Below are 262,307 nucleotides of genomic sequence, written 5' to 3'. Positions count from 1 at the left end.
ATCCTGGAGCATGAACCAAGCTGGCATTGTGGACCTGAGCGCACTCTATCACAAATCTCCAAAACCCTCAGAAAATGTATAATCTGACTTATTTTCCTACGGACTACATAATAAATAAATACCTCATAATGAAAATTGGGCCCTTTGAAAGAATGCAGTAAGAAAGTCAATACCGATTATTGAAGATGTTAAGATAGTACAGTGATAAGCAAGATATAGTGGGTCTAGGAAAATAACCGCAGTTAATCAGACTAAGAGCCATTGGTGAATACTGTTTGTGCTTCAGTCTCATGTTTCATAAGTTAGAAAATTTCTAAAAACCAAAATTTTATGTAAAATTGTGAAAACATTTTTGAATAAAATATTGCCTATGCAAAACTAGTAAGAATTAATTATTTGCTCATTTCAATTCTGAGAAAGCATTTACACAGGTGATTGAACTACACAAACTTTGCATATTGCAGTTGTAAGACATTGAAGAGAGACTAAGTGGCTTTTAGAAAGTGACAGGCTGTTTAAAGTACTGCTAAAAAGAGTGTTCAGTCTGTAAAGACTATGAGCACCTTGCATTATCAATACTCTGTGAAATCACTGTTTAAAATATTTCACAAATTTAAAAAAAATGTTAATACACAACCAAGCCATTAATTAGCCCTCTCAAACCTGAATGATGCAGAAGCAGAAGTGCCATTTAGGATTGAGACTTTTATAAGAAATACAACTACATTTAGACTGACAGCTAATGTTTATTACACAAAAATGTGCCTAGAGGAAAGCCCCAGAGTTAATTACTAGAAATTCTGAAACAACAATTCAGATAACTAAAAACACAGTCATATTTGCATCACATATATTAATTAGATCCATATCAGATTAAAAAAATCTATAGTTAGGAAAGGATCAAAATTTTCATAAATACCTTAAAAATCATCAGCTGGAAAACAGAAATTAATAACTACAAATGCTTGAAAAATAATAATGACCAATGTGAGAAATCTGATTTTTAAAATTCTTTAAAAAGAATGACTAGTGAACAAACAACAAAGATTTCAAGTTCAATCCTTTTGGAGGCTAGCACGCATCGGTCAAAATAAAAGCAAAATCAAAGTTAAATGGGTATAAGGCTTTCTGCAACAGAAGAAGGAATAAGAAAGAGGAAAAGACACCAATTTACAGAAAAGAATACAAGCATACTCAGGGTTAGTTCATGTTTAACTACAAGATTCTTACATGGTAGATCATGTTTACACCCACTCTAGAAGAACCCCAAATCCCTAAGTTCTTACAATAATAGTTATGTAAGAATGAAGATACAAGCTTTGTTAAAATATATTTATTTTAACATATCTCGGCAGCACCCACACGAGTTTGTTCCTGTTCACACCAAGCAAGGAGAGGAGTCTCTAGTTAAGCCACATACTGAGATAAAGTTAATTTATAGTGTCACTTTACCACATACCAGTTCAAATGGGCTGCTTGAGAAAGCAGTTTTGACTGATGCAGTCAAAAATTGAAACTCCATTTTTTAAAAGCAGAATTTGGAAAAATAAATCCATGTTCAAATTCGTGGTTCTCCCTGTTTTGCCTTAGAAGGGAGACGGGGGGGAAATAATATTTACTTGACTATTGCTATTTTCTTATGCCTGTAATCTCTCCAGCACTGCTGCTGTGAACTTGGGCGTACATACTGGGTTTTTTCCAGTTATAATTTACTTTTCATTATGGTAAGGAAATATGTCTATGTCCTGAACCATTTTCACCTGTGTTTTCTTCTGTGGAATACGCTTTTCAGATTAAATATTGAGAGTCTTTTTAAGATTCTGAGACACTTTCATGTTTGTATATCCATCAAATACAACTAGGAGTAAAACTGAATAAAAATCTTACCCCTCTTCCAGTTCAGGTGATAGGTTGTGTGATGTAATTGCTATGATATTTAAAGTATGTTGATTGATTACAGCTGTAATGAATGCTGCAATCTTTGTAAATTTATGCTTCCAGGAATTTAGGAAGTTGATACTATTGAAACATGATAATTAGAACCATAGCACTGTGTTCTGAACGTTGCCAGGGTAAGCTGGTTGAAGTTTTCAGTGAAACATGAATTAGGGAGTAGACATTTCTGGCAAGATCTTCATTAGTCTCAAGGGTTATTTCTGTAGCATTGAACTAAAGGTAAGTAATCAAACCATGAATATGTGCTCTTCCATTACACTAAACCTCTTGAGAAATTTTGAGACCAACTTGCACTTGCAACAGGTTTATGATAGAGAAATGTCTGTCTCTGGTACCTTAGTGATGTTCCAGAAGCACAATGATCCTGTAAAAAGTGATCCTGTGAAAAGGAAGATGCTTTACAGAGTGATTCATGGAGATATTCCTGTATGTGTGTAAGTTGCTTGTGGAGAAGTCTTATGCATGGGGAATACAGGGCTAGAATTTTCCTATGCTTAGATGGGAGTCTGTCCATGATCTTAGCTGAGATTGGGCCACTTGACCCATGGAGGCCCCCTCCAGTGTAAATGACTCTGTTCAGTCAATCTGTGTTGTCAAGAGGTTATAGAAAATAATCCGTATGTGTATGAAGATGGACGGAGTAACTAGCTTCTGATTATTCCACATCTTTCTCCTGCCATTAATGCAGAAGTAACTTATTGCAGAGTATAAATTGCAAGGAATGTGTTGTATTGTGCAAGATATCTTGATGTAGACTTTAGGGTTTTCCATTTTATTTGACCCAATTTTGTGCTTGAGCAATTAGTACACTTCTAACATGCTGCTGTCTGGGGAGAAAAAACTTATTCTGAGAGATGGCTGTTTAAATGCACCCAGAGAGATGCTGAAGTCTCTTGCCTGGCACCTTGAAAGAAAAATGAGGTGATAAACTTTAAGTGTCTGCAAGAAATTGGGGACCTCATTATCCACAAATGGTAGGCATCTGTAGTGTAGGTGCTTAAAGCAGCAAAAGCGCTAAACTGATCTGACCTGGTTTCATCTGGTGTCAATTTAGCTTCTGCTGTAATAGGTAAATTTGATCATTTTCGTTCTACAATACTTGTCCTTTAACAGAAAAATGTTCTGTTTGTTAAGTTCTCAGTAGATGCTTAGCATGTCTAGATATAGGCCAGGTTATTGCTTCAAATCTAAGCCAAACTGGTAATGATCTAGCAATTTGTTTACCCCTGTGATGACAGAACCTACTTTTAGGTTTGTGCCCAGAAGTAGTAATGTCTGAGAACAAAAACTAGCATTAACTGATACATCCTTCTTGAAAGTTTCACTTCTAAGACAACTTCTGGAATTGCTTTAAAGTGTGCTAATAGGAAATGTGAGGAAGTCTTTCTTGCTGCATTCATTCTCAGGAGGATAAAGGTACACCCAACAGTGTGCGTACTACAAAAAAAGATAAACTGGCAGTTCCTCTGTTCCTTTTGAACAGAAAAAAAAAAAACAAACACAGTTATTCAAAGTGGAGAAATAGAAGTAATTTTTTCCAAATACATTGTTAATCTGCAAAGGACATGTCCACAAAGTAGTACTGAGGTCAAACATTATTTAGAATGATCATTTAGAGTATCCATAGTTAACCTGTTTTTATGTTGAAGCAATCTAAATATTTAGCATAGACAGTACAAGCTATCCATGAACCGATGGGGATAAAGAATAATAGGATATTCTTTGGGGATCTGGGGATCATAACATTCCTTGCACTTCATCCTGAAATAATCCAGTCCTGGGAACTTTCAGTGACGGTGTATTTGACTAAATGGGCCAGCGTTCCCATTTGTCCCAGAAAGGAGTGTTAACATTGACTTAAACTACTAGGACAAAAAGTACCATACTTCTGGGGTTTTAATTTTCTTTTATTTTTAATTCTCTGTCTTTATCTATATTCATTTGACTTGGTGTTTTAATATATTGTGTAAGGAGGAAAGCAGGCAATTTTTTTTTTTCATGGTAGGTTCTTATTGCTAATTCATATCTTGAAGCTCTAATCTGCATTTATGGCATTATCACTTATACAGGGACAAGCAGTGTCAGACAGGACTAGAGAATTAGCACGGCGTGAGGCATCCAAAACCATTTCTGCTGGCTTTTATTAGATTTTTGTTTTGAGTGGCAGTAGATAACTGACTTAATAATAATTATAGGGTCTTTAAGACCCTACTTTTTCCTTGGAAAATCTATGCCCTGCTGAAGATTTTTCTGTCATGTACAGGGTCAAGCTAAAGAGACAGGCTGAAGGTGCTGCTGTTTGGAAAACAATAGCTACGTGGCTATTGAGTGTTGGTGGGGGGCACAACCGTCCTCCCTATATCCACCAGATGAGAGAAGAAGGAAGGAAATGGGAGAAGGACGTGAGCCCTCTTTTTCTTCTGGTTGTGTCCATATTAAATCAAAAGATTTCTAGGAGAATTAATGAGCAGTGCTGCAAGAGAAAGCAGAGGTGGGAGCTCAGCAATGGCAGCAGGTTGAACTCTAAGTCATCCAGCTATTTCTGAGCATTTGGAGTGAGAAGGTACTTTCCCAGTCCTCTTCCAGGCTGTTTGGCAGGAGCATGTTTTATCCTAGACTGTACATTCTCTTGTTCTTGCCTTTGGGGGGATGATGGCCACTTAGGCCATCAGGTTATGAAAGGGAGTGGGTGTCGGACAAGTGCTCTGCTCAGACAACACTAGTAGCAGTTCTAAATGTTGACAGTTCTTTGTGTAGCAGGTTGCTCTGTATGCATCGGGAGAGAGCAAATCTAGGAAGTAGCAATACTTCTGGAGGCTGCAAAAACCTGAAATTGGTATGTGTATGTATAGCCTCACACAATGTACACACATATACACATGTAATTATGTTTATAACTTCTTTTATCAGACTCAGTCATTTGCTCATATTACCCTGCTATAAACAACTGTTGGCACAAAGCTATTTTCAGTCATCCTATAAAAAGCCAGTAGCTTGTTTTCGTGTGACAGCTTGATGAGACAAGAACCTTAGAAAAACTGCTCATAGTATGTACAGCTGTTTTACAAAGACAGTTCTTCAAAAATACGTATTTCCTGAAGTGTTAGCTAACTTGCTTGTGTTTTGAAAGAACTTAAAACATTTAGCATGGCTTTTACTTGTATTGCTACTTCTGTGCCAAGCAGTCAGTCACTGAAATCCACATTATAAATTAGACACATACTCAGCAATTTGATTAATTTTTTTTAACATTGAGTAGAGAGTATAGAATCCAAGCTGTTTTCAGTCTGGCACACATTATAGAAAATTAGAGGTTTTGTTCTAATTAAATATTTGAATTTAAGAATTGTTAATAAAATCAGTAACAGCTGTGGTCAATGGCAGTCTTAATTTTACTTCAGTGAATGTAAAGCTAGACCCTAGGAAAGGGTCTGAATGGTTTGTGAATCATTAACGACACTGCTGCTTTCTCCAGCCAACATGAAAAGATGTTTCAGCTTGAATCAGCTGGTATCCAGGCGTTGCTTTGCTCTGCAGATAGAGAGGGGGATTGCAACAGGGTGGCCCATGGAGTCATAGACAAGGGATGAAGTGGTGCACGTAGAACATCAGAAAAAGTAGCATGAATGAAGGAGAGGCAGTGCCAAAGTTCTAAATGTAGATGGGCACTAAGCAATACTGACATTATTAGGCACCACTTCTTCGAGACTATCTGCACTGCTAGACCTGTGCTTATCTCGGCCTGGCCTGACCTGGTTCTCCACATCAGCTGGTTTTACTGCACTTCACCCTTTGTGTCTTTTCCCCCTGCCCTGGCAGAAGGGAGGGGAGGCAGGAGGGCACTTGCTCCTTTTCCACTCTCCCTGCTCAGCACCAGTCTGTTCTTTTCCTAAGAACATACAAATTTGCCTTGTATGTGAGTCATTGAGACTCTGACCGCAACATGAGTGCATGCAGATAAATCATCTCAGTCTATATGAAGGGAGAAGCAGAGGTTCCAGTGCTGTCAGTGCTACTTATTCTGTAATTTGCAGCACGGAATTAAGTCTGTGCCCTCCCAGCAAGACTGGACCAGTCTGGGTTTAGTAGAGACAGACTTTTCTTGCACTAACAGCCTCTTCAAAACTGAAACTTTGTAGTGAGTTTAATAGGTGCGTGAACTTTCTGGAGTATTGGTAGCTTGAAGGAATTCTCTTTCACTGATGGGCATGTGATGTATGTCAAGGACAAGGCTTTGATACCAAAGACAGGACAGCAGACACTAGTGCAGAGGAGTTGTTGGGAAGTGTCACAAGCAACTAAAATCTGCAGTGCCTGTCTGGAATACAGAGTTATGGCACTCTCCTGAACAGGGGAAAAGGAACACTCTCTCTTAACTACTGAGCACTAGTGTAAAGGTTAGTGTTGCGTCTACATATTATTTGAGCTTGCAATTTTGGCCAGCAACTACATGTAGCTGCAGATCCATTTGACCTTGCCTCTCTTTTGTCAGGAATTTTGCCTCATTCTGTTTGATGCTCTTTGCACCCTTTGTGATTTGGGAGAATTGCTCTGCCACAGAGAGAGGCTGCCAGGGCCCCTGGCACAGCAAAAACACTGTAGTCAGTAGAACAGAGACATACGGGCTTTAGCACATGTTTGTGCTTTGTCATCTCCCACATCTAAAACCACTCCCAGATGCCACCAAGAAACATGTTAGCTACGTCTCCTCTTCTTTCACTCAGTCTGGGAAAGGAGACTTGCCAACACGCTCCAGATGTAAGATCTAAACCCAAGCAGGGGGACCCCTTTCTCACCCACATAGTTCACTCAAGAGACACCATTTAGATACTCTTGGGGAAGAGGAGCTGTTGCACAACCAAAAGAATACTTTGTTTTGCTCCGAAATGCTAAAAAATTGAAGTAATGACTAGAGAAGGAGAGTCTCTAAAACCCCAACCTGAATATTGTGGCCTGAGATACTCTAAAGGATTATTTCAGCCCCCTGTCATCTAAGTTCTTTTTTTTTCCTCCTGTTTTTATCTCCTCCTTGGTGCCAATTATATTTTTGAAATGAGAACAGTGGTCTTCCTCCATAGAAATCTTTAAGTCTGGAATCATCATCTTGCCAGCTTACACTGTTCTTCTGTGAAAGCTGATGACCAGGGTGGACTTCTGCAATTTGTACCCAAGTTTCATGGATAAGGATGTAAAATAAGGTCCTGCCTTTTCCTGTCCTGTGGGCATGTTTGCCTCATGATTCTTAAGGTGCCATTGCTTAGCTATGTGCACACAACTAACTTCAATGATTTTTTTTTTTGTCAAAAATGAAGAAGAGGGGCATATTTTCCATATCTTATTGCTACTTCCTTACATCATTTGCTCTCTGTTCCTTTAGGATGACAAAGGTATTAACTGCGTTAATCCCTTATGATACTAGAGGGAGCTCATGGCTTGAGCAGTCAGAGTGAAACACATTGGTAATTCATGAGGAAGCACAGGTAAGAAGTGGCATTGATGACTATAATGCACCTTTTTCCATTGCTGGCAAAACTAGAAACACTGAATTTATCTGCTTAGGAAATTACATGTGGCTTTCAGAGACACTCAGATAATGAAATGCTGTAGCTGCAATTTCTTCTGTATCTGAGCATCTCTCTGTCATGGCTGGATTTATCTTCGCAATTTCCTCTGAAGAAATAAGCCCTCTCATATCCCTGTTAATACATGGGGGGCTGTACACAGGGAGCACTCATGGTAGTGCGGCTTTCAGACTGTACTTGCTATAGCGACTTTAGTCAGGCATCAGTCTTGTACATAGGCAGGAAAGCATCACATAAGTTCTTGAGGAGTCCCAGTGTGCTGCATTTCTGTGCTCAGCCAGTTTCTTGAGGCACAAATGCAGACCTTCTTGCCTACCTTAGCAAGACTTCAGTAGGAAGAGGCTGCTGGGTGGACAAAGCTAGGAGGCATGCTTAAGCCTCTCTGTGTTGTGCCCTCTCCCCAGCTCTGGCTCAGCCAGCAGCAGTCATGGAGCTGGCAAGAGGCCACGGGGCTGAGCTGTGAGTGCCCACTGTCTCAGGGTAGGGAGGAGCTGACAGCAGGCATGTCATGCGTGTTCCCATGAGATACCATTCAGCAAACAACTGTTCAGTTGGTTTGAGGCAGTGAAAGCCAAATACATCTTGGACTTGTTTGGGTCTTCTCTGAGATTATGAAGGCTGATGCCAGCCTGGTGGACCTAAGGCATCCCAGAAGCACCTCAACAAGATGAACAGCCAGCAGTAGGCTGCAAAGAAGGCTATTTCTCACTGGCCAAAGGTGAGGAACAGCTCACCAAGTTGTCCACAGAGCATTAGCCAGAACAAAATATTGGGAAAGGAAGCTGGCACGATTTGTACCCTGGAAGAGCCCTACTGTGGGGAGGAGGTGTAGAAAGAGCATAAGCAGCATGACAGTATTGCTGTGTGCAGGGATTGGATGATCAGAGAAGAGAGTGCGTGCACATACAAACAGATGTATGCAAATGCACTGTGTGTATATATATGCACAAAGAAGTATTCCAAGGGGAATTTTCCAAAGCACCCAGGAGGAGACTTGAAAGCACAAGGTAACATCCTGAAACATGTTGGCTGACTCTTTTGCCATCTCCCTGACTTTTGCACTAGGGATCTGTCACTGTAACAGAGGAGTTGAGAGCAGATTAGCCACCAGAATCTGGGGTCTTTGGAGTCTGAAATGCAGCCACACTTGAAATGGACTAGCTTAAATATCTTAGTTAAGATAACTTTGCATAATCAGAACAAATGTAATTTACATTACAGCCATTTAATTGCTCAGAGTTCTTGACACGTGGACTATTAGAAGCCCTAGCGAGCACTACCTATATCCTGTTTAATTATATTTCAACAAATCCTTATTACTTTAGAAGTAGCTCAGCTGTCACTGTGATGCTCAGTGAGGTTACTGAAAGTGTTAGGGCAACAGTAAGTGGACAATCGTATTCCTTCAATGCCCGAGGCAACGCAGAATTAGCTGCTCTGCTGAGTTTTGGCAACCAGGGCTCCGTGTTTGTGCAGGGGCAGATCTGCCCGGGAGAGGGCAGTGATGCACAGGCGAACGCTCTGGCAAGGGGTGCCAGTGACTTGCATAAATATAGACTTTTAATAGCCATCTCCTGCACATAAAGCTGAACTGTTCTTCTTCTACCTTGGTTTATTCTAAATGAGAAGTGTTTAATGCAAGATAAACAAGTGCAATACCCTGGATAGAAGTGTGAGGCTTCTTTGACCCTTTCCAGTTCAAGGGTAAGAAGTGTTCAGTGTCATGATTTTTTTTTTCATTTCCACATCAGCAAGGAGGGAGCAGTGTCCTTCTGAGGGGCTTTCGGGTGCTGTCAGACCAGCACCAACGTTACTGGGAGCCTTTAGCCTGTTCTCTACCATAATAGCCATGGTGGGGAAAGTACAATATATCAGATAGGAAGGACTGTACAGACAGGTGGATACTAGATATGCACAGAATAACCTCTCAAATGCAAGTCACGGTAGGGGGATTTCAGTGGAATACTACAGCCAGAAGCATGCTCTCCTGCTGGAATAGGTGCTGTTCAGAAAGCCAGAATAGGGGAATATTGCAAAAGGCTGAAGATCGGAAGGGTTACAGCATGTTGACTTCATAGATACCTGGGCTTAAGTACTACAGTTTTCCCAACATTAAGTGCTGATGATTACTATGATTAATAGCTCAGTCTAGTTTGTGGACTAGAAGATCCTAGGATGTACCTGGGTACAGGGGGATGAAGTTTTTGTCCTCAGTATTTTGTAACATAATTGCATAAAGCTAGGTTGCTTGGGCTCTACTCTTAAAGGATACAGTAAGTACCAAAAGATGCTGTTACTTGTCTTTTATAGGTGACAATGTAGAGGATCCTCTGGCCAAAGCAGTCATGTTCCTTTATCACCTAAGCGGTTCACCTCCATGAACAACAGTGGCATCATTTTTCTTTAGCTGTGTTCCCTGTAAAATGTCAGCCTTTTGTTTTCATCTTTTTATTTGTGCCCTAACAACAGAAGTTGAAATGAAAAATACTGAGACTATTATAGTACATACTATACACATATAAAAAATGCTTGATCATGTTCTTGGATGTACTCTGAACATGAGTACAATGATGGATACATGGAGCAAGGAGAACTTTAATGCTCAGGATGGTATTTGTATAGGAGTTGGAAGCTATGGGGAAAGTATACCTGCAGGTCACATTAATGCCCTTGATCCTCATACCATAGAGAGAAAGAGCCTTGAGGCTGCTTGAACTTGTATATAACTGCAGCTGCACCTGAATGGCTACAACATCAGCCAGAGATCTCAGGAATGCATCACCAACTAAATCCTGCTTCTTTCCCCCCTCTGCTACTTGCTAATTAAATTATTGTTTAGATAAAGAGCCACAGTAGAGGAATGCAGAGGCAGACACTGTAGCTCTGGCTGTAACTTCTGTTCTGAGGAGAAAACAAGAGCGAGTTTCTAGCAGCAGCAACTACCAATAGCCAGTTGTGATAGACATTTTTAAAAGTAGAGACAGCAGATTACATTTGTGAAAGCTCTGGCATCTAAGATGACTTCTAGATGGGATCAGTTCCAGGTCTCTCTATCCAAACATTTCCAGGAGAGTTGGGGCTGGAAGTCATTGCTGTATAACATCTGTTCACTGATCTCACTCCAGCTTCAGTATTTTTTTCCTATAATATTTGCTGCCCAGCAAGGAGCTCACATGGGCTGTGTCTGTGTTGCATGCAAGCAGTGCTTTGAGAGAGATCCCTGAATTGGCTGGAGATTCCACACAGTTGTGCTGCTGTGCAGAGGGACTGGCCTAGGCTGTGGGTACAGGATGGCTGTTAGCATGGTGCCACAGGTAGGTGAGTCAAGTGCTGCATAGCACTCAGGTGTCAGTATTACTCCTAGTCCCATAGCTGGCAGGATTGGCACTGGCTAGGAGATCTCTGCACTGAGCTGCCTCTCATAGTATAGATACTCCTCTTGTTTGCTGTATTAAAGGCTTCACAGGGACAGTAAGCAGTGTCCTGAGACAAGAATCAGGTCAAATCCTGTGACTGGGAAGCTGCATAAACCATGGACTGCACCAAAACGGGCCACAAAAGGCCAAGAAACTGGGGTGGGATGAAGATATGGAGAAAGATAGGCCTGGAGCAAAGACAGGCAGGGAGAGTTCATAGACAGGGAGAGCGGAGCAAAGACATGTCAGGAAATGACAATACTGAACATTCAACTGTATCCTGTAAGGTTGCCTATACACCCATAACATGGAGAGGCTGAACACAGTGCCCTGGTGACCCCAGTCCTTGGATTGGATACAGAAACCACATCCAACAAGGAAAGAGATAATTTAATGAACAACTTAGTTTCTCAGTCCCTATTAGTGTAGAGTTTAAGTGTCCTCAAATGTATCCTCACAGCAGCACTCCCCTTTCTGAACAGGGAAATGGAGATGTGGAGACAGGAGCAGCTTGCCTAAACTCACACTTGGCATGCCCAAGGAGTAAAGGCAGAAAGTCACCACCCTGATCTGACTTTCTGCCTTTAAACCTTTCCAAATGGGGCTGTGTAGACAGGCTAAATGTCACCCAGTTGCTGCTATCCCCCCAGTTCTTTTGGGGCCTTGGTCTCCCTGGCTGCTAGGCCGGTGAGTACTTCTCCCCTGTACCACTCCTGTTGGCCAGGAGGATGGCCAGCAAGAATGCATAACAGAGGGCAGGTGCAGCAAGTGCCAGCTGAGGGCATTAGAGGGAAAGGTTTTTGCTAAGCTGGCAAAGCAAGGCCTGTTTTGCAGAGAAAGAAGAGCTGAAAAGGATATGAAGACAAAGCAGGGAAGTTGCATTGAACTAAACTGGGATGTGCTTGCAGAGATTAATAGCTGCTTCCTGTCCCGTATTTCAGTATGTCTTCTGCTTGCAGTAGTTTGCAAACGTACACAAATGATTTTCTAGAAAGGCATCTTTTACTTCTCCTTATTCCTGTTCATTTTTCCCTGTGTTTCAAGGCACAGGTGCAATTGAAAAAAAAAATTGCTTAAATCTACATTAATGAGCTCAAACACAATTCAGGGCACAATCCAAAACTGCACAGCCAATGCAGACCAGTTCATTGTTTTAGTGTGATTCAGATCAGGTCTTGGTTGGATAGTTTCATTAAAGTGTGACAGGGTAACAGCAGTAGAGTGAAGTAGAGGAACCTGGAAGGGATCCACTTACACTTATTGTCTGTTAGCCTCAAATGCTAGCAGAATTAATACAAAAAAGAAGGGAAGGAAGACTGGGGAGAAAATATCCCTGTACTAAACTATAGATGTTAAAGAGCAAATCTAAAGAGAACTGGCTTGATGAGGTCCAATGTAGTCATTCTCTGCTGTCCGCAGGAACTATACTGGAAGGAGAATAAATTGGACACAGACTTGCTGATGAGGTGATGGCTCTCAGGCTGAAGCTTGTCTTCCAAGGCCTTACTTGTTGTGTTCCCATCTTTTTCATACTAGATGCCTCATCTTCAACTGTATTACTCTGGCTGAACTTCCAGGAAATAGACCCACCTCGTAGCCTCTCATTGCCCATCCATCTCCATTGCTGCTGTGAGCTCTCCTCCCACAGGACCATCTCATTTCAGCCTGCCATGCACAAGCTGCTCACTGAGGTTTCTTTCATGCAGGATCTCAAAACTCCCCTTTCTCATGACAAATTTATTTGTCTGCCCTGGCTATCCCTCCTTTCCCAGGCTGCAATTGCTTTTTCTGTGGTACTCATATATTCTAAGCCATAAACTAACTGGTTTTTTTCTTCTTTCATCTCTCCATTCATTTCCCCTTGCTTTGGATATCAATGAGGTCTCACTTCTCCCTTCTGAGTTGCTACTTTGTTCAAATATCACCTTCCTTTGCAATAAAGCTGACTAGTATCTGCTAGTGGCAAAGGAGGATGACATTTAAAGACACTTATAAAGCAAAACCTGCACTAATCAGAGGCCAGGTCATGTGCTTCTAGTAACCCATTGCTTTATGTATCAGTGTATTAACTCCCTCATTTAGATTGAAAAATCTATAGGCAAAGGCCATTCCTCTGTGTATGTTCAATGATTATTCTTCTAAAAAAAAAAGAGAATATGAACAGAAACTGTGAACAAGAAGAGTGAAATGCTGAAAATAGGACTGATTTTCTGTTTCAGGAGAGTGATCCTCCAGACATTTCGAAAGAGGGAGAAGAAATACCACTGATCTCAGAACACTGCAGTAAGACTCTGGAGAAAGAACTGTATCTACTTGCTAGCTCTGCCATGGCAAGAATGACCTCAGGTATTGTTATTTAATTTCCCTGTGACTTAGCTCTCTATGTGTAAAGGGTGATTGCTCTCTCTTTGACTTGCAAGGTTGTTCTGAGATGTTTTGATCCTATAGAGATGAGTCAGAGGAGCACCTATGAAAAGTTTCTTTTGTTATAAGAGATGCAGTTACTGGTGAAATGTTGAAAGGAAAAGGCCAAAATCATGAAAATTTCAAAACTACGAAGCCCTCAGGAAACAAGGGTGAAATCCTGTGTGGAGTCTGATTCTTCAAACCAGAGTCTTGTGGTTTAAGCAGTGAGGAGTTTCCACATATCTATCTTCCTCTGCTTGTAATCAACCTTTAGCACCAGGACATTTGCCTAAGTGGAGAGGGCTGGGAGGGCACATATACAGAGAAGTTTGTCTTTCCATACCTCAGCTGAATAAAACCATTTCTCATAACAAAAGAGGCAGCACTGACATTGGGTGGCTCAATAGTGCAGTTCCTGAGACTGCTGACATGCACACGTAGAGGTACAGAGGCACGCAGGCACTGCTTTGTCTCTGCAGTCCATGGGCCAGTTGTACAGTACCACCGGGGTGCGTCATTCGAAGGTGAGGTAGAATAGTGCAATGTCCAGGGCTTGGCTTCAGTAAAATACCTGCGCAAACTTGGGGGAATAATTTCCTTTTATTGTTCTTTAGTTTCCTTATTGGCTAAAAATTAGTCTAGCAGTTCTCAACCTTGTAGCCACAACACCTTGCATACTATAGCTGAGAAAGGCTATATCATTCCTTATTCATATATGTGTCTATCATTAGAGTTCACTATTGAATGCTGTCTTTTGCAGAGACCTCCTGAGGCGTCTTCTCCACGTTTCACTGTTTAAATGACCACCATGCATCTGACCCTGTAATATTGCAAACTGCCTCAGAAGCCGGCTCCTTGCAACTGGTGTCTGAAGATGGGGACAACCTAGGCACCCTCAGAATAATTTTAGCTGCATGCTCCTGAAGGTGGCTCTGAAGGGTCTTTGAGTGGAGGTTCATGCTGGCTTTTGCCTCAGTCCATCTCTCCATCGCCAGAAAAGCACCCACAGCCAGAAGGTAGGGGACATTGGCCGATGCTAGATCCCAGCCTGCCTTCTCCAGCAGCGTGGGGAGGGGAGGCTGCTCCTGTCCTGCCTTCCCAGCAGCATCTCCCAGTCACAGCTGCTGGGTAATGGATAGCAGCCCCAGGTTTTGCTGCAAGAACTTAATCTGCACTGTCGTCCCTCATTACTGCCACCCAGTGCCGTCGTGTCCAGCCATGAAGGGTCACAAGATGACATGAGAGAGGTCGGGCAGGGGGTGCATAAAAGGGCCTGGCAAGCACCGGGAAATACGGAAAGGCTAAAAAGAGAACAGCTACCCAAGCGATGCTCCCAGCGGCTCGGCGAGGCTGGAGCTGGGCTCACATGAAGTTTTGCCGAAGGTCACTCTGCAATATGGTAACTCCCAGCTCGGCTGTCAGTGCCCATAAAGGCAGCTCTCCTCACCGTGCGGGGGTGGGGAAGGGAAGGCGAGGGGGTTTGTTTAGAAGCATTAGCGTGCCCCTCCCCCGGCCCCATTAGTGGCCCTTATTAAACCAACACAGACAAAGAGCAAAGATGCCCTCGTTAATGGAGAGTCTCCGATAATTACTCTGCTCTGCCGCTTCTTTTGGGGCCTGAATGGCCTTTGAATAATGTTTCTCTTGCTGTGGTTGCAGACAATACCCTCGCAGACTGCTTTAAGCGGTGCCAATCCCATTAGCAGAAGAATAGCAGGGCTTCGGGGTTGTGGGGGGGTGTGTGGCGCGGGGAGGCCCGCGGGCTCGCAGTGGGAACGGGGCTACGCTGCCCACTGCTCCCCTCCTGCCCGCCACGGCCCAGGAAGGCAAAGCAGGCAAGTGCTGGGCGAAACTCCACCTCAGAAACAAGTTCCCTGTTTGAGCAGCGCCCCAGCCGGGGGGCTTGCGAGAGCCGGGTTGCCCCTCACTGCAGGAGCGCGGAGCCGGGCATGTCTGCCCACCAAAAGGGAAGGGTGGCACATCTGCTGGGAGGCAGAAGCCCCGCAGGACTGAAGGAGTGGCGTGCCTCCAGCCTTTCCTCATGTTCCCCAGGCACAGCTCTCCTCTTGCACTCAGACGAGACACCAAAGGGGACGGAGGCCCAAGAGTCTCAGAAATCAGAATCGGGCTGTGCTGCTGCTTTACCATACAGAGGAAATGAGGTGGCAGTCATCCCTCTTCATCCAGTTGACTACAGAGCATGAAAATGGCTATACCACCCAATTTCAGGAGGGTTAATTTTGTGCTGCACACTCCAAGCAGGAAGCTAATTAGTGTGTTTAATAGGTAGCGATCAACCAAACTTGGAATAACTCTACCTCAGCCTTTCTCTTTGATCTCCTCTTCTGCATGATAAGTGAAAATAGCATATAGCTGGGCTGGCTGCGGTGTTTAATTTAATCATCTGATGATATTTATTTTCACAAACATGAACTCAAGGAACAATTATCGGAAAGGCTTCATCTTCTGCTGAACGTGCCAGTTAACGGCCTTTCTGTGAGGCAATAGCTCTATGTAGGGAGTCAGTAATTAAAATGTGTGAAAAAAAGGCCGATTCTTCAGAGGCAGTGGGGAAAGACAGTGGGTCTAATGCTCAGCTGGTGTGAACTCTCAAGTCTGTCAATGGCCACAATAAATGGGTATTGATCCTTCCACATCATGCCAGCAAAGGATGTGCCCAAAGGGTTGGTTCTTGACAGCTTCTCAATTTGAGAAAGATGTTTGGATTCTTATCAACAGGAGCCAAACTCAGGAATACATGGTACAAGGATATGGTCTTTGGAAGATAATTCTGCAGTACTCATTGGAGATGTTCAGATCTAAAGAAGAGCTCTCGGTCCCGCAAACTCTCCCACAAGCAAAGCAGCTAAATTAAGTTTCTAGTGTTAACAGATAAAGCCAATTTAACCCTCTTTCAGTGTTACCCCTCTAGGCTTCCAGAACCATAATCTAAAAGCTAAGAAAAAGCTGTCATTTGAGACATTCCGAGTAGAAGGAAGATGACTTCCTTTATGTCTTCATCGCATGGACATGTTTGCTTGTACAGTTAACCACCAGATGGCTCTACGCACTCTGTTCAGTTTTGGGCCATATGTTGGTGGTTGACAAGCAAGGGGGACAAAGCTGGAAGTCAAGCTGTGTGGAAGGTTCTGCTGGGTAGCTACCACCGTGTCTTTAACCAATATATCCTGCTTGAAATAGCTCATGATTTCATGTTGGAGGACGGTGATATTCTTAAACAATGAAAACTGCAAAATCTGGAACTTGCATTCTTAAATATATATAGCAATAACAACAAAAACTTTTCCAGGGTTCATATTTCTTCAGAATTAGAGCATGTTATCCTGCAGCTCTGAAGGATAACATTGGTCGTTCATTCTTTTCCACTGGCACACAGACTGCAGAAAGACTAATCTCTACCAGACTAGAGGAAGAAAATGTAGTTACCTGCTCTCAGATTCAGTTGTCTCAAGTTGTGGTAGAGGGACATGTGATGGATCACAGATATAAAAATGTGATTTAGAAAGGTGGTGGAATCTCTTCCTCCTGATAATAAAATGGTGACAATTGTTTATGAAGTGCTTCTCAGACTGAATGGAAAATTAAAAATTTGAACCCAACCTGTTCCCTAGCAGCCAGTGTAAGAAAGGTGCATGTTAATTGCAGTTTGCCTAGGAAATGGAAAGTGTTACCCACCCCAGGACCTTTGCAAAGGGTTTCCAGCAGGTAAGAACAGAGTTAGGGATATCTAGAGCTGGAAAAAGTGCTCTTTTAGGCGGGTGAGAAAGACAAAATTAAGAAACCAGTATCAGCCTCTTTCACTATGTGTTTCCCTTCTTTCTTGGGGGAGTGTTTCCTGCAGACCCCTGCAGTGCATGAGGCAATGCTGCAAGGATTGGGGGGGAGGCCCTTGGTGCTGTCTGGCCCCAGGGAAGCATCTGGCAGGGCATGGAGCCCTGGCCCAGGGCGTTGCCTCGACGTGCTTGGCAAATGGGGCCCAAGGAGCCCCGTGGGACACGGCTGGGCTGTAGGAAAGAGAGGGGGGCAGGAATAGCACCTGCTTTGGGACTTGGCTGCTAAAACAACTGGGATTATTTTGGGTTCATGGTGCATGGTTACTGTCCTTCCAGATTTATGACTGCCAAGTGTATCTGGGAGTCTGGTTTTGAGCAGAAGGGTGATTGTTCTTGAACAAGGCCTCTCTGCTGTCCTCCCCTAAAAAGAAATTACATCTGTGCCCTTTTGCAGCCTGAAATCACTTTTCCACTATAGGTGGAAAATGATACACAGGCCACTTCCCAGAAAGCTACCTGAGTGTAATGTTGAATACAAGGCAATTTCTCTTCAGCACATCAGTGAAATCAGAACAGGGGAGGGATGGATTTTTACACTTCTTTTTCAGTGCAGCGCACACTGCCTACGTGCTCTCCTCCCCTGACATTCGTGTCCCCACAGGTGATGGACCAGCATGCCCTGTCCGTCCCACATGAGTATCCTGGGCCTGGAAGGGAAACTTGTAGTTCGTAATTGGCAGAGACGCAAAGTTCTGAAGCATCGTCAGACCCAGGAGTCCTAGAGAGCCTCTTTCCTTCTGATGAGCCCAAGAGATAAATGTCTCAGTACCATTTGAGAAAAGGCTGGATGGTGATAAATAACCTGGCAAGTGCTGATACTGCCTCGTCCCTTGAGGGATTATGGCACATACAGTTGAATTAGAATAAAAAGATCAATCTTTGACTGTTATGCAGTGAGGAAGCCATTCATCTTTAGGAGCAGGACTTGAAATGTATGGTGCACTAGTAATATATTATTTGTAAAGGCCATGATTAATTAATTTTCAGTCAGGTAAACTGGTATTTTTTTGTGCCAAAGGCTCTCATTCATCCTTGCTGTCGCTGAAATGAGATAACCCACACAAACACAACTTTGTTAATTGTGCCAGTCACATTTTGCAGTACATACTAAATGGATGGTGTGTGAGGACGAGAAGAAAAACTACTGATGGAAGCTAACCTAACACCTGCTTTTTGCTCTGGACTGTGAATCCTCTTGACGGGCTCAGTTCAGCACCACATTTTCATGCAGTTACATTTCAGCACTAAGCTTGTCTCTGCAGCTCAGCGCAGCACCACCAACTCCCTTGGGACGCAGGCAATGAAATAGCACAGTGCCTGGGATTTTTAATGTGTGCCACTCCAAATTGGTCTGTGTGCATCGGACATCAAAATTCAGGTATGTCCCTAACCCACACATGGGTATTTCTCGCCAGGAGGTTATTTTTACAGGACAGGTGCTGTTGGGTGGGGTGTCACGCTACATACCAGTGAAACAGACAATTTGTAATTGTCTTGTAGCTTTCTGTTTCCTTTGGGCAACAGGTTGTGCCAGAGGTGGTTTTGCTGCCCTGTGGCGATAGAAATTCACAGGCAGTGTTGCTCCCTGCAGCCTTCACGCCTCGGTAAGTGTGCTTGCGCTCGGGGTTGTTAAAAATCCGTTCTGGATTTTGCAGTTTCCGTCTTTCCTGAAGTCAAGTGTCAGCTCCCTGAAACTCTCAGATGGTTTAAACATGGAAAGGTGCTATTTTACCCCTTCCGTTTAGGTAGGGAAAACCTGCGATTATTTTCCTAGGGGGAAAGGAGAGGCTGGCGGGCGACTGGGCCACGCGGGGCCGGCCGAGCCGCCCTCCCGCCGTTACCGGGGCCGGCGCAAGGCCGGAGGGTTACCGGCCGCTACCGGCGCCGCGGGGGCAGCCGTGCCCGGGCCTCCCCGATCCGCGGGGCTCCCGGCTGGGCGGGCGGCGGCGGCGGCGGCAGGAACCTTGGTGCCGCGGAGCCGTTTCCCGCGGCGGCCGGGAGGGCTTTGCGGCAGTACGCGGCCTCGCCGCCCGGCAGCGGCGAGGAGGGGCCGGGCCGGGCCTGAGCACCGGCGGCTCCGCTCCGCGCCGGGCCGGGGAGCCCCTCCTCGGAGCACAGGCGGAGCGCGGCCCCGGGCGGCAGGTAAATACTCCCTTGGGGCGGTGCGGGGCTGCGCGGGGCCCGAAGGGTGTGCGAGGCGCGGCAGCCGCCCGCCGCCGAGCGCCGGTGCGGGCGGTGTGCGAGGAGCCGGGCGCGGCTCTGTTTGCTTTTATAGCACAAACACGCCTGTAGTCATGTGCCCATCTGGAAGGAGACGTTCCCCTGTGTATCGAAAGGCCCTGTGCTTTAGTTTCCCCCCACCCATCGCCGCTCACGATCTCAGCAGGAATTTGGGCTGCTCCCCCTCGGTAGAACCAGACTCCGGTGTGTGCAGGCACAGCGTGCGGGCATCGCTCGCTCTTTTGCTAGCCCAGAGTATGACATAATGCCGTTGTCTTCTTACATTGCAGTAAAATTGCTTCTTTTACGGAGCAAGCACCCGAGCACAGCCAGTGGAATTATACCTTCTGGAGTCAAATAGGCCCAACAGGAGAGTATCTGTTACGTGGGAATGTGCGCTAGCTTGAGCACCAGCAGAAATGCTGGGATCACTGGCATTGCAAGGTAAGATAAGGGAAGAAACTCGAGATTAGGTTTGTGTACGGAATTATGACTTGCTCCTGATCTGTCTTCTGTTCTGCAAATATGCACTTATGGCCCTGGTCCTGCAAAGATTTACAGACTAATTTTAGGCACTGCATAATCCCGCTAGGTGACTACAAAAAGTCTCAGTGTGTAAGAATAAGAAAGCATCTGATTCTTAGTAGGACCAATGCCCATACATTTTAAGCAACAGTATTTTTCATCATGACCCTTTCAAGGCTTATTTATCCAAAATTAGTGAATTAAATTTGGGATTTAAAAAAATCAGAAGTCTAAAAAGTGAAACAGGGCACTACCTAGTGGAATGAGAGCTCTTATCAGTCTACAGTAGCTAGATATATTATTCCTGCAGAACCTTATCAGACCGAAGTCATGTTATGTGTTAACATTCCAGTTTCTTCAGATGTTCCGAGGTTTCTACTGGACTTCTGCTAAGGTCTTCTGTAGTAAAGTTATAGTTTAGAAAACAGCGTGCGTTTGTGCTGAGTAGTCACACGACTCTGTAGCGGTACATGTGGTTACAGCCAGCCTGTGGGGATAGCTCTTGTGGCAGGGCTGCCAGGACCCAAGGGTTTGGGTTGCTGCGGTAGTTTGCCAAACTTCGGCATTATTCCTTTCCTTCCCCTGCCCCTCTTCCCCTGATAATTAATGTGCCAAACCACTGTGGTCCTGGCTGTTTTGAAAGACAAGAGGAGGGCTTAGTTTGAGGTTCAAAATCAGTTTGTTATTTAACACTGTATTTCCATCAATGCCAGCATTCAACCACTAATAGTTATGGGAAATCCAGGTCTCGCGGTAGAAAGGCTTATACTGTTCCAGCTGAGCTCCTTGGGTACCATGGTTTGAGAGAGGAGTTGGCCACAGTCTCAGATCAGGGCTACTCAGAAAGCTGTGTGATGGACAGATTTAGGTGTCAAGTATATTTTCTTATGGCCATGCCATGATCTCAGGGAAGAAGTGTCTCCCATGTTCTTGTGGGAGATGCTGTGTTTCTTACCCTCCTTCTGGCCTCTGGGGCAGTGACTGCTATTACTCCCACCAGTGGGGTTATACTGGGCTGTTCTGGAGCGTGATCATTGCTTCCTTCTTGTCATGTCTCAGAGAAACTACCCTGCAGAGCTAAGTAAAACCTAATTTTGTAGACTGGCATAGATGGTAAAGGATTCAGTTATTACATTGCTATTTATGCCAGCTAGTGCTTCATATAGAAAGGTCCCAAAGTACCTTATGAGTCCTAGTTATAAGGAGATAAATGTCTTCATCTGACAGCCCCCCTTCTCTATGTCCTCCATTGTTTAAATGCAGCAACCTCGGGTGCAGCAGGACATTGCTGCGCACAACAGCTGAAAGCTCAGCAGTCTGATTTCCAGCAGTCCCTGTAAATGAGTCCTGGAGGAGCAACATCCCCCAGAACAAAATGTGTCTTTTATTTCTGTTCAGGACTCACAGGGACAATGGAAAATGTCTTAATTTCTGAACTCTTTTTTTAAAAAAAAAGGTCAAGCTTTTAAGGGCTGTCTGTCTTTTGCCTTCAGTGCAGTTCTAGAAAGTGTGGAGTGGGGAGATGCTTGTAAAATTTCAGTTTGCATTGATCAGAAATATTTATTTATTTTTAAAGAAAGTTTTATCTCACCTGGCATATAGAGAGTTCCCCCACATGCTAGCAGGAGACAAACTGGTACATCATGGCAGATACAATTAGAAATACTAGACCAAGTCATGTTGTTTCTTAAACGTCCAGTTCAATCATGTTTCCTCTTGTACTGGAGGAGGTTTACATTGCCCCTCTTGGATACCCTGTTCCCTTACAGTTTCTGTACTCTTTGTGCTGAACTGAGGAGGTAACAGGTTATTTTGTGGTGTGTCTCTGCCTGGCGGAACAGGCAGCAGTTCTTGTAGTTGGTGCAGCATGTAAAATGCAAGTTATACAACTTTAGACAAACCTGTACACAGAAAGCAAATGAACCCAAGTACAGAAATCATTCACCCTCCCTTGGATTGTTATTTGAGGCTAGAGGTATGTTCAAGACCACACATCAGTGCCTCAGGCCAAATCACTGCACTGCTTCATTGCGTTTGTCCAAATGGATTGTGTGCCTGAAGCGTGGGTTTGAGATGTGTGTCTCTAGATGATCTAGAAGGGCAGTGCTAGTACTCAGGAGAGCCTCTGATCCCCTGTGCCTGACATCCTTCCCTGAGAGGTCAGCCAGCCAACAGGCAGCACACGCAAGGGCATAGTCTGGATTTTAGTCTGGTGTAACCTGTGAAGGTGCCCGCATGCCAATGGGTTTGGCTGGCCTGCAGCTGGGCCTGTGTGTTGCCATAGCTAGCTCCACTCCGGTCAGTCTGCTTTGCCTTCCGCTCCTTTCCTTGCCAGGGGTCCTTCATACGTTCTGGAGTCCCAGTCCAGCTACTCAGGTTTCAAATGGTTACTCATCCATGGGAAGTGATACAGCTCCTCAGTATTCGCTGGTGCTCTCCAGCCAGGAGGGATGTGTGTCAGATGGCTGCCAAGGCAAAGGAGTCAGTGGTAAAGGTCTCAGGAGAGCTGTATGACAGTCAGCCTCTGGAAGAGAAAAGCTTTCTGTGGTCCATCTTCCTCCACTGCAGGGTCCTCCTCACCCCCTGGACCTTCTTGTTCTGGCACAGTAGGCTGTTGTGTGCTTTTCAGCTTAGAGTTTCTTGCAGTTTAATTACTGTTTGTGAAGTGCAGTTAAAATTAAGGATAATGTATACTGCAAGAACTGTTTATTATTCATTGCTGTGTGCTCATCCCTGGATGAGCTGTTCTGTAGCTCTGATGTGTTAGTTCCCCACGCAGGGAGGATGCCTGGGGAGCTTCCTTGTTAAAGACACTGGGACAGATCAGCAGCTGGGGAAAAATCTATGCTTCACAGAGTGAGAATCATGTATCCTTGCTAAGGGTCTGATACCCCTCACAGAATAAGGCATTCTTCTTCCTCCCTAGTTTCACCTCTTTCTTCATGTCATCTTTTATTGGTTGGTGGTTTGATTTTTTTTTTTCCCCCCCTGTAGTGTGGAAGAGATCACTGCTGTCTTTTAGCTTGACTGTGATTAGGCACCAAGTTAACTGCAGCTGTTCCTGCTTTTTGCTTCTCCCTGGGTCTAGCAGGCAGGATGTGGGAGCTCTTCTTCACTGATCAATGTTGGCAATCAACTTCATCCTTAAGTGCAATGAGACTGTAGCAAACAGGTGGGTTTGCAACATGGAAATGGTTATGTGTACATTCACAGTTATCCTCTCTAGTGCCTGGCCCTATAGCCAGGTATTCCTGACCAGAAAGCCTCTTTCTGCAGTTTTCGTGAGCTTTTCCTTAATATTGCCAGTGGTTTTGGGATTGTCTGAAAATTTTAAGCAATTAATTTCTCAGTTGTGTGTTGGGGAAAGAGGCTTTTGAAGCGGGGCTTTAAAAATGTGATCTGAAGGCAGTTATCCAGGCCATGTTGAACCAACCTTTGACTATCATATAGCAGCCTCTTTGAAACTGTGATCCTCTGTTTCACATGAAAAGTTTCTTGTAGTTTTATCTTCTTTGTGAGATACTGTAAATTTCATCCAGACATTTGAATGATGAATCTAACAAGCTTGTGGGCTGAGTTGCTCATGTGGTGTACACAGCAGTAGTTCACCTGGGGTTTTGGAGTCACCTGGGCAGAAGGCTTGCCTTGTGCTGAGGGAACAAAATACAGCCAGGATACCAGAAAATGTGGTAGTTTGCACAGGTACAGTGTCCCAGCTGATGCTCGCTCCCTGCAGTCATACCTTGTGAAATTCCTAGTTATCAGTTGCCTCTCCAAGTTGAGTATGAGGCAAGCAGGAGTGTAGCTTTCAGTTGCTGCTCAGAGAACTGGCCACTGGATGCATGGGATTTGTAACCGCTAGGAGTATAAGTGTTTTGAACCAGGACTACCCTTCAGTTACATATGGATGGCACACAATACAGTAGCTCTGAATGGGGGTATTGTGTGCTGAGGCTTCAGCCACAGCAGCTATGATACTGTGCTTCCTGTACAGCTAAGGGAGAGAGGGCTTCTGCCTGGGAGAGAGACCTAGATGCCATCATGCGTTGAAAGACCTTCTGGTCAGAACAAGGTAGACAATGTTTGCTAAGTAGGCCTTGCTATACTGTAAATACATAAAGCATCATCTGCCGTCTAGTTACAGCAGGAGGATGCTGGAAAGAGGGCATTCCACAATACCTTGCATTGTGCTGCCACTGTCAGTTCTTCAACAGCTTCTGCAAGCATTCTGTGCCAGTGATGTATGGAATTGTATAGGCAATGGTAAAGACTTTGTGTGTGATGTTCGCCATCTGTGCGTCCTTATTCACTCTTCTACCCATTCAGGTACGCCCACCTGATAAATACAGCTCAACCTCTTAACTAAGAGATGACACCTAAGTCTTCAGCTTCATAGGTTTTTTTCAGGGATTCTGCACAGCAGAACCTGGTTTTCAGGGACTGTCATTGACCTAAGTGCGTCTCATTTAGATTCTGGGCAATACTTATATCTATCACTGATGTGACCCACAGAGCCACTTGAAATTGCTCTGCTACCAAATTGTTACCCAATTGAAAGAACATCTCTTTCTGTTTTCCTTGTTGGCATTGCAGTTTCAGCCCACAGTTGTAATGCAGTGCGAGGTAAGCAGAGCTGGTTCCCACAGCAGGTTCCAAGGTGCTGAGAAGGGGATAGGGCAAGCTCTCCAGTGCCTGAGGCAGCCCTGCTCTCTATTTGCATACAGGTAACTTGTAAATCTCCTTTTGTGCTCTTGAGATAAAATTCACAGAAACACCCAAATCTTTGCCAGGAACTTGAGCCTAAGAGTCATTAGGAATCAATGAGACTTTGGAGACTTTTAACATTATTACCCACCTTTTTCTGGCTATCTTCTGCTGGCTGAGAGCTCCTCTCATTTATGCATTTGCTCCTCAACATATTGCTTGCGAACATCAGTTTGGTTGTTCCTTTTTAATTCTCTCTCCAAATACAAGAGAAAAGGGGAAGTCCCTATTTATCTGTTGTGTATCACTCATTGTTTTGTACATCTCTATTACCTGTGTACTGAACAGGAGGTCCTGTGAGTGACAGAACTAACAAGACTGCTTACCAAGTTGTGTGGTGTCTCCTATTCCTCCCTCTTGCTTTCCCCCTCTGCTTGTCAGTGTTTTCAGATCCATCTCACACTAACCACTTGTGCTGTGGCTAATTTGGAGAGACCCATGTGGTGGCACTGGCCTGCTAGGAAAGATAAGGGACTGAGTTTTGCCTACTCGCTTAGCAGGAGGGTGAGTTTGGGCCTGTTTCTTGTCCAGTGTTGAACCGCAGTTCAAGAACTGCATCTTTAAGGACACTAGTGCTTTGTTGCATCTGGTTGAAGTTACCTGTACAGTTCAAAAGAGGGAGAGAGAGAAGGAGAGTAACTGGCAGGTAGGCAGGATGGTGGCACAAACCCTGTTTCCTTAGGAAACCAAACTGAAAGGTGCTTCCTTTATATATACTTTGTTGTATGGATTGGTGAGCTAAATGGATCTCTTCAGCCACTGGTTCCTAAACACATGCTGGCTCTAGCTTTCTCTCCTGCCTGAACTAGAACGAACTATCCTGAACGTAATACATAAGCTGGGGTTACAGAGCAACTGCCTGTTGTGGTGGTGTGTACCACCCGCAAGATTGCTTTCCACCTTTGCCTTTTCTGTGCTTTTTAATTTTTGCCATGGGATGTCTGGGTATTTCCCCTGGCCCATGGGGATCCAGAAAAGCACATCAGGAAGTTAAATGATCTCTTCCAGTGTATGTTCCTTGGCATTTGTCATCTGTGATTTTTCTTTGCTGTCATACTGTGCTGTCACCTAGGTTAAGCCCTTGTGGCTTCTCTAGGGGAAGTAATCTTGACTAAACTGAACCTCTGTGTCTCACATGGCAAGACCAGTAATCCTTGCTGTTTACCGCAGCCATATGAGTAATGTGGCTACTATAAACTCATGATAGCAGACTTTACTCATGTTGTAAGTGCACATTAATTATCTGACTGCTTGCACGTTCATGGCTGAAAGCTGTATCTAGGATAGACAGACATACAGAAAAGCGTGTTTTTCAGCTGCTGCAATCCCTGTGTCCAGCAGTTTTTGCTAAGTACAATGCACCATGTTTCTTCACCTTTTTTTCAGTGAGACTAGTTCCCAGGGACCTGGATGAGCTGTTAGGTTTCTGCTTCCCATAACAAATCCCTGCTTACAGTTGCCTGTAGCTTTGGCAGTCTTTAATAGTTTGGGCTGATGCTTCTCTCTTCCTCTCCTATTCACTGCCTTAGGCTGGATGTCTTTGGAAAATTTCAGGTGTTTCCAAGAAACAATACATAAGACAATATATTCTATACTAATTTAAAAGGAGTTCATCCTATCCTATTGTTTGACTTTTTTCCCCTTTTATGTGGGGGAAATGGTTTCCACTGCTTTCCCTCTTGGAGGAGATTCTGATGGAGCTGTTTACTGCCATATCAAAGTTTGCTTTCATTTGGCACCAAATCTGCGCAGAAGTCTGAATTGAATTTTTTTTGAGTGCCACTGTCAGAAAATGCCAAATTGTGTTTATGGAGGTTATGCGATTGCAGAATCCCAGTGCTAGTGGGAATTACTGCCACAACTCTATTTGATCTAAGGAGGTTCTTGGCAGCGTGGGAAGGGATGAGCCTGCGTCCACTGAGGTCACCCTTCACATCTTTATTGAGCAGGGCAAACAGACTAGTTTGGAAGGTATGAGTGCTGCAATCTGTGAACCGTGTGATGCAGGGGCCTGTCATCTCCTCATGACCTTATGATTCAGCATCTTACTAGATATGAGGTCAGTTTGTAGTTCAGCATCACCACACTTGCCTGCATGACACTGTATAGCTCCAGTCTCACAGGATCCAGAGAAATGTACAGCCACGTGAAGCCACCAGCCGTTAAAAATGAACCTGTTAAATGTAAGTGTCAATTTTCCCCCCTTGCTTTCCACCTTTCCTAACAATTTAAAATAAAGAATGGAGAAACTTTGCATCTGCTACCACTGAAATGTTTCAGTGGCACGTCACAAGCCCTTCTGGAGTGATTGCTGCTCCAGTCCCTTGAGTGAGAGCAAGGGTGTATTCTCTGCTGTATTCGCCCCTGTGAAATGTCATCGTTGTATAGGCCAGCCTGTAGCTTTCACTGTTGGCGTATGATTGTGTCAGTGCTGGTTTTGTTCAAGTGAACATCTGTTGGAGTTTTGCAGCTTCAAAATATCATTCTTCCTTTAAAGGCATGCTGTAGAAGGATGTAGAGTAAGTGGACAGGCTGTACCATATCATGTTCCTTAGCCTGTTCCTGGAGCTCCCAAGCAGGGAGTAGAACGCTGTTCTGGGGTTGCTGGCAGGAATGAGCTTCAAGAGTGAACTCCATGCTGCATTAAGCTGACAATGCACATGTGCCCAGGATGAGTTTATTTCCCATTGCTGTCAACTGGCACAGTTGCACAGCTTTGCAAAGAACCTACTCCCATACTGTTGTGATTTTGAAACCACTCCAGACCTGTTTTGCTCAGCCTTCTGGTTGCTGTTCTGGCTCTGCCTTCAGTGTCTTATTCTATGTTTACTTGGTGAAGCTGATCCTAGTCCTGGTTCACTATGAAGCTAGTGAAATGAATCCTTGCAAAGAGATAAGGGGAGAAAGATGCCAGTGTAAAGGCTTGAAGTTTCCATAGTTATCTGTGTGATTACTTATTGCTTTTGAAAATTATTTATTTGAAGCGTGTTTGCAGACATCATGGTCTGAACTGCTGATCCGTTAGGAAGGAGGGTGAGCTGCTGCTTTCAAACACAACTGTGCTATGGCTGGCCACAACTGAAGCACGGATGGGAGGAAGCCAGAGGGTGGTTGTGGAGGGAGTTGGTTTGTGCTACAGGATTCTGTGGCCTCCTTCCTCCCTCTGGCTTGCTATAGGAAAGGGTGCCTATTTAAATGACTTTGCTAATATAAGTTAGGCAAATAGACTGTTCTGGATTAAAAAAAGAACCTTAAGTAGAAGTATTATCTATGTTTGATGCTGTTTAATAGATGTTTTTTCATACTACATGTAAGTCTTTATGGGTCTTGGTAGCACTTCAGAAGCTAATAGGCTGCTAATTATCAGCCCTGCCCAGGCTAATTAGTTATGTTAAGAGTGTATTAACCTAGGCAGAGCTCTGAGCTAGTATAGCTCTGCTGCTTCTAGGACTTGAGCTAATGTGGTCAAAACTGGGATGTAGATCTCTGACTTTGGGCTGTTCTGAATGTACAGGCTGTAGGTACTGTGATTTCTCTTAGCAGCTATGAGAGCTGTTCTCCCTTTAGCATAAATGCCCAGTCTCCAGGTCCCAAGAACTTGCACGCATTTTACTGATCTCCCCAATTTAAACATACCTACTGTGCACTTCCCTCGAGCACGGCAGCACTGTGGATGGAGCTTCAAGAGGGAGAAGTTAGAAGGCAGCACGCTTGGTGCAACAGAATTCAGCAATGAGACACCCCCTTATTGCACCGCAGGGAATAGAAAGCCCCCTTCCTTCCTTCCTTTTCATGTGCATGAGCTCAGGTGGGTCAATACAGCTCTTCAGTAGTTCTTGCTTTAAAGCCCTTTGCTATTCTTACGTTTTGTCCAGTGAGTCAGCTGCTTGGAAATAAAGATCTGCAGATTTGTGATGGTGCAGGATATGGTATATTTTGTTTTGCTGGTAGGAAGCTTTGTCTTCCTGGGGTTTAGGTTGCCACATGGTTTCATGTAGGTTCCCAGTGATATTCTAGAGAGAAACTCTATGTGCAGTGCTCTGCAGCAGCCTAATAGCATTGATTTATTAGGCAAATACCACAGTTGTGTTTATGCAGACAGACAGGCAAAGTAGCTGCTGTAAAACTCATGTTGGTCTCCTAAAATTGGGAGTGCAACCAATCCGGGAGAAAAAGGCAAACTATTTGAGGCTGGTCAGCCTATTACACTAACCCTTTGTTTCTCAACTCTTTCTTAAAGCCCCATGGTAACCTGTACTAAGCATTCCCTAGGTGGCTGCGTTTGTGATGTTAGTTAGTACTGCCTCTCAGTGCAGCTTTCTAAAGATTGGTTAATAAATGGCATCACTTTGGTTCCCCTTTATCTGGTGCCCCATCTGCTCTCTGCAAGTTCCAAGGAGTGATAATGCACAGAGCTCACACACACTGAACAACAGAAACCCCAAGGGGTTGTTCATACACAGTAATGTTGGTGCCAAATGAAGGAGAAAATAAAATCGAGACTGTGACTGTGAAAGGAGTGATGTGATTAAACATATTTATCTGGGAAAAGGCCCTTACTGATGTGATGTTTTGCTTTGCTTTACAGGTACTCTTCATCACCGTGAGCTTATTTGGTAAAGGGACTGTAGCCCCCTTGATCAGTGCATGCTCAGTCTCCCACCTGAAGACGGGTTGATTTGGTTCCTTTCTGCCACTAAGGACTGTGGTTGGTGAATGTATTTGCCCTGCCACCTCTTAGTTCACGGTGTGCCAAGGGCAGATGTGAAGCAGTTCTTTCTCTGGATATTGATGTGGTATCTTCTTAACTCATCGCAACGCCTCGTGCCTGCTGGCAGCAGGGAATATGGAGGCTCTTGAAGTTGATGACATTAGCCCTGCCTTGGAAGTGACTGAAGACTTTTTCAATAGTTTTGATACTAAGCTTGAGAATATTGTGCAGCCCTCTGAGGTTTATGGTGTTCAGGAGGTCCCCGAACTGGTTGGACATGAGGTATTTGATCAGATAACCGAGAGCAGGAATCTGAGGAATGTCACCTCCTTGGCCAAAAGTAGCCTCATCTGGGATCACTGCAAAAATGGCCTCTTGGAAACCAAAGCTCAGACAGCATTCCCTGCCAAAGACCAGTGCATGGTGCAGAGGGGAACAGCTGCTGACAACCTTGCTTGGGCAGAGGAAGGGGAGACCGCAGCTTTTAACATCTTCAATATCTGCCAGCGGAGGAGAGACAGGCCTCGCTCGGTGAACGACATCCTGGTGCAGAATGAGGAGGCCTCCACATTCAAGCCAGGACACAACAGGTCACGCTCCGATATCAGCCATGTAAACTGGGGAGTTGTCTTCACAGGCACCTCACTGCAGCAGCCACCTGCACCTGGTCAGGACAATAACTGTGCTCTGCTCTCTTACCTGGCATTAACCAAGGGAGAGGACATCCAAGGAAACACAGGTTTGTGCTGATGCTTTATTGTTTCTGTTGATATGAGGGCTTTCCTATTTGTTATTAATATTTGTCTTGAAAGAGGAACTGCATGTTTAAAAAAACCAAACAAAAACGCCTCAAAACACCTGTGAGGTAGCTCTTAAGATGATAGAAACCAGCGTGGCTCTGTTGTCTTTGATATAGCTCTGTCTGTTCGTCTCCCTAAGGATCAGTGTTTAAACCAATCTTGACTTCTGTTCCTTCCATGGTTTGGAAAACTAAGCATGTTTTACTTTTTGCTTCTGTTTTGTTCAGTTTGGCTTGGGAAAAAATAATTTATTTGTTATGTATTTCTGATAATTTCCTCACCTGATTTTCCCAAACTAAAAAAACCCCTTTGAATGCTAAAGCTATTGGAAGAATGGCAAATCCAAACAAAGGTAGTTTTCATAAAATTTAAAGAGTGGCCATTAAAAAGAGGCCATACAAAGCTTTACTATGAGGCCCAAGATCTCGGCTCTGTTTCTTTAAGAAATGCTGGCTATTCAGTCCATAAACAATTAACAAAAACTCAAGCATGCAATTTGTGCATGTCAACATTAAGGCATCTCTGCCAGCTTTGTATGGGGTACGGAAGTCTTGTTATCAGATTGAGGCAGGCATCTCCAGTGAGCCATATGAAGCAGTATTTCACCAAGCGATATTTCTTCCTTTTCCTTTCTCAAGCACTGCACTAGCAGAGGTTGTGCTTGGGGCTTCGGAAACACTGAACCAGTGTCTCCATTTCCATGATTTATTTTATAGATGCCAGAGATGGACTGGGTATTTATGGAAAAGAAAAGCAGTTAGTGCCACAAAGGTCTTATAATCTAAATAAAGGCAGGAGTTTAACAAAGGAATTTAAAAATCAAAGAGTTGTGAAAGCATGCGTGTGTGTATGGTGGAATGGCTCCAGTTATGAATAGGTAGCCTGTTCAGGGTCAAAACAAGCCTTTTGGGTTAGGTTTTCCAGATAAGTCAGGTATTCTGGAGCTTGAAAAGCAGGTGCCTAAGTGGTGGTGTTTGTGGATATGTGCATATATAAAATTATATGTAATATATAGGTATATATGTATGTGTATATATATACACACAAACCTGTAGGTTATTGTGTTATATTGTGACATAGTTGCTGTATCCCAAAGAAGGGTGCTCTTGGTTTACAAAAGCAAGTACACCTGCTGTTATTTTTGTTTAGGGAGATACATTGCTTCTCGTAGAGTTGGGTCTCTGTTTTGCATCCTTCCTGTGGAAGGGATGCAGAACAGGAACACACCCAGAAGCCTGGAGACAGAGCTCGCCATTTCTGTCAGCTGTATCCTGGGCATCTCATGAGTTTGACTTAGTAACACCTTTATGTGCCCACAGAAACACCATTAAAATCTAGCCATTACAGGTCAATACGTGTCCTCAACAGTGTTTTAGGCTTAGTCTTTTTGGCCCAATTTCCCCACACAGCCCTCAGAAAAAGAAAGGGCTTATGTTACTTATACTGTTTATAATAAGAAATAGCTAAGCCATTCTGCGTTTAAAGACCTGTTCATGCACTTATTCAGTGAGAGTGATTTCTAGCTGCCACTGGATCCCCAAGCCTGCCAGTCCAGCTGGTTCTGAATAGCATAGTCCGAGGCTGAACAGGTCTCCGTTCTGTCAATCCAGGGCTTAGGCAATTGCAAGTGTACATTGGGTTATACCCTAATGCATTGCACCTCCATCTGAGGTAAAGCAGATTACATTCTCCTCTCCCTTACACAAAAATGCAAGACAGTGTGATGCAATTCTTCATAAAAGGAAGCAAAATGGAGAGTGGAAACAATGATGTAGGTTTTTCTTCCCCTTCTGGCAAACAAAGAAATTTTATTAGGAACTGCAGCGCTGGGACACCCCTGCTTCTGAAGTCAGGGTCTGCATACTGCAGCGTCTCCCCCCTCCTGGGTGAGAGTCTCAGCACTTTCAGAAGCTGGGCTGTCTGCAGTGTTGTCCTCCTTCGACCCTGGCTCCCACTTCAGCTGTTCCAGTCCATATTAACTGTTTTGGTCTGCTTTGCTTAGAGGTGACAGACTCCAGGGAGATGCACCAACCTTCTGGAAGCCCTAAAAGGGCCTTCCTGTAATCCAGAGTCAAGGACTTCAAACCAGCGCCTAGAACAGTTTGATAGAAAACCCATGATATAACCATGAGAGGAAAAGACAAGAAACGTGCTCTGTGTACAGTGGGATCTAACAGTGGGATTCCTTAAGCTAATTTGTGTCCAGGATTTAGTGACCCTATCTCAGTGTGTTCCCATGGCCTGCTGCTTTAGCAGTAGCAGTGGAGTTCCGTGGTACTCTTCCCAGCCCCCCAGCAGGCACTTGTGCTCTTTAAATGCACTTCATGCAATGAAGTTTTTCTCCATACAGAAAAAGCGAATAAACTGTGTTATTAAGAGTATATAATGATGTACTCTTTATTGTTAGGATTTCATGTTCAACAGTTTATAGTTGTGAGTTATAACTCTTTAGACCTGGCATTTATAAAGTAGTTTTGTGAAGCATAGCAATATTAGCACTCTTAAGAAAAACAGAAACTGACAGATTTCCATGAAGAAAACTCTTGTTTTTATACTATCTGCAATAGTGCTAGGTGTCTTATAGCCCATCCATTTATTGATTTCTCTATGGTACCAGGAACAAGTCCCATTGCTGTGCTCAGCGCTGCCAGAAGTGTAGGTCTCTTCAAAATGGCTTTTTACAGAAGAGACTCTGTACGGTCAAGTTCTAGGATCTTGGAGGTGAACTGAGCAAGGGAAGGAAATGGGCTAGTAAAAGTGACTGAAGAACAACTCCCAGTACTCACCTGTAGCCCAGCAGCTATCACTGCCTCTAAGGTCCTCAGCCTACACTTTTTCTGCTGGTTTTTGCAAAGGTGCAAGACATTTGTCAGTGCTTGCTGTATGCCCTCCAAGAGCCTTTCTTCATGGGATGTTTGAAGGCAGTGGTACCTTCTTTGAGGAAGGAGAACTTCTGTGCTCTGAAAATGCACTCTTTTAACCTGTTTCCTTAACCTGTTCTGTTCGGCTGCTGTGCAGGTTTTAGAAGGTAGCCATGGTATTTCTTCCCTCTGTGTTTACAAGAGAGCGTGCCATAGAGTTTGATGCTACTGTGAGCTGAGCTGAAAAAAGAAAAGCAAAAGCAAGAAAGTAGATGTTGCAGGTACGTGTTTCTGGGGCTGATAATTATTCTCCACAAGAGACCGAAAAAATGTATTTTAAGGTTGGGTAAAAGCTGCTGCTGTGGTTGAAGGAGTCATAGTGGCCACAGCTTGTGGAGATATCCCTTTCCAGGGCTTTAATACAGATTAAGTGAGTGCATATGAGATACTGAGAGCAACTTCAGCCACTCCTGTCCATCCTCATTGGGGTAAAGGACTTCCCTCTGGAGCCTGCAGAGGTCTCCCAGTCCTCCGAGGCTGGCCAAGTTGCTGCGCAGATTAAGTCTTGACAATTTTTTTTTCTTTATCTTCATAGTATATTTATTACTATATGCTTATCTGTTCCTGCTGCTTACTTTTTTATAATACAAATAAAATTGAACTGGATCCTTTCCATGTGCTGTGAAAGAAACGGATATGAAAAGAAGCTGTGCCTTTTGGGGCAGTATGTCCTTAGGCCTGCTGGCAAAACAGCTAGTGTACTAGAAGCGAGCACTGTTTGTGCTACAGAGCAGTGTCAAGCGGTAAGTGGAGCTAGCAAAGACGGAAGTTGTAAGCAAATTCAAGGCAGGCTTTTGTATTTCTGGGCATGTAGCCTGGCAAACAAAGGGAGAATGCTCTTTCTGTAGCATCCAGTGAAAGCTTGCTTAGATCATTAAAACACAGTGTGTGAGCAGTTATTTTGGTAGTCATGTGGATGTTTTCATTCAAACACAGCCACTCCTGAGAGCATGGGTGCTATAGTACTTTTCCCAGGTAGCTGTTTTGTTTGCCTGCCATGCCTGTGAGCTTGGGAACTCCAGAGCTGTCACTGGGTTGAGCACCTGCATGCTGACCAAGTGTCCTTACTGCAGAAGGCTGACGCGTTGTGCCCCTCTCCAACAAGCAGCTGTGGAGGTACTCAGCCAGCCCCACTGATTTTTGGCAATATGCTCTGCCAGGAAGCTGAGCCTATGGGGTGTTTGCAGCACTGTGGCATGGCAAAATACACATACCAGAGAAAGGTGACTGCCTTAAAACTGGCCAGCAGGCCCAAATGCTGTTGTGTGTGATTGAGGCCAGGATTTAATCTCCTTCTTTCAACTGACTGATTTAAAAAATAACTTCCCAACCCCACTCTGCCTCTCTTCACATTTTTCTATCGGGCTGGGGCCTAGCCATCATTTGGGACACTTGGAAGGTATGATCTTGTACTCAGGCTTTGTGCAGGGGATATTTCAAGAGAGGTTTGGGCCCCTCTTCGTATAGCTCTTGTACATGTTACATACTTTTCTAGTGTGTTTTTGTGGAGGTGAGACATCTAAATCTGTATTCATGAGCAATACACCACTTATTCACAGCCTGGGGACTGGGGATGATCCTTGAGTTCCGAGGGGTCATTTTACAGTGCTGCTTTCTCTTATTCTAGTGACCACATGGACTTTATGTTCGGGTATTGTCTTTGTTTGCCAGACACCCTTACCTTCAGCAGAGTAGTGGTGGCTGGTACTAGTTCTGTGCCAGTGATGTTAGCTCACGCAGCCTTTAGTGGTACATATCAGTGTGCTGAGCAGGTTTGTGGTGGTGGGTTGCAGAGCAGCAGACAGCAGTGCCATCAGTTGCTGCTGCTGTTGTCCTGCTCAGGGAGGAGCTGCAAAGTCAGCTAGCGGGAACCGGCAGGTGTGGCGGGTATGGGAGCTGCTGCAGAGGTGGAGGTGGTCAGAGATCCTGAGAGGTGTGAAATATTGGAGGTGTGAAATGCAGCCTTCATGTTTCCCCTCCAGTGATGGCTAGGTAAAGCCTAGCTCCTGACCCATCTACCAAGGAGGTTTCTGAAGCCTCATTGCCATTTGTGATTTTGCAAAAACACCCCTGTAGCATTGTCTTTTTTCTGTGGTATGTAAAAGCTACACAGCCAGGGCAGACCAATATGCTGTTAATTGCTACTGGGATGGCAGAACATTATAGATCTGTGGTGTTGTGCAGAAGATAATGGTGCTGTCGTCCAAGAGGCAGATGTGCGGAAACAACACTTCTGCACCTTCCTCTCTGGAGAGCAGGAAGCCTCAAACCACTTGGAAATAATCCCAGAGGTATCAAGCCAGTTGGAGAACTGATGCCCCCACTGATGCCAATTTATTTCCAGCATTAAAAAGTAGTCAAGAAAAAAGTAGCTGTACTGCAGAGTTTTGGGGGCTTTCAAAACTTAAGGTGACAAAAATGTTATTTAAAATCCTATGTGAGTTGTTTGCCCTCCACCGTGGGGTTCCATGAGTGCCAGGGACTGTCTGTGTGTCTAGCAAGAGATAGCCTGTTGTCCTGGGAGATTACAGCTTAAATATACCATGCAGTAAGGATAGGGAAGGTGTGTAGGGACAAAGAGAGTTAAGGCACTTTACCCAAGATCACATGGGAGTATAATTTGAGTCACCTGATTTAAACTCATCTCCTGGATGATATTTCCCCTCTAACCTCCCTGACTGATTTGGGGAGTGCAACACTTGTTCCCTGCAGGCTCACTCCTGATTGCTCCTTGGGCTTGGGCACGGGCACCCTCGGAGCTGGAAGGGCCATGGGGAGCTGGCAGAGAGCAGCAGCAGCAGCGGAGCGGGCTAGGCTGGGTAGCTGCCTCAGGTGGAGGGAAATGTGACCTACTCCACTCCCCTGCCTGGGAGGCTGTGGGAGGGTGCAGGGTGATGGAGGGGGGAGCGCAGTGGGAGGTGATAGGGGCGGCTCACATACAGGGGATAAATTCACAGTGCAGGAGGATTTCAGTAGGTAGCACTGATGAGTTTGGTTGTGAAGCGGTTCTGGTTGGGAGGGTTATTCTTTATGGAGGTTTCTGCTCTGGAGTTATGGCACTACATAAAGCTAATGAACAGAGTTTTCATCTCCTGGGGCAGTGCTGATTGCTTCCAGTGATGTTGTGATGACTATCATAACTGAGTTTTCAGGTTAGTTGCTATTATTCCCTTAGTGGTGTCAGCTAACTCTCCTAATGTGAACTGACCCTGTGTTTGTAGCTTTGACAGTTACTTCATACCCTATCTTCCTTCTTTTTAAAACTGACTTGAGTGAATTATTTAAAAAAATCGGCAAATCGGTTTTTGTTTGATAGTCTCACTTCTTTTGCAAGTGCTGCTGTTTTATGATCTCCTAGCTGGTGGTAGGTAACCATCTCTTTCAACTCATTATACTTCTGTTTCTTCCAGAGTTGAGTCCTTTTCTGGGTTGGTCTTGCATTTTGACTGAATCCCAGTCTCCTTCTCCGCTGCCCCCTTTGGCACAGGCACTGTCAGTCTGCTCAGCAAACGCTATATAAGTGTTCTCCTTTTTGCAGAGGAGCAAAAAGGATTCAATGCAGTGGCTGGGCAGCCGGGATCCTGAAGACTTCAGCAGAGTTTCTTGTGTGTTTCTTGTACAATGCCACACCTGAAAGGAAAGACATAAAGAACCATTTGTTCAGGTTCTCTGTCCATCTGTTTAGGCAGTTCATTCAGTGAGGAGGTTTTTTTGGTGAACAGCTAAGCCAACCTCACTAGCAATGCATAAATATAAAAATTAAGAGTTTGCAAGTTCAATATTTTCAAAGCAGGTTTTGCTTTCCCAAAGCTTAAGGAAAATCTCTCTACCCTTCTGCTGGGGAAAGATGCTGTTTCTTTATATAAATTAATGCAAACTGCTACAAGTCCCATTGCTCTAGTGGTCCCTTGAGAAGAGGTGGCACTGGGCGAAGAAGCCAGATTTGGCTCCAGGACAGCCGTCTGCAGGAAATTGGTGGCTAAATATCAATGCCATTATTTCAGAACCAAGTGGAATCAGATATACTTGGCTGAAAGAGATATCCCTACAGAGCCAGATGGGAAAATAGACATGAAGAAGAGACTATTTTTAAGTAGGAGGGAAGTGGACATTGTGGATCTGAGTCACGCTGGCTGAGGCAGAGGCAGGGTTTGTCCAGGACCTAGCATAACCTACCAAGCAGGTGACTAGCTCCACCCAATTTGAGAGCATTTTAGGTCCCAGAGGTGTCTGTTAAGTTCTATGGAAATCAGAGAGGAGGGCTATTGACAAAAACTTTGTAACTTATGCTTATATCTTACTAAGCATTAGAGAACCCAGAGAGGAGTGCCACCTCAAGAGACAAGCCCCTCAGAAGCTAGGCATATCTGCTTCTGCTCTTTTCCAAGTTACTTGGCGTTATTGTCATCAGAAATGCTTCAGTGGTGTACAACAGGGCAAGTCTTCCTGCTGTACCAACAGGGATGCAAGTACAGTCCGTATTCAGGAGAATATATCTTTCGGATGTGCTGGGACGACGTTTGAGCTCCCTCTCCTGCAGTGCTGGTTGCACCAACTGCCCCCAAGTGTGGAGAGGGGTAGGTTTGTGCTTGATGCAGCCAGCGTTCTTAGCCAGGACGAGTGGGCAGTTCCCAAAGGAGATGAGAGATGCTGAGGCAGATATTACCCTGTCCCTCAGCTGTTGAGACTCTGTTTACCTCTGCCTTCTTCCCCCTCTTCCCTTGAAATTATAACTCCAAATAGCTCAGGCATGGGCCATTTGCTGTGATTATTTCCCCTTTTTTACTCTTCCTCAATTTATTCTCCCTGTCTCTGTAGGGAGGAAAAGAGATGCAGTTTCTGTTTGGAAGGTGGATGGAGTGATGGTAGCATTTGCTCTCTGAGTGGGAAGGTATTACCTGGCACACTGCACATCGAGGAGATAAAGGAGCAGAGGGTTGAAGGGTGCATGTGTATGTGTAGCATATGGATTCAACCTGCCAGCATCTATTGCCTTGACCTAAACAATATAAGGCATTTGAATCTTAATCAGGTTGGCTGCTGGTTCTGTCCCAGTTAGAGCGAGAATCAGTGGAGCTGCTTTCATGGGAGCTTGAACGGAAGGAGCAGAGCGAAGGAGGGAGAGGGGGGTGCCTCTGTGAAAGGCAGGGAGAGATAGCCTTTCTCTAACTCAACAAAAGACAAGCAAACCTGTGTGCAGACGAAGGAGGGGTGGCTGGGGGAAGGTTACGAGTTGTCTTATTATGGAGAAGCTTGAACTGTCATCTGTACTTGATGGAAGCGAGAGAGATTGCAGTTGGAGCTGCAGAAGCACTGCCTCCCTGATTGGGTTAATAGAAAGGGAAGATGACTCCAGAATGGCTGCCCATTATCTGCACTACAAAGGGATTAGTGTGGGTTTCAGAGAAATTAATGGCTTTTGAGTTAGCGCAGAAATACTAATGAATGTCAGGGCCAGAGATGTATGGTGAACAAAATTTCTTTTAGTGTATGTGAGTGTGCATGTGCACGTGTATCTATCCATTTGGGGTATGAAAGCATGCATTTTCTCTACCATTTTGAGTTTTAGATTAGGCTTTCATTTTACATATTTAGCTGAAATACTCGCGAGTAGCTTATTTGTTGGCAAGGCGTAGTTATAGTGGTTTCTCTTCCACCTTTTCAGACCCAATGCCCAAGTAACAGTTTTTTAATTGTTGTTATGATTTTAGTCATATGTGCAGGAAACCTTTGTAGGTAAAGTGTAGAGTGCTTTGAACATGGCGTTAAATGCAGGCTCTGCTCTGAGTAAGTAGGCTATGTGGGAAAGCTGAGGCTGAGCTGGCAAGGCGAAACCAAAGTGCCCCCTTTTTGGTAGTGTGGATGGGATGTGGCATCCTTCCCCCATTTTTTTCAACCTCCATGAGGTTTGCATGCTCCCATTAAGTATATCAAGCAATTAATTCTCATGTATGTTCATTAAGTTTAACTGAAACATGTCTACTTAATCCTTAGAAATCCTTAGAAATCCTTAGAAATCCTTAGAAATCCTTAGAAATCCTTAGAAATCCTTAGAAATCCTTAGAAATCCTTAAAGTTGGTCTTCACTGAAGAGCTAGCCAAAGCATTTACGCTGTTGCTGTCCTTAATCCTCCTCCTGACTGTGCGTGAAACAGTCACAACCAACTACAGTAATGCTTTCAGCCAAGGATGGGAACATCTCCTTAGACTGTATGTTACAGCCCAAGATCTGTTTTCTCACCAGCTGGTATCAGAAGCCCTTTGGACAGTAACTAACTCCCTAAATACTCGTAGTCCCTGACTCTCCTTGTGCCTGTGGGAGGACAGACAGACTCGCCCATTAGCCAGTGGTGGTGAGAGTGGCTTGGCTGGCAATGCTGGCTGTATTAGCTGGGAAGCCCAGTACATGTGGGGATGCAGTAACTTCTAAGGTGAGTAGGCTCACCTTTGTCTCTTTGTTTCCAAGCTTCATCAAGCCCAGATGCTTCGCTTCTCTTACCTCTGCATTGAAGATGTCCTAGGTATACTTGGAGGTGATCATGTCTAAAACTTGTTAGAGTGTGGCCTGTTATCATGAGTGGTAACTAGTTAAGCTGAGATGCTGACAATACTTTGCACCTCCAGCTGTCTACTGTATCCCTCTTTGGAAGGTTGTCAGCCCAAGAGTAGAAAACATGAGTGAAACAGCTCCTGTATTGCTGTGGTTTGTAACAGTATATGTTAAGGCCAGCTGATGCTGGTTTTGTTTGGACCTAATTGTGCCGGGCAGCTGATGGAGAGGTGTTCCCAGGTGCCTACCTTGCTACTGCATTGGGAATAGCAGTCTCCAAGGGAGGTGGACAACTGGAGGCAGAAACCTCTTAACTTGTGTCTGTTAATTCTGCCACTGTTTGTAAGTCAAGACGCATCACAAGTACCCTTACTGGAAATGTGAAGTAGAAGTCAAATGGGAGCAAGAATTTGTTCCTCAGGCTGGGTTGTTTTGGGGTGCCAAGTGTTAAAGTCAGTGTTAGAGGGTAACACTGAACACCACTGAATTTATACAGGGACCAACAAAAATTGTATAGAGCCACATGCCCAGCCCAAGGTCAAAATACGACGATTGCATGTATTGATGGTGGCTGAAGTGGTACAAATCAGATTGGAAAAAATTTTGCATGGAAACCTTTTTTTTAAAACTCTGAAATGCTCTAGATAATTCCTTTTAAATTCATATCACTTTGGAGTGACTTGTGTATGGCTGGTTTTCTGGGGTGAAGAAAATTCCCCTCAATTTCGTCTTGGGCCGAGGTTTGTGAAAGGGCCTGCTCTGAAGCACCTGAAGTGCTGAGGCACTTAGATATGTGTGTTTGAATCTGGGCAGCCTCTTACTTTTCTTTTTTGGTCATGTTTGCTGGTCCTGAGCCTGATTCGCATGAATCAGCAGGGCTTTGCTCTAGTAAATGGAGCTGTGAAAAATGTTCTGGTCCTGGGTCATGCTGAAGTGTGGTAAGAAACTGCTGCTGTTGGGCACAGCTCTCCCTTCCCTGTGTCCTGGGTGAGTCCAGGCGCAGTGCGTGGTGCTGGCAGCAGGGCTGTTCTGGCTGGTTCCAGGAGCCCTACTGCGAGGCACAGCTGTGCTTCTCAGCCACAGGTGGGGCCCCTCTGGCACAGTGCATTTTAGATAGGGCAAAGCACTGAACTGTGGTGTGAGGAGTGAGGAAGAAAGTGTGAGGAGCAGCCTAGGGGTAGAGGAGGAGAACGTGCTGTAGGGATTCCCCTGCAGATCCTGGGGAGACTATGTGGAGCAGGTATCTCCCTGCAGCCCATGTGGCATTCCATGCTGGAGAAGGTGGAGATTTCCTAAAGGAACCGTAGCTGTGGAGTGCTCACACAGGAACAGGTTTATTCTGAAGGACTGCAGTGCCTGGAGAGGATCCACACTGGAGCAGGAGAAAAGTGTGAGGAGGATGGAGCAGCAGAGAGGAACTGACCACGACCCCCCATTCCCCTTCCCCCTGTGCTGCTTGGGACAGGGGGAGGCAGAGGGCTTGTGAGTGAAAGCATGAAGTTGGGCCTGGGAAAGAGGGGGGTATGAGAGGAAGGTGTGTTAATCTCTATTTGTTTCTCACGGTCAAAATCTATTTTAATTGGCAATAGATCACTTGATAATATTGTACTCTTCTGGACTAGGTTATGGGAGACTTGCAGTGTTTTGTTGCTCTGTGTCCCTATTCTTCTGGATAATCTCAGGAAAATTGCTTTGTTTCTCCGTCTCTCTGTTTCCCTGTCCCCTTTTTGTAAGGTGTTTGGTACCTCTGGGTAAAAGTGTACTGTATTCTCCTTGGCTCAAATATAGAGTTGGTGCTTGTCTTTGATAATTATAACCTATTGGGTGAAGGCTATTTCTGTGATCCTATCCTCCAGATATATCATGTATGGGTAGGAGAGGTAATCCAGAATGACACAGCAATTTGAAACTATTATTTAAAAAGAATTAATGGTAACGTTCTCATTTTGTTTCCTCTAGAACACAAGCCAACGTTCCCAAATATTCTGAAGAAGGGATACTTAGAAATTAGAAGAGACAATGACAGTTACTGGCAAACCTGTTACGCTGAGCTCTCGCCATACAAACTGTACCTGTATTGCTTGGACAGCAGTGGCAACCAGACTCTTCCCACCGTGTATCCACTCATGCATTTTCAGAGAGTCACTGTTACTGGTTGCATTGAAACCAAGGTGGTGAACACTGTCCTGTCAGACAACTCACAGCTACAGCTGAAGGCAAAGTCCTCGTGGGAGGCTTTGGACTGGGGACAGAAACTCTGGGAAGTGGTGCGTGCTTCTGTGCCTGCTTTCACAAGACAGCAGGAGAAACTGGAGAACGTGCCCAAGCCTGACAATAACAGTGACCTTTCTCAAACCAATGGATTGTTAGAGAAGCCTATGGAGCTCTTCCTGTCCATGAATTTGACTGAAAACACTAAAGAGTACCAAAATATTCTCAAATCAGGGACTCTTTATAGGTTAACTGTCCAGAATAACTGGAAGGCATTTACTTTTGTCTTGAACAGGTCTTATCTCATGGCATTCCAACCGGGAAGGCTTGATGAAGATCCTCTGCTGAGCTACAATGTCGATGTGTGCCTGTCGGTCCAGACAGATACTCAGGATGGCTGTGACTCATGCTTTCAGGTCATTTTTCCTCAAGATGTCCTCCGCCTGCGTGCAGAGACCCATCAGAGGGCCCAGGAGTGGATGGAGGCACTGAGAACAGCAGCCAATGCTACTAGAAGTTTAACTCAGAACCAGCAGGTCACACTTAGGAGCAAACCTGGAGATTGGCCCTTTGGAAATGATCTTAGAAAGAGCAAACGCCAGTCTGTGACCACCAGCTTCCTGAGCATCCTGACCACGCTGTCTCTAGAAAGAGGGCTCACAGTTCAGAGCTTCAAGTGTGCAGGTAAGCAACCAGACTGCAGCATCTTCACCCACTCCCCTTCTGCAGGAAATCACTTGGGAGAGCATGTAGGTGTTTTGGCCGTACACAGACATTCCCTGCCTCTCGTTATGGCTGTAGACACTTTGGTGTGTTAGCCTTTCTTTGCTTTCTGTAAAATGTGGAGAAGAGCCTATGGCATATTCAGGGATTCACCTGCATTTGATGAGCAGTGCTGAAATGTTAGATCCTGCACATACAACACTACAGGAGCCAGGGCTGCTTTACAGAGTGACTGAGCTGTTTACTTGATTCAGGGTGCTGGAAAAAGGTGGTCCAGAATCGAAGCGATTTGAATTCTGGATAGAATACAACTTTCCAACTTCAAGCACTTTTGTTTCCTTTTATTACTGTGTCTCCTCCAAGTCATTTTTGGAACACAGTTTCAGCTCTGGGCCTTCTGGGGAGGCTCCTCAAAGCATGTGTGCCTCCATTAAACACTCTCATTTGGCAACATGTTCTAGTACTGAGGTTCAGGCATGAGCTCATCTGCTCAGTTCTTCCCTTGAGGCAGGGGTGAAAACATGACCTTAAGACTCTACATCTAATTGTAAATCTCAGTTCATTTGACTGCTGACTCTAGTCCTAGGCAAGAGCATGATTTTATCCAGCTTGGGAATGAAGTGAAAATAGAGGGGACCTGTGTGAATGCAGTTCATTGTCCTTTTACTTTAGCAAGGCACCTCTGTGGAGCAAATCTGGGAACTTTGTGCATAAATTGTACTCTGTGGCTGGCTTTGGTTATACTCACTTAGAAATTGTCAGCTGTATCAGGAACAGCTTTTCTGGAGGGTTTTTCCTCTTTTGTTAAGGGAGCTGTGAGGGTCATGCCTCCTTCTCACTCTGCTCTGGGTTTGGGGATCTGTCTGATTCTTCTGTTGCTCTGGAACCGCATGTGGGTCTGGGAAGGGGTCTGTGCAGGCCAGGACCTGCTGGCTGGTCTGATTCATTTCCGGGGGAGAGTTGAGCCCCAGAAGTACTGAGCTGCCCTCAAAAGTGGCTGTGGGTGCAGCTGGGTTTGTCCCTTTCTGGTAGTCACCTGCAGGTGGTGTTCCTGCTCACCTCTCCACAGTGCACAGCACCCACCTGGTAGCCAGAGCATCATGAAGGTTGGCCTCACTGCCGTTAATGCTTTTGTCACAATATCGGGGATTCTGTCTGAATTCAGTTCTGTTCTTGGACACAAACTCTTTGTGTGACTTCATGCCAGTTTTTTCTGGGAATAATTTTGTGCCAAGCCACTGCTGAAACTGAATGTGCCTGGGTCCTATAACTCTGATTACCTAAACACTGTTGGACGCTGGTAATGTCTTACCTTTAAGGATAGTTGTGAGAGTGAAAACTGCAGGGATACTCTGAGAACGGGTCAAATACGTATCCCCAAGATAGATCCAGATCCAGCCCAGTGTGTTACCCAGCTGACGGCTTGTGAAACTCAAGAAGTCAGCAGAATTAACAGCTTCATTTTAAGATAATGTCCCATACAACATTGAAACTTCATTTCTTTCTCCTCATTCCTTTTAATTCAGTGCTCAGTAGAGGAAAATTTTGTAATTTCGCTTCATCCTCTGACTGAGGTCTGGGAGAGTTTCAAGTGAGCATTTCCAGTGACCTCCTCAAAAATGGAATCAGGACCTGGGATGGAACAAAATCCATGTGTCCAGTGTGAAATAGGTTTTAGTCTTATGTTATGAAGTATGGGAGCAGACTTATGTCCCAAACACGGCACGATTCATCTGCTCTCACTCATGTATTCCCCACAGAAATAAGGTGCTCTGACCATGTCAGGGTTGCATGGAGTCTTTTCCAGATACGTGAGGCATTCTCAGTGCTCCTGTGGTCTTCTTTTAGTCTGCAAAACTGAACAAACGCTCTTGTGCAGAGAAATGTGAGTTGTGGAGAGTCTGTGAGAAGCTGGCTACTGGGGTTCCCTGTACCTGAGGATGGGAACAAAGAGCACTTACCGCAGGAGTGGACCCTTTGCCATCTGCCTGAGACGCTTAGAGATGGTCTTTTGAGAGCTGGCTGGAACTTCTAGCTGTTACCACAGAGCAAAGAGATGAATAATTGTAGTTACAACTGGGAGAAACAGGGGAAACTTGTCTGGCTCAGAAAAGTTTGTGCTGAGGAGACTTCAGGGGCACACCAGCAAGCTGAGGCTCTCTCCGCGTACCTTGCTCCCTGCAGGCGGTTTGCGCTGTTTCCCGGCGTGGGCTGCTGTTTAACCTAAGGGGCCTGCTCTTGGTAATTACAGCTTGCAGGCATTGAGAGCTGTTTTCCCCAGGGCTGCTGGGAGGGGTAAGCTTGGAAAAGGATGGGGAGGGGGGAGGAAGAAAAGTTTTGCTGTGAATTCTTCAGCCATTTAGTGCAAATTCCTGTAATTACCGTCTTTGTGTCCTGTCCCAATGGCACATAATACAGCAGAAGCCTTTCCTAATTGAGACCTTACAGGAGGTACAAATCCCTCCTTTGTTCGGCCTGACAAATTAGTGCCAGAAAGTGGCAAGGTCCGAGTGGGAATCAAAGGCAAGCAACACAAAGATGGAACTTAAGGCTACAGTAATAACCCTCTCTAGTCCTGCAGGGGTGGGAGGGAAGGAAAAGTAATGACCAATGAAAAATGAAGGGGTTTTTTGTTATAAATTCCCTTGACGTGACAGCACCTCAGGGCTGCTTTATTTATTTAGGAAAAGTGATTAAATAGTAATACAACAGGGCAGACCATTGTCTCTAGAGCTACCCCCCTCCCTACAGACTCCTGCTGCCTTGGCTAATTGATTGACAATGAACCTCTGATAAAGAAGGTTGTTGGGAGGACCTGATGGGGACAGGGTTGGGTGGTTTTTTTCTTTAATTTTCTCTTTGCAGTCTTTGGGGTTCCCCTCCCCGATTTTTTTTTTTTCACGTTTGAAATGCCCTCTGCATCCCCCTTTCTTTTTCTCCCTCAGTAAAAGCTTTTCAAGGGGCTGCTCCCAGACAAACAGCTGACACTGACAGGCAGGTAGCGAAGAACGGGAATGTCTGTGCCTCTCTATTGACAAGTTTATCTCGGAGTGTCTGACTAGCACTTTTCAACTCGTGATATAAGCCAGGGTGGTGGTGTCAGATGTAGTCATGGGGCAGAGGGGACAAACTGTTGATACACTGGAGTCAGAAGGGCAACTTGAAAAAAGTTTTCTTTTGCTTGATCAGTAGATGCAAAAGCTTGTCCCCACATTTCGAACTCTGTCTTACTGCAGAGGGCAGGACATTATTTCTCGTCGTTTCCAAAAACGAACTAATAGGCCACTGATTAACAGTGGAGAGGCATTGTTTTATAAACCCTTGTACCTTTGCTCCCATTATTTATATTTTTGGCTTAGAACATAAATACATTTTGGAACATGGAGTTAACTGGAAACTGCACTGGAATGGCAGCCTCTTCTGTCCTTTGCATCTTCATGTAACTGCAGGTGTGATCTTGCCCTGTTGCTGGGGAATAGCAGTGTTCCTGTGGGAAGTGTTTGGGGCTCTGAGCAACAGTAGCATTTGTGAGCTTTGATCAGCTCAGGTGGGACTTTGGCGGGACCTACCCCTTGCCTTCAAATGGGTATGAAGTGAAAGTTGGTTGCAAGTCCAAGCTGGTAAATATCAGGTTTTATGATTTGTTCTTTTAATATGTAGGATATCAGAGGCACGTATCATGTTAGGAAGGTCCGTTGGGGGCATGTTGTTATATTTTATGTATTTATTGCTGGAAATATTTATGTATTTATTTCTATTTTTTTATTTATTATTTGGGGATTTAAGATAAATCCCCAAACTGTTCATATTACAAATTTGAGATGAGGTGACTTCCATCAACGCATGTTTTTGGCAAGTGCAGCATCTTGTAGACAGCAGTAGGTGGTTGTGAGTACTCCAGGGGCTGTCCTGTCTTGCTCCTGGGGGAACTGTCCTGGAGGTCTATAAGGAGCAAATGTCCCCAGCTGCCCTTCATTATTGCTATTACCTTGGCATGTGCCTTCTCGTTTCCATAGATGGGGAGGACATATGGCCTCTGCCCTTGCCTCCTGTTTCTGCATAGCTCCTGTTCTTTTGATGTCTCTCTTCCTTTTCACCTTTTATTTTTTTTTTTTTTTCTCCCTGTCCTTTATTAAAACAAACATTTTTTTCAGTGAAGTCAGTTGTGTCTGCCAGGAGCTCTTGTTGCTTAGACTGCAAGTCCTAATGGATGTGGGAGTTTCTGCCTTCTGCAAAACATGCTCTGCACCCTTTTGTTTGTCTGTGTGGCTTTCCTTGCTCCTCTTCTGGGGTGCATTCTGTCTTTTCCTCCCTGTGTTCTCCATGTCTCCTCACTTGCCAAAAGGATAAATACTGCTATTACAGCTCCACTGACTTGGCTGGCTGAGCTGAACACTAGGTGCAGAGAAGCCAAGGTTAGTAAATGGCCTATTTCCTGAGCTAGTAGCCCTGTCAAATTGAGCAGCAGGTGGAAAGCTGTTGGCTTTCAAGGAGTCATTCTGCTTCTAGTGCTGTGATCATATGTGTAGATGGGGGACAGTCCAGTGCAACATGCCCAGCTCCTGCATCCTCTGCTGTAGCTCACCCCACGGTCTGAAATCGGCCCCTGCTGTGGTAAAAGTAAAGCTCCCATTTCCCCCCCACCCCCAATGAAAAGAAAGTATTTTCCTAATGTCTTGCAAGCCAGTAAGTGTGATTTTTTTATTTTTTTTTAAAAGGGAGGGGGGAAGAATTAGCCAGGTGCAATGTTGACTTTGTTCAGCTTGTCAAAAAGCCATATAGTTGAAACTTCTCAAATCCAGATAGTTGAAAAGCATGGGTGCTCCTTCCTTTAGTTTAGCAAATACTTTGTGAACTGTCATCACACCCAGCACCTATTTGTAGCATGTCACTGAAATAAAAATACTAGGGGACAAATTTTAGCAAATGTAGCACAGTAGCACAATAATAAAATACCAGAAGGTCATTTGGAAAGTTGTTAGCACTCTTGTCACAGTTTTAGTCCCAAATAACAATTGTCCTCACCTGTCCAGGGCTTTTAGGATTGTGTGTTCTATGTGCTGTATATATTTTGTGCTCGGTTTCATATCAATTGATCTCTTTGTTCCAAGACTTCAGCAGCTTTTTGCCTGCTCTTTATTTGAGACTATGTAAAATCCCCTCAGAATGTGTTTTGCACTACAAAGGTTGTGAAGTATCTTCACTTTAGACTATCGTCTTTCAGTCTCGTATGTGACTTTCAGGCCCTGTTTCTATTGATTGAAAAGTAAAACTTCCACCGCTGACAGTGGTAGTTCTAAACTCTTATTCTTTGTTAGCCAAAACCAGCTGAGCAAAAAACCACTGCCCATGGCCAAATTAGTATTTGGAAAATATACCATGTCTAAACAAGGCCACTGACTAGTGGAGAGGAGTGGGGGGAAGGTTTCCAGGCAAAGGTGACTTGAATTTCTATAGCAAGGAGTACTTAATTTACAGTGGACCTATATGTTTCAAAACACAAGGTTGCTGGTCCACCATGCTTTGGTGTGTGACAGCTCTTGTTTGGGGAAAGATCAAAAGATACCGCATGGTATCTCCATTACTTGCTTGAGTGGATTAAACTTGTTATCAGTGATCAATTATGAGCACAGAAGCCATTTAATCTTCAGTGGTAAGGTGAGCGAGCTCTTCAGTTTTAAGATGTCTTGACTAGGGGATATGTAGTGAAAACTATTAGCTTTGTCTCAGCTGGTAGAAATGGGGTCGTTCACCTTCCTGGGGTCTGGCTGGCACCTTTGCAGAGCAGGATTTTGCCCTTCATAGGATTTGGTTTGGAGTTGGCCAGCTGCTACCCAGAAGGGCAGTTTAGCTGAGTACTTAGCCAGTTCGGTGCCTGTCCTTCACCCTGATGTGCACTTTGCAATCCTCAGCTGGTGTTTTACTGGCTTTGCCTCAGCCCTGCAGGCGGAACAGCTGATACATACATCTTGGCTGATGAAATCTACATATTCTTCCTGACAGATTTAAAGCCCGGGCTGCCTGTATGGGGATGGGTAAGCCCATCACTCTAATCGGCCTCGGCGAACAACTCTGTAGGTTTTCAGTATGTTCTTTTTTTTTTTTTAATCACACATAGAATACTTGTGCTTATTTCTTTTACTGTTGTGAACTCAGTTCTGCTGTATGTGAGCTCTACTCTCAGCTTAGGCTCTGTGTTTGTCCTTGGCTATGCCTTATATCTTCCTGACTTGTGGGTGCTAGGTATTAGTTCTACTGCCCCCAAAGAACTCTTGGTTGCTTGGGATGGGTTGTTGTTTTTTTTTTTTTTTTGTCCATTTATTTTGTGAAGCCAGTCCTGATTAATCTTTTGGCATAAAGCTCAAAGAAGAGAATGCCAAAAACAGGGAGTCTAAATGTCCAAGTCTCACCTTTGTTAGGATGGAAGAAGCTACATCTGGACAAAAGGAAGTGTTCTCAGACCTGAAAATTCCAACATTCCCACCCCCACCCAGTTCTTCTCTGGAGAACCCAGAGGTTCCCCATGAATTGTGTTACAAGAGACAGCTTTATTTATTGGGCTAGCATATTTTAAATTAAAACCAGCCCACAAAGCCAGCTTTTGCTAATAAAGGCCTTGCCTTCACAAGAAGGCACAGGCAGGGCATATCTGCTCAACACTTTTTTTGCAGTTGCAATTTATACCAGGCTTCTGAACTGGTTTGGGGCTTGACTGTTAATTTAGTTTCCTAAGAAAACAAAGCTTATGTTATAATGCTGTTTGCTCACAGTTTTACCCCTGCCCGTAAAATTTGAATCTACTTGACTGTTTCAACAAAATTTGACAGAGGGGAAGAGGTAGCAAAGATGTGGGAATATTAGAGGCTTCACAGAAGCTGGCGTCATAGGGAGCATCTCTTAATGCTGCTCTGTAAAATAAACCAGTGATGTGCATTGTGTGTTTGCTCAGCATCAGAGCATCCACATGGGTGTGCAGCCTTGAGGGACAAATACAGGAGAAAAATGGCTGCTTTAGGTCTACTACTGCAAAACAGGGGCATTTGTGTGTGTGTTGGCAGGGCTTCCCTCCCCTTCTGTCACATGCCAAAGCATTGTATTAATTAGTAAAACTATTACATGTGGATCGGATCAGGGGGAATGTAAAAAGTTACAGAACAAACCACAGGCCAACTGGTGGGAAGGTTTCGGGTTCTGAGTCTGGCCTTCTGCCATGTGAATAGACTGATACATACCTGTGCTGTGGAAATCCGAATGGTGCGTCTGCCCAAGGCAGTGCTGTGGTAGTGATGTGCGACTGAGAAGAAACTCAGCCAAATAGCTTTGGCAAAAAATATATAACTGCTCTTAGTGCACAATTGTTCCTTATGTTAAAAGGAGATAGAAAACCAGCTGTGTATTCAAACAGAAATAGGGCTGATTATTTCTAGGTATGTTAAAAGTTGCTTTATCACATGAATGGAACTTAGCAAACTAGGTAGCCTTCAGCGTAAGTAAATGAGTGAGCAGTGCAGGGCTAAATGGTCTTCAGACTGACTGTGGAGCGGAAGTGAAAACTGGGTTAAGTAGAGACTCTTTTTGCTAATTGACCTGGCCACAGCTGAGGACGCTTGCACCAGTACTTGTTCTGATCACACAAATGGCTGGCCTGCTTTTGCTCCATTCTCTTGTCTACCTTCTCAGTATATAAAACCAGGCATGAGTTTAATCAACTGTAAGAATGGGAATACCATTATTAATTATGCTCAAATTATCTCCTTACTCCTAGCTGGCAGCCTTCAAGTGCTGGCCCAGAGAGTGTGTTCAGATCCCATTGCTGACTAAAGAGCTGGTGAATTACTGAATCCTGCCAATAAGTCATTCCATGGGAGTTCCCATTCCCTCCTGTCAGGCAGCACTTCAGAGTCTCAGCAAAGCACCAGATATTACAGAGGATAATTCTATATGGGCATGGGGGAAAGAATAGCGAATTGGCTTGAGGTGTATGGTATTATTCCTCAGCGCTGTTGTCCTGAGAATGGGGAGAAAGGATTTGAAAGGATGCACTAGGAGGATGCAAACTGGCCATGCATTAAAGGATTCACAAATTATAACTGTGTATGAAGCATGTCTTTAGCTGTTTGTAATTCCATCAGAGGAAGTTCTGTGGGAAGAGTGGCATCTCGGCCCTTCCCAGCATTTGGTACTAAAGGTAAAAGAACCCATATTTTTGTGAAATTCAAGTGGGGAAATCCAAGCAAATAAAAAGCTACTTTGCAAAAATGTGGTTTTATTGCAGCCATTTGATACACAGCTAATATTTTCTGGTCCTGATTTATTGATGAAATTTTTTCTTGACTTATATATGCAAAGTGTGAGCTTACACTTTGACATTTATGTTTTTTCAGTGTTACATTTGCAGATTTAACTACTATTAGTGTTATTGCAAAGGCAGAATATAGCTGTGTAATCTGCAGCATGCTTGTATGCTATCTTCTACAAAGGATAAGTATAATACAAACATGCAGAATGTTGCATATGCACCTATATGTGCTATCACCTGGCTTGTTTCCACCAATGATTTTTTTTTTTCTTGACTCTTCATCTTCTTGGAGAGGGTCACAGCTCTGCATGTTCAGCACGACTGACGTAAAGGGTGCTGTTTATTTCACCTACTCCTAGCAGTCTAAATATTGGATGTCTATGCTAATCCAGTCCTCGCTGATTGGATGAAAGCCTAGGTGCCTAGAGGATGATTCATCTCATCTGCGTTGGGGAGATGGTCTGTGACAGTGTGCCTGTGAGACATCACTAGTAGGATGGGATGGGCCACTCTTTTGGAGTGGCCTGTCTCCCCACCCTGGGTTAGAGCCTGTAGCCAGCAAGCCTAGACTGGGTGGGCTAAATTAGCGAAGCTGGATTGTGTGAGACAAGAAAACGGGGCTATGCATCATACCTTCAAATGGCACTAACAGAGATGGGAAGGCTGTTAATTTAGGGCTCAGTCCTGAGCTCCAGCTAGTAGTCAAGGTTTCTATTGACTCGGAATGGTTGGTCTATCCTTTGGAGTCTATTTAAAAAAAAAAATTGAGTCTGGGAGTTGGGGGCTAGTGAACTCTTCCCTATTTCTGGAGAAGCTGATCTAGATTATAATTAAAGTGGGATTTGTACATAGCTGAGATAAGTAATGTGGGATTTATATGTTCCTTAGATAATTATAACTGGATAGGATCAAACCCACATGGCTTCATGAGGGAAAATTTTCTGCCCTTAATCTGTTAAGGCTTTGTTGTTTGGTGTGTTTTTGTGTTTGTTTTTTTTTTTTTTTAAGTCCATAAGAAGCACACAAAAAAGTAGGCAAGGTGAGTAAAGTGTCAAACTTTGGAGGTTTATGAGTTTGGATTATTTCGTTAGAAAGAGAATTGCTTTGGAAAAAAAGCAATACTGGGAAAAGGACAAAGTGTAATGCAAATTCAAACCTGGGTAGACATATGGGAGAACTGAGCTGGATTGTTGGTGTGTTTTCCTCGTGAGTTTGAGTTTTCCCGTGGTGGAGTGAATTGGAATAGACGCACAGAAACACAAGGCCAGCAACTGAAGTAATTCTCACCTTCTCTTTCTGTTTGTGCTGAGCAGCTGGAGCAATGTTGTATGTCTGATCTAACACTCTGAAAATTTGTTGCTGTGCTGCTGCTTCTTAGTCTGTTTTATGGCTTTATCAAGCTGAAAGCCTTTTGAAGTCTGTGGGTCATTTTCTTTTCTTTGTATTGTATGTTGTTTTTAAATGAATTAGCTTCTAAGATAATCTGTCACAGATTTAATTATGGTGTACAATCATGAGGGAGTTGCTTATTCCTGATACTGAGCAAGGAACTTTATTGAATAAGGAAACCAGTTGTGTACTTAATTCTAGTTTGGTCTTCTACTTCATCGGCTTCACTGTGGAGCTCCTCCAATCTTTTCTTTACTAAAAGATGAAAGAAGAAGGTACCTGGATAAAAAGAATAATAATGTGCCTCTTCCTTGACCATAAGAGCATGCAAAACCCTGAAAGTGGTGGAATTGGTGTTTTCCATACTTCACAGAAGAGGAATTATATTCAAGTGTCTTGGATTCTTCCTCCATGCTGTCCTCACCACCACTTTAAGGAGAGAGACTTGCTGTAACTTTTTAACCTCATCTTTCTGTACTTCTTTCCTCCCAAAGTCTTAGCACTTGGAGATGAGCCTCTAGGTGTTGATACTCCTTGTCTGCTCAAAGATGTGTTGAGAGAGGTTCGTCTGTGCCCACCAGCACTTTCTTGCTGCTAGTTTTTCTAACCCCTCTTTTCTTTGCTTGGTTCCAAGGCTGTTGTGTTATATTTTCTGTGATGAAAGGTTTGGGATTTATTCCTTCCCTCACTTTGCTAACAGCATACCTACAGCTACACTTCTTCCCTCTGTAGCTTGCTCTATAACATCCTTTAGATAGGGATGATTTGGGGTAATAGTAAATACCACAGTATTCTTGCTCTAGGCTCGGGGTTTGCCACACCTTTGTATGGACGTTATATGGATAATATTCTGTGTGAGCATTAGGAATAGGTGAGAGAGGCTTGGTGAAAGTTGTGCTGCTTTTTTCCCTCCATCCTGTGGAAGGTGCTTTCTCTAGCTATAGGCAAGTAAGTGTTTTCTCTACAAAGATGAAATGGTCCTTTCCCTCACCCCAAACTGAGTTGTGTTATTGATCTCCGAAGTAGTCAGCTACATCTGACTGTCTTGCTGGAAGGGGTGCTCAAGAGTTTAAAGCCAGGAAACCAGTACTACCTTTGCTTTTGGTAAGCATGATGGCAAGTTTATGTACCTGAACCTGAATGTCCAGGTACAGGATTTCCAAGGGCTTTAAGCCACAAGCTATTTTTTCCTCCTCTTCTTTATCACTCACTCTTGCTCTGTTTTTTGTTTTTTTTCCCTTCTTAAAAAAACAAAGCAGCATAAGTGGTCTATGCTACAGAAATATGTTTGTCACACTACATCACTTTGAACTGCATAACATCAAAGAAAATCAGTGCTTTGATAACTTGATTTGAAAGGATTGTAGAAATAGCCATCATTATGAATCACAACAGATAGGAATGGAAAGGATGGTGATTTTCAAACAGCAGAGCTTGTAAGGTAAGGGAAAATGTAAGGTAGGTGCCAGTGCCACATTCTCATCTAAAATACCCCAACCTTACAATTGTTAAGAAGCTTTGCAGAATATGATTTACTTGAGGATATGAAGAGGAGTGAGAAATACTCTGTGTAAAAATGTGTTTCTTAGGAGCAAAGAAACAAACATGGGCTCAGAGAAGGGCTGGAATAAGGAAGAAAACAATGCATGCTGCTTGGGTAGGAACTACTTCTACTTTCTTCTTTTTATAAAACCACCCTTCCTGAAGGGAAGAGTATCCAAGATTGCTTGCTGAGACCCTCCTCACCCCGGAGACCTTCAGTTTTATGGACTGGACAGAGGGAGGAGGAGGGAAGCCCCCCCCAGGACTTATGCACTTTGTTATTTCTCTCCTGAAAAAACGCTGTGGACTGCAATGAGTTCCTGGCTCTAGGATGTTGCAAGAAATTAGGCCTTAAAATGGTGACTTCTCAACAGCAAACATTTTACCTTAGGATGATGGCAATTCAAATTGGAGTTTAGCTTATTCTTGCCTTTAGTCCGACAGGTAGGAGCTAGGGCACTAAGACAGACTAGCAGCCTGTGGAGTGGCAGGGAATGCACAGTGGCTGTTGGATGATATCAGTGTGTCCTGTCCCATCCCCATCCTCCAGATGAGTAGGTGTTGACTAGTGGGGAATGTTTCAGTGGCATTGAGTTAGGAGACTTCAGTCTCACTCAGACACAGCTTTACTACTAGTACTTCATCAGCTGCTCCAAACATACTGAGCTAGAAAATACTACATGTCATTTATCAGTCTGTTTCACCCGGTGTAAGGCGATGGCTGTATGTAATGAATGCTAAAGTTGGAGCCAGCTGAGGTATAAAGATAGATGCTTTAGTGCTTTTCAGTGATAGGAAATTTAGAGGCAACTAGAGAGGAGAAAGATTCAGACCCTTCACTTCTTTTAGCAAGGCTGGCACAGAAGAACGTCCTGTACTGAGGTTTTGCTAAATCCTCTCTGAGGCTTGTTCCCATGTAGCTTGGGAAAGGGGAATATTCTCTTTTGTACATTCCTCCATCTTGCTCCCTGGACAGAAGTGGGCATGCTTCTCCATTTCCTTTACAGAGCAGCAAGATTTATCTCTGTTGTGCTTTTAAAAACATGGGCTCCGTAGCAACAGTGTGAGTACCTTCTGCAAGCATCTTCCAGGGCTACTAGTCATACAAATATCATGTCAGATGAACAGGACTGGTATTTCATGTCTCATCAGCTGCTCAAAACCATCACCTTTATCTATGAATGTGTTTTAAAAATTGAAAGAATAGTTTTATATGTACTACAGAACACTGATACTGAGCTTGTTACCAGGCATGCCTGCTGACTTCATCTGTCCCAGCATAGTGGAGCAGGACTGCATGGAAACTTTTTAAACTGACTAATCAGGAAACTACTTTTTTTTAAAAAAAAGAACAGGCGATGAGAGATGGGAAAATGCATGCTTTGCATTGATGGAAATATGAAGTTGTTGGCTTCTAAGTTCTGATCCTGAGCCACAATCATAGGTCATATTTTTGTAACATATTGCTGAATTACTTGAATTGACTTTACCCTTATAAAAGGCATAGCTGCATTCTTTCTGCCCTAAAAATACTGCTTTGCAAGAAGTTCTACTAATATTTACCATACAAAAATTATTTCTACAATGATGATAATTTATAGTCATAATGTTTGGGTTTTCTGTTTGATTATTAGCTAATATGAGATTGCATTTTTGGATTACGTATGTTGAGTTGTACCACTTAAGATACATGTTTATACTTATGCTCTGATCTTACAGATGGTAAAGAAGGAGGCACTAACATAAGTATCTCTTTGATCAGCTGACCTGTTTGTATATTTGCCTTTTTCAAGAAACTGCATATCCTCTCTTGGGGAAAAAAAAAAAAAAAAGGAAGGGGGGAGAGAGAGATGGAGACCGGACATGTGCCATGCTGATTTACTTGATAGTGTGCATTGCAGAGAATCAATGGCCAAATGGCTCTGGAGTGTAGAAGAGGAGGAAGTGAACTAATTGTGTTGGTCAGGTTATTCTAATTATTTTGATTAGAGCAGAGGGGACATGGCAGCATCAGCTACTAGGGAGGAGGAGGAGGAGGAGTTTGATTTATGCCTAAAAGTAGTTGAGCTGCAATCTCTCCTCAAATCAGGGTAACTTCTGCTGGGGACAGAAGATGCCTTTCGTGGGAGAGGTTACATAATTACACTAAATAAAATCAGTTATACTGACAAAAGCAGTCAGTTAGTTAACTTCTGCCTGGAAAACTTAACCAGTACTTTTGCTGTAAAAGCAATGTAAAAGGATTCTGCTAATCAGCTTTACTAACCAGCCCAGCAGAGACAATCTGAGCATATACAGCACATGCTGGAGTGGGGCTCTGGTGCTAATTGTGTCTGTAGCTGTAAATGTCATATGGGGACACTAGCACTTGAAGGAAAAGCAGAAATACTGTCATGTGTGCTGTGTCAAAGAGGTGTTAATAACGACCACAAACACCTCATTATATCTTATCCAAACATTTTTAGCCTTGCATCCTAAGCAGGTTGTTTAATGTGAGTGTGCTGCCTGTCTTCAACCCTCCACTCTAATATTATTTGTACCTGTTGGCTCATTTCAGCCACAGTTGAAAGACTGAGGTGTCAGATACATTGAGTTTCTATATGTTTTGTGAAAACAGGTGGTCAGGTGGAGGAGCGCTTTGCATTAGTTCTTTCCAACTAAAGCAGCAGCTTTTGACTACATTGTTTTACCACAGGGACTCCACACAAGAGGGTATGGGAAGAGGCAAGGGATCCAGCTGTGAAAAAAGTATCAGACAGACCTCAGACCTTGTAAGACACAGGATAATCCAATCGTAAGGGAAGAAAAAAAACACGCAGGAAACTGAGCTGTCACCACTGCTAGTCAAGGAGTACTCATTCTCAATGTGACTGCTGCTAACAGTTATTATTCATGGTTGACTGTGGTTTGCCTTGGCTATGCTAATTCTGTGGCCAAATCCTACCTGCCAAGTCAGCATCCCTTCTGGCTGTCAGCAGGAGCTGGCTTGAGCTCCTCCAAGCAACCAACAGTGGCCCATTCTGTTATGGGGAAAATGGGAGCTGTCTGGAGCGAGCACACAGTACTCCTGTGGTCTGGTGTTTTCTGTCTAGGCTTCAGATTGTGATTTTCAGAGGGCCACAGCTTTTACATGCCCAAGTCTCAAAGTTGGTCTCCTGCCTCTGTTTCTTCAGAAGTGCTAAATATCCTTTGACTGTTCTCTGAACTTTCTGTCATAGATGCCCAAGTTAGTATATGCTTGTTCAGTTTATTCCCCTGTTTTTAGGGAATGAGAAATGGCTTATTGGTAAAATAAACAAACTTTTAAAAAGGTCTCAGGTGGGGGAATTATTTTTTCTTACTGCATCCTGAGTGTGTACCACTGTCATGATATACAAACCCAGACTTTTCCCTTCTCTCTTCTCCAGGCTGTCAGCGCTCCATAGGCTTGTCCAATGGGAAAGCCAAGGTGTGCAGCTACAGTGGATGGTATTACTGCAGCACCTGCCATGTGGATGACACCTTCTTCATCCCTGCACGGCTGGTTCATAACTGGGACACTTCCAAATACAAGGTAATCTCCCTGCAGGTTGGCTTGCTAGCAAGTGGCCTGAATTGCTCTTTGGATAGAAATGCAGACATTGCAGTAGGTTGAAGGCTATAGGCATTGATTGCTAATACTGTCATCTTTGTCCCTCTTGCCAGAATGAGCCATGCTCTCTCACAAGACAGATATTTTCATCACAATTTCCTTAGCCAGGTGTAAGGTGTTCTGCCACAGAAGCAGCCATGCTGCTCTTTCTTGGTGGCATCTTTTCCATCATTACTTACCTGACTGTTCAAGAGACAGGGAGGGATAGAACACTGAAAGCTTTCTTTTAGCCCTAGTCTTTGCAGTTATTGAGCCCTTGAGGAGTACCTGTTTCATGGGCACTAGGGACTATGGATTGGCACTGCTTGGTGACGGATGCTAAATTGTGGAAATGCTGGGAAACTGGCTGGCATACCCAAACATGGTGTTTGCAAGGCCCAGTATGTCCTGTCTCTTGGCACAAATGCTTCAAGGACACTAAAAGGACATTTTTCTAGTACCAGACAGCTGAATGCACCATGAAGACAAAACTGTTGTTCACTTGCCACACAAAGCAGCTTTTCTTAAACTTAAGTAATCTGCTATTTGCTGCTGTCTTGGTGGCTGGTTGCTAGATAGGGACAACTGATTACATGCCTCAAAGCATTATGCAGGTAAACATGGTAGCAATGTTGTTTTGCCATCTTGGGGAGCATATGGTGAAAGAATAACAAACTCATAAGGAATCCAGATCATGCTAGAGCTTCAGACCTAGCAGCCACTGTTAGGAGAGGCTGTTTGATGTTTTGTCTCTGCGAATATTATTATTATGGGCTATTTGAAAAGGAAAAAAATAACCAGTAAATGCCCTATTAGAGGAAAAGCAGCTCTCTTGAAGAAAATTTGTCAGACGGGCAGATTATTAAAAGATAGCTAGAGCCTGCCATCAGGAAAATGATAGTCTTGAGCCATGAAATACAAGATTCTTCAGAGTTGCAAAGCATCTACGTGTGGAGACAAAAACCCCTCCCTTTCATAGAAACTAGGAATAAATATTTCAGAGTTTGTTCTTTGGATGCTTTTACCAAGGACTAAACTTGCTAGCCCATGGTAGTATAGGTAGCCATCATATGGGGCAAGTGTATGGTAAGGGAAAAAGACCTCATATCAAGCTGTCAGTGATACTGCCAAGAAAATAAACTGTTTTATTTTCTAAACCTGCAGGGTAAAAACTATGCTCGGTACTCTGATTCCTGTGGCCTTGGTATAGGCAGCTGAGGCACAAAAGGAAATGGGACTTCTAATCTTAAGCATTTATTGAAAAACTTAATCTACTGTCTTCGCACTATAATAGTGAGAAGTTGCCAGTCTGCACTTTTTGTAGATAGGCAGAACAGCTGCAAGGTGGCTTAGGAGCACAAGCAAATTCTTTGCAGATACTTTACCAGTCTGTGCCAAAGTGCTCAGAGAGGTGGAATTAAGAAAGGAACACTGTCCCTTAGGTAGGAAAACACTACAGCATCCCCAACTGTTAGAGCAGAAACTAAGGCAGGGAGGGAAGGCGAAGAGGACATCATATGTCACAGTGGCAGTGTGACAACTGAGCTGAGATCACTGGTTGGATCTCCCCAACTCCATCCCACCCATATATGGCATTAAATTAATAAGTAGTTCGTGTTATGTTGTGAAGTCTTTGGTGTTTTCCCCTTCTGTTCAATTCTTCAATTCTGCATACATGTGTTTTTATTTCTTTTCCTGCTGTACCTCCATGGGAACTAAGCAGTATTTTTCTGAGGTAAAGGACACATTTCGTCCACTTTTACATCTGTATCTCCTTTGTCCATTCAGAGATGAGGTCTGATGTTTATTTCTTCTGTATGGTTTAGACTATGACAGGTCTAAAAGGCATCTTAGTGCTGGCTGTCGCACTTAATATTTATAATTGTTAGTGTATTGATTAAATGTGCTGATTTGGCAAAGATGGATATCTTGTCCCACTTCCTTGAGGTGATCTCCGTAGTAATAATTTTCTTTGGGCTCATTTTTGAAGGAAGATCACTTAATTTGTCAGCATTTCACCTCCCATAACTGGCCAGTGTACCCACACAAAGCTGTGCAGCAACATGGCAAAATGAAGTTAAGTAACAGAGCTTCACCTAAATGCACAGCCCTGCCCCTCACAGGTAGCGCAGCAGTGCCTGAAAGGGGAGCTTCTGTGGTGTGTGACTTGCTCCTGTCCAGGCTCATAGCATATCCCAGAGAGAAAATAAGTATGTACCACATTGGATGGTCAGAACTGAAACAGGGCTTCAGTCTTCAAAAGCTTCTGTGCTTCACGCAGTCTGAAGTGTGCCTGTCAGTCCACCAAATGGAAGGAAAGTGAATGAAGAGTTTGAAAACCTGCACTCCTTACTGCCACCTTTTCCCTGTGTCTGCAGAGGTTTCTGGCGCCTGTCCTATCTGTGTCTGACAAAGCAAGGACCAATAGGTACTCTAGGACATGAGTTTTTATGGTGACACAGTGTAATTGGGCATGTTTCTCTTTTATGTTTCATGGACTCCTGGTCATCAGAGCAGCAGCTGTAAACTGTTGCATCAACTAAGTAAGTTTTGCAAATGCAGAGGTTCTTGTCTGCTTTTGGCCAGACAGGTCATGAGAAAACAGAAGCAGTAATAATCTGTAGAGTTGTGTCTTCCCATACCCAAGATCTTGAAAAACAACAATGCATTTAACACCTGAAGGCATATGGCTAGGAAAAGAAAAATCCTCTTGACTGCAATAAAAGCTCCTTGAAAGGACTTGGCAGTTGGGCATGTTTCTTCTGTCATAACCAAAGCAGCAGTTCAGTCCCCAGGGTCACTTTTTCCCTGTCTCCCTACTGTTTTCATAATTGTGTTTTTCATGTGTTTGTGTGAAGGGAAAAGAAAAGAGGCAACCTGGTGAACATCCGTTCTTCCTTTTACTTAAGCCAACTGCTTTCCCAATTTGCACGCAAAAACCAGTGGGTATTGCAGTTTGGTTCAGGTGGCTTCCAGCCTGCACAAAATGCCAGACAAGCACAACAGGAAATGAATTCCTGGTGCCAGAAAGCTTCAAGGCAAGCTGACTTCTGGTAAATTGAATTCTGAACTGTAAGTTTGCAGCCTCTAGAAAAGAAAGGTCTGGAAATGTTAGCATGTATCCTTGTATGACATTTGAAGCTAAAACCCTGTTGCACTATCTTCTCACTCTGCCTGGCTTATTTAAGAGGATTGTCTAGTCTGCCTAGTAGAATTGGAGGACTGTGAGTACGCTAGTACGTGTACTAGAATATTGCCTGTTAGCAAGCTGAATTATTATGACTGCCTGACCCTTCCCGTTATAAGACAGCATTTCAGCTTCTTGTAACTTTGCTATGGTTGGCAATGTGACTTAATGTTTTAAATGACCTGCGTGCCTGTGTCAGGCATGCAGAGTGAACCGACACACCTACCTGTCAGGCAGTGATGCTGGGCAAATCTATTCTTCCTGCAATCAACACCCCACAGGTACACTGTATTGGCAAGAAGAGAGAAAGGTTTGCTTTGTTCCTCTTTCTTCAAAGGCTGCATTCAGACCATGCAGCACCAGAGCTGCTGCAAAGTAATACTTTGTCATCATAGTGCACATGTACTGAGAGTCACTCAGGTGACCTCAGTTCTGGCATTTTTGTGTTCCTGTGCTCCTCTAAGGTTGTAGCCTCAGGAGGGTTGCCCCATACAGGGTTACAAGTGTGCACAGGCGTGGAGGTAGTACTTAAACAGTAATTACCCTCTGGTTCCTGAGACAGCAGGGCAGGTTGATGAGGAGCCCATCACTTCAGCAGAGGTTTAAAGCAAAGAAGTAAGACTATAAAGAACACTGGGCACCAGGTCCTCCTGGTGGGAGGTGCTAGTCGCTGTACCAAGCATTCATGTGCCTGCCAGAGAATCACTGAATATGTAGCTTAATTTGCCCATTGGTGGAAGAATAATATTTACTATAGATATAGTAGTTGTCAGGGGATGGCTGAGATATTACAGCTGAATAGTTTAATGACTGTAAAAGCAGGTTGTTTAACCGCAGTCTCTTGTGCACTGCAGTTGGCATGTCTCATAAAACATCAACATTGCTAGTATTAGAAAACTTGACATATTTGGGGTTTGTAGAGTTTTGTTCTACAAAACCCAAGTTGCCTGTGCTGCTCCTTACACAGCATGTTATTTGCTTCCATTCAGACAGCACAATTCCTTCTACGTGCATTATTAAAAAAAAAAAAAAATAATGGGATGTTTAATACAAATAGGTGAGGTATTTAATACAGCTTCAGGGCCTGGGAAGCTAGTGGAGTTATGGTCTGCTGTGTTTAAAATTGCACATTGTCTATCTGTGTAGTTATTGGTGGGAAGACTAGCTTTGGCATTATTTCTAGTATTTTTATTATGCATTATGAAAAGGCTACACCTGGGCCTTTTTCTGTAAGTAGCTAGTGACTCCTGTAGCTAGTAACTTGTGCTGGTTTTGGAAGTGGTGCTATTTATAAGGATGTATATTGCTTTTACCTACTTCATACCTTACAGCGCCAGAAGGGTAATAACATCCTAAATCTCAAGAGGTGTGCCATTTCTCCTTTTGTTAGCCTAATTCATCCCTTCCTCAACTCAGTGTATACACTGATTTAAAGGTCCAGGAGGACTAACTGAATTGTGGAAGGAATAGTATTTCTGTAGCACAGTTTCCAAGTGATCTGCAGCTCATTTTAGATAATCCCATCTTCTATTTTCCAGCTGTGATGAAATGCAGAAATAAGGAATGAGAGGGAATTTGACCTTCTCACCTCAGAAACAGGAGTATCTCTTCTAGTGGGAACAAAAGTCCCATTAATTTATCAAGATTACAGTAGCTCTTTGCAGGTGGAGGTGACCAGAGCACTATCATGAAAAAGGCATAAGAAAAATTTCTTACAGGTGAAACATTGGGAGCAGTACCAGTAAAATTCAACTTTATTTATCTGTGTTTAAAATAAACCACAACTACTTGATAGATATGCTTCTGATTATTTTCTTTTTACATAATTTTAACCATACTGGCTGAGCACAAAACAAATGGGAGTAGTACTTTACACTGGAGTTCTATACCCTGGGATAGTACAATGTGATTGGACTTGCAGTGTGTGTGTTTCCTTTTCTAATGTTGTGCTTTGGCACTTACCTAATCACTTGCTTCTTGCCAAAAAGAAAATCGTGAACAAACAGAAAAGTATTAATGGGGAAGAAACTTGGTCATCAGTTTTTAGACTTGAAAAACATCTCGTAAGCTATGTTACCCTACAGTGAAAACATGCGTGGCCGCAAATATTGCTGTACTTTGGGTAAGCAAGCAATTATCTCATACACTCAACTTTGATGGGCTTGATGAAGTTTGACTTGGCTATAAGCAGAGACAGTTGGATCTCTCTCCGCTCTGTCTTTATCTGTAATTGGTAACAGAGTAAGTATTCAGATGCAGAGAATAGCTGACAGATCACAGAGGGGAAGATCTGCTTAAAAAGAGTTGGGAGGAAAGCCTAGCTAAACAGATTGTTTTGTTTTTCAGGTATCAAAGCAAGCCAAAGAGTTCCTGGAATATGTTTATGAGGAGCCCCTGATTGATATCCAGCAGGAAAATCCCATGTTGTACAAGCATGTTGAACCTTTGGCAACTGTTGTCCGTCTGAGACAGCAGCTAAAATCTCTCCGAGCCTATTTGTTCAGCTGCAGAGCAGCAGTGGCTGAAGATCTGCGTAGAAGGTATGAACCACAAACACATACAGCACATGGATTTAGTTTCCTTGTCATGTTGCTTTTCTCTTCCACCCCGCTGCACCCCCAGTCTAGTTCTCAAGGTATTATCTGTTTAGAAAGATGTGCTTGTATCTGACTTCCCAGGCAGCTGGGTTATCTACTGCCAAAGAAAATGATTTTATAGGGTCTGAATATCTGAAGTTGTTCTTGACAACTGTTAGCCCAGGGGTCACACATTTTGGTGAGCATCTTTTACTCCTTGTCGAGTTTCTTGGCTGTGCGCTTTTTCAGTCAGGTGTGGTACCTCATGCTCCCCGCCATGGCATCGTAGCATGGTAGCCACTGTTGAGACCTTTGAAATGCCTCACAGTGTGGAAAAGCTTGAGAGGCCAAACACCTGTCCAGCACTTCTCTCTTCTGTGATATGATCTTGCACAAAGGCAGAGGCCAGATGTAGAACCCTGGCATATGACCCAGCATATAATTTATGTGACACCAGAGCAGTTACGATCTTCCACAGCCACTATCTTTTCCATCCATAACATGGCTGTGCTGTGTTTTGTTTGTTGGAAAACACATGATCACAGCACAGCAGGTGTTTCATATTAAGTTTTCTGTGGTGGAAACAGTAGTTTTATAAAAAGTGAACTTTGGTTTAGAAGTGCTGTATCTTAGTCCATTCGGCTGCTGCAGCATTTTCTAACAAGCTAAAAATGAAAAATCTGCTTAAAACCAGCACGTCACAGTTGTGACCCTGAAAAAGCCAAGTTACTTTTGTTGTGGATCTCCAAAAGAGATGGGGAGACGTCTCTGCCCATGCCATACTGTGAGGTGAGCAGCTCCAGGCACATGCAGCTGACCTGGTGGTAAATGCATCTGTAAGCATTTGCATACCCTAAGTTTATAAGACAAGATCACAAATAGGAAATCCACTGCTTTTAAATTATGAGGTGCCAAAGGGCAGGAAAGCAGATGACATAATTGACTGTATTTTGAGCATGGTGTTCTAGGGATGGGAGACCCGAAATCTCTGGAAGGGAGAGGAGGTTGCACTAGTGACTTTAGCCCAAGTAACGAGCGAGGTGGTCTGCTATTCAGTACATAACCAATGACATTGCTTTGATGAACAACAACTAAGAGAAGGATCTCTAGCAACAGGTTTCTGGAGAGCACTACTGAGTTCTTGTGTCAGACCCACTGTGTGTTAATATGTGTTTGTGTCTTACTGCTCAATTCCTATTATTTGATAGGGCAGCTTACAGTATTTTAAAAATTAGGATGATTTTTCTTTTATTCTCAAGGATGGTATTATCTTGCAGAGCTGTTTGCTATTCAGCTATAATAACTTTCCTATGCCATCCTCTTCAACTGCAATAAAACTATAAGGAGAATAAGATTTGTGAAGGCTGCTGTTCAGAAAAAGTGGCAGAAAAGAAATTATGCTTTCTGATTAATGCTGAAGAAAAGAATGCCCTGATTAAAATAGACAGGAGGAGGCACGAGACTGAATGGACTTGGGTAAGAGAGTGAAAGAAGAGAGATCAAAGGAGGCCTAAGCAGAGAAATCAATGGACTAGAGACAAAGGGATGAGGGAAAGCCAGGAGAAGGAGGAGATTCAAAGGGGGAAGAGGTCTCAGGAAATTAAGAGTTAATGATGAAAGCAGGACAAAGAGGGAGCCCAAAAACCTACCTCCAAAAAGGGGAAATGGCAAGTGCTGAAGAAATTGAGAGAAGAGAGAATGGATGAAAATTAGCACAGAAATGTTTGCATGGTCTTTTCTTGGGGAAGGGAGGAAAAAGAAGAAACTCTCTATCAAAATGAAACACCCAGAGTGGCAGAAGAGGAAACTGGGAAATACTCCAAATGCTCACATTTCTTATCTAAGGGTTCCTTCACACTGTTTCCAATTAAAGCTCTCTGTGGTGGAGAGTAGGACCCTGGCCCAAGAAGGTTTGCATTTGTACTGGGGAAGCATCTCCAGTTTGGTAGGACTTGTTAAAAGTGCTGTAAAAGCCAGTGGAGGAATGTACAAAACACACCTTAGAGTCTGGCTCCTTCTTCGTCTGTGAAGTCTCTGTTGGGGTGGGTTTGGTGCTCAGTTGGTCCCTCAGATCTCCCCTGAGAGGTTTGCAGAGATGGAAAGGAAGAAAAGTTCTTTTCCCTGAAGGAGTTATTCCCTGCTCAGAACTGGTCCCAATGGCTTTCTTTTCTGCATGTAACATCACAGTGTGCAGACATTCACTATCAATATGATGGCTTTATAGAGCACAGCTGAAAAGTAAATGAAGAAAATATGTGATTTAAATTTCCCTTTGGCTCATCACATGAGCAAGTTGCAAGAAAAGGAGGAGTTTAAACAATACAGTGAGACAGCATTCCTAAATTCAGTACTGTTTCCTTGTTAGAAATGAAAGGCTGGGGGAGAGATTCCAGTTATCTGCCCTGCTCTAAAAACATTCTTTTTCTGTTTGGTCTTTACCTTAGTATGTGAATGACTATTAATCATGAGAAAGCGAATATAGCATCTTGAAGACCTGTCAGGCCCATATAAACAGACTGAAACAAACTGTTAATATTGCTGTCTAGGGGGAACTAAAAACAGACTGATTAATTGTATTGGCACCTTGCTGCCTTTGGGACTCTGATAGAGCCTGCCTTATTAGGGAAAAGCAGATCACTCTGAGGTTTCTTTTATTAATACTATTTGCATTATCATCATCTTTAAATCTATACCTTGCTCTTGAACCCAGATCACAAAATGAAGATGGCAGTGAAGCTGGAAATTCTTTGTGTCCTCTGGGAAGACAAAACTGTTTACAGTGCTTACAAGTAACTTTTTCTGAAGAATTCCAGATGGCTATAAACCAGGTTAGCTCAGGATCCAGTTGGCTTAAATGTGGAAATGTTATTTATAATGCCTGGTGTGCGTAGATAGGTACTTTGGGAACTTTGAAACTTGGCATCTAGCAGAGAACTCAGGGCTGAACTACATTGTGAACTTGGAAGAAGCAAGTGACTAAGTAGAAAGAAAGGAAGAAAAAATGAAGGAAAAAAGGAAAATAAGCAGAAGAAATCCTAGAAGTAGCTAGAAGGCTCACAACAGAAGTGGTCTTCATCAGTTATAATGATTTGTTCTCAACTATTGCTTTACTGGATTCTAAGCTCTTTTTATATTTGCAAGGGGGAAAAAAATAAAGGAACTCGGACTTGGCTGGGAGGAGAAATAAGGCCCTCCACCGGTGCATATCAGCAGTGTTCCTCTGAGATTAGCCAGCGGAGACTCTGAGCCTGTTGCTGAGCTCCCTGTTTTACAAGGGACGTTGTTATGCCTAGTTGGCTGTGGCTGTCACCTCAGTATTGCAACACACATAATTTGCCTCAAATGTCTTTACTCAACAAGTTCTTGCTTGTTTTGGTTGCCTTGCTTGTGTGGATGGTGTTCAGGCAGAAACATACAAGACTGAAACCTAGAGCTGACATAGAATTAGTAGAAGTGGAGCTGTACAGATCCCACCACTACCTGCAGATTGTGGGATGATGAATGAAGGGCACAGGCAAACAAGATTAAGTCAATAAAATTGATAGCTGGGAAAGAGTGAGCATCTCTGAGTCCATTAAATAATGAGGTTATTCTGTGAAGCTGTGCTGAATGATGCAAGTTTTATTCTGGTTTTGCTTTCTTCCTTTTATCTCTAGACATAAGACATACTAACAGTGTGTCCATATGCCACAGCCTCTTTTCCTCTGTTTTTATCATGGTTGAAGGCTCTTCAGGTCAAGAATTATTTTTTTGGGAAGTCTTCACACACTTCCATGTCTGCTGTAGGGTAGGCTAATCCAGGTCAACCCTGGAGCTCTCTCTGGGCTCCCTGCTCTCTTAGCTATACACCTAAACTTGCAGTTCAGGTGTTGCTAGCCCAGGTATTTTAGACAGATGGCAGTGACACAAGGTAAATGTTCTGCAGCGCATTCGCCTATACATGAGTGCTCATTGCAGTGCCCTTGCTGTGTAAGTAAACCTTCTGGATGGTAGTGAGAAACTACAGGGAAAATTTTCCCTCTTGTTACTCATCTCTCTCTGATACCATTTGCCTGTCAGCTCTAGAACAGCAGTATGTCAGTTTTACTCTAGCAAAACTCCAGTGCAGGATGCATTACTTAGCACCTTACAGGAAGGCCAAATTAGAGCTTGCTGTTGCAGCAGGAGGTTAAAGGTATACCTCCAGTGCCACAGACGTGTGGTCCTGGCTGAGCCTGCCGGTCTGTCAGCACGAAGTGAAACAAGCCCAAATTCAGTTATGCTGAACAATAGACTCCTGTCACTTCCTACAGTGAGGCCTTAGACATATCACTTCTGACACAGGAGTAGATTACTTTCAAAATATTTGTGTAGCAATCGGGAAACCTGTCTAAACACATCACAGGAATCCTGATTGATCTTATGCAATCACTATACCACCAAATACCTCATGTATGTGAGGCTGGGGCTATGTCATCTTTCAGACCAAGGACAACAGAAGGTCATTAAGTCATGTCCAGGCTGTCGAAGGAGACTGTTTTCTCCATTTTCTTTGCAATGTGTAGGCCATTTGGAGAGTGGAAAATCCCAAAGCAGGAGAACAAAGACACAATACGTGAAAGCAGTAGACTGACTGCAAAACGAAATTTTGAGCAGGAAAGGAACAGAAGGATTTGGTTTCATAGCACTCAGGGATCTGCATTAATGACAAGACCAACAGAAGATGAAAATTTGTTGCACGGGTGATTGGAAAGAGGGTGAGAGAGAAACTCATTCAAAGAGGATATCTGGGTATCCTGAGAGGACCCAGTGTTAAGACCAAACAACACCCCAAAGTGAGGAAAGGTGAGAAAATAAATGCAGAGAAGTATGCATGAGCCATTTGCTGTTTTATATAGATCCTGCATGTATGTAGTCATTGCAGTTGCTGAAATAAAGCATGCCTGTTGATGAAGCCCTTACAAACAGACCCCCTCTTTGCTTCAACTCTTGTGTATTTTTTAAGAAGTAACTGTGCATGCAGGGTCCTTGCAAGTTAACATCTTAAAAAGCATTTGGCTAAAGCTGCAGGGGATGGAGTTAAGGTGGACTTTGAGCTAACAGAGGTAACAAACAGAGCTGGAGCAACAAGACGTGTGCCAGACAGCCAGGATGGACACAGTACTGCTGTCTGTTCAAGCCAAGGGAAGGTTAAAAGCACAAGCCAGTGCTCTACCATGGTAAGCATCTAGCTGCGGAGCATGCCAGTGTGTATACAATAAGTTTTCCAGAGGACATGCAGGTCTTTCAGTTCATGTTGGTATTTTCCAGTCTAGGGGCACACCTGCATCTCCTTGTCAAATAGATCAGTAATATTAGACATCTTTCAAAATGGTAGTTTCCATTCACCTTTTGAGACTAGATTGCTTTTAAAAAACATAACGATTTAAAAAGAAGTTCCTATTGGATGCAGACACCACATTAAATATGACTTGTACCATTTTTATCCTTGTGTTTTTATAGCAGAACTTCCAGCAACAAACTGCAAGGGTTCAGAAGTGCCTGACTAAAACAGAGAGTATTTTCTTAATCTTAATTTCAAGTAAATTGGGGGATCTAAGCTATTTTGATTTAAAAACAGAAGTGTGCCTTTAATTCTCTGCATCTTGCTTTTAGTAATAGCAGGATTTGATTCCTGAGTTTGATGTGTAGTAATACTTGTCTTCCACAATATTACCATAACCTTGCCCAAGTAACCACTGAGGAGAGAGAGTTAGTGTACTGCATTTTAGCTGAAAGTTTGTATACTGGTTCTGGATGGTTGATGGATGATAAGAGTAGCTATTTTAACATAGGGATGCTCATGGGGAATTTCATAGCGTCATGAAACAATACCTGATCTGGACATGCATGCTAATAAATCTAGCACTTAGTGTAGGCTGAAGATGTTTAGGAATGGCTGCTCCCAGAACATAACCAGAAGGGTATTCTTACCTCACAAATGTGGAATGGTTCACAAACACTTTTTTAGCCAAACCCATAGAATTAGAAAAAAAATCATTAATCTGGTATAGTACCACAAGAATTAAATGAATACATAGTGTTCTGTTTTGTTTTAAATTAATGAATTTATTATTACCTTTTGACTTTCAAATCACTGAGTTTCCCAGAGCCTCACTTCCCTAAGTAACTTTTTTTTTGGCTGGAAAGTTGGGGTTCTTCTCTCCCAACATACTTTCAGGAGCTGCAATTTCCAAGGAAATACAAAATCAAAAGCCCAAATAAACCTATAACAATTAGCAACAGTGGAAAAAAATCCTACCTTTTCCCCCCTGCCTCGGATGCTGTTCTTTCTACCTTAAATTGATAAGTCTGTGTCAAATGAATTACAAGAGAAAACCTAGCAAGAGATGTTATTTACCCTGCACAGATATTTGGGATAACTGGCAATTCACTGATATCTCTCTGTACCTTTAAAATCAAGTAGTAACTCTGGAAAATTTGAGCTCCTGTCAATGAGATCAGAGCGCGCGCCGCTCCTGCCCACGTGCTATGCGCACTGCCGCAGCTGTTGGTGGTACATGCTGCAGGGACTTCGGAGGTCCTCTTGCCCCTTGTCTAGGGGGCAAAAAAAAAATGGGAACAGCAGTAATCAACATGTGGTTGCCTGTCAGCTGCTTTAGTTTGCAGCGTGGTGCAGTAGCTTAAAAGTAAATTTGTGGTGGTTTAAGTGGCAGTGCCAGGGTACGAACTTTCCTGGCTGAGGAAATGGACTCAGTACCTGCGGTGCTGTGCCAGCTGTGGGTGTAGCAGCTTCCTGCAGTGGGGTGGAGGATGTCTGAATATGGCTGCGTGCTAAGTTGGCGCATCTGCGTCTCCTGTCATGAGTCAGAGCTCAGTCATACAATTTTCAACCTGGTCAAACAAGACACTCCTGGCTGGCACATGAAATCGTGGTGCCAGCTTCCCCTCCCTGCCTCTCCCCGCCCCCACCCGCATCCTAGGTTTCAACAGGGTTTTTTGGTACAAAAGAGGCTCAGTTGTGCCCACCTGCCAGCTAACTTGATTTCTTTTGATTGCACTGTAAAAAGAAGAGTTCGCTTTGCTTATCACGTTTGTACTTTGGTTATAGTGTCAGGCCTGGGCAGATTAATTGGTTGTAGCTTTAGCAGAGCTGTCAGGGTATTTAACCCATTGGAGAAAAATTACCTAAGCTGATGATAAACAGGCTTTAAATGCAGAGCAATTACTTAGTGCTAACAAAGCACCATGACTACACACTTTGTCCAAATGCAAAAAGCAAAGTCTTATCAGTGGTCCTGTTTGCAGGAGGACACTAAAAGATAACCTTTGTTTGTGCAAATACTTACCTGATAAGATCATCCGGAAAGGGAATGGATGAAATTTCTGATTCTATCTTGCCTGAAGGTTATTCTTCAGATTACTAAGTATCAAACAAAAAAAGAATACTAATCACAAACTGAGAATGCTCAATTCTCTCTTTTAGTTGGACCGAAAGTCTCCAATGGTGGGTTTCTTTCCTGCTTGCATTGATTGCTTTTATTTCTGGCACATAACAATAAAGCAATTTAGAGACCTTTAACCAACAGGACTTTGGATTTCATTGTTCACAGGAACTGGCAAAACTAGAGGGCTGGTTAGCATTGAACTTGGTTTGTTCATTGCAGGCTTAACCCTGACTGGTAGCCAGGGTTTTATAGCACAGCAATCCTGTGACTCACAACTGTTCCATTTTGCATTGGTGGTGAAACTGGTCTGGGAGTTTCCAAACTGTGAAAGCTTAGGAGGTGCTTTTAGTGAGATGTGCAGTCAATACCATTTGCCTCTCAAGGGTCAGAGGTCACATTCTGAAGCAGCAGAGGTTTTGAGTTTTTATTGTGATGAGTCTTAACATCTTGTGTTTGACCTCTGTCTAGCTCACTCCGGTATTCTTCCGTGTGAAGATTTGACTGAAAGGACGCTGTTTATTGAATGCTTTTAATTGACCAGCTTTAAAAAAAAATCCGGTTCATTATAGCGCTTCAATCAAAAGATTTACAAAACTGACATCTTTTATTTTGCTTTCAAATAACTTAAGAGAGATTTCCTATTTGGTGTTTGTAAAGGATCTTTATATCAAGGGAAAAATAAAATGCAAGCATGTCGTGGTCTTTTTGGGCCAAGGCCTTACATTAACCCAAGCATGCTCAAAGCTCCCATCTCATGCAGACAGTAAATACGTATTCTCTAGTGAAATGTTTCTAAGTGTAGTTATCGTAGCCTGCTCTGTGGTCTGTGTCAGATTTTTAGACAGGAATGTGATTTTAGGTTTATTTGGATGCTGTGTAGTACTTTGTCTGAATGCTAATGCAATGGCATGGTGTTTGTGTGAGCTCCATCTCACCTGCTGTCCTCTATTGACTTTGGCCTCCTTTGGCCAATTTCAGTTGCAGTTGGCAGAGGGGTGGAGATGGCAAAGGTATTACGTTCCTACTAGTTATGTGAGAGGAAACATCTGGGTTGAGAAGCAAGAGGCTCTGAATTAGTCCTGTGTGCCCCCTACTGAAGAAGACTTTATATAAGCCATCACCTCGTTAGGCTCAGAGAACCTGTGCAGACAAGCAAGCCATTGGAAACTGTACATCATTCATTTTCTTGAGCACTTGGTCTGTGTGGATTTCCTGTCCCACCTGATTTGCTTGCATTTTATGATGAGTTTTTTTTTTTTAAAATACGTTTGAGTTTGATATTCCGGTGCCTCTTATGTTCTTGTTCCTCACCCACTAGAGGCTGACAAAACTGGCGATAAACAGACGCATTTCTGGGAGGTGGCTTCACTAGTTATGTTCGGCTAGCTGTTGAGTTTTGTTTTTTCTTTCCAAATGGGACTAACAGAAGTTTTCTGGAGATCTTAATTGCAGATGTGCAGCATAGCAAGATGTGTTTTTTAAACAGCTGCTCAGCTCATTGCAGGTGTTGTAAAGGGCACATCATTTATATTTAAAATGATCAGGGACTAAGCTGCCTACTTCTAGGCAATTTCAGTGGTTTCACACTCATGGAGCTGTGTGCTCTCCACCTTTGGTGACGTGGGCAGGTGTTGAGGGAGTGTTTTGTACCTCTGCGTATTGGGAACCATATTGCTTCATAAGAAGTTTTGTAAATGCTGTGGTACATGTGAGCTCTGGCTGTTCAGCTGTTTTTCTGTGGCCCACCACAACCAAATTATGATTTTTTGAGTCAACAGAAAGACTGCAAATCTGAAGCTGGACGAGCCTTACTGAGGGTTTTTTAATGCCTCAGTTTCCATAGCAATGGAAATGAGCACTCCTCTCACTTGAGTGCTGGGTATGTGCAGGTATGTGTATCTTGCATAAGACTGGGAGGGCCGTGCCTACTTCTTTTCCTGGAAATAAATTTGGACAGGAGGAGGTGTGTTGGATGCTGGCTCTGCAGAGCTGCTTCTGCAAGCTAACATATCTCAGGGAAGGGGACAGTTACAGGCAGAGGATGACTGTTACCAGGGCATGTGCTGGCTAAGACCCCCCGACAAAGGAAGTCCCTCGGTCATGAGTTTGCTTTTCATCTGCACAGTTTTTATTAGGAGGTAGAACTTGCAGGAAGTAAAATGCAGTCCTTGAAGGCAGGGGAATGTGATGTTAGTCATTGATATTAGTTGTTGACAGTTTCCGCCTTATGGGCTATTCAGGCTATTTCCTGAAAAAGGAAATCTTTCATTAGCTAATTATTTTCCTTAGCAGTGCTGTAAGGGCATCAGCAAATAATACAGTTCCTGGCAAAGCTACAGTACTGTTTAGTGCCTGCCTGTGTGATCAGGGGAGGAATGATGGGGAAATTTTAATGACAGAAACTCTATCAGAGCTGAAAAATACTAATGCCTTCAAAATGCTGTTCAGAGTTGACTCCCTAGCAATCAATTTTAATAAATCTTCTATGCACAAATGAGGAATCCCAATGTCATATGTTGTCTGATGTCTGGATTGTGACTGTTTTTTAGTGGTCTTTGACAATGTGCCAAATGTATTATGAAGGTGTGATGCAGCAGAGCCACGGAAACGCGTTTGCCTCTAATGGGAGCGATGGTATAGCCTCCAGAACTGAACAGGGGAAATGCAGTGTCCCAGTGAGACTGCAGCCGAGAATTAGGTGGATAGAGCAGACATCCTTGGTGAGTCAGAAGGAGCAAGGGCACAGTCCTGCTCCAGAAGAGTGCTGTAAGATTGGCAGTGCCCAGTTGTCAGTGCCTTTCTTGCAGTACTTTTCCCCTCCCACCCCGATAAAGCTCAGATTTTTTTCAAAAGCACAGGAGTATGAAACTTTGTACTGCTCACCTTAACAGCAGTGAAAAGTCACAGTCCCTCCAGGACAGCTTTGAATGCATCAGTTTAAGGTAGCAGTTTAAGACAGCTAATGGGGTAGAATGAACTGAGGTTCTTCCATTATTTCTCAGATTTGGTACTGTGTCAAAGATTGTAGTTGGTACTGTTATCCCTGCTGATCTGTGTTTTAACTAATTATGTTGTTGCAGCTTCTGAAATATCTTCTTTGAGTTCCTCTGTACTTTCTCATTAGTCTCATATCATGATCATGTAAGTTCATATCAGCCTTTCAGTATCTTTGGTTTTTTGAACATGTCTGGTGGTCTTTCTGTTCGCTGCCATTCAGCTCTACTATTACAAGACAGTCTTTGCCAGAGCTTTGTTGATGCATTTAATAATATCAAGAATTTCATTTCTGTATTCTTAAAACTACATGGTTGTAATACAGGAACTAAGTTCACAGTTTCTTCTCTAGGCAACCTGTAGTGTAAAATAGTTCCACCTCTTGAGATGTTTGGTTGCTTTTTGTGCAAGAGTGATGTGATTCTCCACTCTGCATGATACCTTGGCGTGGTGTTATATTTGTTCTGTGCGGATGGAAAATAAAGCTGGTTGGCTGGTTATTTCTCTCTGTGTGTGCACAAAGACAGACATTTTAATTAGATGCACTTTTTCTCTTCCTGACACCTCTATGGCAGAAACATAGGTTTCTCATAAACTTTTCTTGTTAATATCCACTTACCTTTACAAGGTCCATTTTTCTCTGTAATGTTACTTTAACCCAGTTTTTCATTTTACTGCAAGTCACTGTAATTAGGACATCTCTTCTCTGTTCAGGTTTCTGTAACTTAGCTTTACTGAACAGGTCTGTCAGTGGATGATCAATGATCTTGCCTGAAACCTTGGTTTATGTAAGGAAAATATGCCTTTCTCAAAGAAGCCATTATAAAGTCTATACCAATACATATATTTCTGTATGCAAAAGGGAATTGATATCAATCAACTTTATGTTGGAAGAACAGTATCTGCATGACATTTCCCCCAATATAGTTATTTCAGTTAAAAAAAAAACATAAATCACATCTGAAATTAACAGTTACAGCTTTCTAGCAGACTAGGAATATTGTACTGAGAACCATAAGAAACACTTTTAATGTGTAGTTTATTTGTTTTCATTACTGGGTTAATTGTTTAAAGAAACACCTCCTGTGGTCAGGATGAGCTTTCAATGGCTGTAAATGTCATGGTACGTGCTCGCCTGACAGATGGGGAATGACAGTGGCACAGCTTTCATTCTTATTGTGGAATTGTTGTGCCAATGAGGAATGCTGTAAAAGTAGCCAGCGCTCACAGGGTGACATAATTTCAGTTTCTGACAAGCTCACTCTTCAGGATCATTGTTCTGTAGTCTTTTGGGGGGGGAGAATAAACCTTTGAGTGTCCCAATCAAAAGGCATGATGCACATCCATTTTCCTCTCTTCTAGGATCTTCCCCAGAGAGTATCTTCTCCAGCAAATCCATCTTTATTCTCTTGCAGACCTTCAGCAGGTAAGTTTCTTCAACTAATTCTACCTGTTGCACACCAAGCCTGTTCTCATCTTCAGTGCTAGTTGTACATTCTCCCTTCTAGCTAATAGTAGCATAAATAGCTTCACTTCCAAGCCATCTCTGCGGTTCATAGTTTAATATAAAAACAGGTTAACGGGCATTGGTTAGTGATGAGAGAGAAAGCCTAGGGGGTCAGTGTTGAAATGGGGCTGGAAAGAGGCTGCGAAAGAAACTGTAGTCTGCAAAGGTAAATTTGCTGTGAGAAATTTTTCGTCTGATCAATGAAGGCTCATCTAAGGCTCAGCCTATAGGTGACAAATGGTATTTATTTCTTTGCTTGAAAGAATAGTTATTCAGAAATTTATGGGTTTGTACAGTCCCTAGTGCAACATTCTTATTTAAGAAGTCTGCTAGGCATTGCCACAAGGGGGGGAAAAAAACCCCAAACAAACCCACCACAAAAACCTCAGCAAGCCTGCTGCAGAGAGTTAAGCCATGCAGTGTTACTATGACAGATGTGATGTGCCAGCAAAACGTGTCTTTGCATTGATATTGATTGAACTAAAAAAGGACCTTGCAGTACATTTGCCTGAACAGCAGAGTTTTATTATGTACCAGATTAAACAAGAAGAATTTGGCAAAAAGAGCTGAAAAGGGAGGTTAGGGAATCTAAGGTGAATGTGCTGCAGTGCTCAGGTGCGTGATGGAGGAAGCAATGAGGTAAGATGCACTAGCTGACCTAGGCACATCTGTGTTTACGCTCAAATGCTATTGCTAGTGATATGTAAAACATATTATTTAAAGTTTCTTCCACTGATGCTTCCTTTGTCCTCTGGTGCCTTTTCTGCAGGGTAATGGGTAGCACAGTCAGGTCTGGATGTTCGGTTGCCACACTTAAGTTGACGTAGTTCTGATGCCCCTCAGAGCTGGAGACTACAGAACTGCAGGAAACATGGCTTTTGTTGGCTGGTGAGGTCACAGGGTAGAAATTATTCCATATATAAAATAAAAAGGCCAGTCATCTGAGGTCTAAAACTGTTTCCACATCTTTTCAGCATGTTCTGCTATCTCATCTTTAATAATCAAGCCATGGAAAAGCAAGCTACTTAACTCCAGAGCTGCAGTTTCCCTGGTGGGTCTGTCTATTAGCCCCCAGTGCTTTGTAAGCTGCTTAATCAGTTTCTAACATTGGTAGTAGATGTTTTAGAAGCAATCAGCAGCTTATCAAGCACCCTGTGGGAGTGAGGGAGGGCAGAAGTCACAATTAATCCATTGATTTAGCAGTTCCATTTTAGCATGTTTCTTTGTGTTTGTGTTTGCAAGACACCTCCCCTTCCCCTGAGGGCCCGGGTCCCAAACTTACCATATTTCAAGGCAATATAATTTGATTACAGTTTCTGCTGGCGTGGGTTAAATTGCGTTTACCTTTTAATCTAGCTATATCCTTGTTGTCAGCCTGGAGAGCATTTTCCACATTTCAGAGGCTCCAAGTTTGAAATTGGATTGCCTGCTTTTGTCAAAGTGGAACCAGAGTGGAAATGGGATGAGGGCCCCATCAAGAAAGTGAACTCAACAGCCAGAGAATCACTAATACCTTTACAGCCCTCCCCTAATACCTTTACCTCCTCCCCTGGTTTGCCCCTTACCACTGCTTTCTCCCAATTGCTCATCATTTTCTACTGGCCTGTAGTTTGGGTGTGTTTTAATCCTAAAAGTTTCCCATCCTTTTGATTCCTCTGCTGCCTGTTTCCTCATGTCCATAGGCTGCTTTTGCACTGTATCCTGCTGTCATGTAGATTGTGTGTGTTTGGGGAATTAACTAAAAGGTTTATTAAAGATTAATAGAAAGATAAGGCATGGTGAGCGAATTAGAAAAGCAGAGAGGGGTAATCTACAGATATAAGCAACCTCTACCCTCGTTAGTCCCCGCTCAATTCTGATTTGTTTCTGAGCTAAGTTCTCTTTAAAGATCCTATAAAACATGGGTTGTTTCCTACCAAGCAGCTGAGTTTCAAAAACATGGTATGAAGGTCTGTTCTTAGGCATAAGAAAGTTGAAATGCCTGTTTGCCAGTAGATGAAGCAGCATATAATCCTATTCTAAAATTAAATCCAATTTAAATTTCTTTCCAAGCTTAACAGAGCTCCATGCCTAGACCTTCTGGATGTGGCAGAGTACATACTCGAGCTATCTGATGGTCTGGGGAAGGTTGTAATGTGGATCCATTTGGACAGGGCTCTACTGGGGAAGACCTTAATTGAGGTTAAAAGCAGAGCGGAAAAAATTGAAATAAAAATGTCCTTAATGTTGGAAACTCACCAAATCGTGGTAAGGTAGTGCTTGCTAATACTTTACTCATTAACAAATGCTCATAGTGCAGATCTTTAGGCCTGACGTTTAACCAAAGAGGCAGCATGTATGTGCATGTTTATTTTAAATATAAACACAAACACCCCAATATACCCCAGCAAGGTTTCACTGCAGACCACTGCCCCAGGGACTACATCAAAGTTTATGGCAAGTCTATCTATGGGCATTCCCATGGGGTACATATTCTTAGAATCCTCCTGTCGTTGTTGTTGCAAGTGTTAGCAGATGAGAGAACTAATTAGGAGCATTCAGATTTAACAAGCAGAAACACAAAGTGTGACAGCTTGCCTATTCTGCCCCATTGGCTATGCTTTCCAGCCCTCCCTGGCATCATCTGCCCAGAGAGTAATCTGCCCTGCGTCACGTATAACACCACTGCACACCAGTTTATCCAGGACTATTCCAATCAATTAAAGCTTTAAAGAGGGAGATGTCCAGTTGCTAGGAAGTAAGCGCTCACTCCTGAGATTGCTGGGTTTAGCAGACATAGTACACTGGAAAACTGGATTATTCTAATGTGCAGTATAGTCCGTGATGGTGCAGTCCCAGTCCAGGGTAGCTTCACCCTAAACCTATTGGAGGTGTGAACTCTGTTCTCTGCTAACGTTACTAATGGATGTATCACTGGTTTTACAGCCATGCGGACACAGTTATACAAGTTGGAGTTAAAAACCATCCACTCATTTTGTGGGATTGTGGGGCTGGTTTTGGTGAGACTAACAGTTTTTACACTGTTACATGTTGATTTGGACAGAAGCTGACTCAGACAAGGCTCTTGCATTTCTTAAGAAAAGTAATTCTTGCTACTTGCACTAGATTCCATGCTAACAGGAGCTTTTAAAGTAAAAGACTTGAAGTGGCTAATCCAAGTGCTTAATCCACACAGAGAGTTAACTAATGTCTTGTCTGATTTTTCTTAAATAGCAAGATATACAAGTGTACAAAGTGATGGTCTTTACTGTAGAAACACTATCAACAATGGCAATTATTTCATCCTGGTTATACCACCCCCAAAAGATAGGGTAAAATAAAAAGGATCCATGTAATGGCAAAAATGGCTCGGTGTCAAGGATGGAAATTGTGAGCAAGATAGGAGATTTAAAAAGATGATGATTTGAAGGTTTGTGTACACAGGAGTACTCAGGAAAAAAAATGAAGTGACAAAATACGGGAATTTAAAATGATGAGTTGAATTACATTGAAGCACTGTGTAAATACTGTTATTCAAAATATAAGTGGCTTTCATTTGGTTTGTCTCCATTTACTTTGGAAGCAAAGTGAGCTAAATTGTATTAAGGCCATTTTCATTCTGAATGTGTATGTCTGTACAGGGATTTAATGTAGTATAATTTATCCATTTTAACGTTGTAGATAAGCTAATCCATTAAAATTTAATTAAAACGTCCATTTACTTCAGATCGACTTTCCTGACCATCTACCTGTAGATGAACCTACAAACTATGTGAAGAACGGGAGAGAAAGGGTGAACAGGGGAGCCCTATTCTCACAATAATATAGCATAGGTCATATAGTGAATAGCATAAAAATCCTTAATGGAAATGCTTCTTTGCAGAACACACAGTGAGCATGAGGAACTTAATGCCACAGTAATATTACTGAGGCCAGAAGTTCATCATCTTTGAGAGGATTACGTATCCATAATGAGAATGTCCACAGTTACACTACATAAGATAAAGAGATTATAAGGTTTCAGAATAGACGTATTATTTACTGAGGGGATTGGGAAGATGTCTTCCCTATTGACAGATGGGTCAATGATTTCATCGTCCTCTGACATATATAGTACTGATTACAGCGTCTGGTAGGGTTTCGGACTAGGTGAACAGTTGGTCTAACAGAAGCATTCCCAATAGAAAACCTTAATGTTTGTGTTCAAGATTTTGCACGTGTAAAGTTCCCTAACAAAAATGTGGGGATAAAAAAATTAACTTCAGTGAAACATGAGTTCCACCTAATTCGAGCCTAGTCTATTGCTAGATCAGGATTAGGAAGCCTTAGAAGAACAAAGAAATTTTTAGATCTCATTCATTTTTCCAGGCTTTCAACCCATGCTGTACTTTCATCACACCACCTTTTCCAATAGTAAGTTTGGGTCCTCCCTGTATTTTCCTAGACTGAGGTGGAGAAGGAGATTGGAGATGCTGTTTCTAGCATTTTTGCATGTGCAAAACTTTAGTTTGATTTAGATGAGTTGTTTCATGAGTCCCAACAATAGCAAACGTTGCAAGGAGATGTGGGCTTTTTTTTTGCTCTTGCTGTTTTTGTCAGAAGTAGTACTTCTTTTCTGATCACTCAGTCCTCATACCGTTACTGAGAAATGTTCAGCTTAGATTTGTAACATACAGCCTGATGACTTCCAGGCCCATCAGTGGTGGTGTCCTTGCCCAGCGGTTCCTTTTTATTCACACATAAAAAGGATGGGTTGTGGCATTTAATCCACATGCCTGTGCTGGTAAAAGCCAGTAGTGTGCATGTGGCTACATTGATGGACAAAACTGGGTTTTGGCTAACCTGCTTTGGGCTTGCTCTAGTTTTAAAACTCTTACTGGGATTAGGTGCATGACAAACACCCCCCACCCCTGGCTCTTAACAGATGTAGCCATACCTGTTAAAGTGTTAATAGCAAAAGACTTTCTCATTGATATAACTTAGTTTGTACTATTTGTTTCACTCAATGATTCGATATAAGCTGTATCAGCTTAAACTTCTATTACCTAAGAGGTTTACCCATGTAGCTGTACGAGCAGATCCTTTTAAGTCTAGGCCAAGCCCTTTTTTCGCTTGAGGGGCAGGTGGTGGCAAATGAGGAGAATTAGGTTTTTAGCAGGCTTGGCAATGCTGAGATGGCTGAAGAATTGCTTGTTGCAGTTCTCTGTAGGAGTTTGCTGTGCTTAACAAGGGCAGCAAAACGCCAGGTGCATCTGTGCCATAGCTGCCACAGCTCAGAGTTCAGCACCGTAGTGAAAACATTGATTTACATCCCCAGCCTCCCAAGCAAGAATTGACACAGCCTGTGTGACAGAGATGCAAGTCCTGCAGTGCGCTACTATCAGTATTCAGCTGGCGACAGGTTGGAAGACATTGCTCAGAGTAGAGCTGTTTTAAAACAGTGGTGGGTTTTAACTGGTGTCTGACATACAGCCCCTGCTCTTAAATATTTGGTAGGAGGTAGACAGAAACAGGTGGTTGTGTGGGGAGGTAAGAGGTGTACACATCGTTAATTTGTACAGTGGTCCAGTTCTCATCCTAAGGCACGTGAGATCTGTACTCTCTTCCCAGCTCTCCTGCAGGCTTTCTCTAACACACAGGAGAAGTAAATTTTAATGGAGTTAAGGTAAAGTGGGTCCCACTTTACTCTTGTGTATGTTGAAAATAGACATCCTAAGCACAATTAAGTTCAAAAGAGGGAAGCCAGCTCTTTGGAGGCATAGTCCATCTGACCTATTTTAAATATGTTGTGCGATTTAAATACATCAAGATTTTGAGGCACTTAAATAATTCTGTACTTGAACTATGTAAACATGCATCTTGGACCAGAATGGCATAATGCTAATTGCCATCTTTAAGTCCCTCCTTTACAACGTGTGCCTGTATGACTGTGGTAACTCTATTAGCAGAAGAATATGAAAATAGTCCTAGGATGGGAAAAACACATAATATACATTTCCATAATATTAAAAGGTCTGATAGCAAACCAGCAATTAAACAGCTTTTATACTTTCCTGTGGCTATGGCGCCTTTATCACTCATTTCTGTCACTCCCTGGAGTTTGCTAGCACTGAGCTGCCTTTCAGCAGAACAGGAAACTTCAGGTTAGCTGATAGTCCAGGTGTGTGTATAATTCCCCAGAGTGCTGACAGCTCTGGTTACAATTAGTGGCAATGGCAATGATCTTAGTGGTGTTTCCTTTTTCCCACAGCTGTGCTGGGGAAGGGAGTTGCTGTCATTCAGAATGGCTTGTGGTCAGGTGGAGAGCATGGCAGATCTGGCCGGGCTCATGGGTGAAGAGCTGGCCAGGAGCATTTTGGCAAGTGGCAGCCAGGAAGACAAGTTCATCTCAGTTACGTGTGTTAAAATTTTGGAGGCAAAGTGTAGAGATATAGCAAGATTGTTAATAGATATTTTTAATAGTAGAACTGGTTTTTGCGCAGCTTGAAACCAGAGTTTTCAACAGGGCTTATTAAATACATGTGGTGTTTTTCCATGTGAATATGTAATCTAGGTTGCTTGGGGTAAGTTTGGCTTTTTAGAATGAAGTTCTGTTTTAAAATAACCCAGCAGTGGTGCCAGTGGCTCACAGGAGCTTCTGAGTTGAGATCTCCAGAGATATTTTAATTTTTTCAGCCCCTAGAAGAGGCAGTAACAATATAATCTACGCCTTTTCTAGTGCTTTGTGCTAACTAGGTTTCTTCTGTTCTATTTTGCTGCGCAGAATGAAAGACCCAGTACTGGAGATCAGGGTTAGCAGTGTGAAAGATTGGGCTCTAACCTCATTGCTGTACTTCACATAAAATGGCTGTTCAGGAGAGGCAGCTGGGCATATCTCAAGGAATAACATCCCAAGAAACCAAATCGCCTGAGGAAATAAAATACTCTTTCAGGGCTACCTGCTTGGATGAGAAAAGAAAGAATTTTTTAGACTACTTTTTAAAATGTACTTTGTACTCACAGAGTTTTTTTCAGAGTAACCCTAGCCATTTTCTTGGTATGTTGCTTTCTTGTTCTAAAATTCTTCAGAGGACGACTCCTTAAAATGCCCTGATCGGTCCTGTGCAAGGTGGGAAAGTTTCTAATTTTGTGATATCACTCATGAAATAAAATCTTAGTGGGCATGTGGAGTCAGTTAATACCTCTACATGCAGTTGCCTGTTTAATCTTAAAAAGAAAAAAAAATGGGGGGGGGGAAGCACATGTATACTCTCTGCCTGAATGCATATTTGCTTGTGCGTGTATTTAGAGTCGTGTATGTTTTTAAGCTAAGGAAAGTGCTTTCTGTTCTCTGCCAGCCAAATTCCTGGTACTCTTTCAACCTTGTTTGATTAAAACAGCCTTTAACCTTTGCTTGAATACCTGTTTCTTAAAACAACCTATAATTCATCCCTGCAACAAGATTAGGAGAACTTGGGGTGTGACAAAATTGACATGTAGCTGCCTGGAAACCTTGGGGGAAGGAGAAAGGAGGAAAGACAATTGAAACACAGTGAGTGTGAAGGCAGAGGTTGTGGGGCTGGAGTCCTGTTGCATGGCTGGCAGGGAAGCTGGCACAGCTGATTTCCAGTCATGTTGTTTATACTGAGACAATTCCATCTCTTTCTCACTTGTGTCAGCTTGCACCCAGAGACCTGCTGAAATCTCAGGCTTTTCTTCCTTTGCATGAGAGGAGTGGGGGAGGGCTTGGAGGGACCTTGTCATCCTCTCTGCCTCCTGCTATAAATTCAGTCAGGCTGTCACCAGTTTGTTCTTCTCCCCCAACCAATATAAAACTCTGTCTTCACCTTGCCCCCTGCCTATATGCACTCATCACAGATTAGCAGTGTTTGCTCTTGACCTTGTTTTGTTTTTCCTCCTCTTTCCAGTGCCTATACCAGTTAGTGGCTAATTTGTGGAATATCACTTTAATACCAAATTAAAGTGCAACATGTTGCATGGTCTGGTTTGGAAGGGCCACGAACAGCAAATGGCTCTGCCATCCATGCAGACTACCTGGTGCAAATAAGTCAAAGGGAGCTTGTGATTTCTGTTCATTCAAATTCTCACTCATTTCTGCTTTAGTTTGATTTATTTGGTAGTTGGTTTTGTGGGTTTTTTTGTTCTTCGCAGAGTTTATCACCAGGTTTCCTGTCAGGATGTTCTCTGCCTGGTGTGGGTGAAGAGACTGCACGATGTTGCTTTGTCTGTGTCAAGGCCAGTGATGGCAAAATGGCATCATGTGTGTCAGAGCCAGTACCTTGTGCTGGTGTCAGCAGTGGATGAAGAGTCCCAGGCTTCACCTGCTCCTGTCCACCCTGCTGGCACCTGTACCACAGGCTGAACAGGCCTTTGGGACAGCCGGAGACCTGCCAAGGCTGGTCAGGGAAGAGGAGAGAGAGGATGGGGTGGTATCGCGCTTACTGTCAGGAGCTGGGATTGTGGCCCACAGCATGGCTGTAGCAACAAAAGTTGGGGCTCTCCTGAAGTTACTGCTGTGTTCTTTTTTTATGTTTTACAACAGGGCATAGTGACTGATTCTAGTGTGAGCGCACACAAGTATTAGGAAACCATTCTTCCCTTAAGTCACTTGCAATTTAAATAAACAAGGCAGGCAATCTGAAAGAGATGACTGGGAGTCAAAGTGGAGCAAGGAAAGCTGACCAGAGTGGTATGTGGCACAAAAGATGGGGCAGAGCTGAGATCTGATATCTGCCTCCCTGGGGCTTTTACCTCATAATCATCCTTCCTCCTTCTATTTCCCTTTCCTCTGAACTAAAGATTAATTGTGCATTGAAATTGTAACAAGAATTTGCAGTGTTAAGAATCTGGCAAACGGAAGGGAAAAAATCCTTAAGGAAATAAGCAGTCTTGTGAGCATTGTCTGTCCCTAGATATAAATGACTAGGAACTTCCCAGCCAAGGAATATGTTTTCTCTTTCTTTTCTCTGCTGCTTCCATTATCCTTAGCTGAACATACTGTAGCGTGATCGTCTCCAAGTCCATGTTTTCGTCACAGAAATCCTGACCCTGCTGAAATCTGTCATGGGGTAGAGATTCCATTTAACCTTTGCCCTTTAATGCCCAATCTTCGCACTTAACAATTGTGGAAAATACCTGCCTGTTCTCCAATTAGCAAATAGGTAAAGGCAATCATTGTAGCTTTCCTGCACCCTGATCTGCTTTTGCTCTTCCCAGCTTGTGACAGAGATTGTCGGTGACAGAGAAGAGAATGCGTCAGAAAATGGTTTCTGAAACCAGTTGTGCAATTTAAGGATAGGAGGTAGAGTGTGAAACCAAGATAGTTGACTGCAGCAAAAGAGATCTGAGGCAGGCATTAAGAACAACTTTCCAGGTGTTTCAAGTGCTGGAGAGTTGTGGAACCTCTGTGACGAGATGTTTTTAAGCAAGTCGGACAGTCATCTGTCAGTTATTTGTGCCATAGGGTGAGGAATAAACTGGAGGTTTCTAGAGGTTTTTTCTAGCCCTATTTTCTTATATCATTATTAGTTCTTTCAAAAGCATATTTCTCATCTGTCCTTGAGGTGAGGAAAGATTCCTGAGCGTCTAGTCCTCCACCACAGAGTTTCCATGAGTGGTATTTGGAGGGTGAACCCAAGTGAATCTGTTCAGGAGATTTTACTTTCCCTTTCGTTCAGTCCAGGAAGGACATTATCTGTGGTACTCTGAAATCTAGGCAAAGCTGAAGCTTTGCTTGTTAAAAAAAGGCTTGATTCAGACTAGCTGTTTCTGGAGGGGTAGAAGGAAAACAACCAGGAAGAGACAGAAACCTTGTCTTCAGAGGATGGTGGAAAGCTATGTATGATTGTTGACTGCTCCTTCAGATAGCTTCATTCTGCCAGGCTTGCTTGTGACGCTAATGCCAATAATTAAAGGACTTTCTATCCCTTCAATGTATATAATTGGGGATGGTGAATAAGCTTCATGTCTGCCACCCCTTCTATTTTCTCAGTGCCTCTTGGCCTTTTCATGTCTCTTCTGCATTGCGTCAGTGCCTCCTGGCAAATTCTGTCTGTGTCTGTCTCTCAGATAGAGCCAAGTGTGCGTCTGGCCTTGAGAAATAATCATAAATTTCGTTCTGTCAGGAGGAGAGGTTGGGACAATCCAGTTGAGATTTGAACCTGTAGTTCAAGGTGTTTTAGGGATTTCATATCACTTAACCCATCCCCTCCAGGTATCACTTGTGTCTGACATGTAAATCAGACTGGAGCAATAAACGGAAGAGATTGTTTGGTGCTCCAGAAGGAGGTTGTGAGGCAAGCCTGTGTCTTTAAAGAAAGTGCCTTCTATTAAATGTTATCTGCAGAGAAATACACCAGCCTGTACATAAGTAGTTAGTTACTGCTTCAGTGTTGGCTTATAAAACAACTTTATCACCTCTATGACGATAATGATTAACAAGCTGATTTACAAGGGTGGGGTCACAAACCCATTTGGCAAATTTAGCTTGTCTCAGAGTGGCAGTGATACAGAACCTGAGTTTTACAGTGTTTTTGCCACTTTACCTGGAATACTAAATCCTGGTGGTGGGACTCTTAAGCAGAGCAGTAGCAACAGATACTCCTCTATGAGGATAATAACCAGGGTTTCCTCCTGTGCTTCTGGTACATGAGGGAATTACAGGTCCGGGTCTGAGGATTCAGGAGAGTTGGGGACATTTCTAGCTCCCTTCTCAGTGTTCATTCACCGATCACTTAGCCACAGTGAAGTGATGGTGTTCCTAGACATGCTGTTACATGAGGCCTATGGATGTTGGCTGTCCATTGCTGGCAGAATAATTTCTCTTCCTTCTCTTAGATTCTGGATAGCTTCTGTTAAAATACCCTTCATCTGTTGATTCTCCATTATCTTGGATCTTCATATAAGAATTTTTTTTTCTTTTTTTTTTACTGCTTGTGATTTTACTTTCATTATCATATGTTGGAAATTACCCAGACTAGCAAATTTAATCTAACAACTATTTTAATCCAGAAACCCTTGATGTGTTTTAACATACCGTGACACTTTTCAGAATTTGGGCTTCTTAACTTCGGCAGTTCCTCACATTGAGCAGAATAGTGTATCTGAAAGCTCAGCAAGGTATATCCCCTTTACCGCCTGTCTTGATGGTCTTCATGTAGGTGATCAAAGATATTCAGGACCTCTATGTTAGGTAAACATCTACTGCACTTTTAGAAGTTGGTAAAAATGCACAGACAGGGTAGGAGATTTGATGATCCTCACTAATTCACCGTATAGACTCCTGCAGGGATGGAGTTCTTACCTTTTACTTCTTAGCTAGCATTGCTGACAGGAGCCCTGCCCTCAAAACAAACACTTACTGCCCTGAGAAATGTCTGAAAACAGTACTGTTTTTTCTCTCCTGTCCAGAAATTTTATCTGTCGATTTATGTGGCCATGGTGCAAAAGTTGGGTATTTCTGTGGACTTGGTCTAATAGGCTATGGAGGTGTTACTCAAAGCAATAGCGGATTACAGCTGACTCCTTTTTCCTTCTGTTTCTGCACGTCCCCCCCCAGTTCCTCCTAAAGCCCTTGTAATATTACCTCTTTGGGAATTACGCAGTCTGAGTTTCGAGGGGACTTCCATGCCTTCCTTGTCTAATCGATATGTGATTGCTTTTCAGTGACACCCAGTCAGAGGCTTCTATTAAGTCTTTTCTAATTTGAACAACTGTCAGGAACTGGAAAAAACTAACTAATTTTGTGTTAGGTTTTCTTCCTGCATTTTTTTGTCTTGTTCTGTTTTTTAAACAGGGGGTTATTACAAGCTGTGCGTTTAGCTTACCATATCTCTGGGTTAGAACTCTCAACAGGGACAAGAAGTTCTACCACTATTAGCTTGGCCACTTTTCTAGTTTGGTTTTTAATATGAAAACATATATATTGCAACACTGCTCACTACATTTCTCTCCCGTGGGACTAGTTTGTGCAACCCTCCTTCATGCTGGTAAGTATGTTCTCATACAAGGAGTCTTTGTTGACTGAAAAAAAGGAAGACAAAGTGACTTGACTTCTCTCTGCTGTGTGTAATAGGCTGGAGATTGAACCCCCTGTATTGTGCTGCATGGGAGGAGGAGGTTTAGGGGTGAGGCTAGGGCTGGGGAGTTGGGGCCTTCACAGATAGACTTCTACCAGCATTGTGCATGGCCTGGATAGCTCAGATGAGGGATGGTGTCAGGGCAGAGCTGTAGCTCAGCATGTGTCAGAGGTGAGGGGACTGCCTCTCCTCTGGTGCAGGGCTGCGTCATGGGCTCAGAAATGCGTCATGAAGGTAGGGCACAGGGATACCAGTGAGAGTCCCCTGGGCAGCACATGCTGCTCCTACAAGTTGTCCATGGGCAATAGCCCTGTTGTGTGCATGGTGGGCCACTGAGGAGGATTTCTCTGCCTGTGGAGGATGCTGTGGGTCTGTGGCCTTTCCAGTTCTTATTCTCCGGAGACATCTGGCTGCCCACTTGTTTCTGAAAACATCGCCTTGATAGAGTGAGGGAACTATGAGTAACTTCCAGTCTTTGGGTAGAAGGATCAGGAAACCTCTGGGGCTAGCAGCCCTCCTGACAAGTAGTTAAACTTTGACTGTTCACACATTGCCCTCATGATCACATTAATGTGATGTATCCAAAGGGATTTCAACTTGTACCATAGCCCCTGCTGCCTTTCATCTTCTCTGTCTTCCTGCTGAATCAGGAAAAACATAACCCAGTGCGTGTGTGTCATGCTTTCCTGCCACCCAAGGCTCTCACAGCCATTGCCAATATTGGTTTGTCTGCTAGTGTTTGGCAATCCCTATGTTTCACCCCAACCTCACTCATATGGAGCACAGATTTATGCTGCTACGCAATTAAACAGTAGCACAAAGATATACAGATAAGAAAGTTTGATTTGCTTTACTTTTTCAAAAGTTTGGCTTGTATGAAAAGCCTCTGTTCTAGAAATCATATGAAATAATTGTCCTAACACTCCTTTGGCACATATTAAGATACTGTGTACCCCTTTAATTTCTTCCACTGCTGTAGACAAGTCTCTGCCAATACCACCTCAGCTTTCCTGAGCTAGCTGCAGGAGTCTGGGCAGCGGGGTGGGTTGCTGCTCCTTCTGGCTCTCCTGGCTTCTCTCCTCCCTGGCACCTGGAGGAGTGCTCTGACGGGAGAGATGCTCTCTGCAGTATGGGCAGGGAGCCTGTACAGGAGGATCTTGCAAAACACAGTCTGTCCCATTTAGGGTGGGACATACGCGGCAGTTAGTGTGAAAAGCAGTGTTTGTTTTGTTGGTTTAAATTGTAAGTGCTTTGAAGGCAGGGCCTGTCTTTTATGTGTGTACATGTGGGTGTGTATTTTTATACAATTCCTAATGCGAGACACACAGGAGCTGCAGTATGCAAAGCCACAGCTTTCTCTCCTGTGGTAGCTCAGAGAGTTTTTCCAGATCCACAGAGGTAGACAGTGATTCTGATTTGAACACTGGAGCTATTCAGAGATGCAACATGCTTTGGGCCTCCAAACACAAGTATTTTCCTCGCATTGTCACCAAGCAGCGTACCTTAATATATTCCAGGTGCAGCAGTGGTAAGCCAGCTGTGAGAGCATGGCCTCATGTCCAGAATCTTTCTGGGATGGGTGCCTTGACTGGTTTAGGAGGAGAAAGCTGCAGTGCACACTCAGCTGATGACCAGGATGCCATCATCGATCACCTTTCACCCTTAATTTTGGACAAGGAAACAATTGCTTGCACTACGAAGAATTCGGATTAGGAAACAGACCTTGCTTTTCATGTGTGCTGTAGGTAGAAGAAAATCTGAGCTCAGCAAAATTTTCATTTGTTTTAAGCTTGGTGCCTTTTTTTTTTTAAGAGGCAGGAGTAGATTTTTATGCCTTTGCAGGTGCATGTTGAGGCTGTAGTATGTTACAAGGATAAGTCAGAGATGAAATTTTTGGTTTCTGTTCCTTTGGCGTACTCTTAACTTAGTCAGTTTTGTGCTACATTTCCACATTTCTTATGAAATGTGATGGACTGTTCTGCAGCTCATAGTGTGTGATTTTTCAGTTTCTCTATTTTGTAAACTTATTTTGTAAGCTGAAATGTCCTTAGGAAAGGTTCGGGTCAAAGCTTAGGAGTGACTCCAACAGTGAGAGCAGATGTGTGCTGTGTTAGACTGCATGGGGGCTGTGGACTCTCTGTCACTAAAAGGCTTAAGTAACAGATACAGCTGTAAAGAATGATATACATGTTGCTGGCTCTGCCAAGATGGCCTGTTGAGGTATTTCCCCCCTCCCCCCACCTCATCGCCATGATTTCCCTGATATCTGGATAATTCATTACATTTGTTTAACACACTTCTATTTTTCAATCACTGTGTTTCCTTGAAACTCAAGCTCAGATTCCAGCACCAGCTGGGAGAACATCCTGGGTCTCTGCCATTTTGGTTCTAGGATGTCTAAACTGACTGACCCTGGGCCTCTGGCTGTCACAAGAGAGTGTTTAGTCACAGGAGAAGTTTTGATACCTTTGATTATATGTCCTACGCTTCTTTTTCCGAGCCATAAAACACTCACTGGGGAAGCGTTACCATGAAACTCCTCTTGGGGACAGCAAGTAGAAATCCTCCTTTGCTTGCCAGGGTAAATGGAGATGGGGATTTTATTCTCATTAGCTACAATCATGAATGAGAGAAGGCTGCAAGGAAAAGGCATATCCTGTGCACAGCTCTGAGGCCTCTGATGAAACAAAATGACACAAAATTTACAGATGCTAAAAATAGTAACATTAGTTTGATGTTGCATTTTGTCTTCCTCCTATAATACAGTAAAATGGCCTGTAATTCCCATTGCAAAATTGGCATGCGTGGCTCTGAAGATATCATCTTCATTGTATGTCTGCAGTGGCCAGAGTTACAAGCCAACCCACTACAGCGCTATGACGAGCCATACAAATAAATAGGTAGGGACAAATAACACCAGTTCCTCGGGGGCAGCTGCCCACCTTCAATCTGTCTTGCTTAGGTAGTGAGCTCTTCAGCACAGGAAACATTCTGTGCTTTGTGCAGACTTAAATTCACCCCTGGTGCATAGGAAGGTAATAGATTATGTTAATGTTGTTTATCACATTATATAGAATGTGACTTTAATTCAGAGATTTAACTTTTAAGTCCTTGCTGAGAGTGACATTAGTATAGACTTAGAGAGTTTGCAGCTCTGTCTTCAGCCTGGCATTTTTAGCTGAGCTCTTGTGGCCTGTCAGAGGTAGTTGCTGTAGCACGAAAATGCATTGGAAAATATGTATGTGTTGTGGTTTACTTACCATCTTTGTATGCGTATTTCATCTATTAGTGCTAAATGCCTTTTTGGACAGTGATTATAGCTGTGTCACTAGTTGGGTGGCTTCACTGTTTCTTTCCTCCTGTTTATTGAATACTGCGATCTTCTGTGTCTTTCCCCTACTCCCAGCTTGTTTGGCTTTCAGACCCTCTAACTCTGGAGTCGGCAAGCAAAAATTTTCTTCCTTTAAAATGAAAAGCAAAACCCAGCCTAGGGGAGCTAAACTAACTTCTGACCATCTGTTAGGAGGTTAGTAATATCACTGCCTTGAACTATGGCTTCATTTCCGTATTTCATGCAGCAGCTTCTCTGCATTGTTTATATTCTGGATGAACGAGATTTTCCTACACCAGGATGCAATAGGAGCGTCATTTTTCCCCTAACGTGAGCAGATGTCCTATCTGCAGTACTAGCAATAACATTGCCACTTCCTGTGGGTGCAGATGTTGTTAGCAGGCTAGAACTGAAAGCGAGGAGGGGACACGTTTCAGCCTGTGCCATTCAATGCCATCAATGCTACCTATGCGCCTCCTTTTCCACGTGTACTCTTTAATAGTGGCTGTCTTGGCCAGCAGGCAGGAAGGTGCCCTGGAACACAAATTTATTTCCTTTCTACTTTATGAAGGGGAGGAGTGCTTCCAAAATCTGTGTTGTTATTGTCCTCTGCAGTGACCTTTGCTTTCTCTAGATTTGTTTACAGTAAACCCAAATTACAAGGGGTATGTTACTCTATTGAGGGAAGGGGTGCCTGAGCTCAATCTGACACACATACAAGTGTACATTTCCCCACTCTTACGTTTCAGGGCACAGCCCTGTGCAAGCCTTCCATCAGCAATTATTGCATTCTTTTTCCTTTTTATAGGAGGTCACTATCAAATCCTGTGACACATTTCTATCTCTAATCTAGCAGGCTGCCATTCAGACCACAGGAAGCCTTGGAGAGAAGAATATACACTTAGGGCCTTATTCCGTCTTCATTATTCCCTACACCAGCAGAATTCGTTAAAGTCTCTGGAAGTTTGATCTGAATGGGAAGTATTCTGCCTGAATAGCACCCCTTATTGAGGCATTGTCACCGAGTCACAAATTGAGATGAGTGTTGTGGCTAGCAGTTTAATCTATACTGCATGGCTGTTTTTTCACACCAATACAGGGAGTGCTAATCACTTCTAATGGTCTAGCAGGATTGTCTGGCAGTGAGGGACTTCTTGATTTGAGAACTGGACACTGAAGGAAGAAAACACAGTTCCTGTTGAAGAATTTATCTGAGAATTTATTTATTTAGGCGAGGAGGGAAATATTGTATTTTAATCGTTTTCAATAGGAAACACAACCTCACTAAAGGACGAAAGCCAGGGTTCCTTTCACAAAAAATATGCAAAAAAATACTGTGCTTTGGAGGAAAAGGAACAAAGACAAAACTGGAACTTGGGCATAAAAAATAGCAAGAAATGAAAATCATATCAGGCAGTATTCATTGCTGCCAGTTAGATGATAATATGGAAGCCTTAAACTCCTCTTATCTGCTTTTTTGTGCCTTAGTGTATGAATTCATTGTTGTACTTAAAATGACTGCTAATCTTGTATATTATTGCTGTATAGAGACTTACAGAGAGATGGTAACTTTGTTTTTATGTTTGGATCATTGCCAGTTCATTGGCTACTATTATCACCTGTGACTTCATGGAGCTATAATTGCTGGGAAGTAACTTTGCTGTTGTTTTAACCAGCAGAACTTAGCTGCATTTCTGTATTAATAAATATTGTCTCAGTCTTTCAGGGAGTTCTAGTCATTTTGGGGGGATTCATTTAATGTTTTCTTCTCATCATTTCAGGTTATTGAAGGAAAGCTGGCTCCTTTCTTGGGGAAGGTGATCAAGTTTGCCACCTCTCATGTGTACAGCTGCAGCCTTTGTAGTCAAAAGGGTTTCATCTGTGAGATTTGCAACAATGGAGAAATCCTTTACCCCTTTGAGGTCATTTCTACAAGCAGGTACTGTAATGTCTGTCAGTTATACTTTTGACTCATGTTTCATATCCCTGTGGATTGTCAGCCTCATGACCTCTTATTTAAATAACTAGGGACTGGATCCCACTAATGCACATTTCCAGGCAGCTACAACAGATTACTGGTCCAGGGAGGCTGTCACAAGCAGACTTGGAAATAGATGGGAGAACTGCTTTCCAAAGCCTTCTCAGTCTCAGAACAGCTGTTCAAAAAGGGAGAAGTCCCCAGTAATATCCACAGTGTGATTTATCCAAAGTTCTTCAGAGTTTGCAAAGTGTCCTGAAAAGCCAAATGGATTCTCTGGAGTGATCACAGACATCTTTCTGATACCTGATGTCACTGGGCCCATGATGTACTGGGATTGTCCATGACGAAACAATAACCATCTGTTCTGAAGTGTTTTCCCCATGAAATGTTATGGCGAATTCTCTGCTTTCTGTGTGCCTACTCCTCTGTGCGTATGTGTGCAAGATTGTTTGGTTTATTTTTTAAATGTCATTGCTATTCTCTCAGGTGGCTACAAAATAAATTTAAGTGTATGCCAGTCCTAAGCTAAGGAAAAGAACCTTTATTTCACGTTATATGGAGTGCTGCATGACAGATCAGGGACAGGAGTTGCATGGAAAACCTAGAAGAAAAATGCAGGAAACCAGAGCAGACTTGGCAGCAGCGTTACTACTCTTTTTCAAAGAGTACTCTTTTTCTCGGATTTTGAATAAAGGAGAGGTTTTGGTAGGTGGTTTGTTTTGTTTTTTAACCTCAACGGAAGGACAGTATATCTGACAGTACAGCATTCCTCCATAGATAAGTACCTTTCTGGCTGTTTCAAATACAGTCATTTTAATTTGTTCTGCAAAGTGTTCCACTGAAGGGAAAAAAATTGAAGAGCCACCTTTGGAAACAATCAGGACCAGTCTGTTAAAAGCGCTTCGTTAAGAATCTGATTCCCTTGCGTGCACAAAGATGTTAAATTACAAGTAACCAAGGACTTCTCTCTAGGGGTTTTCAGCCTGACCTGAGTTTCGAAGACTGATTGCCCATTCTTGTTCCAGACTCTCATTCTAAAAAACGCATTGACAAAGCAGTGGACGTAAGCTAAACAAGGTGTGCAGCTTAGCTCTATAAATGGTTTTCAAGAAAGAATGTATCTAGGGTTCATCGTGAGATGATAGGCTGAGTTAGAAAGAGAGAGACTAAGATGACACAAAACACAAGATGTCTATTGAGACTGTATAAAAGGCGATTGAAGATATTCCTGAAAGATTGATGAGAATGTATAAGAATATTTGGGAAGACAAGTTTACTTGAAGCATCTGTGCGTTTGATTTGTCTGGGGGATTTTTGGTCACAAAAACGTTGTTGGGTGTATATTGTTCCCCCCACTTCAGCTGAGATCAGACATATGTTGCAGTTAGAGTTTAAAACATTCTGGAATCAAATAGTATTTGTCAGCAGTTCAGTGAAAGCCAAAAGAAGCTGCTCTAGCTCCTGTTTTTGTGTGAATTAGAAGCCAGAAGGGACTTTTGTTCGTATTTCACAAATGTGAAGTCGTGGTTGATGTCATGCCAAAGGCAGTGGTCCTTGTTAGTGATTTTAATTAAAACACAGTCATCATGAAAGGTTCTCCATATTTCTCTTTCTTATTTTGTCAGAGGTTGTTCTGCTTACTCCTTTTCTACTCCTTATTGCTAAACCATGCTTTTTTCCCCAGCATTATTCATTTCCCTTCCTAGTTAGTTTTCTCATCTCATTACTGCTCATGTGTGCACATGCACCTCTGTGAAACTAACCAGATTATTTCAGTTCCATATTTTTGCTCTTTTCCACCTTCAGGCTGGAGGCAAGTCATGCCAACAGAGGAGCTTGTGTGTTTTACTGTGCAGCTCCATTAGCTGCAGAGCAGTGAGGGAAGAGGCCAGATCGAGGGGTTTTGTGTTTGTTTCCATCTCTTACAGATGAGAGAGATTTCTGAGGTAGGTGTGCTGACCACTACGATGACAAGTATAAGGTGAGGAGGCTATTTAGAAATAGGTAGATGTACAGAGTAACCTGTGATAGATGGAATGGCAAGTCACAAAAGGTTCATGTGAAGACTTGCACTTATACCTGAAATTTCTGATGACATGTTCGGCTTTCCTTGTTAGTTAAGTGTCATAGAGAGCTCTGAGTAAACAGCTCAGATTTGTGATTTAGTTACACTATTCTGAGTCTACAATGTGCAGTCAGAATTGACTACGATTCCTTTTGCCCATCAGGGTTTTCTGGAATTGCTGTCTACAGCATAGCATTCACATTTTGTACTCAATACTAGACTGCCAAGTACCCTGGCTGTAGCTGCTGAGTTAAGGAGGGAAGAGCAGCTGAGCTCTGAAGATCATGTTTTTCCTTCTTGCTTTTGAATGTTGCTCATTTACTTTTGAGCATGCTACTAATTCTACCAGCAAACTGGGATGTTAGGTTAGAAATATTAAAAAATGGGGGCATGACAGCTTTTGCAAATTTCACCTCTCTGTTGAATGTTTGAAAAGTGAAGTCTGCTTGTGGGGCGGGGTGGGGGGTGTTGAGCTGGCATTTGTTTTTTTCTGGCTGCTTCCCTGACCTTTCTCACTCTTTGGAGAGAAGAGTGACAGCTGTCAGAGAGGCCATTACAATTCCAAGGTGGTTCTCCACTGGCTGTTACCTTTCCATCTTCATGGTCTCTTAGGTCAGCTTTGAGGTGGAAGGATTGTTTCTTTCGAAAACGTTCTCAGCAGTTTCTGGAGCAGTCTTCAGTAGGAATTTATGAAGGATGGGTCTTCTTTAGGCAGATACAGCTGAGAGAAAAGTAGGGCCCCTCTTGAGGGCTGGAGTTTCTCTTTGGTCAGGTTATTTGCTTGAGAGTCAATTTTGTCAGTGCTTGAGCAAACAGAGTGAATACCTGGGTTATGCACTCCTCAGGGTTTGAATACACATATATTACATACCCTTCTCTCACTAATCAGCATGACACATTCCTTTGTTGGCAAACAGTTCCAAACCAAACACAATCAGCTCACTTAATTAGCAGGTCTGTGGGCTGTGCTTGGCAGGCTCTTTACATCCCGCTCAACAATACAACGCAACAGTTTGCTGCCTTGAACATAAGGGTGGGCTCACAAAGTCATAAGCTTTCTAATGATATTTCCTTTCTGTGGATTTTCTTGAGAGGTGGCCATTCTACACAGAGCTTAATCAAAGCCATGTTTCAGTAGTTAAACAATTTTTTAAAAATTTTTCCATGCTTTTGGATGCCTCTTCCAGTTAGTTTGATTCCTCTGTCCCCCGTTCTCTTTTCTGTCTTACCCATATTAACATAACAGTTCATCAGGGTTCTTTCCAAATTTCACAATTTTGACATCTTTTAGAAGGTCTTTAAATCATGAGAACTATATTTAAAGCCTATTGAGTTAATTACTTGTTTCATGGAGCAAACTGCCAGCCAATATAAATTCTCACAGCTCTGCTTTTGCTGGAGCTCTGGCAACTTAACCTGAACATCTACGTCCTGGTTTATTTCTTGGACTAAATTTGCCCCAGGCTTAAATTTAGCAAATAAATGTATAAAGTTGTCCTATTATATCACTAATTTTATTTTTACAAGTGTTGTGACATGAATTTAAATATCCCTGGTTATAAATTGGCTTGTTAGAACTACCCTTGCCCATTTGTTAGCAGCCAGGCACTGCCCTTCAAGTTGGTCTGATATTGCTTCTTCATTAACGTGTTTCTTTCTCCTAAAATTAAAAAAAGCAGAAGTGAAAAGAAAATGCTTGGGTAGTGGTACTGTTTTCTATAATACGTGGCAGTATTTGTTTTATAACCTAGAACAATTTTTAACAAGTTTTAAATCTTAGGGAATACTGAGAAAAATACCATTGGAATGAGAATAGAATTATTAATTTAAGAGGGTTTTCTGTCCAATCAGATGAGTAATTATAGTTATGGTTAAGACTGTTATGTGCTACCCAGTTAAGAAAGTTCTGGTCTTGCCTGTGTGTCGGCATCCTAGTGACTACTTTCACAGGCAATTGGTTGTGTTTTGCTGGTAAAGCTACTTGCTTGGTTAAGAACTATTTACTCAATTCCTTGCCTTTTATGTGGTGACTATAGACGTATGTGAACCGTGGAGAGTTGCTCTTTTGTGTTAGTGTTCATTTATCATAGCTAAACTGTTTTCACTTGGTGAAGTTAATTTGTTCTGCAGATCAGTTAAGACATGTAGACCTTTTAAGATACAAACCAGAAGACCCAAGTTTAAAATAGACGTGCCACAGAACAGGCTTGACTGTATCAACCAACTTGGATGCCTCTATAATCTTTGGCCAACATCCTGATAAGACCTATGAATGTACTTAACTTTACACATAGTGAGAAGTCTTACTAAAGGCTCTGAGGCTGTGCTTAGCCTTACGTACATGCCAAAGTCTTTGCAAGATTACAGCTCACTGTGTTATAGATGCTGTGTCACTGGGAAAAAACAACTTTTAGCATTTGGGAGAATACTAGGTGGAGAGACTGAAATACATAGTATAGCCCATTTCCAGGAAATACCTTGGCACAGGTCAAAGGCATCACTCAAAGTACATAATTTTCCCTCTCGCTTTGATTAGTTTGTTTTATGCTAGACAGCCTTTCCCCAAGCCCAGTTCACCTGAGCTGTGCTAGTAGTTTAGTACCTAATTTTTGAAAGAGCTTAGCTTATCGGATATTGATAGTTGGTTCAAAACACCCTGAAGTGATCTGCTCAGCAGTTTCTTTAAAGAAACATAGGCTTTTAGGTAGATGTTAAGTTCTCTTGATAATTTCATTTCATCTGAATCTGTCAAAACTGGTCAGAGTCTTCTGGCCCAGATCTTCTGATTTTTGTCTCTGTAGGGTAGCGCAATAACGTTATCTAGAATACATTAAAAAAAGACATAAAATATACTGGCTTTTTCATCAAGCATTTTATTTTGGAACTGAATTAGCTTTAGAGGTCGGTTTTACCTGCCTCATGTCAGAGTGGTACTAACTAGAACGTTCAGCGTAAAGGCAGATGCTTACTTCAAGTAGGAAGGTCTCTGCAGTGCTGCCTTGTGCTCTTTCCCACTGGCTAAATGGGGCAGCCTTCTCGCTTCCAGTTTCTATTTAGCAGCTTTGCTGCTGCGCCATCTTCCTCATTTTAGATATTTCCAACTTGCCAGTCAAAACCTTTTAATGCTGCCTCCTCCTTCCTCATGCAAATTCCCCTTTTAAGGTAGACTTCTCCATCTCCTAAATATGGTTCCTTGTAGACCAGACAACAGCTCTTCAATTGTTTTTTAGCCCATGAAATCCAACACTGCCAACTCTAAGTGCTCAGAAATTCTAAGATTACCTTAAGAATCTTGGTTTTTATATACTTACTTAGCTTTTTTTTAAATGTTAAGTTCCCTTTTTCCATCTGGGGTCCTGGTAGGCATGTCTTCAACATTACAGCAGAGCTACAAAGTCCAGATGCTTTTGCCTTTCTCTTTTATTAAAAGCATAAATCCTGGCTTAATCACAGGATTTCCAGACTTGAGACTTACATAAAAATGCAAAATAGTGGCATCATGCAGTCAGATCATAACAGTTGAGGGCAGTACGCTAATATTACTGTTAATAGTATTGCCTGACTCTGCTTTTAGATCTCCAACCACCACTTTGTGAATACAGTGTATTAATAATAGGAGAGCTAGAGGGGCGAAGTCCTGTTCATGGTGTGGCAGCTAGCAGAGGCAGAGGATATATGTCTGAGCAATGTAAACGCTTGAATCTCTGTGGCATCTCGGCCTCTCCAGTCGTTTGCAGGTAGTGGATCTACCATGTGTAGGGCTTTTCCCCTTTCCAAAGTAACTTAGCTCCACTGACTGAAGTGTAATCACATGAGTTTCAGATTAAATGTTTTAATACTGATTTTAATGTCCCTTTACTGATCTGTTGTGAACTGCTGTGTACAGGCCGCATTACTTGGCTTGGGATCTCTGAACTTAGACAACTCACAAAGTGCAGTACTGAGGTTGACAGTCAGTCCTTAGTTCTCCTGCAGGATCCAAGTATGGAGATATACGTAGATAAGTGTAGCATAAATCCCTGCAGCCACAGCTGGAGGGAGAGCTGAGGAAACCCTTCCTTTCTTAATCAGGAGTGACAGAGCTCTGCGAAGAGAGGTCTGGGAGCTGCAGGATCCCTTTGCTCCTGCTTGACCCTGCTGCCATGCTTCAGTGCAGTAACTCGGCCTGTGTACACAGCTGTCACAGGAGGATAGCAGGTGGTTAAATCAAGCTGTTCTTGTTCAGCCCCAGCCCATAAGCAATTATTCTGTGAGCACCCGAAACGAAGTCCTGCTCTGCAATTTCTCTGTGTCTAGCAATGGAGGAGTTAATGATGCTCCTACCCATTGCTGGATGCACTGGTGGTTTTCTCTCCCCTCCAGTGAGCTGCCCACTTTTCCCCTCATTTGTGAGGCTTTAATATCTCTGACCACTTTGCACACCTGTTGGATGCTGTTGACCTTGGCAGTGGATGCTGGCATGACAGGATGAGAGGCAAGAGACAGTGCAGACAGGGAGTGCAGACAGGGAGGCACCCAGTGGCAAGCTGTGGCTGTCTGAACCAAGATAGGGGCTATTCATTCATTCTCCCTCCCCCTGCCTGGGGTGCTTCTCCAGCAGCTCAGTCTAACCCACACTGGGTAAAAGGGAGCAGACCCTGGTCTGGCAGTTTTCGTGCAGGGACGCTGGGTAGTGTGTCATTCAGCCATCCTGGGTGGCATTACCTGAGCAGCAGTGGTGGTGGTGTTGCTCGACTTGGTGAGTCCCATTAGTGCAGGCTGATGGTCGCCATACACCCCTTGCTAGCTGCCACCTGTAACCAGCTCACCCCTCCACATTGGTTTCCCCCAGCACATGAGCTGGCAGTTAGTTATTTGTGCTGTTTCTGTACCCTCCAGGGCCAACCCAGGACCCAGCCATGCCATTATAAATAAGGAGCATCTTCAAGCTCTGCTTGGCATATCAAGGGTAGCCCTGTCTGATGAGCAGGTATATGGAAAGAAAAACTATGATTATGCTTTGAATCACCACTGGCTCTCTGAACACTGAATTACTCATTTAGAGTGAATTTCAGACATGCAACAATTTGAGGGGTGGGGTAGTGGGGTCTGCTCTGTTTTTGTTTGGCCTTTATTTTTTTTTTCCTCTTCAGAGCAAATTTTTTAAAAGCAGGCCTGAAGTATTAACAGTTTCTATGTATGGTATTTAAAAAAAAAGCCGTTTCTAGTAAAGACCATAAGTGTCATACAAGGTATTATTTTAACAAGCTCCTTATAGGGACAAATCAATGTCATATTAGTGCCAACTTTCTTCCATTCATTTACTACATGGTCGTCCCTCCCTAGGCAGGCTCCTTGTATTGGTTCCTAGGCAACTGTAATAATATTCTTGCACGTGTGCATCAGGCATTGATTGCCTTTGGGGCTTTTTTTGTGTTTAAGGGAACACAGGCTAGTCCATTTTTCTTCTCTTTGTGTTTTGCTGAAGTCTCTGAGAGTTTTGAAGGGTGTGCCTGTGATATTCACAGCTGAGCAATTCAGAAATACTTGCAGACAGGCCCATGTGCATGGCATGGGATGGTCATCATGCTGGAGTCCCTAAGCAAGGCTTACTTCAGCTACTGTGGCTTGCTCTTTGGGGTTTTTTAATAGCCGAGTTACAGGTGGCTTAGTATTTTAGATGCTTGGCAAATGTATAGCATCATCTAAAGAAAACATAATGAACAACCCCACTTTATCTTGTTTTTACTCTTCATGGAGGGAAAGAAAAAAATACCTGAAGGGTTCTAGTCAATGAAGCGTTCAGCCCTAAATCAAATCCTTATTGAAATTCCTTTCAAGGGATTACTTGAGCAAATATGTGCAAGGTCTGGCACAGAGGAAGTGTTGTTTTTTTTTAAATGAAAAAATGAAAGTTAATATATAAAATTACAAGAGAAAGGATGGTGGGTGAATGTGGCACTGCAGTGAGACAGGGGAGCTCTTTGCCCTTCTCAGCTGTTCTAAGAGCTCCTGGCTAACCTTGAGCAAGCCAGTTCACCACTTGTTTCCTGTTTGTGAGGTGGGAATGGCAGTAGATCTGTTATCCACCATTTGTTCATTTCAGGGACAAACAGCATAACCATGAGCTACTTTGATTCCCCGCTTGGTGTTTGGAAGCCAGACAGCTACAGCCCATGTTCATGGTACTGAAGCTGTCCTAATAAACCTTGCAAGTCCTAGCAGCTTCCTCCCAACAAGGTCATGCTGGTCAGTCTTTCAACCAGTAAGGTTCCTAAGAGACAAATAAAACCGTCTCTCAGATGAAATCCTGGGCCACCAGTTGATCATCCCTGGTTTATTTTGTCTGCTTAAGGTGGAAGGTCTTTGAGGCCTCTTTGTGTTGCACCCTCCTCTTTAAGCACCTGATCTTACCCATGGGCACCTAAGTGGTGGTGCAGTACAGAGGAGAAATATGAGTATAATCAATTAGTGTGCAGAATCTAGAATTACTTGAGCCATAAGCTTGTGAAATACATGAGGGAAGCATGAAAAGAATTTGCCAGAATTTAAAATTTGCCAACAGTGAGAGAGAGAGATATATATATATGTATGTTTCAAATGCCCAGATTTAATGGGAGATACTAACATTGGCATTTCCTCAGCATACAAGGATTTTATGCTTTTAATGCAGAAAGGCTTTTCTTTTGTAACTAGTAGTGGTAATAATAAGAGCATTATAATGCCAGTCTGGCTGTGGAGAGCTTTGCCCTTTCTCTCTTATACTTTTCAGTGCAATAGAAGTTATTTAGAGGATTGAATAATTCTCCACATTTTTGTTATTCTAGTTTTCAAGCAAGTAAAACATCCTTAAAACATAAAACACCCCCTATAGTCTCAACTGAAATTGAGTTGGTCAGGAAAGAGGAAAAAAAGAGAGAAAACACCGAAATAGAGAGGAGGCTATTTCAGATGCCTTCTTAGAAGACTGAAAGTCTGTATGAAAACAACATGCAATGTTCACCAATTCTTCAAATAATGTTTGAAAAATAGCAAGATGCTGTAAATGTGCAGTATCACAATATTATTTATTAAAGAAGGAAACATGAAAGGCCTGAATGGCCATGGGCTCATCAGCTTATTATCAGTGGTATATAGAAGTCTCAAAGATGCAGGGACTTTTTGGCCTCTAGCCAAAGAAGAAGTCAGGATTCAGAAATAATACCTGAACTGTGGATTACCTATGACAACAGCAGTGGTTAAGGGAAAGATAACTAAGTGTAGTGAACTATTTCGTGAGCCTTTTATAAACTGCAAAATGTATGTTTTCTCCAGAGAAAAATAAAACATTTTAGAATACTGAGGCTTGAAAACAACCGTAAAGACAAACTGTGAAACTCACATGTGGAGATAAAATTAGATGTCAGGATTAAATAAGAAGCAATCTATTTGTCATATTCTAAGAAGGAATATAATTCTGGTGGTGTATTGGTATCACTGGATTCAGAATGGTCAACCAGTTGGAATTTCCAGGTTCAGGTAAGACTGACTGTATTTCATATGATGAAAAGCAAAGCTGTAGAAGGCTTGGGATAGTATAGCTCCATCACTTCAAGGGAGTAACTTACCATTTGCCCAAAGGCAGAGCAAGATAAGCATTGCCCCCCTGCCCTGGTGACTGAGGGGTTTTTTTAGCAGTGAGGGGATACAAGCATGCAGTAAAGGCTAACCCAGGTAGCCTTTCTACCTGTCCCTGTGGAGAGCAAGAGGCAGCTTTGCTCTCCAATTCAGAGCACCGTTCTCCTAGACTGCTGTTTTCTTGTCATCTGCACCCCGTGGTCTGGCCTGGGAGTACATCAGCCATCACCAGAGAAAGCAGAAAATTGGTCTTCAGAGTGGCAGTCACACGTGGGGGCACCAGAATGGACTGATGATGGTCACGATTGCTGCCGGTGCAGGGGACTGAGATCCAGAGCTGGCTGTTTGCACTGCCTCTGATTAGTGCCTGACAGCATGGGGTCCTGGTCAGAGCTTAAGCTATTGCACCAGCTTTAATAAATAAAAGTGCAGACATTTCTTTTCTGTCTTTTGGTTCTGAGTGATGTGAGAGAAGGCTGTTAATTTTTTCCACTGAGCTTATTTCTGAAAAATTAATTCATATTCATTTAAACACCATCAATCTTTGTTTTCTCTGCTGATGGCCTTTGGGGAGAGCAGGTGTGCTGGCTCCTCTCTTATCCTGCTCCATCCATTTCAGCAGCAATTTCTGATAAGTTTTGTCACCTCCATGCATACTGTGGAGAAATATTGAGCGAATGTAGGGAGTGGCAATGCGAGAGCACAAAATTACACTCCTCATCAATCATTACCCTCTAACAACTTCCAGGGCACTGTAAATTGCTGACTAACAAGGGAGAATTAGCTTGATAAAATCACCATTAGTGTCAGTTCAGAATAATGTAAAGTTTTAAAGACACTGCTGTCCTCTTTGTCTTGCCCTCATCCATCAGTTCATGGAGATCCCAATCCAGCAAAACACATAAGCCCATGCTTAATTGTAGGCAGATCAGTAATCCCAAGGAAATCACTGGGATATGAGTACTAAGCATAAGTTTATGTGCTTCACTGGATCAGGGCCATAACACACAGTCCCTAAGCACAGAAATTATAAATATCTCTGTGTGAGCCAGTTTCTTGATTCACAACCAGATTTAGACTCAATAGCTGGACTTAGAAATATGACAGTCAAGTTTTACTGCAGGAGAGCATAGTAGTTAGTAGATATACAGTATTATATTTAGCCTTCTCAAACCTTCTTTTACTTACTTGTTACTTGAGTTATATCAGTTTATGCTAGCTAGGAATGTGCCTCTCTAAACCTCTGCATAGCCTTCTCAAAGCTCTGCAGTTACTAAAATTTAGACCATGTTTGGACCCATGCATAAAACTTTTAAGTGCAGCCAGATCAGGAACAGTTTTTTAAAAGTTACAGATGAGGTGCAGGTGAAGCTAACATAGCTAACAGGTTGTATTAGCTTACAGACTTCTCTCAGTATTGCCAGACTGCATACCAAATACTACAATTTGTGTTATGGCTTCTCTGTGTTTGAGGTTTGTTTCTTCATGTTTTCAAGAAAAAAAAAAACCCAAACAACGACAACAAAAAAGCAAACAAACAAACAAAACAAAAAGGCACAAAAGCTCAGAGTAAACAAACAAAAAACCTACTAAAGATACAACAATTGACACTTGGATTCTCCTATAGTCCTTTGATTACAATAGCTGCAAAAAAGGAAAAGTATGAGACATTTTGAGACTTCCCACAGAATCACCAGGGTGACCAGTGCCCATCATTTGTATTTCAATTTGATATTTTGTTGCTTTCGTTATTTGATTATCCAACTGGAATCTAAGACACTGATGCTGTCATCCTTTTATTTTTTTCATTTGGTTATAAAGCTGTAGTGACTTACTTATCGCTACGTTGAAAGGTTGAGAATGTCCGTCTGTTTAGTTGTAGTGAACTCCATGATCAGCAGTTGTTTCATTGCTCCACAGCCATCTGGAACTGGGGCTTGACCTACTGTGACATTATATCCATTGCCTCAGAGTGCCCTAAAAGTAATTCAGTCATCTTGTTTGAGCAGTTGTTTTGTTTGAAGTCTTATCATCACATATGAGAACAGAATAGCATACCTTTGAATGCCAGAAGCTATAATTGTGTTGATCTAGTCCAATCATCTACAGGACACAGAGCAGAAAATATCACCTACCTCTGTTTCATTTTTTTAACTTTGTGGAATGACTCCTCCAACTGTTGCAGTGGGCTGTACTTTTACTGTTTCCAGAATAGCTGACCACTGGAATTTCAATGAGGACAACGCCATATCTTGACTGTTGCAAATGCTCAAATATATCTTAATGGAAATGAATGTTGTTACTCTTAATTTACAAACCAAAGCAGCGAACTCATCTTTCATAGAACAAAATTGATGTCTTATTCTGTGATAGATGTGAATGCTAGTTAATAAGAAGATAAGTATTAATCCTTCTCAGAAATTCTGTCTGTCAAGCAGAAGTGCTGGGACAGATTCTCAGCAACTGGAAATGGATGCAAGTCACCTTATTTTAGTGGTCCAGAGTAGATTTGCACCAGCAGAGGTGTGGGCAAGCGTCTTCTACAACTCCACTCTTATGAAACATGGCACTCTTTGAGCTATCAGAACTGTTTGAAGGAACGTCTACTGCTCACAATCCATGTGAAGTCCATTGCATGCTCTGGTCCTATTTTGTCATTCATTTTGACACTAATTTGTGTTTGCAGGTGTGAAAGCTGTGGTGCTGTCTTCCACTCTGAGTGCAAAGTGAAGGCTGTACCATGCCCCAGGTGTGTGCGTAAAGAATTGCAGAAGAAGCAGAAATCCTTCTGGAGGCGACTGAATATGGACGAAAACTTCGAAGAGTCTTGTAACACGTTTGAGTTGTCATATCAGAACACATGAGTTCCTTAAGGCAGTGGCCAGCCTGAAGAGAATCCCTTTCCCAGCTGCCAGCTCAAGCAACTTCTCAGCTCAGCCAGGCAGAAATCTTTCTACAAAATAATATCTGACCTTCTTCATCTGTGAATAGCAGCCACCAAAGTGGCCATAAAGCCTTGTTGGCTTTGAAATACCAATGGCTAAACTGCATTTTGCGTTGAAGTCCAGCTGCTAGCTCTCATACAAAATGTGGTTTACTTGAAATGCTTTAGGTCTAGCTAATTAAGCACCCACCTTTTTCTTTTCCACCTCTGGAGAAGACTTTTCCTCAAGGCAGAAAATATTTGCTGCTATGACCACATTATTTTTAATATTGTTTATTTAGAATTGATGAATCATCTACTTATTTATGTGTTTTATTTATTTATTATTAGCCTTGGCAGAGGTTCTGGTGAGGTGTTTCACAGAACCCAGAAGGGCAGGAATGATTTTAAACCCACCTGCTCCTTCTCATGTGGACATGTGGTTCTATTTCCTCATGTTCCCGTAGAGCTATTTTTAAAGGATCAGCGTATTTACACATCACTCCTCCCAGAGAAAAGAAAAGTATCTCTCGTCAAACCTTTTTCAGGGTGCTTGCCAACATAAGACGCAGAATAATTCCTTCAGCTATGTTTATATAACCACTCCAGTGAACTATTCCATATGCAGATAAGCAGGGGACTTGCTACTGGTTTTGTTCAGGCTGGGTATGTCGGTCAAACTCTTTCACTGAAGTCCATTGAGTTCTATCCTTGTTATTCTTGACCTATGTGAGCCCATGTCCTCATCTCCAGTAACATGATGTTGGTTCTGACCTCCTGCTAGTCTCATGTTTTAAGACATTTTAAGTGTCCACATTGGTTTTGGTTTTATTTTGTGAAGTTTACTTTAAATGTTTCTCTAAGCTGAACCTGTTAGACTGATAGTCAGGAAAGTGGTCTTGCCCACATTAGTTAGAAAATATCCTCCAAAATTCTGAAAACTAGTTTGCTATGCTCATGGGCAATTTGTGTCCTGCATTCTCTGTGAGCTCTAAGGGATTTTATACTTCTGTAGTGACCTCCATGGTGGAGAGTGAAGTTCCTCGAGGTACAGTTCTGCTCCACACACCTGAAACACAGGGAAGTATTAAACATGGTAAATTACATATATTATGAAAGGGGAGTACGCGATGGATTTAACTGGGGAGATGTGTGTCATCACAGGCAGTATGTTTAATTCACCTCGTGATCTCTTCCCTCCAATCCACATTCTTAACTTTCTCCAGACCCAGCAGTAATGTGTGTATTACATACATATGAAGGCATTCACATATATATACACACATACATCTATATACAGAAAGCTAATATGGTTTTGGGAGAAAAAAGCTAGTCACATGCATGCGTATTTTTTCCTCTCCTCACATAGGTTTGTGAAAATGCCGAATACTGATCTTTGCTCCCTATATAATCTGCAGGCTGTTATATTCAAGGCAGAAAGCAGTCTTGATCATTGAAGCACGTCACTAATTGCTGAAGTATTTTAGATAAAAGAACAGGGTACATCATGCTTACATTAAAAAGTAGAATGCTACAACAGATTGCCTTGTACTGGAGTATAAGAGGTTACCTTTTCCAGCCTCCAGTCAAAGAAAGTAGCTGAATCTGAGCTTTCTCAAATCTGAGTGCAACTACTATATATATAGAAGCATGTTTATATCTGTGTATGTTAGACAACCAGTGCCTTTCTTTTCCAGAAGTCCTTCTCGCAGTGGGATTCTTTGGAAGGAAGTGAGGGTTTTTCCATGTTCTTGGCAAAATAGTATAGGGATTCTCTTATCTAATAGACCTGGTGAATCATGCACCTTTGTCAGTAAAATTAATACTTCCCGTATACAGGGATGCCTCTGTCTCAGCTCACTGTTCCTCATGTGAAATGAGTTGCTTTTGGCTATCATCTTTAAAGATACAATGTTCCTTGCAAGTCCATTCCCACATGAAGAATTCATTGCATGTTCACAAATGCAAACACTGGGGAAGTATTGTGGAATTAGTCATGCAAACAGGAACTGCAGTGGTACTGGCTGAATAAACAGTACGCTCCCATGTTTTTCAGCATGTGTCACCACAACTAGTCCTGTGGCAAAGCCAGTAGCTCTGAAACCGTCAAAATCTGGCAGGTACTATTTTGAATTAGCTCTAGGCATAATGGTGGGTCATTAAAGAAGAAAAAAGTGGTGTTCTTCATATCATCGTACTCTGGTATTTAAGATACCTTGCTGCACTTGTTCATGTCCAGCTCAGTTTGGAGAAGGCTGCTTGTGTGTACTCTCAAAAACCCAATGGAGTCAAGGAATCAAGGTCCAGATATTGCAAACTATTAGTTATTTTAACAGATGTCCTGATCTCCAAAGTACCAGTTGAATGGGTGGTTAGATATTCTGGTTAAATTCTGGAATAACAACATAGACAGCATTGGAGTTGCTCTGGGTTTGTACCAGTATTACAGAACAGTTTCTTTGCTAACTAAGATTTATGGAAAAAAGGAGGATGATGTCGTCAAAACTGCTGAAATTAGTCATGGGCTCAGAACCACTGCCATTACTACCGGCAAAGTGCAAAAGCGTGTTGTTACGCCATGCTGGCAGCACCCAAAGCTTTATGTAAAAGGATAGTGTACAATACAGATCAGATTCATTTCTTTAAAATCCAATGTTGTTGTAAACAGTCCAGTTCCTGAAATGAATACGCATTCATTTCTACCTTGGAAAAGTAATACAGCTTCTTATGGTAGGTATAGGAGCAGACTGTAAGGTGGAAGATGCTTTCCTCTCAGGGACGCCTAGCTCCTATTCAAAAGTTATTCCATGTGAGCAGGTCAGATAGTCTCCTGTCTCTGCCTTTCATAAGCGTAATGAAAGGCTTGATCCTGCCCTCAGAAGGTGTTGATGCAGTAGGAACAAGCCCTATTCATTTTCCAGGATTGCAAGGCAAAAGAACAAACTACTGCCCACATTACTAACTCTCAGAAGACCCAATTCTAAAAGGACAGTTTTCCTGTGAGAGCCATCTGCTAGCAGGAGTCTCAGCCTGGGGTGCTATAGGTGGTTTGTGCTTCAGGCAACGCTGTACCCTTGCATGGTTGTCTCTGCTGCACTAACAGCCCTGCATGCTGGTCCCCAGTGCTACTCTTCCCATTCTGCAGCCCGTAGCCTGCATATAGCTATGCTCTGCGAACTTCTGGGTGGACATCAGTTGGTGAAGTACCTGGGGTCTTTCCAGATTGCACAGCTCTGTCCCTACTCACGCACACAGGTGAAATTACGTATTGGTCCTTCTAGTCTCTTCCTACCCACGCATGAAATAAATATGAGCAACAGCATTTCATTGTGAATCAAGAATAAAATATGCTATTTGTCTCCTTCACAAAGAAGATGCTTTCATAGCCGATGGAGGAGGAATTGATCTGTACATCCAGTTACTGCTTTTGTTTATACAGAACTCATTATCAGTGTAGAATTAGGGTGCTTCACTGCAATGGACTGTAGCCTGACCCTCTACAACTGCTTAGAAACTTCTCATCTCAGTTTAGTTAGTCTGAGATTGTTTTAATCTAGGATACTGTAGAGATCCTTATTCAACTCTTTTCCTCTTTACGCTGAACCACTAGCTTTTCTTTAATGGGGAGAAGGACCTACCTAGGGTATGCAAATCACAGATTTGTTTATATATATATTACCAACCTATAAAAAGAGAAATTTGGATCTTCATGTAGAAATCGTTCTATTGCTTTTCTTTGTCTGTCTTAGGTGATAAAAAATGATGGCTTTGTGATGTGACACCATATCCTAGCTGGCACATACCAATATGAGCTCACTGCTGGGATGATAGGAACTGGCAGTGTCAAGGTTTTTCTAGATAAGTGAGAGAAGGTACTTTTTAGTGAGGAACTTGAGTTTTTCCACAATATACCACAGGCTCTGACAGCCCTGTAAGGAGTGAATCATCAGGGTACCTCCAGAGCTTCTCCTGTCAAGGCTTTTCTTAATATCAGGGTACTGTGTGTATTATAATGGATTGATGTTAATGTCCTGAAAGACTTAGAGAAAAAAAAAGCAGAGGATGTCGGTTTACAATGAAGTGGGGGAGCTGCACAGTTGTATTTTGCTTTTTCCCTGTAGCAATAGAAGCCACCAAGAGTTTCCCAGGCTTCCCAAAGTCATGGCCTGGATTGCAGATGACTGTTTATCTTTATAAAAGAAATGTAATCGAATAATCATCATAATCTTCTCTCTTTTTTTCTGCTGCCCAGTCCCCTCTCTCTCTTTCACTGTCTCTGTCCCTGTCTTTGCTCACAGTGCTGAGCCTACAGCTAGACTTTGAGCTTCAGAGCTCATTGTGTTGCTTCTGAACCAGTCGAGTCTGATCATTCTCTCCTTTGTAATTTGCCTTCCAATTTTCCCTTCCCAGTAGGAGTGCCTTACAGTACTGTATATTAGTGTCTACTTCCTATTTTGGATTTCCTGATTAAATCTGCTGTTCAATTAATTTGTAGGCTTAAAATGAAACTCCTCCATGGCTGCGCATGCTCTTTTTCAGGGGCAGCTGAGTAAACCAGTTTGTTTGTTCTGCCCTCATGAGCTCTACAGGATGCATAAACCAGCTCTGAAGACACCAAGCTGCATGGAAACCCCTCACTTTTGCTCAATTTGGTGCCTTAAATTTTCAAAAGTGAAGAATGCCCTGCCATTATGCAGCATGTTTGGCACTGGACCTCAGAACCCTTGCTCATGGCAGTTTCCATCTTGCTAGGAGTGATGACCATAAAATTTGTTTACTATTTGTGCTTTGAGAGGGAAATATGAGAAAGGATAGCATGGATATGGCATTGATTTTTATTACATGTATTTTGGAGACTAGCTGGGCTTCTCTTCAGCCAGAAATGTGGTTGTGCAGTGTGAGACCTTCAGGAGCTGTGTATGCATAATAATGGCAAGCACTGGGCATTAAAATGGGATCAGGTCACGGGCAATTTTTCTTCTCCCGGAACCACTGGCCAGCCCACTCCATGTGGCAAGGGACTCCCTACCCACATGGCACAGCTGGGTCCAGTGCTGTGGGAGTGAAGGCTTTTCCTCAAAGCTTAATTTTAATGATTTCCTGAAGGCTAACCCAGTGAGGGTTTGGTCAGTATTACCTTAGAGGGAGGGTTAACCTGCTTAAATTTTAGCATTATTTGCTAAAGTATGTGGCTAACTCTTCCAGCGTGCATCAGTCTTGGGCACCCGTCCCTACTGACTGTGATCTTTTAAGTCCACGTTTGATACCAGTAGCAGGAATCCCATTAGAAAATGGCAGTGTGGTCACTGCATTTTAGCAGTGTAGTGAGGAGATGGCACAGATGATAACATGCTACGTCCTTCTTTACTTGAAAACCCTGGTGTGCACACTGGCTCGGGTCATATCTTAAAAGGCCGGTTTTGTCAGAATTCCTTAGGGTGGCCATTAATCCAAATCGCAAAGATGCCGCTTGTGGGCAGCATCAGAGAAATCTAGGACTGGAAAGCTATCAGCTGTCTCGGACCAAAGTGTATTAGGCCTTGTCTACGTGCACAAGTGTCAGTGGCTCATTTATTTATTCGTGTCTAATCCACGCGTTAAACCAATATAAATCCTTGAATACACAGCATTGTTTTGGTGGAAAACAGATTTGCTTCAGTTTTGCTTATGTGCTTGTCTACAAAGTTGATCTTGCTTAAACTAAAGCATGTTTTCAGACTGATTTTTAATGGCATTGATACCTGTGATGGCAGGTTAGCTTATACCAGTCCTTCTATCCTTGAACTAAGCAAAAGTAAGAATTCATGAGCAAAATGTGTGTTTGAAGGTTTTTAAGCGATAAAGGCAGCTTCCAAATAAACTTCAGTTCAGTTGAGGCAGTTAGAGGCTGGGGGAAGCCGGGCATGAGCTGCAGGGTGCAGTGCCTGGTGCTGTCCCTGGCAGCCCAGGCTTTCCTTTCTGCCTGAGCACCAGCTCACCTGCAGCACTTGTAATGGATTTTAGCATCACTGGCAGCACACCCCGAGTTTTTGGAAAACTGTTTCATGTGTGTGCTACTCTGGTAACTTATTGGCAACATCATTATGTGTGTTTCATTGTTCTTGTCTTTATTTTGGTTTTGGGGGTTTGGTTTTGGTTTTTTTGTTTTTTTACTTTTGACAAGGATTTTTTTAAATTATCTGCAACTATTAGGCAGTAGTCTTAATTTATTACTGATGTGTAAGAACGTTATAATTTAAATTCAGTGAGTTGAATTGCTTGTTGACACTTGAGCAGGGTTTATTTGGGTTCACTTGTGACAGCATCAGAGCACCAGTCCCTCACGTGTAAAGGCAACTCTCAATAAACACTAAAAAAAAGTTACTTGTCCTTTTTAATTTGCCTTCTGGTGGGTACTGCACCATGGGTAGGACAAATTTTGAAAGAGTGCTAGTTTCCTTGGAAATGCTAATCTACTGGTGAGTCTTCCAAATCTAAGCAAATTATGATATTTACTGTTCCTGGGTCTGAGCCAGGAGGTCTCTGGAAGTACTGTCAATGACTGCATCAGGCTTTGTAGGTTTGGATTCCAAAGTGTTTTTTGAAAGCCACAAATGCCTGGATTTTTAATGGTGCTGACACCCAACAGCTGCTCCCAGGGGACCTTATTGGGAGCTATTTTTGTCGGGCACTTTTGGGCACGGAGCTCCTCGGAGGCACATGGGAGGCACAGGGAGACAGCTCCCCACTGCATGGCTGCATGGCTGTCACATGGACCTCTGCCAAAAGGGCCCAGGCTAGGGGCCTTGAATCTTAAGGAAGGGAGGCATCCCTCAACTGGACTGAAGGGACCACTGAAGGGCGAGGGGGGCAGGATTTTGCCCACGTTGAAAGGGCTCGCGCTCCAACCGACAGGTGTAGCAGCAGGCACGATTCCCACTCTTTCGGGTTGCTTCTTCCAGTGCAGTGGCTGAGGAGCTTCTGCAGCTCCCTGGAGCTGTGGATTTGGTGACTAAGGATTGCAGCGCTGAGCCGTAGTGGAGCTCATGGGCCTAAACCCCTGCCTGAGGGTCCCCAGAGAAAACCACACTTAGCCCTGTGCTCTCGTGGTCTTCAAAGAGAAGGATATATCCCCTCCCTCCCTGCCCTTCCTCAGAAAGACCAGAAGTCCACCAGGAATGTCAATCCTCTGTCCTGCAGGAACCTTTGGACTTCATCCCTGTGATGAAATCAGCTACAAGCAAGGAGTTAATGTTTGACTGGGACCGCACAAGAAAACCATGTGCCAGATCTTCTCTTCCTCCTTATTTGCTTTACAAGGTGAGCAAACTCCATTATGATGTCTCCTTCCCCTTTCACTGCCACCTCCCCTCCTCATTTCACCCTGTAAGAGATGGTGGGGAAAAAGCATCAACACAAAGCAGAGACCATGGGGTCTAGGGAGCCCTGGGAGGAGCACTTTGGTGTTTTTTTTTTTCTGTCCTGTCATGACTGTATTTACACAGCTTCTTCCCTCCTTGTTGCCCCTTCCCAGCATCTCTGAACCATAACTGAAATGAGCTGAAGGGGCATATAGCTGTCACGGGCAACTTGGGGCTGGAGTTTCAAGCAACATTTCTTTTGGTTTCAGTCAGGAGCTGAAGTGGGATTTTTCTCCCTGTTGTGCATTGTCATTACGTGAAAGCTGTGCCATCCAGTGAAGTGTAACTCTGCCAATAAAACCTTACATTGGCAGCCCTGTTCTTAACTCCTGCATGCACACTCCCAACAGCCATGCTTTTTGGGTTGTTCTGTTAATCATTTGTGTTAATTTATCACCTAGCCTTTCAAACAACAGGCCACAGAAAATACTGGTCAGATTGTGCATTGCAGCATGCCCCCTCCCAGGTCCCTTGGGAAAGAGTAGCAAAGTGGCATTTGTTTCTGATGCTGAGCAAGGGGGACAGACTGGCACGCACAGAGTATCCACCCACCTTGTTCTCTTCGTAGTTGGTACTTTGCACGCTGGTGGGACAAGTCAGTGTTTTATAGCCATATAAGCTTATGTGTTTGGGAATATTAGATCATGGACAAATCTTGTAACCCCTTAGGTCCAACAGGCAGTCTTTTGGATTTTGTTCTTTCATGTCGTCATTGCTTGTTAAACGCTTTTCAATAGGCTGAGCCAGGAGAGTTGATCATCCCTTCTGGCCAAGACCCATGAGTGGTCTTTTAGTTCATATCACCTGAGCATGCCAAGCCAAGCTCCAGCTCTTCTCTCAAAGGTCAGGACAGTTGGTTTCTAAAAAATTACACTTCTAGCTCTTAGACCAAAATTAACAATGTTTGGTTTAATACGGGAAGTTGACTGGTTTTCTAAAAGGTGGCAGAACTGAAATGCAGCCTTTCGTCTGAGAAGAAGTGACAGTGTCCACAAGTTTGTGAAGTCCAGAGGACACTGTCTAAAATAAATCAAATGCTACAATCTCCTTATCCAGAACTGTACTCCAGGCTTAAGGAAACAATTTTTTTTTCTTTCAATTTTCCCATAACATGTATGATACAATCCCGATTACAGTATAGTAATAGGTTAACCCAAATGGAGCTACCTTCCTCGTCCTTTCCCTAGGGATGGAGAGGGACCTTCCAGGTCTGAGGCTTACCATACCTTTTCAGTGAAAGGCACACTGAGGGCAAACAAAAATATTCTGGGAGTGTGTGTACATAGCTCTGGACTGTCTTTTTAAAATAGTTATTGTTTAACTAAATACTCTCCAAAATAGTGGTCCCATCTAGAGGCCTAAGTATTACCACTATGAGAAGGTGGTGAAAAGCATCTCAGATAATCAGGTGTCACAAGTAAAACCAGACAGAGTCTCCAAGGCAAGCAGGAGTAAATTCCAACCATTTTAAGCATAGACAAATATAAAACTTGTCACTGAGGCTGTAAACATGCTAAAAAGTCAGTCTGCTGTTTATAGTAAGTGACTTTTGATTATCTATAACTGAGTTCGAGGCATTAGCCTGAGATATTAAAAATTAAGTGAGGCTCATCTGGAAAGCAAGAGAAGTCAGACAAGAGCTTGTGTTAAGGGCTGAACTTTCATTGACTTGAAAGTTCCCAGGTGTTTATCATGTAGATACAATATGATGTATTTACAGGTGAATAAGAAGGAATTGTTAGTAAAGTTAAATATTGTTTAAAAATAAGAAAGTGCAAGTTACTGAATCTGTGTAAGAAAGTAATAGATGTAATCAGTGTGCATGGAGCATCAGTCCAAAGTGCTTTCATAGCACTGAAGGTTATAAGTTAATCTCATTTGTGACTGACACTGCAGGCAGGTACCTAAAGTACAGCGACTAAGTCACGGATGAGTCTCTCTCCACTGATTTGTGCCTTGCCCTGCAAGTAATCCCACTGATTTCTGAGAACAGGGGATACAGACTCCTGTGAGAACAAGGTTAGGGTGGAAGCACACACCATTCACTCATCAGGCATCGGCACGCAATTGCTTGTGATACTGGTGGATGTTGGTTTTTGGGTACATATTGCAAAATGTACTGCTCTGACTTGGACTCTGCACTTCTGAAGGGCACTCATCTCTGATTTAACAGACAGCGTGATCGATCCTTTAAGCAGGTACAAGCTCTGCTGACTCCAGTGAAAGCTGCAGTTCGTGAAAGAACCAGAGCTCTGCTCTCAGTTTTCAGAGACGTGAGCTGTAGCCGTGTATAAAAGTGGCAGATTCCTTGTAAAATGCATGTGCATCTAGCACAGAGTTAACCCTGGGTGACAGCAGGTAAAAGAGGGCAAAAGTATAATAAAATATGGGTCTCTACTGTAGGTATTTACACAGTATTGACATTGTTAGCTGTGCTTAGAGATTTATGTCAAGTGTTACTGCGCTGTCATAAAACAATAAAGTACTTCTGTGAAGGGCTTAGGGCAAAGGGGAGGCAGAGAAGTCTCACTATATAAGGCCCTCCTCCAGCACCCGTGGTAATCCATGGGAATGTTTCCATAGCTGTCGGCAGGAGCTGTGTGGAGGCCTGCTAGGGGATGGCGAGCAGAAGTGGCACGTTTACTATGTTTAGAGCAGGTAACTAGTTATTTTGTCTCAGGGAGGATATTGCCACCACCAAATTTCAGGAGCCTAACGCATATGAGAAGTCCACCTTGCCATCAATGGAGAGAGATGAGGGTTCCTACTGGGAGCAGGGATATATATGAACTGAATTGTCCTCTGGTGTTTCATAGAATTGCTGACAAGGACCCATAAAAGCTGAGAGATGCCATTAAGAAAAATACTGTGCTCAGGGTGGTCATGAGGTGAAAAGGGCAAAAGTCCAGTGTCCCAGGGTTTCTACACAGCATATCCTGGACTTGGCACACTTTCAGCTCTAGGATGTTGCAGCTCCACTTCTCACATTGGGCTCACAGTAGGCTTCCCCTCAACATTTTGGCTGCAGGACCAGACTTTTCAGCTAAACTCAGTGCTTATATGTAGTGGACCAAATGAAATGCCAGTCCCGATTAGTCAGAGCACCAGGGCGTTTAGATCCAGGCACCACAGTACCTGCCTGTCCATGGGTCTGCAGCTCCAGTTTGTCCTCTCTGCTCATTGCCCCTGCTCTTCATGAGGTTATGGCAAGATTTCCTGTCCAAGCCATGCTGATACATGGGATCTGTTAGTCTTGCTGCAGAAGAGTATTGCTCTTCCACTAGAGGTGGTTCCTATGTAGTTGTTCCCTGGTTAGATGCCACTGCATGGAAAGGTGTTTTCCTGCTTCTTTCCAGATGCAGGAGGTAATCCTTTTCCATCAAAGCATTTAGCAGAAGTGTTCCCCACCACAGCAGTCCCACAGCTGTGCCATGAGGGGTGGGAGAGTTGCCTGCTTTCTGACCCTGCTCTGTACAATGCTTCTTAAAGATCAGCCAGCTTCAAAAAAGAGAAGCATCTCTCTTGAGAAGGGACATTTCAGAGCTCTTCATAAACCTGAGTGTTGCTGCCAGCCTGGCTTTCCTTGCTTCCCCTGTCAGGAACCAGAGTACTCCACACCTGCTGGTCTTCACTGTTCTCTGAGGGAGCTGATATAGGCTGCTTGGAAAACAGGTAGTGGGGTGTTGCGCACTGCAGCATCTCCCCCCACGTCTCTCAACTGACTGAATTAATTTTGAGCCTAGGCCACTAGATGAGCTTTCCATACTTCTTGCTCAGAAGCATTGTCAGTGCTGTTTCCTGTCCCAGATTTTATGTTAGAAGCTAATGAAGAGAGCTGAAATCTGTCCCTCACTGACCAGGTACATCAGCCTCCAAACTCCAGGGCATCTGTTAGAGTCCATGGGCTTGTTCCAGCTGAATCTCAGTGTGAAGCTGGGTTGGTCCCTCTCTCTGAGTCCTCAGAGGTGTCACAGTGGCAATAAACAGCCTGAGTCCCATGGGCACCTGATGCCCCTTTCAATTCTCTGGTTCTCAGCTCAGCTGGTGCTGAAGATGTGGCCCAGGTGCATTCCCCTACTCCCAACAGCACTGCAGGCTCCTGCTCCACAGGACCACCACCTACCCCAGCAGAGCGCTGTAGGACACCCTGTCCTTGCATCCCACTGTTTAAGCTCAGTTCAGTCAGAGGTGAGCACTCTCTCTCACATGTGTACCCAGAGCAGAGTGCTGTGGCACCAGCATCCCCTTGGCTTTGTGTGTGATCTTTTCCCATGAATATCTCAGTGGTGTCCTCGTCACATGAGCTCTTCAGCCTCTGGGATGGCGAGACAGCCTGGAAGGTTGAGATGACCCTTTTAGTCTGCATATCTCTTGCTCTGCATAGCCACCCATTAAAATAATTTGCTCTACCCTTCTCTGTAGGAATTTGGTGGGGACCTTGGAGCAAACTACTTGGGACTGGCAAGGGCATCCATGCAGGAGAGACACTGAGCAGAGCATGTCTCTCGCTCCTCACACTCCTTCTCTTCTTTTTATTGACCTGCCTCACTGATTGGAAAAGACCCATGTCCCCCCCACGGCCCCCTTTTCCTCCCCAGCAGCACAATTGTCACCGCCAATTAGTGCATTGTTAGGGCACACAATGGCGCTGTGGCCACTGGAATGGGCCGCTTTTGTGCGTCTCCAGTCGGCCGTAGGGGCAGTCAAGATTCATTTAGGGCCTTACACAACATGGACAGAAAATACTATCAGAAAAGCAAAAGGGGGAAAGAAAAAGGGAGAGAGAGAGGTAGCAAGGCGGGGGGGGGGGGCGAAGTCTGCTATTCAGGGGTTAGCCCAGCCACATGAAAGGCCCAAGAAGCAGTGCCACATTGAAGACGCCCCTTGGAACACAAAAAGGAACCAGGGCTTAATAGTAATTAGTGGGCAAACTGCAAAGAGCACCATGGCTCTCCAGTGAATTGTTCCTGCGCTTACTGCCATCGCTGCCCCTTCCCCCTTCCCTCTGGCCCAGAGGGGAGCAGCTCGGGGATGGGAATTGGCAGCCCTTCTTTACCCACCACACTCTGGGGAGGCCCCATCCAGCTCTTCTTTGTGGCAGGTAAATTGGATTTCATTCTCTAAAGCTTGTAGCCAATTACAGGAGGTACTTTGCAGCCAGAGCAGGGCGCAGGGATATGGTTTGGGGATCAGCACTGCGCCCGTGTCAAGGACCTTTAAAGCAGCCCTGTCCCTTTTTGCAGCCTGGCACAACTTACCTTGCGGATGGACTGTGTTTGTCCGTGGCCTGTCCCTCTTCCCCCAGCAGAGCCATGGAGGTCACTGCTGGTGTTCCGCTTCTGTCATTTCCCTCTTTGCTCATAAAATAATCACCTGTACAGGTTTTTACGATCTATTTAGAGAAAGGTCTGATAACAACTTTGTCAGTTTATAGCAGTGAGGAATCTGCTCAGGCTGAAGACCAAACTTTGCCCTCCCTTCTCCGCCAAAGTCTGCACAGTGCAAACAGCACCTGCATCCACCCCTTTCCCCTTGTTTCTGTGCCAGCTCTCAGTCATGCTATGGCCTTCATTGGTACATACAGAATTTCTTACAGCACATTTTGGCCCAGCGCAGCTTGGGCTTGTCTTGGGCAGCTGCATCAGCATGCAGCTGAATATATTTAATCTCTACTTCTATAGAAATCAGCTTGTTGCTGTTATCAGTCTCAGCTCTTCTCCTGAACTGCTTGTGTTAAGTTTGGTCAGGAGCTTACGTGCCCATCACAGTTAGCTGCGTCTCAGGAATATGCCAAGTTAAAAGATCCATAAAGCAGGTTTGACTTCACATAAATGTGCTTAAGTATTGAGGAGAAATTCAGGGCATCTTAGCCTAACTGGAAAGTACACAGAGACACAGAATTATGAATCATTCCTTTTATGTTGTCAGGGAATCGAAATAAAATCTATAGAAGAAAGCTCCAGGGCCTGGTGGTTAATTTGTTGGCTTTTCTCAGCTAATGGATGTGCATTTCAGCTATCCTTGGATACAGGGGTGCTGGAACAGGTGCTGATCTCAAGCACAACCACACACAACCTCACAAACTTAAATTGGGCTCTTGCAGATTCAGCTCAGCATAAATTAGACCAGACACCAACTGACCAAATTTAGTAGTCTCTGCTGGAAATGTTTCCAAACTGCAGTGCGTGAAACTGATACATGCGCACACACACACACGTACACTTCTGGACTGCTGTCTCTCCTCCTCGTTTCCTCTGTCAGCTACAGGTACAACACTCTCCTTTCTCTATGATACCCAAGCAAACTTAGGAAATTAAGTTGCTGCACCAGTATCAGTCTTTTTCCATGACCTGGAAGCCACAGCCACTCTGTTTGTCTATACTAAATAGGTTTGATTGTGTTAGAACAGTGAAAATAAGATTCACAAGCAAGACTTTTAGTCTGTCCAAAATCCTATCACGGGTTTCACATGAGGCTGAGGGCAGCACAGCGGGCATCAAGGACTCAGCTGGTGTTGCTGGGATAGCTCCTGCGTTGCAAACACCATCAGGGAGCTCACAGCTTAGATGTCTCACATTGCTGGTTGAAGGCGCTGTCTTGCAACACAGAACGTGTCTGTCTCTCACCAGCCACAACACGTCCTCTCTCTGCTAATTAGCAACATCCCTGGCAGAGTCTCAGCTGAAAGGATTACACTGTCTTCTCACCTTGCCCTCTCCTTTCCTCCCCCAAAGAGGGATGTTTAGTCCTGTTGGGCTATAGCCTGGCCGGCCCAGGTAAGGAATCGGCCTCGTTCCCCTCTAGATTACCCCTCTACCAGAAAGGGATTTTGTCTCCAGGACAATCAGTCTGGCCCTGACTGAATGGACGTGCAGCCTTGCATCCCTGCAGTGTAGCACTGGAGGTTGTCAGCCTAATGTGCTCTAGTGGAACAGAAACAGAGAGCAGCGTCTGCAGCAGGAGCCAGAATGGTCTTTTTCCAGCTCTATGTGGCCATCAGGGCAAATCACAGAACTTTTCTATCTGCAAAAGCAGGGAGAATTACCTGTCCTTTCTCCCATTTTTTGTGTTACTTGGCTGCTCAGCCTGAGAGCTGTTTGTACTTCAGGTACATTCAGCACCTAACGCAGTGAGGGGCAAATAGTGAAGTCGAGTGGTGGCAGCTTGCACAGTAATTTCTCCAAGTGCACCCAGTGAGGTCTTGTCTGCCTCGTGATGGTGTAATGCTGGGGGGTCTGGCAGTGCCAGCCTGTGGGAGGCATGGAGAAGGGCTCAGCTGCTCCCTTGTTTAAAATAGCGGAAGAGTTACTTTCACCAGCATAAGGGAAATACATACAGAGACTGAATTCTGCTGCAGCTGGACAGACTTCTCTGAGCAAAAAGATAAACCAAGCTACTCCACCATTTTCATGCCATAAGGAAGGTGCTGGTCTGTGTGAACCCCATCCTTGCAGCAGTTGTGCTACCTTTCCTGTTCGCTTGTTGCTTGTATCAGTTTGGTAAAAAGAGCCTGTAAGAGGACTGCACAACCTGGTCATCAAAGATTTTTGGCAGTCCAGAAGCTAGCACTTCTGGAAGGATTGAAAATGTTTTGGAGCATTTTCTTGCATCACCAGGACATTTGCCAAGCAGGGTGACATCACTGTGTGCTTGATGGTGCTGTGCATGGCAGTGAGGTACAAGATTTAGAGAACAGATTCCTTCTTTTGCCCAGCAAATCTCTCGATATACTTCAATTCTGTAACACTAGACCCTGCTAAAGCTGTTCCTGTTTAAGATTGAGCTCTGCTGATCACTTGCACGTGTTAATTCTTCATATCTAACTAATGCCTGAATGAGAAGGTTGCTAGCAACATCCTTTCCAAAATCTTTTTGACCTGTGTATTACATTATCCGATAAACGACTTGCAGAAGGAAGTAATCAAAACATGTATAGTTCCAGCTAGTGCTAACTGCCGTTTCATCTGTTTCTGTCTCTTTTTACTTGTGTCCAATAAATGTTGATTATGCAGGGATTTAAATCTGTATTTCAGCATAATTTGGTTCATTTGATGTGATTGACATGACTCACTAAGCCTTAGCTCCAAATATTCCTCCAGCCCCATGTCAAGCACTTCAAGGATGTCAAAAGTAGATACAGAGGATCTGAAGTGCCTAGTCTTAGCAAGAATACCTAAAAGGTGAGGAAGAGGACACAGTTTCAGGTCTCTGGCCTTGATACTTACTGGTTCATGAAAACCTGAAAACACAGCACGTGTGTATTGCATATGAACTTCCTCCTTCTAGGGTGCTATAGATGAGTATGCATAGAGGATAAAACTTTCAAATGTTGTGTGATTTTTGATTGCCTCTGATCTTGAGTGGGTCGTAAAGGAGTCCAATTTCCAGAGTGTGGCATGTCGTAAAGAAGTCCAATTTCCAGAGGACAGGTCTGTAACAATTTCTGGAAATAAAGATCCCTTAAGGTTGCCTCAGGAGGATCCAGAATCACTACATCTGGAAAATCTTGATCACATTGTCTTGAGAGGTTAGTGAACAAATGCAGTCAAAGTGACATATGTGTTTGAAACCTATTTTGATTGTATGAAACTTCATATTATCAGGAAATGCCAGACTGAACTTGAACTATTCTGAACAGGGACAGAAGTCACTCTCAACAGTGGCAGTTGTTGTCATATGTGTTTCACCAATCCATAGAATTTTAAGGCCAGGAGAGACCACCCATAATCGCAGATGTTCATACCGATAGCAGTTTCTTTGTAAAGTGCTAGTTCAGCATAGACAGAAAGTTTCTTGGAAACATTTCTATTTGACTGACTGACTTTCTCTGAAAGCGAGGCAGGACCTAAGGGACACATGCTCACCGGGCTGATTCCTGGCTGAATTCTGCCTGGCTTCCCAGCAAGCCCCTAGCACCTCAGGATTTCCGTGTCCCCTGCTCCAGGAGCTCCCCCGTCCTGTGCTCCCAAGGCCTCCCTGGGCAAGGGGTTTCTAGGACTTCCTCACATTTTCCTGGTGCTGTAAGATGTCTCAGAAGTACGGGCAGCTTGCCCTGTTTGGCACAAGCTGGTCTGTTTTACATTGGTTTTTAATGTTGGAATTTCCACAAAACTGAAATTGCAAGTTTCAGCCAGCTTCAGTCCAGCCTGCTTGAGTGTTTTCTCCAGAGGATTTTGCACGCCGGCCATTACAAACTTGCATCCTAACTCCAGAGTGTTTGCTACATTTTCAGCTAGAGGTTCCTCTAACCTGTTTCTTTCTTTGCTGGGTTAGAAAACCGCTTAGTACCTTTGTCCCTGGAAATAAAGTACTGCAACTGTAACGGATATTATTTTAATTTTGGTGTAAAACGAGCAAAAAGAAACAGGTTTCCAAAGGTTGTGACCTGAGGCAGGGCAGGGAAAGCATTGTGGCAAAGCTGAATGCTTTGAGCAGTTTCACCCTGAAGGTTTCTCACAGTGAAGGAGAGGGCAGAAAAAGGAAATACCTATTTACAGATGGCATTGATCAAAACAGCATTGGTCTGAAGATAAAGCAAGCAGCAATTAGTCTACATTGTTATTATTTCATAGAGGCATTTGATAGCTCCCATGTATGAGTTGGGGTTTTGTTTTACTCATGTGGTCAGAGGCAAAGCTGGTGCTAGCCAGCGCCAATCTTTGTCATGCAGTGAAGCTGTGCTCCTTCACGCCTGCTGTGGAGCCTGGCCAGGGTTTAGGCTTCTCAAATCCGCACCAGTGTTCAGAAGCCAACACATGTATTTTTGCATGCCGGCCCCCAGTAGCTTATGGGGAAGTGGTGATGGCCCGACCTCACAGGCACATAGAGGGTTAGATGTGCCATGGTGGAAACCACAGCTTCATGGCTGTTAAGGCCACCTTTGCTGGACATCCAGGTCAGACAGGTCAAAAGTTGGTTGGTTTGTGGGAAACCTGCTCTCTCAGCTGAGAAATGGCCTGAGCTGCTCAGGCCACTGGAGTGACGAGCACTGGCCCCTTGGTCAAGAAAAAAATCTCAGATGTCATGCTTCAAGGTTGCTCATTTGGCAGCTTTCCTGAGAGCTCAATTCACTTACAGCTATAAGCATACCAATGTATGTGCGGTACAATCACCCTGCTTGGAAATCCCAGTGGAGTAAAGTATTTAACTCTGAAAAATAGCTGGAGTAAGTTCTTTGCAATGTATAGAGCAGCAAGCATTTCAGAAACAATCTAACTGTGTATTTAAACAGTCATTCCTGCCTTCTGGGTAAATAACACATGTTTTTAAAATGGTCTCTATACACAATAGACACTAACACAATAAATCCTAATTGCTCTGAAGGACCCATTAGGCTCTATCAGGTCAATACATGGCGGGGGTTTTTTAAAAGTCACTCACCCTGTTGTTACATAAGCCACAATTTGAAAGTCCATAAATAAGTATTTGCCCAATGAAGTGAGGGCTTTGCCAGGGCCATACTAATTTATCATGTCAACTTCACTATGGGGACTGTTTTCTTTTCAAGTGCCCGTGTAAAAAAAAAAACAAAAGCACAACATGATGTGTTTCAAAAACTACATATCTGAGAAGTTTCAGATGTCCCCCAAGAAAATAAAATGTAAAGTTCAGTGACTCTTCCTTACCTCGGCATTGTGTGAATCACAGCAAGGAGATTTGAAGATCAGCTGTGGCTGTGGCACTGGTGGCTGGGCTGTGGCATGGCAGGGACCCTTCCTCATCCCCACTGACCCTCCTGCACCTTTGGACCTGACCTGCCTCTGCCTTATATGTGCTGTGGTGGTGGCACCTCGGGACAGGAACACCCCTTTGGCGTACCAACCATGCCTCGCAGAAAGGGCTCCCAGACCCTGGGGGCCACTCTTCCTGGTTTTACTTTAGTCGTACTTAGCTGAATTTCTGGTAGCATTTCACAAACTGCAGCACTCGTGTCAGGTATTGCTAAAGACTGTGCCGCTATTAGAAATCAAGTTTTGCACTAATTCACTCAGAATTTATCTAGTTCCATGTGGCTTTTAGCATATCACTACAGTTTGGCGTGGTTTTATTTTCCTGCAATATGTTAAGGTGTGTAATTGTACAGGTATATATAAAAACAAACAGTATTGATGTAGGTTAGGATTTTCAAGGGAATTTCAACAAGGCATCCATGGTGAAAAGCATTCAAGTGATTTAAATCTGAATTCCTGTCCCCAGCCCACAGCTTTTAAATCATTCAGGGACATGAGAAAATGTTTGCCCCTGCTGTTGTCTTACTTTGGTACGGTTTGAGTGCCAGGGTCCCTCTGCAAACGCCAGCAGTCATTCTCATTCTGCTCTGGCTGCTCATGAAAGGCTAAGAGCTGCCCCATGTCCCTGCCTGCCGGGTCCCTCCTGCCTGTGGCACAGCAAGGACCTTGGTCTCTTATTTAAAAGCCCCCCTCCAGGTCCAGTTATACAAGGTCAGTCTTGGTGCCGGAATTTGCAGTGCTGGCAGCCGCAGCTTTGCGACTGTCAGGTGGGAATGCAAACGCTTGCCACGGGTGGAAGCAGAAGCACGCCTGTCTTGGTGCAGCACGCCACCGTGTCCTGTGCATAGTGGAAGCATGGATATCCTTTTGTACCAGTACGCAGTGGGTCGCTGTGCTGGAGCTGACTGGAGGCTGAATCGTAATGCCAAACATGATGGCTGTCCATCCCTGCATCTGTGGCAGGCAGTAAGGCACAGCCCTGCCAGTCTTGTGCTGCTGCAAACCACCCTGTGGTCCCCAGCACCCCCTCACTCAAGCAGTTTGTTATCAGGGATCATTGCTAATTCAAGCAGCACCTGAGCTAGCACAGCCTCCAGCCGGGGTGACTGGCAGGCTGCCCACCAGCACCAAGAGCTCATAGTCATCTATGCTGGGCCCCCACTGCTCCCTTCCTGGGAGCTGGAGCCTTGTCAGCAGTGCAGATGAAACCGCGATTTGCTGCTCTCAGTAAGAAGGGTCGAGGGCCAGGGGCAGTGTGCTGGTCCTACAACAACAGGGGCAGGAGGCTCCTGTCCTGCTTCGGTACAGGCAAAGCCAAGAGTGAGATCAGTGCTCCCTGGCTTTGTCCCTGCCCAAAGCCTGGGCTGAAAAGCTCTTTGCAAAAGTCTGCTGAGTTCTCTAACAAGGGCAAGGGCAATAGCTAGTCTTTACAAAGGAAGCTCACTTAGTCCTTTTCTAAAGTCTTTTAAAAGTCAGGGTATCTTTCACAAAGGCAGTTTGTCCAGGTAAACAGTGTAGGCTGACAATACAGCAGTGAAAGAACCAAATACAGAAACATTTATCACCTTTTTACTTTCTGCTTCTACCAGGAACTGCTGCACCCCAGCTGAAAATGCCTGAATGGGTGGAAGGTATGTCTGTGAGGATGCATATATTGTCAGCTCATGCCCCTATCCTCTGGGCTGGAACCACAAGCAGGGACAAGCTGGACTTCCAAGACGACCTGTCCAGCATGGTGGAGCTTTGTGAACAACTTTGCACACAGATTAAAGGTAAAGCAATTTCCTAATAATTTGTAGAGTTTTTTTAACAACAACAGCAATTTCTTAGGGGCGGGGAACGCTTTCTTTTTTGTCTCCAGGTTTTGGCACAGTAGGTTTTGTGCAGGTACAGGTTCTGTCACTAATAGTGCTATATGCACATAAAGCACCATGCTCTCATACTGTACTGTAGAGATGAATAACAAGCCTATCAACTGTACTTGCACTTACACCATATTTAATCCTGTTGTGGTTGCTCTGCTACGTATTCATAAAAAACAAAAAGGAAACAGAAGCACAGAGCAAGCCAACAGATGTCTACCTGGCCCTTAATTGGATTTCATGTGTCCCCAGTGTAGCAAATACAGCATTATTTACAGCCAGGCTCTAAGAATTAGATACATCTGGAGGAGTGGTGAAACCTGAACCAGGCTACGAGGGTTGATAGATTAACTGAAATGAAGACCTGCCCCATTTTCTTCTTATCTTCTCCCTTCCCACCTATGTACCTGTTCCCCATTATGTGTCAAACCAAACCAAGGTGTTGGTCAAGGGAACACTTACACAAATGAAAACTACCAGCAAAAAGGAGAATTTCTGCTCTTGTGGAGCTTCATCAGCATTTTCTAATGGTACAGCAATAATGATAATAAAAAGGCTGCCCTCTGCTCTCAGCTGTAATTTGGATAATCAACTGAAAGCCATAATGAAACTGTCTGTGATTGCTTTCTGCTGGGCTGCTACTTCACAGAAACTCATTGTTGGGGAGAATTAAAAGTTATGACTCCTGCTACAGGGATATGCCACTGTGTTCCAGAAGAACACGTGACTTGTAATTCTCTTCCGTATAGCTTTATTACAGGCAAAACTTACAGCATAAAGCAAAGAGGTATAGAGACTTGAGCTTTTTTTTTTTGCCTTTTTTTTTTTTAAAAAAAGCTGTTAAGCGTCAAGGTTGACAGTGCCAAATTATATACGCACCTAGGCTGGGTGATCTTGTAGACTACAGGGGATTTCGAGGGTGGTAATGACGTCTCTGGCCTTAACATCTCTGAGGACTTTGGTGTGTGGTAGCAGCAGCCAGTGCTCTGCCCATAGGCACGAGAGCCGCTGGCGACAGAGTGATAGGTGAGCCAGCTTTTACCTGTGGGAGGAAGGCAGGAAGTAAGTCATGCTTTGAGCCCTTACTTTCTGGGCTCTGGATGCAGTTGGGGATATTTTGGGTGCTGGCATTCCCCAGCACCAGGCCTGAATGTGAGTTGTCCCTGCCTGTGATGTGCCACAGGTATGTCTCGGCTAGCAGATCTAGTGATTGATGCGAGTACTTTGGTCCAAATGGCCCTTCCATTCACAGCCACTGAGGAGGAGTGAGGAGCCCCTGTGCAGGGGCTTAGGAGCAGCCGTCCTCCCTGGCCAGCGTAAGGGCACTGCTGCCATAGTGGGTGCAGCCTCTGACCTCCAAATCTGGCTTCTGAAGCGGGTCTGTTCCCCTGCATGCCCTGGACATGCCGCAAGCTTCAGGAGCGGTGGAAGCCGCTGAAAACCGGGCTGGTAATTTAGGTGTTTGCTGGCGCACGGATTCAAATTCCTTACGTCGGGCAGCAGAGCGTCATCGCCGGGGTGGCTCCGGCAGGAGCCCGCGTTTCCCGGAGCGCCGGGAAGGGACCTCTGCCCCGGGGAAGGCCCCTCGAACGCTCTGACTTCGTCCATGCGCTCCAACGCCCGCCGCCCGCCCGGGAGGGCAGCGGCTGGTGAAGCATCTCCCGCGGCTCCGGGGCGGAGCGGCGGCGCAGCTGCCCGCGCCCTGCCAGCGGGGGCCGTCCCCGCGGAGGCCCGGCTCTCCGGTCGGCGGGAGCGCTGCCCTGCCCGGGAGCAGGGAGGGCCGCAGCGGGAGGGGCTTGTGTGCGATCGCCGGAGCGCGGCGAACACGGGGCAGGACACCTGCGCGCCTCTTCCCTCGCCCCGGTTCCCTCTCCCCATCCCGTGACGGCGGGGTGAGGCCCCGGCCCCTTCCCGAAGAGGAGGGGACGACGCGGCAGCAGCACCGCAGGCGCCGCCCGCCCCCTCCTCCGGCCGCTGGCCCTGTCCCGCTTCGCTCTTCACGCCGCCGAGGGCGGCCGGGCCGGGCAGGAGGGGGGTCCTGGTGCGGAAGAGGGGAAGGGGCCGGGGACGGGCAGCAGGCAGGCAGCACCGCCACCTTCTCCCTCCGCCGCCGGGCCGGGGCCGCCGCGGGGGTCCGACAGGCCGCCGCCCGGGGGCAGCGTGGGGTGCCGGCGGGACGCCCCCCTTCGCCGCCGCGGGACGCTGTGCCCCGGGGCGGGGGCGGCCCTTGGGAGCCCCGTCGGGGGCGTGGTCAGCGGCGAGGGGCGTGTCCGGGGGCGGGGCGCGGGCGCGGCGCGGCGCGGGGGCGTCCGCCCGCCCCAGAGCGCAGGTGGCGGCGGCGGCGGCGGCACTGGCGCTCCCGGAGGGGCCCCGCTCCCGGCGCGGAGGCGGCAGGTGCCCGGGGCATGCGGTGGTAGGACGGGAGGCGGCGATGGTCGGCCGGGGGCTGCCGGTGCCGCTGCTGCTGGGGCTGCCGCTGCTGCTGGGGCTGCCGGCGGCGGGGCGCGCCGCCTCCAAGGCGCTGGTGTGCCAGGAGATCACGGTGCCGATGTGCAAGGGCATCGGCTACAACCTCACCTACATGCCCAACCAGTTCAACCACGACACGCAGGACGAGGCCGGGCTGGAGGTGCACCAGTTCTGGCCGCTGGTGGAGATCCAGTGCTCCCCGGACCTGCGCTTCTTCCTTTGCAGCATGTACACCCCCATCTGCCTGCCCGACTACACCAAGCCGCTGCCCCCCTGCCGCTCGGTCTGCGAGCGGGCCAAGGCCGGCTGCTCGCCCATCATGCAGCAGTACGGCTTCGCCTGGCCTGAGAGGATGAGCTGCGACAGCCTGCCGGTGCTGGGGGACACCGAGGTGCTCTGCATGGGATACAACCGCACAGAAGCCACCACCCTGCCACCTTTCTTTGGGAAGCCCACGCGCCCGGCCAAGGACACGGCCAAAAACCTGACGCCGCTCGGCAGACAGCGCCCATCGGGGCTGGACTGTGGCCGGACTTGCAAGTGCAAAGCACCTCTGATCCCCATCTCCAAGGAGTCCCATCCGCTGTACAACCGCATCCGGACTGGGCAGGTACCCAACTGTGCCATCCCTTGCTACCAGCCCTACTTTACCCAGGATGAGAAAACCTTCGCCACCTTCTGGATCGGCCTCTGGTCCATCCTCTGCTTCCTCTCCACCTCTACCACCGTGGCCACTTTCCTCATCGACATGGAGCGCTTCAAGTACCCCGAACGCCCCATCATCTTCCTCTCTGCTTGCTACCTCTTTGTCTCTGTGGGCTACATTGTGCGGCTGGTGGCAGGGCACGCCAACGTGGCTTGCAACCCAGAGCACCACCACATCCACTATGAGACCACGGGCCCAGCTCTCTGCACTGTGGTTTTCCTTCTCCTCTACTTCTTTGGCATGGCCAGCTCCATCTGGTGGGTCATCCTGTCCCTCACCTGGTTTCTGGCAGCAGGCATGAAGTGGGGCAACGAGGCCATAGCTAGCTACGCACAGTACTTCCATCTGGCTGCCTGGCTCATCCCCAGTGCCAAATCCATCGCTGTACTGGCACTCAGCTCCGTGGATGGTGACCCGGTGGCCGGGGTTTGCTACGTGGGCAACCAGAGCCTGGAGAACCTGCGGGGCTTTGTGCTGGCACCACTGGTGGTTTATCTCTTCACTGGCAGCCTCTTCCTGCTGGCTGGCTTCGTCTCGCTCTTTCGCATTCGCAGTGTGATCAAGCAGGGAGGCACCAAGACTGACAAGTTGGAGAAGCTGATGATCCGCATCGGCATCTTCACCGTGCTCTACACCGTGCCTGCCACCATCGTCATCGCCTGCTACATCTATGAACAGCACAACCGGGAAGCGTGGGAACGGGCACAGAACTGCTCCTGCCCGGGGGACCCCCACCGCCCCAAGCCCGACTATGCTGTCTTCATGCTCAAGTACTTCATGTGCCTTGTGGTGGGCATCACCTCTGGTGTCTGGATTTGGTCCGGCAAGACACTGGAGTCCTGGAGGCGCTTCACAGCCCATTGCTGCCGGGCCAGGAAGCCCGCGGGCGCCTCCGTGTACGGCGAGGCCAGCCCAGCGCTGGCAGGCAGGACAGTGCTGCCCAGCATGGCCTCCTATCACAAGCAGGTCCCACTGTCCCATGTGTGACCAGAGGGAGCCTCAGTGACCCCAGCCACAGGGAGAAGAGGGTTGCAAAGACCCTGGGCCACAGAAGAGGGGGTGGCATCTGGGCCACCCCTGGCATCCTCAGCCCCACCATGGTGGTGCTGCCCAGGACAGAGTGTGTATGCCCGCGGGGCATGGAGCAGCTGCAGCCCCAGGCAGGGCAGGGAGAGGTGCTGCCAGTGATGTGGGGGCAGAGGGACAGGGAGGCCTGGAGCCTGGCACCACCATGTATGCCCCATTTGGGGTCCCACAGCCTGTCTGGGGTCCTGGGGTGCTGCTGCCTGCAGGCTGGTCAGGTGGCAGGTACCCCTGGAGCACTGATTTCTGTCCCGCAGGAGCCTCTGGGCAGGTCTGGTTGGTGCTGGGGTGATGGGGAGACCTGCAGCAGGCAGAGCAGTTGGTAGCCCCGACTCTGGGTGATGCACTGGCACCAGCACTGAGCTGCTTGCCAGAGCCCAGGGAGGTGTGAGGGGGCCAGGGAGAGCTGGGAGTGGGGCTCCCTCCCTGCTGTGCTGCACCCTGGTCCCCCAGGCACAGCAGGACTGTGCCCCAGGGCCACTGGAGCCCCTGGGCACAGCTACGGGTTGCGGAGGAGAGGGCTGGGGGCCCCGGCATGATGCTGCCGCTGGCCCCACTTGGGCAGCAGCATGCTGAGTGGGAGGGAGGGAGCTGCGCGTGCCAGGGCTTTGCGGGCAGTGGCGGTGCAGGAGGAAGCGCGTGCTGGCTGTCCCCAGGCAGGGGGCTCAGAGCTGGGCAGGGGCTGGTGCGGGTGGGACTTAGCTCTGTGGCACCGACTCCTCGGATTGACCCACCGCTCTGTGAGGGGCAGCCAGCTCCACTACCCGTGGGGCAACTCGGCCCAGAGAGCCGAGGGGCTGTGCAGGTCATGAGGCTGCTGTCCCAGCACAGGGTTTGCAAGGAGCCCGGGGCACCGCTGGCTCTGGCACAGAGAGCAGCCTCCTCCTGAGCTGCTGTGTGCTTTGGGAAGGGGTCCATGCTGCTCTGCAGCTCTCGCCTCTGCAGCAGGGTGAGTTTCTCGTGTCGCCCTTGTGCTGTGCAGGTTACCTGGTGTGAGGTAGGCAGCCCCAGCACCCTGCCCGCCAGCCTGCCGGCTGTGGCATGCAGTGCAGCAGCTGAGTGTGGCACAACCAACCCTAAAAGGGTGGTTGTGCTTCTGCAGTAAGTAGTGTGTGCATGGGGGGGTGGTGTTCCGAGCCGGGCGGCAGTCTGTCTCACTTGGGGAGCAGCTGGGTTTTCCAGCCAGCCAGCTTCAACCCGTCTTGGTGCTTTTTTGAAAGGTACGCCTTTGTCAGAGAGAGTGCAGGGTTTGAGACAGAGCAGTTAATGTAGGAAAACTCAGCAGAGCACTCACATTCCCTTTCCTCTGGCTTCCTAAGCCTTTTTCACTTCCCCAGGTCAGGCAGCAGCAGAGCACTGACAGAACCAGTGCCTGGTGTTAAGCAGTGGTGACAGCTGGGTTTCGATAAGTAGAATGATGACCGGGGGGGTAGGGTGGAGGGGGCTGTTGTCTGCTTCACCAAACGCAGCGACAGCGAGGGGCTCTGGATGGGGCACAGCTGGTGAGAGGTGGCTGTCTCTGGCTTCAACCCACTTGTGAAACCATCCAATTTGGGGTTGGGTTTTTGTTTTGTTTTTGTTTCCTTCCCTGCCCTAAGTGGTGATCACATGTAACTGCCCAGCCATTACTCGAGTTCTTTTTGCTCTCCTTTGAGTGTGGCACCATGACCTGCCTGCCTGAGCACTGGAGAACAACTGCTGTCTTTGCTCCTGCAGGGCTGCAATGAGCCGAGGTTGTTCCCAACACCCTTGGACCACTTCAGTCAAGAAGGTTTCCACCTCATATTAAAACCAAAGCCTGGGAAGTGAGGGGACGCTCAAGTGGCACATCTACTGATAATAGTACTCCCAAAGTGCTGCATGAGTGTCTCTGGGGCATTCCGGGCAGAGCAGCCAGCGGTGCAGGGACTGAGGGCTCAGCAGGGGCCACTCAGCCCACATATCAGCACTCCCGTGACGAGAGGGCTCGCTCCCTCCAGTGTGTTGCAGTACTTCATTGTGGCCAGAGTTGCACCGTGTTGTGTTACAAACTGTAAATAGTTGTAGTATAGCCTGGTTTGTACATACAGAAGCCGTAGTGACCTTTGATACGGGTTTGGGACAGGTGTGTTCTTGGCAGTGAGGCAGGTCAGGCGCAGAGACGCTGTGGGTAGCCTTGTGTTGTAATCCAGGGCATTAAATGACACCAACCTGCTCCAATCCACACCTTGCTGGACTCCTCTCTTTCTATAGTGCCTTTTGTAGATACAGCTAAACACACGTTATGCAATACAATGAACAAAAACCATGTCAAAGGTGGTGTTTTGTTGTTTTTGTTTTTCAAAGTGCAACTGACTGTGTAAAGCTTTTTTTTTTTTAAAAAAAACCAATAAATCCAAGATTAGCTACAAACCACTGCCTATTGAAAAAAATGCAAGAGCATTTTCAGCTTTGAACTAATGATAGGTTAATACAATTAACTTGTGTTTGAGCCTGGCTTCTCAGCAACAAGTGGTGGGGCGGTGGGGAAGGCACTGTTACCATGTGCCCTGTATGCTGTAGCCAATTACATGTTGGTTTTTGCCTCTTCCATTACTGATGCTGTTCAATGTTGTTTAAATAACTGTACTATATTTTGTGACAAACTGAAGAAATTCTATTCAAAGAGAAGTATTGAGATTAGTTATTTATGAGGACTAAAAAAAAATGTGTGTGGTTTTTTTTTGCATCTGCTTCTGCTAGAAAAGTCAATTACGATAAAACTATAACTGGGGAGATGGGGAGGCATGTGCAGGGCTCTTATCGCTAAGGATTGTGGGGGGACTGGTGCGGCAGCTACACTTGCATGGTACAGGAATAGCACATTCCCTGTGCAGGACCCCCATGCAGCGCTGGCCTCAGCATGGGGGCTGTCATGCACCCACGGCCACACCGCTGGCCTGCCATGGCCCACCATGGTGTTGCGCATCCCAGCCTGGGTGCAGCAGCCCAGCTCTGCAGTGAACCGGGTTTAATCCTCAGGGTCTGCTGCGCTGGCTGGCTGTGCCTGTGACCTCTCTGACAGCATGTCTCCCTGACAAGCCAAGGTCACGCCTCGCTGGTAGAAGAGAGTTAACTATCAACTTTTATTGGTGTTCTGTAGTTTGCACAGTATCAGTCCCTCGCCTTGTGCCGAGACCAGGCCCTGAAGAGTTGCCCTTTGTTACGTTGCAGGCCAAGCAGATGACAGCTCGTAGCCAAGCAGGGTGCTGCACGCTGATTTGAGGGGCTGTGTTGCCATCTGCTGTGCGCTGTCTTGTGTTGGAAGGACAGACAGCAAGGGGTTAAGGATGGCTCCGTGGTGACTAATGGTGCAGGACTCTGCTACTAGTTAGGTGTGTAGGCACACACCAGGGCCCACTAGACAGGATCTCTTACCTGGAAGCAGCATTCCAGCATCCAGCGATAAAGCTGACAGCCCCGCACAGACTGACTCACCTGATTCCTCAGTGCCAGGTGATCTTGCCCCCCCACCCCAAAGTACCAAGTACAAGCACAACATGCTGTCAGGGGCTGGGCCTAGCGTGTGCAGGGAGACTCTTGTGGGGTGGGGTGGGGGGACATGCACCATCTCAGCACAACATTCTTACTGAGGAGCTGCAGCCACTCACCACCTGCCTCTGGAAGTAACTCTAGCACTTTGCTGGCAGTCATGTTGCCATCTTTGCCTCCCCAGGGCGGCTGTGTCCTCAGCTCTTCAGTAAATAGGAGTTTGGCAGCACCAACCTCCAACCACTGGTTTGGAGCATGGGAAGGCAGCCTTTTGCAAAGCACCTGCAGAACTGTTCCTGTGAGCACATGTACGTGCACACAGTCCAGCCTAATGCTTGTGTTGCTTTGTCATCCCCCCCCCCCATGTCCCATTTGGTCATCTTTGGCCAGCCTTGAGGCAGTCTCTGGCTTCCTTGGGGGTTGAACAGTGCAAATGCAGCACAAATTCGGAATGCGGTTTAGGCAGTGTGGTGGTGGGTTGACGGTTGGCCTTGATGATCTTAGCGGTCTTTTCCAAACCTAAGGACTCTGATTCTAATTTCAGGCTGGGTGGCATGGGCATGACAGGCTGACAGCATGGGGACCATGTAGCGTCTCAAATAGTATCACAGAGCAGAAGCCAAAGTAGTTGGTTCACCTAAAAAAAACCCAAACCAAAGAAAAAAGACTGCCTCCCCAAATGCAGCCTGAGGCTTTGCTACTCCTAGGCAAACAAGCACATGTTCAGCCAGTTAAATCTCTTTTTCCCTAGCTAGTCAATGGAGGAGGGGTGGCTGGGGGGGGGCGGGGGTGGTGGGTGGTGGTTACTAAGTGCCCTATACTCACTCCGGCAGCACCCTGTAATTCACTGCATATTGTCAAACAACTTACTTGGTGCAAGTGTAGTTTTTGCCAGATAACGTTATGGGATGGCAGTCCTACACACTGCTACTGCACCACTGTGCTGTGGGAAAGACTGGCACAGGATGTGGCAGCAGCCGCCCCGTGCTGAGCTCTCTGCACACCAGCTCACCCTGCCCCACGCATGCCTGCCAACTCCCTGTGCAAGCAAGCTCTTGCCTCAATTGCTCTTCTGTCCGCTTCTGCCCGCTCAGGTTCTGCTTGACGCCTATACTCTTATCCAGAAGCAATGGTCTTGACATTTATTCCATCCCTGAAGTGCCTGTCCTCCTAACTGCCAAACCCACACTGAAGCAGTGCTCACGAAAGTCCCTTAGAAACAAAATATACACTCCCTGTACACAAAGGGAAAGGGCTGCTGAAACCCAAGGGCATCACGTAGTCCACAAACACATCCACAGCTTCCTGCCCCTGCTGACCGCTAACACTTGCATTATTCTCGCCAGTGCTCACATTATTCTTGCTGGGCCATAACGTAGCTATTGTCTCTGCAAACATACTTCCTGCCGGCTGGGGACTGCTGCCCCGGAACCAAATGCAGGCAGAGGTCACCTCAACAGAGATTAAATATTATTCAGCTGTTAAGACGAACAAGATATATTGATCCTGTAGCTGGTTGCTCTTCCCTGGGAGCATACATAGGTAACAATGTCTTAATTTTTTTTTCCTTTTTGAGAAAAGTGCCGCCAACATATAAAGAATAGCTAAAGTTACAGGGTATCCCCCTCCCCCAGGTCATCTTCCCTCTAAACCACATAAGTGTAATCCATTCTGAAACACTATCACTGCTCCTTCCTTCATAAGGGAGCTGTGTGGGTTACTTTTTATTGTTTGCCCAAGAAAGGCAGTAGCTGCATTTTCTAGAATATAACTCTTTTTAGCAGGACCAGAATGGTAAACAGAATTGCTATTTTTCCTCTCTTAAGAAGGCGAGTTGATGCTGAGCCCTGTTTAGTGTCTGCTGAACAGACCAAAAGCCCATTGACAATGTGCTCTGGGCTATGCTACACTAAAAACTAAAGCCAGTTAAGGTTCTAGGCAAAATTAAGTTTGGAGCAGCAATCTCCCACAGAATATATTGTGGAAGCAGCTGTCAGCTCGAGCTCTCTTTTACCTGCCATCCAGATCAGCAGGAAGAGCCTCCATTTCATTTAGCAAAAAAGGTAAACGACTGCCCCAAGTTTCCGCTGAGCACCTCACAGCAGAACGGCTGCCATTTGCAGAAGCCATGTGCCAGCCTGTAGCGAGTGCTTCCAGACCCATCCCACAGAGCTGAAGGCACCTGGCAGTGCTAAGGAAAGAAAAGCTTGTTAGCAATTAGGTCACAAGTCAATCCAGGAGCTGGTCACTTGTAGCTTCTAATTTAGTGCTCCTCAAGGGAGGACTTGAAAACATCAGATCACCTCCAGAGAAATTGGCCCTACTTAAGGACTATCTAAGTGCAAAGAAACTGTCAGCAAGTAGAATTTGACTCAGAATGCTCAAATAACTAAGTCCAAACGAGATGTGGGAATAGCAGCTACACAAGACTCTCTCACGCCTTCAGCTGAAGCAGGCTGCCAGGGCCCTGCCCCATGCTGCCGACCCAGCGACTCACAGTTGCCGAATGACCTCTGCTGCCGGCTCCCCAGGCATTCACAAGTCGCTGTGATAAAAGGAAGGTGAGGGGCTGGTACAGGGAATGAAGGAGCCTTAACACACACCACTGGGATTTGTTGGTTTTCTTTCTTTCTTTTTTCATACTTGAGAGAAGCTGCACAGCACCAAGTACTTGTGAGGGGGCATGAAATCAGACAGCTGTACAGAACACACAATTCACCTTTAAATTTAATTAAAATAGAGTTTATTAGCTTTTCTTTTAATACAAACATGAGAAAGGAAAACCACCTGAAGATGTAGCGTTATTTTCAAAATTGAGTCGTGATCAATACCTGAAGTGCCAAGTTCCACAGATTTGGGAGGCAGGGGCTGGCATATTTGCATACTGCAAAAGACTATATTATATTCATCATTTTAACAGTTGAGTGCAGCCAAACTGATGATTACACTCAGACAGCCCCACTCTCAAAGGCATATAGACTTGCTGTTCAGTTTAAGTTTCTGGGCCTTGGCTGGAAGAGGAAGTGCACAAAACCTGTGCCATTCGGGGGGAGATCTGCTCCTAGGACAAACTGCCTAGAATCTATTTGGATCCAAGAAGGGAAGATACTACAAAGACTTGTAACAGGAAGAGTCTAATAATACTTATCCTGTTTAGAGTTCAGTTTCAGAGCCTGAAAGTAAGCTCCATTCCAAGTTCTCAGAAAGAGCAAAACCCAAGCCTCTAGAGCAGTTGCACAAGATAAAATTCACTTCGGGGTGGGGTGTGTATTAAAAAATGTTTTTATAGAAAGCTTTTTGATAATTCTCAGTTGAACAATATTTTTCAGTCTACCTTGTTAGGTAGTCCAGGATTCTCTCAAACTCATTACTGTCTCATTATGAATGTAAATCCCTCCCAGGAAACAAAAACCCAAGGAGAGCCAGATGGATACACAATATCAGCTTTAGGAACTCCACTGTATATAGCACAAGAGATCCGCAGTAGAACTCAGAGAAGCAGTGCTGCACACACACCATTCACCACTGGCTTGCTACACTGTTTGGGATGGTGATGATGTTTCCAGACCAACTTTCTCAATCAATGCCTCAGAAAAATATACAGATTGCATCTCTTCCAGAGCAACGTAAGTATTAGAAAATGAGAGAGAAGCACCATAATTCACAAGAAATGCAGCATGGACCCTATACATTTTAACAATACATAAAACCATATCTCTGCCCCCAGTCAGAACATTCAAAGTCTTTTGACAATCTCTACTGGAGTGAAGCTGTGGGTGCAGAGTTAGAATTCCTTCCTGCTGGGCAGCTTCTTGGTTATGAACAGATCACCAATAATAGCAGCTTTTAGTAGCCAAACCAGGGAAAAGCTGTCAACACGTGTCTATGCTACTGTTTTCAGCTCCAGAGTGGCTTTATACTTTGAGAGTCCCATGTTTTGTTTTGTTTTTGTTAACACTGCGTTGACCTGAAATACAAATGCAGGGAGACTCTGGATGGCAAGGGAGAGGAGGGAAGAACATTGTAACTATAGTCATGTGGTTAGTGTTTAAATTCTAAAATTTAAAACTACTTATTATTAAAAACCTCGAGAGTTCACAGCTATAGGCCTACATAGTAAGCAAACATCTGTGGGGGAGAGAAGGGGGGAAATTTCTTTTTGCACCTCTGGATACATTAGAAGGAGGAGAGAGTTGATTTGACAAAGGTCTTGTCTTTTGCACCAAGTATGCTCCTCAAGCTCTGGGCTCCCTTGGCTAGTTTACCCTCCTTTCCTCCTCTTGCTGGAAGACACCATCACCGCTGGCATGTGTGCATGGAGTGGTGGTATTCCTCCGGTTCATATGGATGCTGGTTCATGGTGCTGCAACTTTCTCTCTCCTCAGGAGAGGATGGCATTAGAACGGCGGATACCAACTAAGTTATCAGCACTGAAAGATCGTCTCATAGCAGCTTTTGACAAGTCTTTGTATTTGTCTTCACACAGCCGGGAGATAGCCTGAGTACCACGTTCAGATACAAAATTAAAAGTGCAAATTAGAAAAGTTCGGACATTTCGAGGAAGCTTTTGTAAGTGTAATACCAACAGAGCAGGCGCCCTGTAACAGTGACGTAACTAGCTTTTTTACCTAGAATGAGAGTAAATACTCTTTGGAGGGAAAATATTCAAGGATAGGGTTCTTGTTAGGATGGGGACAGGCCCCATCAGAAAGTAGCACATGAAGAAGGTGAATGGTTTCCATATCCAAGCACCTTCTTTCTTTTACCAGTCTCACTATCTAATGGAAAACTTGGATCCATTTCAGATTTATGACTTTGAGGAAGTTACGTTCAAAATTGTACCTAGTAGCTACGTCTGGCACATGCAGCAGCACAAAACATTTATTTTAACAGGACAAAAACGCATGCAACCCAGCCATTTCTATGAAAGAAAAGGTTCAAACTGAAAAGGTTTCTGCACTCCCTCGGGCACCTTGCTCTTGGCCACTCAGTGCAAGTGAGCGTAGGAAGTGAAGTTCTACTAGGACATCCATTTTGCCTTACCTTCTCTACACCCTCCCCCCCCAACATGCTCTTCCCAGGATCACTCGTACCATCAGGTTCCTGAAGAGGTCTGAGAAGGGAGGGCAGCCCACTGCATGATGGCATGGCAATAGCCATGGCACTTTAATACAGCTATTAAATATCAGCACGTGTATTAAATATCAACACTTAGTATTTAACTGCTTCTTCACCCTTTTATTGGCTTGCCTCTGCTTTGCTTATCTAGCAAGTCAATCAGCCTTTATCCTGGTGCAGCTATTCTAATAATAAGCCTAATTATTTAAATCCTAATAACACATGGTTGTCCGGAAAACATTGTATCTCCTCCCCTGCAAGACCTATTTCTGATTGGAGCCTTCAGGCATTATCAATGCAAATAAATAAGGATACCTGTCATAAAAGGCTGAACTGAATTTCAGTCCTGAACATTTACTTCCATTAATAATTTACCACCTATCACCAGATGAACTTTCAGAGTCCTATGATCAGCTACAAGCCTACACCTTCCCTTTAAGGCAGCACCCATTCAGCACAGCCCAGTGTTCTAGAAGTTCAAGAGGTGAAAAGCACTCTGAACATGAATAAACTTCTAAGTGTATTTTAAAATAATTATTTACATTTATTTCTGCCGACCTTCGGGAGGCATGCATTTGGCTCAAGAGTGGCATTCTTTGAGACACTGGCTGCATGAACTCCCAGTGTGAGACCAGACAGACTCTCCATCCTGTTTTAATGCTAGCACATCAATCATAAAGCAACCTGTGTTGACATATTTAGCCCCAGTCGCCCATATGGTGTAAATCAGTTTTCAATCCCTGGAATACTAATTCCCTGCTTCATACAGACTCCTATTAACTGCTTACATGCTTCTAACCAAAAGGTAGAATTAAAATTTTTAGCAAATGGTTTAAATATTTATCTCGTTTTAGAATTGAAAACAAAACATCCTATATATGTGATTAGTAAGTGCATTATGGCAAATCACATACCGTACTGAAAATTACTCTGGTTTTAAATACCAAGCCCCCAAATGCTAGCAAAGAAGAAACAAAACAGGCTCACAATCTGTAAATCATCCACTTATGCCTGGGCACTGAGCAGTTCAGTAAACAATTTCCTGTGGAATATGAACTGCCCTACAACCACATTTACAATTAGTGACAGTGTTAGCTTAAAGTGCAAGTAACAAGGGTGAGACAAAGCAGAAGAGTTGCATTGCTTAACTTTAAATAGAGGAATTTGTAGGCATATCATACCTATCATTCCAAAGGACCAGGAGGGATCACACTTACTGCCAAAGTTCAGCCACTTCTGGGACAAAATAAAAACACCTGGCACTTGGCAGAATTACTGGGGGTGGACAATAGAACAATATAAGCCAAGAATACCGTAGCACACCCCTCTTTGAAAGGGGCTATGGTATCAGTGTACACAGGGCCTGTGGTAATGCCTTTGTTGAAAGGTCAACACAACAACATGCAGAGTCATCAATTAAACCTGGACAGATGAAAGGTTGCATTGATCCAACAAGAAATTTTGCCTGGGAACCCAGGTAAATTTAGATATTTTCAAAATGTCTTACATATCTCCAACAACTAGGAAGAAAGACTGACTCCACAAAAGTTCAAGTTTTTTGAAAATGAGCCTTCATACCGAAGGCAGCTCTGAGGGCTCACAGAAGGGCAGCCTTTCCCATCGAGCAGAAAGAGCCAGTAATCTGTATTTACACTCCTCTGGACATTCTGAAGGACTCCGAGAAGCAGCTATTCCAAAACTTTAGCTGAAAGCAACATTTCTTTGGAAAGGTGAGGTTCTAAAAGTTGTGAAAAAAAAACCCCATTATTATTTCTGCAGCTGTCCCCAGACAAATGGTTTATTAAACCATGAGGGCAGTAAGAGTGCTTCCTCTAAATCTAAAAGCAGCTGTGCAGTGGGATGCAGTGGGAAACCTTCAGCTGGTAGTATTTAGAAAGGCCTGAGAGTGACTGTCTCTAAGTGCTTGGAATACACACTGTGACCAGGGAAGGACAGACAATCCATTACATATGACACTAATCCTTTCAATCTTAAGTAGCCTAGCTGAGCTACGGTTCCCAAAATAACATCCATTTTATTTTGTGATCTGCTCAACTTCTGTAATCTCTGTCCCTTCCTTTCCTTAGAATACTATCTTAGCCTAGGCATGGTTGTAGAAGTGCTAACTGTAGTTATAAAGGGGTTAAATTAGCCTGTAATACACTAATCTAAAAGCTTTTTAGTTCTTCTAACTGCCACTTAACATGATTAGCAACAGATGCTCTTACTACACATACAGAGTCCCCTGCTCAGCCCATCTCAGACCATTACCTCCAGTTTCTGTGCTCTCTCTTTACTGAGAGGCTCCAGCAGAAAGCTCAGGTTATTGTCATCTGCTAGGGAGCGAAGATCGAAGTAGTATTTGGCGTAAACACTGGCAGGAACATTGATATTAAACTGCAGTAGCTCCAAGAAGTGTCTTTCCATCTCGTTCCTAGGAGGCATAAGGGACAGAAGACAAAGGAAGAAAAAGATTGTTTTAGCTGGCTGAAAACACTGAAGAGACCTCAAGCTTGTTTTTAAAACCAGCAACTTTGAAATAGTCATCGAGAGCTCTGCATTATTAGTTTCAAGAGACAGGTCATTCACCAGTGCTCAAAACAAGGTGCAGCTTTTGAGTCCTGGCACCTCCGTCTCGGAGAGAAAGGTAGTGCCCTGTTGTGCACTCGCTCGGCTGACTGGGGAGGTTCATTCTTCGGAGTTCCATTAGTGCAGCTGTACAATTCATGCGCCATTCTCACTCTTGTACGGCCCCACACTATAGTGATCAGATGAAAGGAATGATGTATGCTGTTTATTAGCTCTGAAGAACTTGCAGACATTTTCACCAGGCTGATAACAGGAAGGGGGTTTATTGAAGTAGAGGCGGGCTAACAAAAGGAGTAGGCAGATCACCACGGCAACAAATGGATCTATGAAGAGCTGCTGCTATTATCTCACAGAAAAAAGCCTCTTGAAGCAACATGGATTCATCTCCAATAAATAAATAAATAAGCAGCATTAGGTGGGAGAAGGAATTTTCTCCTCAATAGCATTAGGCAGGATAACAAAGTACTATGTCAAAGGGCACTGTCCAGTTTTTACTCACTCGTCTTATTTTCACTGGGTAAAGTATTTGGAGGAAAGAGGGGAGAGAGCCATGACATGAAAAAGGCTGCTTCAGCTACTGTACCATGGCCAGCTAAATCCAAGATGTTCTACAGAGGAAAACTAATGTTTTACAAATTAACCTAGAAGAAACTGGTGCTACCCAAACCAAGCAATTCAGTTCAACACTAACTCACAGCGACTATTCCTACTGGTAGCAGACCTGTCTCTACAGAATTTAACAGCTGTATAGGCCAACTGTGAATACACCAGAAGATTAAGTTGTACGAATTCAGTGCCAAGGTTGTTTTTGCTTTTTGGGAGCTTTTAAAATGGACGTTTTACCCCGGGGGGGGGTGGGGGGGTGGGGTGGGGGCGGGAGGGATATATAATAGATCAAGAGATCATCCAGGTTGTGTCCTGTATTGGATGGCAGGTCTCAATATGAATAGTGGCTTTGTGCTTGTTTCTAGCATGGTGGACTCAGGCACCATTGAACCTAGTGCCAAAATTAATTTCCTGTTCATATGGTCATAAGCCTATAGAAATGTAAATTAGATAATGTTTTGATGATCAGCTGATCAGAGCTTGATTTACCCTGTGAATAAATGCTCTTCACTGCCCCTTTTGTACTCACTACACTAATACATTTTAATTGTGGAAAAATACAATTCTTTATTGGATTAACAAGTCTATTAACAGTGGTTTAAAACCTGGGAAAGGATAATGCCCATGTGTTTTCTATGCCTTATTTACAAATACATGTAGCCAAAAGAACAAACAGCATGTGTCCCCTTACAAGCAATCATAGCAAGATTAGCAGCTGCACAGTTAATTTTTCAGTGATTATGGATTCACTCTCATCAAAACAAGCAAGTTTTGAAAAAGGATGACTTCTAAATATAAATCCAATTTCCTTTGATTTTTTGGCCATTAGAAATAAGTAAAAACACCTCCCCCCAAAAGAAAAAAAACAACCAACCCTTTCAGTAAAAACCCACCTTTGCTTTGGTCAAAGAAGAAAGTGCTTGTGATAGAAAAAAAAAAAAAAGATGAACACTTTACCTATGCAGAGTAGGAAGAGGCTATGGCAACTCTAACTCACTAACTAACTCACTAGACTAACTTTAACTCACTAGTAGTTTCTCTAGGAGCCACGCAGCTCACGCTGATAACAGTTGTGAGCTAGGGCAGCCAAACAAGTGATTTAAGCAGTAAGGAGAGTGTGTTTGGTGGGGACAAGGTGCACCTACGCTGCCTTCAGAAGAGGTGTCTGGCTTGTACACATATGTGCACACACAGATTTGTAAACTGGGTGAACTAAAACAGATATAAAACCTTTTGCCAGTTCCAGAATGGTGTGACTCCCATGCTTAGCTTGTAGTGGCTCAATAAGAGTATGCCATCAGGGTAGGGAGATCATTCAAGGTATGTAGAGCCAAGAGGAAAATTCACAGAAAGTTCACAGACAAAATTCACCATCAGTCCTTGCAGACAGGCCTTTACTGCACAGGAATGGCCCACCCAGGGAGCGATACCTGGTAGAGTCCCACCAAGCAATCTTTAGTTGGGGAGCTGTTGGGTTTTTTGGTGGTTTTTTTGGCAGCATCACCAGCCATCTCCAATGTTAGGATGCAACCATGCCTGAAATTCCTTTGCCAATTGTTTTCTCTCAGTAGCACTTGTATTCAGAATACCTAATACTCACCATCAAATATTGGAATGACTAAAGCTGACAATTAACTATACTACCAACTACTAATTGAATGTAGAGTTATAAAGTTAAAACTCAATTTTGCTGAATATTTTAAGCAGTTTTCCAAGCCCTTGATCGTGATGATGTTATCCAAACCCAGGAGCAGCGAAGTCTGCCAAGTTGCAGCAGTGCAGGGCCTGGGATGGACACCCCATGGCCACTGTCAGAAGGGGTTGTACAGTTTCTGCCCCTACCTACATTCAAAGGTCTAAGTCATTTCAAATGAGATGTGATTACAAAAATCCCATCTTCAAATTGGGGGGAAAAAATAAGCCTAAATTCAGTCTATTTTCCCTACCACCATCATTGCTTTGAAAATGTAAGTACTGACAATTTCAGGAGGCCCAGCATTGGCAATAGAGAATAAACATCCTGCTTGTTACAGGTATTTTCAGTGCTATCAATTTGATTTGTCCCAAATAGGGCCAGAAGAGGAGACATCAAAAAGAGCAAGATGTATACTCCAGCACTCCTAACATCGCTGACCCCACTTCAGCCACCTCAGAGATATTTGCAGCAACGCTTCAAGTATGTTCCTCAGATAGATGAGCACTCTGAGCCAGGTTGAGCGAAGATGTACATTGTATAAAATCACTAATTATGCTTTCCTGAAAGCATGGCTGGCACAGCCCTGCGTTTGGAGACAAAGAACTCCCAGGCAAGGGGTGTATATAAAACAGGGTACTATGTTTGCTGTTACTGTTTGCGATGTGAAATAACTTGAACAACAAAAACTGTTTTGGTGCAGATAACTTCCCCCATTTTTAGAAATGCTGCCCCCCACCTGAAAGGAAGAAAATTGGATATTGCTCCTCCTAAAGAATCCCAGATAAATAATTACTTAAGTATCAGCTTTAGACTGAGTCCAAGGAAGAAAGCTTGGGGCAAGAGCAGACTCTCTCACACAGGTAGCCTCCCAGTGCTGCATGCAAACCTCTACCGCCTCAGTTTGCTCCTAATAGAACTGGCTGTTACATAGGCCTGGACACATGCTCAATTACACCACATCAGTGTGATAAGACTCAAACACACATAAAACATGTAATTAAGTTTATTAAGGCCAGAAAGCCCAATATTAAGCTAGCCTTCTAGTACTTCTACCACTGTGATAATAATGGAAATAGAGGAACAAGCTGGCAAATAGAATTAAAACAATAATGTTGACATCTAGCTCTGAGAGCTTTGAGAACTTTGCGAGAAGGAATTTAACAGAAAATCTAATGGGCCAAATCCACTCCACATAAATACGCCTCCAGCCTGTAGTATGAGCCTGGAGCCACAAGGATCAACATCCTCTGAAACTGCAGAAATTGTAGGGCTTAAAGCTGAGTGCACCAAGAAAAGACAGCAGATTCAAAATTTCTGAAAAACTGAAAGTTACATCTGAGACAAGAACATATATGAGAAACAGCCTTACATAAACAAGCAGTAGTAACGATTGAGGATTTTGTCCTCAGCACTGTGGGCAAGTCTAAGAACTCACCCAAAGAGGATGAGCTGTAGCAGTAGCTGGATGTAACACATGCCACCACAGATACCAACACAAAAGACACCTGTCTGTCAGCAGCAGCGGCTAGGAATTCAGACCTTGAGATATTTAGGCCTTAGCTGGATACAAGAGCAGACACATAAGTCACAAGTTATGGCTTACCTTGCAATTTTTCAAATTCTAAAACAGAAAAGGCAGGGAACATATTTAGTTCACTTTTTTCTTCCCCAAAAAGACTTTTGATAAGAATAGAAATTGGGCACTTTAAAGTTACACTAACGCAAACAATTAGTAGAAACAAGCAGCCAGTCCTATGGTTCATCATTGGGGCAAAGAACGTAAAGAAAACTAACTTTGAAGTTACTCACCCAAGTCATTAGAAATATTAATACGAATTTGTCTCAAAGTAGGGTTATCCAAAGTTTCCTAGGCTGAAAAACTGATGAGGTCAGACACCAGAGACCCATCATGTACATATGTCATGGCGCCAGAGACAGACATTTTTTTCAGTACAATTACAAAAATTGCCATTAAAAAAAAACCCCAAACCCACCACTGCAGATTAGCCAAACCTTGCAACTTACATGTCCTCAACAGTAATGTCCTTCAATATTTGGCAATAATCCACATTCCACACAGCCTGATCATCCCAGACTTTAGAAGCCAGCAGAATAGCTCCTAGGACTATCCTCTTCCAGTTACTAGGGCATATGTCAATCTCTGCATAGGTTAAAAGCCTTTCCAAATAAACCTATAGAAAGAAAAAAAGTGCCAACCAGTTTTTGCGTTATTAAGACCTGGAGCTGAGCTCCGAGCAGCAAGCATGCCAGTCCAATATGACTATTCTATCCCATTACCATCAAGTGTGTCAAAATAAGTATTAGTGATTACTACTTACACTTTAGAATCCAAACTTTCAGGAGTTACAGGTTCCATTTTTTAGCAGAACACAAGAACTGGACCACCAAGTTATACAATAAAGATCCTGAAGAATCTGTTCACAGCACGGACCATTGCAGTTTCAGTGAGACACTGCTCACTGTTCTTCCCATCACGGAGCCACACAGGTCCTAATGAGAATCTGTCAGTGACTATCTGGGACACTAAATCACTCAACACCACACTAGCCTTTCATCACAGGTAGGGTTCAGGACCTGTAGCTTAACAGGAAGTGCTAAAACCTGCATTGTGATCTGTAGTCATGGGACAGAGACACATTAATTGCTATCCTTCCACAATGAAAGGCATCGTAGTGCTATGTCTACTTCATCCCGTAAAGAACAGACTTCAATTCTTCACCTACAATAATGTCGTCCTCTGCTTTCATCTACATCACCAACTGCTTAGATAGTGAAAGATACGCCTTGGTCTTTTACTCATTCCTTCCATGTAATCTCAGATCAGCCCAAAGATGTTGAATCAGTCCCTTTCTTAAAAGTTTTCTGCTATTCACACTCCTATAATGATCCAAATGAGTAATTTGCACATTCAAATTTGAACTTAGTTTATGGAAGAGAACATTAAAAATAATCTAAGTCCAAGGTCCTAATGAAACCTCAGATAAACTAGTGAGTGCAGGAAGCTATTGTAGAGGTCTAAGGGCAGGATCAATCTTTATTACTAGGGTCTCCCCACACTTTCTTTCCACCCTTTGCTTGTAGCCTTCAAGTGGACTAAAGGTGTTCCTATAATAACAGAGCCATCTAGTGGTAAAATCCACTTTAAAAACTAACTCGTTTCTATTTTTTGTAAATATTCCAGCTGGCTAGATTGCCCAGGGTTAGTTATGATCTTGTTCTGTCAAAATTGCTTGCCTGTCTTTGGAAAATCAAAAACCTCAAACTTCTTTCAGAGTTTCAATAGCTCTAACTATCTGGCCTTTTTAATTACTTATTTCCTTATTAAAGAGAGTTGTTCAAGCTGAGTTTGCTTAATTGCCACATTGTTTTTGGAGACAGTTCTCTTCTGTTCTCCTTTCAGACTTTTTCAGAAAGAAGCCACATGCAGACTGAAGTCTAGTATGCAACTAAGTGGAGTTTAAGAGATTGTCTAATGCAGCAATTATACAGGCTGTGGTTTCTTCTTTCCCTTCATATACATATATGTATATGCACACATGTGTGTGCGCACAAAGGAATCAGTATCATCAACAATTTTTTATATCCATCTTGCTTTCTGAAATCAAACAACAAACTAATGAAATTATTTTCTTACTCTAGTTCCTAAGTTTCAGGTACCTCCATGTCACCTGGGGAAACAAGTTGTAGCCTCTTTGGTTTAATAAAAAGAAAACTTTATAGAAAGGTGGCAATGACTGAAGGACATGATAATGAGAAAGTTAATCTCCTGGAGTTCCTACAGTTATTGATCCTTGACCCCTTAGGGGGTCTTACCTACACTATTCTGGTTAATATGAACTCAAAGCTCCCACTTTCCCCTCCACACAACTGAAATAAAAGATGTCTTTTGTGTTTGATCTTATTATACCCCGCTGTTAACAGTGTCCCACTGTTCTGCCTTTTCTCAAGCTTCTTCAGTGAGTTATATATTATGAAACAAACAATGTTTAATTGGATAAGTAATTAAGCATTACATATTCATCTAAAGAAAAGGTAAGTCACTTTTTAGTTAACCGCTTCTGTGACTACTTAGAAATCTTCTCTAATGAACTCACTTGTACAGCATCTTCATTATTAACAAGGTTTCACAAGATACTGTAACTATTTAAATGCCAGTTCAGCCCAGTTCAGTGATTGCGTGGAGGAAAAAAGTCTTCCAAAAACTCAAGATTGAGTAATCAGGCATCTCTTACCAGTGTCACTATTGCACATTCAGCTGTCAGCTGTGCAGCACTGAAAAGCGTCCGAACAAACCGGTAGATGTGCTTGTGATCAGGGTCATGCTTGTAGTAGTCATCTGGAACTTCCTCCCGCTGAAAGAAAGTTCTCTGAGTTACTGAAAATAGTTCTTACTTAATACTGACTCTGAAGAATAGCTACACATGGTTGTTTCTTCTCACTGAAGTGTATACAACCTACAACCTTCCCGTGTCACAGACAGAACAAAATCATATACTGAAAGCAGCAAGCAGCCTTGCAGTATTATGAATATTCCAAACCAAACACAACAGCTTTAGCTGATATTGTTGTTTTGAACACTTTTTTTGATCTGTAAGGCTAACTGTAAAGAGCATGAGCCACCATCATGCCAACTATTGTCCATGGAACATTTTACAGACTAAGAGATTAAAAAAAATTTTTTTTAAATCATGGATCTGTACACACCAGGGAACCACTTGCTCTTAAAAGGCAAAACTAAGACACTTCAAAAGATTCCCCTTCTAGCTGAGGAAGAGCTGAAGAACACATGTCAATAATTCTGTCACAGGTAGAACTGGAAGGTACCTTACGCTGTCTTCACAGGACTTTTCTTAAGAGATTCCAGAAAGACAACAAAGCTAATGAACAGTTAGGCTTAACTCTGACATGATGCTGAACTGTTTCTAAATACAGGGGAGAAGAAAAGGTTAGAAATAAACAGTCTGTAAAAGCAATCCTAAAATGGGTGTTTGAGAATTCTGACCCTGTCCCCCCATAACATTCTGATATTCAGCACTCTTCCTGGAGGGATGAAACTTGAAGAGCTTTAGACACTGTTTCTGCAAGGTTGATACTGAAGAGGTTTCTATCTACAGTCCAAGTTAGACCTATAGTACAGTGAAGATACCAGATGAGAACAGCAGAGCTGCTTGACATTAAACAAGTAGTCATAAGGTAAGCAAAGCAGCAAGCATTTTCATGTGGTTTTGTAGTTTAAAATAGCCAGGTAACAGTGTCAAGCAAAATTAAGAGGTAAGTTAACTTTGTACTCTCCACACAGCCCTCTAATACACCACTAACCAATGGAGGTTACCTCTCCAAGGTGGGCACGCAACACTAGGAATAACAAGAGCAGGATCCCCCTTGCATAATTCCTGCACTACGAGCAGTACAAAAGCACATCTAGAAGTACATTTTTGCTGACTGGAACTGAGGAAGAAAGGACTGAGACTGGTATTTGTGACTAAGCCCTGTGATGCTAGCAACTCGGTTTGTTACTTCTGCTATTAGGGTCAATAGAGCCTGGATTTGGACTCCTCATGACTGAATCTTTAGAGGACAAGGTGTTCAGAGATTTCTTCCAGCTAATTAAGGTTTTAAAAGGAAGCCAAAACCCCATTGCTACAGAAACTAGCAAGCCATTTGTATCTTTCCCCTCAGAAGTATGACACGCAGCCATTACTATACTTCTGTCTGTATATTGCAGTAAGATAGAAGACCTTTAAGTGTTCCCCAAAGGACACAGTGATTTTCTTCTATTCATACTCATTAAATAGGGGGTAGGCTATATGAAAGGATCAAAAGATGTCAGGTTGCTAAATAAAGAAAACAAATTGTCTGATGGAGTGGAGTTCACCTTACATAAATAATTTTCAGTGTGAAACAACAGATTCAGGCAGTTAAAACAGTTTTGGACCAGACTCTTCTCTTGAAGTGCTGCAAGTCCATACAAGAAATCTTCTATAAAGCTTTTCTCCTGATGTTCATTATTTTTATTGAGTAAAGAGTTGTATTTATTCAAGGGTAGAATTCCTAACACAATGCTTCATGTTTAGGGATGAAACTCTTAACTTAAAACATTTAATTGTTTATTAAAAACTGTTTATTAGCAGGCCAAATCTGTGACACAGATTAAGCTGCATTCACTCAGGTAAGTCCCAAGCAAACTGAATTTTTAAAGCCACTAGAGCTTTACTAAATTAATTTCAAATAAAAAGAAAGGAAGTGGTTCTGTAGGACAGTCATTAAGCTAGTAGTGCTCCAAGTAGACATAAAAGGCACATGCTCCACTCTTGAGCTTGCCAGTACCATGAGCTTTTGCATCTTAAAGATTGTCTAAAAAGGTGTACCAGGACCATCAAATTAAAATCACGTGGAATGCTCCTAGCTGTTACCACAAGCAGCATTAAGCATATTTGCCTTAAAACTTTGCCTTTTGTGGTTTTTTTAAGACCAAACTCACTGTCTCCTACTTTCTGTGATGCTTCATGTATTATGTTCAAAAAAATGCGTAGACGTGGCACTTCAAGAGAAGTGGTAGTTCAGGAGACATGGTAGTATTGGGTTGATGGTTGGACTTGATGATCCTAGAGGTCTTTTCCAACCTTAATGGTCCTATGATTCTATGTCCTCCTGTTTGCAGTCATTGAAAAGGTTAGCCACATATCTACTAACCATGTCTTCCTAAATAAATAGGAAAGACTTCTAATTAAAGTAGTGTTAAAGAGGGGAAGAAAGGGGTCAGACAAGAAAGTTCAGATAAGAAATATGCGAGAACCAGCATGCTTTCTATTTATATTTAAAGCATAGAAAACCAAATATACTCTGCAACATTTAGAAAGACTGGGTTCTGTTCATGATCTAGCCGATATCAGAAGTTCAGAGGACACTGTCTGCACTGCATTTATATATAAAGATACAATTTAAGATCAATTCACTTGTGACCTGGTGCTAAGACATTTTTATCTCTTAACCAGTAAAAATTAAGATGTTAAAAAATGTATATTGATACACATTCAGAGGATCAAAGTTACACTTACTGTGAGAGGATGAGATTTTTCATCAAAAATATCCAATGATCTGTCAGAATCTCTACAAAGTAAAAATCTCTGGTTTAGCAACAAGAGTTAATTGTAATACTAAAAAAGTATTAATCATTAAAGAGGATAAAGGGACATATTTTATAGTTCAGCTTTTCCTAGAATATAATATGAAGTTATATTGTATTTTTGCAATGCATTTAATGATGCGATCTTACAACTGAATATTTAAGAAGCTGAAAAATAGCTATCCATATTCTCATATTATACTTAGTACAGCTCTCCCTTAACATGTGAAACTGTCTCATTAATAGTGTTTATTTCAAAAAGGCAGCTGCAATTTTGAAGCATGTGCTTTAACTAGCTATAATGGCAACAGTTATTTGTACATGGGACAGCATTTCTTCACCCGTCAAAACTAGTCTGTGCCTCTGTATTCAGAAAAAGCTAAACAAAGTTCAAAGGCTGATTTGTGGTGTATTCTCCATACTCCCTCTGTTTTGACTTTTTATACTTCATTCTAGATGAAGGATGTGCCATTCAATGGGTGTAATACTGACCTTTCTGTATCAGCTCAAGAGGGGGTACAAAGGGGAAGCATATAGAACATAAACTGTTGAGATTTTTCAACTCCTTTAAGTTACACTAGCTGTTACTGAAGTGCCCATATCCCTGGCTCAAAAAGAAAGTTGCTATATTTCAGCAGAAAAAAAAAGTTCACTCACCTGTTCTTTATATGGTAGAATATTGCTAATGTTACACTGAAAAAGAGAAAGAAAAAAAGAAAAGACTTAAAACAGATTCTGTGCACACTATTCCACTGCAAAAGCTGTTGTTAATGGCAAAATGTTCAGAATCCATTACGTATTGGCTTCCTCTCACATTCTTGAGTACCCTGTCTCTCATTTCTGATGTTTACCTGCCTAAACAGAAACCGGCCAAATCAAATTTGCTTGCCAAACTACTTTTACACTCATTGTACAGGTATTTGTATCACAAAATAAATATTATACCACATTTTAAATACACACCTTCATTGCCTGATTACGTGACATTTATTGAAAATGTGGACTATTCACAACTAAAATATAAGTTCTTCTTGATGTTAAATATACTGCTGTAGAGGTTCTGCTGTTGTTTTAACTATCTCTGGCTGTCTAATTTCAGACCTGTCTAAAACAAAAAGAATAATAAAGATTATATTATGAAGACATCTCAGTCTCTGCTGAGTCGAGTAAGGTAATGGATTTCATATTGACACTCATCTACAGTGGCCAAATTTCAGATTCTTTACTTGCAGCAGGAACACTGCCATCACAGGAATCTGTCACAGACAAGCTCTGATCTGTTACAAGCTGTACACCACTTCAAAAAGGCACAAGCACCACCTTTTAGGTTTTCTTCTCTAGAAAAGGAGGAGAGACACACTAGATTCAAATTTGGTTTCAAACAGAGGTAAGTAACAAATCAACTTAGACATTTCCAAACTCTGTGTTAAAACAGTAAAGCCTTCTGGGCCTGAAGCTACTCTGCCTTACTTTCCCTTCAAGCACAGTAAAACTCTCTTCTCAATTCTCGGCTGGTATCGTCTATGCACAAAGAACTGTCTCTGTGGTACTCAGAACAATAGGTCAAACAGCCATTTCCACTGGAGAACCAAGACAACTAGTTATCGAACTCACCTACCTAAAATAACAAATACGTGAAGAAAAAGTAGAAAGGCTAGAACTAAAACCAAAGCCAGCAACATACTGTTGTCCACAACTAGAGGGCAGACTAATACCACTGGCAAGTAGCAAACACAGTCCTAAAAACTTTTCCTACAACTCCATATGAAATCCATTTCAAGTTTTCCCAGGTTGAGAGTTTCTTGATTTGGCTTTTGATGTGAAGAGTTTGAGCTCCCCACCCCACCACACACTTTTAAACCCAGAATGCTGACACACTTCCACACTGCCTCAGATTCTCAAGTGCACAATGATAATTACTCTGGAATATAATAGTACCATAGCTCCGTAACTGAAAAAACAAGCTCGCTTCAGCAGTCATAATTAACCAGACCTCTACACCTTTCAATGACCAACCTGAATAAGCAGTGCTGTGCTCCTCGTTCAAGTGAGACTGGCTTTGGAACAGAGAAGACCACCACAAAATCCCAAATAAATCTTGCAATGCTATTCAGCCCCTTATTGATGACAAATTGTTCTTACCACTTTATTGTGCTTCTAAGGTTAGGTTGACTGACAGTGCTGTCATCTATAAATATTGTTGAGCATGAGCTGTATTTTTTCGTAAGCTGCCCAGGAGAAACCTTGGGGGGGGAGGAGGGGAGAAAAAGAAAAAAAAAAAAAAAAGAGCTTTGGTTTACCACACTGAATACTGACTTTACACCTCAAGTAGTTACTGCAGAAGTAGTCTTTGTAGATTATTGCCCCTGCTATGCAAGCTACCCTACAGCCATCAAGTTCCTGAGGATACCCTTTGTGTAAGACAGGTTTATAAATCATCCCTTGTAATATACAAATGATGTTTTCAGATAAGTGATTTTCAGCAGAAATAGCTGCAGCTAAAGCAGCAAGTCCTCCGATTTTCTCACTTCTCCTCCATTCCATTCTTGCCAGTTTGGGTCTCAGTCTTCCCTCTCTCACAATGTACTTTATTAGATTTCCCTGTGACTCCATAATCATCTCCTTCCTTCTTTTATATCCTATACCTTTATACTTTCTGGTTATCCAGTATCACTTCCTGTAAAGACAGTTTTGCATTTGGGATTTTGCCTTGTTATATTTTAGAAAAAAAGAAACATCTTCCTGACATCGCTTGCTTCACTCATAATTACCCTTACTTTTGCTATTAAGAGCAAGCAATATGTTCCATCATCTATCCTAATTCTGTAGATTTTATACTGTAAGAAATCTTCCTATGTAACACTAAGTCAGGCTTCCCTGAGCATTTTCAGAGAATGCCCTGCACTAGAGCTAGGACATCATAATTGAGGGAAGAGTTTTAATCAAGCAGTTCAAGATTCATTAGTTTATGCCAGAATCTTTTAAAATGCCTTGTCTAAAAACCTGAAAGTCTTCCATATGAAAATGCTGCCACCCTTCACAACTCAATGGCTGCCTGGGAACATCTCCCATTCCAGCTGAAGTTTGCCAGCAAACACAATCCAACCACACTTCATCTTGGTGTTGACAGACTGAAGCGGGAGAAGGGAAAACGAAGGGAAGACAATGACGGGAAAAAGAAGGACAACCTCCTATAATCATACTAAATACAACAGACTTATAATGACATTATCTTACCAGAAACTTATCAGTAGACACTTCTGTGAGACAGTATTTTTTAAGCTTTGTGTTAATAACTTCCATTCTTATCTTTACTATTCAATAATTTTCATCTGCTTATTAATGACATTGCATCTTTTTTTTCTAAGTGTCAAAACCAACTAATATTAACAGAAGAAGCTTAGAGAATATTTTCAGATTTTAAAACTAATGGATTATCATTTGTTTATCATGCTGATTATAATATTTGTTCATCATTCTCTTTTCATGCTGGATACATTTCTTACAATAAGTCCTGCAGTAATGCTCAAGCAGCAAGTCATTTAAGACTTGTCATCTCAGCTGAGAAGTTAATCCAGTTCTACTTCTGCTTAAAAAAAAACCAATGTAGGCAGTTTGACTTAATTTTCTCCTTTACTCTTCTGAAATGCTCAAGACCAATACAACAAAAAATCCATTCTTATTCTTTTGACATCAGTCTTTCTATGCTCTGTGATACTGTGCCTGTTTCTTTTCTAAAGACGGGCATAGATAATCCAGTTTTATCTTGCTAAGGAGGACTTGGAACATGTGTAGGACTATATACCTAGCACTGCTACAGTTGTTTCTTAAATTTTTCTTTGTCTCAATGTGCTAGAATTATCTATATAGCATACTAAGAATTTGTTTTACTTACATGATTGATGTGGTTACTCTTCCTCTTCTCTCGCACTAGGAAGATGGAGAAAGAATGTGAACTGAAAGGCGTCTAAAATACAATCCCAATTTAACATTCAATAAAGTCATTCTATTAACCCAGGCTTCTGAAGCACATGAATATTAAAAGTTTCAAATTTGACTTTAGGTGTCTGGAAAAGTAGTTTTGAGGAAAAGATAGAGTTTTGTCAAGCTAGTAAACTACATACTACTTCCAACTATTCTCGTGTACATTTAGGAACTACTTCTACCCATTGTCCTAAGGGAAAAGCGTCTCAGTTTTGAAAAGATGCTGTGCATCATGAAAAACTGGATGATTTCCAATAGTTCAAATAGATAATGTCCAACATCCATCAGCAACAGCTCAGTGAACAGAAGTAAAAACATCACACACCAAACCTGCCAAGGACACACAAGGAGGAAGGTGCCAGCATTATATATATGTGTTCTCTCTCCTCCTATTAGACAGCAGAAGGTAAAAAGGTATTTCAATATACGGAAGATGCTGGCACAACCTATGCCTATTTATTATATAAATGCAACCGTATTATTTGATCATTTTAAACGGTGTCAGCCTTTCAAAAAAGATTGTAAGCTTTAACTTCCAGCTACAACAGCAGTAGTAAAACAGTGCTGTTAAAGGAGAGCTGAGAGTTGCATTCATGCAGAAAGCTGTACAAATGCAACCAGCCTGGACAGGTGCCTTCTCCAAAGTTTTGACCTCAGATCATTACCACTCATTCTCTTAGACATTTCGAAAAATTAACAATTAGAAAAGAGTATCCACATATTTTTTGTATTTTGGCATAAATCAAAACCAATAATCCTGATAACATCTCAGTGAAGGAGAACTTACAGACATTAATTCTACTAGTTCTATGAAAGGTTAGCTAAAAAAGGTCCAGTGAAATTAGAAAATAAGTTCTTCTGCCTGACTTGTCCATATAAAAATCAACTTATCCAACTAATACAAACTTCAGAGGATAGTTATTATCTCACCTAGCAGACCATTCTTCTACAAGAACACAAGCGTATGCATTTCAATACATTACATTAGAAGCATACTGAATCATGTTTAAAAGCAATACTACCTCCAATAAGAATGTTCGTGTAGTTTGGTTATTTGCAGCAAGGCTGAAAGGCTGCACAGTGAAGCTGTGCTATAATGTTCAAGAACTATGTCAATTTGCCAATTGCAACTTAAGCAGCGCTCATCTAAGAGGTGTTTGAAATGGGCAGGTCAGATCCTTTGTCTGTTTGAAGACTGACCTTAGAGGCCTCGAGGAAAAGAGGCCTACATCTCTTTGGTATCATCTCTTCTGAAGAATCATGCTAGTGCTTGTTTCCACTGCTCACCGATTATCTGAGCATTGCGAGTTGATACAACTGACAACTTTACTACTTGCCATAAGACTCTGAATAGCTGGACCGCAACTGACAGACCTGTCAAAATAATTCTACTTCTCTGTGGCAAAGCTATGCCAAGGCAGAAGACACACTGCAGCTCTCCATCAACACATCCAATCTCAAGTGCAACACTGTCTCAGAAAAAATAGCGCTTCAAATTTTTTGAACCAACTATAAAAGGAACAAGCATTTTTAAGAGAATATCTTAAATGCCTTTTTAGTTGCAACTTCAAAACTACTATTGTCAGTATTCTTTTTTATTTGTGCAATATCAAAATGCCTCCACTTTAACAGCAAAAGGAATGCATAAGCTATAGTAATTGTTCAAAACTGACTTTATTATGTAAACATGGGATCTGCAAAGAAACTGAAAATCCCAATACATCCATGTAATTAAGACCAGAATTCAAGAGTAAATATGCTGCTGACACTATTTGAACAGTTTAAAACAACATATTCAAAAGCAACTATTATAGATTGATGGCTCAGGCTTATTATTCCTTACAGAAAATGGTGCTTTAATTTTTTCTTGTTGGTGTTAATTTAAAGCAATTTTAAAAACAGTCCTTGGTCATAAAAAAATCCCAGCACTGCTTGAAGCTTGACTTACACTAGTGAAGAAAGTCTTGCTCCTTCAGACTACTAGGATCCAGACTCTGAAATCTCAGGATATTAAAGTGTTTAGAAGAACAAGTGATTTTAAGTGTTAAGGAAAACAGCATTCGAACACACTTCTGTGTAAACACGCAAATTATTAATCCCTACGCTTTGAAAGGACTGAAGCAATTTAAGTGTTCTCAAGCTGTATAATTAAAACAGGCAGTTATTTTTCCAGTTTTTCTCCCACCTTTTTTATACTGGAATAAAACTTAGCTTACCATCTGTCTGAGACTTGCTTAGGAAAATTGTGCTTGCTCTGGGATGATCAGATGGATTAGATTCCAAGGCTAAATCTGAAACAGGACCAAAAAAAAAAAAAAAAAAAAGAGACCTTTAACAGAAGATGATAACTACAACAATTCCCACTCAGCATTAAAATGCTCAAGCACAGTGGTGACGACAAGATCAGAAACACACAGAATCTCCCTAAAGCAAAACCTTACTTTTGCCAAGATAAATAAAACCCTGACATTTTCCCCTCTGAAAAAAAGACCTATGGACTTATGCCTCCTGCCATGAAGCTCTGAAGTAGCTTACAGTTTCCATCAAAACAAAATCTGGAAAGGGAGATCTTGGAAAACAACATACATCTTCAGAAGTCAGTATGTGCCCTTGCATCTTAGGATAACTGGATGCAGAGCCTGTGCTCAGTAGAGGGCAGAAAGCTAGAACTTTATCAAGAACATAATTTTAGAAAAAGACACTGCTGATCATTGACTCTATGCTTTAAGTACCAAATATGGCAGGAAACAATCTCTGTGGTCTTACAAAAGAACCTAATGAGTAACTTTTACAGTGCTGATAAATATCAAAACATAGATCTTAAACTTTTCTATTCTTTTTGAATTTCAAGTAAAACCCTGTACAGCTAATATATAATTATTGAAGAACAAAATGATTGCTTTAATCCACAATGAACTAGTGATGACATTAGATGAAGATATTTTACTCCCTTAGATTAAGATGGGAGCGATCACTAAAAAGTTTGTTGATGAAACTATAAACATCATGATGAAATTCTGAGCTGCATTAGTTTTGACAGAAGGAACAGCTGTTCTAAGAAAGTCACGCTACAGACACACTGACTTATGTGAACATATGAACAGAATAATCTAGTACTATGATCCTGTACATCCTGGAAAGAGCAAATTCTCATCCATTTATATTTGTCATTCTGACCTTCCTGTGTGCTACTTAGGCCATGCTAACCATAAAAGCACGCAAGCTCACAAACTTGCCCGTTAGTGTTTCAGGGTGGTATGCCAATGCAGTTGCCACACCCTCAAAAAACAAAATCATCTAAGAATCACCGTCAACTTTTAATGAAGAAAAAGAAATCTTAAGAGCTTTTCATGCACTCAACCAACAGAACTCTGGTTAAATAGTAGCCAAATTATGCAGAAAACGTCTCAGTGCTGGAAGTCTTAACTATGCGAACGTTTCATGCTACTGCACCTAACCCATGGCACAGCCACGGCCCTCATGTCAGCAAGTGAACGTAATTACAAAAGTACGTGTGTCCCCAAGACTTCTCATTCCAGATTCCCACTGGTACACAACACTGGTATCCAGACTTGGATGTTTTCCAAGTACTTGGTTTACAAGATCACTGATCTTAGTCCAACAGTACTGCTCTGACACTGGTCCAGGATGCAGATCACTGTGATTTTGAATCTCTCCTGTATAAGTAAGGTAGCCAACATCTATTTAGGAACACAAAGGCTGTTCAATCAGTAATTTTCCCCCCTTCTCAAAAGAAGGCCAGAGTCAGGTATGAAGGCAGACCATCTCAAGCCGTTTCTAAAAGCTAACTTACAAAAGCAGTATTTCTATTTCCACCTCGCTGTGCTCATTCATGGCACACAGTGAAGAGATACTTGAATTTAATCATATAGTTAAAATGTAAGGAGGCCTGGTTTAGAAGCCCTAGTATGGAATTTGCCTTATAGCTCATTACCTGAAGTACCATGAATACACATGTCATTCCCTGAAAAAAAAAACCCAGCACACAGTAGTATGCCATACTGGCACATTTTAACTACTGTTTGCAACATCGCAGCAAAATAGTGTGACTGTTCAACCTCTTGCTGAAAGCAGGGTCAGCTATGAGGCAGAACTAGGCTGCTCAAGGCTTTATCCAGTTGAGTCTTGAAAACCTCCAATGAGGGTCCACAGAGTCCAGATCATCTTTCCCATCAAGGGGGATTAATGCCTACTGGGCTGTAAGAGTCATCATGTAATGGTAGGGAATAGCATGCAGGACTGTGCAAGACTTGTGTGATATTTAGGGGAAGGCAGCAAGGAAGACTACAAAGGAACAAGCACAGGAAAGAGGGAAAAGGGCTACTGAATTCAGTAACTCCTAACGTAGGACTTCGTTTCTCTTTGTTGAATCTCATAGGGTTCCTGTTGCCCAATCCTCCAGCCTGTCTAGGTTCCTCTGAATAAGCAGCCTCCAGCATACTGACTGTTGCCCAACTGGGTGTCATCTGCAATCTGGGCGCACTCCATTGCCTCCTCCAGGCCACTGATAAATGTTAAACAGGACAAGTGCTTTTATTCCAGAGAAAAAAAAGGGATAACGCCCATCCTCCCTCACCCCATAATAAAATACACTAACATCTTGAATTCTCTAAGGTTTTGATTTACTTTGAAACTATATGACTTGCTGAAGTTTGCTTCTTATATTGTTTTTGCCTCCTCTTGTGCTCTGCCAGTCCTTATATCCATGCTTCTTAGATGTCAGAAGTCAGGTCTAGGGCTAAAAGCACTACAGGAATTTAACACATGCAAATATAACCAACTTTCATCCCAGACAAGAAGGGTCTAAGATCTGCAGCACTGCAGGATGCACCAAGGGACATGATATTGACATGGCCACACAAGTCAAGCTTGCCCCACATGTCTGAGGAGAGGAACAGCAGTAAAAGGAAAATAGACTTTACTGGCTCTAGATCCACAGTGGCACTGCCAGACACAAGATGCTTTCTGCTGGACTAAGTCAGGTGTATCAGCACCCAGAGCACATTAAATCCACAACACAGATTATACAACTAGAGTTATGGTACTAATGAAGTCCAAGACATTGTGCAGCCCCCAGTACAAAACCCCACAAGAAGTGATCAAGACCAACTGTAGCTAGGCTGCTTATCCCAGAACAATGTGGCATTAGCACAAACAGTACATCTACTTTTGTTTTGCAACAGACTGCAGATAGATAGATTTGTAGACCACCTCCCTGTAGCTTTCCCATTCTAAGCAGACAGAATTTTAACCATCCTTTTTGTGCTGTTCTGCCTGGACAATGCTTTTTTCCAAGCAATGCAAAAATTAGCCATATGATTTTCTCTTCCTAAACCACCAGTGTTGCTCATGAAATACCAAAAAGCAACAACAATACAGCCCATGAAGGAAGCATAAGGCAAGAGGCAGATAAGGATGTGAGAAGAAGCAACACATAATGCGAAACACAGCGCAAAAAAAAAAAAAAGAAAGCCAGGGGAAGAGATTAATCTGTCTGGAAAATCTGGAAACAACCTGACTCATGACCAAGTGTAACTCCGAATACTTCATCCTGGTAGCGCTTACGAGTCCAAAACCAAGATATTTAACCCTGAAAATAAGGGTAAGTCTTGATTAGGAGCTACATCAGAAGATGCATGACAAAAGCTCAAGCTTCACAGATAGCTAACATTAAAAGAAAGAAGCATGGTATGCCACAGGATAATGGTAATTAAAACACGCAGAAACAGGGATGAGAGAAATGAGAAGCAACAGGATTATACAAAAAGCAAGAAAACTTCAAAACATTTTTATTTTAGAGGCTATCCACTCAACAGAAGTCAAAACACACCTATTGTACACTCAGAGTTCATGATAAAGAGGTGAGAAGGGATCACTCCCACCAGAAATTAAGTCTGTGGGAATGGCACAGTAATGTTGCCATGCTACGACAGCCCTCCACCTCTGAGAACGACATATTAAAAATAGCCCTCACCCTTATTTCTCTGCATCTCTCGGTGCCATTTACTCACATGGTGCTGCCAAGCTTGTCAGATCAACCCTGTCTCCAACTGGAGCACAGCAAAAAGCATGAACTTGCTTCCCTCTCCCACCATTCTCATTTAAAAGAATGCTTTGCAGCTTGCTTGCCCTTCAGACAATCTCAGTTACCTCTGCTGCTGCTCTGCGCTCCATGCACTGATAAGAGCATACAGTCCCCCACAGGGCAGAGATCATATTACTTCTAAAAGCAAACCTCTGCCCCTGGCTCAAGATCTTACATCCTTTCCTCAACACAAAATCTGCATGAAGACTTGACTTTACTCATCTATGTCCTATAAGAATGTACATGGTTTTTAGGATTTTATAATGCTAGCTACTTGTCTTGTGTTTTACACACTCCATGGGTCATTTCTAACTATTAAGATCACATTTTACACACTGCATCATGCTACATGTATTAAATCATGAATAAAGCTGACAGTCAAAGATGTCACTGTTACTAAGCAGCAGTCCTTTGACGATTTCACTACTTTAGAACACTATAATACTGCGTTTCCTTTAATAGTTTTAGCCCCATCCTCTGCTTTACTAGACAACAGTAACATTTTGATACAGCACATATTTAAAGCATTAAGTCATAAAATAATCTCTTTGCTGTAGATTGAGTTTCTTCTCTTGCTCAGTGGGTTACTAGCTTTGATTAATGGTTGAGCTTCCCTTATATTTCATTACCTTACAGCGCAACAGATGTGAGTTACTTAACACTTCCAATAAAGATTTTAAAATTAAAACAAATTAGGCTAACAAATTTGCCCATATATTTCAGAAAGTCTGTCATTCCTAACAATAACCTCATATAAAGTGATTTGGCCTTTAAATTATGTTGTTTTATTTCTATTCCCACAAACATTCCTAAAAGTTAAAAATCTGGTTTCTAATTTCAACCTGCTTTGTTTACTCCTCACCAGCCACACTGAAAGCACCACAGAACTCAGCACAGGTTGTTTTCCATTTGCCTTCTCCTGTCATGTCCTCAGTTACATGCAGGTTAGTCTATCCTTTAAATGCTCCATGGGTAGCTTCTTCCCCAGATTTGGACAGAATGAAAGCATTTTGATCTCCTGATTTTACATCTTCAACAAGATGCATCTCTCCTCCATAACAGGATGGACTCAAAAGATACAAAACTTGCTCTGTTTTCATAACCAATACAAGCAAGTTTGAGTATATAAAGGACTGGATCTGTTGCATAACAAAGCACTCTCAAACACAACCAGTTTTCAGAAAGGAACTCTATTTTGAAGAAGAATCTTGGCAAAACCAAATCTTAACCAACACTGGCATATGCATAGGTCCCTTAAAAACACTCCTAGCTCCCCAGAGGAAAACAGCTTTTTATTTAAAAAAAGGAAAACAACTGAAACCAACCCACACTGCTGGCCTTTGTTCACAGAAAGACAGAATCATTGAGACTGGAAGAGACCTCTTGAGATCACTTAAGTCCAACCCCCTGCTCAAGCAGGGTCTGCTAGAGCAGGCAGGCCAGGACTGTGTCAGTCAGGTTGTCAGCATCACCACAGACAGACTTCACAAACTCTCTGGGCAACCTGTGCAGTGTTTGACTGCCCTCATTGTTAAATGATTCTTTATAAAAATCATGACTTTACACAATACACACAGAAGGACGTTGTAAAGCTACTTAAAATCTGTCAGTAGTTGTTTGTGGCACTACTATGAGAACAGTGGTATTATTACCAATACCCAGCACATACCCAAGCACACTGTGATGTTTTAGAATGCTGCAGAAATTACTTCAATATACATCACGCTCTGTTAATTAAGAATTAATTATTTGCTCTTTTACACCACACTCCTGAGTTGGGCTGGCTCAACAAGAAACTGACACATTAAGCACTTCATATTTGTTACTAAAATCAGAAGAATTTAGAAAGCAAAAGTGTAGACCATCTATTAAATAATGTGGGCTAGACAGGGTTTGTTATCTATTCACTTCTGTGGTTTAAAAAAATCAATACAGTATTAGTGCTTTTGCATTTCTTAAACTGCAGGAGGATCCACACCGCTCTCGTCAACCTCCGCTGCAAATCCCAACATGATCCTACTTGGTTCACAGCCCTTGTCAGGGAAACATGATCGAGATCTGTTCCACTGTACATGATACCAAGCCTTTCTTGGACTGACAGAAGTTGAGCAGGCTTCCATGGGTTTCATGATGGGTTATAATCACTTCTGCACATTTGAGCTAGGCAGAACAGCAGGATGTCAGGAGTGCCCCAAATTCCACAGTGAAGGCAGGACCAGTTAAAAGGGAGGAAAACTAGACATCCCTAGGATTTTATTTTGGAACTAGAATTAAAACACTAGTTCACAAGCTAGATCTTAAAAGCAACTGACATTTTGTTAGAGACGTGTTTCTGTACTGCATCTAACTTAGGACCATTTAAAAAGACAAGAAGAAAGAATTGGTTCCACGCTGTTCACTTTTTATTCTCCACACACACCTTCACATGTAACACAATTCACTAACATGAGAAGCTAAAAATGTGAGCTGTGGAGTTGTGCTTTAATTGATAAGCCAAAATAAAGTCTTCTAACTGCACAACCAAATTTTACCCTCCTAGATCCATGCTGACAACAGCAAGTATAAGGGAAGCTTTCCCTATAACAACTCCTCACATGCTCTCTGCCTTCTCACAAGACATGGTTCAGAAAGAAAAAACAGGCAGGTTCCGGAAATTCCAGTCTCATCTAGTGTCTGCAGTTAACCAAAATAAGATGCATTGTACTGTGTACTAGGTGTCATATGCCACCTGATGAACATTAAATTTCCTCTTCTCTTCTAATTGCTCACAATAACACAGACTTCAATGAAGCTTGAGCTTTTATGAAAGTTAGAAGTTTCATCCAGTTTTGTGCCATTTTGGGCACAAGCTCAAACACAGTCACTCTTTACAGTGACTTTGTGGATTTTCAGCTTACCTGCAGTTTGTTCTATAGAAGAAAACTAACTATCTGCATAACAAAATATATCCTACAGTTCTACAGAAAAGATTTTTTTTTTTTTTGTCTTTGAAAGAAATCAGCATTCAACAGTTTATTATCTGAGTCTGACTGACATGTTTGATGACAAGCTAGTGTTACTTTTCACACTGGAAAAAAAAACAACAGCTATGTTTGATTACTGCAATGACTCAAGACCCTTTCAGAACTCTGAACAGAAGCAGAGCTGTGCTATGCACACACAACTCAAACACTGCAGAACACTACCTGGCTGACAGTGGAATTCTTGTGTAAGCTGTTGAGGTAACCCCGATATTTGCATCACCTGCAAGTATGATCTTCAGTTTCATTCATCTGGCTTTACTACACATTTAAAGAAACAGCACCAAGCTTTTTAAGCCACATCTTTCTTTGTGCCTTCAAGTGGAAACATTCAGAGTTTTCTTCTGAAAACATTATTATAGTGAGTAAAATAAAAGTGGACATTCAAACTCTAGCTGTAATGAAGAAAAAAAACAAATTGATTTAGAAATCTCAAGATTAGCTTGTTTGCAAGGATCTACCATTGTCTGGGCTCTTAATGTTCAGTAGCATTTTCATCCTGCCTCTCAGCGTCACTTCTTCCTTCTTCCCATATGTGGAAGAAACATTGTTAGAAACCTTAATTTAATGTGTAATGCGAATTTGGGAGGAGTAGGTTTTTGTGTTTTGTTGGCTTGTGCAAGAGTTCATTCCCCTGTTAGTAAGCTTTTCAGTATGACCTCACCACACTGATCACGCTTGAGAGAACAGATACTTCTAGCCACAAAACTTCTATTGTTCTACAACATCTACCCTGACAGGTAGGAGGGAAAAGAGCAAGTCTCCTCAAGAAAGCCAGAAGAAGAAGGGATACTGGAGATAAGTTGCATGGAAACCATAGTTTTAAAAAAAAGTCAAGATGTAAATCAATTCCATTTCCTTAATTCCATAAGTTTCATCAAACCTCTCAGGTTAGCCACACACTTCCTTTCAGTATATCCCATTTTATGACAATCTCTCAGTTATAATAGCTGCTATAGTGGAAGTTTCCCTCCATATGAGCTTCATGTATATGTTCCATATCAACTGTTCTTAAAAACCTGAGGCTTATACAAACTTGCTCACTGCAGAAGTCTCCAACGGTTAGTGAAGAGAGTAAAGGATAGATGATTCCTTAGCTGTCAGCAGTACCCAAGCATAAGAACAGAAATACAGATAATATACTATGGCGATGATTTCTATTTCCAATTCCCAAATTTGAAGATCAATTTCATCACTGTTTCTGAATGATGTATTGACTCAGTCATTTCTACTACAGGCACTTCATAAAAATTTTGTAATGGCCATGACATTAGGTGTCTTAAGCCAACAACATGGAAGGTGTTTCAGGTTTGTAGAGAGTAGATTCTTTCACATTTGTCAAGATCACATACTATTTTTAACTGCTACAAATATTTTTGTAATTAATTCCTAGTCAGTTACAGAAAAGAGATATTGAGAGTTCTGTGGAAAGAAGAGTGAGCGTAAGTGAGGTGAAAAAAACTCATTGAATACAAGGAAAGGAGAGAGAACACCAGAACAGGGACCAGACCATCAGTTGGTTTTCACCCCAAACCTCATATCTGTCTAACTAGACAACAATATTTGTCAGCCTATGCAGCTACAGATATTCAAATACAGAGGCACAAAAACAAATACAAGATTGTTAAGCCTTTCCTGTGCTGAAAACTGCTGGAATCAAAAAGCTGGCCCCTTGCATCAAAGCGTTCTTCCCCCTGCACCACCACCACCACTTTTTTTTTAATTTTGTTTAGTTTAACTTACTAACATTTTAAACAGGATTTTTAAAAAAAGCCCAGGAAAAAAACACTCCACCCACATGCTTGAAGTAAGCTGACATTTATATAAGAGAGGGACAAATGAACAATATTTAGACCTTCTGCAAGGAGGTTTATAGACAAGCTGTTGGTGAAACCAGATCACAGACAATAAATATGTTCAAGTATTTGCTCATCTTCAACACTGTTTAATAACTGTGGCATGCAGGCAACTTGAAGCTTGCCCCTTTCAGCATGGCACAGCCCTAGAGAGCCAGGGGGCTGTTGAAAAAAAAAAAAGTAGGCTCACAGGTGCTTGAAGAGTTATTCTAGGCACTAGTCTGTCTGAGCCTGTTCAGGTAAATCTCACTTACTTCATTGTCTATTAACCCTCCTCTTCAAAGTCCCCTTCCGTTTTTTTATCCCTCTAACCTCTGTGTGATGACCCCACTCAGCACCTCCCCTGATCCCACTTCCTGCTCCCTCTCATCCCTGATTGTCTTTTCCCTTGCCATTCCCCACCGCCCACCCCACCTCCCCAGTACTTCAGATGAAGGTACCAGGTCATTTTGTCCCACCAGTTCAGTAGGTCAACAATCTTTCCCTTGGTTCACGTGAATCAGGCAAACCTCTGCTCAAAACCACTGAGCTCAATAAACAGCAGCAGTGGAGGGTGGTAACGTTTTCAAGTACAAATGAGAGAAGTCTGCCAAGCAAGGCCTTGTTCTAGTTTTATCCAAGAATTTATGAAAAATTAGATCTAGAAAAAAAGCGTCGGCCATAAGAAGTTGTGAAGTTGTCCCCTGAATAACCAGAGAAAAATTACAGGAAAAAAGAAGCCTAAAATAAAGATTAGCAGTCACTGGGGGGGGGGGGCGGGGGTGACACGGACGACACCCAATACAAAAACCCCTGAAACCCCAGTAAGCAGCACAGCCCAAAGGCATGTTAAGATCAAAAGACCTGCTATTTCTAAAACTAGAGAGGAAAGGCTTTTTGGTCAATTCAAACTCCTTTGGACTGCTGCTTGCATGTTGAAAGAAGGTACACTTAATGTTCAGCTGAACAGTCAACTGGCAGCTTTAAGTTCATTTTAGCTTTCAATATTTAACATTAACAGTAGGCATTAACCTATTTGGAAGAAACTATTATTTTAAAAGTTATGTTTAATCCCATTTACTTAATACAACTCGGCTTAGCACATCAAACCACAAATGCAGGCAGACTTCTCATTCTGAAAAAGCGTGCACTGAACAGGTTACGGCTCAGGATCCTGAGAACAATAAAATATAAAGTCACCCTCTAAATTCTCTCTTAGCAGTGGACCTGACAATCCCTCCCCTTTTAACATTTGTTGAAACATTACACTTTCAGTTTCACAGCGTGTTTTATCTCCATCCCACTTACCACTCCTTTTTTGTTTCACATAAATACTTCATAACCTCCCCATTTTAAGAAAGTGCAACTTTTTTTTGTTTAATTCTGATATGATACAGACTATCTAAGCAGCACTGACTGGAAAGCAGTGCCTGTTAAGCAGTGTGCTGGAGAAGCTACAGACCTGCAAGGACCATGTCCTACTTGCTACAAAAAAGCAAGACAAAACAATACAAAACAAAAAAAGTCGAAAGCTTAGCTGGTAATTTCTGCATTCCTTATACAACCAAAACATTTAATATTAGCAAAACAAATGCAAAAGTATTACAACAGACTTAAGATCAAACAACTTAAAGATAGAAATTTAAGAAATTAAGCATCTCCATCACATTTGGATGCTAGCTTTCTGATATATTTATCTGTGTTCTTAGAAACTCCTAGAACTGAGCAGCGTGGAACAAAAATAGGCAAGATGATCTCTACTCTTTCACTCTATTCCCCCATCAAAGCATTCAAGAAAAGGCCAGTTAGTAGGTTCCCAGCCTTTTGTTATTGCTAAAATTGGCCTCTTAGCTAACCTGTTGTATTATACATTAAAACATTACAGAAACAATATTTATCCCTCAGATTAAACTGCTGGACTACTTGCCACTATAGCAGCAAACTAATGTTCTGTAGTAGTCAAAAGCACAGAAACACATGCTTGCACAGTTTGGGTATCCTGACAGCTTTTATATTCCAGAGTAAAGAGGGATAAACATAGCTATCTGGTATATGCAAGTGCTGCGTTTACAGCTGTATGATTTTTATAGAAGGTTTTAAATTAAATAGATAAGAGTATCACTTGAAACTTCATTATGTCTGTTTCATAACACTTGATTTCAGACTTCACAAATACTGCCTTACGTTTCAAAGTTAACAGCTTCAATTCTACCCTGGTAGCACTGTAACATTCAAAAATTAACACAGGAAGTTTTACTTATTAGAAGTAAAGAATACTATCCAGAATTGTATTTTCATGAAGATATCAAACTTTTTGCAACCCTGAACAATTGTATCAATCAGGAAACTGTAGACTAACAGCATCTATCACTTGCAAATCTACTACTGAGGGCAGGCAACTGTGAACCATGTACCACTGCAAAAGTGATCTTTAAAATCATCTAAAACACGTACTACTTATGCAGTTCTCATTTTAGGATTACCTCCTCCCTCAAGACTAAAGTTTCCATAGCCACAAAAGTAAAATTTGTGATAGACAGCCACTGTCTTATTCTTGGACGATAGGCTTTTACTCATGTCTGCAAATTCAAAAAATTAAATACTTCCTTATTTCAAGGCCAGTTCTGACATCTGGATGAATTCACAATTAAGCCTAGTTACTCAGCACTGCTGACAAGATCACATACTAAAGATTCAAACAAATACAACCCTTATTCCTGAGTTTTATTTAGCTTAGACATTTTGGCTTAGCTTATTAGAATCTTTACAGAGTTTAGCTCCACCTCCCTTAATGAGTATGGGAGAGTTGAGAGACTTCTGTAATATCTTCTCGCAAAAATAAAGTTTTATTTCCCCTAGACGGCGAATATAATTTATCCTACTGCTGTATTGCACAGCTGTCTCAAAGGAGATCCAAGGGGCTGACTTCCATCTCGTTTCTGTAACAGCTGCACCATATGGTGCTGTGCAGAACCATGCAAGTTTAGTAATTCCATTTCTGAAGGTTTCCTCAGTCTTCTGCAGCCAGTTTCTCTCTGATAGCCCAAAATTTTTTCTTAAGTTCAAGACAAGTACGTAGGGCCAGTGATAATTGTTATTGTATGCATAATACATTAAAGATGAAACACAGGCTATCTTTTTTCAACTGGATATACTTCCTATAGGTGTGGTTATAATTACGAAAAGGAACAGCAAGAGGCTTGTTAATTAAACTACGTTTTGAATATCATAAGCTATTACACTGTGCTGTACGCTTACGGTATCACGTGAACATACAGACAGACGAGAGCACTCCTAACCTGTTACATGTTGTCTCGGTAACTCGCTGCAGCACAAACCTGCAAGCTCTTCCGAGGCACATCTGAAAAGGAGATGCATTACAGAGCAAGTCTGTGTGGCACCCGCGCTCCGGGTGTAACTGGAAGGAATCTGAACAGCAAACACGTACTTTCCTACCAGCTCAAGGAAGGCAGATTGGGAACACTGAGCTACACGACAAGGAACTCGGTGCAACGAGTCCGCAGCTATAACCGAGCACCCTGCATACCTAGATTATAAATTACCCACGTCCAGCCGCAATGATGTCATATGCACACAATCTTTCTAATTCTTAATTCCCTTATTCCCCGCACACCCTCTTCCTTCCTCCTGCTCCACAGAGGCTGGAAGCGCAGCAGCGCTTGCGAACGGCCTGAGCGTTACTCCTGAGTCACGGCTGCGGAGAGCCGAGCGGGAGCACCCGCCGGTCCTGCCGGGCTCCCCGGCTGGCCGGGGGCGGCCAACGGGGCAGCCGGGTCCCCGGCTCGGCGCTCTGCGGGCAGCGCGGAGACTCCCGCGGGGAACTTTGCCTGGGGCGCGGCGCGGCGCCGGACCCCCCCCAACCCGGGGCCGGCCAGACCCCACGCTCCCCCCGCCGCCGGGACAAAGGGGGCGCCGCGCCCCGAGCGGCCGGTCCCCTGGGCACCCACCCATCCACTTGCGGCGGGGCGGGGCGGAGCGGGGGGGACGCGTTGGCCGGCGCTCCCCGCCCCCCAGGCCCCGCCGCTCGCCCCCCGCCGCCGGCGGCGCTCACCATCCGGGAACTCCCGGTCGCTGATGTGCTGGAGGTGGGGGCCGCCGCCGCCGGGATCCGAGTCCCCCGACTCGGCCTCCGCCGATCCCGAGCCGCCGCCGCCGCCCGCCGCCGCCGCCTGGTACGCGTCTACCCAGCGGTCGGGCCCCGGCGCTGCCCCGCCGCCGCCGCGGGCCCGGCTGAGCTTGGGGCTGGCGTCCGGGGATACGCAGCAGGTGACGGTGTTGCCCATGGAGCTCGGCGCTCCCCGCCGGGCCCCGGCTGCGCGGCTGCCGGGCTGGGGCGGGGGCGGAGGGGGAGCCGAGGCGCCGGGCCCAGGGAGGGACGGAGGGAGGGACGGGAGGGGAGGGGCGGGGCAGGCCTCAGTGCCGCATCACCGTCGCCTCCGCCCCGGCCATGCGCGGCCCCCGCCCGCCCCAACGGCCGCGCGAGCCCCCCCGCCGCCTCCTGCGCGCGGTGAGCGACGGACCTCGCGCCAGGGGCCGCCGTCCCCCGGGCCGGGGGAGGGGCGGGGTAGGGAGGCCCGGCCCCGCCTCGCTCCCACCCAATCGCCTCCCGCTGGGGCGCCGCGTGACGCCGCTTCGCCAATGGGCGCGGGGCTCGTCACGCGGCCTCCGCCGCGCCCTTCCTGGCCTGCCTCTTGCCTTCTCTACGCGCGCACACGCAGCGCCGGCCACCGCCCCCTCGCCACGCCCCCCGGCGGTGCCACGCCTTTGGCCCCGCCCCCGGGGGCGCCTGGCTCGAGCTGCCTTGCTGCGCACGTGCTGCAGCTCCAGCAGCAGCATTAGCATCATAAAAACAATAATACTGTAACAATAATAAAACAATAATGAAGTAATAAAAAGCGTTAATATAGCATAACAAAATAATGCATAAATGTATTACCAAATAATAACATTAACAATTCCCCGCCTGCGTGCCCAGCGCTGCCTGCGTGGTGGCTGCACGCAGCGATCTGGAGAGGCTTAGTAAGGGAGGCAGGCAGCCTCGGTTCTGCTTTTGTAAGTTTAAAGGGCTGTTTGCTTGTCTCGCCGGCTCTTTTCCCCCATTATTAAATGTTTTAAGGGCTTTTGTGTTGGTCTGCCGTGTTTTGCTCCCCTGCCCGTGCCAAGCACGTGGCTCGTGTCGCTGGGTGCCTGGCTGGGCTGGGGGTTGCGGTGGCCGCCTGGGAGCTCTGCGGTCAGTTCTGATGACTTTACAGTGAAGTCCCTCAAGTAGCTGAGTGTAGGCGATGCTGCGTCCTGCTGCTTGCTTACAACTTACAACTGGCTGCTCTGCGCATTACCTGTGGGCATTCAGGGGAGGAAACATCACATGCAGCCGCTGGGATTCCCAGGGACCTTTGTTTTGCTGCATTGAAAGTCTCCGGTGGCCGTGTTTTTGCTTGGTGAGTCTCAGCTACCTGAGAGCTTCTCAGAGGACTGGAATGCTCACATACAGTCTGGGGAAGATGGATTAGAAGGCAAGATACCCACAGCAGCCAGAGGCCCTGATAAACACGGACATGCATCATTCTGCAATGGATCACCTCGCTATCACTACAAAAATTTAACTCTGGCCCCTGATAAGAAGAATGGCTCCACAGAAGACTTAAGAACACACAAAGTATTACAAAACAATGCCGCTATCATGCTGGCAATTATTCCAGAGATAGGCAGGCTCAGGGATTTGCTCCATTTTGCAGGAGAAATCCTAACATTGGCTCTCCCATGTGATTGCCAACACAGAGTTTTCAGACAAACCATGCCTAGTTCTTTGAAGAGAGGAAGTCATAGGTACTGCATTTCTAGAATCTGTACAGCTTAGTCCTGGACACAATAAAGTGAAAAAACGAAATGATTTGTAGTCTTAGATGAGGATTATTCCCTCAGACTGATGAATTATACTTTTTCACTTGCTGGCAAGTTCTCTAAGCTGTGTTAGCTAAGCCTCTCTACACACTACTGACAGTTTGTAAAGCCTTGTTACTCCAGAGAAATCTGACCTTGCTGTGGATTACACAAGGGCCTCAGAGAAGATTTGCTTTCAGCGCTTTTTGAACCACTTCAGCCCAATGTCCCTCTGCAGCCTCTGTACTCTGCTTGGAAAGCTGTAGGACGGTGGGTCCTACTCCCAGATCTAGGAAGGATGGGGACTTAACCTTCAGGTAGGATGGGAGACTTGCCTGAGTCAGGGAGGTAAAAAACGGGCTTTATGCAAAACAACCATTCAGAAGTTGGAGTTTTCTTCCCTTTGGCATTGCATCCACTGATTTTTGGTGAGGATGGCAGGGGAAGAGAAGAAAGCTGGAGGGTTGGTGTGGTTTAGTGAAGTAATTAATTCTCAAGCAAGAATAAGAGCTGGCTTGCATCTGCACTATTTAATATTAAAACTGGCATAATTTACCCTCTTACACCAGAAGAGCAATACCCTACGTGTTTGCACCTGGCTGACTCTATTTTAAAAAGCGGCAGCAGCTGAGCAAGCTGCACTCCCGCTGGGCTGCAGGGCCCAATCCAGCAGCCTGGTGCTGGTGGAGGTGAGCCTGCTCTGTCTGGAGCTGTGGTAGGACTCAGAGGCAAATCTGCACATCTCAGCCAGACAGCCACGATGCTGGGAGACCATTCCTTGAACTGTGTCCATCCTGTTCCTTGCAGCCACGTGAGTGCTGTAGTGGGGCTGCCTGGCTTTGGGGGAGGGAGGTACAACTGCAGCAAGTGCCTCGTGGGATCCCGGCAGCAAGCTGAGACCTCTGCTAAGTCTGGGCTTCAGAGGAGCCTCAGGGAGCCCTTTGCCAAAGCTGCAGTTTTGGGCAGTGGAAAATCTTTGTTCAAGGGCGAAGAAGTAGTGAGCAAGAGTGGCTCACTAGGCAGCCGAGTGCCGAACCCAGCCATTGAGGGCAACAGCCAAAACCACATGTACTTGTCCTGATACACAAAAAATGCGGGGAACTCGGAGTGGCTGGAGTACGTGACGCGTCCCACTGCTATTTGGGCGTGAGGTTTTGGTTCCTCTGCCTCCTGGATGCTGAAGTTTCCCATGGGTCTCATACTTGTTCTTGGTGTGTAATGCAAAAGGGGGAGAGAGAAGGGCCGTTCTTCCCCCACACTAGCACTGCTGTAGAGTGTCAGGATATATACAAACATGCAGAGGGAAGAAAGAAATCAGTAGTCTGTTTCCCTGTGTAGCCTTATTCATGTAGGCCTTAAGTGAGAGGAAGTTGGCTTTAATCCCTGGAAATCACAGAAACAGCAAACTGTCCTCCCTCCCCGTCATTCCAGGAGAATTTAAACTTCCACTTCCACATACCTCAGCATGCCAATAAGGAGTATTTTTCCGTATCTGTGCATCTATGATTCTGTGTTTCCCTGTAGCCGCAGTAATGAGGAATATTAATTTCCCCCTCCGTTCTAGCAAATTAACTCTTAAAATCTTAATACAGATCTGATTTATCAGGATAATATGGCAAAACCTGTTGCTGTGTGTATTTTCTGCAGAACCAGGCAATCCTTTTAATAGGTATAGCCTGAGCAACATCCTGCAGAGATGAAACACATTATCTTTTATTTATGCAGCTTAGCACTCTATTGACTTACTGCTATAGCAATATACTGAATACCATCTATGATGATTTATTACCAGCCCTGGCTCTCTTCCTATTTTCCGTCTCATCTTTCTACTGTTTTGCTTGATTTACCCCAGCAAATCATCAGACAGTTTCCATTATAAAAAAATCAATTACTTTGATGTACAATGGGCAGCACATACCTACTTCCACATTTTGCATGATAAGTAGGCATTTTGGATGTCGGATCTTGGCAATAACGAATGTGTAAGCCGAAAATAGCTTACTACAGACTCCTGGGATTCAACCCCTTTTCCTCCTGCTCCGGGAAGAGAGATCTGTGCCGTGGGACCCTCAGTTACTACCCCTTCTTTCTGAGCAGGGCACCCAGAGGGCAGCAACCCCACCTCACTCACAAACACCAAATACCATGCTTTTATCTAACCTGTTGGACTGCACTGTTCTTCCACCCTGCTTGAAGCGTTTCCGATTAGTTGCAGTGTTCACCCCCCACCTGATTTCAGGGCTGTCCGGGGTTCAGCACAGCTGTGGCCTGGGTAAGGCGATTCCCAGTGTAGATGACGGTGCAAGGAGGGTGGGTCAGTTTTATTGAGCTCTCCTGATTATAGGGCTGTCCCATAAAGATTAGCAAGTCCTACTGCAGGGTAGCAGTAACGATGTCCCAGGAAACGGGGCAGAATTACTGCTATTCCTGGGGAGGAACTGAAGGCAATGCTGGCAAGTGCCAGTCCCACTGATGGCAGCACGCCTGCGCCTCGCTTGGGAAGAACACTCCGGCTGTGTGGCATAGTGGGCGAAAACCACCATGAGAGAGATTTGCAAGTTGATGGAAATAGGATTCATGGGTGTATTTGCTTGCTCGCTTCAAGCCAGAGGCAGACACTTGGGAAGAAGCCTCATCGCAAGCTGCGACCTATTCTGAATGGGGCTCAAACCAGCATGTCTGCAGACAAAATTAAAACAAATCAGGAGGAACTTGTGTCATCTTCTGCACTGCGCAAACACTTCTGAAAATGGTGAAAGCTTTTTCTTATGGGACGAGAAAACAGTTTATCGCTCAGCTTTAAATGCCTGCAGTATTTGTAGTTTGGATTAGTGCTGAGCATTCATGCTCAATTAACCTTTTAGGGATTACATTTAGTTTCATTTGGGCACTGCCTTGGTGCTGCATTCAACCACGATAACTCAGGCAAGGGGGGTACAGACCAAAGTCCTGGATTTTTCGCAGGTGTGATCCTCAAATGAAGGCATTCTGGGTTTTAAAATTCTTTCTCTCTTTTCCTGTTTCAGTTGCATATGTAACAGGTTTCAGTCACTCACAACAGGGAAGAAGGACCAGCTCTCAATGCTGTCCTGAAGGTTGGCACATAATACCTACCACCCCCACCGAGTGCTGGCTGGGCTCTGAGCACAAAGCAGGGCGATGCAGCAGGAGCTGCTGCTGCATGGCAGCCAGCGGCCATATGCCATGCCTGGCTCAGCTTGGGGAGAGCATCCCCACTCCCACCTGGCAGATATTCCCCACCAAGGTAGCCATGCCTTAATGTGAAGGCAAATGTTTCCTGGTGAGTGGGTTATAGCAGGTTTTCTTGCAAGGTGCCACCCAGCTGAGCCGCAGCAGGCAGACCAGGGATTTGCAGCGCCTAGAGCATGCACAGATGTGGTTGAGGGAGGGACACAGGCCCTACAACTGCCGGGGGCGAGATGCACCTCTCTGGAAACCAAGGGCAGGAGTAACTTCAGTAGGGTCCCTAGGTCTGTTCCTCAAAAGCATACTGCATTTTTCTCCTGGGGAACAGAGAGGAGCAGAGCAGCTTTTGACTTGTTCTGGCATTGTAGATTTGACTTTTTTTTTTTTTTTAAATGGAATCTTGTTTTTATGAAGATAAAAAGTAATTATCTTGCATTTGTGTTCACATAGAAAATGTGACCTAAGTGTAACCTGCAAAGTGATAGCTCAAGGGTACCGACTGCCAAATGGATTCCAGTGGGGGTTAATGCCAGCAGGATGGGACTTCATTAATTTGATGCTTAATGTCACTATTCCCTAAAGAGAGCAAGTTTGTTATACAGGCCTTCATTCCTCCTCCAAGTGATGGATTGTGTTTAACTTTTAATAATGCGTAGTGGGGAGAGAGTATGTTTGCTTTAATTTTCACAAAAGGGAAAGCAACATTCCAAAATGTGGGAAATTAGTCCTAATTTAAACCCTCTGGGGAAATTGCTGTCATTGCCAGGAGAACTCCACACAGCCTTTAAGGAAGGCCAGGCAGGATCCTGAAACGAAACCTAAGTCAGGTTACGATGACAGACAAGGGAGGAGCAGCCTGTGTTCCTGAGATGCCAAGATGAAAAAGACCTCTAATTTATTCCTAAAATACAGAGGACCAGATTCGCTCCTGATGTGAATCTAATGAGGTTGAAGGATCTATACCAGCAAGGAGTGTACCCTGCCAACTACTGAATGCAGCTTCTGAGCCATAAGCTTAACTGTATGTATAATTATTTGCAGGGTGCATAATAAATGAAGACTGCCAGGCTTGACAGGACTAATATTAGTGCTACCAGCTGTGTTTTGGCTTGTGGGCTCACAGGGGAAAGTAATTCTGTCTCTTTACTTGGCCCATTTGCCCCATACATGTAAGCCACTGTCTGCTTGTGTTCAAAGGAACTCTATTTCTCAGACAAGTCTTTACATTTCCTACCTCAAGCTTTCCCTGCAATGGTTACTAGATTTCTGCATGTTTTTATTTAACTCTCTCTCCGAAAGCTTAGCGCTTGCATTCATAACCACACAACCCCATAGTCCCTTGCTTCATGATGCAAAACCAGGCTTTCCTTAGTCTGTGAGCAGCAGTATTACTGAAGGGAGACATACTGAAGGGAGACATCTGAAACCATAGTTACCAGCTTCTATCTGAGTAATGACTCTTGAAAAATTCTTGCCCACACCAACTGCAACAAGAAGCTGAGAGTCTCTAAAACGCTTGAAATTAAATTGTAGGATTTTATGTAAGCCATCCAGCTTCACAGTCACCATCAGTCTTAGAAATAGAGAATGGCTCCTTGCAAATGCTCAGTTGTGCTTCATAGGGCCAAGAATCTTAAATCCTGTAAATTCTGCTCTTACCTTCACCTTGACTTAGTACTGTACATGCCTTTCCAAGGCCATATGCCTCCTTGCTTGACTGCAGGGCGATAACATCAGCTCTGGGATGTGTTTTGTTCAATTTCTCTCTTCTTAGAAAGTGTCCCAGCTGCAGGAGGAGTGCTTACTGATCTTACTCTCAAGCAGTCATTGGATAACTTGGAGAAGAGCCAGGACTTTGTCTTTTCCTGGAATGTAGCTGCAGGAAGAATGAATCACCAGGTTGAACCTGTATAACCAACTGAAAACAAAAGGTCAGACTTCTGTGTCTCACTGTTGCAAATAATGGGGGGAAAAATAGGCATCCTGTTTTGAAATCCACTACCAGCTGACAGGACAAAAATATTGCACACGTGATTGTCTTTTGAAGTTGGCAAGTAACATAAGACTATGGCCATTTAAGGGAAAAAGCCTGAAGCAAAATGGTAGTTAGGGAAATAGAAATTACCAATATTTTCGAGGGAAAAAGTAACCAGCAAGGTTGTTCAGAACACAGAGGTTGGATAATTAGCCGCTCTAAATTTCACACTTTCAAATCATCTTCTGTCCTACCCTTGGCTAGTGCTGAATACATGCAAACCCAGGCTGGGGGCCTGTGTCTCATAGCATCAGGACAGACTGCAGTGCTGGTGTCATTGATTAAATCTGTCCTTTTGCATCTGCAGCAATCTAAGATGTCATTACAGGCAACGCAGAGGCTTCTTGGCTAGCACATGAGCATCTTGATCACTGCAGGAATACCAACAGCACAAACATATGGCAGTTACTTTAACTTCTCTTTTTCTGACACTACCTTCATTTTGTTTTAAGGAAAAATATAACTAGCTTCACAGCTATCAAAGGCTAAGGTAGAGTAAATGGAGACTTAATACCTGAAAAGAGAATTTAAGGTGTGCCAAAGCCAAGAAAGACAGAGGCATGCAAAGCTGTGTTTTGTGCGCTCTTGGGCAGAAGGCTAGCAGAACTACTATTCTGATGTACCGAGTGTTACAGACAGCTGTTACTGCAGGTCCTGGATACAAGCTTCCTATGAGGAAAAGGAATATTTTAACACAAACATTAACATGGATGTGTGACTTCATTCAGAAAAGTCAAATTGCATGCATAAGCCCTGCAGTAAGTTTGTTTAGGGCAAACTTCTGAAGGTTTGATTCCAGCCCTGGGCCACCAAAGCCTGGAAGGTGGCCCTGAGGAGCCCTTCCTGTTAGCTTAAGGTACCTGAAATTGCTTAGACTTGACTCTCCCTTCTTCTCCATTGTCTGAATGATTTTCTTTCTAAGAAGTGGAGAAGAGAAACACTGCCAATACCATTACAAGTAACAATAAACCCCCCACACTTTTCCTAAACTTGGATTCTTCTTGGTTTTAAAAGGGTAACCTCTGCACTGAGGCAGATACTTCCACATCTATATGAATCCTATAGCTGTTGTCTACCTGTCCATATAATCGTTTTAAAATTGTTTTACATTAGTTGTTAATTAATTTTAAATTAATACAGTGTATTGCTTGCACTGTAATTTACTCTCCAATTATATAACTCTGCACCTACAGAGCACATCAGAAATTTGGCCACCTAACATTAATCCTCTAGATCCAGACTCAGACCCCATAAAAGGGAGTTTCTAGCAGCATTTTTTGCTGCCCCAGTATCCCACATACCAGACACATGTATTACCCTGGCCTACGTCCACCAACCAGCAAAATGAGCACAGAAGCTGCTGGCAAGACAAGGGAAATCCCAGTCGTGGACTGCTGTTTTGCTACCACAGCCCCACACTCACAGCAGCACTGCTGGAGCAGCCCTTCCCAGTATCCACCTGTGTGCGCACTGATGCCCACTCACGTGTCAGTTGAGCCCTGGTGGGTTAGGGACTCTCCCATCATAAGACCCAACACATGGCATCTCATGGCCTGGAAGTCCAGCAGCTGGAGACGTGGGTACGGCTGTAGGTCTGTGAACATCTGAAAGTGCAGTGGTAAGTGGAGGAGGTTTCCAGCAAATGAAGTGCTGCTGGAACTGCAGTGGTTGCTTGCGAAGAAGAGCTTACTCATTTTGCTTTTTGTTCCTTAATTAGAACTTCAGAATAATGTCAGCTTTCAGACCTGCAAGGTCTTTGAGAGATCAGTCACATAATTCCACTAAAAGATAAGTGATTTTTCTGTAACAAGACATTTTAATAAACGTGGTGATTATGTATGACAGTTTATCAAGATGCAAGGTTGAAGGCAAGAATATAATGTTACTGACGGGAACTGTTCCCTCTTCAGAGGCTCCAGAAACTTCCTGCGTTTCAGCTCAAGCATTTATGAAATTACACATCTTCATATTTTTGATCATTACTTCCATTGTTTAATGTAATTCTGTGTGTAAAGGAAATGACACACTAGATCAGATCATACATTAACTTCAATATTTAACATTTTTTGCAAGGATCTTGCTGAAGCAGCAAGTTATAAGTTATCTACTGATAACCCGTTGGTTTCTGCAGAAACTTACATTTTGATTTTTAGTTCCCCCCATTGGTTTCAAAGATGATCCAGATCAGTTCAAGCTGAGGCTGTCTTGATTCTGCAACTGCATGCTGTGTTCATCCAAATTAATCTCTGGTTTATTCCCTTTGTATTTAGCAGCAAGTGATTCACCGCTCCATCTATCTCACTGGTGTGGAGAATCTGGAAGCTACTGGTGAAGATGAAAATGTAAAAATTGTTAAATCATTTCACTGCTAGTCATTTGAATGGCCACTTATGGTGATACTTAGGGAAGACGACTGCTTTCTGTTTCTCCTCCAAGCTTTGTGTTAGCTTGTGTTCCTTTCGTTGATGAAAGCTCTTAGCAAAATAGATATTTGTCCAAACTTTACTTCAAAGACAGCTTTTGTATTTCAGTGGAATGACAACCAGAAGTAGCTGCTGTTATTTAGAGAGGAAAGGATTAAATGTGTATGACCAGAAGTTTCTACACAAATGTAGAACAGAACCATTTGGAATAAGGCGTTGCTGTCAGACAGTTATCAACAACACAGGTTTCTAGATAGAGTTTTTAAAAAAAACCAGATTGTTTCTATTTATACCTGCCTTTGCCTTGGTAACCAGAGACTGCATGAGGGATGCAGTATTTTCCCCACATTGTGGATAGCTCCAAAATCCATGCGTAGCCATGCCGTGCATGCAGTGTCTGCAGAACTATCACAAGAACTGTCAACTTCATTTCCAAGAGAGGATTTTAAATATTAAGCAGGAAAGAAGATTTCAGAAAGGGAGGTATATCAGTATAGCTTCAAAATAATTTGCTCTCATTCCTGCCTCGTCTGCTTGATTCTTTGGTCTTCTGAGTACCACAAGGACTATTGGTCTTAAACACTAATTACCCCAGGCAGCTTACCTGCATCTGAGGTAGCAGGATTTACTTACAGTTGGACATATTCTGCCTTTGCTTTATCAAGCAGTTGCATAAGAATGGACTTGAATCGGTGTTTCTTTATACTGTAACTCATTCTTGCTTAAAATCAGCTATTCCCTACCTTGCAAGTTTATCTGCAGCTTAGGTGTCCTTGTAGCCTTCTGCAGTGTTCAAAAATTGAACCAGGCTATGTTCTTGCAGCTTCATTGTTGTGCTAAGCTCCCGCCCTGCTGGGAGAAAAAGCATTTCAGTTCTGGGCAACTGTTTTACACATAATTCTTTGTTGCTGTGTTTTCCTTATCCTTCCACTGTCAGGAAGGGTGGAACAAACCACATCTCTTTCTCTGTCACTATAACACTTGGGTACTGTACCTTCTTAGAAAATGGATTTGGAGAGGAGAAAAGCAGGTAAATAGAGGCTTAGAATTAATATGGGTAATCAGGGCCCTTACTGAACTTCTGGTGAATTTGCTTCCCTTTTAATAGCTTCACTATCCAGTTATGATCTGGAAAGCAATTTCTGATCTCCTGTATAAGGCTCACAGAAGTCAGTGCCAAAGTAACATTAGCAGGGAGAAGAGGAAATAGTTCTGGGAAGTGGAGCAGGATTGGTAGAGAACCTGCTCTGCTCCAAAGATATTCAGGGATAGCTGACTTATGAAAACATGTTATTAGAATAAAAACACTCACTGCATTATGGTCTTTGAGAACAAATACAAATATTTTCACATACAGCCTTCATTCACTTGAGTTTCTCTTTTGCCAGACCCTAGGTCTTATGAAATATTGCAGGGGAAGAAAACTGCTCTAGGGGGAGAAAAAGGAGGCAGCTGGGAGCACTGGAGCCCTGCCGCACTCCTCCACATCTCCTCTGCCTAAGATTCCAGGGCTGGCATGTGGTGCCGGAGGTGGAGGCAAAAGCTTTGTGCCATTTGGGAGTTTCCCTCCATTTGCCTGATGGTGTAGTTTAGGCACAGTGTAAGTGATTCAAAAACTCATTTGAGCAGAGTTGTCATTTCAAGAGTAATCACTCTCATTGTTTTTCCCATACTGCCTGTATAAATAATTTAAAAAATAATCGAGATGATAGCACAAGCAGTTTCAAACTCTCAAAAGCAGTAGTGGCAAGGGACCAGCACTTCAGGACATAAAACCACAGAAAGCTGAATCATCGCACCTGCTCTGGCATGTTTATGAGAAGAAGTCTGAGTTGCCATAAGACAAGTACGAACTGGTTTGGGGCAAGTGAAATTCTGGTTTCCATTCCCTTACAGTAGCAGAACCCTAAAAACAAGCTTTAGTTCCTGCTACCCCTGTGCAGCCTGTAACACTCCTCCACAAAGGCCTTCATGAATCTTGAGCCACCCTGTTGAAATCAACAGCTTTCAGATGTAACCACATTAGCTTTCCCCTGCCAGCTAAATCTGCTGCTCCCTGTGGGAAAGAGTGGGGATGTTTTCTGGAGCTGGTTCAGCTCCCCAACTTTGAGGGCCACCTTTGCCCTGTTGGTGGTGACACTGGGAGCTGCCGAGCACAGAGCCACTGGAGATGGGTGAGGTGGAAGCACGCTGCTCTCCTGCCACACTCCCCCAGGTGTAGCCCTTTGCACATGAGGCCTGGCCCCTCATGTGCAGAGGCTGAGGAGCATAGCTGGAGGTCCTGCGCCTTTTCGTGGAGTACCTACAGCAGCACCTCCAGGCAGCCAGACTGCAAGTGCTGCCAGGATGCTTCCCCGGCCCTCCCGTGGCCTTCAGCAGTCTTTGGAGGAAGTTCAAGTAACTGGAGATGGAGACACACAAAGGAGAGGAGCACTGTGTTGTTTTGCCAAACAAGAGATTAAACAGAGCCAAAGGTGAAGAGAAGCCCATGCACAAACAATGCCGCAGGAGCATTACTGCCACACCACCACTCGAAAGCAATTTTGGCTTTACTGGCTTGACCAATGCTCTGACTAAGGTGCACAAAAAGTGTTGTGTTTCTGCGATGGTTATCCAGTTATTGAGGGACTCTTCCAGGCTGGTGATGAGCGCTTGCAGAGACAACATTCATTGTGCTGGCAATGGAGGACAAGGCCAGTGGGCTGGACACACACCTTTCTTTTGCAGTGACTTCCAAAAACCCCTGAAGCAAAATCCATAAGCTAGAACCACAGAGCGGCTGCGGGGACATCAGACAACATCCCACAAGGCGTTTCGCACCTCGTACCTTTTTTCGTGGCACGTAGGTCTAAAAACGCAAGGAGCCCGCAGGCCCCAGCCTCCCGAGCAAAGCACTGCAATGCTCCTCCCCTCCGGGGTGTCCCGCGGACCTGCCTTTACCCCGCCAGCGGCTCCCCGGGGCCATGCCCCGCGCTGCCGAGCCCGCCGTGCCCGGCACCAGCCCTGGACCGCCGGCGTCGCCCCGCGGGCGGCCATGGCTTGCGCTCTGCCTGACCCCCGGCCTGGCTGAGGGGCAGCGGCGCCCTGGCGACCTCCCAGCCCCAGCCTCGTCCTTCTTCACCCGTCATTTCATTCCCCCTTCGTCCCCCACCCCGGCCCGCCGCGGGAGGGCGCTGAGCGTCGCCGGCCCCGCCGCCGTTCTCCAGCCCGGAGGCCCGGACAGGCCGCACCCGCCCCGGGCGCCGGCGTTTGGGCCGGGGCGGGCGCTCTGCGGCGGCCCCGGGCTGGCGAAGCGTGAGTAGCGGGCGTGAGTAGCGGGCGGGCCGGGCGGCGAGGGGCCGGGCCCGGGCCCCGGCATCGGGGAGAGCCGCGCGCTTCCCCGCGGCGGCCCCGGCTCTTCCCCTCCCTCGCCCCGCTGGCCCGGCCTCGGCGCGGGGCGGAGCGGGGCCGGCTCCCGGCGGCGGCGGCGGCCCGAGGGGGATCGGTGAGGCGGCGGGAGCGGTGAGGAGGCGGCAGGCCGGGATGGCCTTGGTCCCCTACGAGGACGGAGGCTGCTGGGGAGCGCGGCAGCTGCACAGCCCCTGGGCTGCCTACCGCTTCGCCAGCCACACCATCCGCCTGCGGCAGGACTGGCGGCGGCTAGGGGTGGCGGCGGTGGTCTGGGACGCGGTAGGTGTTCGCACAAAATGAGGTATTTCTGTACCTGACGGCTTCCTAGGTTGAGCACTGAATTAAGGGGAGGCGCTTTCTTCTACAAGAATTAATTTTAAAAAAAGAAAACGTTAAACCCTGCTTCTCCCCCCCCCACCCCCCCCCTTATTTTTTCCCCCTTCATAAGGGATCCCGGAGGCCTTCGGGCGAAAAACCCTGCTCGGCCGGTGCCAAGTGCAGGAAACGCTGCAGATAACTCACAGGACTCTCACCAGTTTCTTAACGTGCCCCTTCAGAGCACAGCGCGGGTGCTGCTGCTCGTAGCGGCCAGCAGGGCTGCTGACAGACCTTATCTTGGGAATAAAAGCCCTCCAAAACAGACGGGTTTGTAGCGGGCCCAAGGCTGCAGGGCAGCCGGTCGCAGCACCGCTGCAGGAATGCAACGGCTTCCCGCTGGTCGGGTCTCTGTTCGGGCACAAATTGCACTTTTACCTCTAGCTTTGAAGAACAAGTGTGGCAATTTTAGAGAAGTCTTCAGATGAATTGGTGCACAGGGCTGTTGGTCCTTCCTGACATCGCCTTTGATAACTTGCTATGGAGAGTGCTCCTTGTCAAGATTTCTGTAAAATGCAACACATGTAGATGCACACAGAAGCGTTATTACTTTACTTTCTCTATGTCCCTCCTGATGGCATGCCAGTGTTGGGCAGAAACCTTTTGAAATCCCACACAAGATAGTACGAAACCTTACCCTGCACTTTTGTAATACTGTGTTCATTCACCAGTGTTTTATACCCTCCAGATTTTCCTTTCCAAATGCAACTCTTTCTGCCTCCTCTTATGTTTGGGGATTCAGGAAGCAGTGTTGCTACATCTGAGTTGTAGCCTCCTTTTGCCTGCAAGAGTCTTCCATAAAACTCGTAACTCATAAGAAGACCGCATGTGCACGCAGGAGGCAGAGAAGGGCTGAACAAAGTCTTGCTGGAGACCTGACCCTTCCCATAACCTTCTCTCTCAGCGTAAATGAGAAATCCAGTGTACAGTATGACTGAAACGAGCCTTGTGCTTAATTGCCCTTGTCTCTTGGTTTAGGCCGTTGTCTTGTGTGCTTACCTGGAGATGGGAGGCATTGATCTCAGTGATCGGTCTGTGATTGAGCTGGGAGCTGGAACTGGTTTGCTGGGAATAGTGGCCACGTTATTAGGTAAGGTTAGGTAAGGGCTTTTTTTTTGTTTGTTTAAAGCAATTTACAACTGCAGTAAAACTCGCACTTTTACGTCTACATGGCTGGTATAGAAGTTAACACCAAAGCTACGTATGTGAACTGTGATGTTTCCTGTCTGAGTCATCTTCCTTTCTTGTTAGACTTCAGAGCCTGCGTTATTTATTGTAGCAATGGTGCCACTGTAGTTTACTTTATGGTGGGACCCTGTTAAGGCTGACGTGTGTTACTATGGTATTCAGCTCAGCAGCATTAGGTTCTGCAGCTATTCTTCCCCAAGGGAGTGAGTGCTGTGCTTGTGGTTCTCCGCTTGTCCTCATATGCAGCACAGATAAATCTACAGACAGAAACCACTCTCTGAGCTTGTGTAAGCCTTGTTAGCCTATCTTGCAGACAGGGAAACCAGGGTCTGGAGAAGTGATTTGCCTGTGATCTGTCTGTAGCTGAGGCAGGAACTGGGTACTACGTTAAATTTGTGCTATCTGTCCCAGGTTAACTTTGTGATTCAGAGCTCCAGTGGATGTGAAAGGTGCCTACTGAAATAATAAAAACAAAGCAGTTGGACAAAATGCAATCATGCCATGCAAAATCACACAGGCGTAACTTTTGTCTGACCTGTGAAAGAGGCTCTCTAGCTGCCTCTCTCCTACTGAACAAATATGGAATTGGAGCAGGTTAATTTTAACGATCCCTGTAACTTATTCTGTTGTCACCTACGGAAAGGCAGAAAGTAACTTATCTACTTCAATGCACTAAGAAAAAGCTCCAGAAAACACTTTTTGTTCCCTACCCAACTTAATCTTCATGTGGAATACGCTTTATATTCTTAAGTGACTGATGAAGGGTGGGATGTATATAGATAGCGGGCTTTTTGCTTGTTTTGTTCTTTTATTTGTTTTTAATCAGGCAGCTCAGGGGAGTTGTTAATATTTAACAGAAGCTAAGGAGCCCGCTTGACTTAGAGCATTGTATTCCAACTGCTGTATTTATGGACATCGACTATATGTCTGAGACATATACTCCTCTACCACTTAGGTGCTCGTGTTACCATCACAGACAGGGCGGCAGCACTGGAATTCCTGGAGTCAAATGTGCAGGCTAACTTACCTTCTGAACTACGTCCAAGAGCTGTGGTGAAGGAACTGACATGGGGAAAAGACCTGAATAACTTCCCTCCAGGAGCATTTGACTTCATCCTGGGTGCAGACATTGTTTATCTGGAAGAAACTTTTGCAGAATTGCTTCAGACGCTGGACCACCTGTGCTCAGAGCAAACTGTGATTCTTCTTTCCTGCCGCATCCGTTATGAACGGGATCACAAATTCTTGAAGATGCTGAGAGGCCGTTTCTCTGTATATGAGGTCCATTATGATTCCAGTAAGGATGTTCATATCTACAAAGCACAGAGGAGCAGTCGCAAGGATGACTTTTGACTCTATGCTTTGTTAGTAAACCACTGATGCTGTTCAATCCTCCCCTTGTTTCTACTCAATACACTTATTCCCAAGCATATAATTGCAGTTGTGTTATTTCACTGGCTTCTTGTTCTGATGGTCTTGTATGATCACTTGGTCTGATACAGCAAGGATTGTATTTCTGTTCTGCATATTGAATCTCTGCTTCATTTCTCAGTAGAGTTGTATAGGGTCTTCCACTGGCTTTTTATCAAATGTAATTCTTGAAACTTACTTAAGTTGCAGGAATTTCCAGGCATCGAAAATGTCATGAAAAGATCTGTTGTTCAAAATCAAACCACACTTAATTTCTGTGGGAAACGTAGAAATAGATTAGAGTGGGGTGTTTTTTTTGCCCTTATCACTTCCTTAACTGTAGAAAAGTAAAAGTGGATGAAATATAAGCTAAGACTCCAGCTCTAAATGCTTTAACTCTTCAGGCCTTCTGCACCTTAAAAGTTGTGGTAAAAGAAGCCACTTAAAGGGCAAAACCAACACAGGCAGCTGCTATAAAGTTGTATTGCTATCACTGCTGCACTAAAGAGACATAGGGAAACAAAGAACAGGATCTGTGTAGGGGGTGGGTTGGGAATGAATACTGCAGAGTAAGCTGGCTTAGAAATCAGTGGTGTTTTTACCTGACTTGCAAGCATGGAAGCTATGCCTGTGGTACTGAAGCAGTTGTGGTTCTTGGGTTGTCCCTAAGAAGATAACTTTCCCTCACACAGATCAAGGCTCCTTGGAGCGGATACACATGCTCATGTGCAAGTAGGGAAAGTGAAACAAGGAGACTCAAACTGTTCTTTAAAATTCAAATCAGTCCTTGACTGTCAAAGTACCACTAAATAATGTTCTACTTGCTGTCTTTGTTGTGGCTCACTCTGTCTCTGAGGGCTCTGTTCAGGAAAGGAGGGTGCTGCTGTAAAGTCTTTGTAGCTGGGGGAGTACTTACTCTTGTATTACTTGGGACCCTGAGGCAGTGTCTAGGTTCCAGTGTGTTTTCTGTGCACAGTGGAAGTTAAATGCTGCTTCTAAGTAACTGATTTCATTCCTTGAGCTTGTAAAAACACCTGTGTGTGTTTATCCACAAGATCCTAAGTTAAAAATGCTGCAGCGTGGAATGCAGCTTGCACCAGCAGCAGACTTCCTTCTCTTTCTAGTGGTGGAAGAATGAAACTAGTGAAAACAACGGTCTGACAGAAGACAGCTATGCTTCTAAATGCCTGAATTGCTGTAGTACTTTTTTTTTTGTGGGTATGGAACACTTTTTTTCCTTTGAACTTATAAAGCCCCAGGTCAGGTTCAGGCTTTAAGCGTTTGCGTGTCTCTGGCAGTGGCAGCAGCAAACACCAGCAGCTGCTTCGGGCCATGGGCGTTAGGAGTCTTTATCACTTCTGCTTCCATCAAACTTCCTAACTGGAAAACAAAGTTGCAGAGGGTCTGTGGTCCAGAAGTGATGTGGAGACTGTAATCTGGAAATGACACATTTATCATTACAGCTCCCATGAATGAGGCCCGAAGGTCTTGTGCTTCATTCCTGATGTGTCTGTCATGTGTTTTCAGCTAAGTTCCTTGCTTGTCTCTGGACTCAGCCTGAGGGTTGCTGCTCTAAAACGCTTGCTTACAACAGTATCCTCAGAAGCCACATGGTGTCAGTAAAACAGCACTTACACAGCTGGCTGGGAATCTGCATTCTGCAACTAGAGTTGACGTTCCTTTGAGGGAAGGAAAACCACACCTTTAATTAAAACCAGAACATGATAGGAGCTTTAATGTGCCAGACATGGCTTTTTCTGTCCTATCAACTGGGTGGGCAACTGTTGAAAAAAGTTATGAGCTCTCCCCACTCTGTGTCTGGCTCTAGTTTTCAGAGTGTGGCTGTAAGTTCTCACCACGCCTCTTTCTTTTCCTCCCCACTGGTGTTTCCTTGTCTCCGAGCTTGTATGTTAGGCTCCCCCTGAGCTGGAGCTAGCAGAAGGCAGCACGCTGGTGCTGGGGCTTATGATTGCATGTGACTTTTGTGTGGGGAAAGCCTGCTACCTGGCTGTGCTTGGCCCTCACAAGAGGCTGCAGCTTGCAATACTGAGAGCCTTAGCAGCTTGTGTTGTTGCCATACTAGGACCATGCTTAAAAAACTCGCTTAAATAGCACAGAATAAAGCCCAGCATAATACAGAATAAAGCCTAGTGCAGCAACCTACACACTTTTCAGAAGGGGGCTGTGCTCCAGGCCTTGCTTCGATGATAGGAAGTTTTGTACTTTTAAAACAGATCAGTTTAATTGCATCTCTTTCTAATTGTTTAGCAGCTTTCAGTGTCTGTTTTCCCACTGCTGCTGTTACAGCCTGTAGCCTTCCTGTTCTAGCACCAGGCATGTGCCAGAAGAGACCAGGGTTGGCTGCTTCTGTGCTGCGGTTGCATAGCAGCTGTATGCAAACCTGAGGGAGTATGTTTGAAGGCTGAAGCAATGCTACTGCCCATAAGTAAATACTTGTGGAGAAAAGTATGAGATGACACTGGCAGCTCAGGTGAGTGCCTTGCCTCTGACCTGCAGAGCTGAGCTCTTGCTGGCCACTCCCCAGCTCAGGAAGTGGCACCCCTTCACAGAATCACAGAATGGTAGGGGTTGGAAGGGACCTCTGGAGATAATCTTGTTCAACCCCCCTGCTTGAGCAGGGACACCCAGAGCAGAAGGGGCACAGGAACGCATCCAGGTGGGTTTTGAATGTCTCCAGGGAAGGAGACGCCACAACCTCCCTGGGCAGACTGTGCCACTGCTCTGTCACCCTCCAGTAAAGAATTTTTCCTCATACTGAGGTGGAACGTCCTGTGTTCCAATTTATGCCCACTGCCCCTGTCCTGTCATTGGGCACTAATAAAAAGAGCCTAGTCCCATCATCCTGACACCCACCCTTTAGATATTTATAGGCATTGATTAAATCCCCCCTCAGTCTTCTCCAGGCTGAACAAACCCAAGTCTCTCAGCCTTTCCTCATAAGGGAGATGCTCCAGCCCCCGGATCATCTTGGTAGCTCTCTGCTGGACTTGCTGGAGCAGTTCCCTGTCCTTCTTAAACTTGGGGGCCCAAAATTGGACACAGTACTCCAGATGTGATCTCACTAGGGCAGAGTAGAGGGGAAGGATGATCTCTCTTGATCTGCTGGCCACATAAGGGGACACCTCTGACTGCTACTGGGGTGCACGCACTCATTTAGATTCCAGAGAGCAGACCCAGGAATATTGCGGTTAGGCCACCATCACAAGCACATTAGTTCTGGTTGCTTTTTAAGCTAGTGTTTAGGGGCAGGCACCAACTGTGAGAACGTAACTCAGGTGAAACCTACAGCCCATTCCTGCTGGGCAGTGCTAACATCTACCTGCACCAGGCAGTGAGCAGTGCCTTCTGTTGTCACAGGTTGGGCTTCACAGCTTTTTCATATTCCCATCATACTTAGCTTCAGGGAGATGTTGGGAGTGAACCATGCCACATGTGCAGGACAGAGGTAGCATAGGCGTAATTGGCCGGTGAGAGAGCACACAGAGAGCAGCCCTCCACGATGACACCTTCAAACTCTGGTATCCCGACTGACTGGTTCCAGGTAAGCTTCTGCTCTAGAACAAAATGATGCATGGTAATGCTCCAGTGGCTGTTTGGCAATTACACCAACACCCTGCCCAAGCACTTTCTGTCATCCTGTTCATCCCAGTACTAGAGAAGTCAGTGTTATTCTCCTCTGGGTGGTTCCATTGCATTGGTCTTGTTTTGTAACACATGATGTGTTTGGGCATGGGTCCCTGAGTAGTGGGGCAATGCATAAACAGTCTCTTGAGAAATCCTCACCCTAGGGAGAGGATCCAAGTCACAGCGAAGTGACCAGATAAGATGTGAACATGCTGTGAGATTGTGAAACCACCCCTGAAACATGCCATTCTGCAAGGGAACAAAGTTTTCTTCTAAAACATCATTACAACTAAAGTAATGTTTGAGTAATATTAAGACACAGAGTATGAAGTTCAGCTCTGTATCTTATAGATGAAAAGCTTCAAGATGCAGGAGTGTCAGAAGAATCAGGTTTAACAGCTGACCTACTGACTGCACAGGGATCTGTGTTACCCAGTTCTTTTCAGTGCGAAATTGAAGCCAAACTGGATTTTTACCTCATGGACTAACCTGTTTGGGATTCTCCCTTGTTACTGAGATGCATATTTTTCTGAGCAAGTATGTGAATGGCATTATGAAAAAGCTCAGTTGTGAAAACCACAAAATCTCAGCCATAATGAGCTGACCTTACTGCTTCCCCTTGATTTCACTGGAGGTGTGTTTACCTCAGTGCTGAATTTGTTCTTCTGGCTGTCATCCCAGTGTTTGGATCCAGCCTTGCAGATTACATAATTGGGTTGTGATCCTTGCAGTGTTTGCTGCCTTCTGTTCTGCTCTGTTATTAACATCAGTAGTACATGGTTTATAGGAATGCTTAAAACTGGGAATGACAGCATATTTAAACTGTGAAAGGGAAAAAAGTCTTTCACATGTTATTAAACAACAGAACTAACTGCCACCAGAATGGATCCTGGAAAGGAGGTTTAAAAATATCAGAAGTGGAAGAGAAACTTTGTTTTTCAGGACTTAACCTCTCACTAATCTAATTAATTTTAATTAAGATTAAAAAAGGCTTCCCTTTGGGGAAAACATCTCATGAATACTTACAGCAGGCCACAGATCACGACAGGACACCATTGTCTGCTTAAAGTATGCTTCTTCCCATATTCTGATCTAGCTACCATTTGCCACTAAATAGTGTAAACGGAACATCCTGCTCAAAAAAGAGACTTTGTAGAGTTTTTTAAAAGCATGTTTATGTGACTGCACATAAATGTTTGTGTAAAAAGGGAGTTATAACAGTTTATACCACAAAGGTTACAGTAAGAAAAAGCACTTTATGACAATAATTCACAAATTCACAAGAATCACTTTAATATACAAAGCAATTACTACCATTCTGAAACACAAAGCAGCTAATATGTACATAGTGTTAATAAAATGCATTATAACCCAGTACAATTTTTTTAAAACACAGATAAAGCACAAATAAAAAGTAAAAAAAAAAACAAAAACCACAACAGGGATGTTTCTAAATTTTGGGGGGAATGTAAATAAGAATTTATTTTCCCCCAATAATGGATTTTCATTTAGTCTTTTAACTTCCACAAGTATGTGGGAGTCGAGTTCAAATACCCTGTTCTGTGCTGACATGGTTTGGGTAAAGAATCAGAAATGCAGATGAGGTGAACTTACTCTTTCCAGCTTACATTACAAAAGGAGAATGATAACCCTCACTCTGGAAGCTTCCCTGAAAAACATTGTTCCAAAACAATTTCAAAATATAAATCCAGAGTAGAAACAACTTATTTTTGAAGCGACAACCAATCTGTGGACAAGTCTGCGGAGGGGTTGGCTGCCAACTAGCACCTTTTCTTGTCCTGTTCCCCATCCCAGCCCTAGAAGTCCATATCAGCAGCACAGTTTCAAATCTCATACAAACTTGAAGTCCTACATCTTTTTAAAATTAATATAAATAAATGTATTACACACACAAAAAATGGAGTGGCACCTGGATAAAACACAACTTGTGGAGAGCATCTGAACATCCTTAGTTCTTAAGAGTGGCCATTTCCAGATAACTGGCCCAAGGCCTGCCTTCCCCATGTTCTCACTCAGCTATCCCCTAATTTAGAGAAATACATAGCTGGGCTGAGACCAAGTGAACCGACTGCTCCCAAGTTGTGAGTACAGTAATCGGTCATCCTATGAAGTGAGCCAACCGTGGATCATTACAGCCTGCCCCTGTCCCCTTCCCCGCCAGCACACAGCTCCTGAGGACAACTGACTTCTGCCTCTCACTGGTGAAAGCAAGACCTGAACTCACCAGTTACATGGCAAGTCACAAACTGCACCTGCAGTACCAGAGCACAGACAGGTCACTGTCTTCAACTTGTGCTATGCAAACTAGCCCAAGCAAGTCTCTTTGTGGGCCAGAGCTTAAATATATTTTAAAAACACTTGAAATGCAAACCCTCTTTACCAAGTGGATCTGGCTCCTTTTCCCCAAAGATGTACAGATTTAAGCCGTTTCCAACCACAGACCTGAACCTGTCACAAGCACACAGTAGATAGGATTTCAGCGCCCTGCTTCTCTTCATTAGTCTGGCTCCTCCCAGACCAACTGAGCTTCATGATACATTCAGGTTTCTGCAAAATCAGTGTCTTTTACAGCTAGCAAATTCAAAAGCTCAAGGAAACAAGTTCCCAGGCACAGAAGAGAGAACCCTCAATGTACTGTATGCTTTCAAAACCTGCTCACAGTGACAGATTTCAGGGTTGCAACTAAATTATAATTGTTCCTGCAAAAGAAAGGTGGTTGTGCTTTTTTTTTTTATCTTTTAAAGCAGGCTGACATTTTGTCAATATACCTTTATTTCCTGGTATCAAAGAACTGGAAAGCCTTTTCATTTATTTTCTTGGGATGCAGCTTGTAAACTTTGCAGCCAATTCTCCAATTAAGAAAAGGGGAATAAAGTGGCTGAAAAATAGTTTAGCTTTCCTTCCAAATTAACCTCCCTTTCCCACCGGGGATCACTGAACTAGTTCTATTCTAAAAATAATTTAACATCCATCCTGTACATACTGCTCTGAGACACCACACACCTAATTCTTTCCAGTCTTCAGTACTGCCAGTTCAGATCTCCTGCCATTTTGAAGTAATGCCTGCTGGACACCAGGTGCTAATCAGCAAGTTAAATTTGCGGGGGAGTCAACTGCTGTGGAGAGAGGAGTGAATTGTGTACAGGCGGCAGGATTACAACAATTGTGCCAGGATGCTTCTCAAGCACACCCAATTGCTTTTATTTTTTTTTGTTCTGTGTTTTTTTTTTTTTTTTTTTAAAAAAGTGCACATTTTAATTAAACATTTACAAAGAATATAGTGTAATAAAAATAAATATGTGACCTTTTGGTTAGATCATTGGCAAATGTTACATCACTAACCAGCTTCAGATGAAAAAATTACAATAAAAACAGGGTCTTAGAAAACCAATGAAATCCTTTATCAATTGTCATAGATCTGCAACCACTGATAATGGACTTGCTTTGATGGGGAGACTTGTCTTTAACCCACAAATAGCACTGTCTGTCATAAATTAGAAAAATATAACAAAAGCAGAGGCCAGTTTTTGCTAACAGATGACTACTTGCAGCTGCAGTCTACTGGAAGCCCAGGTTTAAAAAGAACTGTAGTACAAATTTAGATCAGAAACTATCAGGGCTGTTTTTCCTTATTAAATCTAACTTTTTTTTTCCTGAGCCTCTTAATGATTCCAAACACCCCACCAATTTTCTGATCAACCTACAAGTACCAGAGAAGACAGTGGTCTGCAACGCAAACACCAACTACAGAAGAGCCAGAACCTGCAGGTGTCTGTACAGTCCCGATGAGCATGACAGGCTAAAATTGTGCTTTCAGATACAAGCAATGGTGCTGGCAACTACCTGATTCTGGTGAAATCGCTGCTTAAATAAAAATGCATCGCCACTACGCCAGGGGGAAAACCAAAGGCTTACCAGTGGTTCCCTTAGAAAACAACACCTTAACAACCTTTTCAATTGTTTTGCCTTTGATATATAGCTGCCAAAGAGAAAAAGCACAAAAGCGAATTATTCTGGGGGGTGGTGGTTGTTGTAAAACAACTGTTACATAATTTCAAAAATATCAATCAATAAAAACCAAAAACAAACCTCACAAAAGCCATGAAAGATGAAATAAAATTCTTGAAAATGAATAACTGAGAAACAGTACAAAACAAATCAGTAATAAGCGCTAGAATAATGCAGCCCAGAACTACTGGGGCGGGAGGTGGGGAGGGAAGCTTTCACACATGCGCACGCATCCACACACACCCAGACACACACAGAAAAGTAAAAATTTTTTCTGACCTCCATATACTATAATACTCAGCATTCCTGACTTAAAAGCTCTCAGAGCTGTAGATTATATACTGTGTGTATATATATATATGTACATATATTATACATATGTATTTTCCTTTTCCAAGAATATCTAAATTAAAAGAGCACCTCTGACAATATCTTAACTGCCTGATCGGTGCTATTTTGCAAAATAATGACATTACAAAAATTATATTTCAAACCAATTCTTGTTTATTATGAACATAATGGATCTAGCCCTTTCTGACCCTCTCTTCAGGTTAAACAGGCTATCAGTTCTTGAAAACTCACAAGTGTGAGCCATAAAACTTACCCTCCCTCCCCTCTGCCAGCATAATTTTCGTCCTACTTCCAAATGGCCTTAGTTTATAGAAGCTGATTACCCCAACCTCACTACTTGGTAAATAACATATGGATTGATTCCTATATCATATTCTTTACCCTTCTGGGTTAACATGAATAGTGAAGCATGATTGGGTAACCCTAGCCAGCCCTGTACTTGGTCTAATACATTTTTTTATTATTGTCATTTAAAATTTCCATTAAAGGAATATAAGTCCCTAAATCCTCAGTGCAGCATACATAAAGATTCTTGCAGATCCCTATATATTTTAAAACAACGTTCTTTCTTAGTGAAACGTTAGTTGCTAATGAGGTCTAGACTAGAAACACTACAGACTACTCGCAGACCACGCACAGACAAACCGGTAAGACAGTTCTCCTCTCACCGCTGCACAAATTTGCACCAACCCTGTATTAGAAGAGCCCCGTCCAGGTACCGGTTTCGGTTCCCCAGTCCATTCAGCTCCCAGGCTTTGTGCTGAGTGACTATCAGCAAGCGCCAGACAGTGATCATTACCCACTAAGAACAGCTCTCAGATCACGGCCAGCCTCATTCAGGTTCTCTGCAAAAACTCAGGTTTTTGCAAACAGATGGTTCTACAAAAGAAACAACCTTAATGTAACCATGTACAGCTGTTTCCATGTTTCTCAAAATTGGAGGAACTATTCCGTTTAACTGTATAAGTGAGGCCATGTTTTACATGGGCTTCATGTTTTACAAGAATGACTCCTGCGTTATCCACATTTCTACTTCAGCACTAGTTTTGAAAAACTGGTAACCATTGTGTATATTTGTATTCTCTGACTTTAAAAATCAGTTAGTTTTTATAAAAGCATTGCTGAGAATTTAGGGTCTTTCAATTTGCATTGCTAAAGTAACAATTAATCTTCCATTAAATAAAAATATGAAAATCAATTCTCTATGGCAGATAAAAATAGACCACTTATAAACCCCCTCGAAACTTGTGAAAATGAATTCTTTCATAATTCTGATACTTATGTTCTCTTCTTGAAATACAAACATAATTTCAAATTATTAATAACTCTAGATTTAAACAATAATGCTACAAGTTTAATCCTGCTCCTTTTAAATTCTCTTGGAAACTGAATGCCCTCTCAAATGAGAAAACTAGAACTTTTAATACTGCTTAGCTGTTTGAGACTCAACTGCCAAGAGTCTTCCAGATCTTCTTATAATGTCACATTGAATGTATATAATCTTTTAGAAGCTTGTGTTTGAAATTTATCTTAAAAACAGGTAGAGTGAATGAAAAAAAAATACTAGCTAATACTTCGCTAGGCAAGGCTTTAGTACAGTCCACAGCCTTATTCATATGTCTCTATACATAGAAGTTTGACCATAAGCCCAATGTAAACTTACTCCATCAAATGACCCAAGTTAATGTATCAAGAGCCTGGCTTCAGATCGCCAGTAAACAAACGGCACATGATTCTTTTTGACACATTCTTTTTGACAGCTTCTTGACATTCTTTTTTGGTTCTTTTTGGGCATGATTCTTTTAAATTCCTGGTGCTTAGTACAGAGCTGTTTTTAAACATGAACTACCTTTTTGACAATGTAAATCTGGGAAAGATCACATTTCCTCAGTGCACACAAAAAACCTGATCTTGCCAACATCTGAGGCACATGAGTAGCTTTACTTACAGGAATAAATTACTTGGTAAATCTGATCCTTTACATAAAAAATCCTCTGAATAAGTTAAGAACTTAGCTAGCCTGGCCAGGTTCAGATAATTAATATTGTCCCTTGCGAAGCAGAAGTTCGAATATTCATGTTTGAAGTCCTCTTCAATATTTGAGGTTGTCCTGGTAGTTGTCCTACTGTAATTTAATTTATGCATGGAAGGCAGCCTCAAAGTTTGAAAGAGAATTTAGCAAATCAGGCTGATGTTTCTACTGAGCACAATAAATTCCATTACATAAGATAGTGGTAGGGAAATAAAATAACTTCATTACTTGAGAGGACTTGGGACATAGACTATACTGTCATCAGGGAGTATGTATGTGGAGTTGGCCATGCTTCAGCTGCTTAGTTCTTCTGCATACAAATAGGTGCTTTCATGTGTTACCCTTGCTTATACTACGTGACTGGTTCCTAAACGTCACTATTGTATTTTTTTATTCTGAATTCTTTTCCCATCCAGATATCATTTCCCAACCAATATCCTATGAAGTTGGTGTTCGCTTTTTGTGCATTCAGAATGCTGAACAAACTTGCACACATAAGCTTTGAGAAGCAACAACTGACCAGTGAAGCCCATTTCAATGCATTTGTTTCTGAGGTATGGAGAAGTTTTTACTAGTGCAGGAGGGCTTAATACAGATTACAAATCAAAACTCCTCCTGGGCTAGTTTGAAAAAGGTATGTTATCTCCACACCAAGAACGTGACCGTGAAGTGACTTTCATTTGGCATGCCGCTTAGCTGTGTATTTTTATAGTTCATAACAAATACGTGAAACCAATTTGGCAACCACTGCTTCTTCATTGCACCATGCATGCTCCACGTATGTGGCCCACAGTTCTCTGGACCAAGAGGCTGGGGTGGTTCCATCTCTAAGGCAATGGAAAGAGCTCAGCACAAATTCTTGAAATCATTACAAAAGGACCCTCCCCACAGAAACATCTCAAGTGACCACTGTTACTCTTTGAAGAGGAAGGGGAGACGAGAAAGCAGTCTGTTCTTCTTCACGCTGAGACTGATGAAAATAATCTTTTAGGGGGAGAAGAGGAGGCAAGTACTTGAACATTCACAGTTTGATGCAAAGCACAGATGAAGTATATTCTGTAGTTGCTTCAGGCAGTTTTGCGCATAGAAAAAAAGAAATGTTTAGAAAATAAAAAGTTTACTTTGTCTTTCTGGGTATAGCCAGAATCAGTCTCTATCCCACCTGGACAAATGAAAATGGGAATCCAAAATTAATCTGATTTGTGGCAGTAAAGGTCCTTAAGTGCTTTCAACTCCTCAATCAGTGTCTTGTTTTGGTTTTCAAGCACAGCCACTCGATTTTCTAGACATTTCACATACTCCTTTTTCTTTCTGCGACATTCACGTGCTGCCTCTCTGCAAAGCAAAAAAAACCATTCAGATCCAGAACAATTACTTGCAGACATGGGCTACTTAATTGTTCAGGTCAAACCTTTACCTAGTACTGCTATGTTTAGAATATGGAGGTATTGTTAAGAAATGCAAGTTAGGAAAAAAGGCTAAGTTCATAACAATTGCTTCTCCCAAATCACACACACTCAGAATACACAGATCATTTCAACACACAGATCCCAGTAAGTCAGCACCAATAAAATTCCGCTTCTGTGAGAAAAGGATCCTACTCAATGACAAAGTTCTGACTGCATGATTTACATTAGAGCCTTTACGCCAAGTCGAATGTTGCTGCAGTAATTTGATCTTACTGTAATAAATTGATGAATAATAAAAAACATGGATAAGACCAATATTAATCTATTAACGTCTTTATAGTCTTAACTCTTCCCTTTGCTGCAGTCCAACCAAATACTAATGGTCAGGATGTTCAACCAGTGCAAAAAAAAAAAAGCTGTATTTAGAGATACTGTGTATTTGGTCTCGAGCAATACCTTCATTTTATTAATAATGTCTGTATCACTGCAATGATAATATAAACGACTCAAAAAAAAATCACAAAATAGTCACTAGCAACCATATAATTCTTCATTCTTTGTCTGCTGTGCTAAGAACATGGCAGTGTTAATGTGCTGAGCCAGATCTTGAGACAAACTTTTAAAGGCTTGCTTGTAAAGACTGAGTTGCCTGTTGGTGACTTGGTAACATACTAAGAACACCAATGAAAAATACCTGAAAGGTGCTAATGTGGTGCTGAGCATCCCAAAGGTAGTAACACCACGCAGAAGCTACCCTGCACAGCAACAGTAATGGTACCAGTGTGCAAAGTAAGCACAAGGCTAAATGCCACAGATGGATGGGAGTCCAGGCAGAAGGCTCTCCTCCTGCAATGCAGCTTGTCAAAGCAGCACACTGCAGATATATGTAAACGTACGTGCTCATTCGCCCTGAACCTTTAGGTGCAAAGCAGAGCACCTTCAAAAGGAGAGTCTGAGCGTCCCTTCATTGCAAAAACTGCATAGATTGGTGATACAGTCAACGTTCTGGGAAATGAGAGGACAAAACTGAATCCAGTTCTTCCACTTATTAGATAGACAGTAGTTGTAAGTACTAGGTAAAAAAGAATGTCTGTTCCAGGACCTACCTGGTAAGACGACTCTAAAAGTAATTTTTGAAATTCAGCTCCACAAATGAGACAGGATGAAGAAAACCTAGTTTGTAAGCACTGAAAGGACTCAGGTATCCATTTGTCACTCCTACAAATACAATTTCACATGCTTGCAGCACTTCAGTGGGCCATGTGCAACATTTAGAATTTAAGTCATTTTGGGCCATTACTTGTGTCACCAAAAGATTAAGTACTGCTGGATCCGGAAGTGCCTCCCACTGCAAACTACTAACCTGTCTTCTTGGGTGACAATTTTTTCTTTCTTTTTGTGATTTTTGCACCAGCTTGGGCTGTATATTAAGCCACCTCAAGTCTGTGTGCATTAGCTACTCTTTATGAACAGCTGAGTTATACTGAATTACAAGAGAGCTTTTAAAATGTAAAATTTGCACAATAATATCTATGAATATTTACACTATAATCCTCCAGTAAGTACCACCTCACCATCTGCCTCTCTCTATCCCTTTTCCCTGCTTTGCTGTGGAGCCTAGATTTGCAAATACCGATTAAGCAGGCAGGCTAAAAGCACCACATGCAACATGATACTGTTGCAGAAGCTGTCAATTTAACTCAAGTAGGGGTAATTCCCTATTGTTTTTCTTGGCTTTCCCAAACACAAAAGCTTTCTTTTAATGAAATAAGACTGCTGACTAAATGAGGGGATTCAGAATGCTAATTAAATTTTTCTCAAATGCAAAGCCTGAAAGGGTGACATCTACTATTCACTGATATCAGAAAAATATATAAAAAGGGGAGATGGGTGACATTCTGTACAAAAACCTTTTAAAAAAGTGAACTCTGCTGTTCAGCATTATTTACTTCATTAAAGCCTCTCAGACAAGCATTAGGTCTGCTCACTTAACTTCCTATTGTGTTCACAGCTTAGCAATCTACAGAAGATAAACACACCTGTACAACATAACAGTTTTTTCAGACTGACAGATGTAGTAAACAGTGCTTTCATGGGGCTTCCCCTCCTCAGAGGAGAGGGAACCACTGCTGTTTTCCCAGTGCCACTGTAACATACAGGCTTGAATCTGTGGATGGAGTTCAAGTCTGGTGTGACGGGTCAGCTCAGGCCCACGCCTTCCCTCTCCCAAAGCAGCAGGCTTAAGGCACATCATGCCCAACTTCTCTTTTTGCTCCCCCCCTTCACTGCCTCCACCAAGCCCCACCTCAGTAGGCTTGGCTGTTCCTCCTCACACACTAAATCCTACAGGGTCAAGTCTCCTCTCTCTCTTTCAGCCCCTCTGTTGCCACTACTAGCTCCACAGGACATGAAAAGGAGTAGCTGCTCATTTAGGCTTTCCTTGAGTCCTTCTGCCTCCGGAGGATAAAACCCAAAAGGCAAGCAGCTAAAGAGAACAAGTGAGACAATCAAAAAAGCACTTGTGAAGGCTGTGGGTAGGCCAGCAGCAAGGAGAATGCATGCAGAAGGCAAAGGTAAAGAATCCAGGAAAGGAAACTACATGAATGTATCAACTCAAAAAAATCAACTCACCTCAGAGTTTGTAAGAACATGTCTGCGGTCCTACAAGTCTCTCACCAATGACTTTTCTCCTTACGGCAACAAGCAAATTCTGGCACCTCACAGAATGAGTATGACACCTTTACTTAAGGTTTCGTAGTTGCAATACATGGCATTAGCAGGTATGTTTTTTTGCTTTGCACCTTTAAAGGCAAATTCTTCAGAAAGCATTCCATAAAATGACTAAGAAAGGTTAGGATTCTTAGTGCTTACGCTAGTTTTACACAGAGCTGACTGAAAAAAGAATGATCTAAATGTACATGCCTGTTCTTCATTAGACGCACTTCTCTCTTCCGTGCGGCCTCTTCTGCTGGCTGGGTTGGAAGTGCTGGAGAGGATGCCATGACTACACCTGGTGCAATGGTGCTGGTAGGGGCGGTGCGAATCTGGTAGGTCTGCACATCTCCTGAGGCAGCTGAAAGACACAAGGGAACATCATGTCAGTTTGGTGACAGTGCTGTTAAAGGTGGTGCAAGGATCACCTAGTCATCTATCTAACCATGCACTCTGGGCTACAGTACAGGAGGGATGACCATCATCTGGGTCATCATTGCTATCTCAGTTTATTGATGCGTGCAAGGTTTGGGGCATTCCTGTTAAAGAAGTCTTCAATTGTGCTTGGTAACTTGACTTGTCTTGCTGTGTTGCTGTGCTTCTTTCTCCCTTAGTGTATTTCTTTTTAATTCTCTGTTTTTTGGGCAGTTTTGGCATTTTTAAGAAGATGAAGGATGGCAAACAGTATTTCTAGCTATGCTCCAAATGTCTATCTGCAAAAGGAGAAACTGCATGTGTAAGTATTTGGCACAGAAAAAAGGGTGTAGAAATGTAGCATTTACTCCAACAAGAGAGAGGCAGTGTAAGCCAGACACTCAACTTCACTACTTCTCGAGAATAAACAAGGTCTGGGGTTTCTTTTGTTTCTTTACTGTAATCTGGGACTGTGTTATATTTGCCTGAGTTAAAAAAAAATACGATACCACCTAAAGAAATCACATGTCCTCAAGAACGCAAAAAAAACAGAACATGAATGCAACAATAGCATTCTTCTCGGCTGTGTATTTTCACTGATGCCTAGAGACATCTTCACTGGATAACTTTCAAATCACGAAAGCAGGGGTACATTCTTTTGTTATTTTTAATAAACAGATTTTTAATACCCCCCAATTCTTAATAGACCAAAATGTGGTTTTTAATATAATAAGCCCCCTCAACTTATCCTAAGTTGAGGTAGCCCTGCTTGCTCTAAGTGGAGGACTAGACCAAACGATCTCTTAAGGCACTTTCCTAAATTATTCTATGATTCTAAGACTCAATGATTAAGTACTTGGTGACTACTTAAAAAAGCCACAGTAGGAAGAAATTATGACTTGTAATTAAAAAGGGGAAAAATTACTAATCAAGTAAAGCGTCCCTAGAGAAAGAAAGTATCAAACAACCTTATTTCCTAACTTTAATGCTTTGCTTTAAATTTACTATTGTTGCAGATGACTATCTGGAAGAACTCAGAACTCCGAAGTGGTATAAGTTTTTGCAGAACATATGAAAAAAAAAAAAGTGTGGATAAAATGCAGGAAATACAGCATGGAAAACAAAAATTAAATATATTGTTTTAACAAGTAAACTCAAAATACCGACAACTTTACCAGTCTGAAAGGAAAGGCTCCAAGAAAATGTGACAAATAGCTTTGTCCATAATTTCTGTTAGTCATTTTGGACACTTATTTGTGCCAATGCTGTTAATTCTGTTTCCTGACACATATGAAGGAGTTAGGTTGGCAACTTATAGCTGCATAGAGAAAACATTCTGCAGAGTGGCTGGCTGTGAAGTTTCTCACCTTGTACAACAACTTGGTTGCTGGGTACAAGTATCTGTTGTCCATCTGTAGTCTGTGCATATTGTAAAATGGTGGTGCCAGGTTGGGTTGCAGCTGCATTGGTCATAGTCAATGTCTGGAGACCTTGTACTCCATCTGTGCCGTTGTTAGACAACTGTATTGCTCCTCCTTGGGTAATAGCAACTGAAGGCAAAAAAAAATCAACACAGCATTTAAGATACTAATTTACCCATTAACTTACAGTATTAAACCTAGATATGGAAGAATACTGGTCTGAGTTAAGCCCCTTGAACCCTTATAAACCCTCAAATCAGACATATCTTTAATGTACATGAAAGAAATCATGCTTTGAAGATAAGTTTTCATTTTTTTTGTTAGACCCATTCTGCTGGTTTTGGCTGGGGTAGAGTTAATTTTCTTGATAGTAGCTAGTATGAGGCTATGTTTTGGATTTGTGCTGGAAACAGTGTTGATAATACAGGGATGTTCTAGTTACTGCTGAGCAGTGCTTACACAGAGTCAAGGCCTTTTCTGCTTCTCACCCCACCCCACCAGAGTGCAGGCTGGGTTGCACAAGGAGTTGGGAGGGGACACAGCTTGGACAGCTGACCCCAACTCACCAAAGGGATATTCCACACCATATGACCTCATGCTCAGCATATAAAGCTGGGGGAAGAAGAAGGAAGGGGAGGACATTCAGAGTTAATGGTGTTTGTCTTCCCAAATAGCTGTTACGCGTGATGGAGCCCTGCTTTCCTGGAGATGGCTGAACACCTGCCTGCCGATGGGAAGGCGTGAATGAATTCCATGTTTTGCTTTGCTTGTGTGTGTGGCTTTTGCTTTACTTATTATTAAACTGTCTTTATCTCAACCTACAACTTCTCTCACTTTTCCTCTTCCAATTCTCTCCCCCATCCCACTGGAGGGGGGACACACCCATATTTTGGGCGGGGGGGGGGCCCAAAAAACACAGCCTAAAGCACAAATTGGTTTCTCTGACAAAACAGCATCACACAGAAGAGCTACAATCCTGCCCTGGGGAATACTTTTATTTGTTAAGGTTTTCTTCTTGGTTGGTTTAGGTCTTTTCCTCAGTCCTTGCTTTTTTCTTCTCATCTGAAATTCCTCTCCTCTTCCATGCTTTATGCCCTTCAGTCTCCTCTGCTGCTATTGCTATCCATTTTGTGTTTTGCTTTCTTCTTGCTTTCGCATTTTTTTCTTCTGATTGTATCCCCCCTTCTCTACAACTTCCTTAGCACTTCCCTAGCAGTGTTTTTTTTTTCATAAAGGTCCAGTTTCACACATTTTTTCCCTTCAAGCAGCCTTACTTGTTGCATTTTTTTCCCTTTCTTTGTCTCAATCGTGTCATGCAGGTGTACTAAGACATCGCCCCTCATTCGTGATTCCACAGAATTTCATTGTGTTCATATATACAGACACACCAAAATCTCAAGTATCTGCACAAGCAGTTATTTTACATTTATGGTAGGATAGCAGAGTTAACCACATCAGCTTCAAAAAAATTAAATAGGGTATTAGGCAAAGTGGCTAAGGAGTAAACAGAGATACAAAATTTTAAAGAGATTTTAAAAGAAAGATATAAACAAGTAGTTCTTTCTCCCTTTTGTATATTTAAAACTGCATTTGTTTGTGTGAGACAGTGTGTGAATTCTGGCTTTACCGCTGTAGCCTCAATACTTTAAGTCAAAGCACTGTATCTATAAAATCTAATGATTAAAGAAAACACAGAAACATGTATTATGTATTTTAAATAAGGTTGCTGAAGTTCTTATTTTTTCAGGACTTTCTAAAAATGTAATTGCAGACTGTAATGTTTTCTCTGTCAATGAGGTTATAATTTTGTGAACCAGAATTAATAATCTGCCAGGAAAAAAAGAAACTTCTGAATTACCTCATCTGGTTCCTGAAATTTAAAAACTTCATAACAGCATGATGGTTAATTCATATTTTGCCTCATGATGCATTAGCTGCGCTAACTGGCAAGTAGTCCCAGGACGTCAACTGAACATTTCAAATACTTACAATAGGAATGTGTTTAAAAGGCATGGTTATCAAACAGTCAAACTAAAGTAATCTTATTTTTGCCTCCTGCTTTGTACTAGTCCAAACAGTTATAGAAATAATAGTTCTTCATCTTCTCATCCCCACTTACTAGCACCACTGAGAAATTCAGACTACATACTGTACTGCCCACTGCTGGTTTGGTAAATGGGAGTTGGCACCGTAACAGTGGCGATGGCAGGTGCTGCTGTTTCCTCTTCAGACTTTTCTTCTTCAATCCTTGGCACTCCTGGGGCGTCTGAGGACAAGTCATTCAAAATTTTTCTGGCAAAGACAGTGTGTTGTAGAGATTTTAATAAAAACTAGGGGGAAAAAAAAGTCTATTTGATACATAATGCTGGAGAAAACTGTAAAGTGCAGTAAGCCAGCAAGGAAAATACGGGTGCAGAACGAAAAACCCGTACTATCTTCAAACTCTTATTGGAGAGGATTGTTCAAAGTGCCATGCACAGATGGGCAAGGGAGCCAGCACAGAACAGCTGTGCTTATCAACACAAGATACAGGTGCTTCTCAACAGGTTCTTCTCAATCCAAAATACAGCTATCACAACCTCCCTTTTTCTTAAAAACATGTTTCTCTCTCATCCATTTTTACTTGTTTCCTGCTTTTAGCCACATAAAGATTTGAAGAAAGCAAAAGTATGTAAAAACCTATGTCTTCACTTAGATCAGGGGAACTGCTCCGTTTCAGATTAAGGCCTCAGCCAGAGATCTGAGTATGAAGGAAGTTAGCAGAAATGCTTGTAAAGAGCAACCCGTTTATAATCTAACACCTGCCTGGGAGACAATGCTGGGTGTTTAAGTGAAGTCACACAGTTAAATTTACAGGTGCCCTGCCTGAGAAAGCCGTGAGATTAGCATGGGTAAAGGAAAGAACAGTTTGTTTAATTACTTTTATGGGTTAATTATCCAAAGCCAAAACTCCTAAAACATCACTGTTACAGGTCTCACTGAACATGACTGAAAGACTGACCCTAGCAGTTACTGCAATTTGCATTATGTAGACCAAACACTGTCCCTCAGAGGACTGTCAAGCCCTTTCACTGCTAGCATATTCTATTATCGGTAAAGGGCAACATTTTTTGTCATTCTCCTCATATGTTTTCCTGTGGGCTGTCACTAGAACTCAAAGTGTGATGAAGCAAACACAGCTGTAGACCCCAAGCTCCAAGACAACACGCACTTCTTAAATAAGGCTCCTACGGCTTTGGGAGCCAGAACAACTGTATGGAGCTATTTGGGGAGAGCTGTCACTCTGCTAAGCAACTTGACAAACAGAGCTTTGCTGTTGCTGTTTTGACTCTGCATGCAGGCAGTAACGCCAGCATTGCACAAGCGCTCCACTGTACCAAGCATCATTTGGACAAATAAAAAATTCCCATCCAGAGAGTTTGCAATCTAGGTGCTAGACCAGAAAAACTAGTGGACAAAACAGATTAAAAAATATGGAGAGAGCAGGGAGGATGACAAACAAAACCCAAGAGCTCAAAATAGAAAAGAAGAAACTACAGCTCACCAATTTTTAAGCTCATGTCAGATATGATCTGGTGGTTAAAAACCTACCTTTGCCATCATAAACATGAGGTTTAAGATAGAAGATAAGGTGGCAGCTTTACAAATACAGGAGCTGACAAACTGACATGGGGAACACATGATGTACTTCGGTAGCAGGATCAAGGTGGAGTTTCTGAGGAAGAGCTATAGCTCTTCAGTTCTGTGAATCTATCTGCACCTATCTTGTCTCTGGGGCTAGTTAGAGCAGCTTGAATAATGTCAGCTGGGAACTCACTAAACACAGCTGTAGTCTGGCTTGGCCTGTCTGACATGACCTCTAAGCTGGCCCAGAGTCTGAGCTGCATATAAAAGTTCTACAATCACAAAGTTTTGCTGAGTCACCAGGATCTAGTTTGAGGATAGAGGCTGTGGTGTGGCATCAGTGCGTGCAAAGGAGTTCATCTCAACAAGTCAGCATGCACAAGTCCCTTCTTCTCAGTTTTGCTGCTTGTCTACTTAGCTCTGTTGTCTCACGATATACAGCCATTCTTCCATATATAGTAAAAGCAAGTGTGTCTCTGCAGAAGCACACTGCAAGGAAGTCTGTGGCAGCCTTGAAGTTAGCAACACTGCTCCCTCACAAATAAGAATATTTTCCCAGATCTATTATGGCTAGGGATCTTCAGCAATGAGTTTCACTATCTTCAGCAGAACAGCCCTGAAGGCTCTGGAGAAGGTAGAAAATAATCTGCAAGTGCTAAAAAAAAATTAAAATAACGGATGAGATATAGAATGTCCTGAGTTGGAAGGGACCCACAAGGATCATCAAGTCCAACTCCTGTCCCAGCACAGAACAATCCCAAAATTCACACCATATCTCTGAGGGTGCTGTCCAAGTGCTTCTTGAATATCGTCAGGCTTGGTGCCGTGACTGCCTCCCTGGGGAGCCTGTTCCCATGCTCCACAACCCTCTGGGTGAAGAACCTTTTCCTAATATCCCACCTAAACCTCCCCTGGCACACCTTCCTGCCATTCCCTCAGGTCCTGTCATTGGTCACCAGAGAGGAGAGATCAGCACCTGCCCCTCCTCCTCCCCTTGTGAGGAAGCTGTAGACCACAGTGAAGTCTCCCCTCGGTCTCCTCTTCTCTAGGCTTAAGAAACCAAGTGACTTTAGCCACTCCTTGTACGATTTCTCCTCTAAACCTTTCACCTGTGCAAGGGCTTAATTAATAAAGTAACATATGACCACCTCAGTTGGTCTTACTGCAGAAGTTTTGGCATGACAACTAAAGATACTAGATGCCTATCACTACATTCAACTCATATCCTGACTTCTTAAACTTTAAACACAATCAATTTTGCTCAAGCAGAAATTCTCTCTGAGCCATGAACACCGCATGTTCATTGAAAGTCTCATGGAAGAAAGGAATTAAGTTTGATTGCTGCTAGCATTTCAACAATCATGAAAAACTACAGAGCTTATTTTTTGCAGACTACAGATTATACAGACGCCACTTTCTTGCAAAGCTTCAGTATATGTATTAAGTATCCATTAAAGCTATCTCTAAGGCAATTAGCACAATGATACCTCAATGTTCACAAATATGGCAATTAGCTTTTTCTCAGGTCATTTCTGTCTTAACTGAGTGTAATAGCTGAGGTTTCTTCCTCCTGCTCCTATTTGCTTATCTCTTTACATCCTATTCCATGGAAAGACATTGTAGAAGAGAGATTTCAGTTAAATGGTAAATCTAAAAATAACTATACAATCACACTGTTTGTCTCCCCACATAAAGAATGCATTCATCAAACAAAATGCTTCTGCTTTTAACCTCCATACCTGTAGGAGGGTCGTCTGGAAAGAATTTCTCTTCGTTTCTGTGAGTCTGTGACACTGTCTACTGATTCCTGTGAATCTTCACTTTCTGCTATAGTGGAGATCTGTAAATAAGAATAGCAATCAAGCTTAACAAGACACTTCCAATGTCTTTATTTTAAGGAAATGTTGACATCCTGTGAAAAACACTACAATGCAAGTACTCTACAGTGCTTCTACCTAGGCAACAGACAGAAAGGGCAGACTGTTTAGTAGCAGATCCAGTAAGGCGACCACCTTCAGTTATCTACCTGTGAGAATGTCCTTTATAATTTAAATACTCCAATAAGAAAATATAAACAGCAATTCCATACACATTTTGCTTTCCGTGATTCCTTATTTCCATCCATTTTAAGGAAACAAAGGAAGATCTTTAAAGTAAAATTTAGGGAGAGAAAAACTAAAACCAAATTAAGACAGCAGAAACGTTTAGAAAGAAAGAGCAAAATACTGAAGTTGAGAAACATCAATTTATAAATAATTGGGTAGATATGTTGATACGTTATAGACAGACTGCCTTTTGTGGGGTGGAAATTTGTCAGGAAAATGTCATACATGAAGATGCTAAGAAACAATGCAGTGCTGCAATTCTGAACATCTCAGACAATGACAAAGATTTAGGAAGGAAAGCTAAAATGTTTGTATCAATCATATTTCAATAATTTTAAATTTGAAGTATGACAAAAATGTGAAAACACCTCCAACACATAAAAACAGAGACTGTTTTCCAAAGACTACAGTATTGTGACAAATATACAAAAGCTAATGACAGTTAGTGAATAGAGAAATGCCTGTGAGAGAAACATAGCTCACAGCCTGGCATTTTATGCACTGTAGGGAAGATTCCAAAAGGCTCAAAAAGCTTGCAGGGCCCAAATCTCAGTTATCAGATAGAGGGCCTGAAAAGGTCCAAGGCTGACTGTGAAGACTGGGCTTTGAATATGGCAGCATTCCAAACAGGTTCTGGCTTTGCACTGAGGCAGGTGAATTCCAAGCATGGTTTCATTGTCTGTCTCTTATCTTCCACCCCTGGGCTAGTAACTTGTGCACTTATCTGAAAACTGCTCACATCTGATAGATTAAAACTCTAAACTTTTGACTCCAGTGGCTGAGGAGGGTAGAGCCTGCCAGAAACTCAGCACTAAAGCTGACAAGGAGTAAACAAAGATTATTATCAGTATGGCCTAGTTTTAAATTATGCATGCCTTCTTATTTTTTAAAATAATACCCAGCTAAATATCTGTATCAAATAGTTAAAATGTCTACATTTTAAAATTAAACTTTTTTTGAGCTCAATGTACTAATAGCAAAGGAATGATGTATAGTCATTGCCCCATGTATCTGCTGTACACCAAGCAATTTTTGCATTCACTAACGCTGGGCTTAAAGTGGTTAAAAAAAAAGTTACAGGTTTTAAAGATTTCAGACTACTTGTCTCCTATGTCTTCAAGCTACCTCATCATATTGCATTATCTGTCTTGCTTTACAGAAGAGAAAATGCTAAGGCTTTACAAAGCAAACAATGTTCAACAGGCATATTTTAAAACCATTTTTGAGAGGACCGATAGGTTTATTTTAAGGAGCATTAACATACAGGCATCTGTTTTGTAAGCCAGTGCAAATATTTTCTAAGTAGCAAAGACTCTCATCCCAGAATATCAGCCTCACTAATGATTAAAGATTACATTATTAAAAAACCCCCTTTTGTTCACTTCAGAATAGTATGAACTCTTACTTAATAAAGATGTATGAGAATGCAGTAGAGAGAAAAAGGAGAGTAATACTGTAAGAAAAACCATGAAGCTGTTAAACTCACCAACCAAATTCTAGAGGGAAATGAAACTCAGCAATGTTTGAAAGTGAAAAATGGTTAAACCAGAACAGAAAAAAAGTCAGAGCGTAGCAAATACTGTACAGCTTTTCCCTTCATCATGCTCTTAAAGTTTACATAAGCAAAAACACAATCCAGGACACAAACACACTGGAAACCAGTGAACTGGCAGGAGTATTCAAAAGGCCCAATTAATGTAACAGGAATTTTCTTCAGTCAGTACCTGAACTGTCTGGACCTGTGGCGACTGAATAACTGATGGCTGGGCAGCCTGAATTACACCATGCACCTGAACCGTCTGCCCATTGGGCAGCTGAACTAAGGTCACCGTGGGTGCAGAAGACGTTGCGTGAGCTGCTGGCATAGATACCTGCAAAGAAGAGACAGTAAGCATAAATTAGGCTATTGTAAAATCTTATTTCACTACCAAGAACGCTTTTTGGTGGAAGAATTGTGTCTCTTCTAGACCCCAGTTAGACGACCCAAATGTTTCAGCATAATATAAAACCCCCTGAACTGCCTAAGCCCAACATCTGACCTACTTTACAAATTAATCTAATGCAGAATTTCTGCAGGCTCAAAATTGTCAGTGATTGTAAAATCACTACCAAGAATAAGAAAAACACGACTGTCTCTATTTTGAGGTAACTTAATAAAAACACTTTATTACCTTTCGCTTACAGTTAGATATTGCTAGGACTTGGGTGTACTCCTACAGACACTGCTGAGTCAAAGGCAGAAACATATGCGAGTGGAGCTATTTTTGTTCTCACTCAAGTAAATGCAAAGTGTTTGCCAGATGCAACAAGTTAAATTTTTTAGGGAGCATATCTTTCAGACTTTCTAGTCTAAAAGATATTGAGTAGTTGGCAAATTCCATTTAAATAAAGGAAACTGACCATGTGTTCAGACAGAAAATCCATGGGTTTGCTGTGGAAACAAACGGTCTGTAGGCAGTTGTTGTAATTCAGTGTAACAGGTCAACACAAACTCTAGTCTTGGAGATTTTTCTATTTAGAAAAATAGCCCACATTTTAAACCCTCAGTTTCTACATACAATTTTGTTTCTCCAGCACAGACCTGTAGGCATAGAGGCTATGCCACCAGGGATACGCTAACGACTCGAGCACGGTACGTTAGCATGTCCTGCGCAGGGGCTCAGGCTCCGAGGACAGCAATACCCACACAAAGCTCGCGTCACGCAGGGAAGTCTCACACTGGCAGGTCACAAGAACTATTATGGGCGGCTGAAGGGCCATGCACCAAGGTTGCTATGTGGCTGGGCAGATGCCCCAGTTCTCATCCAGTACTCAGCAACTGTCTGGTGACAAAATGCATGTGTTCACACCTGGAGGGCTCCTGAAAGGCAGAAGGCTGCCAGGGCTGCCGTACTAGTGCGCACGGCCCTTGGTTTGCAGCTGACTCACACCAGCACAGCCCTCGGGGAAGGACTGCAGGCAAGCGTGAGCTTCTCTGGCAGACCTTTGCCAGGTCATGGGTCACTGAATAGCCAGCCTTCTCCTAGACACCCAAGTTTGGAAAATTTAACAATCCTCCAGTGTTCAACAGCATTTTCAAGAAATTAAATCCATGTAGCTACAATGTGAGAAGGGACTGCACTGCTGTCCTACGTAATCTCAAAGAGCTGCTATGTACCAAATGCAGAAGTAAATCCTCTGCTGTCCCCATAAACATGTGGTTCTCAAAAAGATTCAGTAGCTGATCTCTGAATTTCCATAAACATCCGCCACTTGCAAGGAAATCTTGCTTAACAACAAAATTCAGGGGAATTACACGTAGACCTCTCTCCTCTACAGCTGTCTCCCCCTAATACATGACTTTGTGTTTGTCTTTACTTTCCTTTTTATGAAAATGGTTGCAGCACTACATGGCAGTACAAAACTCACAGCTGAGAGAAAGCAGGGCCGAGATTGACATATGAGCACAGTTTCCTCTGGCAAATTATATTCCTTTACTACGCAACCTTTTTTAATAAAGCATGTCTGACTAAAAAGTCCTTGGCAATGACAGCAAGGCTGATCAACTGGAGGCCACTCTGCGGTTGGATTAAGCCAACAGCAGAGTGTAACTTCCGCAGATGTCTCTGACTCATACCTTGTGGAACTGGAACGAGTTTCCTTTTGACTCTAAAAACTACCCTGAACTCACTACAAGTGTAGCAACTAAACTAAGCTTACATGAGGGGTGACCTTACAAGAGAAAATGAAGGAATTAGACTGACATAATTAGTTATTTAGATTTGCCTAAGCCTCTGAGGGCACTCCCTAATGCCAACATTGCCACTTCACATATTAAAAATATCATAATAACATAACACTGATGTGAACAGGATAAGGAATTACGTTTAGACTGCTCTGTCACTTCTACAAGGAATATAAAGCCTGGAGAAAAGCTAAGGCGCAACTATACAGTGAATGACAACAGAGGAAATTAGGAAAAATATAACATGTTTCTTTGTGGTTCACATTAATTTTAACCATAGCTGTATAGCTTTGTCTTACTTGGAAAAAATTCTCATTCAAGTACCAGGGTAATTTCGCCCAAGTGAAGTGCATTCAACCCACTATGTATCTGCAAGTTCAGCTACATGGAGGTTAGTATGTTAGCAAACAAATTTAAAACATTCTTGCTTCTCTGGACTAAATCTTAATGCATACCAAGCGAGAAGCAGTTTACTGGTTTTGCAAGAGAAATAAACTACTTCCACTCAGTTCACACTGAAGTGTCATTCACACCACCTACATCCTGTGCCTAAGTTAGACGGTGAGAAAACTGCCCAAAGAGGCAAGCTGGTGCAGGGCAGCTGGTGTCCTGTAAATTCACACTACAGCTTCACTGAACAAAATCACCCTGTGCATTTCAACAGCTCCAATCCCTACACTATCACTTGAATGGAAGTGTACTACTTCTGATTTACCAAAAGGTGTAGTGACTTTAAAAAGACACTAATAATTTATAAAATGGTAAGTGATTTGTGCCACTTAAAAGACGCTCAATTCCCCAAACCAGAAGATCTAAAAAGCCTGTTTGTTCTGCAGACTGCAAATACTTTTAAAATGAAATGGTTACGGAAGAGAGCCAAACAGATTTTGTTCTCATTTACACAATGGAGTTGCTTCTGCCAACCATTAGTGTATCCAAGAATGAAACCGGATTCCAAAATTAGAGATGTAGCTGGGATTGCAATTCTTGTCTCTCCAAAATAATTTGGGGATAATAAATTATCTACTACTGTCTCTCTAAACAGCCAACAATTCTGTGAAATTCTGGAAACAACAGGGTAACACGAGCTGTCAAATGCCATGTTGTTTCACTTGATTATGTTTACAATATTAATCCCATCTGATAAGGTGTTGTATTTGCTGCGTTATTTGTATTTTCAGCTAGTCTTCTTCATAATTAAACTGACTGCTATAGACAAGTTTCTAAAGGAAAACATAACAGCAAAACAATCTAGTCAATATAAAAAAGACAGTAAGTTACATGTTTTGAAAAAAATACTTTTCAGCGGTATGGTTGTGGTAAAGAATGCTAGAAATATTTTAATGCATTATTCTGTTAACATTACACAGTTTACACACATACAGTTCTTCAGAACTAACACAGCCTAGCGTGATGGGAAGTTAAAAATCTCTACTGCTTTAAAAATGTGAAGACAGATATTAAACCAACTATACATTGCACCTGTTTCAGAATTGTACCAATGGAACCTTCTCTCAGGCCCATGAGCAGACATTATCCCTCTTAAAAAAATTATCCAATAGGTAAAACTATTACACCGTATGATTTTATACCTGGGCTAACGTTGCAATCTGTGGTTGTGCCTGTACTGTCATCTGTTGGGTTTCTGCCTCTGTAACGGCTGCATCTCCACTCTGCTGGTTCTCTGCTCCAGATTCCATGGTCATTTAGTTACCTACAATCACAATATTTGTCGTAAGTCTGGGTTGGTATGCAAGTCCATTATTCTTGGTGGATCTGGTAGCAATCACTGCAGCTGAATTCCCATTACTACATACTGTTTTCATTTACGTATTAAAAAGTTGCCAAACTATTAGCATTCAGGCACAATTTTTTCATGCCAGGTGTCTGCCTCAGGTTGATTTTTCTGTGTGTAATGTTTATGAAAAATAGGTCCAGTCTCCTCCAGTAACAAGATCAGAAAAACACACGTTTTGCTCATCTTAAAAAAATGGCTTGAGCATTTTGCACTATGATGACCTAGTACCTCCACAATTTGGAATAACGACCGGCAGTTTGTCAGGAATGGTGCTCCCTCAGTGCCAAGGTGCAACATGCCCTGCCACAGCCCTCCCTCTCCCCCGCAACTGCAGTTTGCAGATAAACAATAGCAACTGCTTCTGCATTGGGCACTTAGATTTCAGCCGCCTTCTGTCTGAACTAAATATGCAACATCTCCATGTAAATCCTTTCCACAACCAGACCGTGTATGGCCCTACATCACAGCAACTTAGTCTTTTCTACTCAGTAGTTTTAAAGTCAGTATACATAATGATGGAAGCCATTTCCACTTGAACCTTACTGCAAATAAATATTTCTATATTTAAAGGTACACAGTAGTTTGTCGTGACCTAAGTTTTGTATCATATATGGGTCCTAATACACTTATATTTCTAAGCAATAACTGAGGAAACCTAGATCACCAAAATACAGAACTCTGTAAAAAGAGGTTGCAAAACTTCCAAAACCGTGCGCGTAGGCAGAGCGCAATGACAGTTAAATTCTGCACCGATCTGTGAAAATTACTTTTCAGTTCTTTAAATACTGATATGAAAATATTTTACATATAAAAAAGAACTTCAAAATACAAGGAAATGCTCCCCATGGTGATACAGCAATACCACTCTATTACACAGAACTCCAAATATTAAGAATGGGTATTACCTCCATAGCCACAATACTAATTCTGTGTACCACCCTGTGCTGCCCTACCTACTCAGGCCTCTGGCTACCCTAAGGCAGCACACCTGTCTTCAGAGCTGGAGCAAAACAACTAGTAGAGCATTTCTGCTTTGGGAAAAGGCCTGGAGGCAGAGGGTGCTCAGATCAGAAGAAAGGTGGAAAGAGGGAGAAATGCCCCTCTCCTTGCTCAACTTTACTGGCCCCCTGAGGAGAAGACTTAGAAGTGTCAATACAGGTGGTGGTACCATGACCACATTCAAGACATTTAATTTTAAACACAAAGTCAGTGAAACTTCCATTTCAATGCAAACTATACTTCAGTATTACAGGAAAGAGAATACTCTTTGGAGACGTGTTGCCTAAAGCAGTAGAGTCACACTTTAACCCTGAGTATAAAATGAAATTTCTGTCTTACAGTAAATGATTGCTAATCAACAAAGATAAAACAGCATTTCAAAGTAGTAGCTGCATCTCACATCAAAAGAAAGGAAGTCAATGTATATAAATAAAAATCTGTACATTTAGTATTGAAAGCGACTGTTCAAATGAGCTTTTGCATTTGTATGTGTGTGAACACCGAAATAAGTACCAAATAGTTAGTTCCAACATCAGTTTAGAAAAAACTCTTAGGAAGTGAAAAGAATTAAACCTGATTTTCTTTAAAAACAAACAATGAAAGAAAACTTACAGATTTTTGGAAAAAGCAAATTAAATTCTTCTAAGCACCTGGAATTTTGTTACGCCTCTCTCTGTTGCCATGATTTTTGTCCCACATAAACCAGGTATTAGTCTGACAAATGCTTACAGACAAAAAATACTCTACCTATATGTCTATACTGGTAAACTGGCCATGAAAGAAATTAATTGTAAACTCACTGCATTTTAAGTAGTCTAGGCGTGACAATTTTTATAAGAATTCCAAGAGTAGCCTGTGTCCATGCAAATATAATAACCCCATTCTTTCCTACAGTACCAAGTCTTCTCCATGTTGCATTTCATCTTCCAGAAAGCACAAAAGAAAACCCATGCACTATTACTATTTGTAATATACACTACCAAACAGTTCTTAAACACTTCATTAATGACAACAGTTTAAGTGGTTTTCTACCACAAGTTTAACACACAAGTTTTCAGTCCTCCATGTTATATGCACATTTTTTTTTGAGTATTCTGCATTTTCAAAAGTGTGAACTACAAACCAGGCTCCCATAGGTTTCCCTTTGATTTTTACCATTTTTAAAGAGGTATCTAATTTTACCACTTTTTTGCAAGTATCAGCCAGTTTTTCCATGGTACTCAAATCAACAACTTTCTCCCAATTCCTGTGCATGTATCATGGTGACTCCAGCCAAAAGACTACCTCATCGGAACCATTTTCAGGAGCAGATCTTGTGCATCCGCAACATCTCCCAGCCAAGTATCTGAAAAGAACTTTAAAGAAAAATTTCCCAGCTACAAATAGAAGTATGTTGCAAAACTAATGCTTTTGTTTGCTGATAGAAAACGTGACTCCAGTATGGAGTCAATTGCTACACAAATGGGATTAGAAATAAAGGAAATGTGCAAGTGAGAAGTCTCATGAATCAGGTATATATCAATGTTAGCAAAGGTAGATGCTGCCAAATTCCTGCTGATAAAGGCAATGTTTTCCTAGGAAGAATTTCCAATCCTCTCATACGCTATTCAGCAAAGGACCTCTGGTTTTACAAGTTTGGTTTCTATATTTGCATCATCTTTTGCATATGTAATCAGCAAAGCATTAACTGTTTGAGGTGCCTGCTCCTCTACAACACCAACATTTTGGAAATAAAATTCTTAAAATGACTTGCAAACACCTAAAAGGAACGTCCTCATAACATACAGTAAGCACCAAGCAATGCAGGAAGCTGCCTGCAAGATTTACATCTTGACACGTGCAGTTTAAGTAAGTTTCCGACATGACTTGTAGTTTTTGGACAAGCTCTTAGTCTCCTCTTATTTGCAGGTTCTAAGTACTCTTGAATTTGAGTCAGTTTACCTTGCACTTACACATCATAGTATTTGTATTCTAACTTCACTACTACCTTTTACAATAACTTTTGAGAAAAAGAAGGGATCAGATTTTTGAGCATCACATCATCATATTCAAGATACACTGATATACATTGTTTCATGTTTGCTTTAACAGTACAGTATGATTAAGATTGCAAAGATGTGCGAGACCAGGCACCTAGAACATAAATACTTAAGTTGCGTGTATGGATAAGACCATGATGGCTGAAATTAAGGCTGTCCATTCCTATTCTTGCAATTTATGAAGTAAGAGATGAAATGTTTGGTTTGAAACCATAACCTCCCCACACATACAAATGAATGCCAATCCTTACATATCCTTTTTAAGCTCTCATATATCCCTAGTTTAGACAAGCTTTGCTGACCAGTACCCCACTCACTGCTTTCTGTTCTTGTGGGTGCTCACACCCACCCCGCCATCCCATCCTTTTGCTCTTCCTGTCCCGTTCGCAGTGGCCCACTTCGCTTCCTGGCACTGATTTCCCCGGCAGCCACCACACTGGGACTTCTCGAATGGAGGCAGGGATCTGAAAGTATGCTGGTGGGGAACAAGTGTCTTGGGCAGGGAAGGAATATGGGAGCAGAATCAGCACATTTTCTTCTCACTCCTCTCTTTCCAGGCTACTTTCCATCTCGTCAATAGAGGACACATCCCCCACTTCGAGAAAAAATTAGTAATTGCTGTAGTTCGTCTTGAACCAAGTATTCTAAATGAAACTAACTGGAAAAACAGTTAGCTATTACCAACCAGAGTTGGAAAACCAGAGTGCACTTGCCTAAAACACCCCAGCTATGAACTCTGAATGCAGGTTAAGAAAGCTGATGAGGTTACCTGGTTGGAGACAGTTTAACTCATGACTTTTATGTAATACACAGTATTTCTTTATTAGTTCAAAAGAGTTAGTATTATACTTACTAATACTTTCTTAATAACATACTTACTAATGATCTGAAACTCCAGAGGTGAAGAGCCAAACAGCGAAATGTTCAGCTGACACCCAGTAATTTGTTTTAGCCAAATCAGGACCGGGAGAAAGTTGTTCTGCAGAAGATATCTAACTGTACTTGCTGAATTTACACCATGACAGCAGAAAGTGGATGCTATTAAATACAAATAGTTGCAGAATGCAGGGGAAACTGAACTATACACACTCGAGAAAAATCCAAATAAACCTGTCTTGTTAATTGCGTCAATGTGGGAAAGGGGCCCAGGCACTACTGCAGATACTTCATTTCAGATTTCTGCTTAGCATGCATCCATGACAAGAAAACACAAAGTGTTAGACTGCAACAGTATTAAGGTACAGGGTAATATTTAAAAATTATATTTGTATAGATGAACCCTAAACATCAGCTGGATTACAGTGCAAAGGTGGGGAGCCCATCTTAAAAACGGGGTCTGTGGGATTTGGCTGTTCAGACAAAGCAAGCATTTGGGGCAACAAAAACCTGCTGTATGAAGAGACTGGATAGAGTTGTATTATTTACCCCAGAAAGGAGAGAAATGCTTCAAACACTAAAAAATATATTTAAATTAGTAACAGGGTAAGTAAACTAGAAACATTTGCTGCCTGATTGTAAGAACAGCAGAGCTGAAAGGTGGCAAATTTAAACTATAAAAATTAAAATTTAAAAAATCTATTAAAAATATGAAAATTGATACTTCATCTACTGCGCAAATAGAGCACCGATGCTGCTGACACTAAGCTATTTATCAGGATTCAAAGAGAGGTTAGACATGCACATGGATAACAAGAATATCCAGAATTAGTGTGGTTATTTCATACCAAAAAACCGTGCAGAACTGAAAGGAAGATAAAACCTCATGAGTGAGGATTTAAATCAATCTCTAATCCTTAAAAATTCAAATAAAGATTTTCATGAGGGGGGAAGATTATGTCATATGCACATGTAATTCTTGCAGGTTCCAGTAGTCTTTTGATGTACCTACTGATCTTCAGTATCTTAAAGACAGGATGGTGAACTAGGTGCACTACAGATAACTGTAACTCCTGTAATCTCTGTTACTTGAAGTAAGCATCAATGCTGTGTATTCAGAGCATACACAGAGTTACTGCCCTTCCCACCTGTTCACACAGCCAGGAAGATACAATTCTGTCTTCCCACAACTTTCATATGATTTTCTTCACTCTCTAGTACCCACCTATTGATGTCTGTTCCTTGGTTTCTCCTTGCTCACATGAGCCATAGGACTTTCCCGTTCTGCAGACAGAGCTGGCTTTTTGTCTCCCAGGACAAACTGGAGAGAAAAGGTGGAAGTTCCTTTTCGAAACACCACTAAATCTAAGAACCAAAATACCTCACTGTGGCTGTTCCAGCAGATACAACTTTCCATCCACTTTCATATGCGAAGGTCCTGAATGCCCCAAAGCTTTCTGTGCTTTTCAGTTGTACCAGCTGGCACAGTAAAACACATGCAAGCCTTTCTTTTCTTTGTCTTTAGTAACGCCGTGGTGACAATTCACTGTTATCAGTTAATGCTTATGCTGACAGTTATTAGCTATAAAATGTAACTACACCTTGAGGCAACACAGTTTGCTTTAGACCTCAGACACACTGTCACAGCCTGCTCACAAGCAAGCAGAGCTTTACCAAGTGACACGCTCTAAAGTCTCCCTCACCTCCACAGCTAGATCGTGACTTCTGGTTTTATTTTATTAAAGTACACACCCAGATTTTGAAGAACAACACGACAGCCTGCCAAACCAGTGCAGAACAGAGACCCAACAAACCTACGCCCATTTTGAGCCCAACTTGTGCCACATCCAGTCAGACATTCACCCAGTCATGACCTGCAGACGCCATCTCTACTGCCACATTATGTTCCTGATCCAGTTCAATAACCAGCCACCCCAGCTGCTCATGGCAGTGAAGGGCCAGGGCAGCAGGGGGGCTGACGGAAGGGAAATGGAGGCAATCCCTGTTTCTCAAACCCTGTATTCAGATTTATTCATAGCAGGCATGCCTGTACAATTGTTCAGGAAGGAAATACACCTCCACCATCCAAAGTTCCAGGAATTCAACTCAGTCCATATTTACTATACGTGGCTTTATAAAGCCACAAATCCACCACGGAAGCACAGTAAAGGTCATCAACCACCGTTCTTGTACGCTATTATTTGTTTTCACCTTTTCAGTGTAATTACTGAGGACATTCACATGAAATCTGTAAACATTCCCACTGTTACCTTGCACCATGGCAGCCCTTTCAGCTGCAGCTGAACAGCTGCTTTATGAACTCCATTCAATGGCTGCCAGACGGAAAATGTTCAGAGAAAAATAGTTTTATTTACAGCTAACACATGGGACTTCAAATAACCAGTAATAAATGCTCAACAGGACAAAACAGGCCCATAATTATCTCTCTCTGTCACTAATGACTACAGTGGGTTGGCACAGGAATTGCAATTTACAACAGAGCTTCTCTGTCATCCCAAGCTGGCACTGCCCTTGTTACTTCCCCCGGGGTGTTTGCTCCTGCCTGCCCTCTCCTTTGAGTGACAAGACTGTGTATCATGCTATGAACACAACCTATGTTTGTTGCTTTTTCTTAAATCTACCTTTTACCACTTCTCTGAATGGATTCACCCCATAGCCACTCGATGGTCATGCCAGCTTCTGGGTCAGGGCAGTGCAAGGCCAGGCAAACCGAGTGGAAGTAGAATAACCTCAACAACCACCTCCACTGAAAATGCCAAAAATGGAGAGGAGTCTTCAGATTATTTGCATTCAGACACAGCAATCTGCCAGGCAAACTGAAGAATAAAAAGCTGGAAATAGTTACTGAAGTTAAAATACATGATCTTGGATTTACAAGAAAAATTGAATCTCACTGTAAAGAGATCTCACACAAAGCAGAATCAGACCATCAGCTGGATGTAATACCTGTAGTCCCACTTCTGTCTACATCAGTATGACACTCGGAGAAGTGTCTGAAAACTCTACGCTGACTGAATATATGCTGTAACAGCCAACGCAAGAGAGGCGAACAGTGTAGTACTTTCATAAAGATCACAGAAGAAATGCAACCAGGAGCCTTGAACTTTTCTGGCTCATGACTTCTCCAACAAAACTTCTAGCGCAGTTGTAGCTGCACCTCCAAAGTCAGTGAAAATTTCTCATACTTAACAGATTTAGATATGTAAATGGTGAAAGCATTGGAACAAATTACTGTGTTGTATGCTCAATCTCCCTTTCACTAAAGAAAACTAAGCAGTGGCAGATTTTAAAATAAGGGCAAAAGACCAGGAATCTAATCTCACAACTACAGCAGTGAGCACCCAAATCAGCAATCATCTCTAGGTTTTGGGTTTTGTTAGCATAACGCAAGAAAGTTGACATTTACCAGGCAGATGGTGAATTAGTATACACAGGTAAGGTGTGTGAGGGAAAGCTGCTTAAACACTCTTCACTGCTGGATTTTCCTGATTTGACTCCACACTCTTGGCATTGTACTAGTATCTAGTGTTTCTGCCTTCAATGTTCTTAAAAGGAAAAGAGACTCTGAAAGCAATTAACTGCAATTTATTTCTTGTATCATAGATTCTATGAACAAATACAAGAGCATCCAGAAAGCACTTGGTACACGTACATAATTTAATTAAAGCTTAATCTATACTGCCTTCTCTTGCTCAATATAGAATCACCAAGGGACCTAACTGAATTACAACCTTTCCTTTCAAGACTGTGAATCGGGAACTAAAAGTAAGGCTGAACCCTCCTGCCCAGTTTAAAAAAAACCCACGACCTATATATTTTAATTCTACTGATAATACACATTCATATTTAAAAAACCACAACTTTTTCCTCTTTGAATTACAATACCTTATCTAATAGTCAGGGTAGGTCTTATGTGAATACACCAGTTCTGCAAAGAGCCCAGCTGAAGGTGGGGGGAGAGACCACAGCAAGCATTTCCTAAGGCATTAAGGATGAAAAGCAAACAAATGCCTCTCCACTGCATTCAGAAATTCCCCTAAAATACTGTCAGACTTCACTTAGACAAATCAAAATATCAAAACAAATCTCTGAAAGGTTATAAAGTCATTGGGTAACTATTATTACTATTGAAAACATAATCTATAAATATGTTCTATTTATAAATGCTCTGTCCTCATACTGAATGCACTTAGGGCATTAAAAGACTAATTCACATGCTTTATGTCTGTGATCCTTAATATGCAGCAGAATTGTGGTAACGACTTATAAACACCATTAGTGAGTATGTGTGGAAAAAAAAAAAAACAACCCACCCCAAAATATGTCTGCAAACTGAATTTTAGAGAAAACAGACATTTTTAAGGATGGCCTGGGCAGTATATACAATCTGTTCACAAAGACTTCATGAGAACTTGCTTGTTTCTGAGAATTCAGCACATCTTGTAGTTCTTACACGTTTGTTGCCAATATCATATTTATGCAGTGCATTTACATACAAACTGACTGTACTTCACCCACAGCTTACTATCTTTCCTCTGACATTATTTTTAGAACATAGAAAGCACCAAATTTTTAACCTATGCTGATTTCCTGTAATTCCTACTGACTGTAGAAAGTAGCTTTCCTTCCACAAAAATGAGACCATGTGAAATTGTCAAAATACATGCCTCTTTCCTCCCTGTGTCTGCTGAAAGTAATGTGGCTCACACTGGGATGTTTAGGTGCTGGTTACTTAAAATTTATCACAACAATGTATCTGAACATTTATATGCAGGCATCTTTAACACAACATAAAATACGGGCATCAAATGATTTTTTTATGACAGCATCTGGGAACTAATGCTTCTACTGCATACATCATGAACTCCAGGAACAAGCTCTTTGCAATTGGTACAGGCCTTGCAAATTAATAATCGGCATAGTGACTCATTATGAGTTTTAATTTCTGGTCCTAGTCAAATTCTCCTTTTGCCTTTGACTGAAACAGCAGTGGGTGGAGAACTGAGGAATTAATGACTCCATGAGACTTGAAGCCAACTTCTCAGCAAAACTGACATGGAGCCAGCCACTTCTCATATTTGTACTTCTAACTTCTGTGCTAAACTGTGACCACACACTAGTCTGATGGCAGTTTTAAATCACAGAATGGTAGGGGTTGGAAGGGACCTCTGGAGATCATCTTGTCCAACCCCCTGCTTGAGCAGGGACACCAAGAGCAGGGGGCACAGGAGCGCGTCTAGGCAGGTTTTGAATGTCTCCAGGGAAGGAGACTCCACACCCTCCCTGGGCAGCCTGTGCCACTGCTCTGGCACCCTCACAATAAAAATTTTTTTTCCCATATTTAAGAGGAACTTCCTGCATTCCAACTTGAGCCCATTGCCCCTGTCCTGTCATTGGGCACCACTGAAAAGAGTCTAGTCCCATCACCCTGACACCCTCCCTTTGGATATTTTAAAGTATCTAAATAATAGAATTAAAAAAAGATATGGTTACATCTGTACTAAGACTACTGAAGTATCTTTTTGTGTGTGCACGTGACTCCAAAAGGAAGCCCCTGTGATGCTACTAGATGCTGCACTTCACCAACAGTGCTCACTTCTGCAAGCAGCAGGTACCTCATAGCGAGGTAGGGATGGTACCTGCTCAGCCGTGGTGAAAGCTTGCTGGATGTGAACCAGCACCCATCTAAAAGCCATGGGGTGTATTCATGCAGCCTGAACCCAAGTAATGTCAGTACAGCAATGGGTACAATAAACTACCATCTCTGTTCTGCTAATGAGGCCCCGTGCCCAAGCTAGTACACCCTACCTCTTAACATGGGTTATTAGCTTGCGCTCAGTGCCACACTAAAGCAGCTACATGACCCCTGCATAAGTAGGTCATACCTAGCTGGCACAGCAAGCAATTTAGAAACGGTGCTCTGGTACCACCCAGCTATCTAGGTATGCCAAATAAATAATTTATCCTGCTGTGCTGGTCAGCAAGCAGAATATTTTGGACCACCTCCTTTCACAGCAAACATTGGCAGGTGAAGGTATTTGATCAGAAAAACTAAGGCAGTCCAGAGTGACAGAAAGGAAAGGTAATTCTGCAGGTGGACACAGGCCTTCTTTCCCAGTGACAGGGAGAAATGGGAGATGATGTTGGAAAACAGGACTGCATCCCTACCAACAATGAAAGGAGTATGTGGAGTAGAAAATGATGACAAGCTAGGAAGGTTAAGATCCATCTAAGAAGGTGCACATGTTCCTTTTTTCCACTGGGTAGACGTGTCAGGAGGTGAGATTTCCACTTGACCTGCCAGAATCATTCAGATGAATATTTGTTCTCCTCCATACACATTTCTGTCTTGTGACCTTTTACTGCCCATCATTCATTCTGGCAGAGTAAGACCCACCTAAATGCTGCATGAAGTATTTGATGTTTTGACATGTTGTAAGGATCTTTGTCCACGTGCCAAGCAACCTTTAAACATTCCAGGTCAGAGGCATCAGCTGGAGGAACCGCTGCAATCCCAAACCTGTGGCAGCATGCAACTCTCTAGGCAGAGACTCAATACACGTTTGTATTAAATAAATTGTTATCTCCAAGATGGGGAAACTACTGAACCTTGTTCTGTGCAAACAACTACAGGAGCAATAAGTGCTTAACAGAGCTACTCTCCCAGAGAGAGTGAAGTAGGACTATGATGCTTTTAAGATGAGGGTATTTATTAAACAGTGCCTCCTGCACAGGCTTTGCCGTATATATGTGGAACACAGATTCACACAGTCTCAATCACTGGGTCCATGACAAATGCGTAAGTGGACAAAGCTAATGCTACTTTGAAATTATATAGAATATCAGCCAGCTCTCTTTTGGTGCTCAGAGAGGGTCAGGAACAACTGATTAAAAAATAAAAATAACCCCCTTGTATCAGTCTGGTTAAACTGAGTGCTCCAAGCCCAAGGGCCAAGAATACAATATATAGAAATCTTACACCTGTAACAGAGAAAGGAATCACCTCCATAAAGGTGTTTCCTTAACTATAATAATTCAAATTACATAGCAGGTATGATTTAAGGGAGGCATATGCAGGATTGTGATAAAGACAGATAACCATAAAAACATGTTTATTATTACCTGAAATCTTTTTATTCCAAAGCAATTTGTTGCCAGGGCTTCTCTTAATTTTAGTGTGAAAATATTATCAGACACATCACATTTATCAGAATAGCATATTTTAAGACTGAACTAAATGTTCTTAGACGTTACACTGATTAAATATGACACTCTAATTTAATATGAATGTAAGTTTATATTCTGAAACCTAATCTTCTGGAAAGTCCCAGAAATTCAGGGGACTTTCCCATGAATAAAGCAAATGTTTCCTTTCCCATCCTATAATGAGGGAGGTCAACTGTCAGTATTAAAAGTTCTTTCTTTGGTCTAAAATGTTAAATTGGATACCTGAATTTCATCATCCATTTGGTTTCTTTAGGTAAAAATTTTTAAAAAATGCCTGAGGTTTGAATATTGTAGGTCATCTCAGCAAAATACTGCAGATTGAAAAGGGTCAGATGTTAGAATCCCAAAGTGATACAGATCACACTTGCTTTCACATCATTCTTCTCTTTCAAAGAACTATCAAATCAGTTAAGAAATTCAGGGCAAGCATGGAGTTTTAGGTATTACCTAAATAACAGCAGCATAGTTAAACTTGACGAGAGAATTTTAGGTAGAATTTGTGTCTGTGCTGAGATTTTGTCTGTTGGTGAGAAGGGACAGCTCCATTGCTAGTGTTTCTAACCCACTTCTGAATGTCAGGGGCTAAAGGATTAATTCAATAAAAATCCTACTTCATATATTTATGTTGCAAGCTTTAAGGCATAAACTATTTAAATAAACACTGCTCATTCCATTTGATGCTTGGAACGTATGTGGTATTTCTGGATTTCAACCCATGGTATAAGAGCCTGAAGTTATATAACTCAGTAGATATTGGAAAGTCTTGTTTAAAAAACCCACAACACTTCTAATGAGTTCAGAAAGAAAACAAAACACAACAAAATGGATGTTTCAGACCAATGCTTTCACTGTTTTATTAATAGATTACCGTTAGAACTGGTCTTCTGAAAGTAAGATAGACTGAATTATTTATACAAAGCTGACAATTACCAGGTATAAAGTCAAATGTCTGAAACAAATTCAAAATAACCTGTAGCTGTACAAGCAACATACCTTCTGTTTTGATTTAATAGCTTTATTTCTTTCTTAACAGGCAGTATAGACTATTTCCTGCTTCAATGCTCCTAAGTGAAAACTTTTGCATTCTTTCTGCAGTTGGAGTGCTACAGTAGAGTATGCCTACGTATGCACAAGAAAAACAGCACTTCCTTACAAACCTTGCCCTTGTCCAACTCTGAATGCATCACATTCACAAAATATATTGCAACATTAAAACCAGAAGATTTGGGGCCTAAGCCACAGCTCAGACTTGGAAATATTTTACATCCTAAAATTGCTGTGGCTTTGCTAGTTATATTGAAATCATCGTTGCCTGGTCAATTAGCACTAGTCTTGAAGCAATAGCAGACATATTGTCTTGCTTAACACACCAAAATTAAATCTATGACCCACCCCCTCCCTCAAAACCAAACGAAATGAAACAGTGACCAAATTTTGTAGTAAAATAATGTTGGCTAATGCTATCAACCAAGTCGATTCTGCTTTATTTTTCATGTATTTTTATATTTGCCTGGATGGTGCAGGACAGCTTCTTAAATGAGAATGACCATTCATATGCCTGCCAGGCAGATCTACCCTGCAAAAGCATAAACTCCAGAATGGAGAATCATTTATCCTGGTTCTCAAATACTTAACTGGAGTTTAAGGCCTGCATTACCTGTGGGCAACAGAGATGTGACTTGCTGGTAATGCTGGAGGACAGAACAATAACCCTAAGTAAAAAACAGGAGCCATTGATGAATCAGAAAGGGCCAGAAAAAGAATGAGAATTTGTGTTTTGCATCAGTGTGTTGCAAAGGAAAACAAACTCTCCATTTTGCTTTCTGCAGCTACAGTCTTACAAGCATTTCTGTTGCCAGCACTGCCAGCTCAGTCCCTGCTTTCCTCTGGATTCTTATTTACACCTTTACAGCTGTCTGTGAGCCTGCACAGGACATGGGACTAGGCAACCAATTTGCACTACAGCCAGACCAGAAAATGCAACTTATTTTTATCCTGGACCATTTCTCCAATCCAGTTCACGTCACTGCCTCACAGACAGCCGTACCAGTGCTACTGGTGCAGGAGCAGGAACAGGGAAGGTGGAGCAGAGCCTACTCTGCTGCAGCCAGGCCTGCCAATGAAAGCAAAGGAGATCAAATCATGGGTATAGGTGTCATAAGACTGCGGGAAGTCAACTTAGATGCTGAAGAAAACACCTATATTCTGTAATTTGATTATTATTGTTTTACTGATGACTCTGCTTAAGAGTGGGAGGTTGGAAACAGGATGATTATTTTTTATATAGTCAACATCAGCTTTTTGAGGCTTGGGCAGAGAAATGCATTTTTCAAACAGCTGCATCGCTGACAAAGCAGTTGTTTGTAGCAGGTAACAAACTTCTTCCTTTACCCAGCCCAGGATAATGTGCACTGGTTATACACTCCTCATTAACCTTACACTACAACTTGCTAGCAGTTCCAGCCACAAACATTATTTTAAAATCAGAAAGACAGGCCAAGGCATCTATCAGTTTCTAGTAACAGGGAAACTAAAGTGAGCTCATCACCCAGGTGCCTTGGGCCAACTGACAGGATTTACACCAACGTGTTGGACCTGGACCCCTTCTGGAACTCCATCTTTCACCTTGGGCTTGGTTCAAGAAATGTTATATGTAATTCTCCCCATCTGACTGGGCTCCTCATAAAGAAAGAGAACTATGAGTTACACTGATCCAACCTCTTGAGAAGACCTCTGACAAGGAGTAGCTAGTTCAATGACATAGGTGTCACCAGGCTTTCAAAAGAGGGAAACTTTCCTCTTTTTTTTTTCTTCAACTGAGACACTCTCTCTCAACTTTCCTCACTGCAAAGACAAACTGACATAGCTCTGACACCATGGACAGAGACTGACTCTTCCTTCTTTCACTCCAAATCATCGAGGTATGGCAGTTCCCCGAGATGGGTCTGCTGACGCAGCTCTGTGCTGCTGAAGGGACAAAGTTATGTCCCCCTCCTTCCTTCCCTTACAGTCTCCCTGCGAATTTGCACCAGGGTTGGTGCTAACAGCACCTCAATCACCAACTGATACAGCTCACTCACGCAGAAGAAAACTAACCTGCCAAAAAAGCACCGTTTTCTCTTGGGTTAGTGATCTGAAATGGCTCATTAGATTTTACATACAGTCAACACTACAGCCAATGTAAGGGATGGGTGAACACCACACAACCAGGAGGAACAGGAGAGAAGGAAGGAGTAAGATGTCTGTCTCTTGAGAGCCACATACAGTTGTATCAGCTCAGATGAAACTACGGCAACAGACTTCTGGTATTATGCTGTGACATTAGCACGCACTGCTCTTTTGTACATCTTCCCTCCCCTGGTATCTCCCAGAATTTTCCTATCAGCACAAAAGAGAAAAATTTGGATGAGTTTCCCAAAGTAACACCCCAGGATTTTTTTCAAGAAAAAGATCTCTACAATCCACAAAGGAATAAATTCACAAACCCTGCTCATATTGCACGTCACTTGGAGGAGTGGACGGGCACCAGCAGAGATTGAGGCTGGGCCAGCTACACAGAGCCAGAGGAAATGTCATCAGAAAAAGGCAAGAAAATAATGCTTCTCATCCATTATTCCATGGGGTGTAAAAGATAAGCTAGGTTAGAAGAGATTTTATATTCAAACTCTATGAAAGGTGCAAGGGAAAGCAAATTCCAATTGATATTTGAATAGCAGTAGAGAATGAGAGAAGATTTAGGGTAGCATCTATCAGAAAAATGCGTACAATATTGGAGCCAAAACGTCACAGGAGGTTGTAGAGCTGCTGGAGAGATGGTTAAGAAAATTGTAGGAAAGAGCTGCAGAGAACAGCGGTGGGAGGTTAGAAGTTAGAACAAAGCACTTGAGAACAGGACTGAGGAAGTGAACAAAATAATTGTTTAAAAAAAAAAGCACACAAAAAGTGTTTAAGGCAAGTAAATAAGTAGCACAACAAACAGTATGTATACATGATAATAAAATTTGGGAACAGCTGCTGCTCATGTTCATTTGCTCAGATTTAGCACACGTGAAAACTTAAACTTAGCTAAATCATCCAGCACTGCCGCAAAAACAACAGGATCTATGCCATCCAGCTTATTTATAAACATGGCAATAATTTAAAAATTTTTATGTAGGCTGCATTTTCTCATTTAGCCGCACTGCTGTTTGAGCTGCCCTTATCTTCCTGCTCATTCCAGCCCCATCCCTTCCCCTGATTATGCCAATATGGTTACTGTGCAGGCAGCAACCAGCGGATGGAATGATCCAGGTGAAAAATTATCAGGGTCCCCACCCCTCACCTTGCTGGATCACTTCCCCAGTCAGGCCTATGCAATAGCCCAAACATTTGTGCCAGTGCAATGGAGAAGACATGAACAAATCACCAGACATGGAGATTGCTTCAGCCAATATTACCACCAAAAAAAGTATGTGGAACTACAGTTTCAGTCCATCAGGAAGTAAACTTCAGAAATTCCTGGATTTTGCAGGCTACCATTTCTTTTTTTTTTTAATTTATTTGTTGAAGAACCTGCTCTTTTCTAAATTTAGAAAGCTATCTGAAAAAAGTTTCTGCCAGAAGATAAAAATACAACCCAGCTTTACAATTCTTCCAAATGTGGGGAAGAAGGTTTTGCCGGTAACCTCACTGAACAAACAAGCTATCACTGGAACAACACTTAGAGGGTCAGCGATTTTTACACATCGCTTGAACTCTCCCCTCCAAAAAGTGTGAAAACCTCAAGGGTAGACTTTTTTTTTTCCAGTTTCCTGCATGAAGGTAGCTTCAAAATAGTTCATTATAAGGCTTCCTGCAGCTTCGTCTACACTAGCTAGTGTTGTCTTGTCTCAGAGATCAATTGTAAAGTAATGAAATCCAGAAGAGCAACTGGCAGGAGTCTCCTATCTTTGGAACTGTTTTTCCATCTTTCACCTAATGGGCTTGATTAATGACAAACATCAAATCTCACACTACTCTCAGGACAAAAACCAGGTATGCTTATTATCTTAAGCTGTAAAAGAAACCCTGCACCTATGCAGTTTTCTGAAAAACATTGAGAGTACCTAACAAGCATCAGTGTTGCTTTAAACTTATCTGTATGCATATATGTTTTATATGTTTTACTTATATATAAATCTAAATCCAGCACTGCCAGAAAAAAAACCAGCAGCAGCATGAAATGAGGAAATCCTTGTCATTTTCAAATGCTTTTTTACCTCAAAGACAACTTGACCCTGGCACATCTTCAAGTCCTGCACAGCTGACAAGGCTGTTTTAGAAACATGGAAAAATGGGAAGTGTCATATTTGTTCTCACTCACCTTTTTAATTGCGCTACAACCAAGTGATATAAAAGTCTTGAAGAATAAAATAGGCATCAATGCCTTCATGCTGGGCAATGTACAAAGATTGTTAACCACAGATTGCTCAGGTTTTCATAATCACCATGAAATATGACCACACAGACTGCAGATGAGGCAATAGAATTTTTGATTCATAGAAAAATCACTGCCTTGTCATGAAACTTTATCTGTACGCAGGTAAGGCACCAGAAAGCTCAAACCAAATTCAGTAGGATTGTTTCTGTAGATTCCCCTGAAACTAACCTTATATTACAGGCAGAAAGCTAGCATGGACTTCTCACTGCACAAAAGCTTTGAGAAGTGTGGTGTGAGTGAATGATCTCCACCTGCTTCCAGAGATCCGAAAATAGAGGTGAAGTGTGAATATCCCATTTGTTTCACAAGGGTGTCAACAGAAATTCCTAGTCAGGGCCTTGTCTACTACCAAAATCTGCACCTACAGAGCTGTAGCTGCACTTAAGCAAGAGGCTGTTCACTTCTTAATGCAGCAGAACAGTTACTTTCCAGAATAAGAGCAGCTACTACAGAATATTTTATATTTGACATCAGTACCAGCAATAGCTACGCCAGTGCAGGCTTCCAGGAAACAGACTGATGACTTGACAGCCTAAATGAGATGCTTCTAAATTTTCTGTATCAACAGACCCCTCTCCCTTTTCAGACCTTTGGGTTTGTTTTTTTTTTTCCACCCAGCGTTGCAGACACCCTTATCACCAGAAGTATGGGAGGGAAAAAAAAAAAAAAAAAAGATCAGAGGCAGGCCATTTATTGCCGATCCAGAGGCAAAGCTGAGTACTAATCTAAACAGTGATTTTCTGTCAATGAAATTAAAGCATTAAAAATTATTACACTTCTCTTTCCTACATGCAAATATGTCATTTTAGGTCACCTGTTAGTGATGCTTAGCAAATACACAAGCACCTCTCTGCTCCCTTTTCTCTCTGATCTGTGAGGATACAAAGCTGGCGAGGAACTGCAGAGATCTGTGTTAGAAAATATGGATCTGAGAGTATTCCACTCTATTACAAAATAGAATAAGATGTTGCGTTTCTAAACCTACAAAAAAAGCGCAAGAATTTACCTTCACATTTTTGTATTTGAAATTAAGTGCATATTCCATTAAACCAAGAATGAATGAAACACACCAACTACTATGCTCTCTTTAATCACTATCAATAGCTACATTGCTTACTGAAGTTCTCAGATGTCTATCAATAAATTACAACTTTAGAAACACTCTCCTCATGTTGGTATTATTCAGAGTGATGCGATGTAGAGCACCTTCAGCCTTCATTTCAAAATAAATAGTGGAAGTGACAGGAAACAGAAATTCACATACAAGGAAGGACAGGCCTATCTACACATGTGAATCACGAATACCCATCTTGAATAAAAACTTATTTCAGTGACTTCATATTTTACTGTAAAAATCCACATTCACTAATACAGGGAAAGGAAGCAAGTAGAGTCTCAAAATTCCTGTATTTCAAAATACAGTGTTTGGTGGTCACAATGGGACTGAACAGAGATATCCAATATTCCTAAATAAGTCTCTAGTCCTTTATTTAGGAAATAGGAAACTTGCTTCTAACTCCAGAAAAAAAAAATCATGTTAAGTGTTATTAAGCAGATTAATTTCAGTATTTTAGGGGGAAAAGAAAACAAGCAAACAGTAAGATTTTAAGAAGTGTTTTTGGGAAGAAAAGTCATATGACCTATAAAAATTTTTTATCCTTGCATACATTTGAGAGGTGCAACAATCTTTGGTTAAAATAAGGTGGTTTTTTTTTTTTAAGACTGCCACGTCATTTTTACTTATTGCTGGACACGAAAATGTGGATATCCAAGTTTTGAAAGTAGAAATAAGGTCAAAATAATGTCTTCTAAGCAGCAAAATGGGAAAAAAAGCCCCACAGCTACAGCAAGGCAAGGCTGGTATAAGTTGTTTGAACAGTCGAGCAGACGCTTGCTATTAAAGCAGGGATAGAGGTCAAATCCTGCTTGCCGTGCAGCACCCGAGGGTCTGTGGAAAAACTGGCAAAAGCTAATCCCACGCTCAGACTTACCAGCCACGGCCAGGCTCAAGTTCACTTTGGGTTAAAAATACTAACAGGAAAGAAATAACGCAGCGAAAGGGAACCGTATCTCTGTTACGTGATCTGCGCACCGGGCTTAAGCTCTTCCCTCCGATATTTCCCCGGAGCGCGGTGTTGGGTGACCGAGTACCATTACCCGCTTTCACAGCCTCCTGGAGACGGCCGTGCCCCACGCTGCAAATAAAAGCAAACCACCAGACCAAGCGCTGGCCCGAGCTTCCGTGCAGATTTTATTAAAAACTTCTCGTTACAGAGCCTAGGAGCGTGTTACAGAGCCTAGGAGCACCCCACGTACTCGTTTCCATCACGGCAAGAGTTTATTTATTTACACAGCGCACTCGGGTCACCGGGGAAGTGAAACTCTGCGGGCGGGCGCGGAGCGGCGGGCGCCGGGCCGGCCCCGCAGGAGGGCTGCCCCGCAGCAGGAGAGGGCTGCCCGCCCGCCCCGGCCGGTCCCGCGTCCCCGGAGCCCGGCGTGGCCGCGCCGGCCGGGAGGCCGCGCCCGGGGCCGCCGCCGAGCGAGGCGGGCAGCAGCGCCGGGGGAAGGAAGCGGGGCGCCCGGCGGCGGGGAAGCGGACTGAAGCGCAGGCGGAGGGGCGGCGCGGGGAGGGGGCGCCCCGCCGCGGAGGGGGGCGCGGGTGGCTGCGCGGCAGCCTCCCGCCGCCGCTCCCCCCTCGTCGTCTTCCTCCTCCGCCGCCTCCTCCTGGGGCCGGGGGGCGCGGTGCCCCTTCCCCGCCGCGGTGAGCGCCGCCGCTGGCTGCCGCCAGAGTCGCCGCCGCCGCCGCCGCCCGGCCGTGGCGGCCGCCGCCGCCGCCGCCGCCGCCGGGGCCGGCTCCCATCCGCCATTATCCTTTGTTCGCGGCGCGGCGGCGGCGGGGATGTTGCAGGGCTCGGCTCCATCTTTAAAGCGGGCGCCCCTCCCGCGGGCGGTGCAAGGCCGGGCCCCCGCGTCCTGCCGCCCGGCGGCTCCCCTGGTCCCCGCCGGGCTCCATTTCCTTCCCTCCCCCCCGCCCCTGTTTGCTGGGCGCCTTCCTCCTCTTACCGGTTACCAAGCTGCTCCGTCACTGCTTTCGTTCGCGCCTAGGATCTCGCCGCAGTTTTATTCTCTCCCCCACGTAACACACCGCGTCAAACTACACCTCCGCCGCGTCACTCACACACACACAGGCGCTCCCAGCCCGGCGACAGGCAGGCAGCGGCCGACTGAGGAGCGCCAGCCAGGGAGCAAGCGCCGAGCGCGCCGCGGCCCGCACGGAAAACGCCGAGCGCTCACGGAAAACGCCGAGCGCCCGGCAGGCGGCGGGAACGGCCGAGCGCGCCGCCGGCCCCCGCGGAAAGAGCCGAGCGACCGCGGAAACGAACGAAGCGCCCCGGAGGGGAGGCGGAAAGAGCCGAGCGGCCGCGGGAAGGCGCGAACAGCGCTTCCGCCCGGGGCGGTTCGCGAGGGCAACAGTGAGCGGGGCGAAGCGGCAGGGGTCTGCCAGCGCTCGGGGAAAGGGCTGAGCCGCCCGGGAGGAGGGGGGCCGAGCGTGGACCCGTCTCCCCGAGGGACCCCGCTGAGGGCGCCGGGCCCCCCGAGTTCACCGAGTACGTCCCCACGCACACACTGGCGCCCCGGGGGCCCTGCCTCTACCCGGCCGTCCAGGGCTGCCCCCCACCCACCTAGGGGATCCCCTCACTGGGTGCCCCACTGTAAGGGTGGCCGCCCAGACCCCCTTCTTCAGAACCCCCATTTCTCACCCGAAGACCCAACCACGCCTTCTCTTCACAGGCGCAACCCGGCAGGTGTGGTGAGGCCATGCTGTCCCTTCTCGATGCCTCTTGGCTGTCTGGTGTCCCCGCTGTCCCCTCACCACGTGCTGAAGCACTGGCGTCCTTCAGGCTGCTCCTCTACACCTTCATCTGCTGTCTGGTTTTCTCTCTGGCTGCAACTGCCATCCTGCTTGCTACCCTCGCTGGCCCTGTGGCCAGCCCTCGGCAGCCCAAAACCAGGCAAAACCAGGATGACTGCTGCTCCAGCGTGACACAAACATCCCTGTGAAATCCCCCAGCCCTGAGGAAGTGGCCTCCACCAGCGCTGGAGGGACAAACCTGTTTTGGCAGAGGTGTAGACACCAGACACCAAAGCTGTAAAACCACAATTTTCAGAGCAGCCGTGGCCGAGGCAGCAGTTTGCACCCATGCAGCCCCACGCTTCAGCACCTCTCAGGAGGGGGAGATGTCACGACGGGGCAGGGGACAAGACATGGGTTTGTGTCTTGTCGGAAAAGAGGAGTAGCCACGTGCTGTGGCCCTCAGCCTCATCTGCAGTGCCAATGTGATGTCCATGGCTGTGTTTTTAAATGTTAGATGGGTGAACCTTTTCTAGGAAAGGTTTTTCAGTGAGTTGATGCCACCATTGAGCAGGGAATGAGCTGGCTGGTGCTCCAGCTGGGTGAGTCCAGCTCAGTCTTCTCCAGTTCACAAACACAATCGAATGCACCAGATCATACACCCTGAAGAATGAACTTCTTGAAATACAACCACATAAAAGCTACACATAGCCTTGAAGAAAGTAATTTTTGTTTCACAAAACCTCAAGATGGCACTACATAACAAGGTTTGAAGCTTCAAATCCGGTTCATTTTTGCAGCGGGCCTGGCACAGCCACCCTGTGAGATACCGCTGTGAGGCCTTAGCTGCTGCAGGCACTGCATCAGACTACAGCGGTGCATGTTTTAAATTAGTTTTGTTCTTGTCTTGTTATCTCAAGAAGGTTGAACTGATTTCATTTATGCTGAGCTTCATCTAATTCTATCAAGAATTACAAGAGAGTGCAAAGAGCGATTACAGGTGTACTTTGCCTTTGATTTTGTTGATTACAGTTATTCTAAAATAAACTGAAAAAACCCCACTTTTGACATTTAAAAAAAAAGGCACCTCAAGTTAAACAGAGAAAACATTGTTTTTTGACATCACATACTATGGCTTGGACCACAGCTCATTTTCTGCTTCTGTTGTGCTTTTTCCCTCTGACCTGCCTGCAGACAGGAGTCCCAAGGTTGCAGTACAGTGCAGCCTTGGCTGCTAACCTTCCCATGCCTGCTTCTCCCACTGGCTGTTGTGGACCTGTGCTGTGCCTTTGGCTCGTACCTGATCCTGTCTGCAGTGTACAGCTGACATAATTTTTTGAAATTATTTTCTGTTTTTAGAGTCTGCTAGGATATGAAATCTTGGTCCACTAAAATAAGTCTTTTACTACTCCCATTGGGAGCAGAATTTTTCTACCATTTAAAGCTTTTGAGACAGGCGAGAAATCTAAAATCAGTGTTTCTAATTTGGTCTATTCATTGACAGTGAATGGAAATGCTTCTCGCTCCAAATCACCAGTAGAGGTGTGAAAGGCTTGTCTGACTATCACGTCTTTCTCATTTCATTCCACTGAGGTAGAGGGTTGTTTTTTGATAGTGTTTGGACATTTGAACTCTAGCCCCATTGCATAGAGTTTTAATATTTTAATGTGTGTTTAATAAGGTATTATCTATACATTTTGTTACCATATACAGATGTAAATCAAAGTAGGTAATTAAAAAAAAGTTTTAATTCAGTTAAAATGTAGACATTTTGCTGTGTGAATTTTAAAGTTTGCTAAAACTCCGGTTTCAAGGAGTGATTCTGAGATCAAAGCAGAAGGGATCAGCCTTTGTGCTCCTCTTAGGAGGAGCAAAGTACTTTCTGTGAGAAAATATTTACAATGAGCAGAACAAATGTAGCCATCCGAGTGTGTCTTGTTTGACTCATGCATTTCTTTATCTGTTTTTCCATCCTTCTCTTTCCCCTTTGAGTTAATGTTTGTGTTGCATCAGCTTCTTTTGCTCCCCCAAATGACTAAAATCATATACGTTCTCCACCTGGGCATGATCCCCAGGACTGGACTGCTCACCCTCGTGCAGCAAGCCTGAAGAATTACAGCAATAAGCCTTTAAAGGAATAAACTCTGGTCCTCAAAGGCAACAAAAATGCACTACCCAGATTTCCGTGAACATCTCCCGTCAGAAACCTGGGCAACACTCTCAACCTGAGTGATTAGACTACCACTGGTGGGACTGAATTACAGCCGGTCCCCAGGACTGCCCTCATGTAGTCAGGCAGCTCCTTGCATGGCTCTGATCCTGCTGCCCGTTTAGGGCATGGCTGATACTCTGGCACCCTGCCGATCCTTGCCAGCCCTGCTCTCACTCACAGCTCTCTGGCTGGCTCCTCAGCACTTCTCTGAAAGTCTGTCAGCTCCCTGACAAGTTTGCAAAGGGTGTCATGCAGCGCTGGATACTTCTCTGCCAGCCCGTGTAGGCTCCCCATATAACAGGCAACTCAAGAGAGCAATTTATCTCAAACTAAAAGAGATGCCTCGGATAGGCCAGATGCCTGAAGTGATTTGAGATTATGCCCAATGTGGTGTGTCTTTGGTATCTTTCTCTCTTGCCCCATGGCTGAGGCTCAGACCATATGTGGATGGGAGCTGGATTCAGCCCTGACTCATACCAGTTCAGTGGCAGGGCTGGGTAAAGATCTCATACACAACTGCTGTGAAACCTGATGGCTGTTTTGCACATTCGTCCTTCCCTTACAGGTTTTCTGTTGTTTTTTTGGTTTGTTTTGTTTTGTTTTTTTCTCTCACCAGATCTGAACAAAATCGGGACACTAAGCAAACCCAAAACTTCTTCTGGAATGGGAGTGAAAGTCTGAGCTGCAAAACCCCCTTCCCTCACTAACATCTACAGTTCCTTTCAGCGTTTCCTCTTGGGGAATCTGTAGAAAATGGGATAGTAATGATGGGCCAATTACCCACAAAGTCCAACAGGGAGAGGCTGAATTGGGGAGTGAACTGAAATGCTCAGCAGTTTTCTTCATCAGCAAAAGTTTGCTTGATGATGAGTGAAACCCAGCAAGATTAATTACTTTTCTTACAATTATGCCTCAGAGGCAAATTCATTAGCTTTGCAGCTTCCAGGGTGGTTACCCTGGGCAGTGGACTCCTTGCATTACAGTCTGATTGCCTATGGCCCAGTGTTGGAAGAGGCTAATGGGTGATCAAGAAAGGTTTGCACTTGGCTGTAAGGTGTGGCAGAGTCACAATACATGCATTGCACTCTGGAGCAGTCGACGGAGCAGTCGACGCTGCTTACACTGCTAGCATGCAAGATAATATTTATTGCGGAAACAGATATACATGCATCTTCAGTCTACACACCACTGTAAAGAGAGCATTGCAAAAGTATTTTTTACAGGCCATAGCCACCTCTGGGAATGATTTATAACAAAATAATCTTTCAGCATAAACTATTGCTGACAGTCTCTGGAGGACCAGTGTGATCTTGCAGCGCAGGGCCAGAGAGAGGTTGTTTTGTACAAGTATGACATTAAGTACAAGTATTGCTGAGGAAAAAATAAGTCACTCTCTGGGGCTCCGCAGCTGCATTCACTAATGGATATTCTCCCAAGGAAAGGGAGAAAAGGAGAGTATTTGCAAATAATGAATGTGGAGGGGGACAGATGTTACATTAGGTGGTTAGTAAAGTGTCCAGCACTTTTCATTGTAAGGAGTATTGCATTGCACTTTCCATCCTATACGCACAGAGCAACTGATTTTAAAGCAGATGCAGGGGAAGGAAAGGGCATGCCACTATACCCCTGTGATGGTCGTGGCCATTCGGCAGCACAGACAAAGAACTGAACTGATGGTTACTTTCTGAGAAGATGAAGATAATAAAGAGGTGTTATTCTGAAACCCAATGGCAAAGGCATGTCAGCCTCCATTTTGGTCTCTGCTTCTGAGATGAATGGAGGCTTAACTTCAAACTCCTGTACAGAGCAGTCTTCTATCATTTTGTAGCCTCTCAGGACCAGCTAAAACTGCTTACTCATCAGGGTAAGGACAAAACCCTACAGGTTTAGTATCTGCCACAGAGAACAAGATTCATTGGACTCCCTGAGCACTCTGTTACAGAAGTAGGTCTAAATTCACGGTTAACTCAGAACAAAGTAACCAAAAATAGAAATGGTTTATCAACATCATCCCACTTAAAGTTAATGAACTGCAGCTCAGGTCTGCCCTCACTGGTCTTGGACATTCATCATTGCTAAAAGTAATAAATCTTCCTGGCCAAATACAGGCTTTACAAGCAGGCAGATTGCATGCTCAATTAGTCCAAGGAAATTGGTCACTTTGCCTAACTCCTGCCGTTTGAAATATGGAGCCCCACTGCCGCACCATCCTGCCAGAGCAGGATCATGTTTCTTCCACTGATGGAGCAGCCGGGAAGGGGAAATCCTCTGTCCTGAGCCAGGGACACAGCCTCACCTTGTGTGGAGCAGAGGACCTTCCCCAGCTCTAAGGCTGCCACAGCAGGATTTGCCTGCTCTGGCTGGTGTAGCAATTAATTTCTGAGCCTCAAACACTTTTGGTTATATTCTTTGCTAAATAATAGCCCATTTCTGAATTCTCAAATATCTACCCAGAAGCAGAGGGGATATCTCAAGGTCAGGAGTGCCGGAACAGATGAGCACAAGCAGCTTTTCAATGCTTTGACAATGTGCTGTTTTCTAAGTGTAGCCAGTAAAATGCATCTTCTGGCTCCCTGAGCACACTGCAGCATGCCCAGCCTAGCCCACCATCTGAACAACTCCCATGCAGATTGGGGAAAAATCTAGGCTTTTCCTTCAGTTCATGAAAAATGCCTCTTGAAAGTCATTGTTCTCTTGCCACTATCTATAGCTTCACTTTTCTTTCTCTTCTTCATTAAGCTGAATTTCTTCTCATTTTGCTTGACCCCTGCTTAACCATTTCTATTTTTCGTTACTTTGTTCTGAATTAACCGTGAATTTAGACCAAATTCTTCACACAGCATCTTCTCATTGCAAAGACACCCTGGCTCACGGAGTCCCAGTGGCTCCTGGGGGCACCCACTCTTTAGCCAAAGATAAATGATGAACTGTGTTCCCACTAAACGCCCTTCCCACCAGCCTGCCTCCTTTGCCCCTATCTCCATCCCCACCATGACTTAGCAAAGGTGTGACTTTGCCAAGGCACTGCAGTACAAGCTCAGGTATGGCCTTTCAGCCTCCCTCCTCTGTGCTGCTTTCCCTGCCTTGGGATCGACAGATGACAGCCCTGCAGAAGCTTGGTTATTGTTGTTATTTCATCTTATGGCAATTCCCTCGTGTGCCAGATGCCAGCAAAACTGCTTTGAGCTAAACCTGTAAAGGTCACATAAGCTTTGAAGAGCATTTTGTGTTTTCACGTGACAGACTGTCACACAGAAGGAAGAACTAAAATGAATTGCTGACCAGGAGGGGCTTAGACATGCTGTAAATACCTGTTTACGCTCCAAACAATAGTGACTTTTTTCTTGTCTGTTAAGCCCTTTTGTCACATACTTCACAGTTTGTGGGCCTTGTATACTCAAAAATTTTCTGTTGCTTTAAGCACTAGAAAAATAAGGATGACTGATATTATCAGCACTCATTAAAGTACCGGACAGGCAAATGTATTATGAAGGGATACTTACCTGGTGTAGATAGGTGCTGCTGGGACCCTGCATGCCATGAAGCAATTGCTGTCATGAGGCAACATCTGCCCTACGCAGGAGGGAGAAGGAGCTTGGGCTTCCCAGTAATTCACCGGTTGGAGACCTTTTCCTTTTGAATGGGAGTGGGATTTCGTCTGTTGCACATGGAGAAAAAAGCTGTTGAATGAGGCCCAGTGGAAGTCAAAGCTGAAATGAAAAACCAAACCCAGTAACTGCTGTCAGAGTGAAATGGGGAGGAGGAGGGCAAATTGTTAGGGAAAAATTCTTGGAAATACCCCTAGCTTTGGCCCTGAGTGCCCAAGTTTTAGCTTAAAGGCAGCTGCTGGGGGTGATGTATTCTACATTGCTCTGCTGGTAAATAACCCATTTCTACAAGCACAGCCTGATGGTTTTGAGTCAGTTCCTGTCATATGGAAAATATTATTTAGACTGACTTTCACACTTAGAAAAAATGAATCTCACACCCCCCTAGCTGCCTTTCCTCCATTCAAGAAGCTAGCAAACATTAATTTGGTGAATAATTTTGGTGGTGGCAGGAAGAGGGGAGCCTGGGTGTGGTGCTTGGTTTCAGGATCACTATCTCACTGTCTTGGTTTAACAAATGTCTACGTATGTTGAACAGCTCCAATTTCTAGCATGTCTGTTTACTATAAAGTCAGGTTGCAGGAGTTGTGGGAAAGAGGTAGAGGTTGTTCAGAAGAGAAAAAACAGTTGAAACACTTAAAAAGTAATGCAGATAAATCTGAAGAAAAATGCAGGCAAAAAAGAGGGTGGGTAGAAGAGAGGAGTGATTACCATTAGCCTTCTTCGATTTCCATCGCAGGCGTGTGCTATCTATTACTAATTTAGCTGCATGAGGGAGCCACAATTTCTTTAAAACATGCCAGGAGTCCGGTCTGTCTCTCAGCCTGTAATATCCAAACAACAAATTGGGTCCCAGCTGGGCTGTGTTTATCAGCTTAAAAGGAACTGATTTTCTCTTCTTCCACAGTCAGGAGAAAAGCATTGTCTGGCAACACGAACTGAGATCGACACTCTCTCTCAAACTCCCTGCAAATGGTCAATTTCAACCATTTGGTTGTCCAAGTACTGATTTCGGCTCAGCAGGCTTTAACTGCACCCTGTAACTGGTGGCACATCCCCATCATCCATCTCCATCCCCACCATTCATCCCACCCGCAGTGTCCATCATCACCTTTTATCCACCACCGCCATCTTCTACACAACTAATTACGCTTTGACCTCTCTGGCCAGATGCGCTGGCTTAAGTGAAAATGACTCTAAGCTGATTTGAATTGCACTTAAACAGGCAAACAGGAAGCTGGGTTCAAATAACTAGGTTTAGCCTTTTTTTGTGATTGTTCTTGCCTATTGTCTTCTGGGTCGATTTTCATGGACTGCTAACTATTAAAGCATGGTGATTTGTACAATACTTCCACTAGCCTTGCTATTATGTGTAGGTAAGAATGAGATACTGTATCTAATCACAAGTATTTCTTTATCCAATTATATAACATATTTACTTGTGTGGCTATATAACATATAATTTAATTTGTTCTATGAAAATAGTGAGTCTTCCTTACTAGATTTGTGTCAAACCATCTGAACATAAATTGGAATTCAAATAAAAAATCACATTACTCTAAAGTATTCTTATTTAACTATTGATAAAATAGCTCAAATGAGCACAGTGTAAATGACAGTAAAATTGGCGTTTACAACAGACCTATTAGACAGAAGGGAATTGGACTGAGAAAAACAAATCGATATTTTTCTACACCATGCTTGAAGTAAAAACTGTGCGTAGAGAAGGGATCTACTAATTTAAAAAATCTTGGCCAGTTGATTGGAGGACAAATGTTTACTTTCTCCCTCCGCCTCTCCCCCAGGGATCATCTGCCAGGGGTAGGTGAGGGCTGTGGTGGGAAGCGGCTTCCAGCCCTTCCCAAGGCCCCTGTCTGACCTGGTGTCCCCCCCTTTGGGACGCTGTCCCTCAGTCCCACTGAAGTGACCCCCACATGCCACTGCTGGGAACACGCTCCGCAGCATTTTCAGCATTGCCCAGGGGCTCCCGATGCTGCAATGTGCACCTGCCTTGTTGGCTGCTCCCAGCGTGCCCCAGTGAGCCACTGCTGAGGGGTGGGGAAACAGCCCCAGGACCATCTGCATGAAAATCTGCATGAGAAATTAGTGTCTGAGGAGCAGCTCCTGACCTGTGGCTTAAATACAAAGCATCTTTTTTTTTTCTTTAAAGCCTCTGTTCTTACAGCTGTCGAAGCACGTGCTCCCCTACTGTTCTGCTGTTCCTCCCAACCCTGAGGACAGCAAACCTTTCGTGTTTCCAACCCACAGCCATGACCAACAGCCCTGAGATGCTCGTGGTTCCCGGAGAGCCACAAGACAGCAGGTGACAACAAAGTGCTCTGCAGGCAGCTGGCTGGCCTGCACCACCCACTCTGAGGATTTGTATCTCCTGGATGGCTTTGGTTGCAGAGCAGGGAGCTTCACAGTGTGCTCACCCTGGCCAGGCAGCAGGCAGCCTGCGCCTGCACGAGCTGTCACACTGGCCCTGCCGGCGGGAAAAGGGGAGGCGATTGACTTCAGGTCTCTTTGGCAAGATAACTGTTGATTGCCCTCCTTTCCCCTCTCCCTTAACCGGTAAGTTTTGATATAAATGAGTGGCCACGCAGAGCTATATACAAAAGGATATTATACAGTGGGGAAAAGCCAAAGCCAAACAGTTGGCTGAGTGTAGGCTGTTCTGTGCCTTTCCAAGCATGATAAAATTAACAGCATTATCTCTGTGTGTGCACTAGCACTTTCAGAAGGCTAATGGTGTCAAAATGGCAAAAGAAAATGAGAACAGGTTTGGGAAGACAGCAGAGTGTTATCCCTAGAAGAGAAGATTTGTGGTTTAATTTGAATAGCGTCATGTTGGAAAGATTCTGCCCTGGATGGAGAGTAAGTTATTTTGAGAGAGGAACTCTCTTGCCCATTTCTATCTGTAGGAAGAGATTAAGGAGGACAGTGGCAAGGACGCTGCTGGAGAGCAGCATGTGGGGACCTGAGGTTGCTTAGCAGAGAGTATTTCCTCACTTTTATTTAACTCTAGGGCATGGGTGATCTCTAGCCGTCTGCCCACCACACCTCTCTCAATCTGCCAAATACATTTAGCTCTTCTGGGAGCGCAAACAAACAAATAAAACCAATGTAACGATCCGTGGCAATAGTTTGGTTTCATTCATGGCTGCTTTTAGCAGAGAAGGAACAAATTGGACACTATCTATCCAGGTTTCTTGCTGAAATTTGGAGTTTCCGATGGACTACACCTGGATTAATCTTGATTTCTGCAAAGTGGAAATGCAGTATAGACTTTGTAGTTTGCAAAGCCATAGCCAGGTCTGATGTCCCTCCTGATGTCTCCCACCACAGATTCTAATGGTTGACATAAGACCCCCACTGAGTTATAGTAGCTTTTGTGCTCCTGAGCACCAAATTTCATCCTCCTCTCATTCTCTGGGTTTGCCTTCACTTCCGTGTTCACCATGGCTACAGCATTAACTCTGACCTGTCAAACAAGAAGGTGGGAGAAATATCCCAAAGCTGCTTTTGGCTTCAAGACTTGGCAGCACTTACAATTACTGTGATTTGTGAGGAATGGGATGGATCATGAGCTATACAGTGAGAAAACAATGCAGCATGGTACCATTTCAGTGCCAAATATTCATGGGTTGGATGACACAAACATCTCAGCAAGGCAGAACCATGAGAGCCATGGAAATCCTAAAATGCAAGAGAAAGCACAATGCTATAGCACTAACTCCAGGGAAATGCTGTTTCTGTAAGCACAGCACCGCAGGTCTATTAGGGCACGCCAACCCCAGTCCGAGAGGAATAACCTTGGGTTAAACAGCTATGAAGTCCAGGTAACGTGGGGTTAGCCTTGTCTGTGGAGGGCGCTGCTGTGCTGGATGTTGGTTACTTAACCAAGTTAAAATTCGGATGATGGTCTGCTCTATTAGGGTAGTTCACTTGAACTACCCCAGGTCAGCCCTCTTGGGGACAAGTCTTTTTTTTCCCAGCACTGACTTCTTTGCACTGGATCCCTGCTTGCTAAGGACACCTCACCCCGCCCGGGCTGCTACGCAGCCGTGAGCTCATCGGTGCTTTGGAGCAGTGTCTGCCATGCCTACATTTGGATTCATAGCTTAGCTGCCAAAAATCCTGGTAATAACATTCTTTGATCATTTCTTTCCCCATTATTCTTCTCATGTCATCTCTGCAGGGACGTACCTCAAGTGATGAAAGGTTTGTAGGGAGAGGTGATATTTCTGATTTGAACAAAGGATGTGGTTGTGACAACCAGGTGGACTTTGGGCCAAGCCCTTCTCCGTGCTGCCGTGCAGTGTGGGGCAGGGGTGCCTGCTGAGGGGCCTGTGGGAGGCCAGTGGTCCCAAAGCACAACTGTCTGCTTTTACTGCAGCAGCAGGTCCAATGGAGGGTATCACCTTTCTCTGCAGGGGTTGCTTTTGGGAGGGCAGAAGTAGGGTCGGAAGACAAAGCCCAGGCTGAGGCAGGACCTTGCTTCCCCCAACCTTCCTGCAGCCGCCCAATTCCCGGGGCTGGAGGAAGCACCTTCCTGCTGAGGCTCTGCACTGGGGCACACTGCCCTGTTCTCCCTTGAAACACCTGTGTGAATGCCGTGCCCAGTGCTGAGTGGGATGGGGCTGCTACCCTGCCGGGGCACCAGCATGACCTCTCTCCCCAGCACCGTGGGACAGCTTCTCGGAGACCAAGATTGTTATTTTCTTTTTCTCCTTTTAAATCTTCTAAACAAGAACTTATGCGCAGCCTAAGCAAAAAGTCCTGAGGCTGCAACTAGCAGAGAAAAGAGCTGTAATGACTGTATATATTTAATGGCAGATTGTAAATGACTGGTGATGTGTCAGCTGGAGGTCTTCAGCAGAGCAAGACTTGATCTTGAAATGGTAGCTGCCACCCGTTATCTGCAATGAAACAAATGGAAGTACTTTTGTGTCTTTGCTTGATGTCTTTTTTATGTTCCAGGTTTGGAGATTTTCCTTGTTCCTGTGAAGCAGACTGTGCTGACAAAAAGGAAAATCACCTGCAGCCGGCTTCTGTGAGGTGACTCGTGCTGCAGCCTGAACACTCCAAGGCTGCTTTCTGGGGCTTGCTGTCAGCTCGGCATCTGCTGCCCCGCATCCACTGCATTCAGGAAAGGTGAGGGCCTAGAGACAGAGGCAAGCTCCTTCAGCTCTCACTCCTTCATCTCTTGCTCCTTCCTAACTCCTTGTGTGGACAGTACAGTCCTGAAGGGATAGCGCTGGCCAACAGTATACTTCAATGAAATATGGGTACTGGCAATGTCATCTGCTGTAACCTTGGTCAGCCCAGGTTATCTCTGTTCCCTTTATTTGCCTTCCTGCCTTTGATCTTATCCACCTAGATTTGTGCTCATAAAGAAAAGTGTGATTTCTTACACAGTCTGTGGAGTCATACGGTGTCTTTTCTGACCAAGTCAGGGAAAAAGATGTAGTTCAGATCAATCCAGATTGTTCTGGCTGGGATGGCCCCTCATGGCTGGAGTTACTTCACCCTTTCTAAAAATATCCATCTATACCCAATGTAACAACAACAACAAATTTGTTTTGAAGAAAAATCAAAATATATTGATGCTTTCCCATTTGCTCTGTCACTGTGAATGCTCTATAAGGGTCATACAAACATTTTGAGATTTTAGACACTTATTTCTTGGGCGCTGATTTTGGGGTGGTGTCTGTCCAGTGCAGGTCCCCAGCTCAGCAGTCAGCAGGGTGCAGCCACTCCCAGCACAGCGCAGGGTGCAGCCAGGATGGGATCTGCCTGTGGGAGGTTTTTGCAGGGTGTGGGTTACCCCAGCACGGCTGCCCCATGCAGCCCCGCTGCACATGCATTGTCGGGGCAGAGCTAAAGATGGTAGCAGGAATTTGGTTTCCCTTACTACGTTTTATCTTCTTGGGAAGCACAGCTTCATGAGGGGCTGCTGTGGAGTGCAAATGGAGCTGTGATATGGGTTTAATTACGTCGCTTCTGGGGTTATTGCAGAGAAAGATTAACTTTTCTCCCCTTGCATTTAACCCTATTGCATGCACAAAGAACACTGAAGAAACCCAGAAATCTCCATGTCAGTCTTGAACAGAGGTGATCACCTTTTCTAGGTATCCTCCATCTGGTGCAGGTACCGCGGGCTGTACCCCCAGGCCTATGAGCTGCCTGCTCGTCCATGCTCCCACCCAGAGTGACATCTCCATGCTACCTCCAATGGCTTTCAGGAATGGGCACCATGTGGGTTTGCAGTGCACAGCTAGAAGAATGAAAAACATGTCAAGATAAATAGACATTTTGCATGCTGGACGCCTTGCTTGCAGGGGCTGGTTGCTGAGGGGCTGGCTGCTGGTGGCTGGGGAAGGGACACTGCCAATAGCCCTGGGCACTGGCATTTTGCTGCTATACTGAAGGGGGATCATGGCATGAGATCCGCCCATTTTATAGCAGTAGGCAAGAGAGGGGTGCCTGGTGGTCTGCCAAGTACGCAGTCATGAGTGCCTGACTCTCGAGCCAATGAGAGAAAGGCCAAGGAAGACAGCAGGAACATTACTCTGCATCTTAATTTATAGATGTTTCCTTAATCCTCTCACAGACCTCATCTGTTTGAGAAATCAGGTTCATATGTCATCTGTAATGTCTCCTTCCAGACAAATAGCACCACAGCATCTGCAATTTCCATAAGTATGTTGCACTTTGAAGACGGAGATACATGGGACACTTCAACATAGCTTGCTTTTAAGTGCTGCAGAATTTGCCTCATCAACATGAAGGTCTATTTGCCGTTCAGTGCATGCCAGTATTAGTTTCAAGTTGCTCAGATGCATCAAGAACAGAAACCCTGTTGCGCTGGGAAAGGTACTGTCAGATGATGCATCGCCCAGATCCTCATTTAGAAGGTAGAAATTGAAAGGAGGCCTCAAAAAGAAAACACAAAGCACAAAAAAAGAGAAAGGAACCCCATAAACTTTACATAATTTGCTGTAATTTTACACATGTCTTCACATTAAGTGCTTATATTGTCAGAGGAGCACTCAGGATAAGTAATGTCACTCAGCAAGTCACAAATGGAAGCTATGTCAGCTGGTGTTGCAAAATGGATCTATAACTGGCTTTTTGTCCCTCAATTTGAGATGATCTAATTAGATTTCTGTGATTTACAGCTAGGAGGAGGATGCTCATGGTCCTCACGCTCCCTCTGTGCTCCTGGGCTCAATGGCTTCCCCTCTTTTGAATATCCTCGGTTTTGGAGGTAATTCATCTCTGAAAGGGGAGCATACATTTCCTACCTAAACTGATTTGTATACCAGTAGCTGGAAAAGGGAATTGTTTTACCTGTCCTTGCTGACAGCCCAGGATAGCACGTATCACTCGTGCCAGCCCTGAATTTGGAGATCACGGTGAAACTGTATGTGTGAGAAAAATGAGTGAGGTGTTTGGGGTGAGTTATGGAGACCTGCAAGAATTTACTGCTGCAACATGGAGCTGCCAGTGACAGCGGCAGTGCCGTGTGCCAGTCCAGGCTGCTGCTTGAGAGCCTCCTCTCCGCATGTTTATTTAATCTCCATAGCTCCATAGCTCTAACACAAAACCTCCTGCATCTGTGGGTTTCCGTGGGCTTCAGCAGGTTTTGGATCAAAGCTGTGACATATAAAAATAAACTGGCTATAAAATCTCACAAGCTACTACTTGGGCAAAGAAGGAATTGGCACTTAATGTACTATGTCTGATTTAGCAGAAGAGGTGTTGTATCTCAGTATCAGTTATGATTAATATTGAGATAACCATGTTCATATGGTAGAGAGCCAACATACTTATCTTTGCAGATGTAGTGTGTTAAGGTCCAAGTAGCCTGGTGAGGTGCTCCCACTCTCGCCGGTAAGTGAGAGGTGGCAGCTGCTGATAAACCCTGTGGACCTGAGAGCTGGGGCTCTTCCCAGCTCACCCCGACAAGAAGCCAGAGCACCAACATACAAAACCCATTTCCTTTAACAGCACTTCCTCCCTCCGTGCTGGTCACTGTGCCTTCCCATCTCCTCAAGCATGGCAGTGAGCCCCTGGCTTGCAGGCTGTGCGTGGGTCTGGTGTGCAGGGCAGGGGGGCAGTCGTGGGCACACAGGGGCTCCACGCTTGCTTGGGCACTGCTGTAAGTCACACACGCATACACGTGTGCACATGTGTGCATGCATGCACCTCTCCACCAGACTAACCGCCGCTGATGGCACTGTGGGGGTAAATCCACTCTGCCAACATAAAGCCTCTCTTAATAATTGCAATTTGCAGCTTTTTCCCTCTCTGGTGTTGACCTGCAACAGGGTGCAGGTACAAACTGCTGACCAGCCTCAGGGTCTCAGTGATTGCACTTTCAGCATGCATGGAGCTCCCAGAGCCTCCAGGGTGGAAGGTGCCCTATGAAAGGGGAGGTGGTCACCCCTCGTCTTGCTCATCCCACAGATGCTCACATTGCTAGCTCTGTGAACAGCCCCAGGTAAGCTCTGGCCTGATCTCGTGAGCCAGGATTTTGAGAAGAAAAAGTGCAGGGCTGCCTTTGTGCACCCTATGCCGCAGCTGCTCACCAGGCCCTGAAGCTACACTCCCCTAAAACTTGGGTAAAATTTACTGCTGGCTCTCAGTAGTGGCAGGACAGATAGAATCCTGCCACAGTCCTGGCAGGTCTCTCGTGGCTTCCCGGCACCTTCTTCCCTTGCTGCATCGTGCTCAAGTCATGAATAAATGTATTAACTACAGAATAGTCTTAAGCAAACATTTATCTTGCAGAGCAATGGCTGTTGTTAAAGACTCAAGGGATGGATGTTTAGGAAAACAAGCCCATTCGAGCGCAGTGCTGGAAATGAGGACGTTCTCACAATAATTTTTTCCTGGGGTTAACAGTTTCCAAATAAGCGGGTGAAACGGTCTGAGGTGATTAAAGCAATAGAGAAGATTAGTTTTGTTATATATAATCACCTTTGCTTCTCTTTTATGTGTGGAGTGATTTTCTCAGCAGGATGTGTTATCTATTTTAGGGAACACTAGACTTCTTTTTTTCCCCCCTTTTTTATTAATGTAAATCAGGTTTTTAATCTTTTTGTGTCAATTTGATAGACTGTAATAGCAGTTCTGTTTGGTAGTAGTTTCTCCCTTCCAAAAGAACTTCTTTGCCTTTGCCTCAGTTGTTCTAATCTGAATAAATCTGGGATCACACCTTGGCTTGTGGAAATTTGCTGAGGATCTGCAGTGTTCTGTGTGGAGCCACTCCTTCAGACCTCTCTGTGAGCTCTCACAGGTGGGATGCGGGATGTGGGGGGCAGGTGGGAAACCCAGGCAGTGCCTGATCTCGGTAACAAGAGGGTACAAAGGCTTGACCCTCTAGGGATGGGTTATGGCTTCATCTCAACTATATTTCACTCCTGCTCCAGGAGAGAGTGGACACCTCCTCCTTCCCCCCATCTTCTCAAAGAGATGAAGTTTTGGGTTAAATGAGGCAACTCTCAAAATACACATTCAGGTTTTTTTGACCATTGTAACTTTTTCTAGTGGTAGATGCAGTGCTGGGCACTTGCTTCTCCCTGTACCTCACATGAAGGCACTGATTTTAAATGCTGATTTTAAGTGGCAAAAAGCAGCAGCAGCATTTTTCAGTGGAGCTCAGCTCTGCTGCCCTCAGCTCTCTCTCCTGATTTTGTGCGGAGGACATGGCTGCCCATAAGGGGACATTCCCATCTGAACCGCTCCACAGCACACTGCCTTGGGGACCTGCAGACCCTCAGCTGCCGCTCCACTTCAGATTACAACCAGAGAGAAGGGAAATGTGTAATTTGGCATCCTTATGCATTTTATGGTGAGCTGAGATAATTCTCTCCATCAATCCCCAGGTCTCAGTGGGGCATCCTCACCAAAAGATGCAACATGTAGAAATGCCTTCACCAATATGGGATGTGTTCATGATGGCATGTGAGCCAATACAGCGTGTCAGGTACATGATGGGGTGCAGAAGAGCCTGAAAAATTATTCCATATAGACCGCTTGGAAATCAATCCCTGGAGCAGCCTGGATGAGAACGGCTCCCTTGGGAGTGCTGGAAAATTAGCGTTCATCTGGCAGGGATGTCTTTAGGAGAAGGTGGAGATGGCTGCGGGCTGCCTCCTGCACTCCCCAGCCCTGACAGGGGGACCTGTGTTTAGGATGCTGCCCACACTGGGAAGCTCTGAAATCAGGGAAGGTAGAGCAGGGATTTATTTCCAAGGAAATTGTGTCCAGAAGGCACAGGGCAGCCCAGAGAGTCAGTCCTCCTTGCTCAGCCCCTCTCCCCAAGCCCCCCAACCTGAAAGCTGCCAAGACGGGTGTGTGTGTGCTCTTTTGATTAAGCTGCCACAGGGGCGCTTGCCGGCTCCGGGGTCACTGTCTACTTTTACAGAAAAGTTAAGCGTTATTGGGACATAAAGAAGGAAAACGCTAGATGATTATCAGGGAGGAAAAAAGGTTACAGTAAAAAAAGGAATTAGGAGAAAAATAACAAGTTGACCATTATTAGGGAGGAAGATGCAAAGAGATAAGAGGTGGTCGGGGGGAACAAACATCTTGTACAGTATATTAGACTTCGGTGCGGATGTAAGTATAAAATGCTCCACAAGTCCTGTAATTGAGAAAATCCATCAAACGTCCTGACAGCTGTTCCAGCATTTCCAGAAGCGATAAAACTTGAATTTATTTCACTTCTGGAAAGGGGGCAGTATCACCTTCTGGCGGCTTTAATGAAATGCCATAAAATTTGAGGAAAAACTGTGCTGTAAAGTAATAAAAAAGGGCAGCCAGCAGCAGGTTGTTTGCTGAAACACTGTCAGAGGGGATGTGGTGGGGTGGACCTGCTCCTGACAGCCATGGCACCCAGCCCTGGAGAGATACTTCAAGCCCGGTCCCCGGTCCCCGCAGACGGTGTGCCTGCAAGCAGCTGGAGCAGGGCTGAGCACAGCTGGGTCTTGGCCTTGGCCAGGAGGCATGGAGGTCACGGAATAATCAGCATGTGCCAAGGCTTAGGCAGGGCTGCAGAGGACCTGGGAGAGGCATGTGTAGCTTCTACCTGCTGCCGGCCAGCCCAGGCACCTGGGCCAGCTTGGAGCAGAGGAGGGCTGCAAAGTGCAGGAAATTGTTTTAATTTGAGTTTGGTTTTTTTTTTAACTGTATCATTTGGTGACAGGAGAAAAGGTTGTTGCTGCAAAATGCAGTGGTATCTCAAGCTCATGCAATACCTGCTAGGTAGTGAGCTTGTTTTCCTATTTAATTTGTTAATTGAAACTAAATTTGTAATACAACGTTTAACTTATTTAAAGACTCACAGACTCTGTAATTTAGCCCTAATTTGTTGGCAGGAGAGCACACCTTTTGCATACATTTTTCTTTTTGGCTTACCATCATCTCTCACATAATTGCTGAGATAGTTTCCTTCCATTGCCTAATTTTGTGTAAATGCCGCAGGCACCTTGGGAGGCAGCATTACTACCCCCAGCTGGCAAATATTATGGATCTAGGTAATATGTTTAAACAAGAGTGGGAGGAGACATCTAAAAAAAGAAGCGAGGAAAGGAGCGATGCTGGCCGTGCGGAGGGACCCCTCTCCTCCTTCCTGGGGCTTGCAGGGGTCAGGAACAGGGGTTACCGCTCACACCTTGCCTTCCCTGGGTGACACAAGGGGAAAGTGGCCAGGAAAGCAGAGCAAGAGCCACCAATTTGCTCCCAATTAGGGCTTAGTAATGTAAAATCCTCTGTGCCAAACAAAAAGTTCAGGGTGAGGCCATAAGAATGATTTGGCTAACACGTGCCCCAGTCACTAAAAGCAGTAAAACACTCTGTGTAATGCTGGTTTCTGCTCTTTGACCCTCTGTGTCACTGGCAGCATGGCCGTGGCCACCGCTGTGTTTCTGCCAGCATCTCTTACTCTTGGACACTGCCTGTGGTTGATGAACCTATGGGGAGTAACTGGGACATCTGTATAGGATGAGAAGTCTGTACTTTGGTCAGACTGTGGTTTCCAGTAGCTCGGCTGGAGGATGAATTATGGGAGTCATGTGGGAGCAGGAGTTTGCTGGAGGAGGCTCAAATCAAGGGAAGCCTCCCCTTGCCAGCATGCACGAGATGGGGCTGCTCATGCTCCACAGAACACCGAGCACTTTCCACCACCAACCAGAAAATAAAGAAAGACAGAAAATGTGGTCTGTGAAAGAACTATGAAATTCCTAAGTGGGCTTGTCTTTTCACACATGCTGGTGTATATTGGTCAAGCTGGAGAGGCTGAGCCCTGCTGATAACCTGCATGCTTTATTCTGTGTTCCCAGCCCGAGTCCCTGCTGCTTACAGAGGTGTTGAAACAAGCAAGGGAATGATTGCCTTCAGCCTGTGATGAGAATATGGAGCCCTTTTCCACTGACAGGTGAAAGGCAGCTTGTGGCCTCAGCTCTCTTGCTGCAGGCCAAAAGCCCAGTGGGGAGCCAGGGCTGGTGCGTGGCATTGAACCAGGCATCACAGCTGTTTCCTAGACTGCTCGCTGAAAAGAGCTTTTTCCACAATAAGTACTCTGAGACAGCCCATGACTTCCAGTAGCAATTATTTGAGTTTTAGGCAGGGGATTTCCCAAGACTTCGGTGACAGCATATTAGAGGCTGATACTAAAATACCCTTGGGCATGAGCGTGGCAGAGCTAACCCCTTCAGTAAGGGACAGCGCTGTGCTGGCACTGCACCAGTGGAAAATCCGGCTCCTGCCCAGCCATGGGAAGGATCCTTTTGATTAACCCGAAGTCTGGATTTCTGCTTGAAGGTTCCCATGGCAACTGGGCTACAAAGATTAAATATTTAAAAATATGGAAGCAATGCTGACATGAGAGGTGAATGCAAGAACGGTGGGGCAAGTGGTGTCTCTCTGCTCCATCCATGTGGCTGGGTCATGGTCAACACTAGTGTCCTGCAGCACTGCTGCTGCCACCTTGCCTGGCGAGGCTTCCCCAAGCTGAGAGCAGCCACCCTGCCCATTGCCCTGCACATTGGCATCACTGCCCAGAGCCTTGTGGGACATCTCCCCCATCTCCACACGATTTTCTTCAACAGAAAATGCAGGGCACAAGGCTGGCCCCTTTCAGCAATTGCTCCCATTACAATCAGGGCTCCTTAGCAAAGGAGGGGGGAAAATATAATTTGAGTGAAAACTAAACCTTCCCCAGGCCTCTGCCCAGTGAAACGGCATTTGTGGAGAACTTCAAATTTGTTCCCGTTAATTTGGGGTGGGGGGAGCAGACCAAAAAGCATTGCTGATTTGCTTTCGTTTTACAGCGCCACTGTTGGAAAGCACTGCTTAGTGAAAAGCAAATGCTCTCTGGGAAGTGATCAGTTTAATGATATTTTGATAGAAAATTTCTAATCCACTAAAAATTAGTAATCTGTTTTGTCCTCCTTTTTTTGTTTCTGGCATACAGTGCCAGTGCATTGCTTGGGTGGCACTGGCACTGCTCACTGCGGTAAGATCATTCTTCCAACTTGGATGGTACCTATCCTAGAGTAAACCAAAAATAGCGCTTACAGAAATTCAGAATCTTTGCTGGTAGTTGCATATTTCAAGCTTAAGGTAGTCACCTCTTTTCCCACCAGTCAACATTAATTTATTGATACAGCGATTGAGTAATAGTGGTAATACTAAAGGAAGGCAGTGCCAGCATCTGGGCGTCTGCAGAGAGGTACAGATGGCCTCTCCAGACACGGCAGAGCTTTAATGGCACTGCAGTTTCAGCTCCTGTCTCTGGAAAAGAGATATCTCATTTCTGAAATCACTGGGAAGTTAGGGAAGTTGAGTTTTTAATGGTACCCACCATACCTATATCCGCGTTTAACATTTCAGCCTTGTCTCTAAGGTAAAGAAAAGTGAGGCTCATTAGAGTCCTTTTTCTAATTAGCTGCTGCAAACAGATTTTCTTTTATAAACGCCTGAATGTAAAGTTATTTGTGTACCTAATTTCTTTTTTATGTTACATTTATTTTTAAGTGTAATTCACTAAGGCTTAACATTTGTAATTCTTGCAGGGGCATTACAACCAACGATGCACATTTATTACAACCCCTTAAATTGCCGCATTTTATTTCCATATGCTTTTGAATTGCTATTGAGCTTGTTTTGTGCTCTTCCCATCGTTAAAGTGTATTTTTTTATTGTACATAAATGGTAAATAATTGATACCTGCCATCTGGTGCCAGCCCTATGTCTCCACCCTGTCCTTTTATTGCTTGCTAGCTCTCCCCGATCAGCTCTTCCCCTTTCTTTCCCAGTTTTCTCTGCATCTTCACCCCTTTGCTTCCCAGACATGATTGCAGCAATGCAGTGCTGAGAAATGTGCTGCCCTTCACTTCTGCTCAGTCCAAAGCCTCTTCCTCCTCCCTGACACCTTTCAGGGGAGGTGATTCTCCCTGTACATTATCATCCCACCCTCCCTACCCAGGGTTCCCTCATCCCCATGGTCCAGCTGGTCCCATCATGCAGGGACCACTGGGGACCCCCCACCAGAGCTGCTCTGCCGTGACATGGTCGAGCTTTGCTGCGCAGCTCCTATGGCGCACGTGTGCCTTGTTACTCTTACAGAAGCAGCATCCTTGCCAGAATTTTCTCCTGTGTTAGCAGCCGTGTGTACAGACCCATGTGAGATACACACACCCAGCTGCAGCTCTGGTTTTCTTTCAGTATAGACTGTGCTGCAAAAAAGCAGCCAGACATTACGGTAGTTAATGGCAGCAAACTTCAAGTGCTGGCAGCTCTAGAGATAAGCAATGAGCCAGAAGCCACAGTGACATGATGCTGTCACCAGCCCCTGCCCTGTCAGGGAACAAAAAGAAGTCCCGCCAACGCCTGAGGTTGCTCATCAGTGAGTTACATGGGCTATGTACTCTAAGAAACACATTTGCAAAGTATCCAGTTGCCAAAGTCAAAGCCCAGAGCTGCCTGCAACCAGACTGGGTTTTCCACGAGCAAAGCACTTTCTTTCTCTTAGCTTGAATTAAATCTTTCCAGACATTAAAAAAAACACCCTTGGAGGCAGATTCTTGGGATTGAGAATTTGTGTCTAAATGGTTAAAAGTTTGGCAATGTTGTGAGTGACCAAAAGCAAGGTTTTATAACGGGAAATGCCTGGGAATATTAGTAGCCAGCATTATTACCAGCCCAGCTGATATTAACAGCTTGTGCTGTGCAGAAATGTGACCATCCGTGCTGAGCTAATTGTTGATAAAATCCTAGGAGTTATAATTAGCCCCGGTGGGACTCCTCATGCTGCTAAACCGAAGTGCGTGCCTCCCTGTTTGCAGCGGGGAGCTGCAGGGCAGGGTGGTAGCCCAGCACCCCCAGGGTGCAGGATGCGACCCAGTGGTGCAGACCTGGCTGGGCAATGCTGGCTCCATGGAAGGGGAGGACGGACATGCTTGGAAGGGTTGGGAATAAAAGAGCCAGTGCTTCACCCCGTCCCCTGTTCCCCACCTTTCTATGTGACAGTTGAATTGGGCTGTTGAATGGGCAATTGAATGACAATTTTGCCGTTCTACCCTTGTCGGAGCATAAACCCTCTCTAAAGGCCATGAGGCCTTTACTGCCTGTGGGACTAGGAGGTTTTAGGATGCTGTACCTGTCCACCCATCCATCCGTCCATCCTGAGCACTGTATGCCAGGCACAGATACACAACTGCTCTGGGCAGCATTGTGGGTACAGGTGCGTAGCTGTCTGTATATGGTGCCTGACCCCTCCAGCAGCCCCAGGACAGCCCTAGCAGCGTCCCTGGGGATGGAGCAGAGGTGGCCTCGGTCCCCCCAGTGGGGCAGGTACCAATGGTTTTTGCCTCTCCTGAAGCTTGTGTGTGAGGGCGAGCTGGGCTGATGCCCCTGAGAAACCCGAGAGTCTCTGTGTGGCTGTGGTGGGTGCCAGCCTGTGGGGACTGCCAGGGGACAGGCCTTTGCGGTGGCAAAGAGGGGCAGCAAAGGGATGGTGGGTGGGAGGAAGAAGGTGTAGGGAGAGTGGCAGGAGGTGGCAGAAGAAGGAGAGAGAGGTGGAGAAGGTCTGTGTGCCAGTGCTGAGGCTCAGGTAGCCTGAGATCTGTGAAGGGGAGGTTGCTGCCAGCTGTGGGTCAGAAGCAGCAGTCTGTACCTGAATATTGATGACCAGCGGTCCTAGAAGATGGGAAATAAGCTGAAGGCTAAAGGCATCCCTCCTGATAGACTGTTGCCTGCAGTATGTTTAGTAATGAACTGAGCTCCTTTCCATACTGCCTGTATTTCAGTGCATGGGGAACAGCCCTACTGAATGTGCCTCAAGCAACTAACTCCCAGAGAGATATAGATGGGTTTTACTCTGTCCTGAAACCCCCTTTCTGGCAATCTTTCTTCACTAGGAGACCAACTGATCAATAATTAAAACATAGGATAATTAAAATCTCGTGAAAACCTTCTCTGAGTCCTCAAAGTGAAATGTATCAGCTAATCCACTAGCTACATTGCTCATCCCAATTTTGCGACATCCCCCAAGCATGGTGATCTGACCACGCTGTTTTGCTGCTGTGCATAACTGGAGACAACAGCCACCAGGAGCACCAGTCACCTGTGGCTCCCTCCGGGACCCTGATGCATTTGCAGCATCTGTTGCATCATCTTAGCATGGGTGCATGCAGGGCACGTGCGTGCCTGCTGGCTTTTGTTTGGAAAACAGGGCAGTTTCAGCTACTTACAGCCATCAGAAACCGGAAGCCCCGGGTCCCTTTGCGTCTGAGCAAATCCACCCACCAGGTATGAACAAGATTCACCATGAGTGTCCAAAGTCCAGTGAAATCCCACCATGATGCAGGAAGACTAAAGGCATTTTACCTGTTTGCTGCCAGGTAAAAGGTGACCATCATAAGAGTTGAACCTGTAAACTGGGCCCTTTTTTGTGTGTTCATAAATCTAGTAATGTCAATAAAATGGCAGTTTTCCTGGCGAAAAAAACAGTCTACTTCCGGACTTCTAAATGTTAAAACATGCCAAGCAGCCTTTGTACCAAGAGTGCTCCTGCTCCCTCTGGCAAAGCAGAGCCCCTCTGCCCTGGGATGCTTTCCTGGGCACATTCAGGCCTTTGAAACACTCTAGCTAAATAGCATTACTCAGGAGAATTTCTTTAGAGAAAAAATGCTGTACTGGAGCCAGGCGCCATCAACGTGTGATTAATAGCAAGTGGTGGGGTCTGCACTCACCAGTGGGGGGGCAGAAATGCTCTTTTACTCCCAAATGTCTTTGGCACAAGCCTTGGCAGCTATTTCTAAGCTTTCTCCTGAAAACTAGCCATCTTGCGGGATTAAAAAATGCTGCTGTGTCAACAGCTGTGTTTACGGGTGCAGGTGAAACGCAGCACTGACATTTCCACGTTGTCCAAGCAAGACAGTTCCTGACCATAGCTTTGTGTGGACACTAATTTTGGCCACCGGACCACATCACCTCCATCCCCCAGGAGCAAGCTGCAGGGGTGGGGGGCTGGGCTGCCACCTGCCTCCAGCCACCCAGCCACAAGCCCACCCCTGCAGGTCCCCCCCCACGGGAGTCTGGGTCCCTGGGGGGCACATTTGTGCTCCCCTGCAGCCTCCACATACCAGCAGGCCACGAGGATCTGAAGAAACATCTGCCACTGCCAAGGCTGCTGGTGCCCAGAGCTGACACCGAGGCCGTGAATGCGTCCAAATCCTCCCACGCCCCCAGCAAGGCTTCGAGGCTGGCAGCGATACCCGCCGGCTTCACAGCATGCTGTGGTGGTGCTTGCAGGGGGGGGGTGTGTGTTACGGTGGCTCCCAGGCCTGAATTTTCTCCCTCCTGTCTGATGGGCTAATTATTATTGATTGACATTTTTGGAGTTTTCGGGGTACTTTGGGGGAAAAGCAGAGTGTGGGAAGAGGAATATGTTGTCAACTTTTTCACATAATCCTTTCCAGCCCCCTCATTTTTCAGTCAGACATGGAACACATCCAAATATCTGGGATTTTAATGAAATTAAAAGCAAGCAGACCCAAAACCACTTGAAAAACACAAGAAAAGCCACAAATGGCTGTCTTCCTCCTCTCGAGCCTCCATGATGCATGGCTGGGATGGGTGTCCAAGGAGGTCTGGTGGTGATGCAGGCTCTGGCCCTTGCTCCTGGCCCCACACTGGGGCAGCACTCCCCACCCTGTGGTGCCACATGGCCATGCTGCTTGGGTGCTTGGGTGGCATCTGGTGTGAGCATCCTCACCTCCCTCTGCAGCCTGCCACCGGGTCCTGTGGTAAGGGTTATTTATATGAATGTCCTCTGCCACATGCATCCTCAGTCCTTTTACAAGGGAGGGAACCAGTGGTTTTGGCCCAGCACCCCTGCACACTGAGCTGTCTTAAGCAATGTTTTGAGACCCATACCTGCTGGTGTGTATTTATCCTAAGCCCTGAGCAAAACCCCACTGGGAGCTGCACCTTGGCACATGCTGTTCAGGATCCCCAAAGGGCTTCAAGCAGGTTTGTCACAGGAAAAAAGAAGCTGTTTGTATTAATAAGTAACAATCTGCTTTATCTTAACTGGACTGAAGCAAGCAATTTTTATTGCATATGCTAGAAAGAGGCAGTTAAAGATGGTTACAAGGGACAAATGATTGTGCACTGAATACATAAGCATCAACATGTGCAACATGTACCTCAGCTGCTTTAAATGCATTTGCACAAGTTTAACCACTGCTGCTGGAGGTAACTCTTGTATTATATTATGTATGATGCAAACTGGTGTACAGTAAATACCTAACTAGCAGGCTGGATTTTAAACTGGTGACAAATTTTCCTTGGAAACAGCAGCCTGAACTATCCACGTGGCTCAGAGGCATCACTGCATCCCCACTGCCACAGCTGCTGGCGCTGGTCAGAGCCAGCACAGCGATGTCTCTGAAAGATGCTCCCGTTCCGTGCTAGTACTGTGTAGGTACAATCCAGACACAGCTGGAGCTCTGGCTCCTATGAGATACTCAGATCTCAGCCTGCAAACACATACTCTTTGTATTTTCCCTGGGCAGCCTGCTTAGCCTTTAGGCTTCCTGGGTTTTGAATTGACTCTGCCTTTTGAGTGGGAGTTTTAAGAAAAAAAACCCAGCAGGTTGAAAGCAAAGGAACTGGCTGTGCTGACTAACCATTTTGATTTAAGGCTAATGTCGGAAATACCAAGGGGATAAGCAAAGCCTCCACTTTGTGAGCAGCACATTGGCAGTCAGCAGCACCACGCACTTAAAATGGATCCTGATACCTGCTGCCCTCCATTTAAGATTATTAATGTTACTTAACCCAAACAAGACCGGACAGGAGGATTTTCCCCCAGCATGGATTAGTGAGTCAGGAGTAAACCAAATTCAGCAGAAATCCTCTTAGTCATTTTTATCAGGGGTAGATTTTCACATCTGAATCTCAGCTGCCAATTTGCATGGATAATCTCAGATTAGCTTTAGTCTGTGGTTTATTTTTTTGCTTCCCCCCTCCTAAAGAAGTGCACTTCTGCAGTGACAAAAGAGATGAACAATTCTTTAGGAGAATGGCTGTGACATCTAAATAACAATGATAAAAAAGTCCATCTAAAAGGAGCAGCTCAGTGCTTTTGGCTCCCCCCCCTTCACTATGCATTATTCATAGTAGACAACAGGACCAAATGTGTACGCTCCCTGTGCAATTATCAGGAGAACATATTCAAAGACATATGCTAGTGCCTCTTAGTGAAAGGAGATGTGCAAGTACCCATTATTTACTAGGCACTGTTATAAAATCTGCAAGTTTGACTCCAAGGTTGCAGCTTAATTGACTCCCCCTGGTAGCTCTTGTCATCCATCTAATTCAAGCCATGTGAAAGCGTGGTTGTTGTTTTGTATGTGTACAATACACTGGCTGCTTTGGCACATGCTGGTGGAAAAAATGTGGTTTGCATCGATTAGCCTTTTTTATGGCAAGGAGAGTGGCTGAATGACAGGGCATCTGAGAAGTATGTAAAACTTCAGTGCTTCACTCAAAGCAAATCATCACTGAGGTCATCTGTGTTATCATCACAGCTGCCTTTGGCCCTGCTCCTCCCAAGCACAGAAGCCTCAATAAGGATCATCTGCTCAGTTTATTGCCTTCTTGATGCAATAAATACATATTCTATGAGAAAACCCTTCTGAGGGATTTATTTAAATCAGCCTCCCCAAATTAATCTCTGCAAACTTCCTTCCTCTTCCTCCCACACCAGTTCTCTCAGTGTGCTGTAAGCTGCAAGGATCTCTTCACTGATTCCTTTCCGTATCCCCTTCTCAAGCAGGCAGTAATCTCTGTGCATGTGGAAATAATTTAGCTCCAGTCACCTAGACCAGTCCAGCTCTTTTTCTCCCCAAAGCACGTCCCCCAGAGATGAATGCCCCTTTAGAAATGATGTACTGAGGGGCGGTGGCATAGAGGCACCACTAAAAGCACCAGAGGAGGGTGCTTTCCTCCGTCCCCTTTCACAGTCAAGATGAAGAAATCTGTGGTTATTTATTTTCAGTAGAGGCATTTGACATGGGTGGTACAACCACTGCCAGAATAAAGAGCCATGTGAGGGATGAGGAGCCTAGTGGATAACTAACACAGGTGAAAGCCATCTAGTGCCGCAAAGCTTCAGTTTGCCCGCTCTGAACATCCCCAGGAAGCTGCCCCACATCCTGGGGCTGCTGCTGGTGGGGCTGCATCCCACGGAGCACTGAAACACTACCGCCCAGGCTGGCGACGGGGACTGTCAGTCAGTGATCCCCCAGTGCAGGTGGAGAGCCCGCCCCAGAGCACACTGCTTTGACACTGACCCATTGGGTGGGCAGGAGGCAAACTGATCCCAGTGCAGAGCTGGGGTTGGGTTGGTTGAAGTTAATAAATAGGGATGACAAAACTTCCCTGGATAGGGGATTGATGCTGACAGGCGTCACTGAAATTAAAGAGAGCAGCAAAGTCCTTGTTGTATCACCTGTGCTGGGCGCTGGTGTGTTTTAGGCAGCTGCTCCGGCTGGGAAAGGGCTCTGCAACAGGCCGGGAGCTGCAGCAGGGCCATCAGCAATGCACACCCTGTGTCATTGCTGCACCTTGTCGTAATTTATCTGCGGCTCCTCTCTCCTTTTCCCTCCTGTTCGGTCTTGCATCAAACGATGTTTCCCCCAGGGCTGCTGTCTGTCAGGGGAGCCGTCCTCTGGTGATGCCAGCATGGCAGAGACCAGGGAGCCCACAGCACCTGGCTCTCTCTGGGTGGGACCCTGGAAAAAAGCAGCAGCAGATGATGTGCTGAGGATGCACAGGCATGGAAATGCGGCACCTCTTTCCTTTTAAACTGGGAATGTTCCAAAAAAGGAAGGCCAATATTTAAATGAAGTTTTGGGATGACAGTATACTACAGTTCCTTAACTGGTCAAATAAACATAAGAATCTGTATGGAAATGCTCATCCTAATTTTGAATGAGAATAAATTCAATTAAATAGGCATATTTTGGAGAATTTGTGTGAAATATGCGAACTATTTTAAGCAGCCCTGCTCTCTGCAGTGCTGGTGGAAGAGGAAAAGCATCACTTCCAGCTTGCGTAGACTGGGAGAAGTGACAGAAGCGGCGCTCTGGTGTGCTTTCCATGCGAATCCTTAATGTAGACATGCTGCAGTACCGCAAAAAGGAATTGACTTAACCGCAAATGAAGCAAGGCCTTAAGTGCTTTGTTGAACAGCAGCCGAGCTCTTTGGTAATGAACCACAGTGACAAAAGAAATAAAGAAGCAAGCCGTGATAGCCTGATGTGGTTCCAGTGGAGAAGCTGTTCTGATGGTTGCTGGCGTGTGAGATGACATGTGAATACAAGCTATCTCCGCATGTTGCTGCAGTCTTTCACCAGAGGCTAGTTTAAAAACCTTGAAGACTTGGCAATTAAGAGGACCTCTAATTGAAACAGAACAATGGTAGCATTTTAATTGCCATGCAGCTCCCCTCTGGAGCATCATGGTCTAGCAGAAATCCAAGATTTCTACAAGCAGGTTTAAAAGCAGGTTTTTAAAATCATACAGAAACAATATGTCATGCATGTGCTTTTCCCCACCAGCAGTTTGCATTGGTGGGGAAGGGGTTAGTTCCTCCACAACACCAGGGCCACATGCAGGTGGAAAAATGGGTGACACTTGCCTGGAAACCATAGTGTTGGAGGAGAGGGCAAACCAGATTCTGCAAGCACTGGGCATTTTTAAATGCATTAAACTCTGCTCTGGAGCCCAGAGTTAAAACAAACCATTGGCTGCTAATGATTAGCAGCTGGACAGAGACAAGGAAAACTGGCATTGCAGACACTGGGATGGTGTTGTTGTGATGTGTGCTGTGGAGGTGCTGCAGAAGACCAAGTCACATCAAAGAGAAAAACAAACAAACAAAACCAGAGGTCAAGATATTCTTTCCCATTACCTGCATTATCTTTTGGTTTGGCACTATTGACACGGAGCTCTTCAAGGAAGGGACATTCATTCCTTCTGTAGCTGGGAAGAGAAACACTATAGGTAATGCTTACACTGATAATAGATGGGATTAGAGCCGCAGTCTCATGCCAGCACAGAGTAACTGCAGTGCTGCGTGGACATGGACCCTTTGGGGAAGGAGGGAGGTGCTGGAGGCTCTGGGAGCAGTGCCAGCGTCCTCTGTGGTGGGTGCTAGGGCCCACACTGGGCAGAAGGCACTGGCAAATATATGTTGTAATATATTAACACTCTTTTATAATTTCTTTAATTTCCAAGAGTCCCAAGACATGCCGCAGCAGATAATCCTGCTGATTAGCCGAATCAAAGCTTTGTGAGCAAAAACTGCACACTATTTAGGGAGCTGTGCAATATGAAATCAATATATCGAAAGAGCACTGTCGACAGCAAACACTGCTGATTCACAGCCCCGTGGTGCTGGGGGGAGCAGCACCCCACCGCTCCCCCTTTGCAGCGTACATCGGGGGACACTGCCAGCACCCTTGTTTTCATCACCGCGGCCCCGGCAGCACTGTGGCAGCCTGTCGCTCTGCCACGGGAAGGACCTATTAGATAATTGACTGTATCCCCTGCCAAGGCAGGAGGTAGTCTCCTGACAGAGGCTGTAACAGATATTAAACATACTGCTCTTGATCTCAGCAAAAAAAGGCCACTGGAGTAATTTTTTTTTTAACCTGCTAAGTAAAAGCTTTCTAGCTAATATTAATAGGTTTTATCTGATGAAAATGGTATATTCATCAGGGAAGACCTTCTCTTTTTTCCTCCCCTATTAAACTTTCGAAGAAATGTTTTAATTTTTTTAAGCTGTCATTGATTTTTTTTTGTAAGCAAAAATGGACATGTTCAAGCAGAAAAAAATCCATTTCATTGTAAACCAATTTTCATTTAGGAAAACACTTCAACGTACAATTTCCAGCTTGGCCTTGTCACATCCTCCTTGTCCCACTGTCACACAGGTCAAAATGTTACTGGAGACTGATAAGAGTGCAAAAAAGTGAGCTTGTTTTAGCAGCAATCAGGACGTTTATATTTGTTTCCAGACAGTTTTGTCTTGCTGTTTTCGTTTTTTTATATCAGCCAAAGAGGCTGAAGCCCTCAGGTAGCTGTATGTTGGTGCTAAGCCCATCACAGGGAGATTTGTCCCTCTCCCTCTTCCCATTTCTAAATGACCTCCTTAACTAGACACGGAATAAAGACCCGTACTCTGCTGAGCAGCCACCAGCACCATCGCCGCAGGTGATGACCAGCAAGCAATTCCCCTGTTAACACCAA

At 43.8% G+C, this 262,307-nt stretch overlaps 5 protein-coding genes and 2 long non-coding RNA genes across 11 annotated transcripts; 3 read left to right on the top strand and 4 right to left on the bottom strand.

Annotated features, from left to right (window-relative positions):
- The first annotated feature begins 19,228 nt into the window (after nucleotides 1-19,228).
- On the top strand, nucleotides 19,229-106,050 carry PLEKHM3 (pleckstrin homology domain containing M3). Its single transcript, XM_075093751.1, has 9 exons — nucleotides 19,229-19,356; nucleotides 19,725-19,878; nucleotides 29,312-30,173; nucleotides 41,665-42,600; nucleotides 57,277-57,422; nucleotides 63,013-63,206; nucleotides 75,026-75,089; nucleotides 92,339-92,496; nucleotides 104,886-106,050. The coding sequence occupies exons 3-9, from the start codon at nucleotides 29,570-29,572 to the stop codon at nucleotides 105,061-105,063; spliced, it is 2,280 nt and encodes a 759-aa protein (XP_074949852.1). The 5' UTR covers nucleotides 19,229-19,356; nucleotides 19,725-19,878; nucleotides 29,312-29,569; the 3' UTR covers nucleotides 105,064-106,050.
- Nucleotides 106,051-114,163: 8,113 nt separating this feature from the next.
- LOC142057102 (uncharacterized) lies at nucleotides 114,164-118,064 on the bottom strand. Its single transcript, XR_012660539.1, has 2 exons — nucleotides 117,781-118,064; nucleotides 114,164-116,855 (listed from the first exon to the last, which is right to left on the bottom strand). It is a non-coding gene; the product is annotated as an uncharacterized LOC142057102 (long non-coding RNA).
- Nucleotides 118,065-127,461: 9,397 nt separating this feature from the next.
- Nucleotides 127,462-132,042, top strand: FZD5 (frizzled class receptor 5). The gene has a single exon (XM_075093752.1). The coding sequence runs from the start codon at nucleotides 127,546-127,548 to the stop codon at nucleotides 129,274-129,276; it is 1,731 nt and encodes a 576-aa protein (XP_074949853.1). The 5' UTR covers nucleotides 127,462-127,545; the 3' UTR covers nucleotides 129,277-132,042.
- Nucleotides 132,043-135,608: 3,566 nt separating this feature from the next.
- Nucleotides 135,609-169,428, bottom strand: CCNYL1 (cyclin Y like 1). Its single transcript, XM_075093753.1, has 10 exons — nucleotides 169,056-169,428; nucleotides 156,239-156,313; nucleotides 153,934-153,968; nucleotides 152,181-152,281; nucleotides 150,696-150,731; nucleotides 149,971-150,022; nucleotides 147,145-147,264; nucleotides 144,917-145,083; nucleotides 140,272-140,434; nucleotides 135,609-137,380 (listed from the first exon to the last, which is right to left on the bottom strand). Exons 1-10 carry the CDS (start codon nucleotides 169,285-169,287, stop codon nucleotides 137,264-137,266), a joined length of 1,098 nt encoding a protein of 365 aa, XP_074949854.1. The 5' UTR covers nucleotides 169,288-169,428; the 3' UTR covers nucleotides 135,609-137,263.
- An 8,183-nt stretch (nucleotides 169,429-177,611) lies between these two features.
- Nucleotides 177,612-181,548, bottom strand: LOC142057538 (uncharacterized). The gene is made up of 5 exons (XR_012660677.1): nucleotides 181,377-181,548; nucleotides 180,856-181,292; nucleotides 179,293-179,398; nucleotides 178,266-178,451; nucleotides 177,612-178,129 (listed from the first exon to the last, which is right to left on the bottom strand). It is a non-coding gene; the product is annotated as an uncharacterized LOC142057538 (long non-coding RNA).
- A 166-nt stretch (nucleotides 181,549-181,714) lies between these two features.
- METTL21A (methyltransferase 21A, HSPA lysine) lies at nucleotides 181,715-184,937 on the top strand. Of its 3 annotated transcripts, none has more exons than XM_075093748.1 (3): nucleotides 181,715-181,843; nucleotides 183,293-183,404; nucleotides 184,458-184,937. In XM_075093748.1, the coding sequence occupies exons 2-3, from the start codon at nucleotides 183,320-183,322 to the stop codon at nucleotides 184,853-184,855; spliced, it is 483 nt and encodes a 160-aa protein (XP_074949849.1). In that variant the 5' UTR covers nucleotides 181,715-181,843; nucleotides 183,293-183,319; the 3' UTR covers nucleotides 184,856-184,937. The 3 variants fall into 3 exon arrangements, with proteins under 3 accessions (XP_074949849.1, XP_074949850.1, XP_074949848.1); XM_075093749.1 differs by having other exon boundaries at nucleotides 181,737-182,218; nucleotides 184,385-184,937; XM_075093747.1 differs by having other exon boundaries at nucleotides 181,755-182,218.
- A 4,888-nt stretch (nucleotides 184,938-189,825) lies between these two features.
- On the bottom strand, nucleotides 189,826-232,166 carry CREB1 (cAMP responsive element binding protein 1). 3 transcript variants are annotated; one of them, XM_075093745.1, is made up of 8 exons: nucleotides 231,860-232,166; nucleotides 211,971-212,092; nucleotides 208,379-208,525; nucleotides 206,289-206,389; nucleotides 203,075-203,217; nucleotides 200,872-201,054; nucleotides 199,301-199,451; nucleotides 189,826-196,304 (listed from the first exon to the last, which is right to left on the bottom strand). In XM_075093745.1, exons 2-8 carry the CDS (start codon nucleotides 212,082-212,084, stop codon nucleotides 196,160-196,162), a joined length of 984 nt encoding a protein of 327 aa, XP_074949846.1. In that variant the 5' UTR covers nucleotides 212,085-212,092; nucleotides 231,860-232,166; the 3' UTR covers nucleotides 189,826-196,159. The 3 variants fall into 3 exon arrangements, with proteins under 3 accessions (XP_074949846.1, XP_074949845.1, XP_074949847.1); XM_075093744.1 differs by having other exon boundaries at nucleotides 189,826-196,300; nucleotides 199,297-199,451; nucleotides 231,860-232,027; XM_075093746.1 differs by lacking the exon at nucleotides 211,971-212,092 and having other exon boundaries at nucleotides 189,826-196,300; nucleotides 199,297-199,451; nucleotides 231,860-232,029.
- Nucleotides 232,167-262,307: the final 30,141 nt, after the last annotated feature.

Source organism: Phalacrocorax aristotelis, chromosome 5 (assembly GCF_949628215.1).
Source record: "Phalacrocorax aristotelis chromosome 5, bGulAri2.1, whole genome shotgun sequence".
Taxonomy (NCBI): domain Eukaryota; kingdom Metazoa; phylum Chordata; class Aves; order Suliformes; family Phalacrocoracidae; genus Phalacrocorax; species Phalacrocorax aristotelis.
The sequence above is the reverse complement of the archived record's forward strand: the minus strand, read 5'-3'. Positions and strand labels throughout refer to the sequence as shown.

Coding starts and splice junctions, on each gene's coding strand:
- PLEKHM3 (XM_075093751.1), top strand. CDS start 29,570: ATGGAGGCTCTTGAAGTTGATGACATTAGCCCTGCCTTGGAAGTGACT. Junction 30,174..41,664: donor GGACATCCAAGGAAACACAG/GTTTGTGCTGAT, acceptor TGTTTCCTCTAG/AACACAAGCCAACGTTCCCA. Junction 57,423..63,012: donor GGGACACTTCCAAATACAAG/GTAATCTCCCTG, acceptor TTTGTTTTTCAG/GTATCAAAGCAAGCCAAAGA.
- FZD5 (XM_075093752.1), top strand. CDS start 127,546: ATGGTCGGCCGGGGGCTGCCGGTGCCGCTGCTGCTGGGGCTGCCGCTG.
- CCNYL1 (XM_075093753.1), bottom strand. CDS start 169,287: ATGGGCAACACCGTCACCTGCTGCGTATCCCCGGACGCCAGCCCCAAG. Junction 156,314..169,055: donor CGACCGGGAGTTCCCGGATG/GTGAGCGCCGCC, acceptor GTCCTGTTTCAG/ATTTAGCCTTGGAATCTAAT. Junction 140,435..144,916: donor GACATTACTGTTGAGGACAT/GTAAGTTGCAAG, acceptor TATGCCTCCTAG/GAACGAGATGGAAAGACACT.
- METTL21A (XM_075093747.1), top strand. CDS start 182,072: ATGGCCTTGGTCCCCTACGAGGACGGAGGCTGCTGGGGAGCGCGGCAG. Junction 182,219..183,292: donor CGGCGGTGGTCTGGGACGCG/GTAGGTGTTCGC, acceptor CTCTTGGTTTAG/GCCGTTGTCTTGTGTGCTTA. Junction 183,405..184,457: donor AATAGTGGCCACGTTATTAG/GTAAGGTTAGGT, acceptor TCTACCACTTAG/GTGCTCGTGTTACCATCACA.
- CREB1 (XM_075093745.1), bottom strand. CDS start 212,084: ATGACCATGGAATCTGGAGCAGAGAACCAGCAGAGTGGAGATGCAGCC. Junction 208,526..211,970: donor AGATTGCAACGTTAGCCCAG/GTATAAAATCAT, acceptor TCTTCTTTGCAG/GTATCTATGCCAGCAGCTCA. Junction 203,218..206,288: donor TCCAGACGACCCTCCTACAG/GTATGGAGGTTA, acceptor TGTCTTTGCCAG/AAAAATTTTGAATGACTTGT.